The following is a 288,358-nucleotide window of genomic DNA, read 5'->3' as shown; positions in this document are numbered from 1 at the left end:
ACAACAATCAAACATTCTACTTCTAGTTTGACATTCTGGCATTTCAGCACATGTAAACATACAGCGCATGTCCTCTTAGTTTGGAATTCAGTGGTATAAAAAAAATGTCTAAAATATCTTTCCACTTGGTAAGGCCACAACGTGCAGTTTATAAATTGCTCCTCTTCTCGAAAATTAACACCGTGCAGCTCAAATGAAAGTTTGCTGCCGACCGCATAAATAAAGGCAATAAGTCTTCTGGAAGGACGTTGTTGAACGTGATACAAAGATTGACTTCTTTGGCCACGACGGCCACAGAAATGTTTGCAATATAGGTGAGGCATTGCACCTCAAAAACACTTCGCCATCTTCTAGTCCTGATGGCAGCTGCATGCTTTCAGGGTTTATAACTGTAAAAAATAATAAAGGTGGACTTCCTCAAAATTCCCTCAAACCATCATGCTGGGTAGTTTAAACATGGATACAGTTACCCCAGTGTTGACCAGAAAAGAGGCAAAAACCACTCCTCAAGCTTCTGCTTTTTTTTAATTATATCTTACTTTGGATTAAACAGATGTTGGACTGGCCTTCCTTGAGCGTAAACCTGATATATTTTAAGATAATATTTTCTCCAAAAACATTTTTTCCCCCCAAAATATTGAAATAAGACTTGCCAAATCGAATATCTGTTTTGACTAATTCGACAACATAGTTATATAAACATTGCTCATCTTATCGAAGAATGTGGAATACAGATTGTAAACCTCTGTTGTTCTTAATCAACTGTGGCTCAGTAGTGAACTATTTGTCCATGTTCTTCCTGTCACATGTTAATGCCAACTGATCTTTGCATCTGTCTATAACTCGACTTGAACATAAAGTGCTTTAAGTGGCCAGTATGACTAAAAAAAGTGCCATATAGTTTCAGTCCATTTTAACACATACATTCCATGTATTGAAGGTCATATTGTTAAAAACTCTCTGGCTTTTTCACAATTTTTTTTTTTTTTTTTGAAAAAAGGAACTGTTTGTGAGTCAACTTTCTGTAGCCAGTGCATGATTTTCTGGCAGAAAGATGGTTTGACTTTAAGTATGCTCTTTGTTCTCAACCCTGGTGGGCTAAATACTCTAAACCATGTTTCTCATGTACAACTTTTCTCTTGAGACTAAACCACAAAAAAAGACAAAAAGAAGTCAGAGTCAAGTGTCAAAGTTGTTTCGGGAAGCTCATTTTTCAGTGATGACAAATGCTACTTTGCAATATGGAGACCATAGGTGCGGTCAAATAAGTGCGCTGTCAAATTGAGTAGCCGTATGCGATGCAGAAAAAGGTCTGGCTAAAATAGCACCGCAGAGCCTCCCACTTCCACTCATCTTCGCTTTTAATCAGCCTTATCGTCACCTCCATCACTACTGCCAGTCACACTGGAAGACTTTTTCGCTGCGGTCCTTGTGTGGAAAGAAAACATGCATCTGTAAGCTTTTGTGAGAGGCGAGATTGCACACAAATGCATGTGTGCAAGCAGAGGAGGCAGTAAACATCTGTCTCTGTGTCATGCATCTCAGCAACTTGAGTATTTCTCAAGCAAAATGTTCAGCCTGCAGGACTCCTGACTGCCATTGGTAAAAGCCACAAAAAAGGCATGTACAAGAGTTGTAGTCAAATTTAGTAGTTTTAATTTGAAACTATGTATTATTCCAGTAAATAAAAAAGAAACATTTTTAAAGAAAATTTAAACTAGGAAAATAGGAGTATAGGATCCAGAGCAGGGCATAACAAGAAAATCCATATTGCAAATTACAGTGGAACAAGTTCTTTTGAACTAAAGCTGAGTCGGTTTTACTACTGAGTTAGCTTTAGCATTGAAACATGTTGTTGGAAACCTTAAAAAACAGTTTTCTGAAAGTATTCATATCTGCAAATGTACTGTAGTGTGCAATGGATGTTTTCAGTGTGACTTGTTTTAAATTGTTTCAATTTGCTAAGAGGGATTCATCAGACTAGCCACTGGCCTTCCACTGCTTTGAGGATTTATATACATTTCTAGAAACTCACAGTGATGCGACATCAGTCTTAAACAAATTAGAGATCAGAACAGAGGTGTAACTTTAAAAAAAAAAAAAATCCAAACTTCCTTTTTAAGCCTTACAGCTGAGCTTGCAGAGTAAAGTTTGTGAAATTGCTCACCAAAACAAAGTCAATTCACAATGTATATCTATTGGGAATGAAATCAGCATGACATTAAAACCAAATGAGATAAAGTACAACGAAAAAAATAAAATGAAACACCATTACAATCAAGAATTTTGACATTTCTTCTGCAAAATGCCTGTGGGACTCTGTGCTCCTGTGACAGTTTCATGGAATCTTTGTTTTGATAATCCTTGTTTTGGTGATACCTGTCACAGCACACAGTAGTAACCACCAAGCCCCCTCAATCTCTCAGCTAAATCTCCCTGTCTACACAGCATTGGCCCCGTGATAAGAAGGTGACACTGTCACTCCTGCCCACACACGCACACACACGCATGCACACACACCCCATCCTGTTGACTGAAAACCACACGTCTACACGCACACACATATCAACACACGCACACAAACAGCCTTGAAGGCGTTCACTGTGCATAGGCGTTCAGCATCATGCTAATTTTCATTGTTGTGATAAAAATAAACAGGTCTGGGGAGCTGAATCTGAAGGCCTGAGGGTCACAGCGCGCTCGACTGACAACGGGGGAGTGGGGAGGGTGCAGGAGGGGTGGGGCGGCAGAGCGGAGGAGGGTGGGTGGGGGGGCTCAGACTGAATTACCTTGATCCACCACGACAGCCACACATCACTGTCACCAGCCTGTTTGGAAGGGCTTGATGGGGCTGTGGTGCTAAGTTAGAGCAAGCCAACTGCGATGGATGTGTGTTGACAGTAGACTGCATTCAAGGGCACATTGAAATGAGCGGATGAAATGGGGGAAAGTTTGCTAAGCCATGTGTGCCATAATTAGCCCGGGCTCTCCTCATGCCTCTTATCTGGTGGCTGGTTGGGATTGTCAGATGACTGAAGAATCGCTTGTGACATTATCTCCGTCTCCTAAATCTCAGAACAGTGACAAGGTGTTACGTGGGAGGACCGTGTCACATTCTGTATCGTGGCTACATTAAAGCAGTGTATTAGAGTTTATCTTTAAGAGTATGGAAAGTGAATTTACCACCGTAACATTTTACCTGTCTGGGATGTCCACGACTAATAGTTTAAACTGATTTATTGTAAAAATGCTTTGCCATTTGATATAAAATAACACTAAAAGTGTTCCATAACCTGTTCTTCCAACTCTGTTATTAAGAAAAACAAGTCGAACGTATCGAGGCTGATCAGATGTTGCTCTCTCAATCAGTCGACATGTTCCACGCCACTGAATGGAACTGTTTTGTTTACCAGCACAGGTAAGGTGCTGCACTCGGGCACTAGGTGGTGCTTAAACACAACCCTCTAACACAGAAAACACACACACACACACATCTCACCACACGCCTCTTTACGTCTGCACACCCCCCACACACACTGTCATCAACTCCCATTATTTTCACTCTAAGAGAACAACAAAACACCCCCACCCCTGCACACGCAAGCACACACAAAGAAGGGGGGGGTAAAAGATACAAGGCTCGACTTACAGACCTCTTCTCTGTTCATTTGATATTCATTGGCTTCCCTTTCAGCCCTCCCTCCACGCCTGTCACACACACACACACACACCAAGACACGCACCCAGACGCACCTCTCTCAACCTTACTCATCAAATCTCTGCTACACGTGTCCGAAGCCATGATACCCATCTAATCATCTGGGCCCTTTCTCCTCTGCTTCCTTTCAGCTCCGCTAAAGGGACGTGGCTGTATGCAGGCCAGGCAACCCGTTGCAACACAATACCTCTAAAATCATACCAAAAGACACACAGCTCTTGTAAAAGCACAGCTTAGGCTGAGCTCTCCTAGTCTAATAGTTTATTCGGGCGCAGGACCACGTGTGAGATGGAATAAATAAACGTTCCCAGTTAACAGAAAACATCGTCTGGATTTGTAGTGAACTTGTTCCCTGATAAAATGTCAAGTGTTCATGAAGAAACACAGATCAATAAAGTCTAAATTAATTGACCCAAACACTATTTCAGCGGTATAATATAAATGTGCGATGGCAAACAACAGAGGCATGGGGATCTACCACATTAGAGTGTGCATGTATGTCGCCGGTGCCCACAGCAACATTAGAACTGTACCAAAGGGAGTGATTGTGAAAGTCCTTGTGTGGCCCTTTTCTCTCATGCTAACAAGATAGAATTTACTGCTGCTTGTCGTCTGAACCGGAGGCTACGTGGGGACAGTCGGGGTATGCATGTGAGCCGAGAATCGCGTCTCGGGCTACAACTGTGCATGCTGCATGGTGTGGGATATATACGTGTGTTTGTGTGTGTTCATTGGTGGGTCTACAAAGCAGCTGCGTGAGCATTCCTGTTGACGTAAAGCAGCTAAACAGTACCAGCTTGCTGGGCTCTTAACCTCCCCTCTCCGAGAAAGAACCTAATGAAGTCCTGAAAGGCTTCCTGAGTCCCTCATCTGGCTTTGTTTAGGCCCAGCTCTGGCTCCTCTTGCTTGAGGAAGCCATTAACCCATTGGGAAGACAGTCACATACACCCTGGAAGACAGGTCTGCACGGTTAAGAACATGTATGTCTTCGAGAGCACTTTTCAGTTGGTGGTTTTTGAGGCCAGTCCTACGCCTCCTCTTCAGTGCCGAGTTAACACATTGACGGTGTGTTATTCATGTTTTCCTGTTCCAAACATTACCAGACAGCAAGTAAGTTTTAAGCTGTGTGAGTAAACAGCTGAGTTATTTATTTATTTATTTTTTCACTTTTGGAACATGTGGATGTGTGAAACATTAAAATAACACTGTTCTGCACCTTATGGGTTCCCTGTGCAGTGCTGATCAGCTGGCTGAAAAGAGCTGCTTTACTTTCACTGTTTCCCGAGTAAGCCAGAGTTAATTGGAGATATAATTGCATAACTTTGTCATAGTCATAATGTTTTTGAAAACTGCCGCTACATTTAGTGAGTATTTAATCTGCACTTTTGGAGAAATTGATATATTAAAATCTGAATTTACTTTACTAATCTTACACATAAGTGTAACAGTTTTGGAAGAAGTGCTGCTTTTATGATTAAAATTACAGAATATGACGTGTCTTACTGTGACATTGCATTTAACCAGGGGTTGTCATACCAGACCCCGATCTCTCAGATCTTTATTTTGTCTTTAAGTTGTTTTTTGTTTCTAGAGCTGAAATAGGAAGAAAAAAAAAAAAACTGGGTCAACACAATTAAAAAGCGAAAAACAGATATGTCAAGCCCAGAGTTATTCATACACATGTCAAAATTATTTTCTCATTAATTTCATGTATAACTCAAACGATGTGCAAGCCGTATCAGTTTGAAGTAGATGCATTATATTTTATTAAAGAAAACATTATATTGAAGGTTATTCATATCCTTCTCACTAGTCAATGATAAAATTCATTGCTTGCATCATTCAAACCGTTCTCTTAGTTGCTGACCAGCTTTTGTGAATTGTCAAAATATCCACTGATATCTTGACAATGAATCTGGGTGATAAGCTTTTTGAAGAAGGACTCTCTGCCATCCCCCTAATCTTCAGCCCTCTTTACAGCTTCTCTATCAGATTCAAACAATAATTGAATAACGTTGCACTTTTTCTGAACTTTCTAAGTCAAATGTTTATTTTGCAATCAAATCTACTCCCTTAAAAACCAGTGAAATGGAGCATGACCCCCGTGTTATAGAATAAGTAATAAACAAGGTTTCTGTTCTCAGCCAGAGAGGTGTGATCATCTACTGCCTTGAATAAAACAACAAGAGGGTGAAGGAATTACCGCATGTAGAATGAAATCAACGGAGGGAATAAAAACACGTCAGATGGATCAGTCTATGCTTCTAGACCCCACTGCCACCACTTCTTCTTTTTTTCTTTTTTTTGCCAAACATATAATAGCACTTCATTTTAATTTTAGAGTTTGCGTATACTCAATAGAGGGAAATTGTTTCTACTTGGTTATGCCAGTCTATTGAGAGCGAGAAAAGTGAAAAGGGAATGCGGTTGGAGGGAGGGGATGTGGGGCAGAGGGGATAAGCCAAATGCATGGCAAATAAAAAACTGCGGCAGTTAAAATTGAATTTGTATTCACCAGGAAGTGGGTTAACCCAGTTAAAAGTCAGGGAATCCAATAGCAGTGCCTGATATGTGGTGTCGAGACAATCTCCTTTGGGGAACTTAAGCGCTTGGCTCATATGCTGCCTACCCGTGCTCAGAGCATGTTTTCAGGTAATAATAATACATCATATTGCTTAACGGCATATTTATGTAAGAACGCAGCGAGAGGAGGCATCTGGAGTGCCTCGGTGTTGTTCTTTGAAATCACCTCCCTCAGATATGTGCCATTCGCAGTTGTTATGTTTTCTCTCCCTTATCAGTTTTGCAGAAATGGAAAATTCTGTTACAGAGCGTATTTGGTTTGTCACAGTCAGATGCCTTCTCCTCAGGTTTGCGTTTTGCAAGGGGCTGTGAGGGCATTTTCTTTCAGATTTCTCCATTTTAAGAGACAGCTTAAATGTGTTTTTGAGCGCGCGTGTGGCTCGACTGCTATCTGCATCTTCGAACAGCGCACGGAAATGGCTGTTTTGTGTTTCTTTTTTTTTAAATAAAAAAAAATTCAAATAAAAAAAAACATGCATGCACGCACAAAATGAAATGGGAAATGACAAATCTCCAAGTCTTTGTTATATAGGAGTATATTGACTGCCCTTGGTTCATTGACTTTTTATTACAGGAGCTAGCACAGCTGTCAGCAAATAGGGAAAAAATTGTTTCAGCCATTTACTTTGCAACATTTCAAGCTTATAATTTTTTGTACCCTGCCTACACATTGTGCGTACAGCATTTTCGGCGTGTCAGCAGCTGTGGCATGTTTTCGCTGTCTGTGTGAAGGTCCGAGTGCAGGAGGTGCAAGATGCAAGCATGAGAGCAGAGTGTGTACAATGGAAAGGAGGAGAAAGAGGAAGGAGTGCAGACGGAGAGAAAGATAGAAGGAGGGAGGGGCAGATGAACTCCGAGAGAAGGAGACAGCCAGACAGAGAGGTGGTTTCGGTCTACCAGGAACACACAGCTCTTGCCGCCAGCAGTGTGTCAGTGGTGGTCCCCTCATCCAGTCTGCTGCAGCATCTGCCAGAGAGGCACCAGGCTGAGCGAGACCCAGATCCTTCCACAGGCTCATCTCGGGTCCGGAGCCCCATCAACTCCTTTCTCCTCCAGGCCCAACTGTCTTCTTCAGCTCCTTCCGCCCCACACCTCTCTGTCTTCACACCGAACCATGTTAGTAGCCCTGAATTGGGACCCTCAGGCCTATGTCTTTTTCTTTTATGCAGTCTCAGCAGAAGCTTCCTCTATCTCCATCCCTCATGTGCCTCTTCCGCACAATCAACCTTAGACTTACAAGACCGCCTACTTGCATATCTCTTCTCCAGCTTCTTCCACTCTAAAGGCCAAGTTCTTTCAACATGCATTCGTACAGAACGATACAAATGTCATAGCCTATAATGTTTTCTTTCTTTTTTTATGTTTCCATTGTAATCGCACGGAAAGCTTTGCTTCTTTTTCTTAAGATATCTGCAGTAGATGTGCACCAACTGGAATTTTGGCCAATTTTTATTCTCTGTTTTTTGGAAAGCTTTTGATTTGCTGACACTGGCTCTGGCCAGTTTCAACTCTCCTTAAGAACTGGAAAATAAGAAAATATGTCACTGTAATAGTAATTTAATTTCTAGTTTTCCTCCTGTGAGCAGTTACTGATCATTTATGTAAGGCGCAGACATGTTATGTATGAGTTCGAGTGACCATTTGCTGCAAAAGTGTTTCACTCTTAAAACTTAGTCGCAATGATTGAAAATTCTACATTTTTCAGGGTTTTCAAGGTCGCTGATCCTCAAACACCAGTGTCTGTCTACATTCTAGATAATGTAGGTTATACGAACTTTAAGATTCCCAAAAGGCTGCAGACAAAATAATAAATTCGAGTAATATATAAGATATAAAAAGAATTCCATCATTACATTAAGTGTAATTTTTTAGCAAAACCTGAGCATCAGTTATTAAGTAGTCCCTCTGATGAACTGGCAATACATCTAGGATCTAGTTGCCTTTCACTTGATGAAAGCTAAAATAAGGTCTAACCCTCTTTGACTCTAAAACAGATGAACTGAGTTAGAAAAATTGATGGAAACCTTAAATCAGAGGTGTGCAAGTGAATAGTCATTGTCCTGCATCTTTCAGATGCATTCCTTCTTCAACACATCCGATCCTGCTGCACATCATTCAACTATGCAGAGGCCCGGTAGCCAACCACTCATTTGGATTGGTGTGTTGGAGACGGGATGTATGTCAACAGCGGCAGCCACCTGACTGGCTCTTAACATCCAACGTCTCCAAGGACTTCTTTACTTTCCTACACAAGTCATTGACGTCTGCTCACATCATGTACGAGAACTTTCACTGATGCTTACTTCACAAAACTTATCGGAAGAAAACTGCTGCATTGGTACTTCCCCGAGCCACGTTATGGCCCACAGCCCTAACCCCAATGTCTGACCTGTTCCTCCTCCTTTGTGTCAGCTTTGCTTTGCTTTCTTCCCCATTCACTTCCCATTACTCTGCTGCAAAAACACTCCTCAAGCACCCCCTCATTTAAAGCCCTTTTTCTTTCCCTGCTGGGGCTGGAGAGGGGCCGAAGCCGCAGCATCTTCCCATCCGTTAGCCAGGAGCCACAGATCCCAGCCAGAGATGCCATCTGATACAAGTCTATCATAATGAAGGTCCAGCATGGGGCTAAATGAGTTTCCACCTCAGCTGCGCAAGGGGCTAATGACAAAACAGCCTCCCTGTGCTCCTTGGCCTGCCGCTAGCTTTAATCAGGGCATATGGCACTTGCCTAAACTGCTTGCCTACGAGGAGAGGAGAAACAGGGGGAAAAAGGAGAGGAGTTGGGATGATTTGGGTAAGAGCAAAGAAATTGAATCCTGCAATTTTCAGATGGAGAGGGGGGGGGGGAAGCGGATCTTGGGATTTGGAATTGCAGATGATATAAGGCCACAAAAAAGATTAAAAATAAAATTCATAAACTCAGGAAGTTTAGAAAGTTTAAAACTATAGAAGTTCAGAACGTTTTGCAGCTTTAGTGTGGAGACCTTACGTCCTTCAGGATCACGTGGGATCTCTTCAGCAGGGAGGCCTTTCTGTCTGTCTGACACAGCGTAGAAATTAATAATTGCTTTCATAGATTTATATTAATTTTCTGGATTTAATGTGCCATAAATGGCAGATGATCAACAAGGGAAAACAAAAGTCTATTAGAATCCTAGTGGAATAAAAAGATTGTGGAAGGGGATGGGAGCTTAACAAATAGACTACTCCATGTTCCTAGCCCACTTTATGGCTCCCCAACCTATCCAAATTAGCTTAAAGGATTGATAATTCTTCACTAATATAAAACTGTTACTGAGCCCCTAAACTGTGACTTGCCCTTTTTAGTTTTTGTCAACCACTAAATACAGGCTTGGTTTTGGAAATTAATTTGAAATCGCATAACAAGGCTTCCTTTTAATTTGATTAATTCTTTGTTGTTGTTTTAGATCCCTCGTGAAGACACCCATGACGTTTCGAGGTTATTTGTTCCACTGTCTAATGACAATTTTCCTTGCACAATAACTCCAGTTAAAAAGCCGCCTCAGAGCTAGTTTTTTTTTTTTTTTTTTTTTTTTTTTCATTTGCCTTGAAATCACAGACAAGGCTAAGCCAAAAGGGGACTAATAAAACCTCTCCCTTAATTCCACAGTGAGGCTACTGTTGTGATTGCTTACACTACAACTTAAAGCCCTAATTATATATTGAGGAACAATCAAAACTTAATATTCCAATCTTGGCCTTGGTTCCAATTTAGAAGCAAATAGATAAAACGGCAATGTTAATTTTCTCGCTGGTCATTAAACGTGTCCTGTGAAAATATGTCCCTTAGCTCTGAAAGAACATGACATCTAGCTCATATTTCAGCTGTCGTACAGCCGTGCACTGCCAGTCAGGCTGTATCAGGTTGCACACAGCATGGCGGAAATGAACATCTGAAGCCCATGCTGACAGTTTTGGACCCCACTGCTCCTGATTTCACCAGCACCATAACCAAGCTTGGCAACCAACAAGCCACCAGAACAAATTAGTTCATCAGCAGCAGGGAGCAAGAGTTGCTTTTCCATGTGAGGAAGAAGGTAGAGGAAGGGCTTGTACATGTAGGCAGAGGCCTCTTAGTAACAGCTTTTTCCCCTTTTGCTTTCTTTTCTTCTGATCTGCACTATACCTCCTTCTCAGTCTCGCTCCAAACAGTGCTGTCCAGAGTTTCCCTTGGAGTAGGAAGATTTCTTGCAGCTGGTACACATTGGGAACATTTTAATATTATGCAGAAGATTAGACTAAACTAACTACATTATTCCCCAATTACACTCGTTTCATCCAACTGATGTCTTTATATCCTTCCCCTCGCCTCGATTAGCCTAATGTGGAAATGGAAGGGGGGAATACGCTTAGGACTGTACCGATTGTTCCTCGGTTGCCTATTATTTCAGAGCACCATTAACATGGAGGCGTCTTTTATAGTGACTGTAAATAAAACGATTAGTGGCAGATCCAGCCGGGTGCTGAGGAAGATTTCATTCCAGGGATCTGCTTATCAACGTTCTTGGAAGGTTTTGAATTATTGCGAGGGCCCGCCACAGTCTGAGAAGCCACCTTCCCCCCACCTTCATCCCACGACGGCTCTGTGTCTCTCTCTGAATCCGCATTACGGTGAGCAAATCTCACCCCTGCTTTGAATCCTTGTCATAAAGTAAATAAATCAATTACATTCCCACACGCATGCACGGCTTCCATCGCGACGTAGGTTCAAATCGCTTCGTCTCACATGCCTGTAAGCCTGCTTAATATCCTGCCGAGCGTGCCCAAATTATTAGAAGGTACAAGAGTGACAATTGTCAGCCGATGTTGTTGATCCGAACGCACAAATATTAAATGCCGTCAGCCTGAATGTGGAGAAAGGGAAAAGCTCCCTCACTTCATAAACCCCTTGCCGAGCAGGAAGCGCTCTGGACTGTGGGTGTTCTTCGCAAGGCCGATGTAGCAAACAGCAGTCAAGAGACCCCAAACCAAAGCATTCCTCCATCACTGTTCAGTCAAGGCGTTGGTTTCTGTGTATGCAACAAGTCCACAAGCCGTACTGAGTGGAAAACTGTGTCTTTACAAATTTATTCAGCGGGCCTATATTTGTGCACACATTTTATTACAATTGCCACCCATTGGTGATAACTCCATGTCAGTTTGTCTAGTGGCCTTCAGCATAGATCATATTTGAGATTGGCTATGAACATCCAGCCTACAGTGATTCTGAACCTCGTGGAATATTTGATGTAATTCTTAAAAAAAACGGCACACAAATGTTAAAATAACAGGCTGGACATCATTTTTGTTAAAAATTCTTTTTTTTTTACTTTTATTACATCAGTGCTAATGATAATAGGATTACACTACTGTTGTATCAAACATTGAATGTACATTTTGTTAATTTTTCCTTTCCAGCAGCTAAACTTAGTTTCAATGATTCCTTTTTACATCGTCTATTTCCTTTATACCATCCACTAAGGACACTTTGTGTGGAACCGCTCAAGGTTTCTTTTCAGCCTTTGCTCTTTTCTTGGGTCTGTCATGCCGCGGTGTGTAGAGGTGGTGAGGCAGACGCTGTAGACCCAGGTAAGATGAATATGATGTTTTTAATGAAGGGTAAACACACTCTAGGAACGGGCCGCACGGCCGAGCTGAAGCCAGGGCTCGACGCCGGTAGCAACCGCTAAACAAAACAGAAACTCGGAAGAGAGAACACACATTCGACGAGGACCCGACGAGGAACAAAGAACACAGGTGGAGTTAAATACACGGGAGGGTAATCACAGAGACGAGACACACCTGGGAACAATCAAGGGGAGGACAGGACAACGAAGAGACGCAAGGACACAAAAAACTCTAAATGAACACAGAAAACACAGATCCTGACAGTACCCCCCCCTCAAGGGCGGCTACCAGACGCCCAAAAAAAAAACCACAACAAGGGTGGGCGGAGGGGCGCCGGATGGGGGGCCAGAGTCCAGAAAAAACAAAAACACAACAAGGGTGGGCGGAGGGGCGCTGGACGGGGGGCCAGAGTCCAGAAAAACAAAAAACTACCCACCATCGTGGGCGGAAACACAAGAAGGGCCAAGAGTCCATAAACAAACAAAAAAACTACCCACAGGGTGGGCGGAGGCAAAGGAGGCGGGAACCACGGAGGTGGTCCGGTGGTCGTCCGCGGCGGCGGGAACCACGGAGGTGGCCCGGTGGTCGTCCGCGGCGCTGGAGGCGGGAACCACGGAGGCGGTCCGGCGGCCGTCCGCGGCGCTGGAGGCGGGAACCACGGAGGCGGTCCGGCGGCCGTCCGCGGCGCTGGAGGCGGGAACCACGGAGGCGGTCCGGCGGCCGTCCGCGGCGCTGGAGGCGGGAACCACGGAGGCGGTCCGGCGGCCGTCCGCGGCGCTGGAGGCGGGAACCACGGAGACGGGAACCCCGGAGGCGGGAACCACGGAGGCGGTCCGGCGGCCGTCCGCGGCGCTGGAGGCGGGAACCATGGAGGCGGTCCGGCGGCCGTCCGCGGCGCTGGAGGCGGGAACCACGGAGGCGGTCCGGCGGCCGTCCGCGGCGCTGGAGGCGGGAACCACGGAGGCGGTCCGGCGGCCGTCCGCGGCGCTGGAGGTGGCGATGAGTCCCGGGGGCCGCCCACAGACGGCGACGACGAGCCCCCCGAGGCAGGGTCTCGGTCGGAGCGCAAGGGGTCTCGGTCGGAGCGCAGGGGGTCTCGGTCGGAGCGCAGGGGGTCTCGGTCGGAGCGCAGGGGGTCTCGGTCGGAGCGCAGGGGGTCTCGGTCGGAGCGCAGGGGGTCTCGGTCGGAGCGCAGGGGGTCTCGGTCGGAGCGCAGGGGGTCTCGGTCGGAGCGCAGGGGGTCTCGGTCGGAGCGCAGGGGGTCTCGGTCTCGGGTGGAACGCTGGGGGTCTCGGTCTCGGGTGGAACGCTGGGGGTCTCGGTCTCGGGTGGAACGCTGGAGGTCAGGGTCTCTGGAGGAACGCTGGAGGTCAGGGTCTCTGGAGGAACGCTGGAGGTCAGGGTCTCTGGAGGAACGCTGGAGGTCAGGGTCTCTGGAGGAACGCAGGGAGTCAGAGTCGGAACGCAGGGAGTCAGAGTCGGAACGCAGGGAGTCAGAGTCGGAACGCAGGGAGTCTCGGAAGGAACGCTGGGAGTCTGGGTCTCGGAAGGAACACTGGGAGTCTCGGAAGGAACACTGGGAGTCTCGGAAGGTGCGCCGGCTGGAACGCCGGCTGATTCGGCCTCGGGTGCGCCGGCTGGAGGTGAGCCGGAGCGGAGCCTCGGGGCCGGCTGCGGGGGCGAGCCGCAGCGAAGCCTGGGAACCGGCTGCGGGGGCGAGCCGCAGCGAAGCCTGGGAACCGGCTGCGGGGGCGAGCCGCAGCGAAGCCTGGGAACCGGCAGCGGAGGTGACAGCTCCGGAAGGCGACGAGGGGCCGGGTCCACCGGCGGCTCACGTCGCTGTCTCCGGGCGGCCTGGGGTGCGCCGGCTGGAACACCGGCTGATTCGGCCTGGGGTGCGCCGGCTGGAACGCCGGCTGATTCGGCCTGCGGTGCGCCGGCTGGAACGCCGGCTGATTCGGCCTGCGGTGCGCCGGCTGGAACGCCGGCTGAGGCCTCCGGTGCGCCGGCTGGAACGCCGGCTGAAACGGCCTCGGGTGCGCCGGCTGGAACGCCGGCTGATTCGGCCTGCGGTGCGCCGGCTGGAACGCCGGCTGATTCGGCCTGCGGTGCGCCGGCTGGAACGCCGGCTGAGGCCTCGGGTGCGCCGGCTGGAACGCCGGCTGAAACGGCCTCGGGTGCGCCGGCTGGAACGCCGGCTGAAACGGCCCCGGGTGCGCCGGCCGCACCGGTTGGGGGTGCTGGTCCCGGAGCTGGAGCTGGATCCGGGCTGGCGGAGAGACTGTGCGGCTTGGGAGGCAGAGGTTCGCCAGCCATGACGGCTAGAGCCGCCATACGCTCCCACTCTGCCTCCCTCTGCAACTCCACCAACCCCGGGTGCGGAAAGCGAGGAACCCAGTAGTCCAACAGGAGCCCCAAGCGGATGGCGAAACCGAGCCGTCGGATGGCAGCGTACGGCTTGGCCATCGCCTCCTTATACTCGCTGATCGTTTCCGTCAGCTCCTTTATATCTTCTGGGTCCATGATGTAAAACTAAAAAATAGCGTGCCTCACCGTTCGTCCTGGTCGGGTCCTTCTGTCATGCCGCGGTGTGTAGAGGTGGTGAGGCAGACGCTGTAGACCCAGGTAAGATGAATATGATGTTTTTAATGAAGGGTAAACACACTCTAGGAACGGGCCGCACGGCCGAGCTGAAGCCAGGGCTCGACGCCGGTAGCAACCGCTAAACAAAACAGAAACTCGGAAGAGAGAACACACATTCGACGAGGACCCGACGAGGAACAAAGAACACAGGTGGAGTTAAATACACGGGAGGGTAATCACAGAGACGAGACACACCTGGGAACAATCAAGGGGAGGACAGGACAACGAAGAGACGCAAGGACACAAAAAACTCTAAATGAACACAGAAAACACAGATCCTGACAGGGTCCTTGCATTTATTCACTCTGCATGGACCATATAAAAAGAGAGCAGCAAAGAGTTATAGATTTTGGGGTTGGTTAACATCCACTTACATTGAGAAAACCTGCAACTAAAACCTGCAACTGATTATTATTTTTAAACTAAAGTTTTGTTTGTTAATTTAAGCTGATTTAGAGCCAAGAGGAATGAGTGTATTCACCATTTATGTTCTCACAATCCATCACAGTTTGTTCACAGTAAATCCATCAATTTACTGTGAACACAACTTACATTGGCTAACCTAACTTTATAAAAAAAATTGCTGTGATTATTGTCAGCAAAATAAGTATTGTAATGTGATTTATTTCGAAAATGGTTAACTCTATTTAATAAAAGAAAAAGAAAAAACTAATTTAAAACCAGTTTGGTTGGGAATTTTACTTTGCTATTTGAACTATTTAACAACCACTTAAAATGAAAATATTTACATGATTGCAGCAACTGCACAGCTTAATGTAACCAGTCTATTTGATAATGGGTAGGTCTTATACTACTGTTTATGTTTGTGGAACTCCAACTGCATATCGTCACAGATGTATTGGCAAAAATATTGTGATGACATTCTAAATACTTTTTAATCGCCACTTTTATCATTATGGCAATAATTAAACAAAAAAATCCTAGACATTTTCTTGTTAATCTATGTGATTTCAACTCAATTTGACTGACCTGATTTTAAGTCTGTATATTGCCTCATCACTCAATTGCTCTGACAAGAAAACACAGGAAGTTCAGGAGTAAGAGATATGAATGTGATTTTAACAATTGCTGCTTGTCTTTGTCCTTTACAGCTTTAATTCATTTTGAACAAATACTTTAAAATAAAAAAAAAAATACTTGCTTCAGGGTTGCATGGTACTGATACAATACTTGACCTTACATGTGTTTTTTAAGAATGTGGATAAATCCTGTTAGATGATACAAAAAGAAGAAGAAGAAGACAAAAAAAAGAAACTGATGTTAGTATTTTAAATCATTCCGTGCTGTGACACATTTCTGTGACATTACACTGAAACCCCTTTTGGCTATACTGTAACACTGTTGTAATGTTTTTTTTTTTTTTCTTTTTTCTTCATTCTCTCTTCTTCTTCTTTAGCTCCTTGGATTAACTTCCCTTTGTGTTGGATGGCGGGGACGTGCCGTGTGGATTTCAGATGTACGTGCAGCTGTTTCATCGCTCGCAGGGTGTTTGTCTGTGGTGGCATTTTTCGGCTCCATTCAGCACACGGGATGATCTCCCCCAGGCCGGGAGCATCCCAGCTTCCTCTGTTGCTCCGCCGTCCCAGCCAGCGGTCAAGGCAAACATGATCTCTGACCCAGCCACGCAGGTGGGTTCACATCAGAACAAACACAAACACATGTGTCACAAAACACCAAAACGTCACGTTTTGATTCTCTCTTCTATGGTCTTTCATTGAATGTGATGAAGGAGCTCTGTCTGTTGGGGGGGTGGAATAAGATATACAGTTACCAGGTGTGCAAAGGGTAGACCTCTGCTGTGTCATTATGTACCAATGCTATTGTCTGATGAAATCTTTTAATATGACAGATCCACAAAAGCGTTTCAGTAATTTATGACCTGGAAAATTTCCACTTGGAGAACTGAAACTGATATATATATATTTTTTCTTAATAACCTCCAAACCATTCAAACTGGGGATCACACCCATGACTTTTTTTTATTTATTTATTTTAGAATTTAACACTTTAGGTCAGAGATTAAAAAAAAAAGTTATTGTTGGGGGAGATAGGCTCTCGAGAGCCCACTGACAAATCATTTTGTTTATTGGAAGTAAAACTACTCTGACCACAATTCCCTCTGGAACTGCAGCCACGTCTGATGTTTTGACCTTTTGCAAATGAATCTTAGCAAGCCTGAACACTTCAGGTAATTACATAGAAAAACCGCTTTGACAGAATCTATTTGGAACTGGATTACGAACAGTATATCATTGCAAAAACGATGCTGTTTGAACTCACTCACTTAGCAGTGACAACTTTGAGAGAGCAAAGCAGACAAACTGCATGGCAGCTTGTGGGAAAAGGCACCTATTCCTTCTGAATGCATCCTAAAGAAAAAGTAAAGGGTGGAAAACATGAAAAATAACTGCACAAATGTTAAGTCTTTTAAATAAACACTTATGCCTTCACAGCTCAGTGTCTCTGTCCATGGAAACAGTGGGACTCCAGCAGAGTTTAAGATGTAGTGGAACATAATCACTGCTCTCATGTGCGTAGTGTCTAAGTGGATAAACCTTAAATCAGAGTCCCAGCATATACAGAGCATAGCTTATTGCTTTGGTTGCAACAGGGCATACTGAGCCAACATTTATCCTCATGCCTCAATAAGAAACTGTTTTCTTATGTTTTTGTCTCTCAATGGATGACGGCAAAAAATAAGTAAATCTCACTAGTCTTTCATCTGCCCACAACTATGTAAGCTAGACTCGAAAAACCCCCCAAAACTCATTTGCTTTAAAGTTTAAACCTCTCTACAGCCTGCGTACCTTTAACTTCATAATGCTGGTTTTCACAAACATTCGCAAAGTAACTTCTCAGGATCTGTGCACAATATCTGTGATTATACTGCGAACGGATAATCCAGGACCCTCCTTGATAATTACAGGAGTTCTGAAAGCCCTTTGTTGCACTGTACGTTATTCAGCTCAGTTGAATGCTTTGTTTACCACAAAGGGAAAAACAAAAGTTGTCGTAACTCATATCGTCCAAGGATCTTCAAAGAGTCGATTTGGACAGTGAAGGAATCTGAAGAAGATTTTATCTAAAGACACTGTTGGCGTATGACAGTCTCATGTCTGTTACGCTTAAATGTCACGACACGCTAACAGCTCTGTATTGGGGCAGCAGCGTTGTTTCACTGCAACATGTCCTGGATGACACCATCAGCTGTTGGCAAGCACTGCTAATCCACCTCATTTGCTTTTGCCGCTCCTGTATAAATCAAAACAAGGCATTTTAAAATGCCTCTTAAACATGATGTAAACAAAAGACACAGTTAAACTATAATAATACACTGTTCTTTGGAATGCGTGCTGTAAAATGTCTCTGCTTCAGTGAGGTTGGATCCATGAAGTGTGCCTTTCAGTACTACAGCTCAGCTCAGCTTCCCCTCACCCCCAACAGCCAGCTCCCTAGACTTCCCACCTTGTGCTAGATGAGTTAAAAGCAGATCATATTTCCACAGGTGGCTGTGGCACGAACTTACCCTGGAATGTTGAGCCACATAAATCTCTGTAATTGCACGGTATCGATCAGATAACTGAAGCTACAACTGTTCAGGGTGACGCCCTTCTTTTTTACCTCTTTCACCATTCCTCATGCTTTTATCTGACAAAAAGAACGAAGGCGCAGACACATCCAAACTCTCTCTCTTATTATCACACACAAGCCGATGCATCCCTGTCTAGTAGATATACTGGAAAAGAAAGGAAAAAAAAGAAAGTGGGTATGTCAGACGTGGGCTTAGAATATGTTTTGACGGCTCTGACTTTTGACTGCATATACTTAAAGTATTCACAGAGACTCGGAGAGGCCCTTGACATCAGTGTCCCGTAATTGATGAGACAATGTCAAGACTTTAAAAATCTGTAAACTACTACAGCGTGGCTTGCGCACTATGACAAGCGGACTGAGGAAAGAGAGACAAGTTGTTTCATTCAGACTGACTTTCGGGACATGTGCTCTGCTGTCTTCCCTTGTGTGTCTTTACCGAGTTGTACAGGGTAGAGGCCTAACTCTTTGAAATGAACAAAAAAGTGTGTCAACGCATTGGGAATATTAGGCATGCAAACATACAGCTGTTTAAAGCTACAGGCACATTTTTTGTAAACATTCAAATTACAGTCAAATGTAGCTTTTCACCTATATCACAATAACCTGCAGAAGTATCTAAAACCAATTTTTTAAATTTTCTTCTGTTTTTGCTTGTTTTTCACTTTAAATATTTCAGATCATTAGATGCATCTTAGTATGGTGCATAGATAATCTGAATAAATATACAAGGCTTTTTTTCAAGTGAAGATTTAATTTAGGGCGCGGATAAATAAAAGAGTTTCTGCTAAAGAGGATATTTCATAGTCTCATTAATTATGGTAACATACCCAGATGTAAAAAAAAAAAACAAAGCAAGCCAAAACTAGCCCAGCCATTTTAGACTGCAGGTATGGTGTTATTTTTTCTAAAATTCTGTTAGTTTTGCGACAAATGCAATAACTTCCAAAAAATATATGCTTTTCTCCAATCAGTGCACAGAATATTTTCCCAGATGTCTTTGACTTTTTGTAAAATATCTATTTCAATCCAAAATCCTTAGAAATAGTTTTGCAAACTACTGATACATGTCAGTGGCTTTGTTCAGCTGTTTTTAAAAAAAAAAAAAAAAAAAAAAAAATTATTATTCATTTCTATGGACCACAGCTTCAAATGTTACTTTTTGACCTCTTTCAACATACTTTATGTGGTCAGGCAGGTTTTAAGTAATCTCTTGATTCTCGAGGTCTGGCGTTAAATAGTTATATTATACAAAACTGGGTAATCAAAGTTTAAACATGACTTGATAAAGAAATATGGATATTTTTTCTTCAAGTATTAGACTGGTTTGACAACTTTTTTTTTATGCATAAAATTGTCATTTTAAACTAGATTTTGTATTTGCCCAGGTTTTATTTGTCTATACCGAAATAAATTTGATGAGCTCAAACATTAAAGTGACATAACAATAAACAAAAAAAGGACGGACTGAAAATGACAATTTGTTTTGTACGACACTATAGTACAGATCATGCATTCTCTAGAAAGTTATATATGTTGGGAAATCTAAATAGTCCATTTAAACTCATTGGGCCCATGTAATTAAAGCTTAATCCTCACCTCTGGAACCATATGTCCTTCCTGGTCTCCATTAAGTTTTGTTTGTTTGTATTTTTCCGCAGTGTTTCTACGACTGCTCAAGCTAATGAAATAACGAAAAGCCCATAAAACCTGGGGCCTGTAAAACAAGAAGAGAAAAACATCTTACAACACCATACTAACAAACAAACAAACAAACAGATAAAACAATTTAATTCACACTGAGCTGTATTCACTACTCGCTTGTGTACAGAAATGATTTTCACTTTCGCATACATTCGTGAAAGTCGCCATGCATTGTAAACAACGCGGCGTAGCCCCTCCAGTTCACTTCTCTAAACTTTAAAAAGTCAGGTTGCCAAAAGTGACATCACCCATCCCAGACACAGATCCGTCTCTCCCCTCGGGGTCTGGAGTGGAGGGACGGGAAGAAGGTGGGTTAGTGGGTAGGGGGAGAGAACAGAAGAGAAGAGAAGTTGGGGGATGAGAGAAGGGGATCTGAGGTCGGCTGGTGAAGGGGTGGAGCTGCAGGTCTCCTTATTTGCCAGGTGTGCTTTTCACAGAGTCCCACACATCCTCTGTCTTTGCACTGTGGTGTCGGCGAGGTGGTGAAAAATGACAAAGTCGGACACTGGAGCCGCCATGACACAGAGTTGGGGAAGAATTCCCACACATCTCACAGTGATGAGGGAAAATTCTGTTAACTGTCAGGAATCTGTTTAATAGTCATTTAGAACACAAAAAACGTACCAAAAATTAAGATGGATAGGCTGTGCAGGTTTATTTGATTTTTAGTTAAGCACACTGGCTAGAGCTGAGTAACGTGTGCTTCAAAGCATAGCTTTGCATTCTGGAAAATTACATTTTTCTAATAATGTTTCATTTATTAATGTAGCCTTTTTATGAAAATGGAAACTTTATTTTGTGTTTGACTCTCTGGGGATGGGGGGTAGAATCAAGATTAAACCAAAGCAGGTGATTCATGCAAGCATTAATGTGATGGCACAAACATCCCTGGGTCACCATTGCAATTTTCTCTGCCATTAATTACAGCTAGGCTGGCGCGCATAAGCTATCTAAGGATGCCGCAGATTATCTCCGGATGCGAGTCCTTTGAAAGACTAAAATCTCCTACATCTTCTTTCCTCTGCTTCCCTCGGCCCACTGCTTCAACTGTGAATCAGGGGGTTCTTCACATGGTGTCCATTAGTTAAGGAACAAAAGGACGTCCGATTAAGACCACCAAGGCAGTTGTTTTTATGCTGTCGGCAGATTGCGTCTTTCTCCGTCTTTATTATTTATTATCAATAGAGCTGACTTTTATTTTTCCAATTCTGTAAACATTAGTGCACATGCAGAAAAACAAATTACATTTATTAGCTGAGAAGAAATGTCACAACCTCTCATGACAGTTGTGTAAGTTGAAGCATTTTCCACGTACACTGTTGTGTGATTATTGTTCTTTCACTTCACAATTCCCCACTACTTTGTTTTTTAAAGAAAATAAAATGTCAAAATAAATCTAAGGAAAATACATTGAAGTTTGTCATCGGTTACGTTTGCAAACCACTGTAATACTCCCAAAGACAATTGCAGCAGTAATTCAGCTGCAGGATATTTTCTTTTCAATGATAATCCAGCATTGAGTTTTAACAGATAGTAAAATCTCAGAATCTAAAAAGGTCAAGAATGTTTATATTCAGCTTAGACTAGTAGTTCCCAAACTTTTTAATTTTTGATCCACAAGATAACTTGAGACCCATGACCCTGGTTAAGTATACACACATGTGCCTCAATGACAGCGTGTATGCCATTGAGGAATGGTTTTGTAGCATTTATTTGTAATATTCTGTTTTCTTAAAACAAGTTATATGTTACTATAAGTAAAAAAAAAAAACTTTATTTATTTTATTTGTTAATTTTTTTTCTGCATGTCTGTTCTGTAATGTCACATTTTGTATAACGTGACAAAACAAGTAAAAGCCCCAAAAGTCAGCAAAGGGAAAAAAAAAAGCTCAATAATATTTTAGATTGTCTATTAATTCTGTACTGGGAACCTTGACCCACAATAAAATCTAATTCAGAGTAGTTTTTTTTATTTTATTTTACTTTTAGGTATTCTTTTTTTTTGTTTGTTTGTTTGTTTTTGGATATAAAAGTTCATACTAAAAATGGAGCAATGTTACCTTGAGACAAAATGCAAATTGCTTCAATGGGAAACTACAAAACTATCAATATATAATTTAGGTAAGGAGAGCAAATAAACAATTATGCTTGTGATTTCTTTCCGATCTTGCTTGCTGTGCATATATGTATTGCAATATGCATGTCTTTTTGGATTTTGCTTGTTACAATGAAGCAGTGGAACAATATCTGGTCCTTTAGCTAATCCACATATGTAGAAAAGTGAGTCTCCGAGTGCGCTCATCAACCATAAATCCCCTTTCAGCAAATACTAAGACAACTGGCATCTTGCTTCATCTTGAACAAAAGGCGTCTATAGTTACATCCTCTTGGTTACCGAAACATGACACAGTGTTTTTACTCCCGCACTTTCGACAGATTCCAGATTGTTGTCCCCCAGGGGGCTTCTGTGCAATCTTGTAATTTGTCTACAGCTATACCTTTCAGCAATTTTACAACTTTTTAAAGGAATGTGCTCACACAAAAGACCTGTGTGGTATCGCTACGCCTTACAATACATTTCTGGATGATTATTCAGACCTACTGTCCATTTGTTGTGGAGTTACAGTAATACTGACGAGATTACGTTACACTGGTGACAATGGCGACCAGCGGTCCTTTGCTTGTCCCGATGTTCAAGGAATTTCCCTGCTTGCTGGCTTTTTGTTAAGACTTCTCTGAGCTGGTGTCACCTTTGGGGATTGTAAGAAAATATTGTACTAAGGTTCATGGAAAGCACCTAAAAATTTACAGAAGACTAACTACTTGCAAATTTCCTACTGATAAGATCCTAAATTCATTTCCTTTTCTATGAACCAGCATTAAAAAAAAACAAAAAATAAAATCCTTAAGGACATTTGAAATTGAAACATCATAACTAATTTGGTCTAATATCTTCAGCAATATATGACGAGAACACAACAATTTGGAGAAAGAGATCATTATATGACACACCAGACATATTGCTCTGCCTATTACTGACCGTGAGACTCCGCTCGGCTGATTCGTCCTGTCACCCTTCTATACAGATCTCTGTGATATCTCTTCTGCGCACACTCAGAGGCAGGCGACGGCAGTCTGAACTTGCTCTGTCACTCTGCCGTACCCAGATTCCTACAGAGGAAAGAGGGGGCCCCCGTGGGGACCCAAATCGCTAAAGCAAAGGGTCATCCATCAAGTTAGGCTCAGTGGGGACATTAGGGGAAAAGGCAGAAAAGGGATGAACAACATAAGGGAGGGAGAAGTAACTGGGAGAGACAGGCAGCGGGAGGGTGGTGGTTGTAGTGGTGGTGGTGGGTGGAGGGGGGGAGGATGCACTGAGAAAGAAACAGATTGAAACACAATGAAAAGCAAGAAAGAGGCAGAGCTGGGCTTTCTGTTAGTTTAGGGTTGTCTCTTTTATTTTGTTGTCGTGGTCGAGAGGGTCACGGGGATGTCTATTGGACACTGGGGGCTGCCGTGCTCTGCTGATGACCCTGCGACTGAGCATATGTCACAAGTCTAGCGCGAACAAGGGCGCTGCCTCTGTTGGGGCACACGTCATTAGCACCATCTGTGACAGTACCCACCCATGAGGCCTCGGTGTTCACAAATGCACTGGGTATTTCTTGTTGAGATATAGATGGAAAACGAAGGAGGAAATGACACAACTTGGATACGAGTTCATTTATGTTTTTTTTCCCTCCTGGGTCACTGGTGCTAATGTAGCAATATGGAAGAAGCAAGAGAAAAGGAATCTGAGATATCTCTGTCAAAAACAAAACTGTAAGAGTGAGGTGAATATTTGATTGGAATTTAAATGGATATTCACATACTTGTGTCTTTTGCGTACCAAAGGAGCCACGGTACCAGTATGGCAATGATTACAGCCCCTTGGGAGGCCGGACCAAGGGTTCGCTTGCTTCAGTTGTGTTGAGTCCAGATAGAGGAAATGCTGGAATAATAAGAACAGGAAGGGTAAATGGTCTATCAAACACACCCCTTTCTGACCTCCCCTGAGCCTGGCCGACCAGGATGAAAGATCCAGCCACTTTCTTCTACTTAATGGTTTCCTCGGTAATCAGTGCAGCGGAAGTGCTCCAGTCCAGGGTGATTAGCCAAGGCTAGGATTCCTTAATCGGTGCAGCCCCGTTCTCATGCTTTGAAAAAAAAAGGAGGGAGTGGGAAGGAGGGAAGAGGAAGCAAGGGTGATAACATGGTAGTATGTTCAAAGAAAGAAATAACAGCAGAGATATGGATACAGGATACATTTTGGGATGCTTCAAACTGAAGAGTTAGGGTTAAAGTTGGTTTTGGAGTTGACTTCAGGAGACATCATGTAGGTTTCATTGAGTCACTAAGGTCAGGTGCTACAGATGTTAATCACAGAGAAAGCAGACATTCCCGCAGCGATTACTAACCTGACTGAAACATGATGCCCCAGACAGGCATGACTCACAGCATAGCATACTCACCAAGTTTATCCACTGTGTGTTTTATTTGTTTTGTCAAAAACCCTAAACAGTGTTTTCAGTAAAACAGCACAACACATTGTATATATGTAAAAAAAAAAAAAAAAAAGTGCGTCCATCACTCTGGAGATTCAAATTTAAACAACAAATACTTTACTCACACCAAAGATCATATTAGATCTATAAAATACTCTGTGCTTTTTCCACTGTGATATTGCTGTTTCAAAATCATTTGAGCTCTGTCAGCAGCTCCACCACCGATAAAGTTGGGGCTTTTCAGACAGTGAAATCAGGTTAAAATAAGATTTATCTCTGGGTTCATCAGTGACTGATGATTTAGTCAGAGCAGTTTGCTGAACCACAGAAATGGTACAATGCATGACTCACTGTTGCATAGAAACTTCTCCCTGTTCCCACAGATTTATGCTTAAACCAGAGTAACAGCTTAATATCTTTTTTGTGCATTCTTTTGTGCATTCTTTTTTTGTGATTTTTGACCTATTGAACGCAAGCTTTTTGTTAAGAAAGCATAATTGACAAAACTAACTATTTTCTTTTGAAATATGTTAGCAAAACACACCTATATGTGGACACACCCTTGTTAGAAGACCAAGTGTGCTTTGGCATCAAACCAGAGGAAGTGTGAAACATTATAAAGGTAACTCTCCCTTTGTTGTGACATATATTACATAATCACACATTGTCAGACAGTAATCAGCTGTCCGCTGTTGCCACATGCCTGTGCAGATTGCTCCCATGTCAACACTTCAATACAATCAAACTGGTCCATATCGGTACACTTTTTATATCAACTGATGTTGGCCAATAAAGATACTTTGATTGTATTGTACTATAAATCTATGCTCTCTTTGATCTTGCTGCAAAATAAAATGTAGTTTGGTCCATTGTTGTAACACAGGGATGGGCAATCCTGGTCCTCAAGGGCCGGTGTCCTGCAACTCTTAGATGTCGCCCTGGTCCAACACACTTGAATCCAATAGCTGAATCACCTCCTAAATGCAGTCAAGATCTCCAGAGTCCTGCTAATGACCTCATTATTTTACTCAGGTGTGTTGAAGTAGAGACACATCTAAAAGTTGCAGGAGACCGGCCTTCAAGGCCTGGAGTTGCCTACCCCTGTTATAACAGTACCTTCTGTTACAACACCTTAAATCTTAAAAGTTGCAAAGCCTGTTCATTTCTTCATGAATGCTGACAGGTCTGTGAGAAAAATACTCTGGAGGGTTGGGCCGCAGATTTTAGTATGTGGGGGTGGCAGCCATTACCAATACTAAACGTCTTATTTTGCTACAGACTCGTGTGGGGTTGCAAATTTAACAGTTCCTTTATTCATCAAATCTTCTTGGAGTCTTGGAAGTGCCCAAAATAACTTTCACAACAATGTGACACATGCTTTTCATGCTGATCACCAGTTTGGTCACTGTTGCCAGATGGCATCTTCAGCCAGCATTTGTTGCATGTTCACCAATGTGGTTTGATAGGTCTCTCAACCCTGAAAAGCACACTCAAGCTGATCCTATAAGTCTTCCAGGGATTTGAGGTTAGGACTGTGGGCAAGCAATTTCATTCTCTCCGTCACAAACAACTCCCAAATTTTGGAGGTACAGTCTCTAATAAACTCTGTTTGATGGGGGCCAGCATAGACATCATAAAAAAAATAAAATAAATTGAATTCCAGACTGAGGATATAAGGACTTGCCAAGGGTTGCAGAATTTCCTCAAGATACTGTTTATTGTTTGTTTTTCCAGTGCAGAAGTTGTCGTCCCTCATCATTGCACCACCTCCACCATAAGCTGTTTGGCATTGGCATAAAGGATTTGGGAAGTTTTTCTTCTTTTTTTCCATAGGTGCGATAAATACGCAATTTTGCTGCTCAACCCTACAAATACGTTTTCCTTGCAAACTTACTAGAGGTAAAACAAACATCTTAGGATTTGTTGCCAAGAAGCATTGATAGAAAAAAAAAAAATCAACCAAACGCAAATTTCCTTTTTGTTTATATGTAATTTGATCTGAAAGTGACTATGCTGTTGGCTTGTATTGCAGCATAACTGACTTGAACTGAATTTGGTGTGGTTTGTACTTTATATATTTACATATTATTTGAACCTGCTTGTTTGGTCAAGCGACTGAATGATTACATTTGTTGTAAGTCAGTTTTATATACATAAACTTAATTCATTTGAATACATCCGACTTAACTGAATAAACATATTTATCCAAGATTAAGTATTTAAAATTTCAAATAGATGCAATGACTTGGTTGTCCATTCCTTAACAAATTTTTGGTTGACGCAATTTTAAATTGTTAGCAGACGCTCAAATAGTAATAGTTACATTATAGGTGCAGAACTCTTTGGTAACTTCCAACGGCAATTAGTTTCGATTCAGTTTCAAAAACCTAAGAGCCAGACTGGCAGCTGTAGTGTCAATTTGAATGCTCTCATTGTTTTCGTTCAAAGGTTATATTCCTATTGCATCTGTTTTCATTTGCTAATATACCTGTGTTATCCTATCCTCCATTTACTTTCCCTGTCAATCATATGCGGCTTTGCACAGTGGCAACTTTTGTCTGGCGTATCTAACACCCAAGCCTGTTGGACGAAGCAAGGATTTTGTTTGTGCAGGAATTCCCCAGCAGTCATGGTACTTTCTAAGTTCCCACCCAGTCAAACATTCTTGCACCTTGCATTGTCTTTCCCTGCTATTTTGCGGTTATCACATTACAGCAGTTGTCTTTACAAAATGTGTTTGGTAATGTGCACATGCTCACAAACAGGTATCATGTATATCAACTAAACCGCATGACAATTGGTGACCCCGCCTGAGCCTGTCTTTCAACTGCTAAAGAGATTTGGCATCTCGCGGTGTGTCTTCTCGTACGTTGACCTTTAGAATTCCCCCAAACAACTCAACTTTTTGCAGAAATGCATAAGAAGCACAACTGAATTTACAGACAAGTGAACACATTACCTTCACACAACAATCCACCCACTTAGAAACACAAGCACAGGCACACAGTGGGACTATAAAGCATATAAAATGTGCTTAAAGGATTGTTTTCACTTTTGTTTGCTCTATCTTTTTGTCCTGGGGGCTGAGCAGGTGTGTGTGTCTCCAAATCCCTTACTCTCATACCTGTGCACATCACTTGCTCCAAACCTCAACATTGCACACCCCACGCCCACCTATTTCAGTTATTCCTTTGCACATTTTGCTAACAATACCCCACCTGGTTATGCACATGTCACATTCAATCATCCTAATCTCACATTACAAAATGTCGAAAAATGCCCTAAAGCTGACTGGCAAACTGAGAATAAGAAAGGCAAGAGGTAGGAGAATGAGAATTTATCAGGCTGTCCACCTGGTTCACTTTTGGTGATGGAAATGATTGTTTTATATCAGATGTAAAGGTTCCCAGCACAGTGAAAATGCCGCACTCATTGTCTTAAACACTCCAATTTAAGACAATGAGTTTCTACTTTGCTGCAATTCTTTACCATTGCAATAAATTACAACAGAATGTATGGAATGCAAATATAAGAGAGTGATGACAGACATACAGAAGACTGTAAACAACAACAAAAAAATCATATAAGACAGAACAAAAAATCCGGGGAACAAAGATAAGAAGGGTGAGGCCGACATAGAGACACACCAAATGCCTCTGTATCACCGTCCTCAAGTCAGTGAGCTGTCAGCGATCCTCCTTGCCCGCTCAATGGGTACAGCCCCGCGAGCGATAGCATTTCAAATAGCCTTATAAATCAAGAGTTATGTTATGTCACCCTGCCACTGCCATTAACACACAGAAGAGAAAAGCCACCACCGTCCTTGTTTTCCTCACATCCCATAAGGTTTGCATCCCCTACAGAACCATTAATACTCTACATTAGATTTGTTGCCTGAAATTCAAGAGATGTATCCTCTTTGTTGGTTCAGCGCACAAGAAAACCTGCACTGACATTGAGAAGGACTATGCTATGATTATTTTAGTTCCCAAATCTTACCTTTGCAAATCTGCAGATTAGATATGTCTTGCATTTCATAAACCACTTGCTGCACCCTTGATGGTTGTGTAAAAGCCAACACATTTTCACGCATAGAAAATGTAATATCTCTTAATTCAGGGTAATCAATAGTTATCATTGAGCAAGGCTTTTGATCACTGATATACCAATATTTGGAACAAAAGACTGTAACACCAATCATTTTGAAAGGTGTATGAATCTATAGTAATAATATAATTCTACTGTCTTCACCTTGAGATACACACCCATAATTGCTATCTATTTAAATTAAGCTGTTTACTTTTATCATTCTCTTAAGCTACCTCCAAACAACACATCTTAATGATAGACAGATGGCAAAAGATGTTTTTTCCCCCTTTTTTTGCTACACTGCTGTGCTTTGTGTCACCTTGAAAACTTTTTTTCACGCCCCATCCGACCCTCTGCACCTGCTACAAAATAGTTCCCCCCCTGCAAAGTAAGTCACCCATGCTACATGTAAGTCACGGTTGCTGGGATTAAACATAGGGATTCTGCATAGAAGGGTAATCAGGAGTTCTCATCGCAGGATCCCCTGAGACTGATTCCCGCCGTGTGACATGGCTGTCAAAACACTGACGGATTGTTTTACCGACACACACACGCCCACACGCGCACGCTCACACGCTATAAAACCCTTCCGCTGCGTGTATGCATATAAACACACACGCACACCCCTGAATGCAGACACATTCACTGGCAGATTGTTTTATCAACGCCATGGTCTTGACTGACATCTATTCTCCTGGGTATCCCCTCAGCACCGTTACGCTTATTGTGAGAAATACGGTCTTACAATTTAGCCGCACACGTTTTGTTATTTGATGTATATTTTTGAATTACACTGTTTGCAACATTGCAACTGGACTTTTTTTTTTTTTTTCCCCTATCAGCTTCTCAGCATTACTGGAACACTATTGGAGGATGCCAGTCACTGTGACTGTTAGCTGTTGGATTCTGTCTGCCAATCTTTTTCTTTTTTCTCAAATCATGTTGCGAACATGTCAAACATTCAATAACCCTATTAAACTACACTGACATATGGCAGTTAATTCTTTTGCCGTATGTTGCTACAGAGAATAGGTTGGTTAAATGCTTCCTGGGACAGATGCTACTTTTAGGCTAATAAGTGCTAATTGATGATCCAATTTTGCTATAGTGGCCAGTGCTCTGGCCAGTGTCTTTGGCCTGAAGCTGTTAGGGGGATGGGAAAAGGTACAGACAGACTTTAAGGCTCCATCATGCATAGCTTTGCCAGTGCTTCATAGATTGTGTCTGGCTGGGTCTCACCAGGAAGGCACAGAGCTTCTCCTAATGCCTTGTAAATGCTTAATGCACTTTAGATACATTTGCTTTATTCCAGTGCAATATATTCAGTGGTAAAGAGATAATGTGAAATTAACTGTAGTGGATGATTTAAACAGGTAAACATCAGTTGATTACAGTGAACTAACACAAGAACAACTCAGTCTTGATAAGTTAGCTTAAGGAAGGAAGAAAAGGAGAACATATGGATGGAGATAAATAAGTGATTTCTTTTAGAATATAAAGCCAGGCTTGTTGTTTTCTTTGTTGTTCTCGAAAGACAAATGATCAAGATGAAGAAAATATGAAATATTTTTTAATTGTATTTCTTAAAAGTACATGTTTTAATGTTTTTACTTCTTCTAGTTGTGATATGTTGGTGGGTGTAGATGGTATTAGCAGGCTTTATAGTCAAGCAGACAGGCCAACATGGCATGATTAAGGAGATGTTGGCCTTGATTTGGAGAGTTTCAATTTTTTCTTTTTTTAAAGATGCACTCAACTGATCCGATTTTCTTTCAGTTCGATCATTATCAGACTCAGATATTACACTATTATAGGATTTATTTGTTTGGGCCTTTCTTATCGTAAAGCGAGGTTTAAAAATGTCGACTGGGGGAACTTGTTCTATTTGCAGAGGCAGCGTGTACTAGAGATTTAGGGCCACAGCATAAAACTCATCTTTTGTGATTTAAGAATATTACCAGCATTTGGTCAGCTATCCTGAGAGAATGAGATGAGTGAAAAGAGGCTCTTCTCTCTTAATATTTTACACCTTAATGTACAAAAAGATTATTAAAATGATAAAAGTGCTCCTTTCCTATTGACCTTTGGTTGTACTAAATAACATCATAGATGTTTGTCCAGTTTTAATCTCATTCCTGGTCTACCAAACTTATTATATACCACGCTTTATAATAATGGAAGGTAATATCTTATTCACATTATTTTTTGATAAAATATGAATAAAGCTGATTACAACTTTGGTTGCTGCATCAGAAATATGAAAGTGTTTAGATAGAAATAAATAAATAAACAGAATCTTCTTGCATGCAGGTGCTTTGATGATGGCTGAAATGAACAAACAGCTCCTACTATATGGCAGTTTGACAAGTAAGACTTGTTGAACCAATTTCCCCAGCAGCAGTAACACAAAGTAACAAGCAGAATCCCTCAAGATTCGGCTAAATGAATAATCCCTAAATTAGGACATGGAAAAACACTCTTAATGATGCCCAGCAAATCATTTGACATCTCATCCTGACATGTTTAGGAATGGCCCTCAGACTTTACTTTGTTGCATTATACATCAGCCCTTACCCTAAATATTACATTTGCAATCCAGGGGCAAATAATTTCAATTTAAGGTGGGGGTATGGAGTGGGATGGTTGATTTTTGTGCTCCAGCAATTCGATATCACAGCACTTGAGAGTTATCATCAGAGTGGCCGTAAGCTCTAAAGCAATTCATAATTGTGTTCTCTCATCTCATATTGCAGCAGCTGAAGTTTCCCCCCTTTTTTATTTATTTTCCTCCTCGGCACACATACACAAACACACACATAATCACACGTATGTCTCAGCCCAGCACTTTTTCTTGATGATACATTAAATGGCGTAAAGTTGCATCCAGCTCTGTTTGCTCGGGTGCGTGTGTGTGTGTGTGTGTGTGCGTGTGTATGCGAGAGGAAGGGTCCCTCCACCTGTGCCGGTTGGGAGTTAATCCGGTTAGGTCCCAGTCTCGTCTCCGTGGCTGAGCGGCGTGGTTGAAGCTCCTCGGTGCCCCGCGGGGGTTTTTGAGCGCCTCTCCAGCCCAACGCCTTGGCTTAAGCGCGGCATAGTAAGGAGATGAGGCCAGCTCGGCCCTCGTTACAGAAATTAGATGGATCAGGGAGTAAACATAACCAGCTTTTTATATGATCCTCGGCTCAGAGCAGACAGAGAGAGCGGAGAAAATGGAGGGGAGGAGGAGGTGGGAGGAAGAGAAGGCGAGATTCCTACTCTAATTACTTCATGGGTCACTGCTCCTGCAGGCAGATGTCAAAATCCAACACTTTCAGATGTGAGGAGAGCACTGGAGAACGGGGTGAGAGGGTTGGAAGGGGAGGGGGGTTGGAACTGAGTGGGTGAAGAAAGGAGAGTGGGAACATTAGGGATACGAAAGAGGAATGAACATGGGAAGAGGATTGCTAGAGAAAAGGAATAAAATGTTGGGGAAGGGCTTTTGGAAGGATATGACAGTGAATTCAGTCAAAGTAGATAAAGCCGGGTGAGGAGGTAGATGAAAGACAGAAAGAAGGGATGAAAGGAGAAGGTGGGGGTGGGCCGGTGCCACAGAAGCGGGAGAGAGCAAGGAGACGACAGAAGAAGGCGACGGAGGGGACGGGTTGAGGGGGTGTCACACATTGTCAGGAAAGTGGGAAAATGTGGCAGTGATGACACAGATTTGTTGTGGAGTGGCGCTGACCTGGGATGGCCTGTGTCTGGCAGAAAGGTAGCAGACAAGGCCTTTCAGATTTGCCATGTGCCCTCTAGCTCACCAAGGAAGACAAAATAATAATTATACAACAGTCTGGGCCTGCCATTTCAGCAGTTATGCTGTGGCTATCAGTCTGTGAGTTGCAAAATGCATTTGCTAGGATATACAGTATATTCAATAATATACCCCAGCAAATCACTACAAAAGCATTGACATTTTTTTTTCTTATCATTTATACATTGTTCAAACACTTCTGTATCATGTTATTTTATTTCCAGATGGAACGTTCCCCCCCTCCATCCCTCTCACTCCCACCCCCAACAAAAACGGCTTTTCAATCATTTCATGTAATCCTTTGATGCTATCTTAGAAAGCAAACAGTGAATTTTAGCATCAAAGCGGCACAAAGGAGTTCCAGCGATAACATTGTTTTGATGTCATACATTGATTCTTTGGTGCCAAGAAATCTCAAAAGCAACTGGAAATGAACTGAAAAACCTGTTTAGTTGGCTGTCAAACGAGTGCTAAGCTGTGTGCCGATGTCCCTCCATACCCATTTATCCTTCTATTTGTTTCTGAAAGCAAAATGTGTCCTGTACAGCTCAATCTCCTGGCTTGTATGTATCAAACCCTGTCAAAATCTAAATCGTTCATGGTTTTCAAAGAGGAAGAAAAAGGAAAAAGAAACCAAACCAAAGCAAGGTTTGCTGATCCCATGAACACCTCCACAAAAACAGCAGATAAACTTCAAATTAACTTTACAGTTTTTCTCAGTTATCAGTGCAGTTCTCAGCACATAATCGGAATTCTCAATCTTCAAATCATTGTCACTTGTGCAGGTTATTTATTTTACTTCTTTGAACACAGTGCTAATGCTTTTACACATCCAAGTGATTATGTACAATTCTCTACTTTTCCCTTTTTTCATTTGCTTATGTCATGATGATCAAAAACTATTCTATGGCTCTTTGTTGAACAGTCGCAACCTCCATAACATTCAAGTAAAAGTTTGTTGTATAAGTCTTAATACGGAAAATGCTTGAACAAGTTATCATAGTATGTCAAGCACAGCTCTATATATTTCCACTGAACATTTTATCTAAATGTTTCCTGAATTGGTGCATTTCTTTCTCTAACGAATGTAAATGTGGGTAGCGTTATGTAAATATCCGATGATCAATTGGTAAGTAGCGTTCATAGCCAGAGCAAAACACGATGTTATATTTCTGACAATGGAAAGTCAAGGGACAACAACCAGAGAGAAGAAGAAGAAGAAGAGAAAAAGGAGTGAGGCTCTGGAGAATTTGGAGGCAAAAAAGCGGCTGAGGACATCTGCCAATTTCCATCACTCCAACATTATCAGGCAGTGGTAATGTTACCTGATAATGCCACATATTGAGAAAAAAAAAAAAGAGAAGCATTCATGGGTCACTGTTCCTGCAGTGTAAGAGGCTGTGTATGCGAGCCTCATACACAGATGACACTTCTGGCTGCTGTGGATGCAACTTGTGATGACATCACAGCAGATGCAAGCAGAGGCTGCATAAGACACTAAAAGATTGTGTTTCCCATGCTGTGTCACAAGAAAAGATATTCTTTGGGGGGTAGATGAGAATTTGTGACCCAACACAGCACAATAGTTTTCCTCAAGGAGATTGCCTTATGTTCCCATTTCCACTCTTTTTTTCTTTGCACTGTGCAGTGAGGTCTTTTCTTTAATGAATCACAATACTTTACCACAGAGAGACAGTTCACTCTGAATGGGGAAAAAAATACTCTTTTTCAAATGTTCAGAGCTTGAGACGATATTGTTTAATAAAACAGATTAAACCTCTCCACAATTTTATTCCTGATCTACCTAAATTGTTCCTAGGCCTTCAAGATGAACAAATCCATGTTTATTTCATGGTATTTTTAACTAACAAACATCTTTGACCTTTTAAGAATAGCAGTATTTGTACTCAGTAAAATACACACAGATGTGCTCTATTAACTAATTAGGTCTCTCATGGGATTTGGTCGCAAAATATTTTATTTTAGGCTATCAGTGAAAAGGGGGTTGAATAGAAATGCACAGCACAGTTCAGAAATTTTTTGTAAAGGATAAAAAAACTCAAAACATGTATAATTTTCCTCCCACTTCACATTGATATGCAAATTTATGTCTGTGTGTCACAAGCAATTACAACACAATATGTTGAAGTTTGTGGGTGTAATGAGAACGAAATGGGATAAAATGTAAATAGTGTAAATAATTTTTTCACTGCAATGTACATACAAAACTCACGTGATTTAAATGCACTGCATAGCTTTCTCCTAGATGATTCTACTGAACTGCATCTTTATTTCTAGAGAGCTATTCCAAATCTACGTGCATTAATTCTATTTGGTTAACCTGCCAACATGGCCGCCAGACCAAAAAAAAGAAAAAGAAAAAAAAGAGCACCGGGGTTTGTGAAGCTGCTGTTGGTTAATTACAACAACGATTGATAGACGGTGAAAAGTTTACCGACCAGCCCAAACAACCGGTGTTTATGAGTAGGGTGCTTGTTGGTTATGGGTCAGTGTTGACCAGGGCTCTCTCTGAGGCCAGATTGAGGCTGATTTGGTCTCAGTGAATATGTTTCACTTCCCCCTCAGTGAAGCAGGCATGCCCTAAGGTCCTGATTTACTCCTGATTTGTGGGCTCCCTCTGTCAAAACTAGGCACCGTTCATGCCTCCGTGAGACATGCAGTACAATAAAAACCCATGCACATACGGGCACAGATAGATAGATAGATAGATAGATAGATAGATAGATAGATAGATAGATAGATAGATAGATAGATAGATAGATAGATAGATAGAAGCAGATGGAGATCCCTTCGGCAAAAACTTCCACACTCAGGTCTCCAGAGGCTGCTGGTATTTTCATTTCAATAGACCCTAAATATTCATTATTTTCCCTCTCCCCACCCTGCCTTTAAACCTTCTGCAGATCGTTTGAGTCATAGAGCCTCTCAAACTGGTGCTCCAGCCAGGAGAAGCCAAATGAACAGAGCGCCCTCGTCGACTAGCAAGTGGGTGAAAAAAAAGAAGTTAAAAAAAAATTCAGACCAGCACACTCGTAGAGGCTCACACAGCCGATTTAAAATATACAACGCAATACACACACCAGACAATACAATGCAGAGCCTAGTGCCAACAATGTGCCTTTGTTTTAAGGAAGGCTCACTTATTAAATCAAATAAGAAGGCTGTCTCTACAGCCAGCCTTTGTATGTCTGTTCAGCTTACTTCTCTCTGGCCTCTCAGACCCCCCAACGGCCTGTGCATGAGTATTAAGAGAACCCATTGACATCGTTGGATTAACATATATTAAGAGGTTAAATGAAAGTGCCATTATTGTGGTTTAAGAGTGAAAGTGACCCGTGGGATATTATGCTTTCCACTTGAAGCTATGAATAGCTAATGCTAAAAAGCGCTGTATAATAGGAGCATACTTCATTGATGGGGTCTGTCAGAAGTAGAAATCTCCTACTGTCTATATTGGGAAAAAACAAATAAAATTTGGTCATATTTTTGGCAGTTTTACATTTTTTGATAGGTTTTTACTGTGATATAATTGTTTTGCCAATGTTTCGTTTAATTTTCCATCCATAATGGTATCCAGGTTTAATTCAAATAAATTTTTTTATTGAAGCCCACTTGTATCATAAAGTTGCTAAATGTTATAATTTACTGGTTATAAGCGAAGTTATACAGTAGCAAGTGATCTCTTAATGCACCTGGGAGTGTAGGAATATGTAGGCGTTGTTTATGTTGTGCAGTATAAAAAGTTTGAGCCTCAACATTTCAGATGTGAAACTGCCACACTGGTTACCCAGTACAGTTGCATTTTTAACTGGAAGAGTTGGCCAGTTCAATAAAATAAATGGCCTCACACACACTGCCAGTCAAGAAGGTATTTATGCTGTAAAGTTTTGTTCACACAGAAAGCAAATGTGACCCAATTTTGATTTCTTTTTTTGTTTGTTTGTTTGCCTATATGCAACACATATCAACTATTTGATATAGGTATGAAGGACCAATTTGCGATGTTCTCATGATGAACTACTAGGTCAACATGTATGGTGTCTTGTGACAGTTCAGGTAATGTGGAAAATGTGCTACATTATTTGTCCGACTTACTGTCAGTTTATGGTCTTCTTTTTTCATCATTCAGATTTTTAAATTTCGTATTTCAACATATGCAAAACCAAACCTCAAACATACAAAATATAAGGTGGCACTTCCCAAGAAGAAATCATTCAATGACCTTTCTATGATCTAATAAATGACATAAATTGACCTGATGTGGTTCCTTTTTACCTGAATGTTGTTTACCATAGCAATCAACACTTCAAATGAATATAAGTCATGATTACTCTATCATGACAGTAATCCATTCTTCAGTCTGAGGCCGGTAGAGACTTTTCAAATGCATCAGAATTATAGCTTGCAGTCACGATGTATCCAATCTCCATAAACCCATGGTTTTCTTTAGATCCTCCGTGGGGCGTGGGAGATTTATTTCCTAACACACACAGTTGGAGTAATTTGGGTACGGAGAGTCCAATCTTTTTGTTTATCTTTTAATTTACAGTGACCTTAATCCAAAATGGAAACACCAAGGGGCATTCCCAAAAAAAAAAAAAAAAAAAAACATGAAGTGGAGTGCCAGTACCTTTGCCATAACTTTGATGAGTTATAATTCTATCGGCGTACACTATCTTAAAATAAAGTTACTTACTTCACTTTGTCTTCTAATAATACATTTGAAAATCCATACATCAATTAAAGTAATTATCAGTGTCCTATAACCAAAACCTAGATCTTGCACTTTCCCTATGGGAACATGTGTGATCCTTCAGGAATGAGACACTATCACATACATAATGGTCTGGGGGTGCAGGTGTGTATGACAGTGTCATGGATCAGTGACGGGGATTTCCACTAGCTATTCCTGTTGACATGGGCCGAAGGTTCAGGTAAACAACAGAAGCATGATACTGTCTTGTGTCATCCCAGGTGGCACAGATCTGGTTACTAACCAGGGTGAAAACTACCAGTTTGATCCTCCTAGGTTCACCAAATACAAAAGTAAATTAACACTTGTGCTATTTTTATTAAGAATATACCTCAGAACTAGTAGGGGTGTGTGTGTGCGTGTGTGTGTGCGTGTGTGTGTGACTGCAGACAAGAAAGTATGAGTGTAAGGCATCCATGTTCTACATGCTGCGTTGTGTCTGTCAGAGGAGAGTTGACACTGATGAGAGCAAACTGGATGGAGACGGCGTCCATCCAGTCGGAGGCCTCATCATTATGGCTGCAGTCCTTTTGATCATCCCCTCCACACTCGCCCCATCTCTCTATTCGTCTGTCAGTTTGTCTGTCTCTGTCTCTGCTGTCTCTTTTCTGCCGTCTAAAACCAGATGAGTGGTCGTCGTTTTGGCATGACACACACCCTTTTGTCTTTTGAGTTTTTCCACCTCACTGACCGCCTCTCTCTGCCACACTAACCCCCACCTCTACCCATCCTCTTACTCACATCGGTGGTGTGCGTGTGTGTGTGTGTGTGTGTGTGTGTGTGTGCACCCAGCTTCTCATCCCTTTCTCGCCGATGAGACACATTGTGGAGCAAGTCCTGCTGTGTCACTCGGTGAAAAACTGCAGAGGTAATGGTATTAGCTTCAAGGTTGTCACATATTTGTTCAAGGCAGATTTAAAGCAACAGTTTCACATTTTGCAGGGTGGGATCTATTTGTTGTGCGTTTCTATTAAAGTTACAGCTTTCTAACTAAGATCAATCTGCTAGTCTAACAATCTGCAAAGAAATATTCAATATGTTTACTTGGAGTCTCAAAACATAGTTGGCTTCTAATCAGCGTTATTAGAATATAAAAGTGCTAGTCATGCCATGCCTTTGCTTTTTCATACTTTTCTAGTTTGGGTCGTTTCAGCCCCAACCATTTTGGATACAAAACGGAGCCACCTGCCAGGAGACATTTCCCACTGACCATGCATCAGTTTCTACCCACTTTGGGAACCGTGGATTTGAAGTAATTTTTTATGCTTAGCAACAATTGCCATGAGCTGTTTGCCACAACTTGCAATGAGTTACTACACTTTAGAGGAGTTTTGTCGCACTGATCTCGGCGTAATGATTTAAATCCAGCAACACTAAAGGCTTCCTTGGCATGAATTGCATACTTAATGTTATGTGTCCAATAATAATTTGGATTTGAGCCTAGAATTGAACTAACCCTAACTTTCACTTTGTCTATTGAGCTCTTTGTGTATCAGATTATCCTACTAAATAACCTAACCACAATTAAATTAAACACCATTAACTAATGGCCAGATTTCTCACAGTACAGAATATTTTATAGTCTTGGGGATAAACAAGAAGTTTTTTTTTGTCAAATGTGAGATGTATTGTAGAGCTTTTGTGTTGGTCAGAAAGAGTTTTTACTTTGAAACTCTGCCATGGACATGCTTTTTGTTTTTCCACTTTCTTATTGTATTATTACGAACTCTGAGTTTAAATTATGTAAATCTGCTTCATATGTTGTCCTACAGTGTTTTTTGGACTTTCTGCACTTTTTTTTTTATTAGTTGTTTAGGAGACATTTTTGGTCAGGGACTTCTACAAAGGTTCATTACTGTTCCATGTTTACATATGTGCATTTTTTTTAAACTTACTGAATAAAGTAGAAAATTCTGACAAAACCAATGATTTAAAATAAAATTATTTTTTCTGTTTCACCCACGCAGAAAGCTGAACTCCAGTGAATGTTGTTGATGTGTGTGAGGCTCCCGTTCAGAATGCCCAGAGGTGAAAGGTGAAATCTACTTTTCTTCCCACGAAGAGAGGAGAACAGGTAATCCAATCTCAGTGAAGTCATCAGTTAAGATTTTCTGTTCATTGTGACGGCTGCAGTGAGAATTGATGAACGTATGGTTTAATCTGTCATCTGTGTCGTAATTGTGCCACTTTTTAAAGAAATAATAAAAAAATTAATACTTGGAACACTCAAAGAGCAACATCAAATCCTGCACACAAGAAAGGAGATAAGTGCATAAACATACAAATATTTTGTTTTTAAACAAGTGTCTATTTGTTTTTAAGAAATCTGTTGTTACACTTTTAATAAAGAATTTTCATGTTGAGTGATAAATTGTGAATATAATTTATATTTTGAAACAATTAGAATATCTACAGACAAGGTACTCTTTTATTCAATCTTTTTTTTCAAAAGTTGAAAAAAAACCTCATTAAATTACCTCTCTATAAGTGAGAAATAAAGCTTAGATTTGTGCTTTAAAAGCTGAAATTTCAATCTCATCGTTATTTTAAAAATTACTCCGATGATCATCTAATTTTTTTCCCCCTTACCTTCTAAAAAACAAGTTATTTTGTCTTTTTCTGAAGCAGTTTTTCTCCAAAAGAAAAAAAAAAAAGAAGCTTGGCTCATTTTGTGACAGAGCCTGACCATGTGACCAGCCTGATTGCAAAGTGTTGACAGAAGATTCCCTTAAAATATGTGTATAATACAGCACACAGATACCAAAGACCTGGTCCTGAAAGGTGATATCTTGTGAAACTCTTCGCAGAGAGGAAGTAAGGCAAGATTAGGAAAAAGTGAACAGAATAGAATTGGGGAAAAAAAACAGTATTTAATAATATTTATGTCGTTTTGTTTTACTTCCTCCCACCTCCCTCCATCCTCACAGCTATAAGGCAGGAGATATTGTCCCCCACTGGTCCCAGGATCCCTGCGGTAAAGGCCCGCCCTACAGCTATGCCTCTAGATACAGAGTCTGATGAGGAGCACAAGGCCATGAAGGCTTTCCCTGAAAGCTCAAGGGAACACACGCAACACACTCAGACGAGCACAGATGCATGCACAAAGGCGGGCAGGCGCATGTGCAATCACTCAGACATGTACAGTACACATACGGATACGCAAACAGACACACAAAAACAAAACAAACCAAAAAAAAAAAAAAAGCAGGTGGATACACTGTTCCGCTGGCACGCTTAAACAGACACAGACACTGGCATGGCATCAAAAACATAGTAAACTGTGGACCAACACAAAAACAGACCTGCTGGTACTCTCTGGCACAGCAATCCGTAATTCACATCAAACGTATATGTGTGGTGTCAGAAATAAACCCTGTACTGAATCAATATTTTCACTTTTCTGTTCACATTTAATCTTTAGCTACCCATATGTCGTAGAGTGATTGACATCTCTTTCACAAAGGCCAACAAGACAATACAATGAGAAGACAACGCAAATGAAATGAAGAAGATTTAAGCTGGAAAGGAAACGAGTTGCAGCGGGTTTTAATTTGATTTTGGTCATCTTCAGAAACTCTCCTGCCATGCAGGATTTTGCTTGAGATCAAATGATTATTGACTGACTGGTTCAGTTATCTAGGCAACTGTTTCTGGATAAATGACTAATTGAAGCGTCTGCAAAGAGGATCGGTGTTGCTTGTGAAAGAAAGTTTAAAATTGACGCACTATAAAACAGAATTTTGGGGCTTATTGAATGTCAACCATTTGAACTGTATTTAGGTCTAAAGCATAATATTCAATATTAGTTATATTTAAATTCATTTTGATAAATCTTCAATCAACATTTTTGATTAAACATATGAAAGATAGGTTCAGTCAATCATTGACTATTTGTTCTCATCACATTTCCCAGCAGAGAACAATGAGTCTGATATGTTTATGCAGTATAAATTACAAAATACATAAATGCATCAGCTTTATAAAAGCTATGAACTGCCATCAGCACTTTGGTGTTGAACGTCTTTGAGAATTTAAGTCTGTATTCAAATTCAACAAGATTAGTCACAATGGTGACGTCAAACTTGCTAATAAACCGAACTTATTAAGCTTAAGAAGTCATTGCCAGGAAGCATGGTTGTTTTAGCTATGACCTTCAAGTAAAGGTCTACAATTGGAACCTGAAAAATGAAAAAGCAAAATATTAACCTTTAGGGCTGTATTTTAGCTAGGCCTTGAGCACCAAAGGTTTGTCCGTCTGTCTTTACAATTCTTATTTCTACTGTATATAATCCATACATTTTTGATATTGGTTAGAATTTAACACATTTATGGAGGTTCATTTTAGTTATCAAACCTGAATAACTTTAACTGAGTTATTTTTTGATTAAAGCCTACTCAAATAAACCTGGCGATCTCCAGTTTATTTAAATAAAAATCTATATTTTTTAGGGTGTACAAAGGCTTTAGATACTTTTACTAATATCAATGAACAAAACACTTAATTGTGTGTTGTTTTTTTTACATATTTTTTAAGTGAAATTTTTTTTACTAATAGAATTATTTTCTTGTATTTAATTAATTATTTCAGTGATGTTTGATTTAACGGAATATTAGCACTGTAAGAGCCACCATAACTCAATTCTGGTCACCGTTGTTACATGATGCACCTTAACACAAGATATACAGACAACATTGTTTCAACCTGGACCCAAAACTGCATTATTATAATAGCTGACAAAATTTCCCATCTTCAGCCTCATGCCTTGATTTGCTGCCCCAGGCTTTGATACAGCCATGAAGTGTGGGCACCTCACTGGGACCAATTTTTGAATTTCTCCAAACAAACATGATGCAGCACAGAATAAAGAGTCATCTGGTATTGACATAAGGAGCCTAATCCTGCCCACCACTAACTATCTCTTCTAAGAGAACACCTCTCACTTCAGCGTTGGCTAACTAGCCATCACTACTGCCTGTTGGCTACACACCTGCCCCAACAGCACTCGGAGGCAGACGTAGGCCCCCGGAGACGGAAAACACACCGAAACACACACATGCACTACATGTAGGCTGAAACCAAAGTCTGTGTTCTCACCTCACACAAACACAGTCTTGTGAGTTGTTACTGCGCACACACATATAAATTTAAGCCTTTCCACATACAGTACATGCACACTTTGACTGTGCATCACTCAGCAACTGTCTGTTTGCCGGGGCCATGGCAATTATGGCTAACAAATAAATGCCAGGTGCTAAAGAAACACCCAGTGCGCTGAAGTAAATTAGTAATATTAGGAATGTGCACTCATCATTTGCAGGCAATTTCCTGTTGCTAATGAGATTAAAAAAAAACAACAAAAAAACAAGCAAAAAACAAAAACAATGCTGTCAGTCAAGAGACGGAGAGAAACCATTTCCATTTTTTCTTTTCCTCATAATCAAGCTGCTGTGTAGGTAATAATGGAAATAGCAGGACATGTACAGCACTGTTTAATTACATTTTGAATATCAGGGAGCTTTTAGAGACCCAGACAAGTCATTTCATATGACATTGGATTGATATTAACAGCATGCAGAGTACACAATAGGAATATATAATCTCCTTGCTGATATATATGATACAGTAATGTTACACAAATAATTTTAATTGAAGAAATATATTAGATGATATGAAATATTTGAGTTTTACATGGAGGTTGTTTTAGAAAATTCATAATATACAAGAGGTTGTTGTCTATGGGTACAGTAAGTTTTATACCACAGTACACCCCATCACATCGGCCCCCCATCTACTCCCTCCAGTGTAGATTGTCAGGGTGGATGATGGTGGTGTTGACCAGAAGAGGGCAGACATACTGTATTTAATCTCATATCCTATTATCTATCTTCCTACTCTCACCTCACCCCCCCTCTCTGTTTACTTCTTGTGGCATCTGCTTTGTGCTTGACCACGCTTAGCTTGTCAGCCAACTATCTGAACAGGACAGATAGTTCAGATTAAATTAACAAGAGAAACACGTTTGCCACATTCAACAACTGTTCCAGGTGTGACGTTCTCTCTGTCTTATGCCGTTTTGTGTCACAGAATAAACCAAAATTATATAAGTCGTAAGAAAAATTTGTAAAACTTTGTGATGTATAATCACAAAAATGTAAAAAAGATGATGTTGAACTGAATACATTCAGTGAAAAAAAAAAACAAAAAACCTGGCTTGGAGTCAGAAGAGAAGAAGAGGGTTTGACTTTCTACTTACTCATTTGCTGTTCTTACCATGATTGTTTTCATAACACACTAAATCAAACTAATATTTTTATAAACTTGTCTTTGAGGATACCTCACTACACAGCTAGACTGTAAAGGGTGCTGCAGTTGTGCTCTTTGTTGTGAGGGTAATTTGTGGCAGGGATGAAAGCTTTTTTTTGTTGTTTTTTTTTAATTCTCTAACCTATTTCTCTCTGACAGCATAACTCGTGTCTCTTCAGCAACTTCTGAATTTCCTTATTTGTACATTTAATTTAGGTCACTTTAATGAACATATGTTGTTTTAACAAAGTTTTCACAAAGCTTCACGTCTTCCACACTGTGCTATGTTACAGCCTTATTCCAAAGTGTAACAAATTAATCTACTTCCTCAAAATTCTGCACACAAATTCCACATTATGACAACGTGGAAAACTTTATTGAGTAATTTGCCAATTTAATAAGAATGGAAAACCAATAAATCACATTTACGTAAGTCTTCACAACTGTTGCTTAATACTTTATTGATCTACCTTTGGCAGTAATTACAGCCTCAGGTGTTTTGAATAGGCTGCCAGAAGCTTATCTCATCTACCTTCAGGCAGTTTTGCCCATTCTGTTTTGTTGTACTTCTCAAGCTCTGTTATATTGAATGGGAGCCTTATGTTGCCGTTTAAAGCTCTCGCCAGAGATGGTATAAAAAAGTTAACTCTGGACTTGATCACCAAGCTTAGCCCTAACCTTTGGTGACATTCACAGAGCGGTTCTGAAGCCGCTTCTTTGAGACGTTGGCCATGTGCTTAAGGTCACTGTGATGCTGACAAATGAACGGTCGCCCAAATTTGAGATCAAGAACTTTCTGGAACAGGTTTTCATCCTCGATATCTCTGTACATTTGCTGCTTTCATCTTTCTCTCTATCCTGACTAATCTACTAGTTCCTGGTGCTGCAAAGCATAGCATGACTCTGCCACCACCATGCTTAACTGTAGGCATTGTATTAGTTTGATAATGAACTGTTCCTGTCTTCCTTCAAACACGACACCTGTCATTCACACCAAAGAGTTCAGTCTTTTTTCTCATCAGACCAGAGGATGTTATTTCAATTGACCTGAGAGTCTTTCAGTTCCTCCAAAGAGGAAAGCTGGAGCTCTGACAGAGTAACCATCAGGTTCTTGGTCACCTCCATGACTTCTCACCCCCAAGTCGGCAATTGGGAGTGGTTCCAAGCTTCTTCCATTTAGGGCACTGTGTTCATTGGGACCTTCAAAGGAGCAGAAATGTTTTCGAACTCTTCCCTGAATTTGTGCTTCAAGACGATCCTGTCTCGGAGTTCTACAGAAACATTCTTTAAGTTCATGCTTGGCGTTTGCACTCTGACCTGTACCGTCTACTGTGGGGCCTTATTTAGCCTTATCTTTACTTTGTTGTTGCAGTTTGATGGAGAGTTACTGATCTTCCATACATGAAATCTTCATCTTTGATGTTCTACTTGTCAAAAGAGAAATATTCATATCTATGTTTAAACTTTTACTACAATGATTACATTTTGTATTTTTTGTCTTTTGGAAATAGTAATGGAGAAAAGTAGAGATAAGTTGGATCTCAAAAAGAGTTACCAGACTGTGTGTAAAAAACAACCAACCCTGATAGAAGCTTGAATGTGCTTACTCATCCAGGAAAAGGCAGGGCCAGCTACAGACAACAGTGGACATTATTACATATTGATTCAAGCCCCTCCTTCTTTCCTCTTTGTTTTATCTGATCAGACAAAAGCACCATGTCTCTCATTCTCTGTCTTCATGTTTGTTTCTGTCTCTCTTTATGTTTTTGTTAGAAAGCTCCCCCAGTATATTGCAAAAACTTGGGAGCCCAGGGGCTTTGCACACCTCAGGCCTAAATCCCAAACCCTATTTGTAATAATGAGTCAGTGGTGCTAACAGCGAAGGGCTGGCTAACTTGCTGATAAAATGTAAGTGGGCAGTAATGAGCACTATCACGGCCACTTGAGGGAAAATCTGCCACAACCAACCGCACAGTCCAATCTTTCCATCATTCAAGTCCTGATAGACAAGCTTACATCCCTGGGTGGGGATGTGACTGACAGGGCCTGGCGCCCGTGCTGGAGGGACCCCAGTGGGCCTCTGGAGTGGCCCTTCATGGCTGACCGCAGGGACAGGGATAGTGACGGCGTCTTGGGTCTTGCTGGCCCTTCTAAACTGGTCCATTAATTACACAAAACCCTCAGAGAAAATTAACAGGCAAATTTAATAACAGGAAGGAGGAGGAGGGTGCGTGTGGGTGTATGTGTGTGTTGAGGGAGTGCATCCATACACAGCGGCACTATCCACCCCCTGCTATTGTGTGTGTGTGAGAGAGAGAAGTGCTTCAAGCTTACAATCACCATGGACACTCATCTAACAAGACTTTCTGACACTTAAGGTCAATGATTTAGGAGCCAACAACGGGTTTAGTAGGAGCAATAAATTGCAACACTGTGGGCGATAAATTGTCACATTTAATGCTGAACCATTTCTTGGCAATTATGAGACCTTAGTGTGTTTCTTTAATTGGGGATTTGTGACACATGGAAGTTTGATGACGACTGAGAGGCTTCATTAAAAACATGCACCTCTTTTATTACTGTAGCACAATTATCTGCTATTTAGAACCTGTGTATTTAATTCAGAATTGCAATTCATAAGCTTTTATTGTAAAAACGAGAAAAAGCACAATTCAGAATTTTACTGTTTTAAAGTTATTAATACAATCAATTAATAATGCTACGGCCGCGGCCCACCATGCTGTGAGAAGCCGGCCCGGCCTCGGGGCACCCCAGCGCCGCCTCGACCTCTGACCGGCGAGGCTCTGCCCCTCGGGCCCCGGCCCGGGGCCTGGAAGTCATTGTAGCCATAGTAGGGGTCGTTGTAGCCACCGCGGTAGTTGTGGTAGTTGTAGCCGTAGTAGTCGTATTAGTCCTCGTAGCTGTAGTAGTCCTGGAGGAAGCCGTAGCCCCCCACCCCCAAAGTATTATTTACCTTCCCCGTCCCTGATGAAGGGAAGCTTCCCCATGGAATGATGCTGCCATCACCAGTGTCATCAATATAGCTGGTGGTGAACTGCAAATGGGCTTTCTCATGGGTTTCTCCATCTTTTTCCTTGGAGCTGTTGCATAACAGTTCTGTTAACACACTCTCCCACTTGAGCCGAGGCTCTCTGTAGCTCATCCAAATTTACCATGGCTCGATTATTGAAAAATGGCTATATCATCCTGCTTGTAAGTTCAAGTGGAAGCCAAAGTTTTGCTAGGATTCTAGTAATGCCATACTCTTCCCACTTTCACAGGATTGATTGAACAGCACACTGCAGGTTGTTCAAAGTTTGGAATATTGTTTTTTAACATCATCCTGCTCCTGAACTTTAATACTGACCCATATGGATGAAGTGGTCCTTGGTCAGATTATTTAAAACAGTTGATGACATGCCTTTAAAATAAACTCCATGGCTGATAAATGCCACAACTTCCAGTCCTCTTTGAAAATTATTTATTTAGGACCTCTCAGCACTTGTTCCACAGCAACAAACACCCAACAAACATCACTGCCACGCAAGAAGTCAGACTGCAGTAAAGTAACTAGAGTTAGAAGACTGTGCTCTAGGAAATTTGTTAAAGGAAATTCAAGTTGTTAGAGAAAGTGTAAATCCCAGGGTATCCCCACTGCATTTAAATATATTTCTCCACAATGTACAGTATTCCAAGTGTTCCATTCTTTTTTTTTTTACTTTTTTCAGTCAACATACTGTTCAAAGATAGATATGCTAATGCAGAAAGTAGTTGGACTGTGAGTGTTGCTATTCCGGCATACTTGATGTGATGGGAAACTGTAGCGGAGCCATCAGTTCGACATATATCAGATCGCTACGTCTGCATGTGTGTATGTAGATATGGAAAATAGAAAGGAGTGAAGAGTTTGAGGCTGCTGTGGCCCACTTCTCCTTCTCCTCTGTATTCCCTCTTCCTCTGCGGTGCTGTCAGCCTCCCAGGGGTCGGATCAGTTTGCTGCAATAGGTAGGCCGAGGCTATCAAAGTACATGTTTTAACTTTTTAAGACTTTGCAGGTTGGCTTTGTTCTTCTTTTCTCTCTGTTGTGTGGGCTCTCCTGGGCCCTGGGTTGGGGAGTATCTCTAGGTGCTGGCAAGTGGCTTTAGGCTATTAAAAAATGCAGGTTATCTACTGGGAGACGTGGAGGAGTTTTTCAAATTGAAGTGAGAGCTTAAGACCAAATGCAGAATTTGAAGAGGAAGACAGGCAAGAGGATTGGCCACGATTACGAGGCAACGAGAGTCGCAGATTGTACATTTTTACTTACTTTGTTCTCACACCATGGTACACAATTTATACACTCTCTTAATGGTTTGCACCCAAATTTTTCTAAAGCCAAAAAATACCCTTATGCCATATGAGTGCTCACATTCATGAGTGCGTACAAACACATGCAAGCAACAGCTTTGTCCTCCAGCCCCCTTTCCATACTCATACACGAACACCCCCACACATTTTCACACATCTGCCCCATGCACCGACACTGCTATGTCTCAAACCAAAGGAAAAAAAAAAAAAAAGGCCCAGGCTCGGTGCCTTTGGGATGATTTGATTAGCAATGATATCTGAAAATGGCCTCATTGTGCTAACAAGATTAAGCTGAGGCCCTGTCTGTTTTTAGTGCTGGAAATTTGCTGGGTGATTAAAACTGGCTCTCCTTACTAGAACAAGAGCTGTAGCGGGCTAGTGGGACCGTTGCCAGGTAACAGGACATGACTGCTGTTTTTATGTAATTATATACACAAACATCAACAAGCTAAAGTCAGCTTGGAGGAGGTGAAGTAGAAGAACTTAGTATGTGTCCAAGTAGCAACGAAGGTGGAAACCTTACTCGCTTGATGTGCATACTAAGGCGATGTTCCAGGTTTCAGCCATTGCAATGCATAATAAAACCACTGATATTGCAGTTTGTAATATAAAATCATTGCTAAAATTGTGGCTGTTGTCTGGTGTCGGTGAAGTAAATGGTTAATGAGGTTGGTCCTGAAAAATGACTTACACATCTCTGTTAGGTCAGAGTAAAGATTTGGAATTCAGAAATAGGCAATAAAGCCCGTTCAGCTTATGAGGAACTGATAACCTTTTTTGGTTTTTAATTAGTTTTAATTGTTGCTTTAAATGTTTGTTTCCGGATTATTAATTTGCTTTTTAATTAGCAGCGTTGTATTGGACAGAATTAGTGTTCTTTTGATTTGGTCTGTTACTTTTTAATGTTCGCTTGACCTTTTTTCTGTTGTTTTAGAAAATCAGTAGTGAGTAGGTGTTTGGCTGTAAATAATTTAGATCATTTTTGAATTTGTAAATTATGAGGTTATATCTGTGCGTTTCTAGTTCCAAATTGTCTGCTGATTTTAAATGTATTTTGAACACCAAGAAATAAACAAAGATCTCTTTGTTTTGTATTTATCCTTCGTTTTTGATTATTCCAACAGGTTTTGGTAAGTTATAAGTGATTTGTGAACATTAACATAACCTAATGTAGTTTTAATGTCATAACACAAATTGTTTTGGCTTCACTCTATAAATGAAAGCTCTAAAAAATCTTTTCTAACCTCTAAAAAACACCTCTTACTGATATTGAATAATAATTTGAGCTACTTTAAGTATTTAGCGGTAGGTTGTACTTTAACCGCCATGGTTTTCAGACTACTTCATGCAAAACTGGAGTTAAGCCGCAGAATCCTCAACTTTCAGTTTACCATAAGAAGGGTATTAATTCTTTACTCCAACTCTGTATTTATTCAATTGGATTATGTATGCATGGGGGACCTAATGAGGGCTTAAAAATGCAATTATTGCTTAAGCAAAAAATGTGACTTTTTTGATAAATGTTTCCATTCCCTAATAAATGGAGAATCAACAGACTTAGGAAACTGCTTTATTCAGAGCTTGAAATTAGCCCATCAATCACTTGCAGAATTTGTTAACTATTTCTCTCCTTATCGCCCCCTTCTTCTATTTTCTTCCTCACAGAGAAGAGAGGAAGAACAGTAAAGACACACAGGAAAGGAGAGAAAGAGAGAGACAGAGAGCGAGAGAGAGAGTGAGAGAGCAGAGAGAGAAAACAAACTGTATAACCCTGGACAAAGCATGAGGTAAAAGTCATCTCAGGGGGGACAAAACGTAAAGATTCACACGTAGGTTATCATATCTCCAAACGAATCAACTACTGTATGATAATGAAGTACATTCATTATTCATAAAGTCTATAGGAGCAGGTCAGTGGCGCAGTCTGAGCAAGGTTAATTATAAGCAAGAAGGTCACGAGGTGCCAAAAGGTCACCCTGATTGTTTATGAACATATTGATTATGTTTTGAGAACAATGAATATCACGTAGTGGCATATGTGAATGCTATTCTATTGATTTCATGTGCTTCTATCCTTGTGTGGCCTGGAAATATATGGTTAACCTCAAATAAATAATCACAATTCCAGAAACTCATTCCCAGGGCCCAACTGACTCAGTGAAGGACAGTGGTGTTACTGTAGAATAAATCAATAAGTAAAATCAACATCGTAGCTTTCAGCAGCACAATAAATCTGTAAGAAAGGCTCTGAGGTAGACCACACAAGTTCAGGAGTAGAATGGGAATAAAACAACCCAGAAGCCTGACCCAACACTGTATTTAATGCAAACATATGCATTTTTTTTTTCCAGTAAGGGAAATTATAATTTGTTTGTTCACATCGGGAAGCTAGTGCCATGACAACACAAACGTACCATCTACCATCTAATATTTTTATTCAAAATCTACACATTGCTGAAACACGTACATTTCCCATATCTTCCTTTACTCTTTCGTCACACTGCAAACTTTCTGTTTATTTTGCAAATAGTTATAATTTTGAAAGCATTACATGCGAAATAGTGCTCTGTGTCACAAAAAGTCTTATTTGGTTGATCCATCATGAACTCAAGTGGCGCAGCTCAGTCTACTGATGTCAGTCTATTGTAGGTATTTCCCTTGTTTCAGTACCAAGGCAGAGGCTGGTAACAATCAGCTGTCACAACTTTTGCTTGACTCAGATTACAGGAGACATTATAGATTATTAAAACGGTATAGATACATGTTATTTGCCTTACAGCGTGAGGTATAACTGTTTTCTATTTTTAAATATCTATCTATCTATCTAGCTATCTAGCTGACAAGTTAGCTAGCTGTAAAATGTTTGCACGCTATACATTTATGTGCATTACTTCTAATCACTGGAAGCTCATTTTAAACAGACATGTTCTCTCCTGAGTAGCACTAACAGGTTACATTCAGGTTGAAACCTGTCTATAACACATTTTTCACTACTCAGTTGAGCTTAGACAATAAAATTACCCGGACAGGGAAAGAAATACTGTGCTCCATCTTCTAAACTGCACACTTGCCTCCACAAACACATAGTAGCGACCACACCTGATGGAAAGCAGGGGCTAGCTGGAATGCACTGCTATCACAAAAAGAAAAAGTGCTCATGGTTAATTCAGTTCATCTTCTATCTGTCGCAACACACGAGGATGGAGGAAATGAGAACGTTTCTGCTCAAGAAAAACACGATAATTTTGTTTCTGCAGCCAATTTAAATTAAAGTGGCCCTTTGTGTCAACGTTGATTGGGAGAGTGTTCAGATATGGGCGATGCATGACAGGGGACAGGCGACATGAATGCATATAAACTCTGCTGTACATCAGTTCACATGCTGACAACGGGAATATTCAAAATATATTCATGGAATGTTCTGAGCTATTTCAGCAAGGGATCACATAATATTACCTCCGCACAGTGATAAGATAAGGTATATTTCATATTTTCATGTATTTTCATTCATTTTCCCATTTTGGGGAAGTAGCAGGAAGATTTTACCCTTAGGCAAGATTAATAAGCATTTAAAACGGTTTCAGTGCTAACCGGCAAACCACAGTGTGTGTTTCAAAGTATTGTTCACCACTGAGTGGCCATGAATGACATAAATAGATTGTATACTTCAACAGCGAGCCAGTGACTGCAGGAACAAATACATAAATAAACACAAGTACTTTACCTATAGAATTTCACAGAAGTGTACATGCTAATTCAATATGACAATCATATAAACAGATAAAAAAAAACACACACAAGTCACACACATCTCCTTTCTAATTCCCCTCTGAGCTAAAATTTAATGAAAACTTCCCTTCAGGAGGCATTTTTGTTCCAATGACAAAATTCTAAACACTTAACCCCCATTATACAGCATTGAAGTCACTTTGAAAGAAAATCAACCATTTCTTGCAGCAGCTGGCAAAACCAGGTTATAATCAACGATACTAGCCACTGGGTTAGTAAAGTTAAAGGCGCAGAAGAAACATGTTTAGATTAGTTGTACTGGTTTAGATCCTGTTTTGGCTGGCTGCTTTTTCAGATTTTTGTCACATCGCCATCTTTGAAGTTTGCAAATTGTTTCAACAACTCGGAGACTGTACCCTCCTTAGAGCTTAGAGCAGTTTTTGCAGGGCCTGCCGCCTCTATCGTTACTTTTTTATGAGTGTGCAGCAAAGTTGACTGAATAAGTATTTTCTTTGTAAAGCCAAAATGCAAGTTTTCTCAGCGGAATATTGCTTTCTGACAGAGCGGGATGTTCCACACATATAACTTGTCAGTGGTCATAATTTTATGGTTGATCTTTTTTTAAACATTTCCCGTGCACAGATAAAACTTATGCCCCTATATTAAAACTGTAATGTCATTTAATGGCTGATGGTAAAACAAGCAAGCACACATGGCATAATTGAAGCCCTCCCCAAACTGTGTTTTTATTTTGCTCCCCAGTTTTGAAATATAATCAGTTTGCCTAATTTTATTGCATTTCCTAATGATGCTCGCCCAGAGCAATTGTTCTGTGTGTTCCTTAGCAAACAGTGCGTGTCAGCTCACTGAGATTAATCTTGATTACTTTAGCCGTTGATGAAGTAGGCTACAATAATGCCTTAATTGAGGAATATTACCACATAGAAGGAAAAAAAAAAAGCAGTGATAGATAGAGCAGGAGATGAATGTTTGACTCCAAACTGCACTAATTGCAATGCTGTTTGGAGTGATTAACTCTGGATGGATCAGTGACTCGGGTGGAAGGCTGAAAATAAACAACAAATAGGGATCCGCATTCATACCTTTAGTGTTTCGTAGTCATTGCTGCCATGTCATTACTGGGCATCTGACTAAAGATAACACGAGGCAGATTATTTATTATTTGTAAAGAGATTATTTATTATTTTGTGTCAAACCCTTATTCATTTGATTCTAATAGTTGCCTAATAAGTGTACAAAACTATTAGGACTCATCAAGAAGCATCAGAGCTGCTAGATGACTTCTACTAACAGGAAAACTACTGAGCTTCTCAGAAGGTCCTGTTCTTTTTAGCCTTTTTTTTCTGAAACGAACATTGAAGTTACACAGTTGTTTAGTTTTAAATTGTGGAAGCATTCCTACTGGCCATAACGTATTTTCATTTCACTTATGTCTGCCTACGTGTCTCACTAAAGCAAAAGAAAGTATCAGTTAATAATGCTGGAAAACCTCCCCCGCCACATTATTGTCCGCATTTTTGTTCATATGTTGTATGAAGATACTCAGATTTAAGTGGATGAAAACACCAAGTTCGTAATAATTACTAGTTATCCACTCTTTTAAATGGCTGTATATGTTCAATACATTTCTATGAAATTGCAATATCATCAGTGTGTGTCGAAAAAATAACAAAAGCTATTTGAGTTACATAAGACAACACATAACATGTAAGTAAGGAAAACTGAAACTTGCAGGATTTGACAAGAAATACGTTGACGAGTGAGGCTGACGATTGCTTATTTTAATCTCTACCTTGTAGGCTGAGAGCTTTCTGACTTCCTGCTGTAGAAAGTACTCAAGCTCTAAATTGTAGATTAAATTCATGACAATTTCTCTGATAACCTTACTTTGCCCTGAACTTTGTAATAAATCCAAAAAAAAACAAACAAAAAAAAAAAACATAGGCCCGACGCCTTTTTTGACAGTACTGGCAGAGACTACAGCAAACACCCCGGGGGCAACACCCAATTCTGCCCATGCAGCTCTCCTGCTATCCTGCCCCATCTTCACTTGTAGGATATTGTACGTGACACGGGTGACTATACACACACACTCACTGTACGGCAGAATGCCACCCTGTGTATGAGCAGTGGGAGAGTCCCAATCTGCTCGGTTGGGACAGTTGTCTTATGAGGTGTTGTACCCTGACTAGACATATGCTGACCCCTTACGATTTTTATTGTGCTGACTTCCTCAACGGTGCCCCTTTGTGTCAGGACTTTGCGCTGAGTTTAGTTTTGAGAGGGGATGTAAATGGAGGAGGAGCAAGAGGCGCTGTGGTGGTGAAGAAGAATTTCTTGTGTTTTAAAGGTGGACAGGTGTGAGGTTAGTGCAAGTGATTCATAAATACATCAAGAGGGTACAAGTATTAAGTAGAGAAATAAAATCCATATTTGTTTCTGTGTACGGTAGCTATGATATATTTCTGAGGTGTATAAACCACCACAAGAAAAATATAAAATCATGCAAGACTGTATGAACTAGAAATCTGGAAAACATTGTCCGCATGACAGAATGAGACAATAGTTGAGAAACAATTGTTTGCTGGACGTGTGGAATTTGTTGAAGTGTTCAATTTTACTCTACTGCAAATGCTTGGCTGTGAGATGTGTAACGTGCTCGTCTATTCATTGCCCATTTTAGGTGGACCGCCATGTCTTGGTAGGTTTGCAGCTTTGTCAGCCCGTTTCCTCTCTGGCTATGGTGTCTTTGACGGTTCTTTGAAAAAAAACAAAAAAGAAAACTCTGAGGTTTTCCCAAAGCAGCTATTTTTATGCTGAGATTAAATGAATCACATTTTAATTCTGACTAATTAAGGGACTTCTTAAGGCAACTGGTTTCACTGGATTTTAATTAAGGGTAAATGGGACCAAAAAGAAATGCACACCACAATTTTGACTTTCATTGTAAAATATTTTGAAAACCATAATGTTTTTCCTTTCATCTCAAGAGAACGTGCTACAGTCGACCACCGGTATTCACTGCAGTGGGGGATCACACTTTCCTGCAATAGTTAAAATATGAGGACATTTGCGACCCCCTTTGATAGTTGCCTGTTTTAATGGTTCAAACAACAAAGACACCTTAATATGCATTAATATGCACATAAAAAATTGTGTTTTCAATATGGCAGAAGCTAATATCTACTGTCTTTCTTATTTCCACTCTTGGGTGTTCAGTCAATTAGTGGCAAGGAAATGAAATGATGCTCCTGGATTGGCTGCTTTGCAAAGGCCAAACAAATAGCATTCAATTTGGCTTGTGCCTACATATTTAGGCTTCCCAAGTTTTCCTTCAAATATTTATATGCACTTTGAAAGAATCTGTGAACAGATTTTTCATAAATAATTTGGATTCAAGTTCCACATTAAATATTCACAAAGAGGTGAATGTGTGAATAGACTGTGGTTTACTGTACTTTGTGTTAGTCTATCACATATTAAAGATTTGTGATTACAAACTGATATCATAAAGTTAATTTGGTCATAACATTTTTCAAGACACAGCAGCTCTTCATGTGATATCCAGACTAATCAGACGTGATGGTAATCTTCTCCACATTCAGACTATATCCAATCTCAGTGACTGACGCCTGACAGAGTGCTTTTGACTCGAGGTAAAGGTAAACACACATGTTCTCACACCTCCATTAAGCTTGTCACCTGCTCTCACCGGGTAAGCTGAAGACAAGAAGTTGGGATGGATGGAGACAACGTCTTTACCGTGTGGACATTGGTGCTGTCTTGGGAAGGTGTGAACGTGTCATTAGATTAAGGCCTTGGCACATAAAGTCAAATAAGGAAGCACACCGAGAGGCTAGGCGCAGGCAAGATTTAAATGCTTGCACACGAAAAATCAGCCATGTACACGATCACGCCAGCATGTGTTATCACACACCCCTGTGTCTTCCACATAATAACAAGGCGACACAGTTATGTTCATGCAGCCCTTGATGAGAATCAAGAGGTCACACATGGGAAACGTACAGACAACCGCCACATCACATCCTGCTGCAGCGTGGCTTTACATGTCAAAAAGGCCTTCGTCTGACAAGATGCAGAAGGACCCGTCATGCTGTAACGGAAAGATAACGTCACCGGAATCTGGTACGACATTTTTTGAGGGGGAGAAAAAGAAAAAAAAAAGACAAACCCTGTGAATCGTGTCACAAAAGCTGTATTTAAAACTGGAGCTGTGTATTCATGTGTGGAAATTAATGTATGTACAAAAAAAAAAATAAGCATGGGGCATAATAATGATGAAAGGCCAATAGATAGCTCAATTTACAGCTCCTCGCTGTGCCATGAGCTTTTTTTTTTTTTTCATTTTTCTGTATTTAATCAGAGGAACAAACGCACCATGTATAATTGGCGGGGGGCTGAGGGTTATCCCCGTGTTCGAACTCACACAGGACGTAATCTCCATGTTTTATGTCGCAGAAGGAATTAGAGGAAATGTGGTATCTTGAATCTGCACATTAGACTATTGCTTCTCTTCCAAATCTATCTACCCTTTTTTAAAAATCTCATAGTTTCCAAACAGGTTTTGATAAAACAAACACATAAAAATGGACAGGTCCAAAGCTTTCTTGAATTTGTGCTCTCAAACTATGGCACTTGCTCGATGTATTTACCCTCCCACTCCCAGGTGTGTGCGTTTGCTGGTCACGAGTGGGATTTTCTCACACAATCAGACTGCACTTCCTACTAATCTTGCAGCTTTAGCTCATACAAAGTCCAACGGCAGCTTTGGCTCCCAGGAATTTTTGACAGTTGACAGTCACTCCTGGTTGGCTCGTTAGAGCTCAACAAGGCAAGCACAAACACACACAACAGAAGCTGAGGGAGAGCCAAATGTACACTAAATAAACCTGCTTGTCATAATAATGATGAGAGCCGACTCCATTATGTTCTTTTGAGTTTATTTCTCTGATTTACCGCAGTTAGAGCGACGCGTGCCTGGGACGGTCTCCAAGGTTGCTGTCAGGGGGAATTTAATGTCCTTGGTTTTAGCATCTTTCTGGGAGCCTGTCACATCAGCTCAACGCTGACTGGCACACCAGCCGAGACCTCTGGCATTGTGAATAATAATAGAAAATTGATACTGCTAAAACATGGTGGAGGAATCCTCCCCCAACTCTTTTTTTTTTTTGTGTGTGTGAGTGTATGACCTTTACCCAAGTCTCTCTATTCTTCTTTGTACTTGGCTTGATCAAATTTTGAACTTCGAAATGAGTTAAACGGCAAAAAAGGGAGGTGTGTTTAATTCCTTAATTAAACACAAAACAAGTTTATGGATGAACAATTCCAAATTAACACCTCTGTGGTGGTTCTTGCATAAGGCTGTACGATGCATGTGTCTTCATGTGGACAAAACTGAAAAGCAATGACTCATCCTTAATAAAACTGGGAGCTCATCCAACTATCATTATTCATGTTTCTGCGCTGGTTACATCGACCAGTACTGGCATGACCCCGCTAGAGCTTTAAAATTTTCTCATAAAGTTACTCAACCAATCCTGTTTTCAATTCCCAGACTGCCTTTTGATCTCCTGAAGTGACAGTTCAGGCTAGCAAAGCTTGCAAGCAACAGATACTGGAAATTCAAATTTATTTAATTTATTATTTTTAAGCTAAATGTTCTCATCAAGCTTGGCATGTCTAAAAAGACTCAATGTTTCCAAAATAAGTCAATTTTCATTAATAAATAAGCAATAAAAAAAGGATTAAATCTGTTTTAAATTTAAAGCACAATAAAAATCTCAGACACTTTTAATTAAGTATAATCTCTGTTACAGTCGTCACCCTATTTACCACTAGGACACTGAAGATTACGCAATATCTCTCTTTGTAAAGAAACAGATATATTGTGCTGGAGTACACAGAAATAAAATTTAAAGTGCATCCATAAATCTTTCCATTTCATGTTCAAATCATTCAGTTGCAGTCTATATAAAGTGGAACTGCAATGTTTTGGTCTGAATGCCTTCTTACTGTAGCTCCACTGGTTCTCTCTGTTGTTCTGAGGTGCGTCTGAGACATTTCACACCCTGTTCAGCTGTAGGTCATTTCCACTACACCCCATTTGGGCATTTTTATAGATCCATAGAAAAGATGTTATTATCTAGTTGTGCAAAAACTTTTCATTCTTAAATTGATTTAGAGAGGTCAAAAACGGTATGGGGTATTGGGCCCTTTGATACGGGTTGGGCTCATTTCCGGTGAGAGTTGGACTCCGCCAAGGCTGCCCTTTGTCACAGATTCTGTTCATTACTTTCCTGGACAGAATTTCTAGGCTCAGCCAAGGTGTTGAGGGGATCCGTTTTGGTGGCCTTAGGATTTACAACACCTTAGTTGCTCTCAGATAATATGATACCACATGATCACTTTGAATAAATTTCATCAGAAGGAACATTGATTTTGATGTAAACATAATTATAGGAGCATCAGACTAAATTGGCCTGACAAGATAAAGAGTTCATTATCTGGCAATCCACTGGGGAATGTGTAACTCTAATTACATTTTTTATAATGAACTTCATGTTTTTGTTAAGATTGGAAATACCTTTATAATATTGTATTCAGATTCACAAAGAGTCTTCAAGACAAATTTCCAATGAGTTTTTATTATAATGCCTAGGCCACGATGTTTAATATGAAATTATACAATGTAGAAAACATGTAAATAAAGACTTAGGTATGGATATAGTATTCTGCACCAGTTTCCTGTGTTTACGGCAGCGCTGCAGCATGGCTAAGGTTTGTTTCCACACTGTGTTAGTTTGCTTTCCAAGAACAAAACATTACAAACTTACCACATTCAGGCCAAGACTTGTAGTCACCACGCCAGACGTTGGCATAAGAAACTATTTTCAATAATTGATTCTACGCCCTAATTGAACAGCAAGACTGAATGACATAGCTCATTACCTTACGCATTACTTAATTATCGGAGAAGTAGGACAAGTCAATAAAAGTGAAGGCAGTAAATTCCGATACTAATTAGCCAAGCTTCCTTCGAGACATATTTAAAGGCAGATTAGTTACCTGAATGTCCCGGTGTGGAATTGGTGGAGGGGCTGGGGGGGGGGGGAGGGAGGGGATTTTGTGGGTATGGAGAGGGTGACACTCCAACAGAAGAGTCTGTTAAGGGTAACTGCTTGAAATTATTAAAATGGGCAAAATTAGAGTTAACAGCGGCATATTAAAGCTTGCCAAGAAACTTTTCAATCACTTCGGAATTTAAGGGAAAGCAGAGCAAAGATGAATACGCAGAACAAACAGTTAGTATTTAACCTGTTTAATTTAGAATTAAATAGGTTGTTTTCCCCCTTAATTGTTTAAATACTTGTGTTGTTTTCCAATGTTCTCTGTAGTCAACAGAAATCTGTGGAAAACATCATCAAAATAACTGACAATTGTTTAAGAGGTAAACCAGTTGCAACTATTTAAGATTCCTTGTGATGGAAGCCTTTATTTCTCAAAGTAATCAGTGATACCAACTAAAATAATGACTTTGATATATTGCTTCAGACTGATTGTTGAGGAGAGTTGATTAAAACAATTAATTTCCTTTCATCGTGAGTCTCTTTGCCTCTATTTGTTTCCCGGGCTAACGCTGGCGATAATAACCGTTTGACATATTGGACCCACTGCAAATATCCATGACCGGGTTCATGGTCTCCTAACAGGAGGGCTTTGCAACAATGTGGCGCAGATGCCCCTTCAGCGAATCAGAAGGCAGGGAAAAGGGTGGAGGGAGGCAAGCATTGGGAGTCTTTTTTCACATGCAAATGCTACACTGTGATAATAAACACCTGACATAGAGCGTGACTGAATTGTCCTGCCTGTTTAATCAAACACACTCCATCCCGTAGTTCCTAGGCTATTGTTGCTTCACTTTGTACAATTTTTTATTTCCTTTTCTGCTCTTTAAAGATTTCCTTACCTCCTCTTGCATAATTTTTGTTTTCACTTTTTGTAATATTACACTTAGCTTCCATTTTAATTCTTATCTTTCCTCACTCTTTACGTACTCCATCCTTTCCTCACTTCCAAGCCTGTTAATCTCCCTGGCTGTCACTCCCACCCTCCCGTCACTCAGCTGTTTTCACAGTCATACATTATCACTTTTTCCGTCAATCGGCTTTGGCAGTGCTAAGTTTTGTGAGGAGCTGTTTTATGGGGGGCCTCCCCTTTGGGACAAGGAAATGACAGAAGGCGGCCTTTATTTACCTCTGCGGCCCCTACCGTGTCATCTGCTTAATCATGTGGCTAATCGACAACACTGTCTCCCCGCTTGCCCGCTTGCGGACAATGGGGAACCTCATTCATATTTAATACAATGGAGTGTTTAAGTCATTGCACGCGTCTGAGGAGGAGGATATTGTATTTCATTGTGAAGGGCTCCGCAGGGACCTCCTCCCTGCCCACACAGGCCTCCCTATCTGCCCTCCTCTTTTCCAACTAGCATATGCTTGGCAATTCTGGTGTTAAGCAGGCAGGCTCTGGCCGGTGCAGCTGGCCGGATGCAAGGGACTCAGCCTGGTATCAAAGCATTAATTCCCATGATTAATTCAAATGGGTAATTCTACCTTATCGTGGCTTATGAAAAAAAATAAATAAATAACCAAGACAAATATGTACTCCACTGATGAATGAATTATGTGGAAGTGTGTTTAATTATGCAACAGGGTGTATAATAGGGGGATCTTTTCCCCCAACGCTAATCTCCTTGCCACCTCCACTTTAGAGAGAGCATAGTGTCAGATGCTGGGCACCATGTGTTGCCTCTGTTCTCTCTAAAAGAGGGGATTTATCCCACAATGCAGATCAGTGTGTGCATTATCTGTTAAGTGTCTGTCGCTACTTAACCATTCTCTAAACCTCTCAAAGTGGCATTGCATGATGGCTCAGTTCTGCAACGGGTGAAAGTCCTATATTTGATGTGAACAGTTAAAATCTAGTCCCTCTGTCCTTGCTCTCAGATTCCCTCTGTCTATGTTGTGCTATATGTCTACTCACCTCTCTTATTTCTTTAAAAGATTAACCAGGGTCATTAAGGACACGGAGAAGGGCCATTCTGTCATTATGAGCGGCAAATTAATCACAGAATGAGGGAGGGGTGCGGTGAGGGAGCGCAACTTAATGACACACTTTCCTCAACTGATTACTTGTGCTCCTGCTAATCACATTTGTTAACTACAGTGCACCTATGATGGTCCTTTTGATATTTGGTGTCTCAAGACTAGGGCCCTCCTAAAAAGGGCCCATTCGCGTGCTTTATTTTCGCCTCCGAGCAAATTAAAGAACATAAAAAAAACAGCTGTGTACGATGTGGCGCCCCTGACGAGCCTATAACTGTCTGTCCCTCTGAAAGAGCTTGACTGTATCCTATAACCTTAACATGAGAGAGTGCGGTCACCGGAGTTTTTTTTTTCTTTTCTTTTTTTTTTTTTTTACTGTTGCGGCTCGCCTTCCCATCTCTCACTTCTTGTCCAAATGAAATAACCACAGAAAGCCAACGCCATTTAAAACCACTGCCGCCGCCATTAGGGTTGGCTGGCTTCATTTGTCCTCCATTATTACTGAAGAAAGCCAAGCCAGCAGAGCTGAGGGGCGGGGAGTGATAGAAACAGTATACAGGTTAGACAGAGGGCCTCTCCCCAGTTAAGACGGGAGGGAATCTTGGGGCAGGTGAGGGTCAAACTGGACACTTCCTAGCATGCAGCAAAGAGCCATTCGTCTGAATGGAAATGTCAGCAGAGAGCATCAGGTCAACAGCTCCAGGCTAACTCGGGCCTGGGTGTGACTCCTGACACTCAACAGTGGACAGGGGCCAGATAATGGGTTTAGGACCCTGATGGTTATCTCCTCAACTCTGGCTTGTTTTCATTCCTGTCCTCCTCTGCCCCTCCTTCCATCCCTTCGTCTTCTCCACCCCCTCTAATGGCAACTGAGGAGGGGTTAAATGGTCTAATTCCACAGAGAGCCTTTTTTTTATTTTTTATTTTTTTAGAGAAGATACGTGACAGATGTATTGCGATAAACACGATGCTGGCGTTGCTAGAAAAGAGCAAGTCAGTAGGCAGCGACATGAATGGCAACGTTTTCTTTGTGATCTTTGCCAGTGCTATTTATAGCGCATGTAAACAGCAAGAAGCCCCGTTATAATTAGTAGCTTTGTTTTGTTTTTGCCAATCACACACTTGATCACGTTAGCCTCTTTTTCATCTCTCAACTTCCTCCTTCGACAGCCAAAGGTTTAAAGCCGCCCCACGGATTGTCAGTGCGAGAAAATCTCCGAATTGATTTACACATTTTCAATCAGCCCGATTCAAGGAAGTTGTCAAATGAAAATTGCTGACTGACATCTCTTATTTGAAGATTGCGCTCAAAAGAATTTTTCTCCCAAGGGGTAAGAATACTTTTCTGACATGTGAAATGTGGAACACGTTATTTTTTTGTCAGAAATGCAGCTCTTCTTTTTGTGGAAAACAGCAGACAAATATCCACATGTTCTTCATGTCAAAATCTGTTAAAGCATTTGGATTCCTTTGATTTTTTTTTTCTACTTCTTTTTCTCATATTGAGACGGCTTAGAGCAGATCCTGAAAAGACCTTTTGAAATGGACCAGAGCTTGCAGTCTGGCTATTTGGTACCCACCCTCCCTTCCTTTTCCCTCAGCCTGTTTTACAATCTCATTAAATCGGCCCTTTGTTTTGCCACTTTCCAAGCTCTGATCTCTGGCTTAGGACGAGTCAAGAGGCCGAGACAGTTTGAAAAAGGCTCCCGCCGTCACAAAGAAGCTGCTTGTTCGCAGTCGTTCCCCTCTTCAACACCGCCCAGACAAAAAGAGGGAGAGAGAGGGAGCAAGAGGGTCATTTGCTGGTGCAATATCGTGAGAACTTAATGAAAGTTTTATAACTCTTGAAATGTTTATGACCTTCTCACTCAGCAGCTTGTTGTACCAATTAATGGCTGATTCTGACAAGCGCCCACGAGCACCCACCTGGTTTTCCCTGGCGATATAAGTTAAAACAATATAATGCTTAGACATATTTTAATACATTTTCTGAGATGTGCTTATCTGATTTTAAAAAATAATAATTGGAAAGTCATTCTAAATATATTTTATTGAAATGTACCAAAAAGAAAGACAAGTAAATGTAATAAAACTGACAGCAGAAATTTCCATTTGTTTTATGCTCGCTGACTTTATGATCAAATGTTTATTGATAATAAAACATGCAAAATAGTTTTTATTTAAAATGGTAAAACATTTTCCTCTCTCACTAGTGATGTCTACCAAACTTATTATAATGAGGAAAGAAGGCTAATATTATAGTTCTTATATCTTCACCATACTCTTGAATTTATGTTTTTTGTTTCAATGGTCTAAAAGAACATCATGCCATAGGAAAACAACCCTCCGACATTGCCTTTACTATGCATGTGACACTTGCATAATAACAATCATATGTTTCAATTGGCTTGAAACAAAAAGAAAAACTGACAGTTCGCCTTAATTTCAAATGAATTTGTCCATGATCATCTGTCCATGAAGAGGCATAATTCATGGATTCCAAAACAGCCAGTTGATCAGTATAGATCAGAAAAGTGAGGCTTTGATATCGCAGTAAAAGTAACACACTGTGACCTGACACAGGAGAACACTGTAAATTCAGAATATACTGCACAATTCAGAGTGAGCACATTAAATGTGTCATGCTTCAAAGAAGTAATAAGAATTGATGTTCCACAAAATTCCCTACGTTTCTTGATTGTTTAGACCCACGTAACTTTTTATTTTATTTTTTTCCAACAAACAAGGGCACATGACAAGACGGTATGATTGTAACTTTGTAGTGAATTTTGAATCAGATAAAATTCGACAAAGATTACATATCTAACGCTCTCTGCTTGGTTTACCCTTAGTATTTTTTTACACATATACATACAGCTCCGGAAAAAAATTTAACTTAAACAACTTAAACTTATGAGTTTCTCTGATTTTACCTTTATATGTATATGTTTGAGTAATATGAACATTGTTCTTTTATTACATGAACTGCTGACAACATGTCTCCAAAACTCCAAGCAAAGATTAGACTTAGACTTAGACTGACTTTAAGATGTAGTATTTACTTGCAGAAAATGAGAAATGGTCAAAGTAACAAAAAAAGCAAACAAGTTCATGTTCATTTAGAAACAACAATGCTAATGTTTTAACTGAGGAAGAGTTCAGAAATCAATATTTGGAGGAATAACCATGAGGTTTTCAATGGGGTTCAGTGCAGTGGTCTCTGAATTTTTTCCAGAGCTGTATATGCATGTATATTTCCAGTTGCCATCAGTATTCCACCCTGTTACTTCAGTTGTTATAAGTTGGCAAAGTATAAGGAAATCTTGTAAAATGTTCATCTTCTTCAATGTAGAATGTACTGGGACCTGAAAAGTTGACCTAACACAACAATTGATATAACTGCATCTATTTCATGCAAACTGATATGGCTAAAGTTTATCCAAAAATGCCCCGATCAAAGGTAGATCTTTTCTTGGTACGGCTTTACTGTCAGATTCAAATAATGCATCGAAAAATGTTGCATCAAAGAGCAAAACTGAACGCTAAATGAGGTCCTATTCACCCAGTAGACAGTAGTTACTGAATCGCTCATCTAGCAGCCAGCACAGATTCATCTTGGTACCGCAGACCTGTCATAGAGCAATGAAGGGGAATCCAGAGCCCGTCTGAAACAAATGACAAAGTCTATTGCCCAAGGCCCCTCTCTTCCTCTTCTTAACAGCTATGCTGAGAAGCCATCACTGTCCACAAAATATGATAAAACCCATGCCATAATAGGATTCATAAACATGCCCAAATACAATTTGCTGAGATGTATTTCAGGAAAAGACAATCATTTACAACTTCTGAGGGGGATTTAGAATAAGTATGTTTGTATGCAAATCCGGCAAGCACGCTTTATGTACTCCGCTCCCACAGATCATGAAAGCGCATTAGATTTATGGCAATGTGTGTGCATAATTGTGAAAATGGTGGGGTGGGGGGAAAGGAGAAGAAGGAGAGGAAGGAGAAAAATAAGAAGAGGTTTTGGGATTTATACAGAGACTTTTTGGGGGGTTTTGATTATTGTAGAACGAGCACAGCTTTCATGCCCCTGACATGGAAAACAATCACTGCCACTTGGCTGAGGCCTTCGCGTCCAGGCCCCCATTGCTACTACATGGGATCCCGCCAACATTCGCTTTTGGCAATATAGATAGCTGAAGACAAAAGACGGAGAGCAAGTACCACTTGGCAAACTCGTATTTGGAAGCCGGAGCTCCTAATCTACACTTATTCTTCTGGAAAACACGAGCTGCCATGGTGGAAGAAAAGTTTCATCAAGACTGAAATTTAAAGGCAAGAATTTATTATATTGTTGTTTTTTTATTCATTAGAGTTTTATTGTGTCCTGGCTGACCTATAATGGTGCAATTAAAATAAAGCCACTCGTACTGTGTTTAATGGCGGTATGGAGTTTCAGTCTTGTGTAAACACTGGTAGAAGGCTTCATCTAATAAAGTTCAATTTACAAACCAACTTATTACCAATAAAGACGTAGAGGAACACCTGCTTCGTGCCACCGTAACCTTGTTTTGAGATGTGTTTTCCTTTCTCACACACATCTTGTCTGGAGAGTCCTTCTGCGCAATGTGGCATGAATTTAGGCGTCTGAGGCAGCAGCCACCTTCCCCTCTGTCAGAGCCACTGGTGGGAGCTGAGCGGGGGGGATTGACCAAGGAATCTGGAGGTTTTTTTTTTTTTTTTTTTTTGGAATGAGAGTTCAAAGGAACTCCCCGCAGCCTACATAAACCACCCTCAATTGGCACAAAGAGGAAACTCAATTTGCAGGGAGCTGTGCTGTATACTTTTTATAGAGGAACTTTTAGTCATTAGGCCACATACTCCATCGCACTCAAAGAGCCCAGCAACACTGTAGGAGGCCACAACGTGCTTCTTCTTCAAAAAAGAGAGGAGGGAAAAAAAAAACAGCTCCAGAGACAGGAGGGTGGGGAGGGGGGGTGAAAAAAATCTCCTAATGAGAGCCCAGCTAGTTCCTGTGTCTTCAGATGGTGTCCTGTTTGTTCAGCAAAGCAGGGGGATCTGTGTTAACCCTTCCACAACAAAATCTGCTTAGAAGGTGTAATCCTATCTACTATGCATGTAGCAGTCTTCAGGCAGGGCTGTGCAGGGAAAAACAGCCAAAGATGCTGTATCAAATCAAACATATGTGTGGAGAAGAAAAAAAAAAAAGAAGCACACTCTTTTTGGGCAACAATCAGACTGCATTGAAAGGGACTGAATTTGTACTGAAAATCTAGTTTAGGGTTGTCATGTTCATTTCAGTCAAATAGGATTTAAGAACAAAACACAGTTTGAAACGTGACAAAAACAGACCCAATAGTTGATCTGTTTACAAAAAAAACAACAACAACAACAACAAAAAACATGTCTCATTCACTATGCGGGCTTTAATGGAAGCAGGTCCACTGCGGCCTATATAAAAACAATAATAACACACTGGATGAGACAAACAAACAAAAAAAAATCTATGTAGTTTTGTAAGAGAAATTCAAAGTACTAGATTTCACAAATATTTTCGTACTAAGGAACTTTTTAAACATTTTCATACTGTACTGTATATAGTCATAAATTATTTAATTCTCTAAAATATGTTTTCCAATGAGGCTCATTTGTCACAGTAAAAGTGCTTTTTGGAAACCACAATCCTAACCAAATATTAAACATATCCGGTTTAAACCCTGATATCTGTATTATTTTTTTATTCTTTGCTGTGATGTATAATCCTAAATGTTAGGGCTTTTTTTTTCTTTGTTTTTTTAGCTATAAGCAAAACGTCATAATTAACAGAAGTAAAGGGTTGAGAACATTAGTCTGTGTGTAATTAATCTACCAAATCTGATTTAGAGCTCAGTTTTGCAGTGGAACAAAACCAGTAAGAAAAGTTTTGTTGCTGGTGCTAAATTAATGTACATAATGTAGAGTATTGCAAGTGCAACATAACTGGTCAAAGCACAGCAAACTTTAAGAAACATAAGAAAGTAGGCCATGATTAAAATAATACAAGAGAAATTGTTAAAATTAATTTTTATATGAATTGTGTTTACAAAGATACCAACCTAAAGGCTGCTATGTTCATTCATTTTACAATGTGTGTGTTTGTTATTTGTATATAGTATACATTCAGACTAGAAAGTTTTTGGTTATTGTTTTTTTGTTTTAGATTGCATTGGATAATCAAACAAAATTAAAATAATTTCAAATATGTTAGCGTTTCTCTGAGTTTTGACATTTTTTGTGTAATTCCACAACATCCTTTGATTATTTCCCATTGCTGTAGGATAATAATTGTTCCTGAGAGGCCCTGAGGAATGTGTTGGTTATGATAGATTAAAATGTAATCAAATTTAGCTGACTAAAACTAAACTAAAACTATGAGTATAGATGATCATGTTATAACTAAAATTGCACTTCATAAAATTGCTTCAACAATAAGACTATGACTAAAAAGGAATTTAAAATGTCCTGATAAACTTAATAATGGGATGCTGTGATGAAATTATATTGATTTGTGAATTCATATGTCATTATTTCTTAGTTTAATGATGATTTAACCAATATTAAACTAAAAAAAAAAACAACTCAACCTTTTCAAAACTTAAAAAGTTAGAGTAAAGTTTTCTATTTACAGTTTGAGACTGCTACAAACACTACCTTCCCTGTGCTCAACATCCCCTGAAGCCCACCTGCATTCTTTCTAACCTTTCTGAACTTTGACCTCACCATGCAGGTCTTTCTAGTCATCATATTTTTTTTCTTTGTGTCCTTTGTTGCCCTTCTCTTCCCTCTTCTCCCCTCCACCATGTATGGCAGATTAATGACAGCTAATAATATCTGATGTTCCTGGACATTGCGTCCAGTAATGAGATGCATTCCCAATGGGTAGGCAAGGTGTCACCACTAACAAATTCACCATTGCCGTGTGCAATTAGCCTGTAAAAAGGCTGGAAAAATACACTAAATCAGTATCGGCCCAAGATGGATGAAGTGCAGTGAAAGAAAAATACCCCCTTTGTTGCCAAACAGCCAACATGGAAAGAAGAGAGCGAGTGAGGAAAAGAAAATGTCTATTTTTCCTCCTCCACATCTTTCTCTTGGAGGGGATGTGGACAGGTTACCTTTATGGAAACATTATTCCTTGACTGCTCCCTGGCAGGAGTTCATTACAGCTCAGCCTAACGTTGAAATATTCTCTGCAAAATGTCAGCATATGTAAATGAGGACTCAGTGCTCATTCGCATGTCATGTTTTGTTAAAAGTTGTTGCAACCTTTCTTTGCTCCTTATTTCTCGCTTTTCTCTGCCCATTTCTCCTCGTTGGCGGAGATTCAACCCAAAGTGATAAATATCCAGTACCAAAACAAATAGCAAAGTTTTTCTACTAAGTAATATTCCATGCATTTAAAAGTAAAATATATTCTGTTCTCCTTTTCTTTTTTTAATGCGTTACTTGTTTAACTTATTTTGTAGGAATATTTCAATGTTCAAGTTTGATGCCTGAATATATATATATATATATATATATATATATATATAACTAAATCAGACCGCAAGTAATCGATTTGTGTGTTGTGACTGTTTTTATAACTGTACTTGTAGGCCATATTAAATCATGTTCAACAGCATTGATCCCTCAGGGCAGTTTAAATATTAGTGAGCATTAAATCAATATCAATGCACACTGTTGTTACACTCTAAAAGGAATCTGGCATGATTCAACATTTATGCAAAACAACAGCTAAACTCTGGCATAATGTCTTGGCTGGTGCCATCCTCAGTGTACAGGCCCCTTGGCTACTCTAAGTGATGAGAATGAATAGAGCTTCCATTCACAATCACCATGAGTGCCCATTGGCTTAAAGCGTCAACCGGTTGCCCAGCGATCCTCCCATGTGTAGGGTAGCACAAGTCAGACCGAGCTGCTAATGCTATAATGCTATGCACCACAGAGAAAGTTGCTCTGCTTTTCAGGGTAACGTCAGCCGGAGGCGATATGTTAAATAATTTCCCACTTTTCGGGGCTTATATGAGGATCTGCTAAGTTTATGCCGCTCGTGTATGTATGCATGAATGTTTTGACTTCTCACTGTCAAAAATTTATTTCATGCAGGGGGCACAGAAGATTCCAACTAGTTCACCTAGAGGTGCGAGAAGAGACTGCTTCTCACTGCGTCTGTGGAAATAACACAGCAGCGCTCCCATGTTCGCCAGCCAACTCACTGCTTCGCTTTGTGCCCCTTCTATGCACATGCTGCAGCTGTGGGGGTTCTAAAGGCCTAATGAAAATTACATTTACACCCTCGCAGTTTTTGCCTATCTGCCTATACGGTCTACATTATGCAACAGATGAGCACTGGGGCCACGGTGTCAAAGTTTGGTAACATTCCTTAAGTAGGATCAAACTGGAAGCATGGGAGCAGCGCTGGCAGTGATGTGAATTTGATGAGTTCAACAGTAAAAATATTCCCCTTCTCACGTATAATGAGAATGACAAACAGGTTGGCGCAGGGTAGACTTTTTGAGTTGACTTTTTAGGGGGAAATCTTTTATGAAATATCATTATGAGGGGAGGGAAAAATTGATATAAAAATGAACTTTTTGGAATAATTGACTCCGTGCTCATAAGGAGAGGGGGGATCCCATCATTTGTTATGAGCCAAATGTATGCTACAATATGGGAAATCCAGTTAGAAGAAAAGTGATGAGTTTCAGGAAGGCACTAAAATCTACATGCAAATGCATAATAATCACACATCTACAATATTGCGGTTTTAAGGGAAAAAAAATACCTTGAATTCAATTATCTTGTGGGCTGGAATAATCATAATGTTATTGGAAACTCAATTACAGAGGCAAGCCATGTCTGGAAATTAGCTGAACTTAGCTAAGGCAAGTCAGCCCCTTGAATTCATCAAGTATGGATTATCACAATATTACATGTTCACTTTGATTCTGCTGTCCAAAGACAAACATTCGCAGTCATTGCTGCACAGTCCCCACGTTTGTTTTATTCATGAACTGCACTCTGATCTATTATACATACAAAACTGATTCTATGCTGATTGCCTCGGGCTAAGAGGCTCAGACATAGAATTAATTATATTATATACACATGCATGATAATTGTGTACGATTCGGTCAAATACAAAGGTATTTCTCTATGTGTGATTACCATTGTTGCTTCACCGGCAATTATTTTCATTATTGTTGCTAATATTGTTAATGTTATTGTTTTCTCATTACAGCATTTCTCTGGGGCTTATTTTGAAGATATTAGGATGTATGTGACCGCTACTCTGGAATAAATCATGGCATTGGCTGACAAGGCCCATGACATTAATACACAAGCGGCATACTCATATAGCAAGAAAATTACTCTGAAATTAAACACCAGGCCTGCACAGGTCGGGCATCGGAAGTAGAGATAAGGGCACTAATTCATTAAAAATATTAATGAAATATCCCCTTCAACACAGTGCACATAAAGGCAACCATACTTTTGAATATTGCAACATTAAAAGCCTTTCCTCTGGCTGATATGAAGGGTAGATTTTTCTTTATTATTAATATCACACTGGTTGATACTTTTACCCTGTTTTCCATGCCTGAGCATGATTGAAAATATTATTTCCATTTGCCACTGGAAGCATCACGGTTGGTGTTGTTATTAAATTCCGTCACATGCTACAATGCCCAATATGATTCCACCCCAAGTCTGTCCAAAGATATTTACAAAAAAAATAAAATAAAAAATGTTACAGTCTTTATGCATAATGTGGGACCTACGGAGTTCAATTGTATGTCTGGCTGGCATTTATAATAACATGATGCATTTATGTGTGGACTGTAAAAAAAAGGAAAAAGATCATGTGATGCCATGCAAAAGTATTTCCCTTGAGCTTTTCCACTGATATTATTTTAAATATATAATACATAGAATTTTAATTTACTACATTTCTTTCTTTTCTTCAGATTTAAGTCCAATTAAATTGTGGTTTGTGCATGTTCAGCCCGACTCCTATAAATAAAATCCCGAGTAATCAATTGCTTTTAGAGGTTTTAGTGTAAATGCCTCATTTCTGCAAACATGTCTTTTACAGAACCGATTTAAACGAACAGCATCACTAAGACCAAGCAACACAGCAAGGTAGTAAGGCAAATAATAGTGGAGACGTAACTTGACAATATGTGAACAAGTTCTCCAACAAAAGTTTAGCAAAAACATTTTAAAATCCTTTACAATTTATGAATAGATGCCTTACTCCCTTACTAAGTTCCTCAGTTTCGTTTCGTGGCGCTTTTATCAGCCACATAAAGACCTGTAACAGTTTTTCTAACATGCACACTCGAAATGAAAATAAGTGCCACAATTAACTTTTTTTTCCTTCATCAATTACATTTTTAATCATCATTTTCTTTTGTGCATCCATGTCCATTTTCTGTTAACTTTGTGAGTTTCCCTTGGTTCCCTCCGTCGCCAGCCCTTACCCCCTGTTCGCTCGCTCTGCAACACCGCCTGCCATGGCTGAACTTAGGAACATGCAGCCTCGCTCCGAGAAGACTTCAATCCCCAACTCCCCATTATCAGGAGAGCGCACATTGCCGCTCACAAGGGTTTAATTTATTTGTGCCTGTTTCAGCCCAAGATTAAAGTTTAATTGGCGCTGACTGGCAGCTCCCAAGTTTTGACTAATTCTCCTTATCGGGAATCCTTACCGAGTAGCTGTGGGCAATACGAGGCCTGCCTGCTTGCCTGCGCGCATGGCAGCAGTGCCCACACACACACACACACAGACACGCACAGCGCACATTTGCACTCAGAGGCCAACATGCAGCAACATAATAATCCCTTATTTTAATTGGTTGATACATTGAGTATGAGTGACTTGATTTTTTTTTTTGAGTTGTGTGTAGTCAAGGTGTTGGTCCGTATTTACGTATGTATGGTTCTTTACATGTTTTTTTGGCAAAACCTAAAATAGCTTCTGGATTGTTGGGTAATTAGGCACGCATTGAATTATTTGCCCCCATATGTTACAAATGATTTGTTAAAGTGGAACTATGCTACTCTGGTTCAGACCCTTGTGTGTAAAACGCACAGCTGAGCCTTTATGACACTGTCTATATGGCTAAAAACATTTAAAACTGAATAGGAAAAAAAGGGGGTTTGAGTCGGGACTGTAGGACGCTGCTGCTAGTGTTGTCACATCTTTACTGAATTATTCTACTATAAATCATTAAAAAGTGTATTACCACAGAGGGAGGCATTTCCATAAACACGTGTTTATGCCAGAGTGGTGCACAAGCGTAAATAACACTGATAATCTCGGGCTGTGTTTGATCAGCCAAATCTGTGTCTGAGGGTGCAATCGCTTGTGACCTGTAATATTAGCGGCAGCTATTAAAAGCTGTGGAGGATTTGCAAGGCTTCATTTAGTCAGTCGGGGAGATGTGCGTGAAATAGAGTTCCTTTGGTTGTAACTAATGTCTCTAATGAGCGGAGCTTCTGTGTTTTGGCTACGTGCTCCTAAACTGGAATGCACTGGATTAGGAGAGTTCTCATGGGGGGCAGGAGGGTAGATGGAGCCCAGTTCAAACACTAGCATACAAGCCTGTATCACATTATTCAACTGATGTGCTGTAAGTTGAAGTTGAAGATAAGTCAAAGAGTGCACACCCTCATAATCGCCAATCTAGTTTAGGCATACTTATAGTTTTTTTTATTAACTCTTTTAAAATTTCTTTGTGCATTCCAGAAAAGCGTCGTCTTTGACCAATCAGCCGTTCAGTGTCGCTTTAACATCACGGGTTTGACATGTTTCATTTCCGTCATTCAAAAATGATTTCAAAGAAAGACGAGAGTGAAAAGCAAAGCGAGGAGTTAACAGGGATTTATGCTGGAAACTAAGAACTAAAAAAAGATGACAGGAAGGGCAAGCTGGTGTTAATAGAAAACACAGGGCTGAAAATGATTGGCATGAATAGATAAAGGAAAGCAAGGTTCATTCAGCCACCTGCCAGAGCATATCTGAGGTGTCCCACTCACAGGTAGCATGTGTGTTGTGTCTATCTGGAGACAGCAGGCTCTCTTGTAAAACTGTGTGCTAAAAGCGGCATCGCTCCCAGCGTTGACCCCATGGGTTGTTTCTCCCTGCCTAAAGTCTCAAAATGGTGTGTATGAATAGAAAATGTAGCTTGAACTTCAGAATTATTTCCTCATTCTAACAAATTAGTGCCTCCTACAAGCCCGATGTGTTACAAATAATCGAGTCCAATTTTGATTTAACAGAACAGAATTAGGCTATGTGTTTGACCCAGCCTTCTTGGTTATGTTTCCAAACCAAATAAAAAAAAAATAAAAAAAGAGTTGAAGTGACTAATTTGTAGAGTTAAGGCTACCAAAGAGGGGGTTAAATCACAAACCCCACAGCTCACCATTACCAATAACCTGAACTCAATTCACATCTTAGTCCTAAACCTGACCCCAACTCAAAAACAGCACTTCTTCTTATGGGATCCACAGTTTTTAACCTGTCCTCACAACGTGGTATTTATTGGAAAGATTGGCCTTACAAGGTGAGAAACACTAAAACACACAAACACACAAGGTCAAGACTGGAAGCAGAGTTTCCACATCACTTATTCCCAAGGACAACACCTGATCCTGACCATGAGAGAGGATTTTCTGAGTCTAACTCCATCTGACCTCCAGGTGCTAAATACTGTCCTGACTCCGCTGTCACCTCTGTCACAGAAGAAGAAGAAGGCTATCCACTATGGAGGGACATGCTGATCCAATATCCTGGGCATCTCTCTCCCCCTCTCTTTTTTTTTTTGCTCTTGGTCATATTATCTTGGCTTTTTGCCACACTTCATGACAACTCCTCCAGAACACTGTGTATACCACCTGAGGAGCGCTAGAGTGAATTCCTCTCAAGCTGAAGTCATGCAGCACCAAATAAACAGCACCCAGTCGACAGATGGTGTCACACGGTTGAACTGAAGCACGAGGGAAGCACTGCCAAATAATAGGGGTTGCCAGTTGTGGTGTAACAGCCGCTACAGAAACTGTGTCTGAAGAAGTTTGAGAATATGTATTTTGGTTTTAAGAGCAGTAAACCTCGTGCCAGTGTGCACCTGTTAGGATTCTGATAGTTTTTAGGAGATGGGCCGAGGAAAGACGGCTCGTGTGTGTATAACAGAGACTCACATTGGCATTCTTTGCTGGTCATCTGTGCAACAATATCTCAGCAAGTGTCTCTTTAATTCAGTAATTTGACAGAAGCAGAAGCATCATTTGCCTTCATCATCCTCCCACTTGTCGTTTTATTATGCCTTTTTTTTCCGAAGGTCTTTACTCCAGGGCACAAAAGAAGGAAACAAAAATATATTTTTCTTTTGCTTCCATCCAGAATTGGGTTGTGATGAACAAATTGTGCAGCAGAAGTTGTTTACAGGAGGAGCAAAAACAAGAAACAGCACTGACAAATGGGCACCACAGTTAGCTTTCGTGAAACAATTAATGTTGCTTGTGGTGGGCAAAAGTGCTCGCGGCCATCTCCCCGTCCTCCTTTCTGTTGTGTACGTAGTTGTCGTTGTGGGTTTCTCACTGTGTCAAGAATAACCATATTCAAATGTGTATGGCTATTAAACGATAATTTGCACAACAGATGAATGTCAAGTACGGCGCTTTATCAACGGAATGCCTCTTTGTTTCAGCACGCCCAAAGAGGGGCTTTTACCAAGGTGAATGAGCTCTGGAGTTTTGGCATTAACAGTCCTAACAATGTGTGCCGACAAATCGCGCTTTAAGCTCTACAAAGTTTGCACGGCTTTTCTCTTTTCAACACCCGGCACGCTTTTCTGGAAAGTAAATTAGAGATCGTTTTTCCAAAATGTTTATATGAATGCGTCCTTTGGCTGTCTTTAGGGAAACCATTTCCCTGTGTCGAATCAGTGAAAATCTCTGTGAATTGCCTGACAGAATGCAAAGTGCTGAGTCTTTATTGAAAAGCACTGCAGACAGAACTTTCTATAACACCAAGCTTAGCGCGTTGATAGACGGAGGTGATGTGGTGACGAGGAGGTCTTCCTCTCAACACCTCAATGAGAGATTTAAATCTCAGCTCAAACAAAGTAAGCATAGAGTGTAACTTCAGGTTTAAGTGTGTTTGCGCACACAGGGACGGTTTGTCAAGGGAAATGAGGGATGTTTTCCAGTCGGAGGTTTGTTGACATTATATAAACCCTAAATACAAGGACTAAAAAAGGGAAAGCAAAACAAATACAATGCCTATGAAAACAATGTGATCTTTTTCACAAACTACAGTCTACTCTATTAAAACTGTTTGTGAGACATAAAACAGATGCAGAATTTTCAGAAATATTTCACACAAAAAAAATCTGAAAGTGTGCATAAATATTTATCCCTTCTTAATTAACACTTGCGCTACAATTACACCTACAAGTATTTTAGAGGCACATCTTTCACATCATCTGATTGAATGGGGAATGCTTGCATACATAAAGTAAGCTTCAAATGTTGGCCACAAATTATCGGTGAGTCTTTCTAACATATACAAATACTTTGTCATAAGCCATTTCACTCTAGTTCTGACTGTATGCATCTGTTTTCCCATGCTGAAGTTGTGCCCACAGCATAATTCTTCCACCACCATGTTTCATAATAAGAAAGGTGTGTTCAGGATGATGTGCATTGTTAGTTTTCCACCACAGAGTCTGCTCTGTCCCCTACATAGTTTGTGACAAACTCCACATGAATATTTATTTCTTTTTTTGGTCACTCTTTTACACATTCTTAGATTTTTGAAGAAAACAACCATATATTTCTCGGGAGACAACATATGAGTTGTGAATGTCTGCATCTCCTCCAGTTACCCTGGGTCTCTTGACTGCTCTACTTCTCTGATTATTGCTTATTGATTTGACTTGGCAAGTTTGCAGTTGTACTATGCTCTTTACATTTGCACAGAATGGATTGAGCAATGCTCAGTTAAAGTTCAAAAGTTTGGAATATTGTTTTATGACCTCAACCTTCTTTTGCACCTTTTTACGTTACCCCTGACCTTTCATGATGCCTTTTGTTCCTTGATGTTCTCCTAACAAGTCTGATGTCTCCACTGGGTAGCTGTGTAGCTCAAAGACATTACTCGGGAGTCATCTCATTACTAATGAGATGACTTCTGAAGGTAGCTGGTTACACCATATTTTGTTTAGGGATGTGACAGTAAAGAGGGCTTACTATAAATGTAAGCTAAACTTTTCTTTTATGTTTCATTTATGTTCTCTCCACTTTATATTGATCTGGCACATAAAATTCCAATAAAATATGTTAATGTTGAGGCTGTAACATGAACAACAAAATGGAGAAAAAAAGAAGTAAGGGCAATAGATATTTTTTCACTGTATATTTGATATAGTCAGATTCTTCTGCAGAGGTAAGCCCTTCTCAATTTCAAGTACAGACGTGGACCTAAGTACCCACGTCAGTAGTGCTTTGAGGACCACCAGCACGTATCCACCTGACAGCTTCTCCCGACCACGTCTGCAATGAAGACGCTGCTTAGATTCACCTCCCCAGACACCCGAACCCAAAGCAGGAAGCAGCCTCGTGCTTGAGCTGATGTCACTTGACACGGTCAAAACAAAGCTCTGTGTTTCCTCATCGCCAAGTTGGGCATGAAGGCCGACGTGTCAGGCCTTACCTGCTTCCTGACGGCAGGCGCCATGGAAACCCACAGTGACGACGCCACCTGCTCGGTGTCAGCAGCAGTCAGTGTGAATACTTCAGGGGAGGTAAAGTAACTGGAAGGCCTTCGGTAGCATACAGCAACATCAGAGCCTCCAGTGGCACTGCTTTAGGAAACTGATGCTGATTTGCACAAATATGAATTAGTTTGTTTTATTATTTTTTTGTGAATGACCATGCTGTGCTGTTAAACCCAATGAACTTTGTACTTATTACACACATTGTAAAGTCTGTTTTTTTATTGAATTCTTGCATGTGCTGCAAATCAGTCATAATTCAAACACAAGCAAGGACTTAGCTTAAACCAGATGTTTGGATACACTATATAAAAATGCCAGACAGCATCAAATTAGGCTTTTTTAGATCAGTTATAATGACCAAGCATTATATATTCATATATATATGCAAATCATTAAATTTGCATATATATATATACATTTAATGATTTGGAGTAGCCATAACAAAATCCCTGATCTCGATGTAAAGGGTGTATGAGAAAGATAGTCAGACAGTTACAACAAACATAGACCAAAATACCAGTAAATTAGTATTTAAAATTTGTGGCAGGATCAAAATTATATGAAAGCAAGAAATCTGTTAAATTGTTTTATATATGATGCATGTAAATATTTGTACATAGATTTCAAACCACATGATTATGTCAGAAATTGTTCCAATTCTCTGCAAACGGCATTCACACATAAATAAAGAGCTGTCACTTTTTCCTTCACTGGTAGCTAAGAAAGTTGAATACATGAATATTAAACAAGGTAGTCCATATTTATTGATTGTCGGGAAGTAGATCCTTACTTTACTTAAGTCGAAACTTTTGTTTCGTATCAAAACTTTTTAGTTATTATGGATGTGCACTTTGCAAACAGTTACTCTGAAAGTAGGACGATGTTGTGCGAGTGCAAAAAGCCAAGCAGAAGCAAAATGCTTGTATGTGTTTTTATCCTTCCCCCAAATTGAGGCCACACTTTTAAGGTCAGCAGAGTATGACGAAGTGCAGCGCTTTGCAGAATGTTGCTGGCACTTAGCTCGCCGCACTTCTGAACCTCGCAGACGTCTGTGGCAAGGTCACTGCAGGAAGCATAAATGGGAGATGATGGCTCCGTTGTTCCGTGTCATCTGCCGTGCGCCACACCATAGTATTTGGGGACGGTGCTGTTGAGTGCAGCTGACATCATGTACAAATGTGCACAAAGGAGGCGGGCAGCGTTGCAAAAAGCATGGCAAAAATAGAGCTCAGCTTAACATTATTAAGACACAAGCTTCAGTTAGCCCACACAATGTGATGGTGGAATATAATTGATGCATTTTCTGTTTTCTTCCTGGAAAAAAAAGCTTCTTTTTTTTCTGGACTACACAGACATGCACACTTTTGTCTGAGGGCATAAAAGTGTTTTTGCTTAGTTTCATTTACATTATTGTTATTTTATTTTATTTTTTTTGAAAAATGCAGATGAATAAATGCTAATTCATAAGAGGCCAGACTAGCCTTGACTCTTCACACAACCTTTCCTACTGAAGACTTTTCCTACTTTGAAAATGCATCGTTTTACTGCAAATTATAACCATAAAAGAGCCTCAGATCCCCCATTCTGCTAAATTAATAGAATTACGCAAAAAATGTAATGATGGCAATTAAGTCTTGAAAATGCAAATTTTATAGTCAAGGACGATTACCTCATTTATAGCGTGTGCTGGAATGATGCCAGACGAAGGTAATTTAGATCCGGGTTGCTCACGGTTACATCATGATGAATATGAGACAAGAAGGGGCTCATCTTGTACCTCTAGTCACCCAACTCAATCAAAGAGGGAGGCGGGGGCAGCATTTGGGGGGAAGCGGGGGGCTATGTGGAACACGTATGCTGTCAGGAAAAACTCTATCCCGAGAAAAAGATGCATACATCAGCAGTTAATGGGACTGGAGGTGGAATGAGAACGCAAACTTACAGGTTGTCTTTCAAACACTGGAATGTGAAACATCTGGAAGAGGTGCAACACACTGGATTAAACAAAAAGTCTTTTATTTGACTAAATATTCTAGTATTTATGACCACATGGGTTGGAAAGCATGTTTGATAAAACTCTTGCTAAATGACACTATGTGGCCTTTCAATTTTACATTTATATTCCATTAAAGTTGACCCCTTTGCACATTTGACTGAGAAAAAATACTCAGTTAATTATTTGAGAAGGCGGAAATGCCCAGCATGAATCTTTTACTGGGATCTGCTGCGTGCCACAAACTGCCATTAGCTTGCCATTTCGCTTAAATACTGCCTCCCTTAAAATGGATAATTTGGATTAGTTTAGAATTTTTTTAATGACTTTGTGTCATGTTATTGTAAGTAATAAATGCTTCACCTGTAATTGAAAATTGTCATATAAATTAAAGTCTGAAAAAAGATGAATAACTCCTCTGAGCCAGGCTTTCCTAACAACTTGAGAGTTGATTTTATAAAAAGAAAATCAAAAGTTCCATCCATGCAATTCCATATTAGAGGATATTAAGCTTCAACCTTTTCCAGAGGCCATCGGCAAAGTTACTTCTGCTAGTTGACGTCTGTGTTTACCAAGGATACTCGTCCTATCAGTCAGATCATTTTCCTGACTGAGTTCAACAGGATCGCTTTAGGACAATTACAAGACCTGGACAATCTGATACCTGACTCTACAAGTGTAGTCAAATTTGGTCAAGCTTTGAGCATACTGACAAGTCACAGGTGATGAGGCAGATTCATAAAACCGCCAGAATCAACCAACTCAACTTTAGTTAGACTGTCTTCCATTGGTATCACTCAGACTCCTCTAAACTGGTTTAAATCATATCTTTCCTGCCGCACTCAGTTCGTTCGGATCAAAACCTTTTCTTCCCAGCCTTCCTCTGTTACATCAGGAGTTCCCCAGGGCTCTGTTTTAGGGCCCCTTCTTTTTATTATTTATCTTCTTCCCCTGGGTAATATTTTTCGTAAATATAACATTGATTTTCACTGTTATGCGGATGACACCCAGCTTTATGTTTCCAGTAAGCCCGCCTCCAACCTTCCACCATCCTCGCTTACTGATTGCTTGACTGAAATTAAATCCTGGTTCTCCTCTAATCTACTTAAGCTTAATAGTGATAAAACGGAGGTCCTTCTCATTGGTACTAAATCTAATCTGGCCAAAATCAAAAACTTTAGTCTTGAAATTGATAACTGTTCCGTTTTCCCCTCCCCTCAGGTAAAGAGTCTGGGTGTTATTCTTGACAGCACCCTTTCTTTCCAGTCTCATATTAACAATATTACCCGCTCAGCTTATTTTCATCTACGCAACATCAACCGTCTTCGCCCCTCCCTTACTTCCCATTCCGCTGCCATTCTTGTTCACTGTCTTGTGATATCACGCCTGGACTATTGCAACTCCCTTCTGTTTGGTCTCACCCAGAAATCTCTTCATAAGCTTCAACTGGTCCAGAATTCAGCTGCCCGTATCATTACTAAAACCCCATCCATGCACCACATCACTCCTATCTTGCAAAGACTTCATTGGCTGCCTACCAAGTTCCGCATAGAATACAAAATTCTTCTGTATACTTTTAAGGCTCTTTACAATCTTTCCCCACTATATCTCTCCAATCTTATTCATATTGCCACTCCCTCTCGTTCCCTCAGATCATCCTCCTCTATCCATTTGTCTGTCCCCTCTGTCCGTCTTACTACCATGGGGAGCAGAGCTTTCAGTCGCTCTGCCCCCCAACTCTGGAACTCATTACCACCTCACCTTAGAAACATAAAGTCATTCCCTAAATTTAAAACCGAACTTAAAACACACCTTTTTAGATCTGCCTTTTCAACATGACACAATTGGTTTGCTTGATTTTTATATAGATTTTTACATAGATTTACATATAGATTTTATATAGATACATTGTTGTGTATTTATTCTACCTACTTTTAATTGCTATATTTTATTGTTTTTGCTATTTTTCGTTCTCTGTACGGTGTCCTTGAGTGCCAGAAAGGCGCCTTTCAAATAAAATGTATTATTATTATTATTATTAGTGTACAAACACTGATATTGTTTGACTAAGGAAGCAGTAAAGAAGAATATGGTGTTAAAATGTAAATGTTTATTTATGTAACATGTAGCATTGCATGTAGTTGATGTAAACATTTTCAGTTTGAGATGGGGTGGGGTCGTCTTGTCTGATAAGCAGTCTTCTACTGCTCTGTGACTTTATTAACCTTATTTACAAACTCATAGGAAAATGGCATTTAGGAAATCTATTACTGCTAATAATTGTGTGCAGCCCAGGAATCCCATTAACAGCTGTTTTAGAAAGATTCTTCATGGGGAGCCGTTTTCTTTGAAACCCCTGCTTTGTTTCTCCCCAAAAAGCAGCAAATATATTTATATATACTGTATATATACAGTATATATATACAGTATATATATATAATTTTTTGGTCAATCCCACTGATATAAAATGTTTTAGTATGTATTAGACATATGTTCTCACATCCAGTAATTGACTGTGACTCCACTGTCAGACTTAATTAATTGTAAAAACAAAAAAGAAACATTATCGGGAAAAAAAAACAAACAACAAACAGACATTTCCGTGTTTCTTTTAAAATCGGAGAGCCATTTAACAAACATTTCACCCAGGCTCGGCTATTACACAGCCTATTGACATACATTGCACCCCGGCTGGACTCTTTCAACGCCATCCATCGGTCACGCAGATTGTCCCCTGGCAGGCAGAGGGCCAGTGACGTTAATGGAAATGGGGCGATGCTGGGAGCATAGAGCCTGGAGAAGCCTGGATGATCCCTCAGGCCATGGCTGCCACGGGATGAAATAGAGAGACTATTACAGCAGAGTTGTAAAGCCCCACACGCTCCACGCACTATCATAATAGAATATTGATTCTATCAGATGCCAGGCCCCGGCCTGTCCCTGCAATGAAGGAAAGAGCAGTAAAGGTCATTGTGTAGAGGGATAGAATGAGGGAGAGAGACAGAAGAGCAACGAGGTGAAAGGAGAAAGGCAATATCTGGGGAGAAAAGACAAAGTTGACCATTCCTGTTTTGCACTTCTGCAGTAATGGAACATGCAAGTGCAATAAGATGAATGCAGGATTACAGGATTTATATATAAAAAAAGAGAGGCTGATTTAAGTCTTGTTCAATAAGTTTAATAAATCTCATTTTTGTTGTTCTGTTGAACTCTCTCTTTTCTTTTCTTTTTTTCTCCTCTTTCTCCCCACTGCTGCATCTGTCTCCACAGCCATAAGTAACAGGGAAGCAATTTCAACCATTAATTGTTGATCAAGACGGTTGGGAAAAGCGCCAAAGGAAAAGGATGACAAATAAGCACCCACCACGCGAACAGCAGTACAAATTACACCACAAGCAGGAGACGTTTATGCTTGATTGGAGCAATTTAATGTTTTCACTCCAAAAAAAAAAGGAAAAAGCCCTCAAATCCTGGGAGGACAGTTAAGGAAATGACTTTTTAATCATCCAAGGAGCCTCTGCGTCTTGTCTTTCCTGATGGCACCATATTGAAGACTTAGAGACATCAGGAGTAGGACTTTACTAATGGAGAGCCAACAGTGTGAGAATCAAAACTTACTGGCCAGACTTTGCTTTAATATTGATAATACCCTCATGATGTGTAGATTACCCCCTTAAAGCAAAATGCCACAGTCCATTTTTCAATTCGTCTTCATATTTTGTTGTAAATCTGGACAAAGTATGGCGGACATCACAGGAGGAACTCATTTTCGGATTTTTCCTAAGTAAAGTTAGTGCACTTGAAGTATGATTTTTGGTATTTTCGATTCATATTTGTTGTTCAGGGTAATTCACATACAGATCAGCCCAAAAGTAGTCACACCCCATGGCACATTTAACATTGTTGTTCAGTTTTTATCAAACTATTTCTTTTGCCTATCAATACTGAAGTTTGGAGTCTGTGGAAGGAATTAAACATTAGGGGGAGGCCAAAGACACCTTCCAACCTCAAAAACATGCCGCACATCCAAACATTTTTTTTATTGAAACGTACATTAATCTTGTCAGGAATTATGAAAAGTGCTATGTTCTTGAGAGTAACTGGATAATAAAAAAAAAAATTTTAATAATAACACTCATCTTTGGACAAATTTGGAAGATTCTTGTCTTATCCTGTAGAAGTAACAAACTTGATTGAATGAAAATAAGTTCAATCTAAAGCAATAACAGCCGGATTAGGCATTTGGGAGTGCCAAGCGAGTGGAAAACATCAATCGGTCCATCCGTTTTCAATACCTGCTTATCCTGAGGAACTTGGTCATGGAACGAGGGGCGGGGTACGTCCTGGGCAGGTGCTGGGGAAACAATCACATGAAAACCTTAAAAAAGAAAAAAGAGAGAGATTTTAACATGTTCGTACCAGTTTATGTTCCTATGAGATTCTTTATTCTCACGTCAGCATCCATCTTGTGGATTGTCGGTCAATTTGTGGTGCAGACATATAACAGGTTCCCTTTCCAGCTGGAATATTTTCTCTTTTCCAGCTGCAATGGAGGGAACGCAGCTAGAACAGCTGCACTCTGCTGGACGATTGTTTAGCAGTGTTCATTAAAACCAGAAAATAGCCTTGAAATTTCTTTTTTTTTTTCTTCTTGTCTCTTCCTGCTATTATCACTCTGTAGTTTTATTCTCTCCTACCTGCTATGACATGAGTGATCTGGATTTTCACCATGTCACAACATAATTTATACTTATTTGCTTATTTTGTACATCCATAAGTTTAGGGAAATTGTAATTTAATGCCATTCTGTGTTTCTACTGTATTTGTGAAGCTGTTGGAAAGGAAGTTCACCTCTGGCCATTTTTTAAAAGTTTGATCTGAGCCATAACGGTTAGGACTTGGAATTACACTGAGAAAAGTACTTAATGTTGATTTGACTTTTTTTTTTCTTTTAGAAATATGTAGCCTAATGTATAAACATAAATGAATATAAGTACACTTTTTTGAAAAACAAAACAGAAACCCATGCTTATTGCCTTCAAGCATCACACTGTGTAACCGAGTCAGACCAGGCATATGTTTAACCGTGCAACAACATTAGAATTGACTAATCTTTGTTGTGACATTACGGCCCGTGTATAAACTTAATGATGAATTCTGTTTTTTCCCAGGCCACTGGGAAATATATTCATGAAATCTCAATGTCCGACAAAACCAGTCATCTTTTAAACAGAGCTTTGACTGTGACATACTATTCCTCATTTCCATTCCAGGGGAGGCTTTATTTTAGTCAAATAAAAATCCATTTTTCTTGCTCTACTTCTTCTTTTTTTTTCCCCCCTCCTCCGAATTCACTCTTAGCCCCAGTAATTGAACAGTAGTTGTTGAGGGCCCCAGCAAATGAAACTGCCATTGTAGCATCAAAAATAATCAATTTGATGAGTCTTGTATATACTCCCATACTCAACGTAATGTGATATTGATTCGCGCTCTGATATAGTACTCCTCTCGCGCACCAGAATGATTATTGGCTTTTGACAAATTCCATTGCAATATTTTATTTCACCCTCCCTCTCGGCCCAGCTGCCTCTTTTGTCTCAGAGCGCTGCTGCAAAAAGCCCTCAGCTCCACTTCCCCTCTACAGCCAGACTTTATATGTTCGCAACCCACTCGAACAATAAAAAAAAACCCTCGCCTCACTTGCTAGTCATCTAAAATCATCCGAGTTGATCCAATCAACTCGCGTCAAAGTGTTATATATCTCGGTTTGCCTTTAAAAAGATACAGTTTCAAATTCGTTGTCTCTTCGCTTTGATTCATCAATTCATGCCCACCTTTGAGTTAATGTTTCCCCGTGTTGTAAGACATTGTGAATAGCTCCCTTGAAAATCTAATACATTATTTAAATCCAAATCACCCTGCCCTGTCCAACTATGTTATAGATGACAATAATGCTGCCTTGGTGTTCACCCCCCCTCAACCCTCCATGTTCCACACACACACCATAGATTTGAACTTCCATTTCTTCAGCTCGTGTTCACTTGCTCACTGTAGCTACAACAATGAATCTAAGGATTGATGGGGACCATGAAAAAGCTGTGGACAGACCGATGGTGGGATCATGTGATGATGGGATAAGGAATAATAGATTCATGAGGAGATGAATGGGATTCAGGTGCGGAAACGCAAATGAAGGAAGGAAAAGGAGGGCTGGGCGGTGGGGTGGCGGAACGAGGGCTGCTGGGTGGGCAACAGTGATAAAATGGAAAGATGGCACACCTCAACACACCAGGCCAGTTAGTATTGACTAGCGCACGTAATAAAGAAAGCGAGAGACCTGGCTCCTGAGAGGACATGGCTCTCTTGGCGTCTGTTTTAACAAGGAATGCATTTGTATGTGTATGTGTGGACGTGCACGCGCAGGGGGTGTGTGTGTGTGTGTGTGTGTGTGAGATCTAAAGCCATTAAATATGCCAATGCCTGCATTTTACTCACTGAAATGCCAAGGGGTGTCTACAGAAATGAATAAAAGAACAAGTACACCGTGCGTGTCTGTGTCAGTGTACAGCCTGTGCACGCCAGAGAACGTGCGTGTGTGCGTGTGTGTGTGTGTGTGTGTGTGTGTGTTTGTGTCGGTGTGCCTGCTGCGGGCTGCAACCCCAGCATGAAAACACTTCATGCACACACATATACGCACACACAACAAGGGCCCACTCATGGAAAAATCAATATGATGGTGATAGAAATATGCTTGAATGTTCTCTAGGTGAGAGATTGATCTGAGCTCTACAGAGAATTTGTCCAAAACCAAATAATGGTTAAGGGCCAGCGACCTCCAGATCTCCACAGAAAACAATAATTAGAACCACACTGTGTGAGCCCACACTAAGCATATTAAGGCCAGAGTCAATGAAGGCTAAATGCTAACATAGCAAAGGTTGTGTTTCAATATGAGTGGAAAGAGAGAGAGAAGCTTTTAACAATTATGTTTACACTGTGTTTCAGCTTCTATCTTTGTTCGTTTAAGAAAAGACAGTCCCTTTGTTTACTAGACAATTTCTCTAGTTTACTGGTCACTCCCCAATTTGCACTATTATGTGTTTACATATTATTCACTGCTCTTTTTATTGTTCAGTCTATATGTGTGTGACATGAAGGGACATATGTGTATATTGCTCTTCATGTACAATTCAATCGTAAAGTTTGTTTGAAAAGTATTTATATTCTCTTTAACAATCTATAGAATTAGGTTTATTGGCACTGAAGCTGTAATATCCTCCTTTTACTGCAATTGCTGACCAGCTTTTTGCGTGTTTCCGATAATGTTTTGACAATTAAATATTTTGGTGGTAAACCACAAGTTATAGATGATGGAGATCCTGATCTTTACCTCCTCTCACAGATTCATGATTCAGGCCACGTCAAAACATTTGTATTATTTCACATAAGAAAAAAAAAACAAAACATGCTGAAACATATAAAATTAAAAGATTACATTAAATGTAAATGTGCAAGAGACAAGAAAACCTGTGAGAATTTGGTATACTTTGGACAAAGGATGAAGCTCAGTTGAGTTAAGTTTTTGCTTCACTTTTTACTTCTCCTTCCAAAATAACCCTTTGCATTTCTGCTTACTGTGAGAAAATCTCAATCCTTTTCACTACTGATACTTCCTTCAGTTTACATAGCCATAAAAAGACTGCTCACACTTGAACAAGTACATAAATTCTCTTTCAGTATAAGCACAGATTATTATAATTCTCAGAGGAGAAGCCTTATTGTGGACACATTGGAAATATATTGAGATGCCTTGGCTTACCTATTACCAAACAAAGGAAACTTTATGATTTGTAAATAATCTACAGTCTTCATTTAAAAACTTGAAAGTTCAACGTCATAGCTCATAGTCAAATCTTGAAAGCCTTCCTCATTTCTGAACCCCTTAAAGTTGTAAAATTATCTTTGAATCAGAAATGAAAACCTGCACCATTTTGTATCATTTTATTTAAAAAAACAAACAAACTGCAGTACAGCTGAGAAAATGTATGGATGGACAACATAAAATGTGCTTTTTAATATTTATATATATATTTTACTTTTATACATAAAACATGTGATTTTCTGAGTTTTCACTTCCACAAAAATCACCCTGGCAACTTATTGCTTGTGCTGGTGTCCATTTTTGTCCCTTATATGAGGAGAGTCAAAAGTCTAATTTATCCATTAATGTAAAATGAGACAAAATATTCCCATTGAAGCAATGGTTAAGCAATAATTCAAACAGATTGTTTGAACAAAATTCAGATTTCATTACTAGTTGTTCATAATCTAAAAGCAGATTGTTCAGTAAATGTTCATACATGAACATTAATAAACAGAGTCTTCTGCTTTGCTCTTAACATGGAAGGACTGACAGGACGACTTGATCTCACCTATGAAATCTATTATCAGCCCAAACATTTCTTGAGTGATGAGTCTCCTACAGGAAACAACAGCTGTATGTGCAAATCATGCATATAAATCAATTACAGAGGCCCTACGTACTTTAAATGCACCCATTAATTAAGCAATGTCAGACACAATGAACCGTGAAGTTCATTACATTTTTAGCATTCAGACCCAGGATTATTTGAAGACTGCATGAGAGGAGAGGAAGATGGGTTTACCTAATGATCAGAACTATAGCTCAAAGTCAGGCAGATGCCAGAGAAAATATAAGGAACGTTTTTTACGAGAGGAGGCAGCAGAACAGAGGGCTGTCTTAGCAATCTGCAACACGCAAGAGAAAATGAGATCAAAAGGTAAGCAAAGAATTATAACAACTAGCTGTTTTCTCTTTCAGCTTTCACCTCAGAGGAGCTACTCGCGATTCCCACTTGATCAATTTGATGGAAACGTTCGTATTTTCTCAGAACCAGATTTTCCATTGTTCATTTGAATTAAGCATTCAGCACAAGTGGAGAAGAAACAGCTTCTTTGTTGGACGCTTTATGGAGTTGTACACAGATTTCCAAATTAATACAAATCATTTTTCTTCATAAAGTGGTTCCAAAAGAATGGCGTTATGTTAGAAACTAACCCATTTTAATAGATGCTACAAAATAGATCCTTCATAAAAAAATCATTTTCACTTTGCACCATTTAATGTATAGAGTCTGCAGGCCCATATTTAGCATAAATGGGTTTTTATGATAAGGTTAGTTGGGTCTCATCATATTTTATGTCCTATCTGATACTAGTGTTGAGTTTTTCGGGCAGCTACATCAAACATTATTTGCTGATATCCCTGCCTATGGTGGAGCGGGATCATAGCATGATGCTGCCTCCACCATGCACCATTGTGTTGTTTCAGCTGAAGCTATTAGCAATGCCACTGATACAAGTAACCTGCTAAATAATCTCAAAGTTACTCAGAAAAGCTTTTTTGGAGACCCTAAAGATCAAATGGAGGTTCAAGTCATCCATTCTGCTGGTTATATTTTCAAATGTTTGTTGGATTGACCCATAAAATCTCTATCTCTGCAGAGATAGATGGTCCCTGGAATAGTTTCTAGTGTGCAGTATACCATACAAAGGAGTAGTCGCTATAAAAAGGTAAACGGCGTGTGAAGTGTCATACTTTAACTTTGGATGTACGACTAAAATACCTATTTATAGATATTTTATTTAACTGGTAAGTATGTTTCAATAGTGCAACCTTTTTATTCATGAAGTCTTCTCAAAAATCAGTTGTAACTACGAGCTTTTCTTCCAAGAAGAGCAACATGCAGAGTTGTTGCTAAGAATATTTGGTTCAAGTATTTTTTTTAAGACAACAGGAGAGTTTGTGGGTAAGGGTGGATGGGTGGGTGGGGGGTAAAGGGGGGCTCAGAGAAACGAAGCTTGGCCCAGCTGCCTGGCATTAAGCAATGACCTCTGCATAATGAAAGATGGCGAAAACATTTCCCACTCATTACAAGGTTCCACACTGTGACAAGATTTGCATATTCATATTTTTTTTCCCTTCACCCCCATCGCCCCTTTTCACTACAAATTATTATTATTATATTTTTTTTCTGTGAGCAGGACATCTGCCTCCCCTGACCAAGCTCTGGTAGAGGAAAAATAAATAAATATGTGTGTAAATGTAGCGTCTCTATCCAGATGCCACAAAAATATGGCACGGCGTCGACGTCGTCGCTCGATGCAGCCGCACGCGTCTTCTTCGACTTAAGCACCAGGAAATCAAGTTCAGGGTCAGTGGGGAGGAATACAGGTTTGACAGATAAACTCAATGGAGAATTTAAATTTGCTTTGATTTTTATTGAATGGTATGCCGCTATGATACTCGTATTCTGGTGCAAAGAATGGAGTGTTCAGTAAATTAATTTGGCCCAACTTGCAATAAGTAGGCTACAGCTAAAAAATATTAATTTTTAAACTATATAAAAAATGTATGTTGACATATTTTACATACAACCATGGTTTTTTTAAAGTTCTTTTATGCATGAACCAATTCCTTGAGGGACTTTTATTGATCAAAAAGTTGCCAAAACGCATAGTTATATTTCAGCTTCAAATAAAAAAAGACTGACATGTTAGCAAAAAGTGCAATAGTATTCCCAATCAAAAGAAATACAGAACAGAAGTGTTTGCCCTGAAAACAATCATAGAAGGTTTGAAATTATTAATAATAATAAAAAAAACACACACACAGGATGAAAAGTATGAGTTGAAATCCCATCTATTTAGTTGGGCAACTTTAATTCAACTGAATCAGTCTGAGCCGGAGCCGCCAACCTTGCCCGGAGAGTCGCCGATCTCAACGAGAAGCGTAACGATCACCGTAGCACTTCTGAATACAAACTGTTTTATGTGAACACCTCGAGCTGAGGGCTACATAAATATAGAATTAGTCAAAGTGTTATTTTTTCTTCTTTTTATGTTTTATTTTACCCCCACCCCTTCTTTCCTCACTCTCCAGAAAGATCCCCAGGTTCGGGCTGGCTTCGAGCATATGTGGGCACCTACTTCAAAAAGTTGCAGCTCCCATATGATAGCTCTGCAAAAAGGTTTTCTTTTAACTTAAATCAGCAAATGTGTGGCGCGCAGAGCTAGCGGCATGTTTTTCTCCCTCAGAAATAATTTCTCCCAGGGATCAATTTGAAATTTAAATTGCACCGAAGTGGTGTTTGTCATTAACAATCAAATATTTGAACCTGTGAATTACCTTTGGCTCCCCTCCTTCCCCCTCTGTACCTGCGCTTCCCTCAGTTTTGAACAAATTGCATGGGGCATTGTTTTGATGGTCTTGAGTAAAGAAAGATGGCGATTCTCTCGCAAAATATAAAATGAGAAAGACGGCAGAGGGGAAATAACATCAAAGACATACATGAAAGAAATGAACACAACAATCAAATATTTTTCTTGTGTTGAATAATTAAAAAGAAAAAAAAAGATCATGTTGCCCTTTTAAATAGAGGAATAGTGCAAGTAAAAATAACCCACTAGTTTGAGTAAATTGGTAAAATGACAAAGGTAGAGTATTTAGAGAAAGGCAAAGCTTCATCTCTGAAAGGGAGAATTTCTGCTTAATGTTCATTAGAGGATTGATTGAATTGGGGGTGTAGCACTGTCACTGTTAATAGAGTCATTCCTAACTAGCCTAACTGGCTCTGGCTAGTGTCACACAAACAAGAGGGCAAGATGAAAAAAAAAATATACAGTATGTAGTGCCAAATGATCTCTAGAATCAGCTAAGCTTAATGATTTCACAAGCATCTTAGAGGTGTAATCATAATATATTTCAATTGTATAGCGATTTTCTAAATACTCAGACACTTTGTAGCCAGTACAAAGCATTTCCTTTATTCTGTAACGTGCCTTGTGCAAGCATTCATTCAATTTTACTCTATATTTCCCATGTTACAATTTTAAAATATTCTGTTCTGTTTTTACATGAAACAGGAATACAAGATTATATGTGGCTAAAAAATGACAATCCGTGTCAATCTCAATCCACCATCTCCACGGTGACACATGGCTTTGGCAGCATTGAGATGTTGGGATGCTTTTGTTCAACCTGGGATGCAAATTAAAGCCCAGTCTTCATCCTGGAACTTAGGCTGGGCAGAGGTTCACTTTCAAGCAGGGCAGTGACCCAAAACGTACAACCAGAGCTATTTTTGGATGTTTCACATCATAGCATGGCCATGTGTTAGAACCTACTCAAATTCCAGACTTAAATCCAGTTGTTATGTAAAAGAAGCAAAAAAAAAAAAGAAAAAAAGAATGTACTTCAATTTAATGCATTTCTTTGGTTTCGTTTTCTCTATTTTAAGACTGTGAAGGCCCAACTGCCTTTTGGAGCTGAATGGATATTGAATATATGCGAGTGTGCTGTGCTGTGCTGTGTGTGTCCATATGCAGTGTCCCTGGCACCCCAGGGCCACAGCTATGATGGTTTAAACATGGAGGTGAGCAGCAACTTCAAGGCCAAAGTAAGGCATATTCTTGATAATGATGAGCACAAATGGGCGCTATGACCATTCGACGAGACCCCGGACTTGATCCGTAATGGCCAGCCATAAAGGGGAAATCATCATCAATGAAAATGACAGGTTATTAAGATCAGATTTTAGAGGGGCGATGGCTTTAGTATGATAGGTTAGCCATCCATAAAAAGCTCTGAACGACATCAGTCGTGCTCCCCATCATCCTGCACCCTGCGCCAGAGACACATGCTAATAAGCTCACAACCTTTAATTAAGCAATATGTGTAAGTAGGCGGCCATTACAGCCTGATTTGTGAGCCAGTTCATTACACTAAGCACCGGCCAGCAGACACATATTCAATACAAATCAAGCTGGCCTGAAAATTATCCTGTTTAATGTGAGGCCAAAATTGATATTTTATCACTTGTCTTCTGATTAGTGACTTTAGGAATCTTCATATTTCATTCAGCTGAGGCAGTGTGCGATAGCTGACAACCTGCGACTGTTAAGAGAGTTGTCCGAGTGTTTATTGACGTTGTTAGGTCACAGATGACTTGTCAGTAGGGTTTGCCTGCATAGGATCTCAGAGACAAAATGTTGCAACCCACAGCACCACGAAATGTACTCAAGAAAGTACATTTTGTGTCCATGTTTTGTGTCAGTGGAGATTTCTACATTTGATCCGAAATTGGATCTAGGATCTCTACTGGAATCCCTGCCTTAACGCATCTACCCGTACCGACTCTTTTAATTTCGTCAGCAGAATGCAGTCACAATTTGCACAGCCTGTTTCTCATGACTATTATTGAACAAAACTTTGTTGATACAAAAAGTATTGATTTTCCCAGACAATCTTTAAGAATTCCTTAATATTTGTATTACCACTTTTGTGTTGCTGTCATGTAAAGTGGTCAAACACTTGTCATTAAATGTCACAAAGTTCAAAGGAAAGTAAAACGTTGATGAAGTTGAGTCATTTTTCTTTGTTACCACAAAATTTGCATCCAAACGACTACAACCCAAGCAATCAGCAAATCACGTAAAAAAAAAAAACTGAGTAAACATGCTAACATTAGCCTAGCATTATGCTTAGCATAAATAAATGTTTTTGTAATAAACAGCTGTTGCTATCTAGAAACACTGAGATTTCTGTGTCTAAAATGTCATTGATGACTGATGTGTAAGAACACAATCAAATCTTCACGTGGTCTTCGTTGTTACTGAGAGAGGTCTGGCAGTCTTGCAAAACTCGAGCCACATCCACTGCCTGCTATCGGCTCCACACGATTGGACCCTAAAGGGCAGAGAACATTTAAAGCAATATGGCTAAGACTTTCACTTAAATGAACTGTATCCGATTAACAATAAAGTTTACATGTCAGGAAAAGTATCAAAGTAACACTTACGGCCAAACAGTTTTTTGCGTTTCCGTAGCTGGAGGGAGATGCTGGCACCCGCCTTGTCCTCTCTTTGACGGGATGAGCTCTGATGCAGGCAAAAAGGCACCTCCTTGGTTGCATTGTCCAATCCATGTAGTTCACCAATCACCTTCAGAACAAAAAAGGACCGCTGCTATATCGCTTCTTATGATCATCTAGACGGCTTGATCAAAAAATTCTCAAAAACGTCTTCTTTTGCAGAATTGGGAATACGTTTATATGAAGCTGAGCTATAATCCAAACTCTACTGGGAGCAGATGTTAAATTGCCAAACAACAAAAGTGACTCATTACTTCAGAGGACTCGTATTCTATGCTTGAGAATCTATTGCTGGCGTCGCTCAGACCACTGCATCTGGTGCTTTACACCGCACTTGCTGATTTAAGGAGAGGAAGTGATTAAAACACTTGATTTTAATCAATTTTATGGGTGACTCAATGTAGACAATATACTGTATTTTACTCAGGACCTACTACAAGATCTACTTGGGTACAGATATCGGAAATCCCACTGAAACCTCTCTGGAAGCCCTTATAAAAACATCTTTTTACAGCATTTTGTTTGAGATTTTACTATATTAAAACATAAGTAACCCATTTTAGCAACATATAATATAAACAGTCAACTATAGGAGGAAAAGAGGGACATCAGAAAATGTCTCGCCAATTTCTCTGTGATGTTAAACGAGTATAAACTTGTCTGATAATTACACGTCGTATGCTTCCGAGAAGTTTTCCTGTCAAACAGACATGGCTGCTAGGGAGGCATCAGTCTCCTGATGCAACATACTGCGATGAGCCAAGGACATTCCTTTGTCTCTTTCCAAAAGTGTCTTTTCATAACACACACACACACACACGGCCCCATACCCCCTCACACAGAGAGAGAATACAGAGCACACTAACTTCCTGTGCAAATCAAATTCATATTTCTGACGGTCACTGTCGACCTTACGGCAATGAAGCATCGGCCCTGAGCTCCACAGTGGCAATCAAACATGCAGCAGAGTAATTACAAGAGGGGGGAAGATGGAGAATTGATGCAGTTTGTCAATTAATGTTGCTGCAAGGTGTTTCTGCGAAAGGTTAACTTCTTCATATTCTCTGCATGCTAAATTAGGTCAATATTGGTCCAGTAAAGAGACGTCGTCATTTGAAGATGGACAGTAGGCTGACTCATGCCATTTTTTTAAAGAAACAAAACAAAACAAAAAAAAAACAATATTGACAAATTTAATGGAATGTCATGATGAAATCTAAGCTACTCTTCGATAGATTATTTTTTTGTTTTCAAAATATTGCTACTGCATAAAGATCCTCTACAAATTTGTTTTCTTTGTAGTCTTAAAAATTCGCTACCTACATGGGCGATAACCTCTCCTAATCACACTGCAACACTTTCACCCCTGCTGAAGCTAAGATAATTACATGTCAGCTAATAAAATCTTACTGTTAAATAAACTGCAGACCTTTTGTTTCTGCGACTGAGCACATCCACAAGAAGGAGAAAAGGAAAAAACAACAGAAAAATTGCAGAGAAAAGTTCTTTTATTTATTCAAGTCGCTGGAGATGCTCATCATCAGCGCTTTTTCCGAGCCATAAATAATTTGCAGAGAGAGGTAATATTCAAGCTGGCAGAGCCTTAGTTGTGCATCTTTAATGGAAGTTTTACAGAAGCTGAGCCAGTTCTTGCATATGCTGCTGTCACCCATATGGAGGAAAAGGAGACAAAAGGAGCACAGTTGGCTTGTCCTATCTTTTTATAAGTCCGCCGACACTTAAATGCTAGCCTCAGAGAAAAAGCGGCACAGGGGGACATAAACCCACTGTGGTTTTAGGAGGGAAGATAATGACTTTGCCTGCATTAATTTCTTCATCAGCCATCTTGTTTCTACAGACAGAGTGGTTATGAGTCCTTCTCTGAAGGTCCTAGCTTATATGGATGCCTTTCCGTGCATAATTTTGGCCCTAACGGTTGTTGTCGACAGCACATTTTGCGAGTCGGCAGCTGTGGAACATCTGTTTATAGGTAATGAGTATTTGGAAAGCTACACCTCACTTTACCTTTAATGGCTTTTATTGGAGCGCACTGATGGGAAAGGAGCTTTAACTTCTTGTTTTGTTGGGATTCAGCGAGAAGATTCTCTCAGTAGGGTCAGAAACACACACACACACACACACCTGCCTCTGGCTACAGACTCAGTGAAGGCACATGATGGATCATTAATATTAACTTTTTAAAGCAGAATTCAACATGCAAGTCAATAAAGAGTTCATTATTGTTATAGTTTTGACTAAACATTCTCAACGGCAACTTTACTATATTTCAACTAATTGCAAAGGATGCAGCACAAACAACTTTCAGTCAACATGAAATGTTTCACAACTGCTGAATAAACAAAAGATTTTTTTTTTTTACTGACTTACGACTTTTGTTGTCTTTCATTCCCAAATGAACAGTTTTTGATCTGCCTTCATTTCAATAGCTCCAGGCACTAAGAACCTGCTTTTTCTTTCTTTTCCTTTTTTTTTTACTGTGTTCACTTAAAGTGCAGATTTGGGTGTGATTTGGAAACTTGCTGGCCTTGAAAGTTCTGGTCATGTTAGACTCAGTGAAACAAGTTCTTCAGGGCACCTCTGCACAAACAAACAGAACTCCTTCAAGGAAATAAGTCATTTCTAAATATTTGCTCAGTAACTGAAAAGGTGAGATGACCATTTAACTTCTAAGACAGAGAATATTGGTCATATTATCTGCACAGTCCAATTAGAATATATGCTGCCCTGTGAAAGTTTTCACACAAACATTTTTTCCCCCATTTTGTCATTATACAACCTCCTGTGTGTAATTTGTTCTCGGGATAAATAAAGCTGTTGTGTGACGATTTCAGAAGTCTGTTTGAGAATATATTTGGATTTACATCATTACGGAGAGAGAATAACACCAAAATGGCCAGAAAATGATAGAAATGTTTAAATCAAGGTTAGGCTACAATAGAATATTAAACTATTTAATCATTAATTGCAATGCTCTTAACTTGTACTTAGAATGTCTATATCTTGTTTTTTAGTTTTACTTTATCACACAAATGTTCTATGAAATATGTTAAGGTTTGAAGATGTAAAAACAAAATGAACATACAAACTATTTAAAGGCAAAAAACACATAGATGTGTTAAATGAACAAACAGACATACAGTACTGTGAATTTCTGGACCTTGGTGTGTCAACTTTAAACTTTTGTGGTATTTGTTCTCACCTGCCTACTTTTTTATTCATCTTGTGAGCTTGATAAATAATAACCCTTTGTTTGATGTGCATGCTGCTGCCAGAATTAAGCATAGACCACTAATAAAATCAGCTGAAGTGTTTTTACAATGGCCTGCATAAACCCAGTCTATATATTTAGGACTATATTACTTTTGACTATGTAAAGTGAAGATCTGTGCTTTCAGGCGGAAGGTGATCAGTTTTATGTGATGTGCTGCTTGGTGGCGTTATCGCTCTTCTCTACCAGCTGGTGAAAAACAATGCCATCAGCATCACTTGCTACCTAAAAGCCTTCGCCTGCGAACAGGTGAAAAGCGCAGACCAAAGTGACATGAAGTGCACCAGAAAGGAGAGAAATATAAGCAACACAAAGAGCGTGAAATAATTTTCCATGGACGGTGACATCTACATGTGGCTTCTGTGAATTCTCTGTTGCCGTTTGAATGCAGAAGTCCATTGTCATAAACTTTCTTCTTCTCACAAAGAAAAGATGCTGTGATCAATGGTTTTATTGCCAGAAATTAGTGGGAACATCTGTTTGTGTGCTTGCAGAAAATTAATTGCGTTTACCATTTCGTTTGTTTTTGCACTGTGTCTATTTTCAGTGATGAACAATCCTCCTTGTTATGTCATTTACCTTGCTCAAGTCTATAGGCTATACACACATAAACAGACCAGCACCGAAACAGATATACCACCATCATGTTTTGTTAAATAAGCTCATTTATCTGGTGGTTTATGATTGAGGACCATTAGGACATAACAGAGCCTCAGAGCTAATTGTTGGCACATCAAGCATTTTCTCTCCTCACTTCTTTGACATTTCAACTTTAAAATATTAATTTTGTTGAGACAATCCAGGTTGCTCGGGGTGTGACAGAATGATTGAAGACTGAATAATACATTCCTGCTTCAGCGGCAGCTCTTTCCACAGATTTTGAGTAACTTTTGAGTATGTAAGTAAATTGTATTTATTATTTACATGGCCCTTTTCACAGACAGAAATATCAAAAAGTGCTTTGCAGTATATTATAGAACACAAAACGCCACATACAATGACAGTTAATAAACACAATAAAATAAGGAAGAGCGAAGAGAATGCAGTAGTATCCTAATTACCAAGAAGTCTTTAAAAAGAAAGCCTCCTTTTAAGAAGTAACTTTTAAGAAGTTAAATGTGGAAGTCGATCAGAAAAAGTTTAGCATCTTTCCATCTATTTTCTGTGCTTGCTCAACATTATAGGGACATTATAAGAGAGACAGGAATAGGCAGCCAGTCCGGTGCAGGGCAACACAGAGCCACACATGACAAAAAAAACAAAAAAACATAGACATATACACGCAGACTCAAGGTCATCAAGTGACCAAACAACATTACTTGCACATTTTGGAGGTAGCTGGAGTACCCAGAGAGTACACACACATGCATGGGAGGTTGTTCAAACTCCATGCAGACAGATCTCATTCCAGGTTCCAGGAAACTTCATGCTGAAAGGCAACAGTGCTAATAACTGTGCCACCATGGAGACCCATTCATCAGAATGTGAATTCTGTTATGTTTTTTGTGTGCGTGTAGAGAAAACAGCGCTGCATAAACCATAAAGGTTTGTGTCATGCTGCAAAATTTAAGCTATTTCTGGTGCTGCATAGTTTAGATATCTGATACTCATCATTGTCTTAATTTAATCATACCTCACTGCATAAACATTCACTTTGAGTCTTCTTCTGATTGTAACGACGTAGAGCAAAGCGTTTTGTTGTTACCACAACCTGGATCAGATAAGGTATGATGGCTTCACAAAGCAAAGAAAAACTTTTTTTTTAGTGTCCAACTGTTAAAATGGATAATCTAAAATCATTGTAATTTATTCCAAAATCAATTACCCTACGTCATTGGACATTGGACAATTACCCATTGTCATACCCTGCGCAATTGTCTACAGGTGTTCCTCTGGAGTGTATACCAGGTCTAACTCTATCCAACATCTACATTCGTAATACTCTCCGTACTGCTGGAAGTTCTTTAATCAATTTATATGCTGATGACAACATTTTATACAGATCTATTGGAACCTTGAACACTTTACTTTTCATATTAATCCATCTTCAATATGCCTTCTCCACACTTCACCTTCTTCTGAACATAAGCAAACCCAAACTCATGATTTTTACTGTAGCTTACCACAGACTCTGTCCTCTCAATAATTCATTCCAAATGATGTGAAGTTTCTGATCCATGGAGCTGCTTGTGATTTGCATTTATTATTTTTTTTCTTTTGTTCCTCTATTATGGTTATGTTTGTACTTTTTTTCTTTTTCTTCTTACCCAAAACAAAGACTCAATAATTTCAAAGGATAAATAAAACCAGAATAATAAAAGGCAGAAGTCTTAGTAGCACAAAAAATGGAATAATGGGCATCTTTTTTTTTATCCAATGAGCACCAGACATGCAAACAGTTCTACTTGGAAAATGGATACGTTGCCCAAAGAACCATTAAATAAAAAACCTCTTCTTTAATCTCACCTCAATGATAGCCCCATCAGGTTGTCGGAGGAAGTGTCTGTATCTCTGTTTTAGCCCACTCAGGTACAGAGTTTGGATTACGACATGAGTGCTGGTCTCGCTCTCCGGTGGCAAACCATCCTCAGTGTGAGGCTCATCACCGGGGGCAGTGGGGCTGGAGAGAGAGTCCTCTGCTGTCCAGATAGAGTCATAAACCGCCACCTGCTCACCACAGGCAAAATGACAGAAATATGGATGGCATTGTTCAAGTCAGATACTGATAAGTGTTTTTTTATTTTATTTTATTTTATTTATTATTACAATAAAGAAATGAAATGGTTAAAAAACAAAGCACACAATAAGGGAGTCCTAAGGGAACTGAAGGGTAGCAGGTATAGGGACAGGCTGCGTTTGAGATCATATGAGCGGTATAATCCAGATTGCCGCTTTGTTCATGACTCCTCTCTGTGTGTTCATGTGCGGGGCTTACACACCTGTAATGTGCTGCTCTTCCATATCAGGGTGAGACATGGGAGCCGGCGGGGCATGTAACATGTTATATAGGTCATGTAACTCGAAGTCATCCATGTGTGAAGATCATGGAAGCTCATTCCCCTCTGTGAAAGTGTTTATGGCTGAAGGCTGGAATGTTGATTTATCAGATCTCTTATACATAAAATCAACAAATTAGCAAAATATACATTTACAAACGACAATGTACAATATCCAACTAGAAAGGAAAGTAATTGCGCTTTGAGTTTTCACATCTTAAGACTTGCAGTGCCTTTGCAAAACATTCCTATCCCTCTAATTGTTTTACCTCATCACAACCACTACCTTTAAATAATGTTAGAGGGACTTTATATGATAAACCAATGTAAAGGTATGCATCATTTTTAAGTGGAAAGAAGATATTTAGCATAGTTTTTCAAATATTTTGAAAGTAAAAATCTAATATGTATTGCATATGTTTCCACTCAGCGTGTTTGAGTCAAAACTTGGTAGAACAACTAAAACTGCAGCTCCTTTTGAACATTGAACAACTCTTTACTATTTTTTATATCTAAAAACTGTTATTTTTTTCAAATTCTTGGTTGGAGACAAGCTCAAACGGTTTCAGACAGGGTGGTCAAAATTTTATGACCACCCTGTTATCAATTGGAGTTTGTATGAGCCATCAAGACCACCTATTGCAGCTCTGGTTGTATGTTCAGGGTCATCTGAGGGATTAAAATGAACAAACTTTCAAAACAAAACTACAAGGAAACTTATAACTAAGGAATAACATGAATATGAAAAACAAAGAGAAAACACAAGATAAAAGATCATCACATGAAATCCCAATTAAATAAAAAAAAACATTAAAGTTTGTGGTTGTGACGTGATAATGCTCAGGAGGTATAGATACTTTTGCAGTCCACTGTCAAAGCCATTAAGTGAATTTCAACCAGGCAGCAGGCTCACAGTAGTGAATCCTACACACATGCGCACACACACACCCCCACACACACACCCAGTCAGAGTCATAAAGAGAAGAAAGTTCTTCAAGGTGACCCCCTAATTGGCTGTGTAATTATGATTCGTTTAAAAATAAGGAGAAAGAAAAAAAAGGTAAACTCATTCAGTGGGCCATGAGTGGCAGGGTCAAACTGAAGGAGGGGCGGCGTATCAATGTCACCCTCATACTTATAAACGCAAACACAACTCTAGGCACTTCGCTGAGAAAACAGTGGAAGCCATTACCAAAGCTGTAATTAGAGACATAGCATAAAGAGCAAGGCAGACACTCCAGTAAGTAGAAAGGCCCTCATTGTCAAAGTGTCAAAGAGGCACAAAAGCAAATAAGAAAAAGACTGAAGCATACTATGTAAGAGAGAAAGGGAGAGAGAAAAAAGACAGAGAGAGGGAGAGAGAGAGAGAGAATGTTTGGTCTACGGATACAGGAATGCATCTCTTCCGTTCTAATTTAGACTCTCATTAGAGAAATCGCCTCAACTGTGCTTTGCTTCAAGCTTGGCCTCAGCCCACACTAGTGGTAACTGATTACTTGAATTTCTTAAATAATCAGCACCTCTGCAAGGCAGTAATCAGTCTGTTTGGATAGCATGTGTACGTTGATGTTTTCATTTTCTCTCTCTCACTCTCTCAGAGAGTGAGAAAGTTGGATTTCTTCCAATACAGTCATGTTTTTATTTGTGTAGGAGCGTGTACAATATTTTATTTGAAAGCTTGTCCTAATACCTGATTCACAGGTATCTGGCAATATTTCAATAAGACCTGACACGTGTATGTCAGGTATCAGGTTGTGAAGAAATTTGATCTGGTTACATTACAACAAAACTTCTGAGTTAGAACAACTTATTTGTGTAGACTCTTGTGGTGTACATATAAACTAGCATTAAGTGGCAGTAAGGTGAATGACCTTGCTGCTGTAAATTAATTATGATTGCCATTTCTGTGCCAGTGTGTGGTATGACAACTGCATGACTGCTTTGATGCAAAAGTTATTACATAGCATTTTCGGCCTTGTGAAAATCATATAAATAAAGCTTGAATTATTGATGTCACATCCAACCAACATTTACGTATTGGTACCAAAAGGACACAAAATGGGTTGCAAAGATAGAATGGCATGGGGTTAGATGCATTTTCCAGTTTGAGCTGCTTTTCTTAATATCAGTTTAAAAACCCAGCTAATACCTGGAATCTAACTTATAGATTTTGTATTTAACTAAACCAGACCTGCCCCTAACAAGAAAACATGTGCTCATTACAATATTCATCAAGAAATAGTCAGGTGAGTTCTGGTAGTACGCAAGTTAAAAACAATGTGATATCATCTCCCTACCATGTGCATATCGTGTGAGACTTACTTTGCAGAGAATTTACTTAGCAGCAATGTTTTTCTACTGGTCCACGGGTCCAACTTTTAAAAAGAAAATGCTCTGATACATAAACCTTCAAATTGAAATAGTGTCTTCTCACAACTTCTCACCATTTATAGTGCAACAGATTGTTAGAGTACCGTTATATAAAGGTCTGATACAGTGCATACATACGGTACTAGTTTTCTGGTTGAGGATGTCATTAGATTCTTAAGTTATCTAAACAAATTGTAAATGAAACATATTTCCCCTCCACTGGCCACATGTGTGGTTGTGACTCAGTTATGGCCCTTCACCAGAGTTCTGAAAACCAAGCTGTACAGTGATGATAGAAACACTATGCATTCCGAGTCTATGCTATACGTCACTTTGGTTAAACACACCTGCTCAAATTCTCTGTTGTGATTGAGCAAGAGTATGTATTTTGGCTTGCATGAAAATAGGTTTGTTTTATGTTAGCCATGCTACCATCCTACACTAATTAGCACGTGAAATCAAGTTGACAAGATTAGACAAAAGCTTGAAAAGGTGTTTGTGTGTTCTGTTTGGATGATGCCATTTCATGCAATGCACCATGGCTCTCAGGAAGCATCACTGCTGAGACACAAAAAGGAAAGAGCATTAGAAGAGGCCTGTCTGCTCAGCACTACTCTGTTCTGGTCTGTTGTGTTACGTTATGGTGCTACTCTGGCTTCTAGCCCCAGCTTGAGTGCTCTCTCCACTCCACCATTGTTCCATTTGATAGCACTAAGTGACTGATTTAGGTTCAATGCCTGCATGGAGCAGACAGGCCAGCTGTGGGTTAAGCAGATAGCATTCAAGTGAGTTAACCCAATTCAAACCCAATCAAGTCAGGATTTATTGTCGAGGTCTGTATTTAGAAATCTGATAGAGTCTACATCAGTCATTTGACTTGTATCAGGAAAGACGGGTCTTGTTTTCTTTTAGTGGAAGACTATAAACGGCAAACCATGTTTTCCAGCAGGGACATAAATTTTGAAATTTGCAGACATTACCACAAATCAACATTGGAAGAGAAGGAGAGACACGGGATCAGGAAGTGGGGATAGAGCATCTGCTGTTTGACTCCATGGTTCACCATATAGTCTGTTTTTGTCTGGGGGAAGATGCAATTTCACACCCACCATTCCATATCATAGTGCAAACGATGAGGAAAAAAATCAATCAGGCTGAATAGAAGAGCACAATTTTAACAATACATCATGACTTGTCACTCATTTGAGTGTGGACACATATTTCTTAGACAGTCCGTTTAAGTGAAGCACTATTTTTGTAGATTTGCTGTTGTCCCATACCCTTTTCATTCTCAAATGATGGACTAAACAGTGCCTATGATGTGTCTAAAGGTTTTAGATTGTTTTTCCCCCCAAACCTGGCCTTTACCTTCCCTGGCCTGTCTGGTGTGCTATTTAGTCCTTGCAATGCTGTAAGTTCAATAATGTTGTCTACCAAAGACATTCACAGAACAGCTGAGATTTTACTTGCATTACCCGGCAAATGTTTGAACTCAGTTATGTGACTTAATGAGGGGAATTATTTTAGGGGTTATAAGGCAAAGAGAGATGAATACTAATTTACTCCACACTTTTCAGATTTTTATTGTGAAAAATATTTTTCTATTTTCTCATATTCTCATCTTTCCACTTGAAAAAAAATATGTGCTGCAACGCAATGTTATATTGCACAAAATACGTTCATGTTTTCAGTTGTAATTCAGGGCAGTATAGCTACTTTTACAAGGCAAATTGTCTGACACTTTGTGTCATGCCAGTTCTTAAGTGCATGTCTGCTATTGACTTTCATGGAACAGCATTTTTTTTTTCACAGTGAATCCATCTGGCTTAGCCTGCTGACAACCAAAGCAGTTCAACCTAAGGACCTTGTTGTAAGCCTCGCTATTCTTCAGTGCTCAAAACAGTGTGTCAAAAAAGGAAAAGGACCTTCAGGCAAATTAGAAAAACATTCACCGTTAAGAGATGCAATTATTAATCTACCTTTTGGAATACTGACATGGACCAATCAGTGATTAATAAACACAAACAAACACAGCCCTAGGTAGAGTTAATTTTGTGAACTAAATATTAACATTTTATTGAGAAAAGTCTTGGCACATGTCAACCAGTATTTATGTTTTAAGACACATGTTTGCGCACATAGTCTACGGTGTAAATTATGTTTGCCTGGTTGGTACTGAAAGGAGGCAAGATGGAGGAGTCTGCACCAGCAGGCGAGCTGGCTACTGTCCAGAACAGGAGCCTAAGGCATGGACAACTACAGGCTTGTCAACCCCTCTGATTGTTTAATGATTGATCCAAACTAGATAGCTGTCATAATCAGTTTATGCATTTTCTTTCCAAGATATACCTCGCCGTGTTTGATTTAAACTATTTGCATATTCCTCATGTTTCAGATGTTTTGATTCCCTAGCATAATAACGTGGCACTCCGTCATCTGGGATTGTAAGATAAGAACAACCATAAAACAGGTTTTCTGCTAAGAATAGTTTGCATTGTGCATCAGTTGTAACAATTCGGCCTATGTTTCATGGCATGTTGTTATTTATCTAGCTCTCGATGGCAATCAGCCTAACAGAGCTTGTCTAGCAACTCGACCAGTGTGTGACTTGTACTGTACATGTCTTCCTGCCTCCCAACTTTCTCTGTCTTTCCGTTGACCACTTGAAAACAAAGTTGCTGACCTTTCCCGGGTCCTGCCACCTGCATATTTCCCAGCTATTTCCCAGCCCTCGCAAATTTATGCTGTGAGAAGGCAGGAGTTTTCTCCACTGACATGATCCTTTTGGTTTGTAGTTCTGTCCCACTTGGCTTTAATTTACAGTGGGAAAATAATTAGAATCTCACTTTTGCAAAGAGTGGAGTGAAAATGTAAACAATGCTTCCCTGCGGGCGGGTGCTTCATCACTTTGACAGGTGCATTTGAATTTGCCTGGGTGGCGGACAGACTTGGTTATTTATGTGTCAGTCGCACATGAAAGCCCCGGCTGCGGCTGGAGTTGGGACTGACACTGTGGAAGGGGTTGAAACTCTGTTCAGTGGGTTTAGATTTGGGAGAATATAGGAAATGCTGCGAGGTTCTGAACTGGAAGGTTACAGCAGGGCTATTCCCCTTGGCAGTCAGATGAAGGCCAAAGGAAAAGGTAGGAAATGAAGTTAGAAATGAAGTTTTGGCTGTGTGATTTACTGTTGTTGTGAGGAGACATCTTGTGATGAAAAGAAATATATATCATGAAATTATGCATATAAATAATCTTACTAATTCAGTTATTTTAGGTGCAAAAACGAGGAAAGTCTTGTGGTTGTGCTTAAAATGTATCTTTCTGAGCTTTATGAATGTTAACAGAATGTAAAGAACTTCATAAAAACCACTTTGGCACAAACTATACCATCATAGTCATTACCATTGCTGTATTTTTACGGTTATTCTAACAGTCAAAGATGGACCTCTGCTCCTGTATAAAGTATTTTACAGCCTCTAACAGGTTTTCTTCCACGATTATCCTCTAACTTTTATAAAAGCATTTAAGGTTATCTTTGCCTGTTTACAACTATGCCTATAAAGTGCAATAATATGCCAATGTTTCTGCAAATCACAAAACTAAAGGTGTCCCAGCAGGACATTTCCACAGACATAAAGAACAAAAAGCTCAAAAAGGAGCATCAGTGATTGTTGTGAAGTGCGTGAAGAGGTAGACTGAGTTACTTCTTTTGTCCGCAGATATATGCACACACACACAGACATGCACGCCAAGTAGCACAGTAACACATATGCTAACACACATATATCTAAGCCCACAAAACAGACAAAGCCCCACACAGTGAGCCAACGCATGCGTGCATCTCCAGTGCCTGCGGGCGCTTGAAGCTGCAGAGCAGGGAGAGGGGGAAGGAGGGAGTGTAGAGGGCTATGGGGTGATAGAAGGGGTGTGTGTGTGTGTGTGTGTGTGTGTGTGTGTGTGTGTGTGTGTGTGTGTGTGTGTGTGTGTGTGTGTGTAGTGGGGGGAAGTAGCATGGTTGGCGTGTGTATTGGAGGAGTGCGGGGAGAGGGGGTTGAGGGTACTGTGCACAGAGGCAGTTAAAGCTATAGAGGGTCAATCCCCTGACTCCCTGACCAAACCATCATTTCAATAAGACCTTGTCTGGGTTTAAGGCCTGATCACAGGTTTGATGCCACAGAAACATCTGTGGCACATAGAAACACACAGAAACACAATGCATGGTCTGATGGATCAAGAAACACCAACCAACACATGGTGTCTGGTACTAACTACTAAGCACAAGGATAGCACAAACATTTTGAGTCATGGACTGAATTAAAATCTACCTAAGAAAACACTTTACACCATGTACAGTTACATTAGCCACCTTATATGGAACACCTGTTGTATTCCTTAAAGCAAATCTGCCAATCATTAGACAACATAATACAATTAGACATAAAAATGAGCATTAGGCATCCAACCAAGTAGAATGACAAGGAAATAAAATTTAAGAGATTTCGTACGCAGCATGGTCGTTGGTGTCAGGAACTTCTGTTTCTGGTTACAGTTATTACTGGTTACAGCCAAGGGATGTGGGATAATGTCTCTCTTAATGTGCTACATGTTCAAATTACAGCAGCGTAAGAAAACCCCACATAAAGTCAGGCAAGGTAGGAAGTCAAGGCTACAATTCACACAGGCTAACAGAAATAAGACAATAACAGATTGGAAAAAGTTACTTAATCCCATGAGTATGCTGTTTTAGCTACAATATTAAGCCTGCAGAATCACAATTCCATATAAACAACAACATAACATAGATCCACCCTGCTTCTTATCAAAGTTAAGGCTGGAAGGTGTGATATGCTGATATTGGTGAATATTTTATTGGCACACTCTTCTTTTTTTTTTTCCAAAAAGGCACTTTTCTCCTAACAAACACTTTTGGAGATACAGTTCAGGAAGAGTAGAGACACCAAACTTACAAACTCCAATGGAAGATTGTAAGTTATTAAAGAAGCACAAACCTCACTTTAAAAGGAAGGATCACTTAAATAAATAACTATAACAGCATTTGTCAGTTTCGTTATGCTACCACTAACAGGAAGAAGTAACCATGCAAACGGGTAAGGTGAAGTAAAGTTCCACTGCCCAATCTTACTTGGTTATACATGGGGTTCATGCACCACATACAAATGCAAAGCCAAGACAGGCCACAGCACATTGCACATGGCTGGGAACAGGCCAAGACCACAAAGCATAAAGGACCAATGACATATATGCATGGATAGGCCAAGCAATGTCAGCCATTAGAACAGAAATAGATATGCTATTATTGTAAAATTGGCCAGTATGTGGCCGGTCAGAAAATATAATTGGAGCAGCTTGAAAATGGCATGGATGCACACGGTCTGTGTTGGGCCTGATTTGGCTGAAGCAAAGGTCTGTGTCTGGTGAAACGCACCATTGGACAAGACAGGCCACCCATTCATATTTGCATGGAGGGACACACACACACACACACGCATACACATACAGAGTATATATATATATATATATATATATATATATATATATATATATATATATATATATATATATATATATATATATATATATATATATATATATATATATATATCTTATCCAGTGCAAACACATATGCACACCCCGACAAACAGCTTGTTTGCTATGGCACTTTTCAACCACTCTCCACTAGTTACTCTGCCTCCAAAGCAGTGACCATCCCTCCTCAGTGTTTTGACCTGAATAGTCGCAATTAAGATGTCATAAAAAAAAAAGAAAACTCGAGCCAAAAGTAGTACACAGCAAACTGGACTCTGAGAACAAAATAAACAAGCAAAAAAATAACTGTATTTACAGTCAGAATAGACCAGACAACTTTAGACGACTTTAAAGAGATTATGCATTGAGATAGCATCTCCCAGTGCCTAAGATAATCCAGAAAATAAGATATGCATAAATTGCTGTTACTAATCTCCTTTGCAAAAAAAATAAATAAAAGCTAACTCCCAACCTACAGTAAACAACTCAGATAGCAGCTCAGCTTTTTCTTCCATGCCGTTTCTGACTCACACCAGGCCCTAAGGTGATCACTTCTCCAGGTTTGTTTTGGGGCATGCTGAAGTTTACTGGCAACTTTGATGAAACAAGAGGGTAAGTCCTCATTTAAGCCCTCGCTTAGATCATAAATGACTGACAGTAAGGTATTATGTTGTCAAGTTTCTTCAAGTGATAAACATTCAAAGGGCTAATTTAAATTTTGAGTGCAATCCATATGCAAATATGTAAGTTCAGATCTGCCACAGCGTGCCCAAGCCAAATTCACACAAGTCCACAGATGCATGTGAACTCATGCATTAAGCCACTGTGAATTTGGGTTGTGATATTTAGTATTGCCAGAGCCAAGCCAATCACATACCCGGTGCTTTCCACTGAACTAATTCTGCATTAGTGGCATGCCTCCTTCAGGTAATCCTATTGTGGCGCAAAAACATGTTTCCCCTCACTCAAACTACGCCGTGCACATATCTCAGGATGCCATGTTTAATTCTTTAAATTTTAAAGGGACGGGCTTCGTATTAAGATGCTGCAGACAGATGCCAAAGTTGAGGGTTGCCTTTGATATCCAGAATTTGAGTTTGGAGTAGCTTCAACCTAATCAAGCCTCGGAGGCTTGAGGTGATAAGTATCCAAGCCAATAACCTGAATGAGGGCTGGGAGTCAGGGGCATGCCTTCATTCGCATGCTTTCTCTCTCTCTCACTCTCTCATGCATTACTTGTGCAAGTGCGTACACATATCCACACACCCCAGGCCACCCCCTTTAAGGTTCTAAGTAAAAAACCCCTTATAGAAAAATAAGAAATCTCCAAATATCTATCCCGTCCTTGAGATGTCACGAGGGGCTGTTAAGGCGCGACACCTGTCATGATCGCCAGGACTTCTTCAGCCCCTCGGGCCCACAGGAAGCGGCCAAGGTCAAGCTCTTTAAAGAAAAGGAAGGGAATGAGTAGAAAAGAACTGACTAACGACAGACAGTCACAAAGCATCAGATCTGTCAAATCAAAATAAAGCCTGTTTGGAGCCAGAGGCTGTTTGTACAACTTCTTGTATGTTGGGGAATGTGTGCCATACGTGTGTACACAAAGTATTTATCTAAGCAAGTGGGCTGCATCCTCTGTAAGATTTCTTAAGTGATAAAATCAACTTGTTTCCTTTAATAATCCATCCAAATGTTTGGCTTAACAGCATTCTATGCGAACTGCACTGATCTGACCCAGGTGATTTAGCTGTTAAAACTCTGGAAGTGTTACGGGGTTGTTGACTTATTCTGCTGTGTTGTTTCTTTCCTAAAATTTTTCCCTTCAACAGTTCAATTTGTGGCCATCTGTGTCATATTATGTCATATTATGGGATGGCAAGAAAACAAGTAAGAATTCTTCTGCACTTGGCTTGTTTGGGAAAAGAAGAAAGAGGAGTGAGAAAGGGAAAAGAGTCTGAAAGTGGTCCAAACCTGGTGTCAATTTACCTCCTCCAGCTGCTTGCGTTTTGATGGCTGACGGGCAAAGCTTCCTTTAATAAAAAAAATATAGGGGAACGCTCCTCAGCACTAATGGATCTATAAGTGCTTGAAATGGTCAAACATAATGCTGAATCCTTTTGTTTGACTCAGAGATTGAATACATTACAGACTGCCAAACAAGATATTTCCTTGTTTAGAATAGAATAGAATAGAATTCAACTTTATTGTCATTGCACTGTTACAAGTACAAGAACCGAGATGTAGTTTGCATCTATCCAGAAGTGCTCTACGAGATATATTTACAGATGTACAAGACTATGTATGTATGGACTATAAGGGGTTATAGCAAAGAGATATAGATATTGTGTATAAATATAAATATAAATATGGGAGCTATATGCACAGATTATACAGAATATACAAGAATGTTAGGGAATGGATTATATATGTATATATTGTAATATAATACAAGATAAATAATGGCAGATAAAATTTACAGGTTGGGTTAGGCTGAATTTTTAAAAAATTCTTTCATCCCCTGCTTCTGACAGAGGGTATAGAAAGACTAGGCAGTGGTGGAAAATGATCTGCATCAAAGATGAATTGCAAAGGACAAATTGAGAGGTTTGACTATGTCTCCTGGATATTAAACCACAGAGACAATGCTCCCATATTGGGAACAAAGTACAAATAGGGTAAGATTTAAACCAAAAATCACAACGTTGAATTGATGACAAAGATATTTTCCACTACTCATTGCTCCAAAATGCCATTGCACAACAGAAATTACAACAGTATATTGACTCCATAAATGAATCAAGGGTACAAAAGAGTTCTCTTATTTGTTAGGCTTAACTGTAATTCTTTTAATTCTGGCACTTTTTTGAGCAACGCCAGGTTGGCTCTCAGTGCATACTGACATAATCTATAAAATCTCACACAAACATATTTTTGTCAATAAAAACTTTCAACAGAGGCAAATGCATTTGAACTTGATCAATTTTTTCTCCTTTTTTTCATTTCTTTTTTTTATATATTTTTTAAAAACCACTGTGCACCCCTTTCACACATTAGTGCCTAGGAAAGTCTATGACCTTTTCAGGAACACTGGCATGTAGTCTTTGCAGTCATATCTCATATTGAGCTCCCTAATGCTCTGAGTGTGGCTGCTGTGCTTGCTGCTGTGTCGCTCCTGTCGCTGCCTGCTGCCTGCCTGCAATTCCCCCAGGCATTTTGGGCCCTCAGCAGTGTCCACCACACACCCACACACACGCACACAAATCTCCACTGTAATGTAATTGAAGACGCAACCCAAATGTGACATTCACATGCAGGACAGAAGAGAGGTATGCATGTAGATAATCACACATACGGATATGCATTTTGACTACAGACGCACTCGGTGAATCCACAAACTGAGTGCATGAGCAGGTTTGCCTCAACACGCATGCAGCCAAGCACAACAATGCAAAACATAAATAAATAAAAAACACTCATACATTTAAATGGCCACACACTGCCCACATTGCTCTGTGGTAGGGGTTACCAGGGTTGGGGAGACAATGTTCAACCCAATAATTACTCACAAACCGTCTCTTACTAACACACACTTACATGCACACTGACCACAAAACTAGCTGTCTTTGGACACAGAAAACCGTCACAGCGCAAATGAAACACTTGGCTCTTTCTCTGACTGTTTTCCTGTGTTTCTGTTATGGGTTCCTGCTCAGGAGCTGGGGGTTCTTTTGTTACATGACAGCGGTTCCTGTGTACCCTTTCACAGCCCACTAATTTGTCCGCCTGCCTTCTTCCTCAGTGCTTCTTCATCCATTACTTAAGTTTCAGCTAAGCATCTCAGGTGGTCTGTATTCAGGTGCGCTGAGTACTATTATCCACAGGAAAAGACTTATAAACTAATATATGATTATAACCATTTTAATGAAAATCTCAATTTAGGGGTTCTTGGATCATGTAGCTGTGTAGACATTTTGCTAATATTAAAACTGGTCAAAACACAGCAGTTTTTTAATTGAGATGGTATTTTTGTTATACTTTTACATGCTTAGTTTCTGCCTAGATGAACCATTTCGTGAATGGCAACTCCCCTGGTAGCTCTGATAAATACATATGAAAAACGTGAAATTAGATTTAAGCTCACAGAAAAAAAAAATGTAATCCTTAATTCAATTGCTACAGTTGGCATACCTAACAATTCCCATAAAATAAATTTAGCTGAAGTCCGTTTAACTTACCACCATGCACGGTGAGGAAGAGGAGGTTAAAAAAATAAATTGCCAAATTTCATTCTTGGAGAATGGCATCTTTGTGTCACATTGCCCCAAGGAAAAAAAGAAAGAAAGAAAAAAGCCTTTTGTCCTACTATCACACATTTAATTGCAGTGTGGTTTTTAAACGGAGACGGACACTTGCATAAAAGCATAGGCTTTGGTCAGACAAAACTACAAATTAGCTTTTCACTCTGCACCTCATGTCCGATATTGAGCACAGTGGATCGTCTGTGATAAGGGTGTGTTTATTCTATAGAGCCGCTAAACAGTGTTTGAGATCGTTGCATGAAAAAAACTCTAGATTTTGACTGAAATTCTGGCAGCATCTTTAAGAATATTTGGATGTTTTGGCACAAAAGTGATAAACAACATGAAGTCAAGTACAGTAAACAAAAAACAAGATCCGGGACCTTGAACAAAAGACTTTTTGAAAAATATCCACATGTAATTTTTCTCCTGACTGAACTGAAAGTACCTAAATTAAAATTAAACGCTGGGTATTTTTAATTTATCTCTGTGACATTATCCTTATCCATTAGAAAATGTATTTACTTTAGCTTAAGTGTTTTGGCACATCTTTACCAGGGCTGCCAAAAAGTGCAGCGGAGGGCTGTAAATTCATCACTGCTATTCCGACATGTGTTGTTTGACTCTCAACAGGTTTACGCGCCTCCAACCACGCTGCAGTTGCAAAGCACCTTGGGTGTTCCCAAACTTGCCCGCTGGTGCCCCATTACCCAGACACAGAGTGACAAACGGCGCAAACGTACTCAAAATGTTGATGCAATCAAGTTGAGAAAACATCTCCAGGGCCTCCCATGCAGCCGCCCTCTCTCCCTTTCTCCTTCAATTATAAAAATATCACCACCACCGAAAGGAAACTTTGAATTAATAGCACAAAGATATTTGCAGCAGGTAAGCTGATGGGGCTGCACTCTGTCATTGTCAAAGCAGTGTCTCCAACAAAACAGTTTGCATACCTGCCTAAGTATTACAGAAATTAACACCTCCCTTGCAGGTACAGTAATCAACGGGGTGACAGGAGACAATTAATTAGGTCCATCTGCATCACTGGCTTTACATAATTAATGGGGCTCATTACCAAGCTGAACTGAACCACTTACATCCACAGAGCCAGGGTAGTATAGAAGGGTAAAAAAATAAATAAATAAATTGTCATAGGCTTTACAATTTTTCCAAATTTCCTTCAAACATAAATCTATTTGTTTTAAAGTTTAAGTTTTAAAGCAGTGACAAACACTGAACTTAATCATCCCTGCTTATTGCAACATAAAAAGGTATGTTAAAAATTTCAAGCAAAAGTATTTTCTTCAGAATTTAAGTTGGGCAACATTATGAGTTTGATGCAATCTCACGGTCAGCTGTACTCCACGGTTTGAGCAGTTAATCTAAGTCCAATCAATTGAAAAAGCACACAAGCAGGTAAATTATTAGTTTATGAGCTGTGATGCACCAATGAGAGTTTTTGATTTTATTTCTACCTCTGTCAGAAATATGTACATATTTAAAGAAAGCTTAATGACCCCAAAGTGTGGGAAAATATCTGATATTGAGGTAATTTGTAGGATATAAGAATAAAAATTTCAGAGTTGCTATGTGAAAATAACAAGTTTGATAATAACAGGACATTTTAAGGTTGGTAATTGGATGGATTTTTTCACCCCCTTTTGTTGTTCCAGAGCTGGAGGGAAATATAGAAATACTGAGATTTTGCTGAGTTCTTTGTTTTAACTCAGCAAATTCAGGAAGTGAGTTTTTATCTGATTATAATTGCCTCTTATGTTGTTTGGCAGAGTTTAATTATGTGATAGCAATAGGAAAAAGCAATAAAGTGTTAAAAGTAAGACTAGCTTGTGGCTGTGCACACTGCAAATAAATTTTATTTTGACTTATTGAATTATATGAAGGTATAAAATTTGTCACAGTATCAACAAAATGTTGGGCATCAAAAGGGAAGATTCTCCTGAGACGTAGCTTTTTGTGGCCTTTTGCCACAAAAAAGGCAGCAGTCAGTTTTTGTGCTTTTGTCACAGTTTTAAAGGTCAAATGCTATCAAATTTCAGAGCCCCCCCCCCCAAAAAAAAAAAAAAAACTAACTTGGTTGACCTTGGAAATCCTTGGTTTCTCAAAGTGAATATGTTGATTTTCTAATGCGAAATAGAGCCTTTTCAGTCATGCCCTCTAAACCAGTAATGTGCCTATCATCAAATATCATCCATAGATGATATTTGCAGCAAGGTCACAGCATTTTGCCTTTATATTTATTTATAATACAATTGATTGTTAAATTACACTTTACTAATTAATTCAGAATAGATATACTCATGTGTCATAATCTATTTTTTAATGGTGATATCCCAGTATTAAATTGGAATCCTTTTTAAGCTCAACAGACAAGCCTTACAATAGTTTTAATTTCAAATCAGTCTTTTTAGTTGTTCTGAGTTAACAACAGTCATCATATTAGCCAAAACAGACAATATTTGATCTTGTTTGACTAAGATGGCAGATGTGAAAAAATGTCATATGCTACACTTTTGGGAATGCATTGTTAATAACTAAAAAAAAAAAAAATTAAAATAAAATACACTGCTGCAGACTGCAGCTGTTCCTGAGAGTACCTTGTTTTCCTCCTCCTCATCCCTCCTTTCTCTCAATGAGCTAATGAAGGCCTTGTAGCCCACTGTTATTAAAATTACGCCCTTGCCTCTGATATTAATTGGGTCCGTAATAAGGAATGCACCAGATTCATTATTTAATTGCAAGGGCACACTTGGAATACCGTTTCTGAAATGTATTTTTAATGAAAAACACTACATCCTGACCTAATCATATCAACCTTATTCTATCTAATTAAGAATGCAAAAAATCATTAGAGTTGCAAAATATTAGTTTCGGCTCTGTCGGGCTTCTCCTTTCCTTGCCTTCATGAATATATTTTTTTCCCCCTGTCTATGATAAATAGTTAATGAGGGAAAAATGACAGAAATTTGCATGTAGGCAAATTAGTTTAATAGGGATATGTCTTTGCTGAGTTAGGAAAGTGACCCTTTTGCACAGAAGAAATTGTGACAATAATTATAAAATAATGGCAAGGCCTATCTTATTTTGATGAAATATTGTCTAGTTATATAATATGAAAATGTTAAGCTGTAATAAACCTAAATTTTCATCATGGCACAGAATGTGTTAGCATTTTATCAGAGTAATAAGAGCAAATTAGGTGCAATATGACAAATGGTGGAATTGTTGCTGTGGAGGGAAGGATACAGTAATGGAAGGATAATAAAGAAGTGTACCACAGCAAGCGTTTCCCTGATGCTAAATAGGATGTTTGCTTAATAAGAGGCTTTAACATAATAAAACACACACAAAAAATAAAAAAAAACAGGTCTGACACACTATAAGTTTAGTCGGCTTTCAAGAAACATCTTTGTTCCACACAGTTTTTTCCTCACAGTTGAAGCATACAAGGAGTTAACTAAAACTGAATTTTAAATGTATATAAATATCAAACTTACATCAAAATGGTGATCTTCAATTGGATTTCTCGCTTATGATGAGAGTATTTTGGACTTTTATTGAACTAGCTTAAAGTTCAGTTCAAAACTACAGAAATTCATGTTCACAGCTCTTGAGTTGAATAATCGTAACAAAGACCGCATTCCTGACTTTAAAGTTCACATTACGAATATCTCATTTTACATTACTATAAAAAAAATACTAAATTAGTTTTATCCCTCTGCTTGTGAAATCCAGACAGACTCTGAAGCACGTGCACGTAACAGGTGTACACACCTCAGAGTACAGTTCAAAGTATAGACAGGCATACAAGTTATCAACTAGTGATCACTACAAAAATAGCACTACTAACATCACCTTGAAATACTGAGGGTTTGTCTAAGAGCCTCATAGATTCTAGCCTGTGTTTACTCTTGGGTTGGGTTAATAGGTAGTCAAATGTCTCACAGACTCAGTGCTGGTTCCTTCGATCAAAAACAGCATTGTTACGTTCAAATTTTGTGACTACCATGAGCATGCTCAGCCTTAGCCACTATAACACTATATAAATACCACAGATTACACTGAAAAGTGTCTACAGTGTGATCACTTCATTCTATTTCCCTTATCTCTCTAAGTCACATTTTCAGTCTTGCAAAGATTCGACATCATCTGTACGCTCGGCACCACTACACACCCCGATGACATTACAGCTGACCTTTACTGGGCTGTCAAACATTTGACAGCTATAATTTCAAGTGAATATACATCCTGGGAAGTTGCCCTGCCTGACACGAAGACATGCCCGGTGTAACACATCCACGAAGTTCATGTTGTGTTTTGATTGAGCGGTCTTTCTTTAATGGAATATCTTCCAAAATGGGCTTTTATAGACTAATCAGGCAGCGCGCTAGTCGAGTTTCTGTTTTGGTAATTATCTTGTACTAATTAGAATGAAACTAAAGACCTCTGAGATGGATCTCAGCATTCTCACATGTAACTAAAGAAATGACATGAAATCAGTCCATGCTATACATCCTGGTATGTGGAATTTCCCCTATAAAGTTGCTAGTGAATACTGAACTACCGTAACTGTTACAGCCACATTAACCGTAGTTCTAAGCTGCCTTCAAATTTACATTTGGATCACAGCTCTCCTATCCCACTGCACCTAAGATTACTCGTTTTGCACAAACTAATCAATCATCCTAGTATTAATGACCTTACACATCATTATGACTTTAAGAAAACAGTATTTTATCCAGGTTATCTTCAAGGGTTTTACTTGGAAAAAAAAAAAAAAGAAAAATGCGGAAGGCCCGCTTGGTAATGAGTTTACCTTACGTCTCTCTCCATTGAAGCCTCTCCACTGCTCTGCCTTTTTGACAATGTAGCTGAGTTCCTGATTTGACAACTCGAGGTCTTCAGGCAGGAAATACACGCCCTCTTTGGCGGTGAGTCGCTGGTAGACATCCAACATGCGACCATCGTTGTGGAATCTGGAAGGTGTGTTGAGAAAGAAGTGAAAAACGGGGTAACGTCATTCCAATTTACTAAACTTGGCCTCTGAAAGCTCATATGCTGTAGGAATGCTAGTCGAAGCAGAAAAGGCAACTTTGCCAAAACAGACTGACTGACCGGGTTTCTCACTGAAAAAAACCCAAAAAACACCCAAAATCACATGAAATCTTTATTGATTGCAGAGCACATATGGGTGATGCTCTTTAAAGTCTAATACATCAAGAGAAGCAGCAAAAGGAATCAAACAAATTGGCCTCTGAGTAGGAAGTGCTTTGTTAACACAAGCTGACTGTAGCTGCGTCCATGCTTGGCTGGGTGTCTGCGTGGTTTTACATCTTTTTAACGTGTGGGAGTCAGATCCTGGGATGTTCTTCGGTGTTAATGCCGAGCTTTAAAGATTCCAGTTGCAACGATTGTACAAGCGTCTGGAGAGGCTGGCTTGAGTCACAAGAAAATGTTCTGCAGAGCAGAAGGCATATTGATTGATACCTCCAGATGAATGCACACAACCAAAGTGTTATTTTTGTTTCGCCACACACACGGGTTGCATGCAGCCAACCTCTAAAAAAGAAACACCATGTCTGTAAACAAATGCTTTGGCCGACCATCAAAACTGGGAGACCTTGTGCCCTTCCACAGAGATTCTAGTCTGTCAAAGGGTAATCAGCTCTCAAATAAAAACAACATCAAGGAGACAAGGCTTTACACAAGGAGCTGCTACAGAGCTTTGAACTCAGCATTATTCCCCATCGCTCTTGGGAGAGGAATGTTTGTAGAAGTTTGACCTCAGACACAGGAATAGCATACAATCATTTTCATCCTACACTTGAATTTTGCTTCTCATTCATTTATGCGGTCGCTTTCTTGAAGGAATTCACTGTCTTTTTTTCCGTGCTCCTCAAAACAGATTAATTTCGCTGTGGTGGAGAAGCCCTGAACTTCACTGCAGTGTTCTTAAATGTCTGACCAAGGTGATGAGGTTCAAGTGCAAAGGTCACCAAAGGACATGTGTATGTTATATTGTGGGATATATTTTAGATCACATTTGTGAATAAGCATAAAACAGCTGCTTCAAAGATTCCTTTATGTATCCGCAATTAATCAATCTGATTGTATGGAAGCATTCAAGATCTGTGTCAGTCTTATTAAATATAAATTAGTAGTATCTATCACAAATCAGTGCAAAGGGTGTTTTTCTTTCCTTCAGCAGGGAAACATCTTATTGCATATTTTTTTGAGAAAAATAAACAGTCAAATTGGTGTGTTATTGAGATTAAAATATCTTTAGTAAAGATACAATATTGAGACTTGAATGTTGATTAATTTAGTTAAGAAACAAAACATAACATGAACAAATAATGAAACTAGCATCTACTTAAAAAATAAATCTAGAGGAATCAAACAAATCAGTTAATTAAAGCTCCAAGGGTAACACTTTATTTGAAGGGGTGTGCAGAAGACTGGCATAATATTGTCATAAAATGACATAAACTCCTGTTATGAACATGAAGGAGTCTTTGTGAATGTTTATGACTGTTGTTTGCACTTCCTTAGTGCAGAGTTGACACTTTTAATGCACTTTTCATGGACGTTTTAGTACAACTTTCATTAAAAGTGTTATTATTTACCGAATAATATAAAGTTGGCAATTTTAATGGAATGGACTTTAAATACAACTTTTAGTACAACTTTGCATTAAAAGTGTCATTATTTACCAAATGACACTTCATGACAACAGTCATAAACATTCATGGAAACTCCTTCATGTTCACAACAGGTGTTATGTCACGTTTATGACGGTGTCATAAACGTCTTATGCACACCCCTTTGAATAAAGTGTTACCACTCTAAGTTTATCAAACATCCGTTTTTCTTACGATTTCACATTTAAATACAAGACTTTGTGGATATTTTGGGGTTCTAAATGTCTGACCTAACCATAAGGGAAAACAGGTGAGGCACCTTTGATCCATCAGTTTCCTGCACCAGAATCTGATAATGAATGTTGTACAGGGTCAGTGGATGAACTGTTTTTTTTTTTTCAGAACCAACTTGTGTTTCTGCTCTGGTGCCATCACCTTCCTCTCACCATCTGGCATTAAAGACCACTCTGGATGCTTCGAAGTTTCCAAAATTCCAAAACACTAAATAATATCTTTCCTGCTGGGTGCAGCTGCCTTACTACATTGCTTTCAAGTGAACTGTAATAAACTCTTAAAGTCAAGAGTGAGGCTACTTCACGTGGAATTTGAAGACTCAGTGACTGATATTTCCTTTTCCTTAAACATTAACACAGGAATCTGGTCTGTCTTATCAGTGTTCAAAAAAAAAAAAAAAACATCTTTCATCTACGTTTCACAGAAAACGTAGATGAAAGATGTATTTTTTCGTATCAAAAAGTGGCTAAAAACAACCTAAATGTAATTAACTGAGGATAACAGTCTGTTCTATCTCTATGTACAACCTAAGGTTTTTATTTTTTTAAATAGGTCGAAGGTTGTGTAAGAGCCTCTTCATTGCAGCCAATAGCGAAACGGTATCCCATAAAATTATCAGCCTTGTTTCAACCTCGTGGCCTACATTCAAAACAAAGCCGTTTGAGTGGCAGAAGTCATTATTCTCTGCTGCTTTTTTAATGTTGTCCATTTAGCTGGATCCCAGATAAGCCTCCTGCCTACGGAAATTAGACGGCACCCCAGCCACAAATCGCCAAATGATTTACTTAGAAAAGCAAAAGGATTTCCTTTCATGTTAAATTCCTAGTAGTGTTTTCTCTCACACATGACTGTGGGAAGAAAAGTCCTCAGATGAATACCAAGAGATGTTTTGAAATGCTTTTTTTTTTTTTTTTTTACCTGCCTTTCATTCATTAGCTTAAATGCAAAACTGGCTATTGCTTCTGTTTTTAGGAGAACAGCAACAAATAAGTAATGACAACAGATTCTTAAAACACTGTTTCAGTATTTCGTCAGAGACCAAAGCAAACCTAATAGTAATTTTTGAAACAAGACATGTTGCCAGAGATTTTATGGGTTTCTTTAGATTTTAGTCATATTCATTCTATTTAAAGAAAAACGTCTGCATTTTGAAATGGTAAATCTACCCAATAGTAAAATATTTATGGTATATCTACACAAAAAAATAATAATAATGGGTTTATTGTTTATATGAAATGTTAAATTTATTTTATTGGTTAGTTTAATCCATCATTTGGTCTCTTGGGTTATAGAACAGATTAGACGGAGAACCGTAATTCAGATTTCACCGAAGCTCTTCCATGAGATTAAATACATTTAAAAAAATGATCAAATGATAACAGTATGATGTGTAATGATGTTAATGATAATGTTTTATTTTCAGTGAACACTTTTTTTCACTGGAGATAACATTGACCTTTTCCTGCTAATCGGTATTGCGAACTACAGCTAGCTATGTTCAGCATTCACACTTTGATCAAAGAACTGGTCTTAAAGTCAGAAAACAAGTGTATGATATTGGGCATAATTAAGCTATCCATAATGAATTGCTTTACAATAAAAGTCGACTTTTTAAAACATTTTTTACCATGTCTCACCTGAGCAGGTAAATAGTGAGAATAGTGATGGAGAGAAGGACGTGGACCGCGTAGAGGAACAGAGTGATGATCACTCCTGCTGCACCGGATCCGTCGGCTCTATAGAAGTGCCAGTAAAGCTTGGCTGCATCTCCTACTGGTGTGTCCGGACTGTAGGCCAAATGCTTGAGAGACGACATTTTAAAGAAAACGTCAAACTAAATCAAGGATTCCAGATGATCAGACTGGACATTTACAAGACAAATGAGCCCTTATTCAGACTACAGATCACAGAATGCAATGGATCTTCACAGACTTGTATTTGTAGACTGTGAAATCAGACATCTTGGATTTATGTTCTCAGTCCAAAACAGTATTTAGCATGTGATTTGAGATACTACATATTGTTAAATCCCAAATGAGGTATTCCAGCCTTCCAAGGTTTTCAAAAAAAGAAAAAAAGAAAGACACCCATCTAACCTTGCACAGATTCCTTCCCCTACCTCCTTTTCTATATAATTTAAAGTCACTTTGCCAGGCTAAAGTGAACTCCTATTTAAAGTGCACAAGTGTCCAAGTTATTTTTAAGTGACTTACCCCGAGGACGGCGTCCACAGCAAAGACTGCCAGGGGGTCGAGGACTGTCCACACTCCCTGAGCCATGATAAAATTTGACGTGAAGGAAGGGAGTGAGCCAAATATCAGCTGACAGCCCCATCTGATCAGAACCAGCAGGAACGTTACAGCGTTCAAGGTCAGGGGACCCACCACCACCATTGCCAGCTCCTCTCGGGTGTGGAGCAAAGAGCTCTGGTAGATGAGATCCACTGTGTGTGCATGGAAGTGAAATCTGAAGAGAGAGGAAAGTGTCAATATGCATGTACCATAATAGTGTTTGTGATGCTTTGCAGCTGAGGGCCAGCTGGTTCTGGCAACTCACGCTCTGCGTTACATTGTTTGCGGTTGATTCAATCATTCTTAATTAGTCTGATGACAATAATTATTATTAGCTGTTAGCCTCGCTGGTCACTGATTGTCTTGGACATTAATCAATTTCCTTCCGATCAAATTATATTCAAATTGCTCAGATATATGTCAAAGTCACCTGATGTACTTGCAGACAAAAAGATGGAGCTTTTAAAAAGTTCCCGTTTGAAAAGTTGGACTCCCCATTTACAGCAAGCCTCATGAGCTTCTTAATCTTCCCATCAGCCAGGAGGAGGTAAAGCAGTGGTGGCCGGGGACAGGTCCAGTTTTCCTCATTAATTTCCATCCGATTTGCTTCAAGAGTCAAGCATCTCTCAGATTCTGTCCATTAATCTGAAGAAGAGCTCCATTCTTTTTTCTTTGTTTTTTTCTTGTGAGGCAAATCTTTATGCAGAGTCAAATCTTAAAATTTAATAAGGAGGCCTATGCATAGTTAACAGGATGACGAGGAAGGGGGAGTGGAAGAGGTAAAAAAAAAAAAGCAATGCAATTTTGAGATGAATTTGAATCTTACTGTGAAAGTGGAACAAGACTATTGCCATTATTTAAATAGACAATATCTATCTTAGGAAATTGCATTTTGAATTACAAATATAATGTGGACAGAGATGCATGTAGAAAATGTTAGCTAATTTATATTTACACAGGTATGCATGTATTTCTATTATGAAGTGTTGTAATTCTTTTTTTAATGTACGTATCCTTTTGAAAAGTTCGGTTCGTAGCTTGGGGGATTACTGATTGAAATCTTGTTTTTTTATGTTTACATTTTCAGAAGACGCCTGCACTTGTGTCTTAAATTTATCTTTGTAAGATAAATTTAGATTTATTTTAGACATCTGAAAGGGATTCTGTCTTTCTAATAAAAGTACATAAAGTGAAATGTTGCTGCTTGTGTTACAGGTTGACTTCAGTCTTAAATGGCCTTCTTATATCCTTTAACGTTTAATTGCATGGCGTGTTTTATTTGCCTTGGAAGTTTCAGATTAGATCCGAGGAATAATTTATTCCAAAAAAATGACAAACGAAGATGTTGTAAGACATTTCCCAGGCTACAAAGACGGTGTAAAGACCTACTGTGCCTGTAGGGTTTGGAACGCATCAGGTTGGTAGTTTTCTGATCTCAAGTTAGCCCGGCCCACTGAGAACAGGAAATGTCAGGCTTTTAGAGGTAGGTGTCACTCTTTACAACTCTAAATCATAAAGATTTACACTGTGTCTGTTAGCAGTTACTATGCTGACCACATAATCTATATCTTACAGTCCTTCACCTCCAAAAAGCATATTACTATAGCTCCCAAAAGGCCCAATTTCACCTGGCCTCTAGATGCTTTCTTGTGGTGTTGCAGGTTTATGGTGGCAGTGGACAAAGCCTTTGGTTCCGAAACAGGCCAGAGCACAACCAAAGTGCAAAGGTCGTTGACGCCAGCTTGCAGATGAACTAGATAATAAATTCAGGGTTGCTTGGCAACCTTTGATATTCTCAGTCCAGTTTCCAACTTTTAGGGACATTCCTGTTGCTCTTTTGTCTCAAAACTCTAAAAATCCAACAGTTTAGAAAAAATAAATAAATAACATAAGGGGTTGTCATAATGAAGTAACCTTGAGCAAAGTTGAATTTTGCAAAATTGCAGAGTGCTGTCACACTGAAGCTGTGACTCTGGCATTATGAGGTATAATCATTACGACCCAAATGTGCCTGTTTGAGTGTGTGGGTGTCTGTGGTGAGTTTGGCAAGCTAAGGATATGTGTTATGCAGTCATTTATAAGATTTAATAAGCATTATTAAGAACATAAAATATTACATCCTGTTATGAAATACACTTAACCAGGGCGCAGGAGAGAGCTGTTGTTTGTTTTCCTGTCAACCTGTGGAGATACGAAAAGCAGGACAAGCAGGTTTCGATTCCCTCACATGAAATTGTGCTTTGAACAATGAGGTTGAACACGGCACGCCGCGGTACGAGCTGCGCACCGATTCGCCTGAGTGCATCTTGGCAGAAAAAGAAAAAAAAGAAAACAGAAAAGAGATTCCGAAGACACCAGAGACACGTCAGTGAAGGGAGGGTTTCCTGTCACCACACTGCCCACGCCGACTGTCACTTGGTGTCTCTCCCTCTCAGTGGCCACTACCAGCTCCGGCCACTGCATGGAGTGAAACATGCTCGGAGGTAGAGTGGCTGATTTGGACATGTGGAAGTTGTCATCCAGTGTTGACCCCCTCTGTTTTCACATTTTTTTTCTAGTCCTCCTATCTGCCCCCTCAGTCTATTCTTTTCTCACTCAGCCATGTGTTGTTTTTTTACCCTCTCTCTGCTTCTCCAGTCAGTTTCCATGATTTAACACATGATGCCTTCCCTAACATGTTATTGTAATAAAACCCTTCTTGTATACTTGTTTGCAGGCAGCGTTCTTTTATTGTGATAAACTAAATCAGGGCCATATGTTATTGCAGTGTGATTTAACAGCTCTGTGGTGTCTTATTGCTGTTTATTATCAATGCTGTACACCAAATAATAACAATAAATTCCTTCTAAATAAAGTCTTTTGGGACTTGAAGCTGTGCAATGAGCTAACTCTGAACAGCAATGGATGTTAATATTGACAGAGTCTTGTTAAAATGTTAATAGGGGGATTCCAAACAGATGATTTGGGTGTATCCAGCGTGCAGGTTTGCCAACATATGCACACTCACAAACACAGACTCAGTCGTGGTACATTTTTCCATCTCTTCTCATTTAGTTATCCACTTCACATGCATTTTTTCTTTCTTTTTTTTGCACTCACATGCTGTGCGTGTGTGAAGGTGTGCAAATTTGTGATTGGCCATCAGGCTACAGTATTCTGCAGTAATCTACTGTACATACTGTATCGTCTTCCCCTTTTTGCTAATTTATTTTCAGTGGTACACTCCGTGTTGGTGAGGCTATGCATTTCCTTGTGTGTCTGCACGCTGCGTGTGTGCGGGTGTGCTGTGTGTGTGCAACGTGTGTGTGCAGGATCATATCAAAGGAGGCAAACTCACTTGTTGACAGGAACAGCAATGGCCTGAAGGTAGAGCCACTGGCTGCAGTAATGCAGGTAAAGCCTCACAAACCACATCAAAGCCAGCAGCAGAATAATGAGGCCGAGCTGCTGAACGGAGTCATGCCAGCATCTGTGCGGTTGTTGCTGTTGCCACGACAACGGCAGGCCGAGCTCGGACGGCAGCATGCGCAGGGCGAGTCGGGCTCGATCCGACAGTCGTGGGGGACGTGATCTCGGTGTAGTTGGTGATGATCTGATGGGATGAAAAAGCCTTCAATTCCTTCTTTATTAATATGTGGGAATATCTTGTTTCAGCCATTTATTACAACTGTTATACACCTGTTAAATGTGCAATAAAAGGCCTTAAAAAATACCTGTATATGGAATCCAAGTACATTTATTCAGTGAGGGGGGAAGAAAATTAATATTTATTTTTAGCAAAATCCAAATTATTGGAACCCCCGCACAGTGTTTCTGTATCATCCAAACTCCTGGGAACTCTTAGTCTTCCTTTTCTAAGCTCACCCCACATATTTTCTATAAGATTTCAAACCGTGTGCTAAGAAGAACACGGAAGTTGAGTATTTTTGTGTCGGGTTAACCATTTCTTCCATATGTTCTGGAAGATATACATTATTTTTATTGGAGATGCTCTGAAATAGGCTCCCAAGGCCTTTGAAAGAAAAACAGACCTTCAGCATGACAGATCCAATTCATACTTAAGAGTGGGCATAAAACGATTTTCTAAAAGAAAAATTTTACAAGGCAAAAAAAATAATAATTCAGCACCACCTATTTTTGTTACAAGAGATAATCATTAGAAAGCAAACAGGATTCATAAAAAGTCCCTTTATTTCTATGTTCCTCATGTTGGCATTTGTTGGCAACAGATGCACAAAGGACAATTGAGCTGTATTCTCTGTATGCATTGTACTGAGGTATCAGTTGGATCTACAAATGTGAATTTGTGAATAACACACTTCATTGTTTTTGCCATTCATTGAATATTCAAAGTCTTTTTTTTTGTAGCTTTCATTAAAGGTAGGGAAGTCTGGTATTCAAATTGACACACATTCAAGCATGTACACAATGGTGCAGTCTCTCTATCTCTCCCTCACGCACAACACACACATACACAAACAGATAGGAATCCCTTCCAGCAATGTTCAGCTTTCCTCAGCACCTCTGTGCCGCCCTTTGTCAGGCCTGCTCAACTATTCCCTTTCATACAGAGGGCACAGATGCAGCTCTGTGAAGCAAGAGGAGGAGAGAAACAGAGACAGGAGATAAGGGAAGGACAGAAAAGACAAGGAAAGGAAACTTTAAACAGCAATTATATAAAAAGATATAAAAAAATTAAAAAAATCACCAAAAGCTGAAATGAGCAGGGAATTAACTTTGCTCTTAATTCAGAAACCTTGAGTTTTTACTATTAGTTTAAATATGAAAACCCAATTACTGTAAATCTTGATCATGTCCAACACAAGAGGCTGTTTGCGACCTCTATCATCTGACTAACAATAGCTCTAATACTGCCAGAAAATGCTTGTTTACAGTGCAGCCATGGTTAGCACTGCAGAATGTGGCTCCGGGCCTGTGCCTGTGGACATCCCTGTGTCTCACTACTGTCTCCCAGAGCACAGTTGGAATTCACTTTGTAGTGTTCATCTTGGGAAAATCACACACCGCCTTAAGACGAAAAACAGAATCAATTGTGTTGCTCCCACAACCCCCCCCCTTTACCAAATAATTAGGCGAGGCTTACATCAAAATGAGGCGCTGCATTTTATTTCCTGCTCGAATCGGTGCAAGAATGCCAACTCTCAAACAAGCTACTCTTTTTTTTCTTTTTTTTAAATATACTCTTCTGTGAGATGTGCACACTTTCTGAAGTGTTAAATTACTTGGAGTTGAAGTTCCTTCAAGCATGCTTACAACAGCAGCGGCGCAACATGCAGTCCATGTGGGAGAAGTGGAGGTTTATTCACAAAACGCTTCGTCAACGGTTTGGGCTAATAAATATTCACAGGTTGGCCGAAACAAACTCGCACAGAGATGATGCAGACGTTTCACAACAGCACAGACCTGTCAAGATTTTAATTGGTTCACCTAAAACTGAGCCTTCCTTTACAGAATCAAAAATTGCATAAAGGATATTAGTTATTTTATATAGAAGGCAATTCTTTGCGCTTTGCTAATAACAGACGCACCAATCAATCCTAAAGAAATCAAAATATGCCAGTTTTCCCCTCGACTGTATCTGATTTACATACTGAAACATGCATTAAATGTTAACTTAGTCTAACTTGGATCACACAAAAGCCTGAACGTATCTGGTTATTTATTTATTTTATATATTAATTTTTTTCAGAATTAGATGAAGGACCCAGATATAGACTTTGAAACTCCTCTGCTTTCAGAAGAAACCAACATCATTACCACTTAGATTTTTTTCTATATTTTATACATCCCAGAATAATAATAATAATAATAATAATAATAATAATAATAATAATAATAATAATAATAATAATAATAATAATAATAATAAAACAGAAATTAGTATTGCAGAAAACTTTTTCTAAAGTTAAGTGTGTTTTCATACAAGTTGGCAATAAATAATACCACCGCAAAAAGAGGACACAGGCAGTTTAAATGTGTGGCCCCTGGGCGTGCTGTGGTGGCGTAGTGGTTAGCGCGACCCATATTTGGAGGCCTTGAGTCCTTGACGCGGCTGTCGCGGGTTCGACTCCCGGACCCGACGACATTTGCCGCATGTCTTCCCTCCTCTCCTTCCCTGTTTCCTGTCAGCCTACTATCATATAAGGGACACTAGAGCCCACAAAAAGACCCCCTGGAGGGCTAAAAAAAAAAAAAAAAAACTGTGGCCCCTGCTGCTCTGTAATGTTTTCGACAGTGCACCACAAGCGTGGCTTACAACTACTTTCCCCATGTCGGTAAAAGTGGAATTACAATGTGGGCAAAAAAAAAAGCAGTGTTTGCCTCAGACACAGGCAAGATGCTACCCTGTCAACTGTCATTAAATACAGACACCAAACGCAACCTGACGTCCATCGTTCACATAATGAAGACATTGGTGGCGAGTGAAAGAGAAATATTTTTAGACACGCTTGTGCTGTGGCATCCTCTAAAGGAAGCTGGTGGGATGATGGAAATCTGTTAGCTCCTCTAAATTTTGTTCACAATTGTAGCTTCAGTTACAAAACACTATACAGAAAAAGAAACAGGAATGGATGGCGGATGTGTAGGAATTTTATCTTGCGGGAATAAAGGACATTTCACTGAAACATAACAGCCTGTCCTCTGCATGACATACAGACCCACTGATGAAACAAAACGCATAAATTGGCATTGACTGGTGTATAATGCAGCGTTTTTTTTTTTTCTTTTTTAACTCTAGGTGCTTCTGTGAAATTGAGGCTAAAAGCTGTTTCCTTATTCTCTTATCAATGTTGTTTCTTCCCATGTCGTTTCAAAAAGGAGTCATTCTCTCCTGAATGTGTCAAGGCATGTAAATTAGATTTATTTTGTGGGAATCTGTACGCTTCCAAAGAAGCAGAGCGTCCCTTGAACTGGTTCTCTCAGGTTCCACCCCTAAATGGTTGAATGGCAAGACAACAAACTGGAGCACCACCTTTAAAAATAGCACTAAGTGAATTGCAAGTATGGACAAGTCTTAAATGGCCTGGGTAATAATAGAAGGAAGGGTGGGGAACTGGAAGAATACAGTAGAGTTACTTTTTAAATTGCACAGTTAAGCCTGAGGGTAAGTGAAGGTAACCTGCAGATCTCTTCTGAGCTAAACCTTTCAGTGAAGGACCACTTAAAGTATTAAGCTCATCCCTTTATTTTGAGGTCCGGGATTGTTCCGGCACTTTCCTGTTTTAGCCGGTGACGGTAATAAATGTATCCAAAGCAATCCGACCTTTCGCACACAACTGAATATTGTCTAGATGTTGGGGAAACTGAGAAATATAATGATTTAAAAAAAATATCTAAAGTGATTAAAAAGACTTAAAAAATTAATAGATAACTGAATTGTTTTCAAAGTAGCCCAGATGCATAAGCGTTGTGGTGATTAATACAAGTGTGATTATATTAGTCATCAGTAGATGGGACTGAAGATACCAGGGCATTTTTTAAAATTTCATTTAACAAAAATACTGATAAAGTGTTTATTTCATCTGTCCTCTGGTGGTTACACAATCTGATTCTTTCTGAATTATGTGTGAACATTCACAGTGAGTTTTTGCTTTCCATGAGCCACAATACAATACAGGTTTTTCTTTTGTGGATTTCAGTGGAGACAAAACTATTGTTTTTCTTTCTTTTTTTTTTATTTAAGCATAGGATAATTTTAATCCATCTGACTGGAAGTAACACTGATGCTATGGTTTGGTTCAGCCAGAGTTGCTTAAAATGTCAGCTTTTATTTTGCTTTAAGATTTGACACACAGCATGGCTGACAAGTAGGTCAGACGTTAAAGGTTTAAAACTGCTGATGAATGACTTAGTTCACTAGGTACTTTAAATAGGCAGTATTATGTATTTGCCAGGCACATAGTGCCATGTTATAGCAAAATCAACCAACTATGTTTCCTTCATTTGCTATAAAAATTCAGTATATTTCAAACGTAACGTAAAAGAAATTGGACTTTGCAGTTTGATTGCAACTTGAATTTGGGTTCGCTGTCTCTTCAAGAAGATTCAACTCTTTCCAACACTCGGCATTCAGCACGTCATCACAGCGGCGTTCCTCCATTATACTTTTGACAACAGTTCTTGGGAGAATTGGACTGAAAAGGTCCAGTTCAGGACCCAGACTTGCAGTCCCACCTGGTGTTTGCTAATTGGTGCTGCCACTAGTCTGGTGGGGCTTAGCGGTGAAGGCACAAGGAGGGTTGCCCTGTGAGGTGGAAGCTCGGCTTGGAGACTGTAGTTTCGGCCGAGTTTGTGGAAATAGACGACATGTTGTGAGAGCAAGCATTTAGGTGGCCCGAATGGCTGAAATGGGATATTCACAGATTCCTGAAGCATCCACTTATGCAATCATCGTATGTTTTTTCATGAGGGCATAACATTTTAATGTGTTATACAGATCAAAAATGTCATATTTCACACAGTTTCACACTGATTGTCAAGCTTATTACAGGTACTTTTTAAGAGAAAATTTGAGAAGCCATTTTAATGTATATGGTTGCAGAGGTATCTTTCAACTCTGGTATTGGAATATTTAGTATTTTTATAAGTAACCTTTTCAGCATGCAGGTCAGAAAGCAAGAAGTGAATTGACACAAGTAACCAGCGACACATAGAGCTTGTATTTACTCTATACATGCATGATAGATGGCATAGTCACAGTGGAGCAATATAATGCAGAAAGCAATAAAATGAAGTAAAAGAGCTGAACTAATCCTAAGAAACATAACAATGAAACTAAATTAGTTATTTTCTACTTTCCAAACTTTTTTGCTGGCAATATACATTATATCCACTTAACTGTTAACCTACTCAGTAATGAGGCTGCCATTTTTACAATCATGTTTCCACAGTGTTGTTTTTCTACAACACTGGCAGTGAAAAAGTTGATTTCATATCCGAACAAGCTTGTAAGGGGAAGTTGAGTCAAGTCACGAGGTCAGCTTTAGCTCAGTCCTTCGTCGTTCCTCTGATATAGCTTCATATAAAATAGTCTTCATCATGATTAAATGTTTAAAAGTTGTGACTGGTTTGCAATAAATTTCCTTGAAAACATGTTTTGGCCCTCCTCAGACACCTTGGAACCGCTCATGAAGTAGCTGTTTCATTGCCGAGCAACATGTGGTGTTTTTATTGAGCCCCCGACCTAGCATGAGAGGGAATTAAACCGTGGAAATGCCAGGTCCCTTAGTGTGCTATAAATGAGGGAGGAAACATTTCTGGAGCAGATGCACCTGGGATCAACAAACACGCTCGAACATCCGAAGCACTCCTCATGTGATCGGCTACTAGAGCTAACAGTAAAATCCTCTACATAAACCTTTTAAAGAAAATGCACAAGTAATGATGTCAGTCGATGGATATAACGTTAAATGATTTGTAAATGGCAAAGAAAAAACAAATATATATATATATATATATTTTTTTTTTTTTACAGAAATCTATTCATTTATCGAATTGGGTGAGGTGCTCAGGGAGGGATGCTGCAGAGGCTGAGTATTGGCCACCTGAGAGTTGCATCAGTATTTAAATGGATTTCACTCCTCTGACCTTGCCTCATAACTGCAGGACTTTGTCACCAGAGAAATAGAGGAACGACGGAGAGAGAAAATTTGAGAAAATTAGAGGCAGAGACAGCGAGATAAAGTTGGGATTAACAGGGGGCGCTGAGATGGGAAAAGAAAAAAATAATTAGTATGTTCAGTCATTTAAAAAAAAATATATCCTTAAGATTGTGTGGAAATAGATGAATGGTTGCTGAGTGATGTGTGAAGATTTTTACCACGCAACAGCATCCAGCTTAAACTTGCGAGACAGGTCAGATTATTAGTCCATCACAGGAGACACACAGGACAAGTAACCACACACACTCAAAATTCCTTCAGAACTAAATGCATTTAAGCTATAATGCATGTAGTTAGGATGTCTATGAAAGTCAAAAAATCTGAAGAAACCAGAACCTTCTTACAGATGGGAACGGTGTTTGAGTTGCCCTAGTTTTCTGCCACACAGGACAAAAACTTTTCTTTTTGGCTTCATCTGGACACAGCACCTCCTTCCAGGGGCCTTTAAAATTGAAACTGGTCTTATGAAAATTTTATTACTGTAATGGATGTCTTTTTGCCACTCTTACTTAGTCCAGACTTTTGGAGCATGTGGCCACCAGTCCCACTGTCAACAGATTATCATCCACACTGTGGATCTCTACTGCGCTGTCAGCATAACCATGGGATCAATACTGTCATTCCCTGGCACTCAGTTTATGTGGCAATCAGTTTTTGTTTTATTTGCAGCTGTGTTAATCTCTGTCCGTTGTTAGATGATGAACTCCTCTCTAAGAAATGTTCAGAGCTTCAGATGCTTTGAACACCTTGATGTCATCCCTACTAAAGAAACTTGTCCTCCCATAAGAAATGCTTTGTAAGAACTCAAACCTTAAAGTGGGGGCTCGTCCAATTTGTAGGTTGGACCATAACATAACATAACCCTGCCTCTCCATAGCTTTATCTTTCATGGACAACCATGAAAGATATGGGGCATATGGGATATGGGGAGCTAAAGTCATATACAAGCCACAGTTTTAAGATTTTTCTTTGAACACTTCAACATGATCTTCCATTTTTTTGTGTTTGTTTTGTGGAAAAATATTAAATATTCATTACTGTTGGAGTAAGTTGCACTCAATCGTATTTCTGCTTTGAATCTATAAGTTGAAATTGATATGTTACATCTTGATTACACATGATTCCATAATTTGTTAGTTATGTCATGAAAGCCACCCATCAGATAATATCACCACATTTTCCAGAAGGTTCACACTTTTTTGCAGAAGACAGAATGCGTTTGCATTTATTTATTTATTTTTTTGGATTCTTTGGAAGCGAGTTATTGTTAATCAAGCATTCCCACAAATAGTTTCTGTCATCTTTCGCCATCCGATGTCTTTCACTCATTCTTGCATGTCAGTGGGAAACACACTTATTTGACCCAGACCACCAATGGGACCGGAGCCAGCTCTCAACCAACACCCACCTCGCAGCAGATTAACCAGTCATTTGGCGTTGGCTTGTCAGGGAGCTGACAGTCTTACTTTCCATAAAGGAAACAGCATGTAGACTTTGTATGTGTGTGTATGTCTGAGAGACCTGAGTTGACCCAGGGCAAGTCTGGCCACGAAAAAAAAAAAAAAAACCCTGACATGTGCACCCAGACCGAGGTAGCCAGCGGCCACGGTTTCACACATATGCACACGTAGCTGGGCGTGCAGACAAGCGCACGAGTTTCTGCCCCCTCAGCAAAGGAAAGAGCACCGGGAAGCAGTGGAGCCTTAGAGGTGACCAAGATTGTCTTTATATTGTCTTTATCCACCTCTCCTACCAGCGTTACAGTGGAAATACTTGACCCTTGCCTCTGAGCTGTGAACCAGAGCAGATTGACAGCATGGATTTGGTGATTCCTTCCTCACTTTCTCTCCAAGTATTTTGGATTTTTCATCAGAAAAAAAAAGAAAAAATGCAGATTCAATACAAGGCACATGATGCGATCCACTAAAAGTACAATGCAAGCACCTCCGAGCACAGTGACTGCTCACTTTATTTCTTATCTTGTATATGTGCATGGATACAGACTTAAACAGATGGAGGGCACAGAGTGACAGAGAGCCAGAGACACAGACTGAGGGGAGCGCTCTGATAGGCTCAGTCGGGGGAAACGGGTGGAGAGGAACGCTGGTCCCCAACGAGGCGAGCTAAGTGGGGGGAAATTAGGTCAGTGTGTTCCTTGTGACTCCACAGCAAGAACACGCATGTATATAATGTGTGTGTTCTCGCTGGTACACCTAAAGAGTCACACCGCACCAGAGCAGACACGCGCTGTCGATCTGTCGGACTTTGTGTGCGTACCGGTGCATGCTGCCAGGTACTCTGACGCCACTGAACTTCTGCAGCGTCAGTCAGATTAAATTCCAAAACTTTTCCTAGCGATTCAAAGCCAATCCAACCGAGACAGGAAAACAAGGATGTAACTAATCATAGCATCACAGTCTGTGACAAAATTGTTCAGAATAGGCAACAGTTGAATAAAGGTTACGTGACTTTTATCCCCATTTGGCCACGTTGTCTTTTAATTCACGCTTTTGGGATTAGTGGAACATGCTGTCGTGTGTCCTCTGGAGGACAAGGATGCTCCTCTTTATGTAGCTTCCGCCGAGCTCTTGTCTCTACTCATTGTCTTTTCCTGTCTCCAGACCAGGACACGTCACACATACTATAATTGATATGAGATTTAGGGGGTATATTTTAATGTAATTAGAATCTTGGTAATTGGACTAATTAGATCTAATTGCTATGTGAGAATGACTTTGATTAAAACAGGTTTCTCTCCTCAAACCAGAGGAGGAAAAAAATAGTTGGGTGACATTGGTGGGATACAATGCAAAGCTAATTGACTGTTAGCTCTGATGGATGAAGATTAGGTATAGTGATGGACAGTGGACCAAAAGGGGGGGAAAAAAAGTCAATATCTCAGAATATCTTCAGGTAATTACTTTTAAAAGATTTTAGTCAAACTCAGAATAAAAATCCTGATAAACTGGCAAACTATCTGAGTCTGAGTATGTTTAGATTCTTGCAAAAGTACCAAAACGCTGAAATCAATAACAGCAACTGTATTGAGCTAAGTGCTTTGATTATTCTGGGCAACATTCAGGAAAAAAAATAGAAGACAGTTATGTTACATATGAAAATATCAGATAGGCTGGAAGGTCTGCAGAAATCTCCTGTGCATGTTCAATTGGGATGGTATTTTTAACCAATAAGAATGGATCATTCTTATTTTTATATTTTTCCCCTTTTCATCCGACCAGAATTGACTTTGTGTGTGTCAATACTTGCAGTAAAAGGTGGTGTATGTTTTTCCTTGAAGTTGGACTTAATGGATTAGATGGGTTATCTAGGCTTTCAACATAACAAGCCTTTTTTTTAAAGGCTAATTGTTGTGCCTCGCGGATAAGAAACCTAGACCTTGAAATATGAAAAGCATTCAAAAGTTAACATAAGCTGATCTTGAACAACATTGTTTAGTGACACAAATAGACCCCTTAAACATTTTTGTGTATTGACACAAACCGACTGTGACAATACAAGTCGGTCTGTGACAACTAAAATGTCACAGACCAACTAAAATATTCAGTAAATAAACTTGGAATCTTATATGTCTGACCATCACAAAGAAGTGCATAATTAGGAAATGTGTGGAAAAAATTGATAGATGGTATTTACTTTTTTTTTTTTACAAATACAGATCCAAAATGTATGGCTTGTATTCAGGCCCATTTGTTCTATTTTGTAGAACCATTTTTTTCTGCAGCTAGCTCTGATCATTTTGGGGTTTGGCTCTACCAGTCTAGGAACTTCTGAGTCAATTTGGGCTTCCAAGTCTTGCCAAAAAAATTTCCATTAGATTTAGATCTAGGCCTTTCCAAAACATGAAGTCGGTTTGATATAAACCTGCCTCTACGCTGTCCTGCTTGTACTTAGCTCCATCCATGTCTACAGCAACTTTTTCACTTTGGCCATGGTGGATTTAGGGTATTCGTTTTGACCACACATAACAGTTTGCATGTAGGCCAAGAAGTTAAACGTTAGCTTCCTCTGACCAGAGCAATTTCAACTATAAACATAACCTGAATTCAAATTGACTTGAATTGAACATCTTCTTTCATGTATTTGTTTTGCTCTCTTGCGGCTTTTTGCGATACCAAATTTGCGTAGAGCAACAATTCCTCCCACCTAAACTCTGATTGTCTGCAACTTCTCCAGAATTACCATGGGCCTCTCTTTGTAGTGATCTAGTTTCTTTAATAAGGCAGTTGGTTTCACAGAACAGTATTTGGGGGGAAAAAAATCATTAAGGGGAGTTGAAATCTTTACTTGCAAAAAGTGTTGAAAACCACATATAATTTTCTTTCCTCTTCACAATTACACATTATGATACTTTATGTTGGTTGCTCTGATAAAATATGTTGAAGATTCTTACATAATAAAATTTTGAAAAAGGATAGTCACTTTTATCAGTTTTGTGTCATATGTCTTTATTTTCATAAAGTATTTGTCTCCTTATTTAAACTAGAACTATTGTTTGGCCAGTTTCAATAAAATTATTCCCTTACTTAAATATTTCATGGGGTTCTACAGTGCATATTAAGCTCAATACATCCCTGCACATTTATTTTACAAGCAGAATGAAGTCCCCACTCTGACTTTTATAGAAATGCATTATCTTACCGCATTTCTGTCATCTGTGCGCTATCTGATCTGAATCTCCGTGTTTCCATGTGTTTGCTTAATTATGCATTAGCCCCTGATTTGCACATTTGTGTCAGGACGCCCCATAAAAATCTCGATGAGCTAAGCCTCGTGCGGCTCAATAGATGGCAGTAAGATCCCTCAATCACTGCTGTATGAATCCGCTTTGCACTTACAGCCCATGAATATGCAGACGTGTATGTGCGCATCCTGTGCACTCATGTAGACAATATATACAGAGCGCATAAACACAAGCAAACACTCTCATGTGCACGCTCAAAAGCATAGACACATGGACAAAGCCAAAACAAACGGTGATAAAATGACAGCAAATAAAGACATAAAATGAATCCATTAAAAAAAATAAATAAATAAAATCTTTTGTCCAGATATCTTTGAGCCCTACAGTCACAGAGAAGCCCACAGCAATTAAAGCAACACAGGGAATTATGGTTAGGTGGTTTGAGTTTCATACTGCAGTGTCTCTGCCTTGGTTGTAAAAATTTAACACTTGCACTGTACCTTTCTAATAGTCTGATTAGGTGAGGGCAAGGAGGAGCTTTTAGCTCAGAGTTACTGTAAAGTGAGAGCTCGCAAAGATGAAATCAATAGCTGCAGCACCTTCACAGGGCGTCAGGGGAAAAGCTGAAGTTCTTACTCAATACAACTCGTGTGTATAACTGACAGCAACGTCTCATCTCACCCAGCCGACGACTGCTCAGAGGTAAAAAGCAGCACTATGAATAATCGTGAAAACCATTTAATTGTGTCCCTTTGTGTGCAGTCTGCTCGGCTTCTGTGCTCGTTTTGTATTCGCCCTTGCCCCCCCCCCCCATCACCCGACACAACACCCCCGCGAGACAGTCCCTGTGTCGTCATTTGTTGGCAGGATACACTGGTAATCATTCGAATTCCCTGAGTATGTTCAGAAGATGTCAGGGAGTAGTCTCTGATCTTGTTTAATATGTGACCAGCAGCTATAAATTACAAACTCCCAGAAATGCAGAAACAAGGGTACTCTGAAATCTCCTGGGAGAATTTGCTTTACGTTCCTCTTGCACATACAGAGTCTCCCTCTCCTCCCCTTAATTTAGTTGGAGTTCAAATGAAAAACAAATACCTGTGACTTTCTAGTTGAAATAGACTATTTCACTTTTGGGCTGTTTTGATGCCCTTGCCTTGTTGCTTCAGATGAACATGACCAAAGTTGTTTGAAATTCTCTGGTCTATTTGTTTTTCATTTTTAAATTAAAATTAAAATGCTCAAAGCCACACTGAGGACAAAAAAAAAAAAAAACACTTGGAAGTTTCAAAACTACTTTGTTGTACTTTGGGAGCAGGGAAATAGTATACATGCGAAGACAGAAGAGAGAGCTTCATGTTCAAAATAAATACAACACAAGGATTATGTTCACTTTGTCTTAAAATAAGTTTGAATCTTTGTGAAAAATATTGAAATTGCGATGATTTGCAGTGAGTGTTTTGGATATTTTCACTCAACAAGATTATTTTTAATTTCTGATGAAGATCCAGCAAGGTTGCCAAGGTCTTTGAAACAAAATGTGGCCCACAAAATCTCAGATCATCCTCTGTACCTAGCAGTGGGGTACTTCTCTACATCATGATGATACAGGTCAGATTCAAACCCATCTGTAATATTTGTTATTTGTAGCAGAAAAGCTCATTCTTTATTTCTTTCTGACCAATATGCAATTCCAATTAAAGTCATAGAAGTATTTAACAAATGACTCCAAGTTAAATTGTCCTTTTTTACCCCATTTTATCAACACCATTCTGTACCTTCCTACTTCCATTTTGTAAGTAACATAAATAAACTACTTTATACCAATTAAACTAATTCCATGAATTAACTAAATGCAGGAACAAACGGTCATAAAAATACTCAAATTTCATGTATTCCTAATTGTTTTGTATATTGTTTTTGGATGTTTATGATGCTTGAACAAAACATCTTGTCAGCAAGAGCATGGGTTTTTGTCAATTGTATATATTTAAGCTGTTTTTCTGGTAGCGTTTTTCTGGGACAAAGACGCATTTCCGAGACCGCAGACGATAAAGAAGGATAAAACAGAAGAAAACGAAATGGCAATATGACCAAGAATCCTGTAACATCTCTGATTGCTGGACAATTAAAGATTTTCCTCACTTACAAACTACCTGTTGGAATAGTATTATTATTATTATTATTATTATTATTATTATTATTAGTATTGTCTCCTGGAAATCTGAAACACTCAAGATGACACTCTTTTCAGCAGATCCCGAATGGTGAGCACAGATCTCTTTTAACTCCTTTGTCATCCTGCTCACTGTTCTTGATATCAAAGTAAACTTGAGGTCTCAACTTGTTTGTAGGATTTTCCCTAACTGTGGATATTCACAGGTACCTGGATTACTTGTTGAGTAATTTCTAGACTTATAACAACAACTCTCTCTGTTTTACTGACATTTCACATTCTCTTGTCTTTCCTATTATGAAGCGTCGCTAAGGTAACTAGGCCTCACGCCACAGATACAGGAAATTACTAGTAAGTTTAATGTATCTGGAAGTTTCTTTACACTAATGTCTTAGTTACATTAGTCTTGAACAACTTATAGTCGGGTTTAAAATGATTCCTTCACTGCTGATTAAAAAGAAAAAAAGTATTTTACTGTAAAATCTAACCACGTATTACTCTTCTAGTTTCTAGTGCAAATATCTTAGTACACTTGAAATACTACAAAAACAATTAAATAATTTGCAAGTTGAACAAGACATTTTCACTTATAACATGGGGAAAAAAATGTCTTGTTCCATTGGCAGATTATTGGAACAAGAATCTTATAGCTTGTTTTAAGCTTAAAATATTGTAGCTTGCTGAAAACTTACTTGAAAGTTAGTTTGGTCTTATTTCATTATAAGAAATTGTCACTAGAAACTCGACTAAAATATCTTGGTAAGATTTTGTGTTTTTGCAGTTTTCTTACCAAACATTCCTTGGAGTAAATGTACTTTAATCAGTGATAAGAGTTTCCTTAGTTTTTAATTTTAAGACGTTTCAACCATTTGTTTTTATCAACAGTGGCAATAGATGTGGTCTCTCTCTCTGTTTCTCTCAATCTCTCTTCCAGTCACAGTGCATTTTCTCATCATCTTGGTTGGTTGATGTGATCTTGATTTTCCAAGCATGAGGATGGATACCTATTGAGACTTACTGTAAAAAGAAAGTATATCCTTCCATCTCCTCCATGGAGAGGTTCTCCACTGTTGGTTGCATCTTCTGTTTGTCTGCCTGGAGAGGCGGCGCGCTTCTGCCGCTCATGCTGGGGCCGCAGCTATTTGTCTTCTTGATTGGCTTCTTCTGTGAGGAGCAGGAATCGGGGAGAACACATACGGATGTCATTTGTAATCAAAGCAGGAAACAGGCCTTTGAATTTATCTTGGAGGATGCACACGGTGACTGTGACAATGTCTGTGTGTGTGTGTGTGTGTGTGTGTGTGTGTGTGTGTGTGTGTGTGTGGCATTTTGGGGGGGCTTCTCCTAAATCTCAACCCGCGCCTCTACTGACGCGAGACAAGAGTGACGGCGAAATGGCATACGGCACACCATCCTTCAAGTCGGGTTCGTTCGGGAAGTGTGTGCACAGTGACGCCGGCGTTAAATACGTGATGTTAGAGCAGCTGGCACAGTTTTGTTTTTTTTTTTTGTTTTTGCCCCCCTCTCCCTGCACACAAGCCGTTTACTGTCATCATCATAAACACAGTCAGGAAGTGGGATTTAAAATTTTTCACCAAGGTACTTGGGAGCAGATATTTTTTTTTTTTTAAGCCGCCAACATGTTAACGGCTTGCTTTCCCTGGCCCTGTCAAGCCTGTCTGTGTTGCCCTTGGGTGGGCTTAGTGCCTTTCTGCTTGAAGTTGTGACATACACACTGATGTATGTTAATGAGATCCACAGTTGGAATAAGAAATCTCTCTCTCTCTCGCTCTCTCTTTCTCTAACACCCCTCCCTCATTCTACCTTTCCCTATTTCATCTTTTTTTTTTCTGCCCTCTGTCTCTGTATACTAGGCCCAGGAAGTAGTAAATGGGCAGAGTCCCATAAAAGCTCCATTCGTTTTCATAGGGCAATCTTTGCCAAAGCAAGCTTGGATTCCAGAGTGATGATCACAATAAAAAGGTAGAAAGGAGCGAGACGAGAAGAAAAGAAAAATGCAGGAGATATATAAACCACAATGTTCTCCAGTGTCTCCCCACAATAAATTTAATGCAATACCTTAAGAGTGGATTCAGTGTATAGTTGGATTCCTGCCCCGTGGGCAAAAGGGTTGCCTGGAGAAAATTCATTTTAATTAGGCCTGCACTGCAGGTTGAAGGGCTGAAATCTGATCCCTAGTGCTCCCAGGCTGGGGCAGGTTGGAGATCATTCCACTTAATCATTAGACAACTGGGTTCCACACCGCGACGTTTGACAGAGTTAGCTAGGTTTTTAAAGATGGGGGGCAGAGTGGTGGGGAAAAGAGAGACAAGAGGAAAAAAAAATGGTCGCGGGGAAATAAAAACCTCATATAAACAAACTCGTTTATTTATCGGGACATTGCTGATTAATGGTCTTCTGAGGAGCCTCTGGTAGATCGGCTAAAAGAGGTTAGAAACAATAAAGACTTGTAAGGCATGGAAGAGGGAGCCGGGAGAGGTAAAAATGCGAATGCAAAAGAGAGAGAGAGAGGCAAGCTTGATGTCTTTCACAGACTTCTAACTGCCCCAACAATAACACGGCAACAAACAAAAGGCCGCCGCAAGAGGCACAATGGCAGGGGCGGACAGAGAGCCTACGACGCCGGATCAGCACACACGGTAATTTTGCAATTACCACTTCAAAGTTTTAGCAGGTAACATGCAGGCTTTGATTAATTTAGCTTAAGTCTTCTGCTGAACAGGAAGAAGCGGGTTAAGAAAGGTTTTGGAGAAGAAGAAGAAGAAAAAAAAAAGAAAGGAAGGAGGCCTGGCTGGCATTGCTGATTTCACAGAATTTGAGCTGCTCTGGCTTGTCAAGCAGATCAAAACTGGCTTTGAAGGCTGAAAAATACCTGTTAGTGTGAAATGTATTTTGACAAATCTCAGATAATAAGCCGGGGAGGTGCAAGTAAGGGTGGAGAGAGGGGGCAAGGAGAGGAAGGAAAGTGGTAGAGGAAGGAAAAAGGGGAGAAGCAGCTCATTTTAAAGGGTCAAACATCCCCTTAAATCACAGCGGTACCTTGTACTGGAAGCCAACTTCTGCTTTCTCCCGGCACGGATCGGTCTTCTCTACTGCACTTCCCGAAAAGATTTCTGGGGAGTCGTTCTTCCCTGCATCCCAAAATGGAAAGGAATGTATACTGAATCTGAAAAGTGGACGCTAAGATGAACAAACTTTGTTTAATATTACTTAATACAAGTTTATACTGCAAAGTCTGTAGATTACCTACCAACAGTTGCCAGAAATGTTACAAATATAAAAACCTATACCTTAAAGATATTTTTGTTTAAATCATCTTTGATTGTGCAAACTTTGCATTATTGTTTTGGATGTTCCATCAAGTGGAAATAATTTAAATAAAAAAAAATGTTTTGAAGACTTAAAATTACAATCAACCTATTGTTTCTTTTGAATTTTATCATAGTTTAATATTGCGGAGACTAGCTCTTCAAGTAATTTAATGCTTAAAATATGCAATTAGAAATGATGAAAAATCCCACAAAAAAGAAATTAACAATGTTTCTGAACCTATATCCTTTCTCATTTTCTCAGCAAAACCACATTTGCAGTGTTTTTCATTCTTTAATTCTTTCGCCTTTTTTTCTATTTCTGTCTCACTTTTTCTCGCTGTAATTTAAACGGTAAGCCACCAGATGTGTGTCTCATGCTTGAAGAGTCGAGGATCTGCATTATTTAGCATATTAACATTCACAGAATTTCAAAAAGGGGTTCCTGCTTTGCCTGGAGGTTGTAATTAAGTAAACCTTAGCTTGATACGTGTAAAAATCTCACTCTGTGAAACTTTTGCCCCCCTCATGAAACCAGTCACATCTATATAATACATATGGAAAACTCGGGAAGATATCATTTCTTCTCTTGCCACAGGATTAAATATATCAGTAATAATGACTTCAACATAAAATATCTTTTTGACAGCTAAAATGTAGTACATGTGGATAGTAATTTTTTTTTTTTTGTTTGAAGGCACTGTAAAGTCACATATTACAGAATAAAATAGAAAAAATATATATATATATATTTTTAGGGTTATGTTTTTATGCCTTGCTTATGTTACAATATTCAATTTTAACATCTCCTGTAGTACATCATAGTTATGTGTTGGCATAAAAATACCTTAATGTTGTCAAGGAATTTTGAAACCTTTTAAGGAGCCATAAAACAGGTTAAGGAAACTATAAAAGGACAACACATTGAGAAAATAATGGAATTAAAATAGACACATGGTGTCATTAATCCTTAATATGGAACATGCAAAACGTGATCCTCTGTTTCATAATGCTCGGCGAGCTTTGTTGGGTTAAACTATACTTCGTTACAGTCAGCAAAGTCTCCGTGCGTGTGCAGACAACCTGAGACAGAGTGATGCAACCCGCCGCCACCTCCCATCTGCATGGGCGCACAGAAAACAAGCACAGGAACCACGGCCACCATTAGCAGCATCAACAACCATGCACGTACTCCGCAGACTGAGACCCCCACGGATTCGAACGCCGTCTAAAGTCATGCAGCCGAACGCACACACTCATTACACCGTGGCCCCGCTTGCTAATGGTCAGATGCTGTGGAACCGAAACCAGTGCGGAGGCAGCATCGACTGCCTTGACAGCTAAGGGCTACGTCCGTGAACTCGGAGCACGGAAGCTGCCACAACTCCAGCCTCTCTGGGCACCCAAGGCCAACAACAAACTCCTTGTTCTTTCCCCAGTGCCCTGAGCTATGTTAAGACTGGTACACATGCTCGTCCATTACACACACACATTGCGTCGATGCACCCACACACCAAAAAGGCAAAGACATCAATGTAGACACTTGCATATATGCACAAGCATTTTCGAGGCTAGAAATATACGAGTGTACAGCTTACAAACAGAGACAGGTTGAGGGAAGGGAAAGCCTGAAGGCTGCACCACTGTGGAGACCCCATTACTGTGTTAACAGTGAGATGGAACCAGAGTGAGGTACCAGTCATTGCTCAGCCAGGTCCATAATTTTATATCTCGACTGGCTAAGATTTGCTGGAAAAACAAAGATGATCAACTCGCAGATTAACCCCGGGGTCCCTAGCAGGATCTTGTGCTAAAGTTTCCTGTAGCGCTGCGAGGGCTGAGTGTTGTTTTAAGCAAGAATGTGTTTACTTTTAATCTACTGGAATTTAATTACAGTGGCAGACACTAACTGAACACTTGAGTTCGTATTTATCCCCTTCAACGTTTTCATAATCTTGCCACATCACAACAAAAAAAAAACTTCAGAGGACGCACACAAAGCAAAGGCATTATGAAATACGATTTATCACTTGTGTAAACTTTACACAAAAATGATCTGAAAAGTGTGGTGTTCAAGCACTCTCCCTAAGTGTTTTTGCAGAAGGGTATTCTTTTAGGTTATGTTTGTGAGTCAGAAGGATGATACATGGTTTCCAACATTCTTTGCAAATAAAAATCCACAAATAGGTCTGAGCATTTATACTCAGCCTCCTCCAAGTCAATATTTTGAAGCCATTTTGCTGCAATTTAATTTATATGTATACCTGCGGATAGTTAAATCAGCTTTGCAAATCTTAACACTTTTTGTCAAAATCTCTTTGCAAAGTATCTTAGCTACAGTCAGACTGGATTGAGAGTGGCTTTAGAAGAAAAGCGGCACACCTACCATGTAGTATCTCTGTGATGAGGGGCTTGTGGCGATGTGATATGAATATAGCATGTTGCATGGATGGAAAAAAATAAACATTTTACTCATCTGATCAGAGAACCTTTTCCACATGTTTGCCAGGTTCCTGGAGGGCTTTTGGCAAACTTTGAACTGCATTTATTAGGGATTTCTTTCTCTTGTGGCTATCATTTCACCACTTCCCCATTGTTTTATAACCGAAACCCACTTTAAACGTCTCCAGAACTTTATTCCTGACCTGTCTGGAGTGTCCGTGGATTTTGAAGAAGTTCATTGTTCAACAACAGTGCCTAATAAACCCCCACAGAACAGCTGTAGTTGCACTGCATACAGGGGAAGTACCAGCTGGAAGTAGAATGAACAATTTAATTAAAAGTTAGAGAGGACTCCACTAATTTGGTGGCATCAGTCAGTATGGACTGAACTTTATTAGTCGTATCAGAGGAAACGGGGGGTTTGAAATTAAATCCACACCACAATCTGGAGATGTAAAAAAAAACAACAAAAAAAACAAGCAAATATCTTTGCTTTTCCTTTAAATTAACAATTGTTCAATTTATTATTAAAGAAAAACAGTTCAGTGTGTGGCTGCAATGAGAAAAACAATTGCAAGAAAAAAGTTTAAGGGGTAGCATTTATCTTGTTTTCCATGACAGGTTTTCCAGCTTTATTAGCATATATCACAAAAGGTTTTGAAATGTGTTAATCTTATTAAGGGATTCCAAGAATAGCCTTAAAATTTATTAATTATATTTTTTTCTTTTTTTTTTTTTTAAACTAAATTTGCCGAGGGCACATAGAGAATAACGGATCGACACGACAATAAGATTTGAAAGTTTGATAACTGGGAGTAAAGGGGAGAGAACCCTGAAATGGGAATGCTCCAAATAAGACTTTAGATGAAGGGAGTCCCTGATATCATCTTGAGTGATGAGGGGCTTGGATGTTAAGATAAATTCATTGAAAAAGCAACAAAGCGTCATCGGCATCCTCATAATGATCCACTACAGGCATCGTGAAATGAGACACTGATCTAATTTGTCACTTGGGCTCAAACAAACCTAGTGTAACTGGATCATTCTGTTAATGTGAAAGGTCACTTAACCCAGTGTGCCTCTAGCGAATCACCAAAATACTAAATACACTTCATTATGCTCTGGCAAGTCATCTGAGGTAAATCAGATTATGATCATGGAACTACAAGTTCTCCTGCAACACGAAATGATGAGTTCACATACAACAGCAGTAATGCTCTGACGCTGATCACAGCTTGTCAGCGGTATTATTCTAGATTGGGATGTCAGATTTGGTTCTGTTGATACATGACAAGTGTAGTGATTCTTTTCTTTTCTTTATAAAAAGGATTAATTAACTTAAGGCCTCAGGATCGCAAACTTAATGTTTCACTGTCAAGCCTTGTGCGTTATGACGTTATAAATGACAAGAGGTCTCTATGCACTTCTCCCGACTCTGAGACAAATGGGTATTAAAGAAAATTCAGGCATTACATGCACCGAGAAAGTGATCCCACCACAGCACACATCAGCGTCAGAAACAGGGAAGCATGAAATAGAAAGGAAACGTCTGAAAACCCCCCGACTTGACTAAGAACTGGAGAAGCTGGGGATAATTCGTTTTTCTTTTCCCTCACTGAATTGGATTTCCATTTTTGGCTAGGTTAAAGTTGTCCATCCAATCGCCCTGCTGAGCCTTGACATATCGCCCCATCTGAACACCATAATTCACTCCAGAGGTAATGCAACCTGAACTGATCTGTATGCAAATGAGGCCCAAACGTCAGATTGGCTTAGGGAGCGGCGCAGATGAGGTGTTGTGCGGGACACCTTTTGATCCATTATTTCACTCGCCGGATCGGGTTCACTTCTCAAGCAACCTCTTCACCTGACTGCGTGTGTGTATGTGTGTGTTTTCATGCATGCCCGTGCATGAGGGAGCATGCACTCTTTCCTCGGCGAGCAGATCTGCTGAATTTTGCCTTATGTGGCTGAACATAAATCCCCGCATAGTAAGAGCGTTTCTCGCTCTCCTTCTCTCTCTTTGGAAATGCAGTCAGTTCGTTGGGGACACTTCCCTTGTGGGTGTTAGGATCTCTGTGGGGGGTCACAGGTCAGCTAGCGGAGGAAGCGACAAGCTGTGAAATGTAAAAGACCAATTTCTTCCACATGTTTCAGTGCTGGGAGAACACTGCCAAGCTGTCAGCCGGCATCACGTTTAAAATGGGCCAGGGTGCTACCCAGCAGACCTGTCACAACTCATTTGTAATTAAAAAGCCTGTGTGATGTTTAAAGCAGAGCACCCCAGAAACTTTTGAGAACTGTTAAATAAAGATGAGCTGTACATGCACAAAGAAGGAAGGAAAGAAAGAAAGAAGGAAAAAAGAAAGAAAGAAAAAAGAAAGAAAGAAAGGATGCCTCCACAGACCTGCTCAACAAAGAATTTGATCAACTGTAAGGGTATTTCATATTACCATTACATGTTAGCGTTGTTAACAAAATAAAATTTACTTAAACATTTGAATCAGATGTACCTTCAGTAAAATTTTATTCTCACAATTAGCCTGATATGTCTACCATATGTTTGTTTTATTATGAATTCAAGTATCATCTACAGGTAAGTCAGAAACTTTGTATCATTTTCAGTTGCAATGGTGTTTCTTGTTGTTGGAGCAAGAATTTAAGTTTCAATACTCAAGTAACTAATTTGGCAACAATGCTAAAGCTAAAGTCTGACTTGTTATGCCTGAGGGACTTGCTGCTAATGAGCTGCACATCTAAGCTGTGGTTGTTAGGGTTATTATTATTATTGTTATTATTATTATTATTATTATTATTATTATTATTATTATTATTGTTGTCTGAATTAAACCCCAGTTATTCTGTTTCTTTTTAACATGGTAGTTTGGACCATGACAGTAAAGTGATGTAAAAAAAAAAAAAAAATTGTTAGAATTTAAACTAACTTATTTCTGTTTGGGTTTTTAGCTGCTGAACATAATGAAAGTTAAGAACTTGTCTAAGCTATGTGGTAGAGAAAGCTATTTGCTCTGACGAAGTTTGTATTCAGCTTTAAATAGTTTAGTTACAAAATTAAAACTTGCATTCAACGTAAGCTTCCTAACTCAGAGGCAGACAATGCCAATATTCAACACAACTTAAGCTGTTAGGATGCCACTTCCTTAAAGTAGATCTAAGAAGGTTGTTTCCAGATTTAACCGGTCTGACAACAATGCTAAAGTCAAATTTGCTTGCAAGCCACAAGCAAGCAAATTTGCCCCTACGGCTTCTTAGGGTTAAGAAGCTACGGCAGTCTTTGACAATGTACAGCACATCTTAGTTTTGTTCCACCGAGAAAAGCTTTTGAAAATACATTTACAGTGTACATTACTTACTGTCGTGCTGTTCCTTTTTCTTACATGAGAGGACCATAATAATTCAAAACGTATTAGAATGGACACTAATCTATTTGTTGTTTAAGTGTCAAAGTTACATTTGCTATACTCAAACATATTAACTAAGGTCTGATCAAATGAAATCTAAGCAAACTGCTAAACATGTTTCTTGGTTAAATTATGTCTTTAATCCGCGATAAACAGAAATTAATCTATTCGTCTGCTTTTCCATGTTGTCGTGTTTAGGGATAAATCCCTTGGCCTCACTGCTGGACTAATTAACGTTATTTAGTGCAAGTTTCCAGCAACTACTAATTGGACTTCTTTTCCTGGGCGCTCAATGTCAGTGTGCTAAGGGTTTGTTCACAGGTGAAATCCGCAATGGTATTAATCGGAATGCTATCACTAACAATCGGTATTGAGCATCCAGCCTAAATATGTGTCTAAAAGAAGTGCACTTTGTATCTGTTGGGTTTTGTAATCATACAAAGAAAACATCATTTGCTTATGCAAACTCCGCTCCCTTTCTTTAAGGCACGTTCACCCCAGCAGAGAGTCGATGTATGCGAGAACTGATATTCTTCTTTTCCCCCAGCTCAAAATATTAGAGTGACATTTTCTCCCCCACTGTGGCATAGTTTGGGGGCACGAGGTTTAGCTTTGGACTCCTACCTGGCAGAGATGAAGAAGAGCAAGCGGAATCAGCTGACAGGTGGAGAGGTGAACCGTGTTGAGAGAGCACGGCCGCGGACTCTCCCGCTCTGCAGCCGGGGCCGACGTGCAGATGCTGCTGGGACTGGAGAAGAAGGGGATGCGGGCAAATCTGAGACTGGGCTGTGGGTCGCTGCGTAAGGGTCGGGTCATGGTGATCCTCGGGTTTGGATAAGATTTTAGGGTTGGAGAGCGATCTCGATGGTGCAACAAAGAGCTCTGTCACTCCGGATGTTCCGAGTGGAATTCTCTTTACCTAATACACACAAGAAAAAATAAAATACAATAAAAAATCACAGAATGATCAGACTGTCTGAACTCCAAGTATAAATTCAGTAAACATGTCATTGCTCTTCATCCACATTTGTTTTGTCCTTTATAATCAATCAATTTATGTGATATTGCTAATATTTTTGACAGTGGGCCATATGACTACTAAGTTAAGTCTGTAAGCATTTTTTTTTTCTGTATTATGCATTAGCAAAGACAAGCAAACATATTCCCGCAGGAGTCAAAGCAACAGTAGACCACAGTAATGATAGAGTAATACAAACAGCATGTCGAAGTCAAAGGGATAAAGATGCAAACACAGAAGAGGGAGAGCATTGTTCTGGTTTTTTAATTTGATTACAGTGTTTACTAATCTAATCAATGCATCAGCTTAGATGCATCCGGAATTATTGGGTAAAGATGTGGATTTTGTTTTCTGTCTGGGGACAATTTCCAATTTCTCTGTAAATGCTTTTTTCTCATAGGAAACATCTAAACGTCCAACGCCCGCTGGACTTTCCATAACAGCCTAAATAATGAAACAGGGATTGTATTTTTAAACTTCATGCACATGCATTCGACCAGCCCTAAATGTTTAACGTGCAATGGGAATAACGAAAAATAAATAAATAAACGAAATGAATGAGTACACTGTAGATATTTTAAAGAACAAAACCAGGGGAATAGATCACTCACCTGAAAATACAGGTTGCACAGCCAGTGGTCTAGATCGGAGGAGATGATAGCTTCAATTTTTTTAAACTGGTCCAGCTGTGGGCTGGGCTCCCCTCTGATCAGTGGAGTTTTGAATCTAAGACGATAGCACATCATTATTGGCAACCAAAAACTTTGATGGTTCAACTAGATTGAAGCATTAAATAAATAAAGCTGCAGATGTTTTTTTTTCTTCTTTTTTTTAACAGTTTGGACTTGCTGTTCTCCAGTCTCTTTCTAATTCTAACCGGTCCCATACTAAAAATGTTAGCTTAAAGGTACTTACTGTGGAAACGTCATATTATTTATTGACTTACCTGCCCTGGACCAGACTCAGGCTCATGCTGCATATAGGAAATACTCCCCAGGCCAGTACAGAGCTAAAATGGCTACTGTGTCCAGGTAGGCTGATCAGTTGGAACAGCAAAACCATGGAGGGGTTGATTTCAGAGGTGGCAGGTAAGCTCTGCAGAAACATGAGCAACAGATACACAATTTTACAAGCACATGCATCAAAAAGGAAAAAAAAAAAATTTTTTTTAAATAAAAGTTACATACTGTAGCTTTAACACATAATTGTCATGTGAAAATAAAACATGTTTTGTCAAAGTTTTTACAAATGTGGATTCGGCTCTCCCATTTTGCAAATGCCTTAAAATAAAAGCCAGTGCAACCAATAGCCTTCACCTGACTGTTAAATAGGGTCCACCTTTGCATAAGAAACAGATGGGCTTACAGTATTGTGCTAAATGAATAGACTATCTACAGAAAGTAATGGAGGTAAATAGTCACTGAAAGGACGGCAGACATGGATATTAAGAATTTTTTAGCGGCCTCCTTCTAACTGGAATCGTTGGCAAAAACGAATTTGCCAAAAAGCATATGTTTCACAGATACAGGCGGCATGGAAAGGGGAGCTTCAGATTGCCACTGTAGTATAAACTGACAGCTACTGAATTAGAGATCCAGTAAGGCCACCATAAATCAAATTGATAATATTACGGGTGTCTTGCACAAAGCAAAAAGTGTTGGTGGTTAGCAGTCAACGGCAAGTGCACGCATGCTTATTTACCCGGAGAACGGTAGGGGTTTGCTTAAAAAATGAACTGACAGTGAAGTGTGCGCCACTTCATCCATCACTGAGTAGGAAATATTTTATCCCTTTATTAGTCGTAATGGAAAATGCAGGGGACTTGTTTTAACGCATAAATCATGTGTATCACGCACCGAATCTGGGACACACCGGTGAAACGACGGTTAGTGGCGTGTGACTCAAGACATAAATTTATGGAACAATATCACGGATTACAGATATTGAGAATATTGAGGATATTTATATAATTCATTTACTGTGGGAAATATGACCTCAACTAGAAGTGTTCTGTAGTGTGTGCGTGTGTGTATGTATACATGCGTGGGGGTGTGCGTGCGTGGGCATGTGTGCTTAAAGTGCTTTAACACAGTTATTTGGGTATGTATGTAGAATAAAGAAGCATTTAAGACACAAACTTTAAGAAACGCGTCTGGATTTACTGCACAATTGTGAACTGAAAGGAAAATAGCATGGTTCAGAAGATGACGCTTCTGAACCATGAAGTTCAGAACGGTAATCACAGCTGCAAGTCTTCAGTGTGCCAGCTTCACCTGTTGAGATGCAACAATTTCCCGCTAACTTTCTTTCCAAAACAGCCCCATCTCAGTCAGATGGATCTAAGTCTGTGAATACAGATTAAACATGAACTGCTACAGAAATCTGATCCTGTCTATAGTCTATAATTTTTCCCCTCATTTTTCAGATGATTGATTAAACAGTGCCCCATGAGATGTTTAAAACTTGAGATATTGTTGCATATTATCATACTACGTTGCACTTCTCTACACCTATAACCCTGACCTCTCTGGTGTGTTCCTTGGTCTTCATGACGCCATTTGTTCACTCATATGGAAACACAGTAATGACGGCAATACATAAAAAAAAATAAAAAAAATCGCCTGCAAGTCCTGCATTCACTGAGTAAAGCACAGAAAACAAGAAAACACCAAATGAATGGATTTCTACAAGATCCTCTTTTTTTTATTTGCTTTTTTCTCTGCTTGTTTACTCCAATACTAAAACCGCATCCACGTCATTCTCGCTTTGCCGTAAAATGAAATTCAGACACTCTGTCAATTCCACCCAGGCGTTCCCACTCACCTGCAAAAGCTTGACACTCAACTGTTTCTGCCTTAATCCGGCCCAGGCAGACAAAACAAGTGGTGAATGAAAGAAAAGTGGGGGAGACAGAAAGAAAGATAGAGAGGGAGGAAGGGAAAATAAGCTCCTGGCCTCCCTCTACCATCACTAATTCCTCATTTCCTCTTAGAAGGGACTGCATGTACTTCTGAAATCGCACGCTATAGTGTGGGCAAGTGGAGGGAAGGGAAGAAAAAAAAAAACATTTAAGCTAGTGGTCTCATACAAATCTGATCAGCATTTCCACTGCTGTCAATGTGAATAACAACAGCTGGTTTGTCCATAAAGCACAGCTCACAGTTTAGGGAGTAGAGGAGGGGAAGAAGAGTGACACAAGGCATTTATACTATGCTGTACTTAAGCGTTCTTGTTTTTACAGATCCCAGGTCTGCATTCAGTTCATGCCAGCTTTTACCCCATGCTTTATGTTGGATGGAAGCTGGAGACAATATTATCAGGGAGCTTGGGCTCAGTGAATACGCCCACGAGCACATTGACAGTGTCCACATGTGCTGAATGCTCCACATAGGCCTTCAACAGATGCCATTAGAAAACAGAGCATACATACAAGACTATATAGGATCGGAAGGGACACTGAATTTAAAGGCGTGTATTTTAAGGGGTGTTTTTTTTCTCTTTTTTGCATGTGAATCTTTTGTCCCACACACATATGATCAATGAATAAACAGAACCTAATCCACTGGTCAATATCAACCATCCAGAATAAGTCTGTAGATTTTTTTTTTTTAAGATTAGAGCAGCTTATGCATATACAGAGGATGGCTTCTTTTCAAGAGGTTTAAGAAAGTGATTGTGAAATGTGCTCAGATTTGATCTAATATAATCTGCTGAGCATCTTCAAAAGGCCCAACGCTGAAAAACACACTGATTCCTCCGCTATAAAAAAGAAAAAGAGGGCTTCATATTTTTAACAAGTTAACATAAACATGCAAAAAGATCGATGTTACTTGAACTTTTTCACCTTTTAATGTCGCAGTCACAGTTTTCTGTGGAATAGACCAACACAAAGTATTGCGGAATACTAGCTTTTGATTATTTTACAATGAAACAGAATCAAAAAGTGAGGAATGCATCTGAATGTAGCCATCTTTATATGCATAACCTTTAATAATATTTAGTGCCCACAACTGCAATAAGATATTATCCAATTCGCAAGTGAAATCCACTTTTATCTAAATACTGATCCAGCTGTTCTGTGAAAGACTCAAAGGTTTGAAAGATAACTTTAGTGAACAAAATGCATCATGGTGACCAAGGAGCACATCAGATTTAAAGTAAATCTGGATGATAGCCACTTAGATCCATAAATCAAACATTATTGAAAGAACTATCAGGAAGAAAGACAGCTAAGAAGTCGCGCGTACAGTTATGAAGACGCTCTGGTTAATATGCAGGTCACTGTCGTAGAAACGGCCTCGGTGCTCGACTGGCTCAGTAGACGCCGACCAGGTTTGCTCTTTCGAACTGCGCAGGTGAAGAGAAGGACCTCCTAAAGTGCTCTGAAGTGCCACTCTGATAGAGTAGAGACCTCGCGGAAGCTTGTCTCTTGCCGCTCTCAGGCAACATACACACACCTCTATAGACTGAGGAAGGGCTCCCTGGTCCCCCTATGAAGAAGAAATAGTAGAACACAAGGATGAGCAAACATTTCATCTCCAAAATTAGAACACATTAATATCCCACCACCGGATAGAAACCACAGCAGTTATTGGCCTACTACAAAATGTTAAGTTACCCATTTGGCGTGAACTGCACCAAAAACCGAACAATTTGTTTGTCATTCAAATACAAAAAATTATTTTTGGGATGATCTCGTGTATCAGGCCTTAATGCAGTTGAATATATTTTTAAATGATTGGATTTAGAATAGTAAAGGAATCTGACTTATTATTCTCTGTTTTGGACCAGAGCAAGTCATGTGGAGATGCTAACCCTCCATGGTGGAGGGTTTGATTGGGATCAGAGATGTGTCAACCCACCCAAACGTAGGGAGTTCTTTCAAAAACAAACAAATACATAAAAATGTGTTCCAGAAGTTACACAATTAAAACCCGGCACTATAGTTCACCTAGACCAAGAACAATGATCTTGAGATGTTCAAATAAACAGGGCAACGCTCCCTTTTAGGAAAACATGTGTCATCTGGAAACCTAACCAGGGCTCAGTATTAAACCGCTGAACATCTGTTGAGATACCTGAAATGGCATCCAGCGTATCCAAGCTTGAGAGGATCTGCCAGGAAGACTTGGATAAACGGTCTAAATCCAGGTGTAAAAGGCTTTCAAAGACTTACTCAAGAAGCTGTAATTGCTGCCACAGGGGCTTCTGCAAAGTAATGACTTCATTTTGATCTTTCATTAATTTTTGAAAAATATGTTTTCACTTTGACATTATAATTATAAAGTTTGAACCGGTCAGAAAATGATTGATCAGTCAAAAACTTAAATTTACTCATGGAAAATTGTAACAAGGCGCTCTAATACCGAAAAGTGTATCGATAAAAATCCCACTACACCTAATATTCTGCATTTAATGAGCTTCATTGGGTTATAGCCTTTAAACCTCATTCAAAGCACATCAACATTAACTGCTGTCAAAGTTAGATTGCCCATTCAGGAGAAGATTTCCAACATGCAAGCCCTGCGGTGATAAAATGAATTTTCAAGGACTGGATGTTTTTTGTTTTTTTTTCTTTGCTTGTATGTGCCTTGTTATATAGTGTAGGGTAGGTAGTTAAAAAAATGATTAAGTAGGACATCCAGAAAACAGTTAATGGAAACAGCATCTCCTATCTTAAAGTCTTAAACGGAATTTAAATCATCAATATCCAAAGCAAATTGGGCACTTTTTGTCATTAACTATTTCTCTATTTCTTTCTTCCAGGTTTTCTTTATATATATATATATATAATTATTATTATTCAGAGATCTATCAGTTGATACTGATAATTAGTATCATACCCAAATATAGTTATTTGTATTTCGAGGGGGCTTGATCATTTTAATTATAACATAATCCTATTGCCACACCAAGTGGTTGATTTGCACTGTGAAGAGTAGGATTAAAAACAAAAAATAAATGTAGCATTCTATCCAACCCTATCCTATACTACCTTTCTCTTTATAATGTCATCCTATTCCATTGTATAATGATGTATTGTATCTTACAGTGTACATATATACCGAGATTTATAGCATCACTTTGCATTATCCTATCCTATTCTTCAAGACTTTCATGTCATTCACTGTAAATTACATCTCCTTATTCCTATTTATTGTATGTGCTTAAGTATACAGTATGTTAACCAGAACCTGAGGGCATAGTTTGAGTGTCTGGCAATTAAAACCCTCTGTACCGATCAATGATACACACTCTCTCACACACACACACTCACCCCTATATGGATTTGAGAACTTTCGCCTTATGATTTCCAATATCACTTTTTTTTTTTTACCTGTGAATCATGAAGCATATATATTTTGAAAGGACACAATACAAATTCAGCTAGAAAAGGGTCATAATACCCGTGACAGTGCCTGTCAGTCAAGGAGCAGGGTGTGTGCAGCTGAACCCCCTCAGTGATATCCCCTCAATATTCCCACTGTGAGCATCTTTGGATTCCAAAACAACCAAAAACAATACAGGCAGAAGTAAAATTTGTATAATTGGTGGCAAAGCGGTTTAGCCCACACGTCTCACATTTAGAAGGAGGTGGGGAAGGCCTCCAAGCTCCCACATAGGAAGACGAGGCAGGCAGAAGAAGAGACGGAAAAAGGAGAAGGAACGGGGGGGGGAACGAGAGCAGAAAAAGAAAAAAAAAAAGGAATAAAAAATAATAACATCACACCTGCGTCTAATTTTCCGTGTGCGTCGTGGAAGCATTGTTATTGCCTGGCTCAAATGATTGCGCAGGCATCATAGGAAACAGCAGAGACAGCAAGGTGAAGGTAAAAGGTGAAGGGAGCCAATTTTCCATATCAGAGGTGGTTTGTTTGCCCCGAGCCTGAGTTGTGCCTAAAGTGCCATAACATTACAGCACTCCTACAGATGAGATCAAAGGCTCCAGTGAGGGATCCTCTGTGGTTTTGCTGGCAAGCGGCCGTCCCTTTGCTGAAAGATCTTTTCAGGGCTTTCCACACATTGACTGATCACACAAAATGCACTCTTAATGGAGACAGGAAATGCCACATACAAAAACTTCCTTTCTTTCTAAGTATAGGCTAATATTCAGAGATTAAGCTTTCTTGTTAATTATTTTCATTTTAATTAGTAAATCTTAATTAACAATGAACATTTACCCTTAAAATATTTTGGCTTTGGAATGAAGGAGGAGGGTGAAGAAAAGAGAGAATAAATATGACAATCTTTTTGGGACCTCCGGGCAGGATTACTGATGCAGGCTGCCTTAGTTATTAAACACGTTCTAAATTAAATGCCTCCATGAATTTTGCACAGAAATATATTTTCATAGTTTTGCATGCCAAATGTGACATTTTATATTTCAGATTCATCTCGCTGCAGTAATTTTCAAGAAATGTCATATAAACAAAGATTTTGTCATTTACCAAAAGAAATTACTATGCGTGGCAGGTTTGGCCATTGCTTCTCTCTTTCTATCTTTTTTTTTTCTTTTCTTTTTGCCTCTCCCTGCTTTGCCCCCTTATTCTGCCTGCGCTAGTTGTTTCAAGTCAGCAAGCCATAAAAAATCTTTATCTCAGTGAAACACAGCAATTTGGGAGATAATCGAATGGTGACTGGGGGGCACAAACGCCAGTCTGAGGAATTATACCACAATCTCCCCTGCATTTACAACCTTCCTCAAAGCCAGTTGTCACCCTGGAAGGAAAGCCCCCGACTGAAGATTCATTACATCTTTAAGCCAGCACGGTGGCATAGCCGGCTCATCCCCAGATGCAACACAACAGCACACTCACTCCCACAGCTGGTGATGCTACCGCTACAACTGCAGTCCCCTTTCTCGCTTTTTCTCAATTGGTTCCCCCTTATTTCTTCTCTCCCTTTTTGCTGCCTGGGTTTCATCTTCTAGGATTGCATTTTCCACCTACTGATGTTTCCTTAAACGGGAGACGCTACTCCCAAAACGACAGAAAACAAATCTTTAAAAGCTGACATAGAAAGCGTAGCTGGATGGTTAGCATACCGGCTGGGGGATTCCTTTTGGCTCATTGTAGTGTAATACCTATATACAGTTATATTTAATTAATTAGGAAATCCCCATTCTTGTGACAAGAATACCTTTTGAAAATAACCTTTCAGCAGGTATTGAACATACTTTAAATTAAGCCCACATTTCTCTATTAAGAAGAGAAAAATATTTTCTTTTTTTTATATGTCCGATGTAATATTCTAATCTTAAATGTCATGTTTTCATTAGCTGTAGGCAAAAAAATAAAAAAATAAAAAAAAACATCTTAATTAACAGAAACAAAAGCTTGAAAACACCAGTCAGAGTGTAATTAATCATCATAATGTGTTTAACTTTGTGAACTGAGTTGCTGAAATAAATGAACTTTTCAATAATATTCAAATTGTTTGAATAAGACTGCATGTCTCTGTATAGGCATGCTCATATGGAAACACTTAATTTCCCCTTTCTCTCACTGGTACCGTTCACTACCTCATTGCATATAATTACATCATTTAGGAGTTTTTTTTTTTCCGGGGGTGGGAGTCCAGGGGGTTACCAAACAAAGCTGTTTTCTTCTTGTAATTTGTAAATAGGATCGATATATCTCCCATGACATCACACTCTTAGGGCGACTCCAACAAGGAGCTCCAATACTTTGCCGCTGCAGTTGCTAATAGTTTGTTCTGTAAAAGAACCAGTTTGGTTCTCCTTCACTTGAGACCAAGTTTGATGCTACCCTACTATAAAGTCTCGTTGGGTAAAGTTTACCCATTTCTCTCAGCATCCCTGCATTAAAGCCATCAGCTTAATTCATTAAATATGTTTTGTAAATGTGAAACAAAAAGTCGAATTGTTCTAAGTGACAACCTACTGAGGTGTAATAATAGTTGTATTTTAAAGTGTGTATTTTAAAATAAAACTATTATTTTCTATCAAACCAATCACATCAGGTGTGTATTGTTGGTGGCCGATGCTCTAAGGCATAGGACTGAGTTAACGTTTTTAGACTTGCTCTAAAGTTATTCAATGTGGAAATCCAGTAATCAGTGCATTCCAACACAATGCCTCAAATACGTAAAAAAGTGTCAATTAATGCAACAGTCTTGATGTGCATTCCACTTTAAACAATGCAATGTGTGTTTACAGCTCTATCGTCCAAATTGGGCATATGAAAAGCAAAACTAGCTCAGAAGTCTAAAACATGGTGCTTAGAAAACTTTGAATGGTTTTTGGACTCCTGTGCTTGGCCTGGCTTTTGATTCTGACGAATATGGTTTCTTTCTATTAGCTGCTACTCACAGTACAGAATTATATTTGAACTTTCTCAGATTTTATAAAGACCCTTGTGATTCTTTTGACTTGATGAATTGCATAAAATAACCTAAAGAAATCCCTGCTAATGGTTAAGTCTGTTCATTTTTAGGCCTTTTTATAAACTTACTTTTAGCTTCTGAAATGCAAAATGTTCCAATCTCAGAGCATATAAGTGGAAACCAATGGGACCATTGAACCCAGAGAAAAATTAAGAAATGTGTTTCTTCCCATCTTCACACCCTTATTTTTAGTCCAATTGATGTCTGTTTCTCAGTCCACCGTCGCCTTACCTGCCACGAGGGCCGTGATGCTGAAGAGGAGGATTGTGGGAGCTCTTTGGCCGCCGCCTCTTCTCGGCCTTCGCCGAGCGCTCTGATCGACAGGCTGTCGAGGTTTTTGCTGCAGTGCACAAACATATGTGTGTAACACACACCAGTACGAGGGGCTAACCCTGTTAATAGCCGCCTGCATTTTGGGCCCTCTGTTGTTCCACTCTGTAGCCAACAGCAGCTCAATCTAATAACAGCACAACAAAACACTTTCCATTGGGTCCCTCTTTCTCTCTCTCTCTCTCACTCTCTCTCTATTGCTCTCTCCTTCTGTGTTTTTCCTCTTTTCTCTGTGGGTCTCTCTCTCTCTCTCTCCCTGCTTTTCTCTGCCTTTCAATCTTATCAGCGGTAATGTAATAAGCGCTTGCTTCGCTCGTCTCCTCGCCACCTCTCTTAATTCCTCAAAATAAAGCAATATCACAGGGGCCCCGGCCTGCCTGTGACTGGGGATAAGATGCTTGTTAAAGGAAGGATAATTCAGCAAATAAGCGCTCTGCATCAAAGGCGGGCGCTGGGTCTTTCTTTTTCTCTCCTTGTCTCCCTCCCCTCTGTTTGCCTATCAAAAGTATTACACATGCTTTCATCAGTTCACAACATGGCACAATGTGCTTCCTAATGCAATTACTCAACCTCCATTAAATCAGAAACGGTGGAAACAAATGAATTACACATTTGTTACAAAAACACAAGTCAGCTCTGTGTCTGTTCTAATTTTTTTTCTCTCTCTCTCTCCCTTTCTCTCTCAAAGATGTAGGGAGAGAAAAGTGAAATCATTTCTCTTTCCATTTCAGGCAGATGTAGCCCTGGGTGATGCGTAGAAAGTCTCCGATGTCTAATAGCCACCCACTATTGATATCAGCAAGGATTTACAGTGTTCAAGGCTGTCTGGAGGAGGTCATCTCGCTAAACTCCAAATCACATTCATCTGACAGGGCTGGTGTCCGACTTACCACCCACCCATAACACGGGCCAGCACAAGCCGCGGTTCTGATGCGTACACTAGTTTCTTGATTTTTATCATCTCAGCCAGCATGGTAGTCCGTAATTAATGAAAACTTAAACATGCTAAGCTTGATTGCCCGCAGGGCTCTCGCCACAAGATGTGAAGCCTGACCAAAGTGGATGGAGCAAGAATTGATGCACCTCCTAGCCCAATGACATGGACAGATTTCTGTGCCCCTGAGCCATATTACCCACAATGCAATGCCTGCTGACAGCAGAAGCCTTGCAGAGGACATATGAATCTGGCGCGTCAATGGTAATACAAATGCTTCTCACACAATTAATGATTACAGTCACGTGACATCAGTTTTACATATGGGGGGTAAGGGGGTGATATGAAAGGAGCTGTACTTACCACTGAAACAATGTGTTCACTCTGGGCTGGGGTCTTAACACTTCATCACTGTCCTTCTGTGAACTGGGTTTCTTCAAAAATTGCATCAATTGAAGGGATTTCTCTCATTTAAATGTTTTATCAAAAATGTTTGTATTCAGTAATGTTACAAATTACAGTGCCTTTTACAGAATATTTTCACTCCTTGAGTTATTTCTCTAACCCTTGAAACATTTTTTTTTTTCTGTAGAATTTAGGTCTAGATATTTACCAGCGCATTTTATCTCAAATATATGTTTTTTTTTTTGCTTGTTTTTTTTTTTTAATGAGACTTTTGATGTACTTGCTGTTTGTTCAGGGTCATTATCCTGCTGGAGGATTAAATTTGATCATTCATTTGATCTATCTTGATATCAATCCTTAGCAGATCCCCTGTTCCTGCTAAGAATCCCACCACATGAAGCTCTCACCACCGTGCTTGATGGGGGTATAGTGTGCCCACTGTTACTGTTCCCCACACCTTGCACTTTGCATGTTGACCAAAAAAGCTTTGAACTATTCTGGCTGTAGCAAAAAAAATGTTCACACTTGAAGTCTGCTTCACATTTGATGACAAATTAGAAAGATAGAAAAAAATGTGAAGCTTTTTAATTAGCCTTCTAGGCTGTTTCTTTGCATCGTTTCCAATGAACAGTAAGGCACGGCTCTGCACTGTTTGGTACTGTTTCATACACTAGCGAATACTTAAAATGTACAGCTACTTAAAATTCCCTCTGAAAACACTTGTATCCACCCATTACAATCTATCAAATACAAAATATGTCCTAAAATGCATTAATGCGCACATTTGAAACCGTGTTAGCACTACCACAGAAGCTAACAGCTACAGTCTTCCTTATTTCCGCTCTTGGGGGAACAACCGATCAATGCCAAGGTAAATTAATGACCCTCATGGATTGGCTGCTTTGCAAACATCAGCCAGTAGCAGGTAAAACGATATTGTTTCTCAGTGCAACCTTCATTTCATGAAAAATAAATACAGTAAATAAAGAAATAAATAATCATCAAATAAGTGAAATTGCTATGAATAATACTGAGTTACGTTCCTCAGAAAATCTGTGAATGCTCAACCGCAAATAGGCAGTGTGAGCCACTGTCCTCATTTGGGTTGATTAATCCAACAAGATTAATATAAAACACATCTTGTGTTGTTGTCATGTGACAGAATAAGGAGTTTGAATGTTTTTGCAAGGCACATAGCTTAAGATTTTAGGTGAGCTAAGAAAACTGTTATTGAATTTAATAGTTTTAAATGCAATAACATTTAAAGAATCTTAAACTGAAGCTAATAAATAGGGCAAATAAAATAGAGGGCATGGTTTGTAAAGAAGGTTATAAACTAGTCAGGAGGCTAAAAATATAGATACACTTGATTCAGCTTCCATATGATGCATGGGCATTTACCTCGACATTGCCAGTGAAGAAAGCCATTAGCCTTTTTTTTCTCTTTGCCCACTCACTCTGTTCCTGGGTTCCCTTCTGATCTGGTTGCTAAAAATACATGCAAATACAAACACACACACTTTCAATGGATGCAGACTTATGAAACAGTACAGTGCACCATAATAGCAGAATTAAGCACAAGGAGCAACTGTAATGCAATCTGCAGGCAATCAATACTGAGCCAGACCCTAAAGACATGGAGCATTTGATGAGTGTTTCAGCCAGTTTTACATTCAGTCAGCACATTCACACACACACACCCCACTCCCCCAATTCAGACACATTGACATTACTAAGTGACAGCATCTTGCAGACGAAGAAAGAGAAGAGGAAAAAAAAAAGCTATAATTTTTAAATAGATGTGAAATCTCTGGTGGATAATGTTCTTTCATTTGAAGGTGGGTGTGCAAACAGTAACGGAGCACGTGCATATTTTACCAGAATAAAATAACACTGATCCCAGCACTGATAGAGTGGATGCTACTGATTATCCACTTATGTGAAGATGAGTCAACTGTTGCAGTGACTTCCAAGTGACATTGAAACACTGTTTGTACCTTTGTTCCTATATTACATTTGCTCGCTATTCATGTAATATTCTCACTGTCTTTTCAAATGAGATTAGAACTAAAAATACAGTGAATAGAACTTCTGCATTAATGTCTGCAATGCTTTTGCAAACTGGATTTCCCAAGACAATATAACCCTGACATTCTTCTATCTACTCTCATTCCTCTTTTGACTGGGGGAGTATAAGCATGCAAACACTTTCTTTTTTCTCAGAAAGGCGTCTGATCTTAAATGCTAGTTTGTAAAATCCCCTGTTGTAAGATAATATGTTGTCATGCTTTATTTTTACTGAAAAGACCATAAGACTGGGTAAAGAAGCAAGCAAAAGCAATAGACATAGTTGAAAGTTGAAAGACAGAATAAAACTGAATAAAAGAATTAGGTGAGAATATTGCATGTGGTATAAAGGATAAAGCTGAAATCCATGTTCCAATATTGGGCTAAACAAGAATGAGTAATCTAACCTCGGAAAAAACCTTGGGTGTGTGTTTTGCAAATAAAAAATAAAAAATCACAGCTGAGATTTTATGAAATCTGTGAAACAAATGCAAAGAATAAAGATTACAGAACAAGAGAGCACACAACCCAGGGTGAAACAGGAAAGAGGAGAATCAGTAAAGCAAGTTATACATACAGTCTACAAACAGAGAGACAAAAGCAGACAAACGCGTGTTAAGACACACACAAACACATGCACACTGCGTCCATTAGCCAGACCTCTGATACACAGCATAATGGACACGGCTGATGCGCTGGTGAATATGGGATGATGACACAGATATTCCCCTTTGTAGCACTGACCTGCTGCAGTGAAAGGCTGCCAAGCGTGATCATGTCAGGCCGCACACGCTCCCTCAGCTGCTGGGCGTAGCAGGGGATCACTTCCTCAGCTGCTCTTGCTGCTAGAAAAAAAAAAAAAACACATAAAACAACTCCAAAGATTGTCTAGAATATTACTGGAGCGATGTGAATTAAGTTAATTAATTTTATTAACAGACTATAGAGTTTTCAAATATCTCAGAGAGATCTTGAGCACGATTTTTTCACATTAACATGCATTAAATGCTATACCACCATATACAGTAAGGTGCACAAAACTGCATAGAAAACTGTTATTCTTTATACTAACAGTATCCCTACACAATAAATCAGCCTCTAAAACAAATAAAAGAATAGCATTACTTTTTACAGCACTTTCTCTGCCTGTTACCATCCTCCCTGCTTGGAGTCCAGCCTCTCCTCCCAGCCAAGCACTACTCTCTGCCTGTGGTTTGGCAATGGTATGGGCCTGGGAGGGCCTGGGGCCCGAGGCATCACCACCACCACCACTGTGGAGCAGCAGTCGCCGCTGAAGCACCAGATCACCCGCCTTCACCTCCAACACCTCCTCATCCCTCGAGGCTTGCAGCGTACCTGGAGAGATAACGCATCGGTGAGTACGCGCAGACACATGCATACAAACAGGCACACACAGATGCACAGGCGGATGGGCATTCATAAACATCGGCACATGCATTCGCATGCTGATGGATGAGCATACTTAGCAGAAACGCACACCTCCACACACAACGCACGCAAACAAACACACACACACGCTGATGTGTGTGCTTTTGCACAGAAAATGTGGAGGTGGTCAGTCATATACATATGCAGAAAAATAAAAACAAAAAAACAAGGCAGATCCACACATGCACTTTCACAATCTCTGCATATACTTCCAAAAGTAGTCACACAATTTGAACTTTTCCATATGTTCCCACATTTTAACTACACTCTTAAATCTATTTTATTGGAACTTTGTGTGATAGATCAAGGGTGTCCAAATAATTTTATGTGAATTGGTCACAATTCAAGAATGGTATAAATTTGGCCTGTAAACAAGGACTATTGATGCAGATAGTGACTTTTAAGCATTTTTAAATTGAGATTTTAAACTACTAAAACGATGTAGATTAGCCTTTTCATTCATTATTTATTCATGACCCACAAGCACTTTCAACTTGTCAGCTTTCATTCTCAGGGCAAAAGACTTTTCAACACCACTGGGACAGAACAAAACAGGAAGCTGTGCACATCTGTGAAGGAAAAATATTTCAACATTTTTCACAGAGAAAATCTGAAAAGTATGACATGCAATTGTAATTAGCACCTCAACTTTGTCAAACTGTAATCCAGCACCACTCATTGCTTAAAGAAGTCAGGTAATTATTAAGAAGAATATATTTGTTTATTGTTGTTTTCATTTTGCCTCATGATTAAGTGACCTAAAAATAAGTGATAAAAAAAATCTGAAGTCATAATAAAATGTTTGAGGCATGTCAATATATTTGCAAATCCTTGTGGTAAAGCAACAGAACAATACTTTTTAAGACAATATTCTTTTGAAATTTAGATTGACAGCATAAAGTTGTAAATAAACTAAAGCTTAGTTTGCTAAGAGTAGAATAAAGATGCCATCAGTTGCAGCTCTAGTGTTGCAGAACCACACTTTCTTTACAACCAATCGCAAAAATTAGACACAGTCTTCTCGCTGTGTGTCTTTGCAGTTTTGTTGTCCTCCCTCAGTGATAGAAAACATGACAATTCTTTTAGCGCATAGAGTGTATTCAACGTGTGCAGTCCAACATGTGTAGGAGCCAAAGCTGTTGTCGTTGCCTAATGCTTTTTGTAAAGAAGTTGCTATCATTGCTTCACGCCTCGCAGAAAGAAAAGAGTGCCAGTTCTGTGTTTGTACCTCGCTGAGCCAAAGCAAAAGAATCCATCAAGATAAAGAAAAAAAGATCATTTCTAGATAGACAGGAGAGGTTTTTGCAGGATCTCTGTTTGACAAAAAAAAACAAAAAACATCCTCAGCACTGGCCACTGTCCATTTTATTAATATTTTGTTTTATCCATTCTCTGGTTTGTGAAATTCATGTTTTTTTTTTTATGACAGACTGGGAAATCAAAAACAAAAGCCTTAGAAGCAGTCACTAAATACCAGGATCAGCTATGAAGACATACTTCCCTTCTGCCCTGCTGCCACATAGAACACTGAACTGTCTGTACCGGTGGGAGGCAGCCATACAACTACGTAAGGTAATTGTTTTGAAGTCTATTGTTGCTTAGTAAAGTGTTAACTGGTAGTCGCCACAGTTTCACGTCGACACAGGAGTGCGAGCGTTCTTCCTCTCCTTTGGTGTCACTCTTTGCGTTTCTGTCTCTCAGCCTATTGCGTGGAACTGTTAATCCGAGATCCTCTTTACATTCTCCGGTGGGATTTTTATGAACATCCCAAGACAATGAATACGGGCACTAATCTCAGTAGTACAGCTAAATCCAAAACAATGGGGAATAATGCAAGCCTTCTAAATTCTACCATGCTGAAGCGGGCCTAAACCCATCGCTCGTGTGCTGGAATTACAAAGTAGGTGTGTGTCATGGCAAAGGGATCTGGTATAACAGCCTTCACGTAGAACAATGCCAAGCTTTAACCATCTGTGTGTAGCCTTGATGAATACAGTATGAAATGAAAGTGACTTAATTAGGAAAGACACACCTGCCATAAAACAATCGCCATCCATGGAAAGCACAAGGTAGGGTCCCTTTTGACTTCATTTTTTCTATGTCTGAAGTCTTGCTATGGATGTATATCCTATCCTTGTATAGCTTGTTGTACTTACAGAATTTAATATTTAAGTCTTACTATAATCCAGAAGGGTGCAATGCTGTGCAAATGTATTTACAACCTTTAAACATTTTCACATTTGTGCTACAATTGCAAAACTCTACATATTTTATTGGCACTTTATGTGACAGACCCCTTCACGGTGGTGTATAATTGTGAACTGGATGGAAAAGAATGCAAAGTTTTCAAACTTTTCATGGGATAAATCTGAAAACTGTGTTGTGTATTGGTATCCAATACCCAGCATCATCCCATGGATTTGGATGCAACTTAAAATTTGTTCTGATGTGACCAGTTTGCCGTCTCCTCCATATGGCTTGTGCCAAACTGCAAGTGAGACTTCTTATTGCTTTCTTTCAACTTGGCAAAAGAGCAGGTTGGTGGAGAGAACAGATAGTTGAACCTTCAGCAGAGTGTGTCATCAGGGCTTTGGAAATCTGTATCAGTTCCAGATTTACCATTGCCCTCTTAGCTGCTTCTTTTATTAATGTTCTCCTCACTTGGCCTTTCAGTTTAGGGGGATAGCAATTGTGCAAACCTACACACAGGTTGACTTTGTTCTGTAAATTTAATACATCATATGGCTATTGGGTAGACTGATTTTATTTAAATGTATCAGCGTAAGGGAGGCCTGAAGAAAACTGTCTGTCAATCCTTTGAAAATTCTAGAAATTATTTTAAAAAACATGTAGCATTTTTCCAGCACATCAAAATTATGCACTATGGTGTTTTGATCAATAGCATAAGTCACCAAAGACATATAACAATGTGGTGAATATTAAAGCTAACTAAGATAAAGTATCAGAATACTAATGGGATACATACCAGGTATGTTTATAAAGGTTTCATCTTCATTCAGCAATGCCGTCATTCTTTCATACAGTCTGTTTTCATCTGCCTTCAGTATTTCTAGAAACCAAAACATTCAGAAAATGACTTCACCTTCTGTGAAAAAAAAATCTCATACATTTAACAGCTTCAAGATTACTTTCAATTTATCAGACAAGTTAATCTAAACCACATCTTTGCCTCCAAACTGGAGACATTGGCTGCAGCGGAAGAGGGTGAAAATGCAGACGGGAGTAATGACACAGGAGCATTAACATGCCTGTTAGCTGGCCTGTCATCATGTGATGAGATTTGATTTGGTGAATCCTTTGATATTACAAGGCAGTGATATCCAAAAGATACAGGTGAAATGGCTTCTCCATTAATAGCCAGGTTTCATTATAACATGCATATTGCTTGGCTCCCAAGAGCTTGCTTTTAATAGGCCCATTTTAGCAGAAGGCTGCAAACTATTGATGTGGCTCTACATGTGTCTTTTTGACTGGGGAGAGGAAACTCTACAGTGAAATGAAAACTGACCAATGATTCGTGACCTTCATCAATGACAACGAGTTGGGTAGCCAATCTAGTGATGCCATCGTTTGGTGTATTTACATAAAATGTCCCGCCGTCACAAATGGCAGCCTGCTACCAGTGATCTCTCTCACCCCTCTTTAATGAACCGAGGAGAACCATTATGACAGAGAATGGCATACTTAATTCCAGCTCATCTTCGGCGCTGACCCCAGCCATCTCGCATTGCCTTGGGTCTGTCTGTTCTGGCGGTGGCGGGTCAAAGTAATTTCGAACACGTTCATTTCCTTTGGAAAGCGAGGAGGGAGAGTGGAAGGGTTGGGAAAAGGGAGACGGGAGGTGTGGGGGGGAAGTGTATGAGAAGGGAAGGAGGGAGTTGTACAGGTTCAGGTTAGTGGTTATTAGAAGCACATGAAGCAAAATTTTAATTTTGAAACGCACACTGTAGAAGGGCAGTGGCAGCGGTGGGCTAGCAGATAAGGCAGCTCCAAGACGAGACAAGTTCCGAGGCAGAGAGCGCGAAGTGGGAAAAAAGACTGCTGGGCTTCTCAGAGCACCTCTCTTTGGCCTGCAGTGCTCTGGGGCCTAATTAGCATGCCGCAAAAGGTCAAGGCAGGCAATCTCTTAAATACAACTCCCATATGTTTGCCATGTTCAAAAGAAACTAATGAGAAAGTCTACAAGCCTTAAAGTACCTGGAATTTCAAAGACAATACCTTCTAAATACTCCGAGGTCAGCGGCCTTGAGGACTAGGTGAGTTTGGGGGACCTGATCCAAAGGAAAATAACCCGAGCCCTTGTCTCATTGACTTCTTATTAGCAATCACTGACCTATGGGTATCAAGTCTGCGCCACACATTTTATGGGAATCAAATGACTCCAGGGCTTGTTCCATTGAGAGTACACACTGCCGAGCAGCTTCCTTAACCACAAATCATTCTCATTTACAAGTCTTGAATTTTTCACTCCGATCTAAAATTGCTTTACTTTGTATTTCTCAAGTTGTAGGGGCATGGTCCATTAAATCATGATACTTATTTGAGACAAGGCCTCTCTTTACAGGAATCTGAATGTGTTGGAGCTTGGATGCTTAAAAGTTGTCAGTAGGTGGGTTTGGATTGGAGCGCCACCACCCAAATATGACAGAGTTCACAGAGATCCTTTCAAGCTCATCTAAAATTTCTGCAATGGGTTTGCACATGCCGTCCGTACTCTGAAGTTAAACACTCAGACGGAAATACTTATTAACTGAGAAGCTGCAGTGTGACTTTTCAATGGCGCCATAAATTGACTGTGAAATTCACGTTAAGTCCCTCCAAAGTGTTAGCAACGAGTTTGAACAATTTCTCTGCAAATAGCTCTGAGGTTATGAAACCCTTTTTTCAAACACAAATTTGCATAATGGTAGTAGCTTCGTGAATCGCCTTTTGAGTCATAGCTGTGATTTACCTAAATAGTCTGGCTGCCCTCCAATTCATCCCTCTAATGAAAATTTCAATTATCTGTTCTTACATACAGAGTATCTGAAACTAACGTTTCTCGAAAGCCAGAGACACTGTTAGCAAAAACGATATAATGAGTTATTTTTTTAAGTCAAAGTGTCACACAAATTTTACACAAATACTACTGAGTCTTTCAGAATTCAGCAAACTAATTACCATATTTTGTATTCCTCTATCTTAAGGTTATGTTTTAGCTAGATTCTAAGTTTTTATTTAATCCAAGTATGCTGGTGTGGTGATTGTGTGACTGCATTTAAAAAACAAATTAATTTCTTACTGTGTTGCTAAAATACGATTGCTATATAACATTGCATCTTGTCTAACAGTTCTATGAAAAGCACTAAAACAGAACTTGCGGAGGGCGTGCTGTGGTGGCGTAGGGGATAGCGCGACCCACGTTTGGAGGCCTTGAGTCCTAGACGCGGCCGTCGCGGGTCCGATTCCCGGACCCGGCGACATTTGCCGCATGTCTTCCCCCCTCTCCTTCCCTCTTTCCTGTCAGCCTCCTTTCATATAAGGGACACCAGAGCCCACAAAAGACCCCATGGAGGGGAGAAAAAAAAAACTTACGGACTTGTAAATTCAGTGGTTACATCAGCACAAAAACATCTTTAAATGTATGTGTCAGAATATATCTTTGTCACATGTCTATTTTATTGGGCTGGTATAGACATTTCCTTTCTTTGCATCTTTATGATGAAAGCCCTGTTTTTATATAGTTAGTAGTTTGCTAACTCTTTTCCTTTTAATGATGTGGTACGGTGAAAACAGTGCTGCCAATATGCATTTTAAGTAGTTTGTAATTGTTACCTATGCAACAAATTTTTTCTACCATATAGTTTGTTACTTGATAACAGTGACATAAACCTTACCTTTTATATCATTATAATTTGGTAACTTTTTACAAATAGTTTCTTTTTCGCAGATTATACTTCTTTAAACCGCTGCAAGTAATTGTTTTGTTGCTGTTTACAATTCGTTAACACTGTTAACTATGTAACCTTTTACGTAATTTGATTTTAAACTTTGTTACAAATGTTGCTTTTTTTGATTGCAGTTGCTTTCCCCTGTTATAAGCAGTTGATCTTATGTTGTTTCAGTTTAATAACACTGCTACACATCTGTAGGCGAAAGGCCATAAAAATACATATGTTCAGAAAAAAAAAGGATTGCTTAACAATTACTCCATGCCTTCGACATTCAAATCAAAATTTGTTGCAATAAAAAAAAAAAAACATTTACTGTACATCACTGAAGTAAAAAAATATATATTCCATTAGCAGACAAGAAGGGACAGTTTCCATTTTAAAACAGTGGTGTTGTTAATATTACACCAGGATGCATTTTATAGGAACACTAGACAAAATAAAAAATTTGCACTTTTAGGAGAACAACTCAGGAATAAATATTTCTGCCCACATGAGTTTGATTCTATTTCCATTGCATTACTAATAATGACAATAAGGGTAAAATAATTATTAACCATCCACAGCCAAAGCAAAATAAGCCACATTAAATCAAGAATCTAAAATGTGACTCATCCCTGAGAAAAACTGGCACGCTCGCAACCTTGAACGCATCCTAATTTACCATCCCATTCCTCAAGAGTTCTCCCTGACATACTGAATTATAAAGGGGCATATTCGTATGCCTGATTGGCCTAAAGCCGTGTTTCGGGGGTGTTGTGAGTACACCACACAGACAGCGGATCGGCTCGGTAACATAGTAGCATATGTAAATGCACTCTCCTATGACTCCAGCCCACCACAAGGCATGTAGCCGAGAGTGGGAGTCAAGGCTGATTGTGTCGAGGGTACTTCTAGATAGAGATAGAACACCCACTACTGCAGAGCGATCTCCAGCGGAAGAAGTTATACGACCGTGCTTGTTTGGACACGCTTGCTTTGGAATGCCAGGACCAAGGGCCCCTCGAATGGAGAGAGAGAGAGTGAGAGAGAGAGCAGGAGAGAAAAGAAGGAGGAAGCGAGAGAAAGGTTAGATCAGGAACACATCTACTGTCAACAGATTTGAGGCTAATGAAGAATGAAGCTTCACCTCTTTCACTGGCAGGGGCTTGCAGCTCCAATTTTTTTTGGTGAGCTGCAAGGGTGCTATCTGGCCTGTCACCTCGCATTTTTCTCCCCAGCCAACTCGGAGAATTGGAAAGCGCGGCGCTTCCTTCTCCATTGAACGCAGGATTTTCTATGCCCACAACAGCAGCTCTCTCCTCGCTCCCTGATAAAATAAGCAGCAACATAAATTGAAAGGCATTGACACACAGGCCAAAACAACAGCTATAGGTCAGAATGACTCACCACATTTTTATTTATTTTTTTAATATTAGACATACTTATTATTAAAACAATTCTACGACTGATTTCTATGCCTCTAAATGTTCAGGCGCATCCTCCTCAAATGATACTAAAACACAATTAGGTTAAAATTAAATCAGAATCTTGCAGGAGGAGGATAAAAAAAAGAGGAGAAGAAATGATTAAAATAATTACAAATTGCGCCCTGACAAGCAAGAGCAAAATTTAGCCCAAAGCCATTTGTCTGTAATTAGTTAATTAATCCTTACACAAATTATGAGCAATAACTCATCAAGCAGGACTCACCCATCAGAAATTCAGCCGACTTGGATTTCTTCTGCTTAGGTTGCTGCAGAGCCTTCTGCTGTAACTTCTGGAGGGAAATTGTTAAATGAATAAATTAGCTGCAGAATGAAGATCATCATTTATGATCCGCAACTAACGCAGTATTTTAAATATGGGACGACACTGAAATGTCATTTAATTTACATCGCCGCTAAAGGGGTCAAGCACTAATTGAACAACAGGAGTGGAAAAGAATTTAATCATAAATAGATAAGAAAAGTTGACATGAATGTGTAATGAAGGTCACATTAAAATACTTCCTGCGCGTTTCTAAAACGACGAGGCAACAAAAGTATCTCCTGGAAAATTGTGCATTCTTAACCAAATAGGATAAAGGTGCGCAGACACGGTCTTTGCGTCACTGTACATCTACCTAAATGCTCCTGACTTATGTTAAAGCCTCCAAATAAAATGTAAATAAAATGTGACACATTTGCAGGAGAGATCTCTACATTTCTCTGGGGAAATGGTAACTTTAAAGTACCCCTGTAGGTGGTCTTCAATTGCAAAAAAAAAATAAAATAAAATAAAGATATCCAAAAGCCAGTATGGTTTTCTTTAAATTCATAAACATGTGAAACAAGCCGCATTCCCACATTTCTCTCATTTCTGCAAAGCAGAAGAACAATGCAGAGGCAGGAGGGAAAGGACATAAGTAGTTCTGTTTTTGTGTTACTGATATGTTTACATGTGAACGTACCATATGAAAGAGCTCCGTTGCTTAAAGCGTATGGAGCTCTTTAAGCATTATTTTATGCAGATTCCAGTGATGAACGGTGCTCATACCCATGAACAGCATGTATTTGTATACAATATTTAATTTCAAAGGCAAAATCAAGGGGCAGACTGTTGTTGGGGGGGCACAGAGGGGGCTTTTTCAGTTTTAAATGACAGAGCAATTAAAATAGCAGAGGATGACTTCCAGACCAATCTGGAAAGAGGGGTTTTTGTAAATCTGTTTTTACATTCGACAAGCCCTACAGCAAGACATTCATTTATACCACTGAGATTAATGCTTATCTAATTGTAACTTATTTAAAAACCATTTTCCTTTCGACTGGGTACCAATCATCGTCTGTGATTTGTACGTACTGTGTCGTAGCAAAGATGAGAGAACATTTTGTCATTGGTTATGACTGTCTCCCTGTATTTTTGTGCTTTCTTACCATTTTCCATATATTCCTTAATCGTCAAATTAAAATTAATCATCAGATGACCAGAAGCGGACAAATTACACTTTGACCACAACTGATCTGTCAGTGGAATCCTAACAAATTCAATCTTTTCCCAATCAGCAAATGCGAGATACCTAAATGCTAACAGAGAGCACAAACACTTTTTGGTGTGAATTCTGTTACTGAGTGAAGAAGCGTGCGATTTTTAGCGTCAGTGAGGTGTTAAGAGAGCAAAATGTTCATCAAATATTTGGAAGGCTTAATGTTTTCCAGTGAAGTTATTTTGTTTGGTCCTTTTGAGAAAACACTTTAAGCCCTGTCATGGAAAAGTGCTTGATTTGGAAATGGTGAGAACCTTTCAAAATATTAAATTTGAGGTAAGTATCTTATGAACACCCACATGGGGTTGAGTGTCTGCAATTAACTCATCTGCAAGAGCAGAATATTATAATTAAAATACTCAAAGCAACAATTATAGAAAAGTTAATAGAAATTTTGCTAATTAAAAAAAAACTGATATTCCCTTTTATTTTTTACTCAATAGACAAAGAAATAATAATTCCTGCTGCAAATCAAGACCCTGCATGACACATCCTGGCTACTGTCATTAGAAATCGGATCTACATGTTAGCCTATCTGTCGTTAGCTAGAAGGAGAGGCATTTCAGGAGACATTGACAACATCCTCAGACCATACGAGGTCTGTTGCTTGATATGTCGTAAGTGGATGTAACATGCAGATGCTGCACTTCCAAAATGACAGCAAGAATTTAATCCTAAGGGGGGAAAAGTGTCATAGAGGTTTATAAAATAAATTCAAAAGTTTTGAGAATGAAATGACGGTTCAAAACCCAACTGCTTAGTCCCATTATACATTTCCCCAGTGCAAAGTAGTTATTGTTGTACCATTGCAATTACACTCAGCATAAATATCCTGCTGTCATTTTGCCTTTTTAATCCCATGCTTATTTTTATCCAAAATGTGAACTCTGCATTCAGCTTCAGAAAAAAAAAAAAAGTAGTTTATTTGTGGTGTCAAAAGAAATTCATGACTTATTTCCTTTCTTTCCTTTTAAATGTGATTGTTGTCAAAATGAATAGAGCACAACAATGCCTTGTTCAGTTCTTGTTGCATTCAAAGGCATAGCTAGGAGGGCTTGGGGAAGACCGCTTGCCGCTAGGGGCTGGTGGGCACAGACCAGCTAGAAAGTGAATTTTGCATACTGTACGGATCATCGCCCAGTTCAGCCCAGTCACATTGAATCTGCCGTCAACCAATTGTGCTTCATGAAACCGTCAACCCTCATTTACGTCTGCCTGTTTTCTTCCCCGCACAGCTGTAAACAAGGCCCCAGCTTTGAGCTGTCTTCCTCTGTCACTGCGCACGCTGCTTGCCAGGGGAGAGTCGACAGCGAGAGCTCGTCTTCCCTAGGACACTTTAGAGCTACCATTTCCAGACAAAACACTCGAAACACTCGGCACATAGGAGTCAGGGGCGTGAGATTTTCTGGAAGTGATAGAAGTTTTCAGAAGCCCGCCATGAAGGCTTCTGCGCATATCTTGTCTCTTGCTGTAATGTTAGATTTTCTACAATCAACCTCTGCTAATGTTGGCCGGACGTGATATATGAAAGATTTTTAATCATCCTACATTGTTTATTTCTTTGCACTTAGGTTAAACATTTTTGAAGGATTAAACCAAACAGCTTGAAAAATCAATAAAGGCCTCAACGACTGTCATGTTTTAATGCTACAAAGTCTCTTTTAAAATACAAGTAAAACTGAAAAATAAAAAATGATGTATGAAATGTGAAATGTCATAAGAACAATGAGAACCTCTACAAAGCCCCCCTCGTCGTCACTAAAGATAAGGTTAGCATTTTCTTTCAAAGAAAAAGCCAGCCCTGCCATTAAAATATGCAAGCGTCTTAATTTATAGAGCAGACTTATGTGAGCACGGTAATTGTGACCCACCAAACAGTTTCTTCTAAACAACAACTGCGTCGGTTGGTGTAGACAGAAAAACATAATTAGTATTCAAGCTTAATTAATCTACGCTGGCCCCCTTTAAGTGAATTAGTCAATTATTTATGCATGTGTGCTCCTTTGATGCTAACAGATTGTGTATGTTAGTGGAAAAACCTTGAAAAATGACTTTGAAAACTTTCCACCATTAAATGTCACTACAAGTGTTTTTGCAGGGACTTTGTTTCAGTGAAGGCCATGAAAGCTTTGTGGGCAGAAAAAAAAACAACAAAAAAAAAAAATTCATGAATTCTTATTTTAGCCAAATTACCATGCCACATATTTTAATGCCAGCCAGTAGAACTCTGATACTTCCTTGATCAGAATCCAGGCCAAGGGACAAACTAAATCACCCAAATATGTCCCTTTTTTGTGTGCCCTTAATCCATGGAATGGAAATCTAACACAGGTCGGATCAAGGTCTTTCTTAGGATCATGGGAACTCTTTGGGATTTTCAAGAGCCTTTTTGTTTTTACCCCTGAGAACCGGGCACTGGCCTCTGCTCTCCTCAATCCCCCATTGAGAATGCAGAGGCAGTGCGGAGGAATGTTAAATGTCAATGGTCAGGCTGCAGCAGCACCTTAAGAGAGAGGGAGGGTCCGAGGTATGAGGTATGGCCTTCTCGAGTTCAGCTATGTTGTTATGAGGAACAGAAGTGGAACTGCACTCACGTTGCCAAAGATGTCCATCTCCGCAAATGGCCAAAGATCAAGACAGGCTGGCTGTGACCTCTCTGCAACAGTAAGCCATGGACTGAAAAACAAGAACAATTCTCACAAATTAATCAAAATAAAAAGCCAAAATAAAGACAGCAGTCTTAACTACATGAGCCTGACTGATATTGTTTTAAAACTTGCAGTTATTATAGTTAAACATTTTTAAAAAAGAAAGAAAAAAATACCACTACAGAGAAGTGAATATGTCCATGTCTTGTTTTATCAGCTGCATATTTTGATTCTATATATTGTCATAAATTTTTCAAGTTATTGACACATTCAAACATATCAAAACAAGTCCAAACTTAATGACATTTCGTAAGTAGAAAATAGAATGACACAGGAGGTAAGTCTTGGACATTTGAAGAAAATTTTTCAGCTATCTTAGTCCTCATGGATAGCCTATATATATGCATCTTTTGATCAGGGAATAACAGAAGAAGCATTTTACAATGAGTAAAAGCACAGTGCTTACTAAAGTGCTTCCCATTTTCAAATTTTTTAATCATCCCAATGTTTAGAAACCTTTAGAGACATATTCAAGAAGTGGAAAAGATAGATTTTCATTACAAATCAACCATGCCCAATTGTCTCCTTTGTGTGATTTCAGACAAAGGAGACAAAATGTTCATGCGGTAAGGTCTCCTTGTAGAGCGTTAGAACGAGTTACAAATAGCAGATAAAGCTATTCCAAATAAAGGACTATATAATCCATGCTGCACAAGACTTCACTGCTGAAGAAAAAGCATGTAGAAATGTGTTTCACACTTATAGCTGAACTTTTGGACAAGCTAATATAACGCTACAAGGATATAATCTGTTTAGACTAGACCAAAACCCTTGGATGTCATTTCATAAATGACGCTTACCTACAAACAACACATCAACAGTGTCACAAGAAACAGCAACATCACTGTGTGGATGCTTTGTTGGGTAGACTTAATGCAATTGAAAGATGAATCAATTTTTGATTAAAAAAATAAAACAATCTGAACATGAAGCACTGTTTGTTTGGCAAGACAATAATCCCAAACAAACACACAGCCAAGGACAGCCTCTGGTTGGCTTTGGAGAAAGAAAATAAAGCTGCTAGAATGGCCCAGTCAGTTACCTGACCGGAATCCAATACAAAACCGGCAGAGACAGCAAAACATCAGGCTAGCAGCAACTTCAAAATTTCAAGCAAGTTTGTTAGGAGAATGTGGCCAAAAATCCCACTTCATTAATAAATGGGACTAGCTTCAGCCTAAAGGAGACTTTCTGATGCTGACAACACCAACAAAGGATTTCCTCTATGTTCAGGTCTCTTAATCAACTCTTGCTCTCTGTGTAATCTCGCTTTTTACACATAATTTATTAACTAATTTGTATGTGAAGATTATGTTGATTACTAACACGTGGTGCAGTTTTCATGTCAATATCTTAACTACAATTCCTTCTATTGAAGAAAAAAGCAGATGTCCTCCATGCTTAGCTTCTCCTCTGTGTCATAGAAGCTTAGTGTGCAGAAAGAAAAAAAAGAAAAACTCCTTCCAAGCTCTGTCACACTATCTCTTTTCTGCTTGTATGTTTAAAACAATTATCTCTGCAATGCATCTTTGAGAAGAAAGGATAATAAACAGCCTTTATTTTCAGAGATAACAAATTATTTGCCCCGATTATTCAAGTCTGTTTGTTCATTTACATCTGATACAATATCATTTGGTATTTTTATCATTTTTTTTCCTGTGGTAATTCACATGGCTCGTGCAAGTTTCTGCTGAAATAGCAAAACAAACCCCGGGCAAAATGTGAAAGATTATCCCATACCATGCGAGCTAGGATGAAATGCTACACTTTTTCACACTGAACACTGCTCCACTGGGTGTGATTGAAAAACATGTAAAGCTATTGAATCCGTGGTTTGTATATGTGAGGGGAAAATGAGTGTTGTAACAAGTGGGCCAGTGTTTTTGTAATTGTTTCAAATTACACTCGACGTAATAACTCAGAGAAAGCAAAGCCAGTGTGCGGTCCGCTCACATTAACCAGGCAAAGACCACAGGATATCCATGTAGCCTTATCGTGGCCCTCAAAAAAAAGCTGATTATGTAAACAAATGTGGAGAATGAAACGCTTTAGCCATATTTCCAGCTGTCTCTATTTGTATCCAGTGGCACTTATCACCAGAAGAGAGGTAATACTTCAAGACACAGATGATGTTTTGCAGCATTTCCTTTACATGTGTATCATATTAAATTAGACACCAAAAGCCAAAACCATTCCTGTTTTCGGTTTACTTTACTGTTTTTCTGGGTTATTTAAAGAGTTGTGTGTGCCTTTGCGTGTGTGAATGTTTTACACAGGTTGTAAAATTGTGATGCTGTGAGAAGTCTATTAATTGTTAAAGCTGCAAGCCTCCTGCCAAACACTGACTCTCTAAACAAAGAGGTTGCCAACGCTGTTGTGAACCACATAAATGCTAAAGGTTCGTAGTTATTGAACACAACAGCTACGCTGGAAAAACCTCAGGTCCATGAGAATTCGGAGCGCTCGCTGCATCTGAGTTAGAATCAGATCAGCAATATTAACATGTATGAGTTCAGTGGTGTACTGAATTATTTAATGTGTGCCTACCTAAATTATACATAAAGAGTTTTCTGTTAATGTGTTTGTTTTTTGACCAGTACATGGTGTTTTATTTTTCAGATATGAAAAAAAAAACACAGCTCTGCTCAGTGTTCAACAACACAGCCTCTCCTTTTGTTCAGTTAATTGCTGTGTTGAATTTTGCAGCTAAAATGTATCAAAGATTCCTCTTCATGACTTTTAGCAGACTTTTGTTTCTATCACAGTATTCGGTTTGTTTGCAAACCAGAAAAATTTGCTTTTAAAAATTGGTATAAACTATCATAAATCCTATAAATAATGACCATCGACAAAATGTAGTCACATCCCTTGTATTTTGTCACATTTTATCCCCTTATGCCCTAAATTTAAAGTCTCTTAACAGATTTATTTATTTTTGGCTCACAAATAACAACTCTCAAGTGTTTTTGTTTTGTTTTTTTCCCACAAAGAATCTCAGTACATTGGAGAACCTTGTGCTCTGCTACAAGTCTTCTGGGAAATTAATCTTATTCACCCAAATATTGATCATTTTGCCCATTCTTCATTCCAAAACGGCTCAAACGCAATCAGTGTTAAACTCTTGCCAAAGGTTATTAGTTGGATTTAGGTTTTGGACTTTGACTGGACCATTCTAACACATGAATATCTTTTGAACTAAACCATCGTAATTTTGGTTGCATGTTTGGGGGGTTTTGCTATCCTGGAGTTTCTTGTATTTAGCTCCATCCATGTCTAACTTATGGTTTTTATGGTGTGATCCAACCTGAAATCCTCATTTGGCAGTCTTTTTTGTTTTTGCACACAGATCAGGTAAATAATTAAATAGTCACGATAAGACCGAGCTATGGTGCAGCAACAAATACAGGTCCATTCTTAATGTACAACACCACCTAATCCACCTCACATCAGCCATATAAAAACAGCTGCATTGCCTCCATGCTGAGTAGTTTAAATCCATATGCACTCAAAAACACACTAGCCAAGCATTAAACTTTATTTCCAAAAATAAATTAACTGTACTGAAGTGAGTATTTCAAAGTGTGTTGCATTTGATTAGTGTGTTATTAAGATAATAAATGTAAAATTTAATTTCTTGCTGTTGGAGGTGTAAAAACATTCAACAGGTATTGCCTCTCTAAACCAGCTTCTTTCAGACTTTGATCAGACTAAATGAACAACGTATCTTACAATAAAAAAAGTAGCACATTATATTGCTTATTGTATATGTAGTATCCCTTCAGATTAATCAGATTATTACCTTATGAAGCCAGACTTTTTGCCTTTTCATGGGCAGCTTCTCTTCAGTCGCCAGGCCAACAGTGGACAGGCGTTTCTAAGCGGCACACAACACACATGGTGTCAGATAACCTCCTCCCACTCACTTTCATTGAATGAAATACAAGGACAAGGGAAAGTCTTGAATTAATTAGGCACGGATAAACTTTAATGATGGATATTCAGAATTAGATTCATTTGATTAGACATTTTAAAAAAGAACAATTGGTGGCAGTAAAAAAAAAAAAAAAAAAATCATCAATATTCAAGTTGGCAGGAACAAGTTTAATCTACCAGATGGCAATACTATATTAATGTTTGTGTTCTCTGCTATGCTGAATTATTAATGGGAGTTGTGGCAGGATGCTCCTTTAACCAGGTGTTTACTTAGTGTTTCACTAGAAACACAGACACCAAAGGTATAACTGATTGCTTTGTGATCTCCCACTCTCCGTTAACTTCCCCAAACTGAAGTTAAACTGTTCCTGGTGCCTTTTTAACATCTATTATGTAGTATATGACAGTTCATACAAATGTAGCACCATGCATTATTAATGGAGAGGTACACACAAATATAATTCTTCGCTGAAGACAGGAGACAAGCTCTGGGGCTGCTGTGAGGAATAGTAAGAGAATGCCCAGTGGATTGGCCTGGCACTAATAACACTAATGTCCCCCTTGGAACAAAATCATGAGCTACTAGCTAACGGTTCCCTTACAACAAACACTCAGACTGTCTTATTTATGACTATAAAGTCATCAGGGCATTGGTGGCCTTTTATAAAGAGGAAGGGAGATTGTTCATATGATAGCATCGTATGTGGTTTCACACATCTTGAACCTCTCTGCATTCAGCCATGTTCTGTTCCAAGTCTCAACTTCCAAGAAAAAATAAAATAAAATAAATGTAGCATAAGTCTCATTGAATTTTACATACTGCTGGGTTTCGGCCACGTGACCCGGATGACGTGTGAACCATATGGGGGAATAGTCAAAGCTCACTGTGATTGTATGGCTAGGTAGGTTATATTTTTTTCATTTAGCATTTTTTTTTTTTTTTTTTTTTTTTTTGCATGAAAGTCCCACTGAATAAACATTATATTTTTCTCTCCGGGACTCGGCACTGAGTTAGCCTCTAACAACATTTGCACTATGGGGACTACCAAGAAGCTAGAAGGTAAAAATAATATATTTTACCTTACACATGAATGCTTGCTCTTCTAAATTACTGTCCAATAAAATAAATGGAAATACAATTTAAATTATGTGATCGTTACCTGTTAGAAAGTGGGCGCTGCAAACTCTGGCATTGTTAGTTTCCACATCTCCTGTTTGTTGATCCATTTTTCCATAAGTTTTTTAAAATTAACTTCTTTGTGACCTACTACCTTGAAAACACGAAATGACGTTTATCTTTCTCTCCATTAGAACACCTGGAACAACCAAACATGACTTTAGACATCTTGATGCTGGATCAACAGAAGTAAACTTCTTGCCCTCCATCTGCATTGGGTGACGTCGGTGATAGTCTTCTTCTTCTTTTCTATTATGACGGATCGCAAGCAACTTTAATGTGCATACCGCCACCTACTGTACACGAATGTGTAGCCGGTGCTACACCATCTGAAACCCAGCAATCAGTAAAAAAAAAAAAAAAAAAAAAAAAAGGTTACCTTCTCCTGCAGCTATGTCTCCTGCAAGGTTTGTGGCAAACTGCAGGGGGGATTTCTCATTCTTTTCTTTCAGTGATTGCTTCCCTTTTGCCATAGAGGAAAGAATATTGGATACAGAATTACTAGTTAAGTTTTAAGCAGAATATCCCACCTGAGCTTTGAATTTCTGCACATCCCCCAGAGTTACTGCGAGGGTCTTGATTGTTTTTCCTTTCCCCACTTCTCAGTCATGACTTGGTGGATGTTGCAGTTGTCCAATAGTGTTTTTATTTTTTAGAAGATGCATGCGTTTGTATGGTGAAATGAGAGACACTGAGGAATGAACGTTGAAAGTTGCTCTGCGAGTGTGTTCCAAGCTTTGGAAATTGTCACATATCTTAATGTTACTTTAAACATCTTCACTATGTCATCCCTGAATTGTGTGGTGTTCGTGATGTCTTCAAACAAACCTCCAAGGTCTTCTAATAATGTGTTCATACTGAGATCAATAACACACAGGTGGACTGGGTATTATTTAGGTTGCCAGAGTAAAGGGTGGGTAAATGCAGATGGTTGCAACTGTTTCCGTTTGTTAAACAATATATACATATTTACAGTCATGCATAGTTTCTAATAGATTAACTGGATAGGGATACTTTTGCAAGGTACCGTATTGACAAGTAATATTACTCATTTGTTCTTCAATATGTACCAGCTGCAGCAGACTAGTTAGCTTTATCTTAATGTTTTGATTAGTGACCCATGTCACAATCTCCTCTTGATTATCAAACAAAGCTGAAAACAATCAGGATTTAACAAGGCACAACAATACACCATTAATGCACTTTTTAATCTGTTCAGTGCATCCTAAAGGGCCCTCGCAGCACCTATATTAACAAACCACTGGGATATTTTTTTTTCTTCCTCATTAAGCTGGTTTAATGTAATCTAAATAAGATTTTCGCTGATTTGGCCCTCCCATTTTCTGCCAAAGCTGTCGTTGATCGTTTATGTGATTTAAACAGAGACCTAAATCTCCATCTTATCCAATTAATTTTCAGTGCAGGCATGAGAGTGGCTAATGATGTTATCTTACCTAATTAACCTGTATAGGGATTCAACTCCAGGACAGGGGATTGTTCATCCTTCATCCAAGCTCTCATTATTATCATTATAACCATTATCATAAAGGGACTAACTTATGTTGGCCATTTCGCCACCATTAATCTAGATTGAGTCTTTTTGGGAGAGAACGATCCTTTGGGGTCATTTTTAATTATCAGTAACAGGGTGGGAATTCGAGCAAAAGCTGACTAAGTTCAGTTGTGGCCATAGCAATAAATGGATTCCCATGAGTCTGCACCACACGATCGCTACGATTTGGCTATGAAGACGACTTTCTATGATCCCCAAAGTTTTCTGCCATGAGCTCTGTGACTGACTCTTGGCTTCAACCTATTAACGCCGCACACTCGGAACAGATCAATACCCTTCATTGGGCCATGTGTCATTGGTTAATCGGATATTGATGAGGATATTGACATGCACCTAATTAATCTCAGGCCCACTGCTGGCTTTCATATGTTTCTTTAATTATGCACTTCGTCTAAGTCTATACAGAGCAGCAAGCTGACACTTCCTTTTTAGATATAAAGTTGAAAATGGCTAAGTACATTGCGTGGAGATGCAATTTTGTAAAAAAATGAGGCAAGAGAATTTTCTATCAGAAATAATTTGCACTTTTTTAAGTACAAAAGGCATCAGTATTGGAATGACTTTTATTGGATTTCTTTGAATACTTTGTCATTTGTTTCTTGATCAAAATAGACTCAATTTATTGATTTGAGACTATTTAAAAAAAATTTATTTTTCTAAGCCTCAAGTATAAATGAAGCTCGATTTGTACAACAATACATGCTTGAAAGATTTAATATGTTTTTTTGAGGACCTGTGCATGCACGAGTGTGTTTTACTTTGACAAATCCGGGTTGATCAATAACATTAGTGTGCTGTTGTACAGAAGAGACAGCACCCAAAGGTGACCCCGACTAGTGGCATCACCACAGGGCTCCAATAAGCTGCTTCTCAATCTCTGCTCAGCAAATCGCAAATCTCCAACTTTTAGCCCTGCTGCTGTTGGTTTGATTATTGTTTATAGATACAGCCGAGAATTAAAGCATGGCCTGCAGGCAGCATAATTATTTACAGCTGAAAACTCATATCATTACCAGCATGCTCCTAATTGCCAGAAGTAATATCAATGTTAGTTGATTAAGCATTTTTTTTTTCATCTTCAGCCTCCATAATGCGCAGAGAATGTTTTTCGTCAGCATATGGGGTGACGGTTTATCTCAATACAGCTGTTCATATGGCTTTTCTTCCATTTGTTTCCCTACTGCTTGTTCCAAAACACAAAATCTTCAGAGGGTAGCGATCGATCGCTTCAGTTTTTGTTGTTCACTCACAAGGGCAAACGCAAGAGTTATTGTTGATAGTTAAAAAAAATAAATAAAAATCTCCATAAATATCCAAAACAGATACAGACGGACTCACAGCAGCAGCAGCACACTCATGGTGATCTCAGAGTCACTATGAAATGTTCACCGTTAACTAAGTTCACTGTCAAATGATTGATTAAAATAAATGTTTACTTGGCCGGGGCCCCTTGTGGACTTGTCAAAATATTTCATCTTGTATTTGAAGCAAAAAAGAAAGATTAGGCTATTAATAACATGACCCATAAAGGGAAAAAATACATAAGCCTTGAAGGCTACTTTATTATTCACATGCAGATTATTCAAACATCATTGAAGCTTTGCAGCAGCAGAAACTTATATTTTAACCTGAGTATAAAAATGTTCATCACGTTGGTTTATGCTGAGTTTAGAATTTGTTTTCAAAAGGGGAGATGTCACATACATTGTACTACCCCTTTAAAAATCTGAAAAGATCACTCAGCCTTTGCTTTATTTTTTATCAAGACTCTTATCAATAAACAATGGCAGACTTTCTACTTACTTCAGAAAGAATTTTATGAATCACAATATCACTTAAGAAAGTATATTTTAGTGTCGCATTGAAATGTGGTGTGATAGACTGGCATTTTGACTAGGGTGTACCCTATCTTTTTGCTGGGAAAGGCGCTAGCCTTCACTAATAACCCTGAACAGGCCGATATGAGTACAGAAACTGGATGATGGATGAAGTGTTAGTTTAATTTTGTCAAAAAGTGTATGTATCTACTTGTCAGTCATTGTTGTTTCTGGATTCTTCTTGCTTTGCTTTCTCCTTGGCCACAGAGTTTGTAAGGCCTTGTAACAGTGGGAATGAGTGGCATTTTCTTTTTCATTTTTCAAGAATAAAAAAGGGTTTGTGTGAAGCTTGAACTTTCCTTTCATCATACTTGGGAACAGATGTTGTAGAAATAAACTTGCTTTATAAGATACAGAAAAGAAAGGGGAAGTCATCGAAGGGTCAGTTAAAATTTTGCACGGTTTCATCAGAATTTGTCATACGCTGAGGAGAACTAATATTACCCCAAATTATTGTGTTTACTAAGAACTTCATCAGTGGATCTCATGCTTCCACAGTTAGAATTGTGCAGCAAAGTGGAATGATTTTTAAAAAGGGCAATGCAAATAGTGATTAAAAGTGGGCCTTGGGTCATCATTAGGACATGATTTCAGAGAAATTGAGAGCAAGGGCGAAGTGTTTGAGAAACATCTTCCTGACCAACAAGAGCTGTTTTGCATGCCACTGACTCTTCATGACAAAGCCTTGTTATGTACTTTTTGAAAGGCAGCGTCTTCTCAGTTGATGAGCACACTGACTGAAAGTTCAGGCTTTAAAATGCTTGGGGAAATTAGACAATTGCTGGAATTAAACTTTACACAATGAACTCGTTTATTTTGTTTGTCATTTAGTTTGAGATGGGATGATGTCATCGTGCGATAAAGGTCTCATGAACTTTTTTTTTTTAAAGATCAAGTGACCAGAGGCAGGAATGTGTCAGTGGCTCAAAGGTTATGTATGAACAACATATAATGTACATTTAGTCCAGACATATTGAGTGTAATGGGTGCACATCAGCACTTTAATTTCAAATTATTCAAAAGTGATACTGCTATTCTTATGTCCTTTTTCAATGTCATATTAAGGTTTTACAGCAGAAGTGTATTAAGCTAATTAGTTTACAAATAAACTCACCAGTTTGCAGGCCAAAATCTTATATTGCTGGTTAAATAATAATATAAGTTTGTTGTTCCTGTAACGGTCATCAACGATAGTAGCAATATTATCCAAAATCTAACATGTCTGAAATGGTGGTGTCACTACATCACTGCAGAGTAGCAATATATCATGTTTTGTCTTTTGGTTTCAAACTTTCTGATATATGGCCAGATGCTTTTTACCAACTAAACTTTTATGGAGTCAGATATCTAATTGAACTCTTGTCCCCCAAAAAATTTGGATTTTCAGATTTGTAAAAATGTCATACATCGGTTTCGGAGAGACACCCAACAGATTTACTTTTTACAAGTGGACCATTATATTGAAATCCATAATTCTCATCATGATATATGTAAAAGAAAACTTTATTTTGGGTTTATTTCAAATGTAATGGGCAGAAAAAATGGAAGTAGAGGGAAATAAAGAAAGAGATGGGAAAAACTGTTAAAAGGGAAAGAAGGAGATAAGAATTATAGGCATAGACCTTTGCTTCTACACCTGTAGAGAGAGAGAAAAAACAGAGAAATAATAAACCACAGGAAGAACTTATAAATACACGGCATGATATAATACAAGATGTATTTAGTGGACACTGCATTCTAGTATACTGTATATTGTGTCTGTAACTACCTGGTGTGTGTGTGTGTTTGTCTGAGTGAATGTTCATATAAATTATTTTTCCATATGCATGCTCAATAGAGCCACAGACCTACCCCCAGGACTGAAGGCAGATATGGGGGAAATCACAGCCCCAGAACACAAGAGCCACGCGAAAAATCACAGCAGGGGCCACCTGGGGTGAACCAGGAGTGAGCTGGCATGTACCCGAGCACCCAGTCTAAGACACCGAGAACCACCATCTCACCGGCAGGGGAAGGCACCACCCTCTAGCAGGTAATGTGATGGTGCAGGGGGGGGGTAATATGCCCCTCATTTGGTGGGGGCCATGAGATGATCTAGGAGAGGAAGCAACCAGACACCCAATCTGATAGATGAACAGGCACATACAGACAAAATCTCACATCCCCACCCTCACGGGCCACACACCTAATATAAAGACACACAAGAAAGGACACTATAGATATACTTGCACTGCCCATACACACTGCAGTATATTCACAGGTTCAGGTACCAACAACCCAGAGTGGCAACCAGCCTATGTACCCGAACTGCACAGGGTCCCACAGTAGGAGAGCAGACCAATAACCCAGCCTAGGGCCGGATGATTTAATCAGAAACGTGCATCTTCTTTTTTTATATATCTGCATTTCACATAAGCCCAGGAATCTATACAACTCAATGAATGTGTGCATTTATAGCGTCAGAAAGAAGTTTTTCCCCAAGAAAGCTTAATAACTCTTTTTTTTTTTTTTTTGCATGATACATTCAGAATGGATACAAATGTATCCATTTGGTAATACTCTAAAGGAAGTCCTGGAAAACAGCTGCTGATTGCTGGAACCTATGTTCTCAGAGGCCAGTCCCTAACCCAGATTGCTGTCTAAACATGCAGGCAAATCTTTGAAATGTAAATGTCCAATGACCAACTCAGTTCAACTTTTCTTCAGTGGACATGCAACGCTGACCCTTAAGGCAGTAGCAAACTCATTAGGGTATTCATAGACTTTGTGTCCTCTGCTTCTTACCTTTTAAGTTTTTAAAGGGTATAATGTTCACTCTGTGAGTTTAACCCAGATCCTGTTTGAACTTTTAATGATCTATTTCCTACAGTTAATGATTCAACACTCAGTTTACTACTGTGCGTATGCACTGATTAACACACCAGCGTAGCAAGGACACTTCTGGACTTAGATGTTAAATGAGGTAAAACTGTACTCCTGTCATTTTTCAAATAGGTTCATGCAGTACATTTTAATTTACACAGCCATATACTGTAATTTGCAGGGTGTTTTGAAATGCACATTCATGTCAGTATTTTTATAGAATAGAATAGAATAGAAATGTACTATTTTCCCACAGTGGGGAAACTCAGGTGTCACATGGAGAAATGGACAAAATATACAATTTACAATACAAATACAAAAGCTTACAAGACAAATAATTCTGTACATTCTGTACATTTCTTTAAAAAATATCACACTCAGATTAAAATGTCCAGCTAAGTAAGTTGTATAATTCTACCTGTTGAGCGCAGACTACTTAATTTTGCTGGTGCTCTTGCAAAACAACTTTTAAAACAGTGAAGACCCTTCATAGCAAACAAAAAAGCAGCACAGCCTTAGCATGTTGTCTTTTTTCACATATTTTCTAGAGCATTTCACAAAATGCTGCACAGCTTTCCCCAATTAAAGATGGTATTTGTTTCACCACAGTCATTTTATCTACATATTTACCAGAAGGAGGAAATCATTTACCTAGTTTCATGTTTTCTTTTCTTTTTTTTTTTACAATGGTAATACTATTTCTGTAATTAACCACCTATATTCTCAACCAAATGTTGAGAATATAGAATTGAGTCTCTACCCGTTTTTTTCCTCTTTTTTTCTTACTATTTGTTAAGCTGCTAAACTTAGTGTGTTTTGTGTTTAAATGGGGGGGGGGGGGGGGGGGGGATACAGCACAAAGTAATTCTCAGTAAATATTTCTGAACAGATGTGATGACACATAATTTGTATATGTAATGCACTATTTGGAAGTCCAGAGCCACAACATTGACTGTGGGATTTTAAATAATGCGAACTCCAAAGCCTGATAATCCTCAGACTATGTTTGGTTTGCAGTGAGATAATCAGCATTAAGAGACACTTTGTGAATGTTGCTCACCGAAAGATGAAAAGTACACGAAAGGCCTGAGTCAATACTGGAGCTATTGAAGTACATTCTCAGAGTAGCTTGGGGATACATAATTATATTAACTGGCGGCAAGGTATTTTGCACTTTAGCTCAAACCTTTCAGGTACCACACTTTAATGTCAAGAACAGACACGGCATTCTTGTATATACTGACAGAATTATTTTGTTAGTAGTTAATAAGCATGGGGCTGTACAGAAAAGGCATAAAATATATGTTGAATGGACACTATAAAGCACTTGTGCTGCTGCTGTAAAAGGTAAAAAATTGTAAAAGTGTTCATAGAGCCACACTGATACAGCAGTAAAAGACTATGTTTGTATCAGTTATTGCTTTCCCCATTGGGTTAATTATCACAGATGGAAGTTAAATTTAGAATACCAAGAAATGTCACAAATCCAAACAAAAAAAAAAGTATCTTGGATTTTCTTAAAGCAGCTTAATATGTCTGTTGAGAAAAATGGCTTTGTCGCCTTTAAAAATTAAGGCTTTAAGAAGTTTTGGGTGTTCTGAAACAAAATTGTCAGTTATCATTAGCAAGAATAATCTGAAAAATAGTGTTGATGTTCACTCACCTGTAAACTGATCTCCTCTTGTGCCATCAAATGTAGCTTGTGTGTCTTTTTTAATTCAGTCAAACTGCAACTGGTCCCCATTCATCTGGGCCAAGACTCAAAGCTACTCTCTGTTAGTTACTGACCCGCCTGTTTCAAATAAACATCTTGCATCTTTTCAGTTATCTAATAACACTTCCATAGTCCTTCTCACCACTTTATTTGTGGGCTGATTAGCATGTGAGGCCCAACGCCCACCAGAGCAACTGAGCACACAATATTCTAGGACACTTTAACCATTAGATGGTCAAGTATATTGAGGCTCGGGGAACTAAGGCAACTTTTACGATATCCTAGTTGCCAATTTAGGCAGTTCTGTTTGATTGCGGCCCAACAAGAAAATTGGGGAAATGGCAAAATCTGTCAGTTAGAAATGAATGACTTTCAAACCATCAAATACACAAGGACCACTGGAATGTCTCTTTTCATGTATTCCGATGTACCACATTTGACATTAGGCTATTGTTATCTTCTAAAAATAAAAAGAAACTCTGTTGTGTGTCAAATTCTTCTGCTGGGTTTTGGTGATATATGGACAAATTTACATTGCATCTTTTGACACACAAAGAAATGGCAACACCTGATGAAGTTCTAACTGTTTAATGAAGCTCCCTTCCCAATGGAATACTTCCAACACTGAGTCCTAGTGCATAGGCAGAGGTAACAGGTGTAAGAAGTGAATGATCTTTATTTGAACATGAGATTCAATTGAACTCAATCTTTAACCATGAACTGAAAGAGACTGAAGAGAACGCTTAAAGACGAAGGAAATCCCAGCATCCCGCTCACATGGCCAAATGGTAAGTGTGAGTCTGTGTGGGGCACATTGTAAGTGCTCAATATTTCCTGCACATGAAGCCACAAAGAAGACAGGAGCAAGCATTCTCTGTTGTATAAAAGTCATATATCGCTCGCAGGCACCAAAACACAAAAGAAGTTGAGTCGTGAACATATTATGAAGCAAGATTGGAGAGTGGCAAATTGGTAATTAGCTTCTACATTGCAAATGAGCATTACAGTCTTGCTTATGACTTTCCTCTCTGGTCCCCAAAGCCTCTTCTATTAATTTAGCTCTGAGGGGCCATCCATAAACAGGCTGAATAAGCTGTTAGCCTAAACGACGAGTGCAAATGAAGGACTGGCTAAATATGCAGAAGGTAGCTGAGATAGTAAAATATTCAATGCACATATTGGAGAAATCAGACAAGGAAGTAAGTATAGGAATACATTAGGTTTTCAGTTATCCCCATATATACAGATGAAACCTATTTTTAATCACCCTCTATTAAACCAAACCAAGGATTTCCTGTTTCATGTCAGTTAGAACTATTTTGTATCTAAAGTTATTACTTCATTGTTTGTTCATTTAAAAAAGGAAAATAAGATGCATTCTATGGTACACATTATTTATATATTTCACTCAATAAATAGTTGAATTATGTTTTCTTTTCTGTACCTATCTGCTTGGCATATTACAGCTGTCTGGAAGGACATCATTTCTCTCGGATGACGCTCTGTCTCTCAGCCTTAATTGAAACTGCTGTGAACTCCTGGAAGTCTATACCTCCTCTTATGAGGTCAGTTTCCTGCCTCCAAATTCATTCAGCCCTCTGGTTGTCTCGCACAAGAACAAGAGGAACCCATTACTTTCAAATGAAACCGAAGCAAGACAGAAACTTCCAAATTAATTTACAGTAGAACACACCTCACAGGTAACTAACTCGAGTTTAATGTAATTACTACAAAAGCCATGAATGGCTATAATTGAGAAAAAGCCTACAGCACACAGGGATAACAAATGGCCAGTTAATGGAAGTAGAGAAAGTCGTAACTATTCATATTGATGCGAGAGGGACTGATGTCTGGCTTATTTGAAGCGGCTTAATTTTGCAAATACAGTATGCTTCAGCGTAGACTAGTGCCACCGCTGCCCTGCTCTTGCCCTCCTGTAAGCATGTAGATGAGTCCGCCATTAGGTCTAAGTGGTCTTCACTCGTAAAGTCTGCCATTTCACAAATTAACCAATTTACAACAATAGATGATAGCCTGTGGCTAAGGTCAAAAGGTCAGCTGTGGTAAATATAATGTGTAAGCCTGCAGTAAGAGAGATTCATAGCGTGCCTTTCAAAAGCACACAAAAAATAGACTAGTAAAAGCAATGTACAAATAGATTGATTTAAAGGATAAAAATATTTCACCTCATTCTGCTTTGACCTCAACTACAGGTTTTAATGCCATCTCAGTCTTTGCTCTGGCCTACATAGTGGCCTAAATGGCCGTTACGTGGTTTAATGCAATGGACAAAACAGCATTAGGCATTTGCTCTGCATCCCCAGTGTGCAGAAAGGCTTGTCAGCCCTGCAAAATAGACTGGAAATAGACGTAGGAAGAAAAAGAGAGAGCACTCTCGCATCCCTGCCCTTCCAGTCCATCGAGTTTGCACCAGGGCAGACGGACATATGGGTGATGCTACATTCTTTAAAGGGAGTGAAGCAAATTCCTAACCCACCCTCTCCACCCCCATCCCTGTCTCCCGCCCCGTCGCTCACAAATTGCCCATTCGAATGTCAGCCCTCCTTCTTATCAAGCAAAGTCTATTGTCTGCCAATTCATGGGACACTGACAAGAAAAGGCCAGAGATACTGCTCGTATTAGCAGTCAGTGTTTTGAACACGGAGGCACACAGTCAGACACACTGCCAAAAAATCAATACAGCTTTGCATGAGCCTGACCCACATACAGGCACACCACAGCCTGAACAGGCAAGGCAATGTCATTATTGTGTGTATTTGGATTCATTTGCTATGCATTTGTAAATCCACGAGCTGAAAAGACCAGTGATTAAATGTGTGTGTCTCCTGTGCATGCGTGAATGTAAATTTGAAACACAAACACACTGAAGGTCTGTTTAGTTGTTTAGGAAAAGGTTTGTTTTGTTTTGTGAACATGCACAGAGACCCCTACATGCTTGTGTGTGTGTGTGTGTGTGTGTTCAGACGTCCGATCATTGGGCCAGAGTGGGTGTTGAGTTCACACAAGCCCTTCCTGCTGCCTGACTTCACTGTCACTGATTGCAAGCGACGCAGAGCTAATAAAAGAGCAAAGCAGACTGTCAGCAGTGATTAGGCAGGCTACACAGACAAGACAAAGAGAGGGGTGAGCACAGCGGCATTAGCTATGGTCATTAAACAACTTGAGTCAAGGAGATTTTCAGACTAACCTGTTTTATTAAAAGGGAAGGAGGACAGCACAGCAGAGGAGTGTTTGCTATAATTATTCCACATTTTACCCCAAAATCGCACTTGAATGCTTTAGAAAGTGAATATGAACAATGAACAAGGCAGTTCCATACAAAAGGATTCACATCCAATGAACTTTTTCACATTCACGTCACGACCAATGTAATTTCATTGGGATTTTATGTGACAGGCCAAAACTATGTAGTGCATCATTGTGTGCAGGAAGGAAAAGGATACGCAGTTTTGAAAATATTTCATAAACAAACATGTGAAAGCTGAGCCAATACTTTGTAGAGCCCACCTTTTGCTGCAATTACAGTGGTGTGTGGTGGGTATTGCTTCTCCCTTCACATTTAGAAAATAAGTGTAAGTGTGACAAAATCTATTAACATCAAATTTTAGGTCTTTCCACAAAATACCTGAACATCCTCGGGGGGAAATTGGTCCAGACTTTGACTGGGCCATTCTGACAATTTGATCTAACCATTCTCTGGTAGCTCTGGCTTTATGCTTAGGGTTATCGTCCTTCTGGAAGCTAAACTCTCATCTCAGTCGAAGGTTTGCTGCTAGGATTTCCCTGTAATTAACTCAATTTATCTTCCAATCACCTCTGACCAGTTTCCCTAAGCCTGCTCAAGAAAAGCATTCCCAAAGCATAATGATACCACCACTATGTTTCAGTGTGGAGAACTGAATGCAAAAGATGATGACTGTGTTAACCCTAACCCTAACCCCCCTAACCTTCTTCCTAATATTTCATGGACCCCTACATGACTTGTTCCAAGTATAAGGACTTATTTTGTCTGCCTTTTGCAACAGCTATATTCTTTTCACTCGACCATAAACTATAGATTTATGGTTCACACATCCTGCTTGATTTGATGGCATATATCTCTCCATAAGCCTCATTACTGCATCTCTGATGGATGTTCTACCTGGAAGGATTACACCGAGAGACTACCTACTAATTAAGCAACTTCTGAAATCAGTTTCTTGCACTGTAATTTTTTATTTATGTGTGTCTGTAAAAAGGAGGTTGGACATACAGTACAGTCATATTTAATCAATTAGAATATGTGTTTCGACCAGGCTCATTTGTCAGATTAAAAGTGCCTTTTGAAAAAGCAACAGCATTTTAAACAGGTAATGAACATAGTTTTTATTAAGTCCACATTTCTGTATTAAAAATGTTTTTATTACTCTAATATTATAACCTTAAATGTCTTGTTTTCATTAGTTGTAAGTGGAAAATCATCTATGAGAAATAAAGGCTTGAGGACAAGAGTCTGCGTATTTAATCTAGAAACTGTATTTCACTTTGTAGTATTATTTACATTTTTTGGACACGGACCTTTACTTCAGAGATACTTTAGATAATTTTAAGCATATTCATAAAGAATTTTTCTTGAACTTCACTGTTTCTGCTGTATCTCATAAAATCCTAAAAACATATGCTGAAGATTTAGCTGTAGCATGAAACATTGTGGAAAATTAATACTTTCAAGGCACTGTAGTTTAGATGAAAATTTGCCTTAGTCCCATTCACCTTTAGACAGAGAAGACTTTCAGAACTGTAAAATAAATTACAAGATAAATGATCTGATGATGATGATTTATAGTCATTTGGGGATAAACATGGCATCAAAATTTTACATTTATTGCTACTTTAGTCCTTGCAAACAGACAACATTTAAGTGGTAACAGTGACTCAGGTGTCTAGGATGATGTTCAAAATCCATATTGTGTCCACTCTTTGTGATTCATACACCAAGATTTGTTCAATATGCCTTTTGAGCACATAAATAGGCATCCCAACAGGTCATCAGGCCACATGTTTATTATTGCAAGATACGGATGATAAACGCTGTTTAGTCCAGCACAATATAAAAAGAAACGAGTCCAAAAATACACCGGCTGCAGTGAAGCTGTCATAACCGTGATGAACTGTTCTTTAAATGTACGTATATTTGTAATTCCTGGTCTTCAGATTGTTTTTCCTATAATTACCGAAATACATATACAGGGATGTGTAAGTGCACCTATATCCACTTGCTGAGCTGCGGCTATAAGGCAGTAGGAATGTCAGACAGGTCAGGAATCTTTTCCATTTGCCTCTAAGCATTGTTGGCTCCCTGACTGCCTGGCTGCCAGAAAGGTTGCCACAACACCTTAGTCTTTTCTCCTCTTTCCATTCACAGTCACGCCATTTTGTATGGTGAACATATCTACCTAGATTTTGTTTTTCATTTGCACAAATGAAACGTGAAGAGAGATCATATTTAGGTAGCACAAATGTTTTTTTTATGTCAGCATTCAAGCATATAAAGGTGACAAAAAATGTGTAAAGTGAAGTGTTAGGGTTAAAATTAGATGTATTTCACTTTTAATGTCACTTTAAATAAAAAAATTAAATAAAATTGAAAAGATTAGAACCAAATTTTGAAACTACATCATAATTAAGTATAAATAACACTGCATATAGACAGGAGGACAAATAAGAGTCCAGTCCAGAAGTACATCATTTCCTTTAGTACCGCCAAGAGCAGAGGTGAGGATTACAATAGCTGTTATCTTCGGTGCTTGAGCTAAGACTGTTTCCACTCTGGGTATTAATGCATACTCAGGCACATTTAGTGTTTGAAGTATTAAAATAGGCAGTTATATAAAGGCCATTTCGAACATCTATCTTGGTCCAATACACAAACATATTCAAGTTCTTACGTTACCAACTCAGTTTTTTGAGAAACTGAATTTCAGTTTTCCTTAGCTGTAAGGACTCATGAACCAAATTTTCAAAAATACACCCCTAAGTTGCATAGCCAACTTAAACCTTCTCACTATCTGTATTGGGTAGATCAGCTGGACAAAGTCGCAAATAGAAAAATGGATCAGTGCTGTCAAAATAAAAGACACTTTCTTTGGGGCAGCCAATGGAGTACCGTCTCAAAACAGTGAGGTATGACTAAATGGGCAAACAGAGGCTGCGATGAACGGATGGAGGTAATTAAAGGTGACCTAAAAGCCCAGACATGAGGCAGTAAAAGCAGCAGTAAGACGAGCATATGTTCGTAAAACGTGCGAGATGCAAATCTTCCAGCACTGTACATTAGCTCAAAAATATCAGTGATTCCTTAAATCACATTAATGTTTGGGAATAAATTCTGTTATACCCCAATATTTTATCTTAGATTAAAATAATTTAAATAAAAAGTCCTAACATTGAAGGAAAGAATTTGAATTATTGTACTAGATCTTAAAGAATGCATCTGAATAACCTGGCATAAAATGTTAACATATTTTTCTGCCCCTGAGGCGATTTAGTTCAAATACTATAAAAGACATGACTACTTCTTAAATTTATATTTCCCCATTCTGTCACTAGACTCACATACAAAAGTAGAATTTATATTTCATTATAATTAAAGATTAAGCAGCAACAAAAAAAAAGACATTGTGAATTTTCTTTTTTGCTGCATGAATAAAAAGTCAAGTGAGAGTTGATTCTCTTTTGAGTAACCATGGATATCAAGCTGTTTTTAATCTTTCTTTTCCTATACTTCCATCTATTGACATGCTCTAACATAGCACTTTTTTAAGCTTTTTTCCCATTCAATTACAGATCTATTTTTGTCTCGCATATGCAAATGGTATGCACATGCAGGCAAGCACAAGTTATCCCACATTCACGCCCCTACACACACAAAACAATAAGAGAAAAAAATAACAAAAAAAAAAGAAAAGACTGGGTGCGTGTTTTTTCAGACAAACACGCACTCATTCATGTAAAAACAAAACACACAGTGTGACTCAGAAGCACAAGAATGCGCACATACTCGGAGCATGTTTTTTCAGCTTGTTAGAAAAGACTGCCAAGAAGCAGGGGTATCCCACAAGCCCTGTAGCCAAGAGACCAACGCAGAAAATCAGACAGAAACTTCCTATGTGGATGGAAAGGATAAATATGTAATGTTTCTTTTTGATTTTTTCAGAACTTATTTTTTTTTGCCACTCTGTACAAAATGTATGTCTTTTCACTTGGGTTGTATTCATGGCTTGGGAATTAGTCTGCTTTGGGTGGGGGTCATGTCTATCCTTCCCATTAACCTTCCTTTGAAGGTCTTATTGCTCCCCTTTTCCTTTGCAGGTCACCCTCCGTGTGAAGAGGTTGGAAGTCTGCCCCCAGAGCCTGGCCTCCCTGGAAGTCCCCTACCAAAAGTATCAAATGAGGGTTTTGTGTTTCTGCTGTGGGACATTTTTTTTTAATTCTCATTGCTGTGAAAAGAAAAATGCAACTGCTAATGAATGTGTACATTTAAAAAAAAAAGTGTTGTTGGGACTGTATTAATGGAAGAAAGCAGACATGATGGAAGACACAATAATACTTGACAAAAAAAAAAGTTTACAATGCTGCTGTGGCAGAGGACAATGTTAAGACAGAGATATAGCCGTGGACACAAATTCACTTGTTAGTTATTTGCATTAGATTCAATTCTGCAAAACAAACATGTACAATTTATGCCTAGAAATATATAATCAAATCTAACTAATAAAATCTGCACTTAAGGGACAATTCAAATTTATACATTCTAATAGGATTCTATTTACAATTCAGTTCAGTTTGTAATGCCAAAATTATTTTCATAAAGTTGCCCAACATACTATAGGTGTTAGATGTTGGCCGACACCTTAATATGGCTAAATTACTAATAAAGCTTCACATTGATATGTTGTATTGTTGCTGCTTTCCTTAGGCTGCAAACAACAACAAAAAAAGAAAAGAAAAAAAAGCTGGAAATATGTTTTAAATGTACTAGTATGACTGCATTCATTGCCTTTGGCATATTTGTTATGCTCTACTTCAATTAAACCTTCAATTAAATCAGGAAGTCATTTGGCAGAGTCTACACTCCCAAAAATGACATCTGTGCTCTTATTTTGACTATACTTTAATATACAGTAGTCACTAGGAGAACAGAAAAACAGCTAGAAAAGACTAAAAGTCTCAGTGTGCTTCTCGACGTGTGTTGTGTGTGACTAAGTACAGTCGCATCAGACAGCCGGATTCCTTCCAGTTATGGAAAATATTAGCATTGAATCAGCTGAACTCTCTAAGTTCACAAAAGCCATTCTACAGGAACCTTGTGAGATGCGGTCATTTCAGGTTTCTGAGATACATAGCAGCCTGAATGCAGCCTCAGGTCCGATTTATCACTAGATCCACCTTGATGGAAAAAACTCAGAGTGATTCTTGATTGACTGATACATAAATGTTCATATTTGTAAAGCACTGCAGTCCACTTAACCAGAAAATGCCATTTGAGTTACAGTTTGAAGACTAAACACAGCCATGACATGCAGTGGATCTCTGATGTCCAAGATTGTCCTCGTTTTGTTAGATAGCAATTAATATGCAGAATGGTTAGACTTGGTTAAATCTTGACAACTTTAAGCTTATTACATAACTTTAAAAGTTTCTATGAAGTATATGCGTTTTCTAACTTTCTATCTTTTTAAAGGCACTTTGAAGTTTTATTATTCTATTTTTCTCAATATAATATTTAGCTCAAATACTCAAACTTCTGCAACACAATGAGCCTAGGATTGTTCAAATCTGGTCAATGCAGCACAAACCAAGTGGTGCACCCCAGATGTGCACAAGCAAGCAGATGCACACAGACACACACATGCATGGAGGCAGAATACACTCTAAATCTCAGCGCTCAAAACATTACCAACATTCTCTTTTTGAACTGCTCCACATGCTCAGCAAATCAATACAATTATCTTTTGTTCTTAGGATGTGTTTTCTTTCCCCAATAAAAATCTAAATGTATTTTTATATGCCAAACACACAGCGGCAAAATGTTCAATGACAACACGGCGTCTGGGGAATGAGGGAAATCTTCGTCCCAGCAAACAAATGCGCGCCTGCTATTTTCTGCTCCTGCAAGATCAGATATTTGGGGCAAGGTGTTCACAGTTTCCTCGTGGGTCTCTCGGGGGAGTCATGTTTTGTGCTTCGTCTTCGGTCTGAGATGAAGGGAAAACCTTTTGACTTTCCCTCCAAGGAGAGAGTGCGAGCGGGGAGGAACTGTGAGCTATGCTGAGCGGAATGCAGAATGCCTCCAACTGAGTGAGAACAAGAAAAAGAAGGGGAAGACATTAATAAAACAATTTCTGCTCATTACTATACAGTTCAGCTTTCTATTTTTATTTAGCACTGAGGAACCGGCATGTCACTTTGGATGGGAAAGATTAGACATAGCAGCTTTTGCAACAGTGCCATATTGTAACATATTTTGCCATTACTCAATGTCACTTTTTTTATGACATTTCATAGTGTCACATATTTGCTTGAAATAATCATGAAAAAAAAAACAGTTGCATATTGTCACAAACATTTCTTCTCCCTTTCATTCACGTTGCTTGCCGTCACTTCAATATTTCTGACATCGAAATTGTAAAATATATATTTGCCATTTGTAATGAAACAAAAATATGTTTCATGTAATTTCATATTTTAATTATTCACTTCAAGGTGAGCCACAGCACCCAAACACTTGGGCATAGCATGAGTCATGACTGCTTCAATAGTGTCTAAACCTTTAACTGGAATTGTATCGGAATTAATCATATCTTTATGACTTATTCCCATTGAATAGCAGTTGACTGGCATGCAGCCAGTAGTGGAGTGTAAACTTTAATTGCTGGGCATGAAATTTGAGATTTAGGGCGCAAAGGTGTGGCTGTTTGAACCAGCCTGTTGCTACCTGTCAGAACCATTGATCAAAAACCCTGAGTCGTAAATCTGAATTTTATTCGTTTCTCGTGACAAGTTTGAGTAAGTAAAAGAAAAGCAAAAGCCAACCCAAATCCAAATAAATATTTCACAAATGCAACCTTGATTATAGGAGGTACAAACAATCCAACAAATTGTAATTGCATGAAATCTTGGATTTAATTTGTCTTTATTTTCTCCCAATTTTTCTCTACAACTTAGTTATTAGCAGGGGAGAAATGATACACACCTGCTCACAGGATGAGGCAAGAATCAATATCAAGTTCACGTGAATGAGACAATATTTTAGGTTGTGGCAATTTGTTATCTACTCATTATTAGTTTAACTACTACTAATAATAAGACTACTCATACTTTCAGTGCATTTTGGTCAGTTGTGATATCACATTGGCAACTAAAACCTGTTTTAGTGGGAATCAAGAGCATGTAAAATGGCCTTGGTATCAAGTTTATTAATTTGATCAATAAATTCAGATTTTATACACCACATCTTGTCAGACTGAACAGAGAAAAACGGTACAATATGCAAACATTTAAGCACTGTTATGTACTTTTATGAATACTTGCTTACAGATTGTGCTAGAGGAACATGTTTTAATCTATCATTCGCAAAGTAATTATAGGAAAACGGATTTAAAACACAACTTTTTTTTTTTTTCCTTCTCAATACACCATCGCCATTTTTAAGACAACCGTGCAATCTTGATTGCTGGCAGAGAAACTAATTTCGTGAAAGGCTTAGTTATTTGTTTCAGCCATTGCATAAAGACTGATAAACGAGAGAAAGCAGCAACGCTCCCCTCCATCATCATCATCAAAGTCCCTAACCACATGTTGAGAGGAGAGAAATCCGTTAAACTTCCTCAAGTGGAGGTGTACGTTCAACTTAAGGCCGGGCAAAAACAGCATTAAAAAAGCTCAATGTTCCCCAGTAATCCAATCGCATCACACCAGTCCCTAAATCTTTGTCAAGGAAATGCAATTGTTATAATGCATTTATTGAAACTTGGGCAAGGTTTTATTTAATCTCGCCTTGCTCTAACAGCACTGGCGGTAGATGAGAAAAACACACAATCTTTCATCACACCATCATCCTTGGGAAATTCAATTTATTGTTGTAGCTCTCACCATGGTGCGCATCACATGGGTGATTTCTACATGGTGCAGCTCCGAACATGCAGGAAGCTGTGCTCCTGTGTGTTGCATGTGTCTGTTTTGTTGTTTTACGTGACATGGTGGATTAATTTTCCAGTGATCACGAGAGCAATTCCTTGTAGTTGAGGTAGATAGTTCCCTTTTTAAGAACTACAAAGTCTTGATGTGCAAAGCATCATATGTAAAATAGTTTGTTTTCTGTTGCTTTATGTTACCGTTGAGAACTGTTGCATTGCAAAAATTGTTGGTAAAAACACAAAAAAACTGACTAGTTTGCAAGCAAACTCCTGTGTCAATATATGGACAGGACTGGGTTTAGGTCGGCGTTAACGCGTTAACGCATACGGTTAATCTGAAAAGTTTAACATGTTAATATTACATAAGACAGATGAATCAAATGTTCAGTTTTGACCTAAAAGCTTTTCTCTCATGGAGGGTTACCTAGTTCACAGCAGCAAATCATGTGCTCAACACACAGAGCAGCAAAAGAGCAGCGAAAGGTTTGAAAGTTTTCCACCACTCCAGGTGAACCCAACACACAGGATGCAGTAGCGACATCACTCACAGCAACAAAAATTCAACATTTGTCAACACTCTTGTGTCGTGTCTCTTGCTGCATGCGCACGTCTACGTGTACGAATTTGAACAACGAATACTGTAAAAATACGTAAAGCGGTATAAAATGTGGCATGTTTATGTTGACTTGGATCGGTTGTTTGGTCACCACCACCAGCCTGTGCCATCTAGTCATCTGGTCACCTATTTAGTTCATACCACAGCCTGTGCTGTGGTATGAACTAAAGTCATTAACCCAACCTGGACTGAGACAATAAAACAGCATGTGTTTACCATCTTACCACTCCTCACTTCATCCCTTCAAAGAGGTTCATTGAAGTCAGATCAGGTCATTGTACACTTCAAAAAGAGGATCCCATAAAGAAAGTTTACTCTGTTTTCTTGTTTGTTTTTTATCCATCTGCAAAAATTGGGTCACAATCCTTCTCCGAATGTTTGCTTACCAAAATTATACCCATTAGCAATGAAACCCAGCACCTGGAGAAAAAAAATGATAATGGTGTCAGTTTGCTAATTACCTTGAGTAAATATTTGATTGGTGTTGCTTTTGTGTCAAATCATTTCAAAGGTATCACTTCATATGGGCAAAATATTGTATGGAAAGTATTTTGTATGTCCAATTGTTACATTTATAGATGTACATTTGTGTATTTCCTGTATTACATCTCAAGGTTAATTATTCAACTACCACAACTGACTTATTTTTTTATTTTTTATTTTTTAATTGCTTAAACCATAACTTATAATGGTACGTTTTTGGTAGTACATTTTTCCTATTGACCTGTTCTTTTTGAATTTGACCAACAAAAACGCCTATGCCAGGTGTCTACGGAGGAACACACGCATAGTCAGACTTCGTTGTTATTTACAAGAGCCTTTGAGTTGCTGACAGATCCCAGGTCAGAGGGCTGTGGTACCTGGGGAGCAAATGTGTGTGTGTGTGCGTGTGCCTGAAAAATGGGCCGCGCCATACTTTGACTGTATGACACCTCACACCATGGTGTTTGTGTAAGAAAAACTATATCCAGAAGCTCTTGCATGTTTGTGCTGCCCTTGCGTGGAGACAAGTGCGTAAATGTTTGTTTAGTAACTTTCTGGGACAAGTGGCTTGGCTTCAGTAGTCACCACACCCCTGGTGATGGGAAATCTAGTCATTACTTGTGCATGCATGTGTGTGGTTGTACAAATGAGATGTTGACTGCTCCTCGCTTCCCCACCTGCCAACCTGGCATCCTTCTTTTCTCTCCTTCGCTCGCTCGTAAAACTTGCCAGATGTTACAGATTAGTCAGCATTTTACACCGGCTCTAGTCTTGAGTCAAATGCCATCACCCTAAGCCACCCCTTAGTAACTATAAAGGCTTAAGGTTAACCAAATGAAGGAGGGCAACAAAATATAGTTTGGACATTATTTGCAGATGGGAAACCTTATTGGTCGTAAACATGAGAGGCTCTAATCCAGCTGTGTTTTAAGTCATTACTTGCTGCATGGCCTCAGAGAAAAAAAATTTACTTCAACATTTCAGTTCGTTCTTTATGTTTGGTTGACAGTTCGCTGAAGACAAAAAGTGGCAGCTGTTTCCTTTATGTGAGTGAGAGTATTGTTTCCACAGAATTCCACAATAATTCTTTTTTTTTTTTTTTTTCCTTAGAAAATAAACATTTTTACACATGTGATGTGGAGGAACATATTATGACTCGATTCCACATGAGAAAATGCCAAGGTAAAGGAGCAGTTTTAATGTGTTTTATCAAGATTTTAGTCAAAAGACCAACATAAAGCAGTGCACAATGGTGATGTTGAAGAAAAACGTAGTCTTATTTATTTATTTTTTAAAAAAAAAATGGTATATATTTTTCAGACCTCTTCAAACAATGCCTTAGAGAAACACTTTTCACTGCAATTTCTGCCGTGAGTATTTGGGGACAATGTCCCTACAATTTTACAAATAGAGCAATATATTTGCTCAAATTGCTCAAGCTCAGTTGGATTAAATGGAGAGCATCACTGAATGGCAGTTTGTTGCAGACTTAGACACAAACTTTGGCCACTCAAACAAACGAAAATGCTTTGATCAGAATTATTTTATTGTAGCTTCGTTGTATCTTTTGGCGTGTTGCATTTCCTCAGCCATATGTCTATTCAGAACCTGATACAAAATCTAAGTCAGCTTTATTGGTTAAGATGGTGTGCGCAGACAAGGAATTTAACTTCGGTTTCAAGCATTTGAAGCATACAGAACAACTTTTAGCAACTTTTAACAGATTTCTTCTTCATATCAAAGTTGTGTGCTATTTCTGATTAGCAAGAATGACTCAGTTTCTTACAGTTGTTAATTTTTTTAATTAATTTATTTATTTTTTGCATTTTTACTACTGGATTAAACAGAGAAGTCCACAGTATTGGACCTTGTCTTTTAGAACAGTTGGATTTAATCCCCTTTGTATTCTATTCACGAGGTGACTTGTAAAACTAGTTTGTTCCACTGGATGTTTAATTTTTGTACTACTTCACATCAAGAGAGTACGTTTTTTCAATTTCCCTTTGATCTTTTTGTTATACCGCCAGTCATAAAAGCAATACATCAAAATTTGTGGGTATGGTTTCTCATGGCTGGTACATCCTGTCGAAACCTGCAGGTTCTTGCTAATTATGCTAGTTTTAAAAGAGATGAGAACTCAGCTAGATCTTTTGCTTATGGTGTCACTCCCACTGCCGTGTTTTTTATTTTTCCCATAATGTATGCGTCTTTGTCTTACATGTCCTTTAACAGATTACATTGTTTTTCTAATTTGCATATGTTTTTGGCCATTTGCCTGTGTTTGGTTGGGCTTTACCGCACTTACCTCTTTTGAACATTGTTTTTGGTGCTATCTTCAATCAGATTTGAATACCTTTTCTGTTGTTCTGTTGAATTTTTTTGCCAAAGCTCGAGGCCTTAACAGTTACAATCACAGATACAAAAGATATGGATATTTTTTCCACAATGCGCCATTCAGTTGTAGAATTTGAATAGAAAATTTGGCATTGTACATACACAAACCATATTATTCCTGAAAATACTGCACAGGTAGTTTGGTGTCTCTGGAAAACTAATGCAGAGCAGGAAATGCATAAATGCAATGGTTGGTGTTTTTAATTCTAGGTGCTTACAGTGAGGTACATGTCTAGGTCAAAGTAACTATATATCTAGCTGTAATATGTTATCTGAATGCACAGCTTTGCTTAGCAGCATCTATGTCCATGAATGAGTTGTGAAATTGTGTGTGTAATTTTGTGAGCATGTGCGTTATTGTTAGCGTGAGCAGCATTAACCCTTTGGAGTCTTGGGTCTAAATGGCCGTTTTGGTCTAATTTTGAATTTACCCTTATATTTTCACCATAAAAACTATATACCTTACCTTGTTTGGTATCATTATTTTCAGAACATCCTAAACTTTGTGATTTTACAGTGTTTGTTTCATTTTGACAAAATTTATTATCACATTGGAGCAAAAAACACACACAGAAACATGACGTCATGCCCGCCACAGGGCGGGCGTCGACCTCAAAAGGTTAAGGTGCTTTAGATGTTCTGGAAGCTCAGTCCCTCTGGCTTCAGCCAGCTGGAGTTCTCCAAATTAGCCTTGGATTTTATTATGCAGCTCCTGCCTTCTCCTCTCTACACAACCCTTGACTCCTATTCTTCATGCTCACCCGATATTTTTTTTCCCCCACCTCAACCTTTAAAACATCTTTTCTATCATATCAATCTTTCTTAATATTCTTCTGGTGTTCCAGGGCCCCATTCTAATGTTGCTTCTCTTCATCCCTCCCTTTTTCGTATGTCTTTGCTTCTTCACGCAGTCTATTTGCTATCAATTTAGAATTGTGTTTTAAAACTCTTAATCTAAGCAAAATCAAATTTTAGATTTGTAGCTTTATTTGCTCTATATTATCTTTTCAAAAACCTTTCCTCTTATCCTGCCACCCTCCACCCCCAGTCAGTGCATCCCTCGTTCCTTATCCATTCACTTTCCTCACTCCCTTCCAAACCTCCCCCTCATTTTCTCTTTTACTCCCCCTCTGTTTCAGATATTTAGCTCCAGGTGAAACAGTGAGCCAACCCTTTCCGTGGCTTCGGTCGGTAAAGCTTTTGTCCTCTTCATTGTAATTGCACCACAGCTCAACACACAATGTGTGTATGCGGGCGTGTGCATGCGTGTGTTGCAGAGGGTGTGTGTGTGTAGTGATATGTGTATAGTAAGTCCATGTGTCAAACAGTAAGACAGGAGGAGGAGGAGATGCTGGTGTGGAGAGGGGGGGGGGGGGGGATTGCATTGATGTTTGAGCAGGACTATGTAAGTGTGTGAGCAACCGCTTTGTTTTTCATCTGTTGCCCATGGTGCAATCTGCAACTCAACTCCCAATCGACTTTTGTGTACCTACACGTGCACACAAATATGCAAACAGACACAGCCGGAACCTACAGTGCTGTTTTCAGCAGGTGTGCGTCGTTAATGTTGGCGTTAGCAAAGTTAGCTCCTCCGCGTCTCTCATTCTTCAACAGAAATCACTGATTTCACTTTATTTCTGGCCTGTAGGGAGGGCCACACACGCGCACACACACCTACACGCACGACCACACGCACGTGCACAGGCGCACACACACGCATGCCGACTCACATATATTGGGGGACCTGAGGGAGGGCCAGTAACTGAGCCACCAGCCTAGGGAGCTGGACCAATTACATTGTTAGGATAAATGTAGCGCCGGCTATGCATGGATTGTGGTACTTAACAGCTGCTGCAAAAAAGAGAATTCCTCCCGTCTTCCCTTCCTGCGTCTTCTCTTCTCTCCAGTTCGCCTGGGTGTTTTTAAATGGAGGGGAATTTAAAAACAGATTTATGGGTCAGTTAAATATAGTAGGCAAAACTGATTCCCTAACCAGCCTCCCCTCCTTTGTAACTCCCTCTTTCCATCCCTCCCCTATCTCACAACCATCCTTCCATCCCCCAGTTTTTTGTCTCCGTTTCCCTCCCTTTGGTCTTTTATAAAATGATATATCTCTTAAAAAGGGATGGAACGGTTCCCCCTGTGGAACGCTCAAACACAAATTGACAATCCAGGCCTTATGGTTTAATTGACACCCCCAACCCCTATCCCTTCGTTTCTTTCTTCCCTTTTCCTTTCTTTTTTTTTTGTTTCCCTCTCTCCCACCCTACATCTTCCCGCCTCCCATCTCATCGTCTCCTGACCAGCTAGAACTTATTAAATGAAGCCTTAACTAAATCTGAGCTAATGAATTATTCTAACACCTACGATGTGATTATTGTAATTAATGGACCGGCGTACCTACCTTTGTACCATGTTTCCAAAATGAACATCTTGCTCAAGCCTAATGTGTTTCTTCTTGACAAGGATTTAAAGCTTCCTCTGTGTGCCGTTTTTTTCTTCTTCTTCTTCTTTTTCAACTAACAACACTGAATGCATTATGGGAAAGAAAAATCTGGCTCTGACATTAATTTTTCTTCTATCAGATCATGATTATTAATAATATGGCTTTAATAAAACCAGAAGGTCTAAATTTAGTGTTTAATGGATTAGCATAATCTCAGTGGACACATTTTTATATCTTTTTGAGAGAAATTGGTAGCCTTAAATTACAGCCTCCTATTTTGTCAGGCGCCTTACATCTCTTCAGTGATATCATGCTATGTTGACCAATTTCTTTTTTTTTTCATTATTTTGCAGGTAGGGTAATGGGGGTTTCTCCATTTGCTATCTTGGATATGTTTTTTTTTTTTTTTGTTTTGTTTTTTTGCCATGCTTTCAAACTGGGGGTCCTTACACTAAAAACGTGTTTACCTCACCATACTGAGAGTTGTAAATGCAACGGTTAGCAGGTTTTCGGCAGCATGCGTGGAGGTGCGAATCTTTCCTCCTCACCACATGCTCGCCTCCAGCACCAACAGAAACATGCACACATTTTCATGCACACACAACTCTTCCCTGCTCTCTGCTAATCCTCTGCACCAGCACAAACCACTTTAAGGGCTCACCACAGCTGTGCCAGCCAGGCCACAAGTTTGTTTCGTTCTACAAGACAAAAAGTTCCGAACCCTGGTTCAGATTCAGCTTCACTAATAAATGTAAAGATTAGTACTGTTCTGTTCTTTCTTTCTTTTTCAGAAGCATAAAAGTAGATAATTTGACCATAAAAAGAGAGCGAGAGAGAGAGAGAAAGGCAAAAAAGCTTTGCAGTGTCGGTGACAGATCACAAAGTTTGGCCAAGTCTTTCATCCTGGAGCCAATGTGGATGGGGCAAAAATTCAGTGGGCTTTGATTTTCTACCCCTTTAAGAAGATTCTGTCATGCGTAATCCAGTTTCTCAGCCAAAATTCCCTCCAACATGGCAAATCCGACTAAAAAAAAGTGTGCACATAAAATCTGGCTGTTTCTGCTGTGTTGTTTTCTTCAGCTGTGATGCCACACATGATAAGCTGAAGTCACACCGACGAAGTGACTAATCAGAAGGCATCCATCTTAGCTTAGGGTTCCTTCTAATACAGTGATGCTAGTGTATTAAGTTTTGGCCCACAATTTGTCCTTCAAGGCTGGAAGGCTTTTAGTTCAGCATCGAAAACCAAAGCCAACCTAAATTCTGATTTCTATCATAATTGTGGTCAAATTTGACAGAATTTATTTATTTCTTTTTTGTCAGTCTGAACATCATTACTGATTCAGTCTCTCTGTTAATAGAGTGACTAAATCAGTAACTTTTTTCAGCTCAGATACAGTACATAGTTTCTTTCCATCTCACCAGTTTTAGTCCTCACCTGCCCAAAATCCTCACACTCCAGTCGCTACCGTGTTCCTTCATTCTGTAATCAAGTCTTGGCTACCAATCTCCTCAACGCATCAATGAGATGGGAATCACAGGATCATTCGTTTAGTCACCAACATTATCGAGACTCAGACAAAATCCATTTAACAACTAATTGTTGAGCAGAAATAATAGACTGCAAAATATGGATCTGGTCCAAAGGTTGATCTCAACCAATGATGTATTGACTGATCGAAATTAGATTTATATGCCCGTCACTCCACCCTAGCTTTGTGAAGACTTGTTTGATTTGAAGTGCTGGCGTTTTGTATTTTACAGGCACAAAGTGACATTTTATAGAACAATCAAGTAACTATGTTAAATCCAGTTGTTATGAAAATGTTATAAAAACTTATATAACTTGTATATAAATGTTATACTGTAGCTTCAGCTGAACCAAAAATTGTATGAATTAGGAAAAGGAATAAAAATAAGGTCACATGTTTTTTGGCAATGACCAAGTGGGTAGCATTCACTTTCACAAAGAAGTATGTTTGGTATGTTTGGTGGTTTCCTCATATTTCAATGTAATTGTGCATTGCTACCCACATTACTTTAAATGTACAAGTTCTACCTGTAAGACAGTCACAACAAGTAGTTGGTATATTTATAGCTAGTCCAGCAACATGCACTTCTGTTAAGACTTACCTTCATGTACTAACAATTCAGGATTAATAACCACATTAACTGCAAAGCGTTTATGCCATTGTGGATATGTTCACGTCCAAACTACATAAGTATTATTTTGCTTGTTTGCCAAATATTTGGCCTTTTTATAAGTCTTTATGTGAATTTATCTACCAAGCACAATTGGGTAGCGATGTGAGGGGAACAGAACTGACCTATGTGGACCCTCAGCTGGTCTATGTACCTTGCGCCTGAAGCCAAGGGGAGCTCATCTCTGATGAGAATCCCTATAATTGGCCCCAACCTATACACATGGCCTTGAGCTCTTCCACAACACATTCTCAGTGAGACAGTGGAGGACACAGATGTCGAAAATCAAACAGAATGGAGAACCAGCTGAAGATGTGGTTGTTTCCTGTAAAGCGATACAGTTCTGGCTATTGAAAACATCACATTGACGGCTGACAATTGCTCATAGCTTAAACATGGTAAGACTCTTCAATACAAAGTAAAGACCTTGGGAATTCTTCTCAGTCCAACCAATCATCTGTTTCTATATAATTTTCTAAATGTTTTAATGGTATTTTTTTTTTTTGATGATGTTTTTTCTAAGCCTTTTGATCCACTAATGATTTCATCGTTCAATTTTCAGTGTCAGCACCTGTACATGTCTATGAATATAGTTCACCGTTGCACGTGGGCCTGCTATCTCCCAGCCACACTTCTGGGGTTGGCAGTGGGACAGAACGTCCCCAGGGCCCAAACTTTTCTGCACTCTCCAACCCCTCCCTACTCTCTCAGTTTCTTCGTCTGTTAGCCGTCCAAGAATGTGCCAGTCAGGTCCCGGGCAATCTGCAGGCTGCCCTCCTGCCATCCTCCACCTCCCGTCTCATCTTTTCTGCTTTTCATTGTCCACATCTCTATTCTCACTTTTATTTTTCCTTTTCTCTCCTGTCCATTCTGTGCTTTTACATCTTTCTACTTGTATTTCTTTTCCGCATACTTCTTCCCCCCCTCCCTCTTTGGCCTTTGGCACCCATCATAATCCCACTACATGAAGTGGCATCATTTTGTAGCTCGGTACAGTATGTGTGGTGACGCCCTCTGGACATGTTGGCACGTTTCCCTGACAGCTTGATTTGGACCCACTGTTGCGGAGACTGGTAGGCCAGAATTCAAAACTGCAAATTTATAAATTGGGGGCAACATCAAGAGCATTTTTCCATTCATGTTTTATTTTGGAATTGAATTTCAGGATTTGCATCTCAAGGATTTCTATGTTTTGTGTTTGACTTGCAGCTAAATAAAATAAGCTTTAAATGTGATCCATATTTGGGTCTGAGATTGAAAGGTATGTCATTTTTAAAATGTATTCCTAAGTAATTTTTACTGCTGTCTGTCTGTCTTTACTCGTCTTTTTCTGTAAATACAGCATGGTGTAGTTTTTGAATCTTTGCTCATTCTAGGTTACCTTAAACATGAGATCACAGACACACTGCACATGAATCAATGCAGTTTTAATATGTTACATGTAGTAGCTCTCATAACCAGTAGAGGTCACATATTTCTTTACTATTAGCCTAATTACAGGCTAATAATTACCTGCCAGAGCAAGTGTCAAAGGGTTTGTTTCATTTCAGCCTGGAAGACAGTCTCTAAAAAAACCTGTCAATGATTAGATAAGGGTTGAGGAGTAAGGCTTTTACACAACTGTTGCCAAAGGAAAGTATTTTTCTAAAGATCGTTTGCGAGTTTTGCATCATATAAGACAACACAACTCATAGAACAGTCTTCAAACAGACAGAAACAAACAACAAAGATGAAAGAAGGAAAATATTTAGCATATAGGCTATATCCTGGGGAATATTGAGTCACTTTGTGTACCCTGTTTGAGACTAAATGACCATCTGCCCAGCAGCTGTGTGTTAGTAAAAACTGGATCAATGTTTCCAGGCTCAGCGGCAGCAATACAAAAAAACCCAACGTAATCAAGATGTAGTTATGGTATAGTCAAATACCAAACCTTTACCCAGATGAAGGACAATAAAAAAGACTTGAGACCAATGACCACCAACCTGGTGATAAGTGACTGCTTTTGACTCCCCGGCTACTTTAACAGGCCAACCGTGCCAGTATAAGCTTGGTCATCATTTTGCTTTCAGAATCATTTAGATTTTTTTGTGCATAGATTCAGCAAGGTGTCAGAAATTGTGGTCAGATATTTTGCATATTGACTAGATGACATCATACAGTTGCTGCAGACGTATAGCTGCACATCCACAAAATGATTTTCCTGTTTGAATAATTGATCCAAGGTGGAATGGATCTGTCTTTTTGTGGTTTCTTTTGACTTTATCACCAGAATGCTACAGGTGAAACTGAGCCCTGCTGCTGTTATGCATTTCCTTCAAAGTTTGACTTGTTGTGCATTCAAAGATGGTTCTCCACATCCTTTGTAACGCGTGGTTATTTTAAATACTGTTGCCTTTCTATCGTCTTGCAAGAGTTCTGACATTTAACATGGCTTTTCTGTTGGGCTTTCTGGCCATTGTCTGTACACAAAAGATTGTTGTGCATGTATGAAAAGTCCCATAAAAAACTCCAGATGACACCAGTTGATTAGCACTTTCTGAAAACACACACACTAGCCAGTCTGACACCAACGAACCTGCCACATTCAAAGTTATTTATTTGGAATTACTTCCTCATACACTTACAGTGATTGTATTTTTTACATAAAAGGTTTGCGTAACTTAACTGCAGACATTGTCTGGATGACGATTAATAAAAGGAAGCAAGCACTGAGAGACCGTCCTCTTCCAAAAAAAGAGGAATGACTGATATAAACTCCTTCAGGGGTTAAGATGGTGATGTGCATGGATGCTAAAGAGGACAGCCTGGGAGCTAGTTCCTAATACTACAGGGACAGTGACAGGAGGGAGAGAAAAGAAGGTGAGACAACATCCAGGGGCAGGCGCACAGAACAAACACACGTACACACACGCCAACATACACACAAGGATTTTGACTCTTTAATCTTACCCTGTGTTGCTTTGATAAGGAGACAAATCCTTTCCTGGCCATTGAGATAGAACTGCTCTCCATTTTTGTCTTAGAGTTACAGACTTATTTATACACAAGACAACATGTCTACAAATTCTTTCTTTGAGTCCTTTAATAAATGCAATCCGGTCCCAAATTTAATGTGACTTTGCAAAGTTCATGAATGAAATCAGCCAATACCAATATCTGTCTGTCAGTCCATCGTTCACTCTTTGTGTTCAGGAAGAGCTTAAATAGCTTGAAGCTGTGAGTTTTTTAATCACGTACCAAACTCTCAGTTTCCTCTGAACCTGTCAGCCAAGTTTCACAAGCTTGTTCATGCTAACTGAACCTAGAGTACGTCACTGGATTTCAAATACCTTAATTCTTTTAAGCTGTTAAATGGATTCATTAATGATGTGTTGACAGAGATTGTCCAGAATCACATAATTTTTAGTCTGACCACTGAAAACTATGCGATTCTAAAATCAGTATCCTGTATGGATACAATTAGTTCACCTTCAATGCTATTGTACTTAAAGTCATAATGAGTTGACTTGAGTGTATAGGGAAACATGATCAAGACATTGTTTTTACAGCCGGCACATCAGAAGGTATGGAGCAATGGCTTTCCTTGGCAGATTGTCATCGCTAAATAGAATTTTAAAACTTCCTCAATTCATAACTTGCCCACTCACAAACAAAGGCTCTCAGGTATCTGCTGCAGAAACACTGTGCAGCTGTCAAAGGTGCGGAACCCTGTTTTGAAGCTGGTACAGGCTTTGAAGTATGTGACCTTTTGCCTTGTCACACAACGGCCAAGAACTGGATTGTCATATTTGCGAGCGCAGTGTGCTGCATTCCGCTGTGACTGCAACCAGGGAGCAGTTAAAAAAAAAAAAGGCATTCATGTCCTTAGGATAAACAGGTCCAGAACAAAGTCATGCAGGTGTACCATGAAGGCAACCGTCACATGAAAGTACAGACATTGTTGCTGCTATGTGCAATTTATCCTGGGATATCAATTCTGTCATTTGGGCAAAAAAAAATACACATGACCAGACTAAGCAGTCAGAAAGTGAAAAGGAATTAAATGAAGATAATAATAATAATAATAATAATAATAATAATAATAATAATAATAATAATAATAATAATACAAACCCTTTTAATTGTCTAATACTTTTGTTTTTTTTATGTACCTTCTTGATTTGTTATAGCATACCAATTAAGAAATGAAACATTGACCGACTTATATGAGGTGTATTGATGACTTTGGTGAATGTAATGTTTGTTGACTGTATGACTTTGTATTTTTGTGTTTTTATGATGCACAGCACTTTGAACTACCGTGTTGCTGAAATGTGCTATACAACTAAATTTGACTCATTGATTGACTGATTGACTGAAAAGTAGTCTGAAATGTAAACTCACTCAATACAGGTATAAACTAGTTCTACCAATAGAAGTAAAAACATTTAGTTTTGTGTGTATGGATTTGTGCTGATACCTTCCTGAAATGAGTGTGTGTTGGCATTTTAGGCTTCTTAGAAGTGCTTTTTTTTTTTTTGTTCATTTCTTTTTTCTAGACAGTTACTCATGCACTTAATTTATGACGCACCTGCAGAGAGAGTGTGTGTGTGTGTGTGTGTGTCTGTCGGGCTAACTCTGTGATAACTCTCAGGCTCTCAGTGGAATTGTTGATGAAAGAATGCTGCTTCCTCTGACTCACCTGATGATTTGTTTCTTACTTTGTGATCAGCACAGCAGGTAGATGCCACACAATAGCAGGGCGATGAGCAACACTCAAGAGCAGGGATTATCCAGCTCAAAGATTTAAGATTACAGGAAATGGAACACGTTAAAAAGGGTAATATACAACTATGAAGCGTAGCATATTGGCATACACAGTAAATTCAAAATAGTGGACAACCTAGTTTAGCACAATACTGATAATTTGCTGCATGTATAAAATGTAGCTGATCAAGCATGCAAATAGACAAAACGCCCACGCATAAAACAACACACCCCTCCCCGTCTCATGAGGAATGATCTTGCTCAGTCTACGAAACATTCTAAGCCAGTTTAATCAGATAATCAATGAGTAAAAAAATTTAGTCTACTGCCCTTTCTAAAGTAAGACACTAACAGACCGTCTACAGTAAAAGAATTGGGTGGGTGTTATTTAAAGATCACATACATTAAAGCTCAGTGTCAGGAGATGGATAGATGGACACACTCATTAATTTACATTTCTGCTTCTGTCTGAGGCCTGGTGCTTAATAGCAATTAATTACAGTTTCTCTCGTTTTCTTGTGTAAATACAGATAAAATATTGTGGCTGACTAGAGTAGAGTTTGAAGATGCCATCAAAATGTGACTTGAAGAATTTAGCTGTAAGAGCAGCGGCTGTATTCTAAGCCGAGCTACGGATTTCCCAGGAAGGATTTACTTTATATCCCTGAGACTGATTTGAGTAATTTAGGAAAAGGCATTTGCAGGGTTGCAGTCTGAAGCTTCATGTAACATACAGCTGAAAGCAGCCATTTACAAAATGGTCAATTTTGGCACAATCGTTAGCTCTGTGGCCCGGCAGCAGGGAGTTTCTGGGTTTGAATCTCACCATAGGGTGCATTTGTTTTTTTCCAAGTACTCCAGCTTCTTTGTGCTTCCTGAAAAAATTCTATGTCTGATTGGTTTGGTTCTGTGTTGTCCTGTGATAAACTGTCAACTTGTTGAGGGTGTAACCAACCCCTCACCTATTGACACCTGGAGGAAGGCACCAGCTCCATTTTGAGCCCGCAGAGTCAAGTAGATATAGACAATGGCTGGATTTCCAGAATATGTCACTCTCCGCAGTCAAACACGTCTTTACTGATATGGGCTAAAAGGCCACACAGAGACAGAGACGCCATATGCACCCAGGGTCAAAAACTGTAACTGTCCTCTGGTGAAAGTAAATCTTGGTGCTTGGCTGTAATGATCATTGTTACCTTTGGAGGAAAAAGACTCACTTTTGCAAACCGGAGAACACAATCAAAATCGTGGAGCAGGGGGTTTACAAGCATTATGTGCTGGGGTTTTTCGTTGCTGCAGAAGGGACTGGTGCACTTCACTAAATAAATGGCAACACGAGGAAAGAAGCTGTGAAGCGGCATCTCACCACATCAGCCATGAAGTTAGAACTTGAGTAGAAATGGGTCTTCCAAAGTGAAAATGTGTGTGTGACCAATTCAGCCTACAAAGCTTACTCGAACACACCAGTTATCTTTGAACGTACATCACAGTCCTAAAACACATCACATTTACCAAGGAAGTTAAAATGTTGGCTCTTTGTTTAAGTTTGGCTAGAGTAAAATAATATTTGAGATGAAAACATTTAACACATCTATCACGAGCATCAGGCAGTGATTCTGTTTGTAAAACAACAATGACTATTTTGTCTAAAATACTCCTAAGGAGTTCAACGAGTGTTGACTGTGTGGTTACAATCAAGGTGTTGCAATTACCCAACTGTGGCTAAGGCAGTGGGTAATGATTGTTTAATGGGACCAATAAAATTCCTTTGTGTGAAGCAAGAATGCTTTGTGGCCTGAGTCACAACATGCAGCCAGACGACTGGCTGAAATTGATTGAAATGCTTTATAGCAATAGGACTAAAAAAAACAACAACAAAAAGAAAAACAGTTTTATAAAAGTGATTATTTGTTCTAAGTTATAAGCCGTGTATTTCTTTGGCAATTGCATGTTCAGATATTCATGACGCAAAATAGCGTTATTTTTAATGGGTTTCTTTTGTTGTTGTTTTTGTAACCTACCAGCATCAGGTTACACAAAACCCATGAAGGAATTTTAAGGCTAAAAGTTTATTGAAAGTATTCTGTGTCAAGTTTTGCATTTGTTGTTATGTCTGGTGATTGTCTGCAGTATTTAAGCCATATGTTTGTAATCAGCAACAGCACATGGTGCAAGTATGGGATCCTGGGAAAAAAGAAGAGATGGGGCCCACACAGCATTAGTTAGAAAATAAAAGGACTTAGGAAAGAAACAATAGAAGACAGTCTCTTGACTCGCAGGACGGCAAGTTATTGTGGCTTTTTGAACTGTCATAGTTGATGACGTAGATTATTTTTCAAGATACGACTCCTCTTTGTAATTCTTTTTTTTTTTTTTTTTTTACACCTCCACCGTCTCACGAGACATCAAGAACATTAAAATACCTGTTAGGGATCAGCGTTAAAAGTGGCTGTAGGTAGTGACAGTTCGGAGTTGCAGTCGAGCGACTACTGCAAGCCCCCGCAGCCATGTGACAGTGATGTGATCTAGTTTAAACAACAGCTGTTTGTGATTCCAGGGGAAATTAGGAGCAAGATTCCCCTTGAGATGACAGTGGCTTACCACTCCAGTTATCTAAACGAGATGTCTTCAATTGTCAGACGCATTTACCTCGCACAATGAAACGTGATGCTGTTACATAACTTCTGCTTTCTCCTTCCACTCCGAGTCAAACACAAACTCTCTGAATTGCTGCTCCGTTTCTTCCTTCTTTTTTAACTTAAAAGAAAAAACAAAACAAAAAAAACAATATCAGATTTTCTCACAGGCTCCCTCCATGTTTCATGAGTATCACCTGTTCATGAGCATATGCATTTGCTTATGCACATGAAGCCATCTCCCTGGCGGCCTCAGTGCTGTATTGAAATGATTAGTGAGTCATTTTTTTTATGATACTTGCCTGCTTTGTGGGCATGTGAATGCTTGTACAGGACCTACTCCACGATCCTCTCCATCCCCCAGTCTTTCCCTCCAGCTATCCTTGCCACGTCCCATAAAAATGATGCAACCAAACAGAACTAAATCAAAAAGGGCTTAGATAGTCTGTAAATGACGCTTTGTTGTGCCTTCTGTGAATTCCTTTCAAAATTGGTTTTAAATTTAAGTCATACATTTAACCAAGCCCTCTTTAGTGCTCTAACCAGGAGACTATAAGATCCTTTACAACGAAATGTCTGAAATAAATTTATAAGCCCAACTATAGAATTTGTTGGATGTCATAGTTAGTGGAAGTGAACTTCCTTCAAAGGGAAAAAAAAACAATTGTAAAACACTAATGCAAGTAATTGTTTTGTGTGAAAAAATATACATGCTGAGCACTGATTATATCAAAAACTCAACCAACAGTCACCGATCAGTTCAGATGCTTTAACAAGAAATACCATCACAGTATTTACGTATGGAACATGGAGACAAACTGAAATTTAGATTTTTAGTAAGTCAGTGTGAAATAAATATTTTTTCAAAAAGTTGACCTCCTAAAATATCCCGTTTTGGCTTAGTGTTGGAATAAAAATTGATTCATTTGAAGAATGAAAGACCTTTTATTATCTTGAATTAATTAAGTGTTGAGAAAACTGATAACCACATAAAACATTTTGACTGGAATTAACCTTCACATATTTCATAGCTCCAGTGAGTTTTGTTGTTGTTGTTTTTTGACTCAAAATCTTAGCTAACTCATAAAAACCCCAAAGAGTTCCCAGCCATGCGATACTCCCTACATATATTTTAACAGACCACAATGTTGCACTTCTGTGTCAAGTACTTGTACAAGTAAAACATATGTGTGTATTTAATTAAAGTTATATGGCTGCTATAAATTGAGTTGCCATTATGGATAAAGACATTTTATGGGCTTCAAGAAATGTCAAACCTTCTTTGAAGTATGAACACATGTTAGGGACACATATAGTAAAAGTTGTCGAGTTAAGTGGTATCAAATTATATTCCCGTTTTAATCCGTAAAACACCTGGGCTTCATGTCAAACTTTATTGCCCTGGTAGAGGTATTAATTGGTTATTTTAAAAAGTTTATATTGGCTTACTTAAGAAAAACTAACAGGAATAAAGGATACAAGATACTTAACTTCAGCAGCAACATAAAAACAGGTCCAAACTGATGGGAACATGGACAAAGCCAAATACAGGCTTATGTGTTTGACTGGTTAAGTAAAAGTTCAGAACAAAAAGTCTTGAACATTTATATTCATAAATGTCCTTCGCCCAGTCAGACGTCCCTTTGATGGAAGTTATTGCTTACAAGTTAGCAAAATGCTTAAACGTGCAAGAAGTGTGAAAACATTTGGGAGTGTGTGATGTTAATTGTAAATAGCACATTTTGGTGTTACCCAATATTTAAATAAAATCGACAGATCTGAGGTCATGGTTCTCAACATGCAGGAAATATTACGATGTTTAACGAACAAATAATATGAAAAGCATGTGACACACCAGCAGACCACTGCATGAGAGACCAACATCTGTGCTCGTCGCCTTTCAGAGCTGTGAGTTTTGCGTTCTTGGAGCTGAAGGCTTTGTTGTCAAGTTGCAGCAGCAAAAATAACTTCTCACACCAGACTGCACATTGGCCACCAGTACACCCACAAATATGCACTCATTCATCAAATCAATGCATTCCCCTCCCATTCACAGAGATCTCCTCCAGCGGAGAGGAGCACAGGCCGGCACAGCAGCAAACTAGACATGTCTGTTGGAGACTTCACAATGGTTCAGCAAGCAAACATACTCCCCTTAAGGCCCTTGGGACAAACACAGCATCAAGCAGAGGGACTCTATGAGTGGCTGCTGATGCCTTTTGTAACTTGTTTTTTTTTGTTGTTTTTTTAATGTGTACAGTTGTACTTTTCCAGTGCATCAGGGTGCAGTTCTACTTCTATGTTTTGATTTATATAGAGAATTTTACCCCATACACTTACGGATGCACATAAGTGTTATTAGCTTAGCTAAAAGAGGAGAAAACATGTTTTTGACTTTGGTTTCTATGTCTTGACAACTCATAGCATGTCAATTAAAGAAACACACTGGAAAGAAGGTAAGTGGGACAACAAAGTAGTTAGCTTTGAGGGAAAGGCCTCACTGAAGCCCTAGAAAATAAAAATTGCCCTGCTGCTCCACATAAAGTTGCAGTGGTGACTTAGTCATATTTTTTAGATCATTATTGAATTGTAAAATTAATTATGACCAAAAAAATGCCCTTGTCTAATTTTTTCACCTTGTTTATCTGCTATTCTTATCTGCTAAGAACTTCCACTTTTGTACCAAAGTTATTTTTTTTTCCAATAACTAGTTATTATTATGTAACCCGTGCTCAAGCTGAGCGATGGGATGTAAAGTGTGGCAGAATGTTTTGCAAACCAGACCCAAGATAATTTACTGTTTCTTATACTTATCTTAAAATGTCTCATCATGGTAATGCAAAAATGTAGCAGTCTGTGGGGTGGCACAGATCCCTCCAAAAGTGGAGTTCAGTCACACCCTGGTTGGCACGCCACACAGGGCCTGTCAGAGAAAGCAAGAAGAATACCCATCCTTCACCTCCCCCAGAATGGCACCTTCCAAAGCGGATCCCCTGTCTACCCATTCCCCAGGCCCCAGATAAGAAGCTCATCCGTCATCCGCTGGGGCCACATTAAATTTTAACTCTGGTTACTGAGTGTGGCCATTCAAACTTTTATCTCAAACCTTCTTTATCTTCTTTTCATTAAGTTCTCAAGCACTAATAGCCCTGCGAGTCTCCGCCGGGGTAAGGATGATGTTCTGAATAATGAAAGCTCATTATTTCTCCACAGAATGCTTGTTAATTCAAATGATGATATTAAAACTATAGTAGCCCTCAGCAGTCGGGTGATTTCTAGCATACTTTATCATGTATCAATATATACTCTGTTTGTCAAAACTGCCCCGAGCCTGGGCTGACATTCTCCTCCCGAGGAGTGGAGTGCTTCAGCAGGCCTGCAATACTCTAAGGTGACAACTGGCAGAGTTTGTGCCTTTAGGAAAGGAGGCGGGAAGGAGAGATGAAGGCAGTGATGGGGAGACTGATGAAACTCAAAGAGCCGTCACTGTGCTCCCATGTCTCTTCGACATTTTTTTTTTTTCTGTCATGCCCACATGAATCCACACACACACACACGCCACACACGGTCCTGTTACACATTTATACACCCATGCACAAATGAACTCACATCTGTCATCCTCATCTGTCTTGCTTCATATCTGCACATGTGAGCAGGCATTTGCACTTACTTACATAAGTTCGTAGGAAAACACATAGAAAAGTGTGTTCATTTACCTCCAACTTAGCTCTAATTTTTTATCTTCAGAAAATGACAAAACATGACAGTTTGTGTTGGTACAATAATTAAGAATGAAATTAGATTTTTTTTATTTTTTAAGATTTAAAACTATCTTCCCTATGCACTATTTGCAAAACTATTTGCCTGCTTTGTGCTTGTTTAAATTTTGTCATGTTGCAACTGTAAGCATTAGTATTTTAATAGATTGTGAAAAATAGGACCTGGCTCATAATTCTGAGCAAAATATCTCAAGTAGAATTAAATTGGATGGTGTTAGATGTAATTATATATATATATATATACATATATATATATATTTATTTATATTTTTTTTCCCATCAATTCTTATTTGGAGTAAGCTTTAAAGTTTCACTGGGCTTTTTTCTAATATTTGACGATGGTTTGATCTCAACTATTCCATTGCAACTTATTTTACTTAGGGGGTAGTATTAGGGGTAGTTATACGTAGGAAAAACTTGAAAAAAATGTGAAAACCATCACAGTATACTCTGTTTTGTGTTGGTCTATCATGTTTAATTTCAATAAAATGCACTGAGGCTTGTCGCTGTCTCATGACTAAGTTTAAAGACTTGAAGAAAAATGTTTACAAATCAGACTCACATTCACATAATAACAAATACATTTTATCTCAGGAGTGTATTTATTCTGTATCCTGAAGCGTTGCATTTACAATGTCTTAGAAAATGCTTTCACTTCATTATTACAACTTTCTACCTGAAGGGGTGAATGTGATGACAGTGCGACCCAAACAGTGTGCTTATTATGGGTTCCTTGAGAGAGCAAAAAAAAGAAGGAGGAAGACAGCAGAGTAGATTGATTTATATAAACATTACCCTCCAGTACAATTATGTAAAAAATGTACAATTGACATCGTTTTGGTCAGGCTACTTAGAGATCGACTGATAGAAAATCAGGAGTTAAACAGTGAGGCTTCCTCACAGTAGAAGCACTTCACAGGAACCAGGCGTGCAGGCCTGACTGGTTGGTTTACTGTGTTTTGACTTCCATAACCTCCTACCCCCACCCCATCCGGATGGCCCAACCCGATTATCTGTAAGCTTCCCTCCAGGCGTCAGGTTTCATAAGCAAAAGCCTCTAGCACAATGTCACTAAGCTGGAGGGCCCCGAGGGCCTTAAGAAGTGTTCACATCTAGATCTCATTTTTATAACAACGCGTGGACAAAAAGTGAAAGCCAAGCTGCGGCTTCAAGAAAACGGACGGCGCAGAGCAACAAAACAGAATTTGTTCAAGCTACGTTGACAACAAAGTTACGTTGCAGGAAATATTATTCAGCAGCAAAAGTGCGAGTGAGCATGTCAAAGGTTAGGGTTCAGAGATGGTAAATTTCAGGTTAGGCCTTATTGCCTAAAGGCTATGACTGCTCCTTTAGGTTATAAGCAGACCTGGTCCTTGTTTTTAGCATGATAGATTTAGAGAAAACTAACTGTTGTTTTGTAGCATTTTGACATTGTTTATCACTCAGATATTGCTCTGATTATATACCTATCTTTAAATGCTGAGGGTTTTTTTTGTCTATATATATATGTGTTTTTCTGTGTTGCTTTATGCCCCTGAACTTTTCCTTGAAAGGCTTTTAAAGGAGCGTAGTGAGTACTCAGAGAGTGGCAGGCAGCCAAGGACAGCGGACCTGGAGGGTAGACAGCATTAGTCGTGAATTAGACACACTCACGCTCAGACTGGCACACTGGCCACTGCTACAGCTACATTTGGCCTTTAGTTTGTCTGCTTAGTGTGTATAATGTGTTTGTGCATGTGCGTATTTGTGAGTGGCAGTAAATGTTGCCAGTTGCCGGTGGTGCCCCGGTTTCCCGGTGTCCGGTTAGCATCTCGGCGCGCACGGCTCACTGCGGAACCAAAACAACAACAACAACCAAGTGCAACTCAGCCATCAGGATCCGCTTTGCTTGTCTTCCTTGCACAGTGACATGCAGCTGGAATAAGCCGGGGAGCTGTTTTACCTTTAAACACTGAGCTGTCCAAAGCCCTTCTTCCAAACATTGTTACGTCCTCTGACATCCAGTTCCCGGCATGAAAGGCACAACAGTTTGACACTAATTATGCTTCATTGCGCCTCTTCTCTGAAGTCATGCAGGTAGCATGTGGAGCTGCTCAGGTGTCAGAATGAATTACACACACTCAAAGAAACTTGAGTCTCTTTGACTTTTTGTGCTGACTTGTCTCTGTGATTTATTACTTCATGCTACACCAATAATTAACTTAAAGCTGGAGCTACGGTGAGAACATTCAGGTGTAGACAGAAGATACGCATAAATCCTTTTTGTGTGTTCTCCTTATTAAAGACCCAGATACATTATTTATACAGTATCCATGTATTTGTTGTGTTGTGAAGGTATTCATAACACATGAACTTTTTTCACAATTAGTCATGTTAAACCCCCAAACTCTTAAGTTGTTTTTTAGACTAATACAGTAAAGAAATGAGAACTTCTTATAAATAAAAATCTTGCATAATGTATTTAAAGCCATTTACTTGGATAGGCTTGACCCTGAATGAAATCCAGTGCAACCAATCATCTTGAGAAAGAATCTAAAAAATACATCACACATTTGTGTAATTTTTTTTCGCAGCAAAAATTCAACCATTCTTTGAAGACCGACTGATTGTATCCTGGCCATCGGCTTCCTACTCAGTTTTATTCGATTCTCATCTTCCTTCAGTGCTCCGTGTGTGGTTTCTACATTGACCTGGATTTCTCCAGGCCAATCAGTGAACAGAAGTTGTGAACGATTCCATTGTTTGGGCTGTTTTAGAATTGAAGTCTGCCTGTAGTTTGGCAATGGGAGGAATGAACCTGTTCAGTCTGTGTTGGCCATGCTTCCAAATATTGTACACACATTAATACCCACCTCACTTGCCTGTTCATAGTGGTTAGCAGTGATTGAGTAACATTAAACCTCAACAGAGTCTGTACCTCCAGGAAGCAATTGTTTCTCAATAGCTCAGGGTCCAGAGCCCTCTGTATGAAGCAAAGCACAATATAAGGGCTGGTTTCTACCAGGACAAGACTTTAGAAGATTGTTAGAGAAAAGAAAGCATCATGAAATCCAACAAATGCACAATCCCTGCCATTTTGGAAGCTCTGGAGCATCTTAATGCAGAGTTAGGTTATAAAATCATACCCCGAGCTTTGCATCTCTCTGGAAGAACTGTTCAATCAATCAGCTGAAAACAGAGAAAGTATAGCACAACTGCAAACCTTCCAAGATAAGGTGTTCAACCGAAGGTAAATGGATAACGCAGCATTAATAAGACAAGTAGCCAAGAGGCCCATGGCAACTCTGAATAAGCAGCAGAAATCCACAGCTTAAATGTGAGAATCTATTGAATCAGTTTTCGTTTTGTACTCCACATCGGCTGGCTTTATAAACGAGAGGCAAGAAGAAAACTGCTTTTGAAAGAAGGCAGTAGTGACTCCCATTTGCAGGATGTGTGGAAAGTGGGGACTGGGTCAGATAAGCCTAACATCTAACTTTGTGGCCTACATGGAAATGTTATATGTGAAGAAAAACCTACACTTCACATCCCTGAAAACACTATCACCATGGTGAAGGACGGTGACATCAAGGTCTAAGTATATTTTTTAGTAGAATGGAATAGAATAGAAATGTCCTTCATTGTCCCACAATGGGGAAATTCACTTGTAACAGCAACAAACTGACAGGCAATCAAGACATGCAGATTCACATTAAGTTTTCATCAGAGATGGGAATGCTGGTCAGTCCTGATGGGAGGAGGAATGGCACAAATAAAACCCCAATACTGGAAGAAAAGCTGCTTGATACTCCAATGCTGAGAATGCTGTATAGGTACATCTTCCAACAGGATAACTTCCCTACAGAAGCAATTAAATTATATAGCTCAAAGTACATTGATGTGTTAGAATCGACTGAATTGGAAGCAAAGGTGAATGTCACGCTTACCAGATTTTAATTTTAAGTAAACCATGTTTTATTTGGCTTTTAATGAGCATTTTTTGTCAAGTTCCATCCATCAAATACTTCTAATCTTGAGATTCCAAAATGACAAAATTTGAAAAAGTTCAAGAGGTATGATTTTTTTTGTAGTGCAGTGCTTAACAATAAAACGACCTTCTCATTTGCAACTATTACTTTTTTGTTTTTAATATCTGTTTCAATTGGCTCATAATCTGGTTTGAAAAGCTAGCTTTGCCTCAGCTCCCCCCCCCCCCTCCATCTCTTCCTTCTTCCTTTTCTCGATGCCTTCCTCCCTCCATATAGCATACAGTGCAAGTGAAAGAGTGTGGAAACTGTTGTCCTACCTGATAATGGATTTGGTGGCCCCCCTGCAGGCATGAACCATTGGCACATAGTGAATACTACTGTGAGATCAGGAGAGAACAGAGAAAGAGGGAGTGGAAGAGGGAGGGAGGGAGAGAAAGAAGATGAAGAAGGCATGGGTCGGATAAAGACAGAAATCCTGTGGCTTCCCCTTTTTTTTTTTTTGCAAGTGGGGTAGGCTAAAGCTGTCGCCATAATCTGTTGTCAAGACACAAGGCCGCTGTAATGTCTTCCATCAGCAAGTGGATTATGTGCAGGGGAATTGTAATTTACACCAGCTTCACTTTTATGTGTCGCTCGGCTTAAAAGTTAATAGCATTTAGCTCAACAATAGCCCAGCCACATCGAGCCCGGTCTGCAGTCATCTACAAGTGAGGCTTGATTGAGGTGTAGTCATTCTGAAGCTATGACAATAGACTGTTCTTACTGAGCTAATTAGCGGATGCCTGCCTATCTTCACACCACACATGTCCTTTGTAACTGTCGCCGTCTAAATCTCGCTCCTACTGTATTAGCGCAGGTTATTGTTTGCCCAGGTTCTCTTCAGTAATCCTGTGTAACGGCTGCATGTTTTGTCTTAAGGTTCCTAGATCATAGTCCTGAAATGCCATGACCAGACATGCTTTTTAGACAATGTTTGATTTTCTCTCAATTCCTCTTTTTTGGCTTTTGTGTCAAAGGAATTAAGAGATAAAACCTTGTGTCTGAAACTCAAGTTGCTGATATTAAGCCTAGGAAAATGCACATTTATAATTTAAATGAGGCTGGTGCATATGTTAAAGCTGTGCCTCAGAGATTATGTTAAAGACAGTCTTAAAAAAAAACAATAACCTTTGTTGAGTTGAACCATGCAGTGCAAAGGCAGTGTTTTTGATGGGATTCAGGCAGGATGTAGTTCACTGTCTTAAAAATAGCAACAATTTAATGAAAACTCTGTAGTTTTATATATTAACCACTTTGTTTTAGACAGCTAAGTTGGAAACAAATTTTGTCTCACACATAATTATCTTAAACACGAGGTTGACCTCTGGGGTCACATTCCAAAAATACATGACGAAGTTGTTGGTAAAGAGTCAAAAGAGAGGAATTCAAGTCGTCCTCAGGTTTTTATTTTTATTTTTTTTTTCCGAGCCACGTTGCCCTTGGGGAATTCAGGTGTGATGTTCTGAGGTATCCTCTGTTTCTCTCTGGGAGTCGTTGAGTGGCTGGTGAGGGGAATTAGGAATGGAATAAGGGTGTGGGAAGGTTGAGGTGTGTACATAATCTGACAGCTTGAGTTATACGTTTGTATGTGTGCAAAAAAAAAAAAAGGGGGGGGGGGGCTCCTGTTAGTCAGGTGCTGCACTAAAACAGGTGGCAGGCCCGTCCTGTCAATCATCCTGAAAGGTAACTGAAACTTGGAGCAGATTTGCAAGAAATATATTTTACCGTTCAAACCAGGTGCTTACCGGCAGAGTGCAGGTCATGTTTAAGAGCAACCGTAAATCTAAAGGAGGATCCCACATAACAGTCCCTTCGATCCAGTTGTTTGACCCCAGCTCTGAATTTCCACAATACGATGACAAATCACTCTGCTGTGATATAAAAGAACAAAAAATTGCTACTGCAAACAATTAGATCTGGAGAAGATTGTTTTTTCCTACATTCTCTTGACATAAAATTTACAAAAATATTTAATGTGGCTGGAAGACATAGTAAGCACCCATGCACATATAAGAATGCGAGTCCAAACAGCCACGTGTGATTAGCTAGACAGAACAAAAAATTACGTGTTGATTTTTTTTTTCTTGTTAGTGCTTAAATATGTCATTGCTCTTGTTCACAGTCATCAATGTCAGTTGTGAAAATACTTATAGATTTTAAAAAGGTTGTTTTGCAATTTAAATATATTCAAACATGTCTTCTTTTTATGTAGCACTAGTCTTTTGCATGTCCAGCATGTAAAACCTTAGAGTGCTGCCAAGCTGTAATGAATACATGTATATAGCACTTTGCAAAAGTAATGATGCTATTTGGATCTTTCCACTTTTTCTCTTGTTACAAGCTGAATGTTCATTGTGCTATAATGTAATTTGATGTAGTAGACAGATACAAACCCCTGTTAGCTAACAGAGAAGAAAAGACTCCTAACTGAGTACCTCTGTGGGATGTTTACCAGAGTGAGTTTTTTGTGACACATGTAAATTTAGGATCCAATGTCAAAAAGTTCAGTTTAAATGTCTATTAATGTGGACAAACAAGGGCATGAGTCATATATTTGGATGGTGGATTAACAGGACCTCTGAGAGGAGCTCAAAATGTCAGGTATTGTTTTTACTACCGTCCTGCTTTAAACTTCTCCACAGCTGACTCGATGGTCGATGGAGTTTCTTGGTTTTCAAGAAAGTCAGCTGTCTGTTCCCTCATGTTCTTCTAAATCTTCACAGAACAATTGCAGTTAGACTCAGATTATATGACATATGACTTTAATTACTAATAATATCACTTCTAAAACAACGGTTTGCATTTGATTTTTTTTCTTTTTTTTTACAAATCAAATGCATGTATTAAAGTAAAACTGACTGAATACAAATGTAATGTATCATTTTTCTCCCACTTTGCAGTTATGAGCTACTTTGTGTTTATCTCTAAAACAAAAATAAAATATTGAGGTCTATGGTGCAGAAGATTACGAAAATGTGATAATGTTTAGTACTGTTAAACATAATGACATAATAATGTTTAATAATGTTAATACTTCCCAGAGTAATGTAAATGTGGATGGGCTTTCTGAGGCTTTCTTGGTTTCAACTTTTGCCAGACCCAATATATTCTAAAAGTATATGAGGACAAAAAGTGTAGTCTTAAATAAGTAAAACTCCATTTCAGTCCTCTGCTCTATTATTAATACGGAGCAGGCTGATCTTTGATTAAGCAACTTAAGTGTTCTTCCTGTGCGGGATTTTGATTAAAACGAGGCGGCGTCTCAGAGCTGGAGCAAATGGTGGTGCTTTTGCTTCTGTTCAACATGTACTGCACACTCACTGCTGTTCACCTCTGTCTATTTTCTACAATTTTGTGATAAAGTGAGCATGTGAATTTTCAAGAAACAAAACTTGTGCTGTGAGTTCCGTATCCACCGTGTCAGATAGACTCGTCAGTGAAAGGCTTCTTGCGTGCCAAGTTCCCCGACCCATTATGACCGTTCACTTAACTATGTTTCTTCAGAAAATGTTCCAAATTGTATACCTTCAAAGAAACTGCTGTGCTTTTATCTGATTGCAATGGGAGAGCAAACAAAGAATGCGAGTTGTTTAACTGGTTAAAACTAAACCTCCATGACAAATTCATCAGAAACTATGTTAAGTATTGGGCATGTCTTTTTAGACTTTAGCAACAAAGCTCATCCATCCATCCATCCATCATCTAACATGTTTGTCCTTTCAGGGTCACGAGAGCAGCTGGTGCCTATCTCCAGGACTCATCAGGCGTGCATCCTGGACAGAGAGCCAGTCCATTGCAACAAAGTGAAAAATGTTAAGTGTTTCTCTCATATTTTACTCATTGAAGGTAGTAAAAACAGTCGGGTGCATTTTTAAGGCAGTTTGATTTTTAAGTTAACAGCTGGAGCATTTGAATCAAACACTAACACAGTGAAAGTTTCATTAAACAAAAAAAGAAAAAGTAGTGTACTTTCTCGAACTATTCAGACCAAAAACTTTTCAGGTTTGTTCATTCACCTCTGAGTTGAAGTGATTTTCTAAGTAGTGGAAGAAATGATTTAGAAACAAAATCTAAATATCAGATGAATTCATCGTTGTAGTTGATTCGGATGGTCTGTTTATGGATCTGTGTCTCGGGATTAATCCCTTTTCATGCTTTACAACCAGTGTACACCCCTACACAAATACACACACACACACACACATACTGAGACGGGCAGTAACGGAAACGAAGGACAAATGTCAGCGTCCCCCCCCCAAAGTCCTCTTCTCTTCCTTGAGGTGCTTTGAGCAACATCTCTCCGCCGTGTGCTCTCCTTCTATCTTCTCACACTCTGTCTTCCCATGATCCCTTTAGGAACACCTCCTCATGCAAAGCCTCGTTCTCCACTTGGGGCTACTTCTGTTCCATTATGCACGGTGGAAGGATTAAAACTGTAGACGTGATAGCTTCCTCCCCCCCTCCTCTGCGTCACGTGTAGGGACCAGGGCGGCCAATGATGTACGAGTGTGGCACGCAACAGGGCGCCCCGCTTGGCCACCCACACATTCATGGAAGTAGGGTGTGCGTTGGCGTGTGTGTGTGTGTGTGTGTAAGAGAGGAGCACGGTATCAAACGGGGAACATCTGTGGCCACTGGGCTGTGGAGACCGGGGACAATGGTGGCCCCGGGGCAACTGCAGAGCCCTGGACTGTGCAGCAAAGGCTAGACACAGGCTAGGAAGCCAACCATCCACACATACATATACGCACACACCCCACGCACGCAAATGCATGCTAGGAGTTGCAAATTAATGCACACACCACCTTATTGCAGCAAGAAACAAAAAGCGAATTGTAGCAAATGTACCTACAAGTTATGTGGAATCACTGTGAAGGTTTGGCCTTTTCTTTTAAACAGAAAAAAATATCCATGCTTCTTAAACAGAATGTGCATAAAAGATTTCAAAACTGGAAATGCAATTACATTGCGTGATATCACACTTTTACACTTTGTTGGACAATGGTTTGAAGGTGAATTTCATCAACATTTCATCACGTCAGCGTGTGCCAGAGCCAAGGTTTCCGCTGCTATTAACTACCACGTCCATTCGTAGTGGTAATAAAATTGTGTTGCTAGTTTTGAATTGCGGGGGAAAAGGTCTGGGCGCTAGCTAGCAGGGACAAATCTGAAAATAGGCATTAGCTGCTTCTCACATGTCCTCATTGTGTGACGCGAGACCACCGTAATTACAATTTTCAGGAGCTGCAGCATGTGAATCTACTTAATGTTCCTTCCCCGTCTGCTACCTACATAAAATCACTGAGTCACTCGTTGCAATGCTACAGTAAATCCAGAGAGGTAAGTGATTCTCCATAAGCTCCCCGCAGAGACACATCAGTGCCGTTTATTCTTACAAGCAGAGATGATAACACAAGCACACATGCACGTATTAATGCTGCGACACAAACACACACACACACACCCCGGCAGTCACACGCCATTTGAATAACATATTCCACAGCTGCTGCGGCTCTCAATGGCTTCCCATGTGGCTTTTGTGTGTTGACATGTGTGAAAAGTGTGGGGATGGAAACAGACACGGAATACACGCGGACACAGGAACGTTTACGCACGCAGCACATCTCCTTATGCGCTGTGATGTCACCTCGTAGGAAGAGCCCGCTCCAAACCCTGTCATGTTGTGGTATCCCATGTCCGCAACCAAATGCCCACTGACGTGAAATATGAGGCGAGAGGGGCGAGCCTCCGTGGCCATGTTTGTGTGCAGATGTGTGGACTCAGGTGCATGCGCTTCCCCCGGTGGGAGACGTGTGGGCAAAGTGCAGCCTCATCTCGCCATACTCGTTCCTGGTGCGGACACCGGATCACACGGACACACCTCCAAAAGCAGCTGTTGTGACACAGATGTAGGTGAGAAGTTGTTGCTGTTGTTTTTTTTCTTTCTTTTTTTTAAGTATGCAGAAATTTTCTGTAGAAACTTTGTGGGAAATCCTTTCCAAGTGTCCAGTTAAGCTATAAATCATTCTCCAAAAGTAAGTAGCTTTTGAGGTTCCAAAGATTTATCTGAGAAAGAGTTCACCGGAATTTATCATCTGCGTCTTTTTATTTATTTTTATCAAAATTTAAATGCCTGACATTTTCCACTCATTATGCATTGATAGTGTTTATAACAAGTGCGGTTTGACAAGACGATTCCTTTTACTCTGAGATAACACTGTTGAAGTTGACATTTTCCCTGCCTAGTTTTTGATTTCACACCACACCCATTATCACATATGCAAACACACATCTAATCAGTGATGAGGAAGTATATCTTCCGCATCCTTATGCACACAAACTTTTCTCACGCAGATCAGTCACTCAGAAGGTGTTTCTTTTTGTTTGCTTGCTATATTTTTTTAAGAGAATTCTTCCTGAAACAGGACGAATTCACCTGAAAAACCCCACATTTCAACAGCTTGACTTCTTCTCTCCAACTCATTCACCAATAACTCTGAGCTCATATTTGCAACTCCCTCCACACAGTTACTTATGCCTTTTTCTAGCCAACATCAGTCACCCTCCTCTCTCTTCTGACGCTGCGTTAAGATAGAAGCTGTGAGTTGAAACATTTATCCAGACATGCATCTCAGCAAATAATAACCAATAATCCATGTCTGCTTTCAATCGTAGCGCCTTCTCAATCCTCTCTCCCAGATTTCCCCAAATACACTGGAAGAGGGGCCCCAAATCCAATTCTACTTGAGGCCCCACACAATTTTTGGCCAGCTATGGCTGATTTTTATACTGGTTAACGGTGAGGTTATAAGTATTTGTCAACATACCATTTTTTAATAAAAATACAAGCAGATTTTCAAATTTGCAGGGAGGTATGGATAATTATGGGCTTTACAGACAAAAAAACAACAAAAAATATAAAACAAAAACAAATCAACTTATGTAAATACAATGAAAAAAAAGGTGTATTTTCTTAAGTCATACAAGTTAGAGAGGAAGGCAACGGTGCCTTTGGGGAAAATATGGTTTAGTAAATAATGCAGTATATGTGGAGGAGAAGTGCCATTTCATTTAACCAAGGCCGAAAACTGACTGACATTTGACCAATGCCACGTCTCTTTTTTCTTTTGCCCACATTAATCCCACTTCCCTGAACTAAATGCATTTTTGATCTGTTCATTAAGCCTGTCAGTCAGCGCCCGGCGCCAATAGTTCACAGATTTGAAATATAACAACAAGAAAATGTCATTCTAAGGCTCTCTCTTTGAGATCTCATAATGTAAACCTCACCTGGAGAGAGACAGACGTTGATGGATGGACTCGTGGACACGCGTGTGCGCACGCGTGCACGGGGCCAGAAAGGGAACAACTTCGGCAGAGACAAGGAGAGAGGGCAAAGGGCTGTAAATGGAGAGAGAAGGAGGCAGGAAGGAGGAGGCAGGAGGGAGGGATGGATGGAAAGAAAGAAACAAAAGAGAGAAAGGGTTTGATATTTCTGTGGCCGTACACTTGTAAGCTCAAGCTGTTTCTTCCCTCCAAGGGACAGGGTCCGTTAAGTAGCTCTCCAGTGCCTACAGTTTAGAAAAGGACCCAGGCAATACAGGACTAATTTAATCAAAGGTTACCAGCCCAGCATAGAAACACAATATTATAGTGATTGTACAGAAAAGGGAAGGTGGGGGATATGTCATTTCACCAGGCAAGGCTTAGACCTACTACTTTATCTCAACAGTGTGATGGCTAAGTCCCCCAACAGTCTCCAACTGCTGGCACCAACGCACATTTCCATTTTAGCTAGCGGGCCAGCTCGAGAGGCGGATATTGCATGATTGGCTGGTCGGCAAGGTGAGTGACTGACTGCTCAGACTTAAAGCATCTAAGGTTGTCTCCCTGTCTGAACTGTATTAACTCATTCACTAAAAGTTTTGAAATATAAACATTCTCTCAATTTACGTTCGAATTAAATTAGCCGCTCCAAAACATTTGCCAAAATGCTTATTGAGTAAGAGGGTTAATAATTTATTCCAAAATTGTTTTTGATTGATATACACTGTGGAACACAGACACACTTTCTTTCAAAATTAACTTGTTGCATGAGAAGAATGGCTATGCTGAGGCAATACTTTTTTTTTTTTGTTTGCTTGCTTGTAGATTAAAGAGAGAGACTCTGGCAGCTGTGCAAACAGTGGCAGCATTCAGATTGTAATCTGTTTAGTCCTGCTCACTGGCCATGCCACTCTATAATAAACTGCCATAAGTGCCAGTGTTTCACACATACAGCAGTTGTGTGCCTGTGTGTGAATATTCTCCAGCACATCCTGTGAAACTCTTTTCTAAGTGCATGCATGAAGTTGAGCTTAAGCCCACATACAAATATCTATACCAACAAAGTATTGTTATATATCAAATTCTAAATTTCATTTTAGAAGTAATAATTTCCACATAATTTAGTTGCAGTATCAGGCATTAGAGGTGTGATGAAGTCTCGCGATCTTAAAACGGCACACACTGATGCATCATCAACGTGTGGAAAGCTCAATCTTTCCTGCTCGACTTAATATCACTACAGTGTAGAGCCGATCTGATTACTATTTTTGTTGATTAACCAATTAATAATTGAATAGTAAAAGGTGCTTAATAGAAGCTTTTCTTTTCAGATTTTGAACAGAAAGAAGCTAAAACTCCTACCAGAGGAGTTCTGGGAACTTATTTACCTTTAAGAAGGTTTTTCATCTTAAATGCATTTTTTTTCTGCAATATTTTCTTAATTACTGTTCCCAGGGTGTTGCTCCTTCAGCAAATAGCCAGTTTTAGAGTCTGTGTACACCAGTTAACGATTGATCGACTACTAACTTGACTATTATTTCAATAATCCATAGCAATTAATCTGATTAATTGTTTCAGCCCTATTATCAGTTGCTCACAGAGTTCTGTCAATTGTCAAGACTCCTTTTACTGTCAATACAGATATTATCGTCTTTCTAAGTAATGGCCTATGTCAAGTTTGGCTAAAAGTGATTTTTTTATTTTCTTTCTTTTTTGCCTGAATGATCTTTTGGAAATAAAAACGGGGGGATTTTTTTATTTGTTGTTGCCTGAGATATGACTGACCAGTGCTGTGGCCCTGCACGAATGATGGGATTTCGAGGTGGCAACTGATGTCAAGGTTTGAGTCTATCAAAAAAAAAAAAAAAAAAAAAAAAACATCAGCTTGCCAGCTCTCTGGGCAGAAATGCGCATCTCGTCGGCTTTCACGGACCAAGATTGCTTTCACCTGCATTCCCTGGGGCAACACGCAAAACACAGGCCTCAGCCAGCCAGCTAGTCAGACACACTCATGCATAGACACACTCACTTATATGTGCAGAAAACATACACACTCTCCCTGTCTTTTATGTCTGGCTACAACAGAAACGTATTAACTCTGTCCATGCAGGCCCAAACATACACCTTTATATAAGAGCGCTAGATGATGCAGAAAATCTAAATTAGAAGCGCATACATTTAGGTTGCCTTTGTTCTTGTTCCTGCGTGTGCGTGCGTGGGGGTGTCTGTGTGAGTGTGTGGGAAAAAAAAGAGAGAGAATGTGTCTGGGTGCTAGTCTAAAACAGTCTGAAGACAGCATTCGTTGATCTTCCAGGAGGTGGAAAAATGATGTCAAAAAGGCAAATCTGTATTTACCAGCAGACAGGTATCCTTGACTTGACAGCTATACAGTCATTATCTGCCTGTCATGTGTCGCCTGAGGGCCACCGTGCCTTCTCCCAAAGCCCACAGTTCCCATGAATCAGACGCAGCCCTATTAGCTTACCTGTTTCCAATTCAAAGGCCATCGCCAACCAAAAAGACGCCAGAAGGACAAAACAAGGTGTCATATTTATGAATGTGTCAGCACGGGCTCTCCTGAAACCCAGCTCACACCTTGAGCAATGAGCCTGACAACTCAACAGGGGCCTTTTCCAGTCAAGAGAAATGATACCTTCAAAAACCAGTGGTGGGATGAAACCAGAAGCTGTGCTTCAGCAGTGACAACACAGGTGAAAAAAAAGTAAAAAGAAAAAAAAAAAAAAGCTCATAAATCACATCGGTATTATTCGGGCCCAATCAGCGGAAACTCGACCTGTTAGATTGAATAAAGGAGAATGAATATCAGATGGTGGATAATGACAGGATGGGTTGAACAGGAGAAAAGAAGATGAGAGTTTGTGATGGTTACTTCAGTGCTTCGTGTGTGTGCGTGCGTGTGTATGAGAGAGAGAAAGTGTGATGTGATGTTGACATCCCCATTTATGGAGCAGATTCATCTACAGTTACCATATCCGCATTGTGAGTGAAGGGGTTGCATAATTATTGTCCAATTTACTGATCGGATTGCAAGTAGAAACCCCCATGCTCAGGCAAGGAGCCATTACTAGACAATGATGGTGTTCTATTTAAGGAGGTGTTGGTTTCCCATTTAGACTGATTTAAAAGTACAAGGGTTCTGTCAACAAGCTGCATGGCGGACAGCAGTGTTGTAGTCAAGACCACCTAACCCGAGACCAAGACAAAACCAAGACCAGAGTGTATCGACACCGAGACGAGACCAAGACTTTTAAGGTCCCAGACCAAGTCAAGACCAAGACCACCGCCCCGAGCCACATGACACAATAAATTTGAAATATGATCAAAATTGCTAATCAAATTGATCTGAAAGATTCACATTCCCATAAAAACACCTTGATATTAAATACTTAGAGCTGAAATAAATTTAACCAATATTAAAAGCAGAACAAACGATAATGTCCTGGGCATTTGTCCATGTCATTCATGTCAGAAATCAGCACTGTCAGTGAGGTTCCAGTACAGGGCCGGTGTTCTGACTATCAGTGTTACCTTGTCAGATTTTCCTATCGTAGCACAGATAGATAGCTAAGTCTATCTGGCGGGTTGTATTAATGTTAAATATATTGGATAACATTATTTGAGTGATGGAACTGAAGTGGAAGCTTAGGAGTTATGCTTGGCTTAGCATTGGAACAATTTATAAACATGACAAAACCACAAGACCCGAGACAAGACCGAGACCAAATGTGGTCGAGTCCGAGACGAAGAATGGTCTTGAGACCAAGACCGGTCTCGAATACTACAACACTGGTGGACAGCTGTGTAGAATCCTGGCCTCTTTCTTAGAAATGTGTAATACCACAAATATGGCTTTATCTTGTTTGTCCAGTCAGGCGGCATCCAGAATCCAGAATATGTGGCAACCAGATTTGTAGAGCTTGATGAGTGATGATAAGCACAGCCATTTCTAATACCACTTTAGTTCCTGGATGGAGGCCGTTAGCTGCTAGCTACCTAGCTCTGCTTTACAGTGCACATAACCACAAATAAGTGTATATTTTTCCCGGAGGACAATTCGAGATCTTAGATTCTTGAACTGGCATTCTTAAAGGAATAATGTGCTGCTTTTATTTTTAGTAAATGTGGCGCCTTACATATGGACAGACATCTTCACTCTGATCAAGGTGAAGATTCTCAAACAATGTTGTTCTAGCAGTTCTGGGATTTATTGATATCCATATTTGTGGCTGTTCTTCCAGCGGCAAAGAAGATGTTATTTTGTATTATATTGCCATCATAGTTTAATGTGTATTATTCTAACTTAGGGCCAGTGAGTCTGAAATGTGTCTTCAGTATTAGCATCTCGACCATTACTGTAGATTTATGAATCCTTAGGATAGGCATTGTTACTATTCCCAATGTAATTATTATGTCATGGACATGAAAGACTTTACTTACCTGTGTAGTCACGGTAAAAACCAAATCCCACAGCCTCTATGTTATAGAGTCATAAATATTGCTGTTTTAGTTCCTTAATTTGGTATCAACTTTTCATTCTTGGCACGCAGAGTGACAGAGATTAAAAGCTAATATTTCTATAAATTGTTGGCTTGTGTTAGATGACAGGGCTTTACATACAATACAAACAGCAACCCCACCAGACGGCGCAGCCAGTGACATTTTTCTACTTCAGTCTCATGGAGTGCGGGCTTACCACAACAGGATTTGTCAGGTCATTGGAACTATTTGTTCTGTATGTACATAAATTAAAAGCTTGTGTAAAGCACCAATAAATATGTTTTGAGTTTTTTTTTTCTTTACATCACAAAAATGACTTAATTAAACCAAGATAAAATTTATTAAAGTGACAAAAGAACCAGTTTTCAGGAAGCATTACAAATAACCAACGCTTTTCCTCGCGCAATGTCTAACGAGATAAATAATTTATATTTTCTCACAACCCCAAATGTACTGTACAAAATGTGCAAGTCATTTTTACTGAAAATAGCCTGATTCAACTTTTGTCATTTTCTTGTCCTTAATTGAAGTTAATGACGATAGTAAATTTAGACAAAACAAAGCCACTCCCATGCAATGACTATTATCTTTTCTTTTTTTTTATTCCATTGCATTTAGCTGAATAGAAGTTCGTCACTGATCATGTCAAAATCTTGTAAGTCCAGTTGAAGGGGTAATGGGTAAGTTTTACTAACCTAAACCTTAAGAAAAATTCCAAGATTTGTCGAGAATAAAAATCATCTCGAACTCATATGCAGCAGTTCTATCATTTTTCTCCCATTTTTCTCAAATGCCTCTGAAGCACACATCTCCTGCAGCCATGTCTGTTTGGCTTACAGAACTCTTTATCAAAGCAACAACATAACACTTTTTTTTTCTTTTAGCTGAAGCTGGTTTGCTATCTGTCATAAAGGGCCAAAAACTTTTTACCTAATCAATACAAACGGGTAGATCGGAAAATATATCATCAATAAAAGATAGGGGAGCATTTCCCACCTTTTTTTTCAAGAAAAGCAATTGATGCACATATATTTTGTGGGAAAACATTTGAGCTACTTCCTTCCACCTACATGTTGCATAGACTGTCTACCTTAGTATGTTTTGTGCAATTTAAAACTATACCACTTTTCTGCTTCTTGAAGCAGCAGGTCAAGACTTTTTGGTTTGTCTTTAGTATAAGACTGTGCTTACACTAAATGGTAAAACAGGATTGCCTGCTCATGAGACATTGCTGTACTAAAAACCACCACTTTCACATATTCATTGAGTTTGCTGTCAATTAATTCATGTTTACAATTTTTCTGCCACAAGACTTTTTTTTTTTCTTTTCCTTTTTCCTTTTACCGGCACACAAATTAAAGCAAAAAAAAAAAAAAAATCAACATTCTTTTCTAAGCATTGCTGTTACTGGTATTGCTCATTAAAACCAAAAGGGCTTGGCCACCCTGAAGCTAATAATCATGTTTGTGGCCTGAAGGATTACAGTACTTAAGTGTTAATGAAACGTATAAACAAAGCATGGTTTCATCCCCTGCTAAAACACAACACACATGCATTCAAAGACCCACCGTCAATGAGAAGAAGATATTTAAGAGGATAGTTAATTTAATGTACCTAACACCATGGCCTTCTTATTGATTCCTCCATGAGTCCTCCCATTTAGTAATTAAAAATGATCACTCCTACAGCATATTTACTGTACTCATTGCCATATATCCACATATTTTATGGCCATATTCTCCGTGTAACATGTTCAGAGATTGTTTATCGTGTTAGGGCTCAATCAATAACAGCTACATAAAGCATGAAAGTTAATAAAAGTTGAAGCTGCACTGACTTTGTTAAATTCCACGGGCTAAGTGATGGAGGAGGTGACACACTTTGATAAATGGTGACTAAAACAGAGTGACTCTGAGGTTCTGGGGATTTGTGGCCCCTGGAAGGTTTCTTGTGTGAGTAACTCTTCTGTTCACAGAGATGGAAGTCGTTGCTTTAGGCCGACCTTTACAGCAAAGAAATGTCATTTGCAAATTCAGATTTTTTTCTTTTTGGATCAGTCTGCATCACAGCTGGTTCATCTATCCATTTATGCAAGTGCAAAATCTATCATCAGAGAGGGAAACAGAAATAAAGAAGGAAGGAAAGAAAAAGAGAAAGAAAGAAGGAGAGATATACAGAAAGAAGCTTAGTGAAAATGCTGAGCCTCTATCTTATAGATCACCTAATAATTCCAATGTTCAGAACAGGTGCGGATTTTCCCAGGCTTCATGTCAATATAAACCCACAGAGACACAACCGCCTTAACGTAGACTGTAGCTCATCCTTTGAAATACAAAACACATCGCTAGTGATGACACTGTTGCTTCTTAAGAAGCTACTCACACACCTACTCATAGGTGTGAGAAGGTTCTCTCACACCTATGTTTTTATTGTTCATCCCACCCTAATTAGATTTTATATTGTGAAATGGGAGAAAAATATGCAAATTTCGTCAAACTATAAGGCTTTTTAAAACCAGTTTCAACATTGCAAACATGATTTTATAGTTTCAAAGAAGTCAGTATTTCAAAAACACATAAAAAAGTTTTTAATTGTACGTTTATGCATGTACAGTTGATTTTTTTTAAATCAAAGCTGTGATGCTTTTTTCCACATTTGAAAAAAATATGGAAATTAGAAAGAAATAAGAACTATACATATTTTTTTTTTTGTTTAAGGGGCAATAAAATAAATAACCTAAAATTTCACATTTGGATGATAAAATTGCAGAATTTCTCTCTGAATTAAAGTATGATTTCTTTCTATTACCAGCATCATTCAATCAAGTTGTACAAACTGAAACAATTGACATGTGGCACCTCTAAAACACAAAAATACCAACCCCAATAAATCCTGCATATGCGTGTGGGTCATGATAAACTGCACAAATAATTAAATAAGACAAAAACAGTTTGTTTTGTTTTCTTGGGAAAATGCTACATCTCTTTTTATGTGGTCTGGAAGAAGTCCAATCTTTCATTTGAAGAAGTTCTATTAATTTCACCTACTCTAGTTTTTAATTACATCTTTTTTTAATCTAATCAAGTGCAATCATATTTAAAATGAAAGCAGCAGACCTCATGATAACCCTCTGAAGCCACATTAATAAATGTGTGTGATTGTGGATATGTGTGAATGGGAGTGATCACTTCTTTTTCTGTGTGTGTGTGTGTCTGGGCTGTGTGCTGAGCTTGGCACCTGTTAACAGTGCCAAATAATGTGCTGTGTTGAAATTTTAATCACCTGCAAGTGCAAAACAAGAGCAATACAATCAGGACCTAATTAGCACAGCAATTAACACCTCTCTCTCACACACTCCCAGTGTGCCAGAGCTCGCACATTCAGCCAGTGTGATGGAAGGTTCTCCTTTTATTAGCGTTTGTGCTTTCATTGATTATGATTTATTTATCAGCAAACAATTGTTTGTTTTTGTCAGAGTGGCACTTAAGAGTTTCCTCACTCCATTCTGCTGGCTGTTTCTAAAATATATGTTCATCATTGCAAGTTATTATTATTAGTCACCAACATTTTTTCTTTTTTTTAATTTTTAACGAGAACCCTCCTTTTGGTGCCAATGAGAAAGTTGTATATTTACCACCGTAGTACAACAGTATGTACAAAATTATGTAAAGATAAGTTATGAAATATAAGTTTAAGTGTCATCTGTGACGCTCCCAGAACAGACAGATTGTATGTCGTCACATCATTCTGCCAGTGCAACACGCTACTGGCTACCAAATGCTGCTATGCAGGTCTTACATAAGTTGTTTTTTTTTACAAAATTATCATTTGTTGTTGTTTTTTTGTCTCATGTTTTTTTCATGTCTATGTGGACTCTGAGCCTATTAAATAAATCAACCAAATCAAATACAAAAGGCTTTTTTCAGAGGGACGTCTGCCTGTATTTAATGTATTTGAGCAAAACTTTGTGATGTTATTTTGTGTTGTATTTTATGATTTTGTTTATGTGCAATAGCACACAGTTTTAAGAGATCAGCCATGTCTGCTGGCTCGGAATCTAGAAAGATAAAAAATGTATGGAAGCTGAACGTGAACAAGCCACAGATGTTACATTTTGTCCAATGCTGTAGCATCAGAATAATGAAGAATATAATCTTCTTCATATACAGCAAATATACTGATCAATGTTCCAGTTATTATTAATCAAAAGGTAAAGCTATACAAGTGGCTTTGTCGCCTTGATTTAAGGGGACTTTGGCTGTTTTGCAGTTTTCTGGACGTTTGCTGAAGATTAGATGAGCAAAATAAAAAAAAAACAGAAAACTGGTTCTCCATGTTTGGTTCTAGTTCTGGTTCTGCAGGTGCATGTAGACTTGAACCAGATGTAGGCTGACAGATATCAACAACTGATTCCAATAAACAGAAGTGGGCAGCAAATCATCGAACTAAAGCCTTTCCTACAATAACTGGCCCATTAAAATAACTAAATTGTGACTGGCACATATAATAACTGATCAGTGACCCAGTAGTAAATTTGATTATTGTTCGACACCCATTGGTGGTATTTTCTTAAAAACAAAGGGTTAGCAATGCTTTTGATATACAAACCTACAGACCTATCAGAAGCACACATTTAGATTATTAATGAATTCACATGGAAATTTACACAAATGTGCCATTTGCTGACTTACTGTGTCTTACAGTCATGTTTTAAGTGAACAAGGTCACTGATGACTATTGATTAGACAGCTGCTGAACCCGCCCGCCCAGTCTGTCATGTAGGGAATGGGGATAGATTTGTGTGTCACTCTCTGTCTGACCGTAGGCCTCCTGGGGAGTGGACGTGAGTTTGTATTTTCATTAGGAGTGCTACTGTTTGCATGCGCGCATGTGTGCATGCGCCAACATGCTGGCCTCACCGGTTATCCATTACAACCTGTCCAGGAAAACACATAAGCTTCGCTTTAACTTGAGAAATATTAACTTTCCCCCGAATGGCAAACTAATTATTTGCTGCAGAGAAAGCACATCGGGCCATTTCTGAGACGTACGGCATTACGACCAAAAAGTGAAGTCAGCCAAACTGGCAGTAACGAATCAATATGGTCCGTCTCATCAGATGACGGAGGTTTAAGGGGAGGAGAGGTAGTCAGGTCATCGTTGTAAGTTGCGATAGTTATTTTAAAATGTACTAAGCAATGAAATCTAAAAAAATAAAAGACATCATAGCATCTGTGCAGCAGTAAAGCCATCTCGGTCTTACAAGTAATTTGTGAGAGACACTTTATTAGGCCACCACTTATCCTCCCTGATGTCAAAAACACTCGTCTTTGGCGGTATTTTGGGTTGGAGTATTTCGGGTAATTGAGTGTGCCAGGGCGCCATAGATCTAATTTGATTTGAACAGATACGGTTTTAGATGGCAGCGTTGACATCACTTTCCTCTCAGACTGCATGCTTTGGTGTCCATGTCATCGCACTCATTTTAAGGATTCAACACATGACCTATTGTTGTGCGACTGGGTGTCGTGAGTTCAAGATACATGTCTGGGGGGATAATAATAACTGCAGAGTCACAACGCTAAACAGAAGTAAGGGTTGTGAACCGAAAACAGGGCTTTGGAGCATTTACTACAATCATTTACCTTTATGTTTGGGTTCTGTGTGGGCTTGACCAAATGAAGTCAGAAACTTCTCAAAAATAAACACGACAGTGTCATGTTGACTTCTCTGGCTGTCATCTAATCTGACGCCACTGTCCAAGTTTTATCTTTCAAGAAGAAAGAAGAAGGATGAAGCAACAGACAAGAGACTTACATATGCCACCAAATTCCCTGAGGGTGTCTACGCTTTTTTGGCATTCCAGAGCTATGCAGTGATCCGGCTTTTTTGTATGGCCATGACTCCACGTCGACGCCTCCCTTCACTTTGCAATAACTTTCTGGTTCAAGACCAGAGTTTGGGAGGCTCCCCATTCTTCTTTTTGCACAATTTTTCCAATTTTCTGGTCTACCATGATGGGGGGAAATGTATGAAAGCACGCTCTGTGCATTTTAAAAGCTCATCCCTCACAAATGGCCTTGTGTCGAGCTTCAACTGCTTCCCGGGACTCGCAGAGATGGAGGATGCGGAAGAGAAAATGGCGTTGTTTGAACCAAAAGCTTTAGCTTTAGTCAGACTTGAAATGTCACATGTGGTAAAAGGAGGAAGTCTTTTTCTCATTACCCATCAGATGCACTGGTGCGATTTTGACACATGGCATCTCCGAAATGTCCGGGGGCTGTGTTTCTGTTATCACTCATTGCCTTCTCAACATTCACAAGTTTGTTCTCATGTGAAAGACAACAATAAAAGAACAGAACAGTATGAGGAACAAAGGAGGAGAAAAAGTAAAAGAGTGACATTATGAAACACATCAGATATGATGTTCTAAAATGATTTTTTTTTCCCCTCCTGCAAACGGATATGCCTATTCTAAGTGTATTGTGGCAGATTTGATAGATGTTTTTGAATTTAATCCAACCACATAAGATGTTATGGAAAAAAACATTGTGAAATGTAATATTTCCTCTCAATGATATCTGATGCCTCAGAGGTAAATTCCATTTATGGACTCTTTTACGTTCATCAATCAACAATGTACAATCTCATGATATTTTAATATCAAGTTTAACGATTTACCTAGTTAAATCATCTACCTAACTTTAGAATCCACTCAAGCAGCCCCTACGCACCCCTCTCCCCCCCAAAAAAAACGAAGCAAGATGTTTGTTTTGGAAGCAATCGCATAAGTTCAGATTTTTCACAGCACATAAAATTCTGATTGCTGTAGAAAGCCGCTGTATAAATATTCATAATCACAAATTACAACATGTGTGAAGAATGCTTATTGGCAGTAATGTAGATTAAACTATCAGTACTTTTTGGAGAAATTAAGCCACAACAGCGATCAAAGATTAACACACACAGAGGATGTCAGTCTCATATGTGTTAAAGCGCATTCATCTGGTGATGTTTCGTAATGTGACAAACTTTGAGTTGACATACATTTTTTAATTTATATTTTTGTAATAATTTTACAGTTTTATTCAAGAAATTACTGACATTTGAAGGACACGATTTAGGCTTAAGGACTGGAAGGCTGGAAGTGAAAATCTGGTCTGTTCAGTCTGTCAACTAGGATGTGGGCTTTCTTTCAGTCTACAAGTCAGCAGCGCAGAGATTACATTTAAATTGCTTTTTACTGATGTAAAGTTTGATGTTGGACCTCATTATGCTCCACAACTCTCACTCTGAAATTGCTGAAGATATGATCTGCTTAATGACAAATTCAATAGACTTGGTATTGAATTCAGAGCAAAGACGCTGGGGATCTCTTTTTGGTTTTTAATTTGGAGCATATTTTCACAGGGGAAATCATGACTCTTTATCTCGTTCCCACCGGAGACTTTGCAGCTCACTTTTGAGTTTACTAACACTATAATACAACAAGACCTGCAGAGTTGAGAGTCTTATTTATGAGAATATTCAGATACAAGATGAACAAACCATTGTCTTGACCAACCATCCATCTTCTAACACCCTTGTCCCTTATCTCCAGCTAACATTCCGGGTGAAAGGCGGGGTCCTTATTTCTCCACTTGAAAAATATTACATATTTTCAAATAAAAACTCTGGAAAGAAGTTATTTTAAACATCTGCTGCTTTTTGTTTTTAAACAAAAGACAGTTGATTAAGCTCAGAGAGCTGCAGCTACACACACAACCACCCAGAATCAAGATAGTTAGTAAATAATAATAAAAAATCATCCTCACACAAATTAGAGAAACAAAACATCAGTGTAAAATGCTACATCAGGTACTATTAATAAAATCTCGATACACTTGGGTTAAAAACTGAACATTACTAAGAGAAGAAGAAAACATGACAACAGTGAAGAAATTCTGGAATAGGACTTTGGCCACAATCCTCTGGAGTGGCTAACTGTTCCACAAACTCCTTTGCTATTAGCAAGATTAGAACAGCAAGATTTTTATTCCTTAATATGAGTAGAAGAAGAAGTTCAACTTTGTACCTACACGCCAAAGCATCATTCCGCTGTATACGTAGCTTAACAAGCTGCATGCATAGAAGGTAAGATTGTCAAGTTTTCTTTAGATGATTCCTCTCTTCTTCCCGTCTTTCTTTCGCACCATTGGAGGTGGGTAATTAGTGTTTTTTTTTTTTTTTTTTGAGGTCGGGGATTTGGGGGGGAGGTGAGAGGTCCTATAATCTTTTGCTGAGAAGGCACCTTGTCCTCTCCCCTGTTTATAACATCATCAAAGTTGTGCCTCTGGGTGCCCCCAGCTTCGTTAATAATTTAGGTATGCGCTGGCCTGCCTAGCTCAGGCAGGAAGCCCTTACTTACTGACTTTGTAAATCACGTGATGATTTACAAGAAAACCCTTGTATTTGTCATGCTCATTAAAATAAAATTGTCTCTATCTTCTTTTCTCTCCGTGCTGTGAAGGTTTTGCTTGTTTTTTATTATTATTATTTGTGTTTTGTAGGGTAAACAGGTTGCTGAGCAGCTAAGTGAAAAGGCAACAGGAAGAAAAGAAACAAAAAATGTCAGGTCCATGAAAAAGAATGCCCAGATATCTTCTTACCTGCAACTCTTAAATGTTTCAAAGGGTCAAATTTCAGTTTCAGACAAAGTAAATAAAAAAAATGCAGTTTTCAACTAATCATATATATTAAAGAGGTGCGGGGATGATCCAAACTCGCCTGGTCTTGTATGAGAAAAGAAATTTCAACCCATGCCAAATCATGAAACAAATGCTATCAAGCGATAAATATAGATGAAAACCTTCACCTAAATGGGAACCTGTATGACAACGAGAAGTATGTTCACAAAATCTCAGACGGAAACATTTCATTCTCTAATCTGAAGACATTCAAGAGCAGAAGAAAAACAAAGTCCCTGATGTGCATCAGTCTCAAAAATGTCATTTCCAAGGTTTTGGAACTTCACCAAACCACAGTGAAAACTTCTAATCCACAAACGCGGAAAGCGTTCAACTGTGGTGAAACGTCCCAGGAACGGCCAGTTTATCAAAAATAATGAGAGTGCATTAGTGACTGATGAAAAAACAGGATTTAATTATGATTTATATGTTTTACCACAAACTCAACATGCTGCATTTGATCATAAACCTTCCAAGAAGGCTGAATTAAAAGATTACAGAAGAGTGACCCAAAATGTCTCCATAAGGGCAATTGTTCGGTTAAGGTAACTACATAGACATATTTCTATTTACTAATGGATAGTAAATAGTCAAATTTTGTCCCATGATTTGAAGGATGTTAGTGAGATTTTTTTAAAAACGAAGGATTCTGGAGATATTAACTTTTTGCATAGCAAAAGAAATAGGGCTATAATAAAATACCGTGGCCTTCTAAATCAACATTTTGCATTAATTAGCATTTTGAACAAAGCCGTAGTAAAATTGCGTCATCACGTCATGTTTTATACATTTATTCATTTACAATTCAACAATGTCTTGTTGTAAATTAATTCCTCATCTAAGGGCAATAATGTGTCCCAGAGCTTCCTGTAGGACTGAATAAATGGAGTGGGTCAACGTGCCTTAAGCAGCTCCTAACCCACCTTAAAAAACATTTCATTAGCCTGCTGTGGCGTAAGAAGCTTTAGCCCAAATGAGAATAATTTTCTGCTGAATCCAGTAATTGTATGAGACTAAAAGGTCAAATCTAATGAATGGCTAAATGAAAATCAATACAAGAAAGAAGAAAAAAAAATGCAGAGACTGTCTGTTTTCATATTTGCTGTGTAAAAGACCCCGGCTGGATGAAGCCTGTGAGTGACGGCCAGGGCTGAACGATGGCACTTTAGGGTTTTCTTTAAATACCAGGTAGGACGTGGTGAGGTGGGTAAGTGCTTCACGCTCAGATGACAGTCAAAGTGGGCTGTCTGACCTTCATACAAGCACCTTGCAACTTAGCTTGGCTTAGGGAATTGAATGTGATGTGGCATGGCAGAGCTGAAACGAGGGGATGGTACACAGCGAGGGGGCTAAAAGTGGAATATTTTCTCCCCTCGGGAGTTGAGGCTTTTTAAACGTTGCTGACTATAACCAGCCTGTTGACGGTAGCATGCGTGTGCTCATGGGTGTTGTAGTCAAGTCAGAAAGTGTAAATGGGGAAGGTTGGAGACTTGGAAGAGAAAGTATTGGAGAGGAAAAGAAATGGAGAGGAAGTGACGGCTGATGGTTAGGATAGCAGGATAAAAAAAAAGAAAAAGACACAAAAAGCTGAGAATATTATTTGACCTTTTGCTTAACAAGATGGTATTCCAAGTCCAAGCAGTCACCTCTAGCCTTAATGCACAAGATGGTTACCAAATGTTGGAGATTATTTATTTGGGTTTGAATTATGTGTTGCAACTTCCCAAAGACACGACAGTTAGCTAGGTCTGTTTGTTTTACTAGCTCAGTAGTTGTTTTAGAGTCATTCACACCACATTAACACCATCAGATCTCCTCTTTAAACACACATTATGTTGTTTAAACCACCCCGAGTGTGTTTGCTAAGGAAGCAGTCATCTTTCCGGCCAATTATTGGAAGCATATCTCAGGAAATTTTAAGGCTAAATATTAATTCTCGTGAGTTTCTAAATGCACATGACGGGCCTCTGTCACAAAGTTTCAGTTTTTTCTCTCTTTTTTCCCCTCGCTTTCTCTCTCTCTCTCTGTTCTTGTGTTAGGATTCAGGTGCTGTCCCCCCTAATGGGTTTTACAGTTTTTTTTTTTTAAAGAGATTATACTTTAAGATGACTACCTGAGCAGGAGGGGCTTGGAAAAAAAATTCAGCAATGCCTTTGATGTCCCTGAGTGTAAACAAAACCTGGGGCTACCTTGCTAGGAGGGGCATCTGTTTTGTTATTCAGAGCCACGGCCCTTAATTGTGGTGGTCAGGACAAAAGAAAGAAAAAAGGTAATTTCTTTCCCTTTCTTTTTTGAAAATACGACATGGGAGGGGTTCATTGAATGGTCAAGAAAGGTCAGTTTTAAGAGCCGCAAATTCCACACTAACATCAAGGATCCGCAGAACTGCCTTTATTCTGTTGTATTTGCCTTACATAATGTTTTGAAAATGTGATAAAACTGCTGCGTAATTGTGAAGGAAAAGGGAAAAAAAACTCTTTCCAAAAAAACCCCTGAAATATTTAGTTTGTACAAGTATTCAATCCACTTTACTTTCACACCACTGAGTAAAACTCAGTGTAGCCACTTGCCTTCACATTTTAAAATACAGATGAATTTCAACAAATACATGAACAAATTATATTATATTGAAAGCACATGACAAATGCAGTGAAATATTTGGTAGTGGAGGTTCAACTTTCACTAGGCCAGCAACCTTAAACATATAGCAAGAGACATGTCCACTGTTTAGATCAAATCATATTCAGGTGTCAGAATTGCGCAGTGGAAATTTCAGTCTTGAAAATACAAGAATTTAGTTTTTAATAGATAACTTTAATAGGTCGGCCAGAGGCATTTTGCCCTGGTTCAAGTTGGAGATGAAGAAAAGTAAAATAAAACTAAAAGTAAGAAAAATCCCCCAGTCCTTAGGTTTGAAGTAATCCAGTTATGATGTCGAAAATGTAAATATAACTATAAAAACTGTCACTTTAAAAATAATTCGCAGGCAAAGTTATCAGTAAAGACGAGAAAGAGCAGGATAAGCTGTTCCTCCTTCAGCTGCCACAGCAATCTAGCCATTCATCAACACCACTCACAGCCAGAGCTGCAGTAAAAGCAGGTATAAGAGGACAGAACACATATCAGCAAACTTTTCAGATTTTTATTTCTAAAAATAAAACCATGTTTCCCTTCCAATCTATTATTATTGTCTTCTTTCTGTTGATCTGGAGTATAAACCCACTCCCAATAAAATGCAACGTGACGCACGCTCATGCGATATTGGTCATTTTTGCAAGACCCACCGTTGTCATTAACCCTGGTGTAGGAATTGGCTTGTATATAGAAGCACCAGTTGCAGAGGAGAGGAAATAATTCCAAAGAAACCTTTCATGGACATTAAGTGTTTTAAATCATCCATAACAAGCTTATCGTTGGGACTCATTATTTCTCTCTAAAGCTACATTCAATGCTCTGCTTCCCAGCAATATTTAAACCTACAGCTCCAGTGAGCCTAAGTGCAGTGCTGGGGTTCTCTGTTAGCGTTATGGACATGCAAATAGGCCTTAATGTGTCCACAAGGCCCTCTAAAGGCAAATACCTCCACCCTCACTTGCAGAGATGAGTTTCCTTCTTGGGCTCTCTGCACTAAGGTTTATTCTCCTTCAGCTAAAGCCTGTACACGTAGTTTTAGACAACATAAGGAGCCTACAATCTTTTCAAACCACACAGAAGAAGTGATTTAAACACATCACAACATAAACAAAATGGAAAGCTGATGCAGCGCTATAAATGGTAGCAGACAGAGAATGTGTAGGAAAGACCGAACATCGGGACAGTTATGGCTCCCATTACATTTGATTCTGAGCTGTTATCCTGTCCTGTCAAAAGATAAAAGTCAAATCAATATTGTCATTCACAACTTCAGATTAAACCTCTCTTGCTTTTACTGCTTCCGTGTTCTTTTTTTGAGGGGCCATTCAATCTGCCGCAACAGTGACAAACGCATCTGAATCGATTGCGGGTGAGATCAGCGAATTAACAAGTGGAATGTTCTTTTTTTTTCGCCTCTCCTATCCTATCCTTTGTTTCTTTTTTTTTCCTCTCAGAACGGGGCGAGGAGTGAAGCAATGGAGCAAAACACATAAAAAGACGGCAGTCATCAACAAACACAATAAAACCCTGATCTAGAAACTGCTTTCCGAGACGAAGTATTGGAGTATTGCTGTGCAAATGTTTTTGCAATTTAGAGCCAGTTGCAACAAACCACTAAATGCCCTTAAATAGTAGTGTGCAGTTAAGATTTTCAAGAGGAAAGTGGTTTCAGTGCTTTATCTGGGGCCAGACATTGGAATCACTAGGAAGGATTATACAGGGTAAAAAGGAAAACACAAGTATTAAAAATATCCTCTTTAGTTCATTCCAGACATTTGCATGTATTGAGTATGTGATTTTAATAGAATCTTACTGGTGCTTACAAAGGCTGACTGCAAACCAAAACTCAGCTGTGCTGTTTTTTTTAATTATTATTATTTTATGTAGAGGTTCACATGTGTTTACCTGAAAGAAAAGTGTGTTGATGCTACCAGGTTTTTCCCTTACAGCATCCAATGAGGATGACAACGAAGGAGAATCACTCTGGGCAGACTATTTAAAGGGCTCACGGCATGTTTCTTGAGTCGGACTCGGCAAAATTCAGGACTGTAAAAGGTTTCGACTGACAAGCCAAGTTGATGAAAGACGGTGACGTAGGGCGACTTGTTGTGCCGTAAAGTAGCGCCGTGGCAGATTAAAGCTCGGCCTCTCGGGGAGAATATGTCACACGGGCTCAGAAAGGGTGGATGTGCTTTTAATGGTTTTTTTTTGGGTGGAACAGACGGAGGTTTGGAGTCAGTGGTTGACATTCTGACTGGATCGTTGCACATTCACCTGCCGCTGTGAGGCTTTGCTCCCACCTACCTTTGTCACGAAGTGAGGGAAGAGAGAATGACCCATCCACAAATCTTCCTACTCAGTGCTAACGCCGCGTCTCCGAAAGCCGTCTGCGTCTAGGCGTCTTAGAGAAGAATGGAGGCATTTAGCTGCTGGATGGGAGCCGATGACTGCAGCTTCAGAAGATGATTTTTGTTTGTTTCATGAAGCAGTCTTCTGACTTTTTGACCTGAGAGGGGTCAGAGGGTCGATAACAATGGATTGTTACTGGGGGTCATTTGAGAAAAAAGAAGAAAAAGAAAAATGTAGACAGAGCTGATACCAAAGTTATGAAGTGAAAGCAACAAGAGGCAGACAATTTATTTAGTCTGTGGATTAACAGGGAAAAATGAAAATCCTTATTGTTTTGTTGTGAAAAAAAATAATTAATTACAACCTTCATATTAAATAATCTGTCAGAGTACAATATTTCTTTACATCTTTTGACTATGCTTATTTTGGGGTCTTCATGTTTGTCAACATTGACAGTCTCCTGTTTTAATCTTTTCAAAAATCCAGTGAATGTTTCATAAATATAACACTGTTTTAAATAACCTCTGTTCATTGTAGAATGATATAGTTAAGACTAGATTAATGTTTTGTTTTTTTTAGATCATCAGCAAATGTGGATCAAACAGTCTAAAAGCCTTAAGAACTGTGAAATAGCCCTTAAATGTAATTATGTAGTAGAAAGCACCAAAAGAGATATTAACTGAAGCTTTGTTAGTGGCTTTATTCAGTAAAGGCAGGACTTCTCAAATAATGGGGCGCAGTTGGGTGTCAGGGGACATGACAGGAAGGAGGACTTTGTTATTGTCTTTATTCATGCTTGATAAATACACACACCTCCAGTCACTAGGTGGCAGCAGTGCTAAAATTAGCCAATAGGTTGCCTGTTTAACACAGTAGAAGAAATAGCCTGGTGGACGAAGCTGATGGAGGAGGACAGATGGAGAGGTTTGCGACAGTGAAAGGAAAAATGGAGGCAGAGGCAAGTAAAGAAAAATACAAATGCGTATAAGATAAGATAAATCTTTATTGTCATTGTCACAAGGACAACGAAATTCAAAGGGTGCCATCAGTCGGTGCACATGCCCAGAAACAAAAAATAACTGTCTCACAATTCACACACAACGCAAGAATCAACAAACTGGCAAAAAAAAAAAAAAAAATGTATTTGATATAATATCAAATACTAATATATATATCAAATACTAATATATATATATATATATATATCTCAAATACTAATATATATATATATATAAATTATGAGAATAATGTAAAATTACGTGAAAAAAGTTGCTTCAGTGAGAAAAAGCTTGGATAGAGTTATCAAGATCTGACGTGACTAACTCGTCAAGTCAAACTGGTTCTCTGAAACACTCAAGTCATTTGCACAATTGTTTCAAATAACAACATGCATACTCTAAAGAGCCATTACTTAGATTAGAGGTTCTAATGCTATGTCCTTACTATGCAATGATTATGACAGCAAATGTGTAAGCACATTTGCTTAAAGTCCTACAGGCAACACATCATTTTATACCGTGGTAAACTTTTATATTTTGAGTTCATTGTGCACTTTATTGTGACTCACCGTTAGTCTCTTTAAGCTCATCCAGCTCTTAATTTCTCCACCTACAATGAGAGGAGCAGAGGTCAGACATCAAAGCCTTCAATGAAGATTGCATGAGACAGAGGCTCAGTCTAAAGAACCTGCCCAAGCTTGCTCTCCTGAATTAGGACACTTAGCGAGGGATAAATGAAAAGCTCTGGATTTCACATCCTGGGCACACTGACGTGCACACACACATGTGCAGTTAATTGCCTGCGTATATAAGTCGCTGCATGTTTTTTTTCCCAAAGGTCCTATGACTGCATGCACCCAGCAATCTGAGTCTTCTTTCTAATTTCTGCAAAAATGAATGTTTTGCCACAAAAATGAGTAAGGTTTGCTTTGTTTTTCTTCTGAAACAATGAACGTTTGGACAGACGGTGCTCTCACGGGGAAGCTGCCCTGTACAACCACTGATTCCCTGCTAGCTTTTGGACAGATCAGCTGCAGCAGTTAAAGCTCAGTTATCTTTGCATTGGCAGGCAGAGATGTTGATAAAAACAATAAAAAAAGTAGCATAGTAGCATTTTGTGTTTACTCTTATGTGGGCTAGACAAGCTTGTATAATGTGGTATCACGCATAAAACCCTCAGCTTGTTTTTCTAAGCCGAGAGGCTCTCCTCTAGGTGAAGACTGAAGAAACAGATGAGGCTGCACATGCATAGCAAACGAACTGTCCTGCTTCCCTTTATCCCTCCATCAAAGGTTTCAGTTAGTTTGTCTGACTTTCAGAAATATTTCATGAAATCTGGAATACAGGTGGAGCTGTGAAAAGAGATGTGTTTTTTTTTCTTTGGACAGAAAGTTATGGCCTCGTCGGTAAGGGAGGACTGTTTTGAACAGTTTGATTCTTGAAACATTCTTTATGCGTGGATTTGCTAACAGCGGGTCAATGAGAACCCTTGATTTTAGCTGATTTAGCAATTTTGAGCAACTCGAGTTGAAAATGCCCATACTGACAACACTATTTAAGCCCTTTACACTCTCACAGACCTTTGTTGCCAATAGTTTCTCAGCAGCAATCGTCATCCTCGAACTAACTGAAATTCCTTTAGTGGAGTTCATTAGCTTTGTGTGTCATCCTGTGCTTTTCCAAAACTTGTAGTTGTTTGGAAATTGTTGACATAGTCAGTACCCTCCACCAATGTATTTTCGCTTGAGATTTACAACGATGCCTTGCGGAGATAAAAGGAGCAAATCTAACAGATTAGCTTGGAGCCGCGGCTCACTGTTTGCGAACTATTTGCAATGTTTACAGAAATTATTTGCCAAAAAAATGTGTCCATATACAAATTTTTTTTTTTTTTTTTTACAGTATATAAAATATTTGAAAGAATATGCAGCTTGGGAAGCTGAAATAACTCGGCTTTCCAGTATGTTTGGCATACTGTTGTCTGGCACTCGCAAAGCAGCCAATCCAGGCTGCAAGATAGTCAACCAAATGCACTGAACGTGCATGCATTCCATCTGTTGCAGGATGCTTCAGTAACATGGGGGACTGTTCAGAATAATGTCTTTCCCCACATACGCTCACATGCATATGAACCCCAAGGTGTATTGTCTCCACAGCGATGTTGAAGCAGGCAGGTATATACACTCCTGCTCGGCTTATCAGATTTCTGTAGCTTCCCTAAGGCACTGTAGCACAAAAAGATAGATAGGCATCGAGGCATGACCTTAGACACACACACACGCACAACATGCATACATGCAGACTTGAAATGGTAGGCAGATGAGATTCCATGTGACATCACACATCGTCTCTGGTTACTACAAAGTAACAAGGTGCATAAACACAGCAAGTCTAATATTGTTGGGGACTAATATATGACGAACAAACAAACGCATGCGTATGAGCAGAAGGGATGTGTATGCTTTAAACATTAAAATGCCCTTCACAAAATGATTGAATAGCTCGAAAACCCACATGGTTTAATTCAATAAAGTGCTTTGAGTCAAATTAGGTCCCACCGACTTTGTTTTTACTGACGGCACCATTCAGCGTATATAACCCCAGTGTAAACATGTAAATTCTGTGATTTAGTGCTGCAAGGAAAAGTTCTTCATGGTCTTGTAGCATCGCTAGGTGCGTAAACACCACCTAGCAGATAGCATCTGAATTCACATCAACTATGCCTCCAGGCCCTGAGACTACGTCACCATTTATTTTGTTCCAATCATTTCGAGGAATCTTCTCTAAACCATCATCACTGAAGGGTAGATAGGAGGGAATGGGGGTTAAATAAAGTAAAAGTTAAGCAAGCTGAGAGATTTAGAGATAATTCAAATCTATCTTCAAATTCCTCTGTCGTATTTGGTCCAAGTGTCTAGAGTTACAGTACATAGAAACACCAATATAACAGTGTGGTCTGCGGGGGTAAAAAGGTCAGAAAATGTTAGTGACAGCATAGACTTTGAAGTCAGCAAGTAAACTTGCACCTCCCCCGACCTTCCATCTTCCCTCAGGAACTGTAACAATTCTTTTTTTTTTATACTTCTCCTCAACATATGGAGCATTTCTTTACAATTCTGTTTGCAATCAAAACCTGCTTCCAAATGTGTCATTATTGTTTTCATCAAACTACATAATGTTTTAATGGTTTTGGTGAGACAAAGTCTATCTATTACTATTGATATTTAACTTGCAGTTAAATATCAATAAAAAACACAATCAGAAACCACACTAATGAAGAATCAAAGATTTTTTTTGATTGGAAAACCAAATTAAAATTATTCATTTTCAGATTATTCAGGAAATGAATAATCAGATTTTGCACAAAGTCAATAAAAACGAAATGTGGATAAGTCAACCACATAAAAGTATCAAGTGTTAAATGTAAGTGTTTCAGGCTTTATCTGTTTAACATTTTACAAGATTATTAAACTTCTTGGACAGGCAGTAGTGTAATTTATGGTCTGATCCTTTTCACAGAACAACAGTAACGACAATGTACTCTTTATCTGAAAAGGTTTACACTTGTCAAGTGTGTAGTTTGTAAAAGTAGCAAACCTAATGTACTAGGCAGTTTTGTGGGTTTTATATCTATCTTTTTATTATTATTATTATTATTTGCATGTAGTTTGAAGACATGTCTTCAGCTTACTTTTAATTTTAATCTGCTTGTGTCTGAATTATATCTTTAAATTCCAGTTCAGTGAAGAATTATTCGCATCCCTGTAAAACATACAAGCCTTAAATAAATTAGATTTTTATTGCAGTAACATAACCTCAATATTTGTTTAAATAAGCAGCTTCAGACATCTCTTAAAAGAGTTTGTGTCATGATGTGTGAAGGTTGTAGCAGACCCATATGTTGAGAGGCTAAGGAGTCAAGTGAGTCAGAAGATTAAATGAGAATGATGGAAATGCAAACTTACAAAACCATGGGGAGCCAGGACAGAAAAAAAAATCCATAATCCACTATGAAATAACCAGCAAGGACGTACAGAGAGTACGGGAGGAACCAGTGACCAGCGACTGAGAATGAGGTGCTTTAAGTACTGAGAGGCTGAATGCTGAACAAAAGACCTGGACTAATGAACTAATGGGTTGCAGGTGTGGGAGGAGAGCAGAAGGCAGGCTGAGGAGAGAGGAAGAAAGAGTAAGTAACAGAGGAGGTGAGGGAGAGCACACTGGGCACTAGGGAATTAATCGAACAAAATAATAAGATATAAGAAACATAATAACTACAGTAACTAAGAAAAAGGACTAGACACAAGAAATAAACATAACTAGAATCACTAAGAAGGAACTGAGGTAAAAATAGCAACAATGCATAACTAATGGAAAGAACTAAGGAACCCAAACAACTAAACCCAAAACAAACTCAAACAACTGAAGAGCCTGACAATTTGAGAACTGTATACAGACTCATTCAATAAGCCCAGAAACCTTATCACTAAGTGAAACATTATATAGGTTAATACAGAAACATATGTTCGAAACTCTTTATTTCTGTTAAATGTACCAATTTTCCACTTGCTGGTAATCAGAACCTGACACTTAAATTTAGAATTATTCAGACCAATAAAAACAGAAATGTGTTATTAATGAACCATATGCTTACAGGTTGTTATTTTCAAAAAGGTACGTTTAATCTTAACTATCAGGCCTCATTTGAAAGCATATTCTACTTCACTGAATATGACCGTACCTTACCTTTTTCAGTTGATCTCTGCGGGGCGGCTTGTAACTCGCAATTATAGACTTCCTGTTTTCCTGTGTAAAAATGTGATGTGACACAAAACCCCATTTCTCTTAGCCACTCTTCAATATGGGAAAGAAAAGACAGACAACATGCCAGTCGGGTGATTCACACTTCATTCAGTCAGTCCTTACAAATCAAATGCAGGAAATGGATACTAGAAAATACTGTAGCTACTTACCCAAACGTACCCGCATAATAAAATCAGACCAGTAATGATAAAAGTTTAACGTCTGAAACTGTGACAAACAATGCTGGATTAGGATCTAGGTTCACCTTGTCACCATATACTATGGCGGCAGTAGTAAAAGACAAAGAAAAAAGTCAGCAGAGCGTATTATCAGAGAACTAGAGCAGACAGCGGTCAGCAAGCCTCCAAAGTAACAAATCATTGCTAGGCTCTTTATCTGCACTGCCAATAATTTTGGAAGGTGCTGCACTTGTGGAAAAACCTGTTCAAGCTATTACACACAAATACTGTAAGAGAAGCCATATCACATTAAACTCTCGGGTATGAAAGACTCAATAAAAAAACTTGCAAAGTTATGCAAAATCTATAAAAGTATGATTCTTTTTTTCTGCACTTGTTCTCATAAAAAAACATTCCCAAAGCTTGCGCGTTTTTCTTATATCATGCTCTGCATCTTGTCAATTTTCAGCTTCACACTTGAATAGAGAATTACAACCTAAGGAGCAGATAGATTGCTTGCTGAAAACACTCAGGAAGATTTTCTTTGCCCAGAGGATGGAAGTGATATCTGTGTGGGGCTCCCCCGCCGGCATCAGGTGCAGGACACCCAGGAGGCCTCACACATTTATCACACATAAACTAAACAAATGTCCATGTACCTGGACTAGCACTAACATGCCTTTTATGTACTTGATATACTTACACATTCATACACACTGCACTCTAAAGCTCTGACGCTGGTGCATGACTGTTCCTGAATCAGTTTCTTTAGAGCACTTCTTCAGTGTCCCTGGAGTGCCAAGATCGCACCACACCGAGTCTTCAAAAGCAGGCATTTGTACCTGTTACTCCTTCTCTGCTGAGAACCTGTGATGCCGCCACTTCTAGCAGTTTCCTCAGTGGGTGTGAAAGTAAAAAGAAATAAAAAAATGTAAGCTACAAAGACAGGGGTGTGGATAGAAGAAAAGGAGGAGAAGGAGTGCAGACAGAGGGAGACAGAGAAAGGGGAAAATGGAAGCTTATGCTTGAAGCCAATGATTTTTTGGACTGAGGGACCATTTAGCACTCCAACAAAGTCTGTGCTTATAAATTTGCATAACATGTTGTGGTCAATGGCTAAAGTAAACAATTGAAGGTGGATATTTAATAAAATATTTTAAAAGACACACATTTGTGTCTTTTGAAGTACTCATACACCTTCATTTTTGTCAACATTTTATCACAATACAGCCACAACCTTTAATGCAATTCAGTATGTTTCTTTTTTTGTTTTGTTTTGTTTTTTTCTCCAGTGGATTCACACAATGTAGGACATGATTATAAGGGGAAAGGAAGATGATATATTTTTTTCTAAAATGTCTATAAATGAAAATCTGAAAATGTGGCATGTATTTTTATTCAAACACCTTTACTATGGTACCAATAAATAAAATCAAGAGCAATAAGTTATTGTTATGCTGTAGTGAGTAAGCAGAGTGCAATGATGTGTAATTTAATATCAGTATAAATCCAGATTTTTTCAACTACATTTGGAAGAAGATTTCATCAAAATAACCAATTGCATGCTAATTTTTTAAAAATCCCTGGCAGACTGACAGTTTACCTTTTTCCATACAGATTAATCAAAACCACTCATTGACAATGCATGAAATTTCCCCCCACCACATGTCTTAAGATCGAACTCTCATCACAAAAGGGGGATAAGACTTCCTTTGAGTCTCTATTGTAACTGCAGTTGAATATATATATATATTTTTTATCTTTTTTTTTTTTTTACTTTAATTCACAGTTTGCACGTCTGATTGCGAGTTGCAGATATAATTGAGCCTCCGGGAATATTTTGGAAAGGTCTTTTTGGGGTCAATGCCGGAGGCAGACATTAGTCCCCTCAGGCAGTCTTTGTGATCACCTCTTATGCTGAAAAAGCCTCGGGGGGTTCATACAGTTATAACGTTATTAACTCATCTAAAATCTCAGCGTAAAACACTTTCTGTCAAAATTTTATATGAAAATGTGTTAGATTTATTTCCCAATACTGAAGAAATATTCCTATTTTGATGCCTTTAAGAGCTGCCAAATATATATATATATATATATATATATATATATATATATATATATATATATATATATATATATATATATATATATATATATATATATATATATATATATATATATAAAATTGTGCTAATGTAGGACACGTTCATAATGAAATGTAAGGAAAAGTTGTTCATTCATCATAACATAAATGTTATCCCAACTTCCCCTGTGTATTACCCCCTTGCAGAGGAGTGTGCATCACTCTGTTTCGGTGGTGTGTTTTGTGTTGTCCTCACTCTGGACTCACTAATAGGTCATTTTTCTTCCCCTTTTTATATCTTTCTCTCTCTCTCTGCTCATGTTGTGCTTTCACTAATGGACAGATGGCATCCCATTGTTTACTGAGCCAAGGTACAATGCCTTATCGGCCATAGCGGCGGAAACTGGGCTAGCGTTTCTGCTTGACCCAGCTTAAGTGTGCCACCAAAAACGGAGGAGAGGAAGGAAGGCAAGAAGGAGAAAAAAAAAAAAAACAAGAAACAGGGAGACAGGCTCGAAGGCTGACCAGTTAACTGAAGTACAATCAGTTGATTTTCAGTTCTTTTAGTGTCTTTGACTTTGCTTTTTTTATGTATTTTGATGACTAAATCCCTCCTTTATTTTGTAACAAAAACTCTGAAAGCCTGTTTTATATATAAAACCCCCCAACACACAGAGTACATACAATTTAGTGTCCCCATTGTGCAACAATAAAATAAGATTTCAATTCTATTCAAACATAAGCACAATTCAAAGGGCTAGACATGATTTTATTTGACAAAAACTAAAGAAAAAAAAACAAAAAACAGATGTTCACCAAGTTTCCCAATGCCATGTTGAAGGTTGCAAGTATAAACTATTTAATGGCTCTTTTAGTTCTTATGTCATTAAACCAGTGGTGTGTGGAGCTGTATAACCTCTGTTTGAGAATCTGGTCCACTAGAGTTTGCATGCCTAAAATGGAGGGAACTTTTACTTCAAGATCTTCTATTGCTACTGGTAGTTAGCTCCACAACAATTAGGAAATCGTATTGATTTTCTGATTTGTGTGTGACATCATTCCTAGAACACTCTTGTGACTTCTGAATCAACGCATAGTGGTGGTCCATATGCAACACGAGGTATAGGTGAACTTAATTCATCTTAGTATTAAGGGAATGCGACGCTAACCAATGGTGTCACGGTAATGCGAGGAGTTTATCAGAGTGCCAAACGCACAAATGCAGTGCTAAGTCACCAGTTGTTTTTTTTGTTAGAATGAGCAAATCAAGCTAAAAACTTCAAATTCATGGGGGAGAAATGAGGTATATTGATGGACTTGTGTGTTTCAGAGTGACCTTTAAGAATTAGAGTGCTGAAAAAAATAGAAACAAAGAAGTACAAGATGGGTAAGAACATTTATATCTCAGACAAAGGCATTTGATTTTCATCATGGGGCCAAAACCAGAATTACAATATTGTAGAAAAGAAGATAAGTGATGTTAGCTTGAGGGTTTCAGGTGCAAAACTGATAATCCGTGAGGATTTTGTTATTCACCGCCATGTCTGCTGCACGGTATTTTCTATTTGTGTTGGCAGATGACAAATACTCATCCAACTTTTGTTCGCTTGTGCCTGATTTCCTTAAACAGTAATGCAAAACAAGTGGGAAAAAAAAAAGATCATTCATGAGCCATAAACAATAGGCATACACATATTGCTGAAGCGCCACTATGAGTCAAATGTGATTGTGGAGTAATTATTTTGTTTTTTCGGTTGTTCCAAAGTACTGACAATGCATCAGCCCTAGTTTCAGTCAGTCAAAGCTTCAGCTCCTCCCTTCCTTTTAACCCCTGAGGGCCTGAGACCTGGGGAACTTTAATTACCCACAGTCACAGCTCTCCTCTCCATTTGCCACTGAATGGTCAACAGGCTTTTTACTACCTACTGAGGCATCAGTGCCAGAATAATAATAGAAAACAAAGTCACTGTGCGGGGAGACATGTCTAGGGGGTCTAGGCTGAGGGGAGAGAGAGACGTAAACAGAAAGAGAGAGATAGGGGTATCATTAGATAAGCCTGTCGGTTAATTAGCCCTGCTTCAGGAGGAGGGGACCCCCCTCCTGATGCCAAGAATGGCCATCAGGCGTTATCCGTGATCGCCTATTTTTTATGGTCCTTTGCAGACTCCACTCAGGAGGTTGTTAAGCAACGTGGAGGGCATATGGTGCCAGGATGGAAACATGCTGTTGTCAGTCAGTTGAACACCGACAGAGAAGAAAAGATAAAAGTTTTTTGGGTTGTTTTTTTTTTATGTTGTTGAAGTGGTGGGACTGAATATGTTTTGTCCCAGCTGTTTGTTAGCCACTGACTTTAAAAGAAGTCCAGACCCAAAGTTATAAAGGAGCTTGTACAAATCACCGGCTAACCTGATGACAATGTTTAAATGTTTACTTGACTGTCAAAACCTTCCCCAGAGACTAGAATTGGTACCAGATGAGATTAAAGCAATCAAGTTGTCAGAAGGATTCAGTTTTACTGGCACCGGTTTTTAAATTCTCATAGTCAGAAACAGTACAAAGAACACCTGTGCGATAATGCAGATTTCTTGAGTTAAGTTAGCTTTTATTGTCACATTAAAATTCTGAACGCTTATTGAGTTCAGAATTGGAGCTAAATTCAATTATTTTGTTGTCTTCGATCAATCGGATCTTTACTTTGTGGTCTCATGCTCAAAATTGTTCTCATAGAAGCAGTTTTTCAAGCTTAGTTTTTCAAGGGTAAGCTTAAGTGGATACTTCAGGGACAGTTTGAAGTGAAAATGTTGTAAGCAGTTTCTTACCTGATAAAGATAACTCTTTTAATTTATTGTATTAATCCAGATTATTGGGTCCCACAGGCTAAAGCTAGCAGCAAGTTTTTTTTTTGTTTTTTTTTAAGAGGGGCAAGGTGAAGTTCGAATTCAATCATCATAAAACATTTCACACTGATATAATATCATTGCAGTTCATGCGACGTTTATACTGCAGTCATACTGGTATTAGGGAGTCTTTTACATTGAATTATATTAGTATTAGTATTGTTCCTAAGGTTCTCACCAGCTCATACAACTATCTGTCCACCCATCCATTTTCAAAACTTCTTTTCTTGTGCTTTGCCCGCATCTCTACATGCCTTCCTTCGTTCTCTCTCACGGATGTTGCTGAGCAGGCCGAGCCCGAGGGCAACAGAAGCACCACCGAGATCTGTTCTGTGTCGTATGACTAGTTATTTTTATCTCCAGTCACTTCCTCCGCCCAAACAACTCCATCTCCATCTCTTTCTTGTCTCCCTTTTCTCTGTCTCTGTTTTATTTTGTTTTCTTTTGCTTTTTATTTAGATTTTTTTCTCTCTCTCTTTTCTTTTTTTTTGTTTGGCAGGGGTCCTGGTTTACTCACCATATTGTATTTCCTCTTACAAGTAGGGTAAGATAAGATGAGTGGGCAGCGTGTGCGCGTACAGAGCCCGTGTGTGTTTTTTTTTCGTGGGTGGGTAGATGTACGTGTGTGTGTGTGTATGTGTCTGTGTGTAGTAAAATGATTCAACTTGCTTTTTGTCATTGATGTTGACAAGCATAAACACAAACATGTTCTGTCTGCTGCTAAATGGGTAAATGCTCCTGAAGTTCACAAGAAAAACAAATGCCATAGGTGGTTACTACTGATCACCGGATTTGACAAAACACACATTAAATTAAAAAAATAATAATAATAATTCTCTTAATTAGAATTTAAGGTTTAACAAAGCGTCGCTGTACCAGCATGTAAATACACCTTCAATCATGCAACATGCAGAATTAGGGTTGAATATTGTCAACAAAAGGTTTACAAACACACGTGTATATATATATATATATATATATATATATATATATATATATATATATATATATATATATATATATATATATATATCTGTGTGTGTGTAGATACACACACACACGTAGAGACATAAGGTCTACTCTCCAGGAGGAAGCTCATTGTGTGGAGAGATCGATGGAAGGGTCAGGCCATGTCAGAAGAGGTAAAACAGAAACAAGCAGAGGATTGTTTTCTGTCTCTTTCTCCTCCGCTGTCTGGAGACCCTGCTGGTCAGTGCTTTGTGCCAGGTTGCAACCTTTCAGTTCAGGGAGAAGGCACTGTTCACTTGCAAATGTTCCATCCAGAATGCCTTGTAAAATATGAAACGTATATCAGCATATGACCGAAATGCATAAATCACAGTACTGGCTGTCTGTTGCTGTGCGCGAACGGTTTGGGCGCTGCAGTTGTAGTTTTCCTTCGGGATTCGCACAACGGCGTGTGCATGCAAGTCGAAACACTATAAATTTGTTTATGAGACTGGTAGAAGTTGTTAAGAAGCAGTGCATCAAAACAATCTCTTAAACATAATTAAGAAAAACAAAATGCATATCTTGAAGTATTTTAAAAAAAAATTGCAAAATTGAACAAAAGAAATTACAGAATAATATTAAATCACGCAGGGTGGTGTTTTTCTATCACAACTGTTAATTCTCGCCATCTCTCACTGCTATTAGCCATTGTCTGTTATTTTCGGATGCTGGCCCCCTAACTGATAACTGTGGGAAAGGCACATGTGGTTCTCCACAGTAGTCCTCCACCCTCACCCACAATAGCTTGCTTTGTCCACCTCGCTTCCCTCCTGCCCTGTCTTGAGCTGTACATAGAGGTTGGCATTGTGCTTAATAAAGTTACAGTGACCCTAAGACGCCTGACATCCCTGGGTAGCGAAAACCAGCACATAAGGGGTGAAGCCAGCTGGGACAAAGGTCTGCAACTGCCCCCCTGGTCGGATGAAAAAAAAAGCTCTCGGTGCAAAAATGAAGAAGAGAACTACCTACTGAGGTTACTTTGAGCCATGAGAGGCAATTATCTTTTGAAAACCTAACAGCATGGTAGCCTTCTGATGTATTTAAAATAAAGGAGATTCTGTCTAGAGGGCAGATCATTGACATAGCTAATGAGCTAGTCCTGGCTGGCACCAAATCAAGCTGATGATTCACCAGAGCTTTCCGATGATGTTTCAGCTCCCATGTGACCCAGCCACCGAGCTCCCGTCTTTCTAAGGTATAGGCTGATAGGGTGGGGGCCATGTAGGGCAGAGAAAATATAAGTTAAAGTGAGAGGGTAACCTGGCACAGATTTGTAGCACTATTAAATTAGCTCTCAAGAAGTTGACCGAGCTCATAAAAATATGTGGGGTGTTGATAATGGATGGATGCTTGGGAGGACAGATTTTTATTTATTTATTTATTTATTTATTTATTTATTTTTCAAAATCGTACTGAGACTCTCCTGGCACATTTTTGTTTTGTGTTTACAAACATAATTTGTGTCAACAGGGATTTGTGTTTACAAGGTGGACGTGGTATGTAGTTTTCTTGCTTTCCTGCAATAAACTGTCAATAATTATCCATATTAGATTCAGAGGCAGCATAATACCATAGCCTTTACCCTCTGATCTTAGCAATTATCATGGTTAGTATGGCTTGCATTGCTAAACATTTTCCAAAACACACCTCTGCTGTGCTATGCTTAGCTATTCTGTTGTCAAGTGAAAGTCTTTCTCTTTCTCACAGCGTTGAAAAACAGGCATGTCTGAGCATGCCACACAGACTACGGTATACATCTACAAGCTTTTAAACCTGTTTTTTGATTTCCAATCAAAATTTTAAAAAACATTAAGTCTTCCCTTTGCTGTAAAAAAAAAACTTTTACACCAAAAAGTGTTTTTGTGCTGAGAGATCACTGGTCACAAGAATAAGCTACTCGACTCAGGTCACCGGTCGATTTCTTGGTGCATCTCAGCTCATGACTCATCATTGTTTATTACCATTGAGGTATTTTCCCATGCATAACCTCAAGAGGTATGCTTTCAACACATACAACCTTCGTTCTTGTCACAGCCAACACATGGCCAGCTCTTGACTAATGGCATGCTCCCACTCCCTGGAGCTGTGAGGTCCCCTGGCAGCCAGATTCCACATGCCACCGTGCTCCCTCGGGGTGTCACCATCGGTTTGTGTGTGTGTATGCACTGTATCTGCCCCATTCAGGTAGCTTTCTGTGACAGCTGAGTCTACAGGTAATAGTCATTTGGCTGAGTAAAGAATCCCTTTGGGAAAATCTCAGTCCCACAGACTTTAAGCAACAAATATGGGTGGGAGCTCCGAGTTGGGTGAAAAGGTGAACTAATGAAGCTTTTCAGAATTGTGGAATAGAGTTGCCTTTTGACTTGCCCACAAAGACTAATCCTACCACCTTCCAAAATATGTGCATATAGCCTTAAAAATGTGCACATGGCTATCTACATGCCTGACAGCAGTTAACTGTATAAAAGCCCAAAACATGCAAATACAAGGTTTTCAAATTTGTACCGTGATATTAACTACCATGATGAAACCGGTGTTCTCATTGATCCATTGGATAACATCTCGGCGTTTCTGACGAGACGGTTAATGGGTTAAAGATCATGACGATATTATCTTGGTTCAAGAATTTTTTTTTTTTTCTGACATTGATACAGCTGTTATCTTCGAAATAACATGCACGCTAAACATACAAGCAGTAGAGTTTGACCAGGTTAAGAAAAACATTGATCTGCAGCAATTAATACAAATTTGGGTTTGAAATGTTGAAATTACCAGTGGCCATTCAGTGCTATTCAAAATGGCCCAATTGAATCTGATTGCATTCAGTTGAGTTTCTGCTAGAAACTAGTTTAAGTGAATATTAGTTCACCCCAAATATGACTTGAGTGCATCTATTTTCTTTCTTTACACAATAATATTTTCACAAAGGTTTGTTCGTAAAGTTTTGACAGTTATGTTTTCAGCTTAATCGTATCACAGTAAATGGTTCCAGTGCATCTGACAGCTCCCGTGTATGTACATGTCTTGCCGCTGATAGTTAAGCAGTTCAGATGATAGATTCAAATGGATCTGCATGGATGCTTTTCAAAGATTTATCTCTCCCGATCAACAACTTTTTGTTTATGTTAAAGAAAGATAAGGGGAAGAAACTCACTTGATGTCCGCTCCTCAAACTAAATGCATAGGTTAAGACAGAGCTGATCATAGAAACACTCTGACTTATCTTGTCGCGAGACAACAAGACCTCCCTTAACTTGTCGTATTTCAAAGGAACCTCATAAAGAAAACTCTCCAACAACACAAGACAAACAAGATTCGCTTCCTCTTGACTCTTCTTGTCAGGGATGCCCTTTATCACCCTCTCGAGCGTTTATGAAGGGAGGCCTATCTTTTGACTATCATTTGACATCATGTACACATTCCTCTTAGCAGATGCTCCCTTGTGATACTCTGCGTGTTCTTTCCCCCTTTCTATGTGACTCAATGGGTTGCATTCTTCTTCTGCAGCTTCCCCCTTTTCATCCACACACAAACATATAGACCATGTCAGCCGCAAAGTCAGTTCAGCTGATGGGGACTGTTGGCGAAGAGAGGGGGGAAGCCAACACATGACAGTGTGGGTCCAGCCCCTCACAGAAAACCACCTTTTCTGTCTGAGGGGTGAAACAGACAATGCTTTGTGGGTTGCATAGAGGGAGTCTAGCCCTTTTACCAAAGGCACTGATACCCAGCTGCTTAAGCGCGTCAGCCAAACTATGGAGCATTGTTCCACGGATGCCTGCTTCAGACTCCATCCTTCCTTGATAGGATCCTAGTGATGATCAATGGCCCGGGTTCTGCCTGAGCGGCCGAAGGTCTGCGGCACCCCACAGGTCTCAATACTGGGCCCACTCTTCTTGTGACAGATTGCCTGTCACTCTCCACCCTCACCACACCCCTGGCCTGTAAAGAGGCACTCGTCTTGTTCCCTCAATTAAACCCACACAGCAGGTCGTAGGCTCATTGCGACTGGTTGCAGCTTTGTCGGACAATACAGAAACAGCAAGCAGTATTTTTTTTTCCCTAAGCGAGGTTTTTTTTTTTTTTATTAGCTTGCAGATTGTAAGAGATAAGTGTACTAGCTCTCATGTCTCCTCATTTTACAAGAGCCTTTAAAAAGCTAATGTCTGTCATCTCATCTGTTTGGTGCAATTAAATTCTTTTTTAGTGGTACTGTGAGGAGGGCCTCAGCGAACATGTCCATCAAAAGAAGAGTCGTGCGACGGGAGACATGCTCAGTTAGACTCCACGGTCATAAAGGTTATATTAATGGTTTATGTACCCCCACTGCAGCATTGTTAATGGCACACGGCATTTACTGGGTGCTGCAAAAGAAGGCCATTCAATCCACCATTCGCTTTTTCTATCATGTCAAGCGCTCAATAAAAAGAACTCGGTAATATCAAGGGAGAGTCAAGACAAAGACGGTACCCCAGGGCTAGGTTTAAACCTTCTCTTGTGTTCTCCATAACAAAATGAATAGTTTGTATTTTCAAAAATCCGTCAGAAATTAATCAAATTTAATTCCTCTTTGCGCCGTGCCTAAGTACATCCACGGACACACACCGACACACACACACACACAAGCGCGCAGACACACCGACAGACAGACAGCATGCATGCACAAGAGGCAGCAATGCCATTTCCACACTCAGTCAAACAAACCCTATTAAAAGAATTTCACTGTTTGCTTCTTTCAAGTCTGGCTCTTCAAAATTGTTCACGCCCGCACCAGCAGCTGCATTCACAGCCGCTTTGATTATTAGCGTCCGTAATGACGTCATCAAAACGAGGCCCCCACAACGGAGAAGCACCTCACTGGCTCAGTTGAGTTAAGCAATCCCCACAAAATGTTGGTAGACTGTAAGAGAGGATAATGATAATGATGATGGAGGTTATCGTGAGGTAATTACTGAGCATGGAGGATTCCACGCAGTGTGAATGAGTAAAACACCCAACCGTGAGGGACTGGAAGAGGGAAATGAGGAAGAAACATTGATGGGGGCGGAAGGGAAGAGAAGGGGGTTCTAAATGTGTCGCTTGATTGAAGTGCGCAAGGTTTTGAGCTAATTACATTCAGAACGGCAGCCTAGGAACAGATGCCACACTTGTGCATCAATAAATGCTTATAAGTAACTTATTTAGGGCTGCCTGCCATGCAAGGAAATGGCATGACTTAAAGCACAAGTAGCCCGGGGGCTATTCCCCGACTCTTTGTCTTGTCATCCTGCATCTTTTAAATCTATTCACCACTTCAAAACAACACAGGCAGACAGCAAGGCAGGCAAAAAAACGAGTGAAGGAAGGGTAAAAAAAAAAAAAAAAAGTTACAAATATTCACACTTTGCAGACAGTATTATGTTTGCTGTTGGAGTTGTGTCTGACATCAAAGACACGCTGTCTTTTCTCCAGATTTGCGACTCGTAAAGGAGCGGTGAGAGCGCCGTTTTAAGGCCAAGCTCCCGTTTGATGAAACGCAGCTGCTCTTTTAAAGTCTCAAGACAAATATGCTTTGACTGGAACATAGAGAGAGATATATTAGCTTGACAAGTTGCTGCTATGTTTTATTGCACTTTTGATGGAGTAAAAAATATGTGCTGTCACAAATTAAAGGTATGCTTGGATCTGGTGTGAACGCGGTTGAGTTTTTCAGACTGATTCATTTATCTGGCAGTGCATGCCATCGCTTTAATTGACAGCTCCGAGTTTTGCAAGCTTAAACAAGCAAGGTTGCGGCACGGCAAAGCAAATTCGACGAAATATGTTATCGTACTCAGACATTAGGTCTCTATCAGGAAAATAAGCAAGCTCTCCGCGGCTATAAAGGATCACTTTTCGTTGCATAGTTCATCTGCTGTACGAAGGCTTGGAAGACCATTTAAGTCAATGTAGTAGAACCAAAGGCAGATGTCTTGTCCTCTGAATTTTTCTGTAATTACTGTTTCCCCTGTTTTATGTCTTTCTTTCTGAACTTAAGCCGTTGTGCTCATGCAATTGCATTTTCGTATTTAATTGCTCTCAGCTTTGCAGTTTTACGTACATGATCGGCAGCATTCTTGCGATACTTTCCATGTTATCTAATCTATCTGTGGTAGTAAATCTGACATGTAGGGGGTATTTTGACGGTTAAATTTTATAATTAAAAAAAGTTTTTCTCTGACCTGCAGAGGCAGAGTTCCTGTCAGCTCTGGACGGTCTTATCCATTTAGTGCGATTGGCCGGCATTGGTAAAACTTGAAATAAAAGGAAAAACAAAAAACACATACAAAAGAGAATTCCATCTCCTCCCAGCAGTTGTTCTCTCTTTGAATCCAAAAAGCTGTTTTGCAATTGATGATTCTTCCCCCACATAATTTGACAATCTTGCATTTTTCATGAGACTAATTCATTGTTTTCTATACTGTACGTTTTGTTCCTTCTTTCTCCAAAGTGGCTGACTAATTAACATATTTTGCAATATGTGTGATCTTTATGGAGGATCACAAGTGCAGCGTTCAGAGCAAGTTGTGCATGTTCCAGCTATGTATAAACGCAATGCAAATACATGCATATGTTTTTTACTTTTTTTTTTCACAATATGCATATTTAATCTTCATCCGAGGCTAGTCATTTTTTAAAATATGAGACATAAATCACTAATGAGCATCCACTAATTGATATATTTAAAAAAGCAGACCTATTTCAGAGTTTAAATGCGTGGAGGTGTTTTCTGCTTGAACGCACATGTATTTTTATTCGCTTGTATTCATAATTCAGCACCAACTTAAATTGGGGTGTAAGTACATATTTCCTCACAAACACATGGTGTGTTTATTTAGCAGATTTATTTATGAAATCTCCCTTATCTTATGAATAAAGGGGGAAGAGCGAAGAGAAGAGACGGTCGTGGAGTAGGTGCTGGTAAAAACAGAAAAACATGGTAGGTTTCCATGACATCACTCAGATGGTATTAGCAACATTTACAGCCTGTGCTTCTTTCTGCTGCTCTCCATGCCACCCATTGGAGCAACATGCAGCGGAGAAAGAGTGGCTGTTGTTGTTTTATTGGCGTTCGTGTGGCCTGGTGCCAGTGTGAGCATCAGAATTCCTCCTTTGTCTTTTTTCAACTTTGAAAGTTCTGCCTTAGACATTTAGGACATCGTTTTGTACCGCAACCAAAAGATTTGTACCCATATTTTAGCTTTTATATATATATATTTTTTTACTTAATTGATGCAAGATATCCAATATTGAGAGACCACTTTTCTGTTTTGAGCAACAGTAAAATAAGTTGACCTTTGAGATAAAAATCTACTTCCCTTCAATGAGAATTCAGGCATTGTTACTACCAAAGCACCTGGACCTTACTTTCTCACAGCGTGATCTGAGTATTAGAGCAGAAAGAAAAAGAATTCCCTTCCAAGTTGGGTGACTTCACCTCCAGGGCAGGAGGTGGAGGTGAGTAGCTTTGCAGAAAGGCATCATATTTTGATGGTGTGAAAATCACCAGTCACTCTTTGCTGACTTGTTTGGGCAATGAGCAAATACTCTTGGCACATATTCCTCTTAGACCCACCTCTCTGCTGCACCCAGAGCTGCAAACATCACCCCCGATCGTTTTGATCTAATTTCCTCCTCTCTGCCCCCCCCCCTCCCCCCCTTCTTCCTTTACCTTTCCTGCTGAAATTGATTTCTGCTTGTTTGGTTTGGCAGTAATAAGATCAACAGTAGGATCATGTTTCAATGGCATACTACCATGAACCCCAGGCAAATGATTTGTCCAAACTTAATAATGGAAATACTTAGGATGTATTGGGAGATGTAAACAGTAGTTGTAATAAAAAAGTGCCGGAAGGTAAGCGCTCCTTTAAGTTGCAAAGCCTTTCCACTTACACGCTGGTCCGTGCACACCTCGGGCTCTCCCTAAACACCATGAATAAAATGTATCCCCCATTTAGCCTGGCGAAAAGTCACCCAATAAAAGCTGTTTAGCTGAAGTGCAGTCTGGAGTGTGGCCTGCTCAGTCCACTGCCAGAGTTGGACCGCCGACGACAAAAGCCATGAGCTGGACAGGAAATGGCTAATGCTTCACCGCACAGTTAGTCGCAGTTTGAGGCATGCACAGAGCTGTGGTCAAGTTCTCTTTGCAGTTTCTCAACACCGCGTTACATAGCTCATCACAAAGAAAAAGACCAATAAAATCCAACAGAGAACTCTCACTCATTCGAGGTCTTTTGCGTGCTTCTACAAAGAACCAGATTTTATCCTGCAAAAGAGGAAACAGAAATGACCAAAAGGGCCTTCCAAAAGTATTCACACCCCTGAACTTTCCACATGGTTTACGCTATAAACCGCAATCTTCGGTGTATTTTATGGGGATCAGAAATGACAGACTAATACAGCCAGTGGACGGCTTATTTTATTTCATTTTACAAATAAAACCGGGAGATCGAGCACGAAGAAGCACTAAGCAGACGAGATGCAAAGAGACCCAGGCCGGCGTTGGGGGGAGGTGCAAAGAGTCAAGATGCTGGTGGGTAAACTCGTTAAAAGGTTAACTAGCAGACATGAGCTCCACAAGTCTAACCTTTATAAAAGAGAGAAAAGAAGACAATTTTCATCATTTGTTCAAGACAAGCCTTAAAAAGACCCATTTGTGGTTGCCACATGCTGGGTAGGGGACACAGGAAATGAGTAAGAATGTCCCTGTGGTTAAGTGAGACAAAATTTGTGGAAAATGCTGTGTGTGCCAGAACGCCAACACCAAAACACACATCCTCACTGGGAAATATGGAAGCGGTAACATCATTGTGTGGATACGACACTTCTTCTGCTGGTCAGCATCGATGGGAAGCTTGACGAGGCCAAACATGGAGGCGTCCTGTACGAAAATCTTAAAAAGCCTGCTGTAAACTCTACCTTCCAACAGGAACTTGATCCTTAACGTTTAGCCAAAACAACATTGGTCAAAATGTAGTTATGTGTTAGCATGTCCTCCTCAAAAAGATGTATAAGGCTGATAGAGACATACACCAAAAGATTTGTGACTGTGATAACTACGAAAGGTTGCTTTACAAACTCTTGAGTCTGCAGGTGCACTCATTTTACCAACTAGGAGATTTTTATTTAAGGTTATCAAATTAAAGGGTGTTGTGTAAAACTGGTAGTCCTACTTTACTAATTTTCTTGCAAAACATTTTGAAAACCATACAGGATTTTCCTCTCGATTCTTATCAAAGACACAAATTATTTTGGTTGATAACAATAAATTACATACAACATGGCTAAATGCAAAAAATAAAAAAAAAATACAAATCTTAAGGAGTGAATACTTCTGCAGGCACTGTGTAGACTTAAAAAAAAAAGACTTGATGGGTTCTTCAAACCTTTTTAAGACCCACGCAGACGTTACTTTGAAACCTCAGCAATTTGCTGACATTACTAAGGTAGCAATTTTAGGTTATATTAAGCTTTTCGAAATGGTATGGTATATATGAGTCAGTTTCTAATTAAAGCTCTCAAGAGTTTTTATTTTTTTGTTGTTTACAAGCCTTGCTCTCACACCTTTTATGCATTGGCCTGCAGACATTCCTCCAAGGGAATTAGATTAGCTTCAGGATGTGCAGGATGGCAAAGTCGGTCCCCATCTTCTGCCACAACCTGAAAACGAATCCATTCAGGAAACGCTTTAGATTCAGCCTCTTTTTCTTTTCTCTTTTTATTTTCCCCAGAGATTCTGAGGAAGGAACAAAAAAAAAAGGAAATATAATAAAAACTCCCTTTGAGTCTCCATGCTTACGATCAGTTTTTGCGTGCAGATATTTCTTTACGCGTTTCCTGCGAGTGTGTTTTTATTTACTTCCCTGAGTCACCCAAGCAGAACTAAAAATACGCAGCAAATGAACCTTGAATCTACACTTAACTCCTAAAATGAAAGACAAATCTCTTCAATGCAGACTGAGCAGATGTGGTAGATTGAGGGAGGGGGTAGAAGAAAAAAAAAAACGTTTGAAGGATTTTTCAGCTTGAACAAAAATAGCCAGATTCATGCCATGTTTAGTTCTGTGTTGTACCCAGTGTTGTGTACCGCATGGGGTCCTTGTGACCAGGCCACAAAATTGTTCCACTTTGCTGGAGCACAACCTCCGACGTAGATTTGCAGAGTTTAACGAAAACTGCTTAAAGACCAGATCGTTACATTCTCACAGGTGGACTCAAAGTAAAAATGAGCAAAAAGACAAATCTGTATTTTAAGCACAAAATACAATTCCATTCAACAAGCTCAACCTTCTCAAACAAAGACTGCATTAAAGCCGGCAGCCAAAAGTCTTTCCTCGCTGTGAAAAATTAAATATGTTAGACAAATTCAGCCTAAATTCAATTTGTCATCATGATGCTTTTATTCCCCCCCCAGCCTCCATTCTTTTTTTCTCATCATGCTTAAATTGGCAAATTTGACACGAGCGATAACACAAGAAGGAAACGCGAAGCAGCCCAGGACACTGGGTGGCTTTGTTGGTGGCATAAGTGCTGCGCTAATGACGGCGAGCCTGACGTGTTTATGTGTAAATCAATTTGTACTGTTGCAGCTGAGGCAGAGGGAAGCCTATAATGCCATTTATTAAAATGTCAATATTGCCCATTAATTCTTCTGTTTTAAACCTACCTACTGTGATACCTCCCTACCTACATAGAAAAGTGACGGGCTTTCAACATGACATGTTTTCATCAGTTAATCTCCAAACACCTCTATTCTTCACTCTATTTGTAGTTTCCCCTTGCTTTTTTCTCGTTCTCTTTTGTTACTGTTCGTCACATTTTAGCTGTCGACGTCAATGTATGTTATTGGATTTGCAGGTGTTAGACCTTTAAACCATTTAATTGTAACTCTGGTTATATTTTTTTATTTTTATCATGCTGAACTTTGAATTTCTTCTTAAAGGCCAGATTTGGGGAGTACATCGCAGGTATTAGGGGTGTCAGAGTAAAGGGGAGTGGACACATTCATTAATCTGCACATACAGCTCTGGAAAAAAAAAAATCAGGAGACCACTTAAAATGATCAGTTTCTCTGATTTTACTTTGTATCTGTGTATGTTTGGGCAAAATGAACATTGTTTTTTTTTTACTCTACAAAACTGCTGACATCATGTCTCTGAATCATGTCTACTTGCAGAAAATGAGAAATGGTCAATATGACGAAAAAGATGCAGTGCTTCCAGACCTCAAATAATGCAAAGAAGACAAGTTCATGTTCATTTAGAAACAACAGTGCTAATGTTTTAACTGAGGAAGAGTTCAGAAATATTTGGTGGAATAACCAGGAGGTTTTCAATGGGGCTCCCTGCAGTGGTCTCTTAATTTTTCCCAGAGCTGTATATGCATCTATTTTCTTTCTGTCAAACCTATATTGTTTTTGTCCGTCACGCAAAATTTTATCAAAACACAAAGACGTCTGTTTTTGCAGCATGACAAAAAAAGTTCAAATGGTTGGAATACTTTTAACAGGGCGACGTAAAACGAGCCAGGAACGCACGTAAGGCCCCTAAATTGAAGCTGTCATCCCTTCTGGTATTTCTTTTTTTGTAACCCTTTGCCAGGTTCAGAAACGGAATGGAAACGCTGAAATAAACAGCGGGACATATGTGTCAGCGCGGGGGCGGACTCGTAAAACACCTGTTTGCAGTATGGGGGCCTGGAAGCAGGACTTGTTAATAGTCGGCCATAAATCGCTCAGTCCGTTGTTCTGTCACCAAGTTGTAGGTCTGCATTTCTCAGTGGAATTCACGAGGCCAAACTTTGCTGAAATTATAAGCTCGCCCCCACTTCGTCACTTAAACATCAAACATTTGGAAGCATCAATCACAGAGCTCTCCCTCTGAACCGGGGCAACGGCTAAAATGGACCTCGAAGTTGTGACCCTGCATGAAGATGCAAATTTCCCATTGTTAACGTCGACTTCTTTGCAAGCGACTTCATTGTCTTTTAATACATGGAAATATTTCACACATTTGAATAAAAGATTGTGCTCCCCTTTAGTGGCAGCAAAATTTGACTCTTCCATGAATTAGTCACAGCCCTTCGACACACGCCTTTGGTAGAATGCTGATATTGCGATCAATGTCTGCGAAAAGGCAGTCACTTATCTAAATTTTGTTGCTGTTTCGTTGCCCTTTTGTTGACGTATGGGGAAGTCAGAAGAGTTTTTCCTCTTTATTTTTCCCCCCCTAATCAGTCTTTTGACAACAAACACAGTCATTGTGTGTGATTCACGGTGTGTGGATGTGTCACCTGGACTGCTTGCGAAATCCCCGCCCTCTTTGATTTTTTTTTCTTCTTCTTCTTCTAAATAGACTGAATGTGGATCAGTCAGTTAAGGACATGTCCAGGCAGGACGATGTGTTGGGCGGGAGGGACAGGACTTGAAGCTCCTCGGCGTCTCCTTGGAGTTAGGGAATCAGCTCCTTGAAACCAGCATCGCTAAAACAGCTGAAGGAGCGGGGAGGACACCCGAGATCAGATCTGTTGATGAATCTCAGCATTCACTCACCCTATCGTGAGGTGAAGACTTCCAGGGGCCGAGACATAGAGAAGCAGATGCATTGGGGCTCGACAAGGGAGACGGACCACATTTTAAATGTGTTTATAGATATTTCTGTTATTTTCCAGCTGAAATAAAATAACAGCTGAAAAGGAGAACGTGTTTGTTTTTTTTGTCAGTACTGCAGTTACAAGTTTACTTCAGTATCTATTTGCGATGCACCAATCAAACATCCAGAGATGGGAAATCTGTCAGTTTTTACATGATCGGCTCTAAAGAGATTTAATTTCTTTCCCTTATGTTCAAACCCATCTAATGGCAGAACTCCCATCATTTTAAGTCTTTAAATACATCAACCAGGAGCATGTTCTGGGATGCACCTTTCAGGAATGAATATCTGTTGGGAGAATCTGGTTCTCTAATCTTCTGTAGATTTCAGAACTGTAGCTCATGTCAAATAACATGAAACCTAAGTTTTTTTTCCTCTCTTCTTCCTCTTAAAAAACGAGAATAAGTATCGATTGAAATCAGTACCTGAAGTTCAGAGCTCAAAGAAAGACGATAATTCGCATAGGTCAGTAAAAGTCTGAATGGTGAATTTCTCAGTCTGTCTTTGTAGAGAATTCTGTGAATGAAGCATTGCGCACGTCTGTTTTCAGCGAGTTAAAGACAGGGCACAAAAAAAAGAAAAAAAATAGCAAAGATAAGAGTCACACCAGCCTTTCTACATTCTCAGTCTAGTCAATGTTGGGAGGCTCTAATAAAAAGCCACCATGTGCCAATTGAGCGCCTACAATTAACAGATTAGAGTGATAAAGAGGTTGCATGGCTGCGAGGCACAAGGCCGCCTCCCCGGGCCCTCAGGGCTCCATGATGGGCAGGAGCAGGAGGAGAGGAGGAGGTGTGAGGCTGAACTGCTGATGAAGGGCCCAGATAATCTCTTCCTCCTCCCCACAACCCTACAATCCCCACCCCACCCCCCAATCCCCTCTTCCTCCTCCACTCCCTCCACCCCCATCACCTCCCCTCTTCCTAGCCACCACCCCACCCCAATCCCTCGCACTCCGTGCCCTGAAGCACCTTTTTGCAAATACCTGCTCAATATTCCAGTTTGGCGGCGGCGGTGGTGGGGGGCTGGGGGTGGGGGGGGGGCGCAGCAGCAGTGGTGGTGATGGGGCATGTGGTGTGTCTGCAGAGGGGAGATACAACACACAAAAAAGCAGCTTGAAACAAAAAGCGGAACATCTGCTAAAGCGATTGCGGGGTAAATATGTTTGACAATTATTGTTTACAGTGACAGTGGTAACAGTTTCAACACCAAAATCAAAACCCCACCATTTCTCCATTTGCAGTGAAACAGATGGGCCTGCAGCAATCCATTAGCAACCTGTCAAAAGCTTCATTCTCAACTTACTTTTATGTCTTCGCCTCTTCGCGGAGGAGCGGGCGAGATGCTCTGTTTGGGAGTAATGATTATCATCTATTTACCCGTCATTAATCAGATACCTATAGCACTCATTGTGTTTATGGTTTTCTGTGTTGTTAAATTTATACTTCTTTCAGTGTTTACTGTTCAAGGAGAGCGGCACGAGCCCTCGCCCGTTCCTCCCTCCCCGCATTCACATTATTATTGTATTATTGATGGAGTTACACCCTGTCTTTCACATGAAACAGAAGTAACGATTTCGTTTTTCTTCTTCTTCTCCTTCTTCTTTCCACAGGTCCTGGCTTTGTTTGTTTTTGCTTCGGCAGCGAGGATTTGCCGCATTTTCGATCCGTGCTAGTCCGATAATTCGGTGATACGAATTATTAACAAGCTGCCTTCCCTCATCAGGCAGCCTGTGCTTTCACATGACCTTGACGGATCGACACAAGCTGTTATGAGCGAGCATGCAAAGTACGAATTTGGATACTGTGATGTGAGGATCCTAATCAAATCAACTGGCAGCCGTTCTGCAACCAGAGCAGTTCAGAGCGAGACCTTTTTTTTTTCCCCTTTCTTTCTTTTTTTTTTCTTTTCCCCTGATTCAAATTATGCCCTGGAATGTAAATCATTAAAGTTTATTACATTTTAGTGTTAAGGTTTGAATTATAAGTTGTGGTTAGAGTTGGGGCAAGTTTCCAGAGAATGAATACAATGAATGAATGCAATGCCCTGTTTGTGCTGGATACAAGCTTCCTTGAGTTTTTTTTTACATTTTGTCACATTTGGCCAAAGATATACATGCATTTTGCTGAGATTTGCACTAGAAAGATTGTATCATAAAGTTATTTTTATATATATATATATATATATGCATGGTAAATATATTGTATATATTATAAATAAAAATCAGAAAAGTGTGGTTTGCGTCTGAGTTCGCCCATTTTATTATAATGCACAAAATCCTAACATTGATGAAAGAAAGCAGTGAATCTCTGGTCAGGTGAGACAAAACTTGGTGTGTCTTCAGTTTTAGACCTACCTGCAGAACACAATGTGTAGCACAACAAAAGCACCATAGTAATCCAAAGTCATGTGCTGGAAGGGTCTAGTCAAATCCCAGATTTAAATTCAGTTGAAAGTCTGAAGACAAGACCTGCAGGTGGACGTTCACCAATGCCCACCATCAAAACTCAAAGTCTTTGCAAAACAAAGACGAAGCAAACATGTTCCTTGCACAGAAAAGGAAAGCAAAACCAGAAGAGACATGCCACCTCAGACCTGCAGCTGCAGGTGCTTCTACAAAGAATTGGCTGATTTGGTTGCAATCTTTTGAGATTTACATCTATTTATTTTTATTAAACCACCTATCGTTTACATTCCTTTTACTGCGCAGTGGTGCACTGCTTTCTGTATGAAGATCCAAGTGAAAAACACTAAGGTTTGAGGTCGCAACATCGTAAAAATGTGAAAACGCTCTGGCGGTTGTGTCAGTCTGCACGGCTTCACGCCTGCCACTGTCTGCCTGTAATCAAGAGTGCACATCAACACAGACGAAGCTTTTATCTACCTCTGACCCTGCTCTGTTTTATATATATATATAAATATATATATATATTCTTTCTCTCTGCACCGCTCTAAATATGCCCAATCAAATAATGTGTTTGGAATAATTAACCCCAGAGCCCCCATTGGTTCTAATTGGCACCTATTAGAGGTGGGATGGGGGGGTGTGAGAGGTGGGAGCTCTATGATTTCTTGATAAACGCCGAGGAGACGGAGCTGCACTGGCAGCAGTGGTGGGCGGAGGTTTGATTGGTAAGCAAAGCGCGGGAGCGATGCATACCGGGGGTAACCAACATTTAATTATCAATGAGGTTTTCGCAACACTTTAGAGAGGCCCCGGGCACCGTTTCCTTCAGTAGTAGTAATGGGCTCTTTTTAATGGAACTTGTGTTAAACACGGAGCTGCCACTGCAAAGCTTTGGCGTTCAGCCCCGGCTCTTAGTTGTGGCTGCTTTCATTTAGGTGACTACAGAAAGAAGACAAAGCGCGTTCGGGTTGAACACCGGCCCGTGGGGGGAGTTAAAACGGTGGGCTGGGGGTGGAGGGCCGGGGGTGTCAATCAATACAGCCTGCATTTCAATGGTTTTCACAATTTTTAGGGAACTCGTTACTTTTTACGAGCTGCATTCGATAATAGCATGCTCTTACTGTAAATATATGTTGTTTTTTTAATGATGGGCATAATTGAACTACTTCCATGTTTTTTTTTTGTTTGTTTTTTTACTGGTAAGCCGCAGCAGTGGGACCGCAGTGTTTTAAATGATGTGCGGTTGAACGCGACTCTAATGTCAAACGTCACCAGCTGTCACCACAGTCATTAATGTGGTTTCTCAGGAAGACCAGTGTGAACTTTATATGATCCATCCCTGCTTTTTGTTGTTGTTGTTGTTTGTTTTACCAAACGGACTTTGCTCTATTCTGTCTTTGACTCACATATTTATGCCACAATGTTAAAAATGTTAAAACAGTATTTTGTTTAACCTTAAATTTAAAGACTGTAGAAGAAGATTTTAAGCACTTGTTGACTTGCGCGCATAACTCTGGATTTGTTATGATGCTAATGGCTACTTTGAGATATAGCAAGGCTAAAGTCCTAAAATCTCTAAAACCTCCTGCACTATTTTCTGAACCTCTGAAAGTGTAGTCACTACTCCTATGTTGTTGTTTTTTGTCCAACTGTAGTCAAATATTGTTTGTATGAAAAATGGAGTTTGGAGGTGGTGCGACAGCAATTATCTTCCTGTGTGAAACATACTGAGAACAGAACACATGAACCGCTTCTGATCGGATTAAGTAATATGACAGAAAAGCAATATAGTCAAACATAAGTGTTTAAGTGAACACAACTTTAGCATTTTTAAAAAGATGTACTTCTCCGTTGGCTAAATGTTCTGACCAGAAAAGCATTAACACTTTCCGCTCTCATGTATGTTTCACACAGAAAGATCATACAGTATCTCAAACAGCCTCCACTTTTCATGTTAATGATCCTTCATTTCTGTGTAAATAATTGCCCGTTTCAAATGTGACCAAGGTTTAAAGGTTAAGAAAAAGAAAAGTGTTTGCATGACAACCCCATGACATTTTTTAAACTGTAGTTGTTCTAAGACATTAAGGAGTCCACTTTGGTCTTGGCCGCTCTTGGAGTAGCCCTTACATTCAATGTACATGAGCAACTAATCTGGATTTAGACTAAATGTAGATGAAAGGGGGCGTTATCTAATGTGGGTAAGATGTCAACTTCTCTCAGTGGTTCTGAATTGCTATATGTATGTTTCCAGAAAGGCAAAAATCAGTGGTTTCTGTCATGACAGGTTTGCTGTCTTCCATGTTTTTTGGGGTTTTTTTCTTTATTAATTACTTGTTTCAAACCCTTTTTTAATTGTTTCTTATTCAATCTACATGAATGATTCAGCAAATCAAACTACAAAGTATTTCCAGTTTACTTTTTTGTGGTTACTTGCAATTACCGAAACAATGGATGCAAGTGAAATGAGCAAAGACGCATTCGGAGCTAATTCATACTTGCCCTTACATTGCACCTAATTGCAAGAACTTTTCTTAATAATTGAATCATCAGCTACACTTTAAAGCCATATCTGAAGAAAGATTTTTAAGGTCAGGTTTATTCATGTATGACTTTGGCTGTGATTTTTTTTTTCTTCTTCTTTTTGGGAAAGGCTGTGGCCTTCCATCCAAGGCCTCAGGCCTTTCCTTTCATTCCACTAGCGCTTGCATTGGGACCAGCGCTGGGGTAAAGGGGCTTGAGGCAGAGCCAAGCCCAAGTTTGACCCAGTTTCAGGGAGGGGGCTTCCTCATAGCAGACGGCTGGAAGTCTCAGGGTAACCCTCCGTCAACACCGGCTCCTGTAATGTGGCCTAGCATGTGCCAATCAAAGCCGCCGCGATGACAAGCTCGCGATGACACAGCCATCGTCCACTCTTCTCTCTTTGCTGCCTGGACATCTCAAAGGCGAGCAAACATGCCAGTGATTATGGCATTTCAGTGTCAAGTGGCATGTTGAGTTTGGCCAAAAAGCTCGAGATTGACAACCGGACAGACACGACGTTTGTGAGCGCTCGAAAAGTTTATTGGGGAAGGATTGAGGGTTTTGGCACACGGGTGTTGTAGAGACAACCCATCACATCACATTTACACCTTTTAAAAGCTTTTTTAACAAACCATGAAACAAAACTTTTCGTTCTTTTTTCTTTTCCAGCTACTGTCGGCTCGACATCTTTAATCAACAAAATACTCCAAGAGAAGTTTGGGTAAACATTGACAGAGAATGTGTGTGTTTTGGGGTTTTATATATATATATATATATATATATATATATATATATATATATATATATATATATATATATATATATATATATATATATATATATATATATATATATATATATTTTTTTTTTTTTTTTATAAGGTCTTTCACATTTCGCAGCTGTCAGGAGGGACTCCTCTTGTTTTTGGACACTCACACAAGTGCAATGGCAGTGAGAGGCAAAGAGAGATACTCTGTGAGAGAAAGGGCGGGGAGGGAGGAGCAGCACATCTGACAATCCACTGGCATGAAAGTGAGCCCCTCAAGCGCACAAATTCAGAGAGAAAATTACAGTTTTGTGCGTTTGTGTCAATATGCATGTCAAAAGGTAATTGGGAAATTGTTCTGCAATGTCAAGTCCTGTTGGCAGTGTTTAGCCTGTGGTAAGATCAAAACCATTTCCTCACAGGGCTCCGAGAGGCCAAAACCAACCTCCCCTAACTCTCGCCGCCGTCCAAGACTCTGCTTTGAGCTAATAGCGGAGCTGTTTATCATGAAGTTATTACGTTATTATCAGCTGCGTGCAGGATCTGCTGGAAATGACAGAAAACTTAATTGAACCTCTGCCCTGTCGTGACCGTTTTCTTCCTGCTAGAATTTTTTATCTTATTTTTTTTCCGAGGCCCAAAGCATCAACTGCTGACATCATCCGTGGTGAGCTATCAAAGCAAAGCTGCTTACAAAATGAAGAGTGACTGATCAGGGAGTTCCTCATATCATCACATGTCATGTCTTCAAATACAGGGAAATAGGGGGGGGGGGGGGGGGGAATCCACAAAAGCAAGGCTGTATTGTTGCTAAGCAATGCAATAAGGATCGAGAAGATTTGAGAAGATTCCTCAGATTTGAGAAACTGTCCTAAAATACGTATAAACATTTTGCAGAGCTTTGGAAAGTCCAAAAGCGTTTAAACTAAAGGGACGAGATAGTTCACGTTTTTTCTCCTTTTCTTAATATTTACATTTTTGCTTCCATTATTAGTGTCGTACTACGTCATGGGGGGTTACCATCGAGTTCAATTCCACTGCTTAAAGTTACAACCTTGTTAACTTTTCAAATTAAAGAAAAGAAAAGAATTCATCTGCAAATATTATATAATCAATAAAAGAGACAGGCGAAGGATGTTTTCAGAAGTTCAAGGCCTAAGAAGTTGTTTTTTTTTTTTAATTATCTTTAAATCTATCATTATTTTAATAATTATTTGAGCTCTATATTTGTTTTCATTATTAAAGATACTCCCTGTTACAATAGTCATTTAATAAAAATGTGCACTCTGGTTGATTGCACCACGATAACAATAATAAATAATAAAATAATAAAATGCTCGAGAAATATTGGAAAGTAAAAGTTTCTAACATAGAATATTCCGAATTCGATTGCAGCATACTTTATATTTCTATTAAAGTGACAGTTTTTGTTTTGGGTTTTTTGTTGTTTTTGGTTATTATTTATTATTATTATTATTATTATTATTATTATTATTATTATTATTATTATTATTATTATTATTATTATTGATTCACTTGCAAATAATACATGTTGGACAAAAATGTTTCCCAAACTGAGCTGTAACTAACAAGGTAAAATAGACTGAGAAGGAAGAAAGGAGCAAGAGAAAGAGAGAGAGAGAGGCGGGGGGTATATACCAATCGTTAAAGGGCCGAGCCAGTGAGTTGATTAGGTTCGGGAGAGAGAGAAGCTGCTGCGGCTTTCTTCGCGCACAGACACAGTATAAGTCCTTTATCATGGGGAGGCACCGGCGTGGCCCCGAGCTATTGCTGGCCTGGAGCAAAGTACCAGGGAGGGGGGGGGGGGCGGTCTGTCATCAAACTTCATAATAACGCTTGGGGTTTGCCACAGCTGCGCGGTGACCCTTTTTATTTTGCTGTGATGGAACAGATAGCTCACTATGAAATAGTGTGAAATTATCATGTCTATTAATTCGGTCAGACATCCACGACTCTCCGCTGCCTTCCCCACCGCCGCCGCCATCACCCACCTCTGTGCCTCTTTCTATCTTACGCCATCCTCTTTTTTTTTTTTTTTTTTTTTTTTTCTTGTCGGGAAAACATGTGATTTCCCAGCAAATGTTTCATTTTCCAACGGCGATTGTTCAGCGCTGATTCACAGAAAATAAAGCAAAGACTCCCTGTACATTTTTATCCCCTCCTTCTGCTTCGTGTGCGTGAACAGGGCATAACCAGAGGCGATGCTTCACAAACTGTTCATGCATCTACACATTTTGTATAGTTTGCATGACTTCAAAAGTTTAGAAACAATAAGAGTAGTGTTATATAGGAAATTTTCAACGAAAGTTAGTTGTAATTTGCAGGGAATGCTTATCAGAGGGCAGTACAGAGTACAGTCATTGTTAAGCCTTCCTATATCGTAAGCTGGCTGCCACAATAGCAAACACAGAAAGGCATTCTTTAAAATACATAAATAAATAAAATAAAATAAAAAAATCTGGTTTGATAAAAGGGGGTCTGGGGCCTGACGCACAGACACAGACGCACACAGAAAGAGAGTGGCAGAGCTGATTGAAATGGCGTGTGCCTGGCTGACGGGAGCCAGTGAGGGACAAAGCCCCTGCGAAGCCACGGCCACTCGAGCAATTATTCCTCCACGCTGCATTTGGATTAGTGCAATGGAAAGAAGCATATGTTTGGCCCGGGGCGACACTCCCCCCCTGGCTGACTGCAGAGGATGCAGGGAGAGACGGAAAGAGAGAGAGAGAGAGAGAGAGAGAGAGAGAGAGAGCAGGGAGGAAGAATGACTAAAACCAGAATATAAACTGCATTAACCGAGTGAGGAAACATTAACACAAATTTAATCCGCTCATTATTCATATATTTGGAGGATGCAAATGGTCGTTTTCTGTGTGTGTGTGTGTGTGTGTGTGTTTTTTTTTTATTATTATTATTATTATTTTTATTTCTCAGTCCTCGGTGCTTGCTTAGTGACGGGAGGGCAATTCCCGATGACAGCGAGGAACTGTTAACAAAAGGTTCAAAGCGGGCAAAATAGACTTTAGAATATTTGCAAAGCACCTATTCTATCGAAAATCTTGCGCAAACTTAAAATGAACGAACCCTCTCGCTTAAAATAATAATAATAATCCAATTGAAGTCGAATTGTCGAGCTCCTGTGTGCCTATCAGAAGTTCCTTTGTTTATTCAAAGCCACTTAATGTTTTCGAATCGATTACCTAATGTCTCAAGTAGTCAAGGCCGATTTGGTGAAGTCGTTGACCTCTCGTCGCTTCAGAGTCCTGGCCCTCAGAGTGGGCAGAGGGGGCCCTCGTTGTGTAAGGAGGGAGGGGGAGGGGTGAGGCCCAAATGACGGCTGATGTCAGAGTTGAGGACAATTATCCATTTTGCGCTCCATTGAAAACTTTAAAGTCTCATAATTCGATTGCACCAATAGCCGTATCAAATGTCATTTAGAGGAAGCCAGCGTCTTGTCCAAGCCACTTATTGTTAAGCCGACACTTTGAGGGTGGGGGGTGGAGAAAACGAAGTGAGGAGCTCCACTTATTGATAAAGCACACTGTCAGAATTTAACCAATGAAATGTGCGCAATAGTTTCTACTTTTTTTTTTTTTTTTTTTTTTTTTTTACTTGGGTCGATAGTTTAATTTATTTTGTGAGCGGAAAACATGGAAGTTTAGCAAGTTTAACATGACAATTAAATAAACTACTGGAATTTAAACAGATTTTTTTTTATTTTTTTTTAATGCTTCTTAGTTAATAACTGAGGACATTTTGCTCAGGTGATTTTGCCCTCTGATGTAAAATGATCACCCGACCAAAAGCTGTGTTTGAGTCGAAGAAATGTAAAAGATAACCAGCTCCCAAAACAGCAGCATGCATTATATTACATTCATGACAGTGACAAGAGGTTTTGGTTTTGTTTGTTGTTGTTGTTGTTGTTGTTTTGGTTTTGGTTTTGTGTTTTTCAGGAAAATTAAAAATAAAATATTTCCGATGTTTCACAAATCAACTTTTTTTTTTTTTTTTTTTTATCCAACTAAATGTGTTAAACTGCTCTGAAGCTGTTATATATTTTTTTAAATGAAATATCAAACTGTGTTTGAAATGATCCATGCTAAGTGGGGTTTTTTTTAACAGGTACAGGTAAGCCCAAGCAGAATGTTTGGATTTTGGTCTAAAGCTACAGAACTGCTTTCCAGATTCCTTTAAAACTGTGAAATAGCCCTTTATCTTCGCTCCAATTGAAAGCAGAAGCAGATCCTAACTTAAGCTTTTGTTTTAGCTAAAGGTTACCAAGTCGTTTCATTCTCATAGTACTTGCAAGTAGTTCTTATTTTGTCGATCAACTTGTCTTTTTCTACCAAGTACCCAAAACCCGGCCAGATACTCCATTTAAAGGAGATGAAGGAAACTTTTCTCCTTTGTCAAACTTTGAAGCACTTTCACTTCCACGGCTTGGACTAAAACAGCAACGTTTCAGTCGTACATATTTTATTAATAAAATGTGTGGGATTTTGAAATAGAGAGATCTCGTCCCATAATACACTGCTCAAAAAAATAAAGGGAACACTCAAATAACACATCCTAGATCTGAATGAAAGAAATATTCTCATTGAATACTTTGTTCTGTACAAAGTTCCATTTGCACAACAGCAGGTGAAATTGATTGTCAGTCAGTGTTGCTTCCTAAGTGGACAGTTTGATTTCACAGAAGTTTGATTTACTTGGAGTTATATTGTGTTGTCTAAGTGTTCCCTTTATTTTTTTGAGCAGTATATATCCCTACACCTCTACAATTAACACAGTAAGCATTGAACACTACTGAAGATTGTTCCTACAAGGTGGAAAGCAAACATTTTCTCTGACATCAGCAGCTGAGATAAGAGATTAGTTGGCAGAGACTGAAAGGTTGATGATACTTGTTAGCAATATCTCTTTGCTATATATATATATATATATATATATATATATATATATATATATATATATATATATATATCTTTGCTATAACTCCTTATAGTCCATACATACATAGTCTTGTACATCTGTAAATAAATATTTATATCTCGTAGAGCACTTCTGGATAGATGCAAACTACATCTCGTTGCTTGTACTTGTGACAGTGCAATGACAATAAAGTTGAATTCTATTCTAGCAAGTTTGACTTTAGCGTTGGAGCTAACACTAAACTGGGTAAAGCTGGGGAAAAACTCAGATTTGTCTCTGTTTCTTCATCAAAATATGACATATTACAACTGCTGTTTACATTTTTTGCATTGTGAACATCAACACCAGTGGACTGAAGTAAAGTTAGTTCATTTCTAATTAAAGAGTTTAGGTGCAATTTGTTATAATAAGAAAAACGCTAATTTTATTAGAATTTAACCGTGAGAGATTTTTTTTTTTTTTTTTTTTGTTACAATCTTTTACATTCATTAAGATGTAATAAATTAGACAACTAAAAGTGTGCGGACTCCACAAACAGGTTTTGTATAAAGCACTATTAATAAACCGACCATCTGTTTGCTGTTATCTTAGACTTTGGCCCCCATCTTAGTGTTTCTCGAACATCAACATGTTTAGTCCGCCAGAAGCCTCTATCAAAACATATCTGCTCCGTCAATAAGGAGAAACTTTCCAGCACTGCGTGGACGCTAATCCCCACCTAAAGCAAACTTTTCTCCTCGTCCGAAAGCACCGTGCAATAAAAGAAATCAGCCGACAATCCCTTAAATCTCCTTCACCCTCAGATCCTTCCCTTTTTTTCTTTTTGCTTAAATGTCAGGGGGGAAAAAAAGAAAAAAAAAAAAGACAGCAGGGCTTGAGTCAGATTCCAACATGGTGTCTCTGTGAGTGAAAGTGAACAGATCTGGGCCTTGCTGGACTGTTTGCCCTGTGCCTCCCAGTTCAGCTCCAAAAGCACTGCCTTAAACGTGGCCAAGGCTGCAGACTGACTGAATGCAGCGATGTTGCTACGGGGCTAATTAGGTTCCCTTCGACTACCAGTGATCTCAGCAGTATCAGCTAAACACTTCCTGACCACAGACATTCCTCCCGTGATGTGGAAAGTGGATGGGACACGTTTGATTAAGGAAGCTTTGACATGCAGCTGGTTTTTTCGGACGAAATGTTGTGTAGCTGTGCCAGACAGGCGCTGATCAAATGGCCGTGGGAAAATAAATAAATACCAATATGTGAAGCAGTAGAGCACGCGCTAATTCCTTTCTGCTCTTTGAGCCAATCATAAGTGCTGGGGGTTTTTTTTATTAATCAAAGCAAAAAAATAAAAATTAAAAATGCAGATAAAAGTACAGAATGCCCCTTGTTGCAATAAACACCATAAGTCAAATGAGTCCACTAGTCCTTCTTTACCTGAAATATAACACAGACCTGGCCTGAGACATGAGCAAACTTTGCATTGCTTAGGGCCCTTACACATGATCCCTGAAGAGAGCTTCCATGTGGTGTGTGTCTTTGTCAGAGCTGTGATAACACTGCCTGCATCTTGTAACTGTTTGTAAGTAAACCAAAGATTGATAATCCTTTTTTTTTTTTCTCTCCCCACCCCCAGTGCTTGTGAACGAAATGTTCAACTTTGCTTCTGCCGAGTCTGTAATAACGCTGTGTTCAATTTGTCTCGGATGCTGGAGCCCGGACCTAGAAATGTCATCTAAGTTCAGCAGGTCTGCAAGCTGCAAAACCAGTTGGATCTGCTTATTGTTGTGGCGCAAACTACGATTTGCATTGTAAGCCAATACTTATTTGCGTATTGTACTTTTAAATGTTAAAGGTTGCATTTCATCACCCCATATACCCCCCTCCCCACCCCCCAAAAAAAGAATAAAATAAGAATAAATGGTTCATAACTGCAGATTTCACTATGGCAGCCATTTTGGACACTGAACTCTGACCTGCTCAGAAATCTCTGACCTTCCTAGTCAGCATTCCAAACTTCAGGCAGCTTTAGTGTTGTATTTCTGACTTGTGAGAACAAAAACAATGTGCCATGACTGGAATAGGCAGGACATGAAGATGGCCCCCTTAAAGAAAATTTGCTCAGGGCCTTTATATAACTTTGGTCCGGCTCTGGAAATATGTAGGGAGATGGGGGGGGGGGGAGTATGAATAGATACTTTTTTTCTCCTCATCACAGCCCTTGATGTATTTAGCTCCAAATATCCTCCTGAACATTTGATAACAACAGGCCTCACACTTATTAATTACTATGCAGGAATCAGCTGTAATTGCTTTAGTTGAGACAAGCAGCGGGTATGAATTGAATTATCCATATTCAGCTGGGTATTGCTGACTGGCTCTTCAAATTTCAGATCCCGCTTCTTTTGCAAATGACTTTTGCTGTGAGTCATTATTTCTTTAAGAAAAGGAAAGAGGGTTGGGTTTTTTGGGGGGGTGGGGGGGGGGGTGCAGTTCTACTTGTTTGAGATCAAATTAGGGGAAAATTGCAATTTTGCTCTTTAGGTTGGAATCAGCGTAAACAAAATGGCAACAACAACAACAAAATAACAACAAAGTAGGGGGGGGAGGGGGGTTGGATTGCATGCATTAACAAGAGCCTCACAATTGCAGACACACACTAATAATGCGCACAAACAGCCGCCATTGTCACAGGATGGAAGTATTTCTAATGCGTTTGTTTCACCCTCAAAAACCTGTTTTCTTCAACCCCGATAAATTTATTAAGCAACATTAGCATTAATGACACACTCTTCCGTTGCCCTATAATACAAATGAGTGCAGCTTTTAATACGATTGCAACTCCCCCACCACCACCACCACACACACATACACACACACACGCATACACCCAACCCCACCCAACAACCACCTTTAAAGTGACTATTTATGCCCCTCACATCCACCATAGCAGCAGTGCAGTCTCTACCCCCCACACCCCCACCACCACCCTCTTTTATGAGTGAGCTATTGTGCCTGAGGACAGGATCCCACACACAATCTGAGGACTGAGCCAACAAAAACAGGCCCTGACAGACAATGCCGCGCTTCACCTGCTGCGGCACTGCGCATCGCAATTATGCCAAGGACATGTACAGTTAGGCTTCAGTCACTCTCTGCCTGCCTCAGAATTAAACCCAAACCAGATAATAAATACAGCCGCTGAGGAGAAGAAGAAGAAGAAGAAAGGGAGATTGGGGGGTGGGGGGCTCAGAGTTGCAGTGGCTTCAACTGCATGGTTGGCAGACAGTGAAATAGATGGGGAGGGGAGGAAGAGGATGGGGGGTTACAATGCTAGGATGCACGTTATCATCAGACGAGACTGATTCCGATCCATCAATATACCCAGACTCCAAAATGTTATGCAATGGCCCGTTTTCTGCACCAGCAAATAAAAATAAATAAATGGGGGGGGGGGGAGGCCAAGACCCGCAACAGGACCTCCGTGAGGCGACCACGAAATTCCAACTAAGCACCGGTTTACAGCGCAACACTGAGCGCTGATTGTTCATTGATTACACCGAGAGGCAAACAGCATAACAAATATTTGATGCGCGTCTTTGAATAAGGTTCCCGCACCAAAAAAAAAAAAAAAAGAAAAAATAGCCTGCAACGACTAAACACCGCACACCAGGCCTGCGCACATCTCAGGGGGTTCTAGCTGGAGGGGTGGCGCTGCGCACTTCAGACGCGAATTTGCGCTACCCCCGTTCGTTTGAAGTGCGATATTTCGGCCCGCGAAAGATCCGCACTGCTCTGAACGGAGGGAGTTTTTTTTTTTTTCTTCGTCGTCGTCTCCTTCTTCTTTTATTATACTTAAGGGAAACAATGAGTTCAGCTTCTTATTGCACGGAGCAATCGTCAGGGGAGGTTTAAACTCAATTACTTTAGTCGTTCAGAATGAGAAAAGAAAAGCAAAAAAAAAAAAATGAGAAAGAAAACAAAAAAAATCGAGGCTGTAAATAATAATAATAATAATAATAATGTTTTGAAAAACGATTAAAAAAATCGAGATGAAGCGTATCAAATATTTATTTTTTTCTGGGCAACAAAGGACTATAATACATTGACAGGCATAGGAACTATTGCCAGCACATGTCTATACAATACAGCTAAAACCGCCTCCAATTTTGGACATAATCGGACATATAACAAGATAGCAGGTGGTCCCAAGAAATAATAAAAGAAAAATGTTTCTGAATGTCTTTCCGAACACTGGGGGTGGGCGGGGGGAGGAGGAGGAAAAAGACAATATTCAATTTATTGCTTTTATGGTGCTTCAAGAAGAGAACAAGAGGTGAAACGTATTCTGATTGGCACAACACATAGAAGCTTGTATAAAAACGCAAATTAGACACACAAAATAAAGATTTTTTTTTTTCTTCTTTCCTCGGGGTCAAATAAAAAAAAAAACAGAAGAAGAAGAAGAAGAAGAAGAAGAAGAACTGAATAGGTTGATATATATTGAGAGAAATTGGAAGTTTATTTCTATTAAAATTTGTTCACTTGCTTCAGTGTCACCTCAACATGCTACAAGAGGGCTGAAATTGAAATATCCCAGAGAAATAAAATAATAATAATAATTATTAATAATAATAATAATAATAATAATAATAATAATAAAAAATTACCCCAAAACTTCTGTTTTTCTAGAACCATAAAATCACATGAAGAACTAACCGAATATTCAAAACCCACTAAAACAGGAGGCACCAGATAAATAAAAAAAAAGAAGTTGCAACAGACGCACCATATTTACAATTCCCATTAAATTACACATAAATAAATATATACATACATAAACACCGATTCCCTTATATAACCGCGAATCGTGTTGAAATTCAAAACAAACAAAAAAAAAATAGTTCAAGTTGGTCGCTCGGAGAAAGAGAGAAAGAGAGAAAAAGAGGGGAGTCTACAACTGAAGTCATGACATGGAGAGCTGTGGATTTTCTCTTTGCCTTTTCAAGTTTATTATTCACAATACTGATAAGAATTCATCCTCTTTTAGCTTCGTTTTTATTTTGTTGTTGTTGTGGTTTTTTTTTTTCCTCTCTCGTCACAATCGTAAAAGTGAAATATAGAGAAGGGGTCGCTGGATTTCAGTCCATTCGTTGCAGCTCATAAAAAATAAAAAAAAATTAAAAAAAAAACAGGAGGGGTGGTGGTACATAAAAAGTCTTCTGGCTGAGGCAGCCCACCTTTCCCCTCGCCCTGGAGCTGTTCCTCTGCAGCTTCTTTTCCTCTTTTCGTATTTTTTTTTCTTCGTATTTTTTTTCTTTTTTCTTTTTTTCTTTTTTTTTTTTTAAATAACGTTTCATATCGTCCAGGTGTTGGAAGAAGGAGGAGGAGGAGGAGGAGGAGGAGGAGGAGGAGGAGGAGGAGGAGGAGGAGGAGGAGGAGGAGGAGGAGGAAGAGGAGAAGAAGATTCTTTGCATCGCTTCCCGTTTGAATCCAAAGTGGGATGTGAAAACAAGAGACATGTAAAATCGGCGCAAGATCAGATCAGGAAGTGGCACGTTTAACTTTATCAATAATATTTATAAGGTATTTATAATATTTATATTGGATGGTTAGGGGGCGGGGCGAGGGGAGACTGTGTAGGTCGGTGCAGATGAAGGGCCCCTGGCATTTTGGCCCCCTCGGGCAGAAAGGTGAGGTGAAGAGGAAACATCACTTTCTGTGCTTCTCATCTTTGTCCCCGCCTTTAGAGCCGTTATCTGAGTGGCTGTTGGGGTTGTTGTTGAGGTACATTTTGTCCATGGCTTTAATGGCCTCGGTCAGATAGTTCTGGAGGGCCGTGACAGCCGCGCACAGCGCCGGGGTCCCGAAACCGTGCGAAATGAGACTAAAGTGGGTCAAACAGCTTTGGATTCCCGGTTCGAGGATGGGCTGCGGCCGGGAGTTCCCCAGGGGCGAGCGGTCTTGGGACAGCAGGTCTGTGAACTCTTTGCAAACTTGCCTTGAAAACAAAAACAAAACAAAAAAAGAACAACAGAGAAGATAGAACGAGGGTTAGTGAACAAGTCGTGCAGTATTAAGGTATCCTGGGAAAATACATAGATAAATCATAGAGGGCTCACTTTAAAAGTAACCAGCCCTGCGGTTTTAAATCGCGAATTTGCTCGAGGCTAGATACTCTGACTTGAGCTGCCTTAATTAATTTATTCCGTTACAATTTCATGCGAATGGAAAAACGCAGTATTTAATCAGATCTTATCTTATTTATTCATCTTGCCGTTGCCAAACTTTAAGATAGACATAAAAAGGTAAAAAAAAATTAAAAAAAATCCTTCGAAATATGAATCCATCGAATTTATATATATATATATATATATATATATATATATATATATATATATATATATATATATATATATATATATATATATATATATATATATATATATATATATATATATATATATATATATATATATAATTTGTTTTCCCCAAAGCGTAATAAATGAGGCTCTATAGCGCAGGTTTCAGATTCTCCGCCCCATATGACATTGGCAGCCTATCTTAACAACACTTTCAGGTCCCAGCGATAAGCTGTTATGGCTGACAGCTGTTTGATTATGGCAGCCCATCATCTGTATTAAATGCTGGCCTCTGCTGCTCTGAGCCTTGAAAGGAGTCCTCCTCCACTGAACGCATAGTAAACAGC

The 288,358-nt window shown here is 39.3% G+C and overlaps 2 protein-coding genes across 6 annotated transcripts in view; both read right to left on the bottom strand.

The window, feature by feature from the left end:
* Positions 1-80,595: 80,595 nt before the first annotated feature.
* On the bottom strand, positions 80,596-253,225 carry LOC102232759. Of its 2 annotated transcripts, XM_023325888.1 has the most exons (27): positions 253,057-253,225; positions 247,941-247,981; positions 246,329-246,530; positions 176,974-177,048; positions 173,061-173,142; positions 169,152-169,218; positions 168,589-168,768; positions 165,214-165,318; positions 164,495-164,578; positions 161,185-161,415; positions 160,804-160,904; positions 159,394-159,480; positions 157,951-158,021; positions 156,555-156,663; positions 151,166-151,408; positions 147,865-148,013; positions 147,530-147,644; positions 146,525-146,819; positions 139,768-139,859; positions 137,726-137,871; positions 123,484-123,738; positions 120,069-120,321; positions 119,493-119,656; positions 115,737-115,896; positions 98,157-98,357; positions 82,745-82,803; positions 81,314-81,389 (listed from the first exon to the last, which is right to left on the bottom strand). In XM_023325888.1, the coding sequence occupies exons 5-27, from the start codon at positions 173,076-173,078 to the stop codon at positions 81,365-81,367; spliced, it is 3,210 nt and encodes a 1,069-aa protein (XP_023181656.1). In that variant the 5' UTR covers positions 173,079-173,142; positions 176,974-177,048; positions 246,329-246,530; positions 247,941-247,981; positions 253,057-253,225; the 3' UTR covers positions 81,314-81,364. The 2 variants fall into 2 exon arrangements, with proteins under 2 accessions (XP_023181655.1, XP_023181656.1); XM_023325887.1 differs by lacking the exons at positions 81,314-81,389; positions 165,214-165,318 and adding an exon at positions 80,596-81,275.
* Positions 253,226-285,702: 32,477 nt separating this feature from the next.
* The window catches only part of tfap2a (transcription factor AP-2 alpha), a 15,453-nt gene continuing 12,797 nt past the window's right edge, over positions 285,703-288,358 (bottom strand). For all 4 annotated transcript variants that reach the window (XM_023326412.1, XM_023326411.1, XM_023326410.1 and 1 more), the window contains exon 7: positions 285,703-287,650. In XM_023326412.1, the coding sequence (XP_023182180.1) occupies positions 287,362-287,650 (289 nt within the window). In that variant the 3' untranslated portion in view covers positions 285,703-287,361. The remainder of the gene's footprint in view (positions 287,651-288,358) is intronic.

The sequence above is a fragment of the Xiphophorus maculatus genome, chromosome 21, assembly GCF_002775205.1.
Source record: "Xiphophorus maculatus strain JP 163 A chromosome 21, X_maculatus-5.0-male, whole genome shotgun sequence".
NCBI classification, from domain to species: Eukaryota; Metazoa; Chordata; class Actinopteri; order Cyprinodontiformes; family Poeciliidae; genus Xiphophorus; species Xiphophorus maculatus.
This window is presented reverse-complemented; position numbering and strand designations above follow the sequence as displayed.

Coding starts and splice junctions, on each gene's coding strand:
- LOC102232759 (XM_023325887.1), bottom strand. Junction 164,579..168,588: donor AGCCCCTGCCAGTGAAAGAG/GTGAAGCTTCAT, acceptor TTTGGTTTCTAG/AAATACTGAAGGCAGATGAA. Junction 147,645..147,864: donor CTGAGTCTGGTCCAGGGCAG/GTAAGTCAATAA, acceptor CTATCGTCTTAG/ATTCAAAACTCCACTGATCA.